General features: G+C 47.5%; 8 protein-coding genes and 1 long non-coding RNA gene across 26 annotated transcripts; 7 read left to right on the forward strand and 2 right to left on the reverse strand.

The window, feature by feature from the left end:
• The first annotated feature begins 211 nt into the window (after window positions 1–211).
• Window positions 212–12,505, forward strand: USF1 (upstream transcription factor 1). 11 transcript variants are annotated; one of them, XM_077326240.1, is made up of 13 exons: window positions 212–449; window positions 2,675–2,760; window positions 4,262–4,311; window positions 4,962–5,074; window positions 6,135–6,188; window positions 6,279–6,380; window positions 6,912–7,119; window positions 7,465–7,552; window positions 7,811–7,869; window positions 8,791–8,885; window positions 10,419–10,472; window positions 10,705–10,833; window positions 11,459–12,505. In XM_077326240.1, exons 2-13 carry the CDS (start codon window positions 2,753–2,755, stop codon window positions 11,543–11,545), a joined length of 1,047 nt encoding a protein of 348 aa, XP_077182355.1. In that variant the 5' UTR covers window positions 212–449; window positions 2,675–2,752; the 3' UTR covers window positions 11,546–12,505. The 11 variants fall into 11 exon arrangements, with proteins under 11 accessions (XP_077182355.1, XP_077182338.1, XP_077182373.1 ...); XM_077326223.1 differs by having other exon boundaries at window positions 213–449; window positions 4,956–5,074; XM_077326258.1 differs by having other exon boundaries at window positions 215–449; window positions 4,956–5,074; window positions 6,912–7,110.
• A 677-nt stretch (window positions 12,506–13,182) lies between these two features.
• Window positions 13,183–27,968, reverse strand: LOC143832257 (immunoglobulin superfamily member 11-like). Of its 2 annotated transcripts, XM_077326410.1 has the most exons (7): window positions 25,312–25,848; window positions 20,886–21,046; window positions 19,384–19,588; window positions 18,421–18,576; window positions 16,260–16,382; window positions 15,649–15,796; window positions 13,183–14,388 (listed from the first exon to the last, which is right to left on the reverse strand). In XM_077326410.1, the coding sequence occupies exons 1-7, from the start codon at window positions 25,421–25,423 to the stop codon at window positions 14,064–14,066; spliced, it is 1,230 nt and encodes a 409-aa protein (XP_077182525.1). In that variant the 5' UTR covers window positions 25,424–25,848; the 3' UTR covers window positions 13,183–14,063. The 2 variants fall into 2 exon arrangements, with proteins under 2 accessions (XP_077182525.1, XP_077182535.1); XM_077326420.1 differs by lacking the exons at window positions 20,886–21,046; window positions 25,312–25,848 and adding an exon at window positions 27,003–27,968.
• A 312-nt stretch (window positions 27,969–28,280) lies between these two features.
• On the forward strand, window positions 28,281–35,688 carry TSTD1 (thiosulfate sulfurtransferase like domain containing 1). 3 transcript variants are annotated; one of them, XM_077326431.1, is made up of 5 exons: window positions 28,281–28,443; window positions 33,858–33,980; window positions 34,234–34,296; window positions 34,828–34,990; window positions 35,177–35,688. In XM_077326431.1, exons 1-5 carry the CDS (start codon window positions 28,356–28,358, stop codon window positions 35,229–35,231), a joined length of 492 nt encoding a protein of 163 aa, XP_077182546.1. In that variant the 5' UTR covers window positions 28,281–28,355; the 3' UTR covers window positions 35,232–35,688. The 3 variants fall into 3 exon arrangements, with proteins under 3 accessions (XP_077182546.1, XP_077182561.1, XP_077182551.1); XM_077326436.1 differs by lacking the exon at window positions 28,281–28,443 and adding an exon at window positions 32,995–33,218; XM_077326446.1 differs by lacking the exon at window positions 34,234–34,296.
• A 7,783-nt stretch (window positions 35,689–43,471) lies between these two features.
• F11R (F11 receptor) lies at window positions 43,472–85,363 on the forward strand. 2 transcript variants are annotated; one of them, XM_077326338.1, is made up of 9 exons: window positions 43,472–43,746; window positions 70,693–70,746; window positions 74,534–74,647; window positions 75,440–75,583; window positions 77,258–77,460; window positions 78,604–78,706; window positions 81,396–81,510; window positions 83,151–83,199; window positions 84,349–85,363. In XM_077326338.1, the coding sequence occupies exons 1-9, from the start codon at window positions 43,674–43,676 to the stop codon at window positions 84,382–84,384; spliced, it is 891 nt and encodes a 296-aa protein (XP_077182453.1). In that variant the 5' UTR covers window positions 43,472–43,673; the 3' UTR covers window positions 84,385–85,363. The 2 variants fall into 2 exon arrangements, with proteins under 2 accessions (XP_077182453.1, XP_077182443.1); XM_077326328.1 differs by lacking the exons at window positions 83,151–83,199; window positions 84,349–85,363 and adding an exon at window positions 82,786–82,941 and having other exon boundaries at window positions 43,478–43,746; window positions 81,396–81,503.
• A 12,059-nt stretch (window positions 85,364–97,422) lies between these two features.
• Window positions 97,423–110,189, forward strand: LOC143832585 (intelectin-like protein). The gene is made up of 8 exons (XM_077327251.1): window positions 97,423–97,527; window positions 100,109–100,175; window positions 103,650–103,793; window positions 103,967–104,214; window positions 107,218–107,376; window positions 108,524–108,644; window positions 108,866–108,969; window positions 109,961–110,189. The coding sequence occupies exons 2-8, from the start codon at window positions 100,115–100,117 to the stop codon at window positions 110,111–110,113; spliced, it is 990 nt and encodes a 329-aa protein (XP_077183366.1). The 5' UTR covers window positions 97,423–97,527; window positions 100,109–100,114; the 3' UTR covers window positions 110,114–110,189.
• LOC143832639 (uncharacterized) lies at window positions 99,327–153,324 on the reverse strand. The gene is made up of 3 exons (XR_013229340.1): window positions 152,919–153,324; window positions 148,804–148,885; window positions 99,327–100,236 (listed from the first exon to the last, which is right to left on the reverse strand). It is a non-coding gene; the product is annotated as an uncharacterized LOC143832639 (long non-coding RNA).
• On the forward strand, window positions 111,707–121,184 carry LOC143832232 (intelectin-1-like). 2 transcript variants are annotated; one of them, XM_077326361.1, is made up of 8 exons: window positions 111,707–111,819; window positions 113,566–113,635; window positions 115,798–115,962; window positions 116,688–116,935; window positions 117,323–117,481; window positions 118,286–118,406; window positions 119,799–119,902; window positions 120,919–121,184. In XM_077326361.1, exons 2-8 carry the CDS (start codon window positions 113,575–113,577, stop codon window positions 121,069–121,071), a joined length of 1,011 nt encoding a protein of 336 aa, XP_077182476.1. In that variant the 5' UTR covers window positions 111,707–111,819; window positions 113,566–113,574; the 3' UTR covers window positions 121,072–121,184. The 2 variants fall into 2 exon arrangements, with proteins under 2 accessions (XP_077182476.1, XP_077182466.1); XM_077326351.1 differs by lacking the exon at window positions 111,707–111,819 and adding an exon at window positions 111,909–112,065.
• LOC143832241 (intelectin-1-like) lies at window positions 128,432–140,567 on the forward strand. 3 transcript variants are annotated; one of them, XM_077326372.1, is made up of 9 exons: window positions 128,678–128,828; window positions 129,454–129,505; window positions 130,928–130,997; window positions 134,185–134,349; window positions 135,445–135,692; window positions 136,086–136,244; window positions 137,124–137,244; window positions 140,069–140,172; window positions 140,302–140,567. In XM_077326372.1, the coding sequence occupies exons 2-9, from the start codon at window positions 129,488–129,490 to the stop codon at window positions 140,452–140,454; spliced, it is 1,038 nt and encodes a 345-aa protein (XP_077182487.1). In that variant the 5' UTR covers window positions 128,678–128,828; window positions 129,454–129,487; the 3' UTR covers window positions 140,455–140,567. The 3 variants fall into 3 exon arrangements, with proteins under 3 accessions (XP_077182501.1, XP_077182494.1, XP_077182487.1); XM_077326386.1 differs by lacking the exons at window positions 128,678–128,828; window positions 129,454–129,505 and adding an exon at window positions 128,432–128,580; XM_077326379.1 differs by lacking the exon at window positions 129,454–129,505 and having other exon boundaries at window positions 128,671–128,828.
• Window positions 153,325–156,930: 3,606 nt separating the features above from the next.
• TXNIP (thioredoxin interacting protein) lies at window positions 156,931–163,710 on the forward strand. The gene is made up of 8 exons (XM_077326398.1): window positions 156,931–157,456; window positions 158,873–158,945; window positions 159,048–159,195; window positions 159,598–159,700; window positions 160,149–160,405; window positions 160,950–161,109; window positions 161,254–161,405; window positions 161,836–163,710. The coding sequence occupies exons 1-8, from the start codon at window positions 157,207–157,209 to the stop codon at window positions 161,869–161,871; spliced, it is 1,179 nt and encodes a 392-aa protein (XP_077182513.1). The 5' UTR covers window positions 156,931–157,206; the 3' UTR covers window positions 161,872–163,710.
• The last annotated feature ends 96,542 nt before the right edge of the window (window positions 163,711–260,252 follow it).

Genomic DNA, 260,252 nt, shown 5'->3' on the forward strand with positions numbered 1-260,252 from the left:
GCCCCTGCACTTCCGTCTTGCTTCCCACACACAAAATGTCTGCCCAGCGCAGCATCCGCAGGAGCGAAGGGAACAAACCGTCTCCCTCCCTCGCCGCCTCCGGGCCCCAGCGGAGCCCCCACCGGACACGAAGCCGCTTCAGGAGCGGAAGTGACGTCCGCCGCCGGGGTCAATCCCGCCCCCATTCCGCTCCCGGGTCCTCAAAGGCCGGGCGTCGGCGGCCCACGGCCTGACCGGAAGTAAACACATTCGGGCCGGAAGTGACGCGGCTCGCTGCGGCGGATCCCTCCCCGAGCGCCGAGTTTTTGTCGAGGCCGGGCCCGGACGCAGCATCCCCCGGAGACCCTCCAGCCCGCCGCGGGGGAGAGGCCGGCGCCTGCCTGCCTGCCTGCCTGGCCTGGGGGCGTCTGCGGGGGTGCGGGCGAGGCTGGCGGCCTTCCCCGGAGGAGGTGAGGGGCCGCGTCGGGAGAAGGGGCGGCCGGGGCAGTTTGGGCAGGGCCGAGTCCCGCGGAGGGCGGGCGGCCCTGGAGCCCCGCTTCGCTTCCTCGGCTTCCCTCGTCTCCGAGGACGGGGCTGCTGGCCTTCGCCTGCTTCCGCTTCGAAGTTCTTGGGCGGCCTAGCCGCGGAAGCCCCCGGAGAGCTTCGGCCGTGGATCAAGACGGAGCCCGGCCCCAATCCCGGGCCCAGCCAGGAGGTTGACTGTCCGCCAGAGCATGGGGCAGACGAGTGCTTAGCTCGCCTTTTGCAGGCAGGAGGGCCTGGAGGCTTCGTTCCTGGTATCTCAAGGGTTTTCAGGGAGAGACTCCTCTCTGCTTGACGCCTTGGAGATCCAGTGGTTGCTGGTCACAGAAGAGCTAGGTAGGCCCGAGGAGAGCTTAGTAGAAGCTGTCGTAAGGAAGCAGTTGGGAAAAGGGAGAGTGGCATAAAAGTGGAATGAATGAATGAATTGAATGTGCAGGTGAGATCCGGAGCAGGCAACTGGCCATCTTGGCAAAAGTCCTGAGAGCGTGGGGAGGTGCTGCCAGTGGGAGGAGAGAGTGCTGAGCTGGGTGGACTGTGGCACAAAATAGTTTCTTAGGTTTGGATCCCATACCTGCTTGTTCAGTTGCACACCTGCTTGTTCACTGTGGAAGCAGCTCTCTGCTGAATAGATTTCCCTTGAAAAGACATTGGGTTTGCATGAATGTATATGCCTAGTGCCACAGGAAACTTGCTCTGCATTGGAGGACCACTTCCCCAACAGAGAAAAGAGGAGTACAAGTGGGACGAGCGTATAGGATTCAAATATTGGTGCTCATAGCTTAGAAGTAGAGCAACTCCTTTCCAAGCAAAAGATTGCTAGTTCAATCCCCGGCACGTCTGGTAAAAAGGTCAGGTTGTAGGTGATGGGAAAGATCACCTCCTGAGACCTTGGAGAGCTCCTGCTGGTCAGAGTAGATCACATGTCCTTAGCGGACCACTGGTCTGACTCTGGATAAGGCAGCTTCACGTGTATCGGGTCACTTGCAGGCAGGAGGCACCAAATGTGGCAGTGAGAGTTTGACCTAGTACTGGCTGCTATTAATATTTCACCATGATAAGCTCTCTTGAGGACTTCCTGTTGAAAAGTAGGGTCCGAATTCTGTTTAAAAAGAAAAAATATCCCATGCAGTGCATGTGTGGTGTGTACTAAAGGTGGTGTTGCTTTTACACTCAGTCCACGTAACACTTCACAAAAAGCTATTAGCCAGGTCAGGGTGGGTAGGTGGAACTGGGTCACTGCTCTAAAAAGATTAGTCTAGATTTCAGGGGGTGAAGGGAAGGACAAAGGAAGCCAGAAGTAAGAAAAGCTTTTTGTGGGTAGCCTTTCTGAGACAGCTCTTGCCTCCCACCTCTTTAACCCTCCCCATTGGTTGCTGTATCCCTTGGTCAACTGAGTCCTCTGGAGACGGTTCACAATGCATGCTCCCTTGAGCTCCTTTGAGAAGGGCAAGAAAGAGGTGTTTGGTAAATAAATATCCCCTTTCCCCAGTTGTTGGAAATTGCTTATATTGGTGTACATAATTGTCACAAAGTAACCAGGAAAATATCCAACCCTAAGACAGTTTACTGTAATTTTGGGTGGAATTTAAATGTGGAATATGAAGGGGAAAAGGTTCATAGACAATCTCGGGATGTCTGCTGCTGTGTCCTGGTGTCTGGATGATGTGAACAGGCAGACTTGCTGACAGAAATTAAATCCTGTTTAAGATATGCAAACATGCACCCTGCCATTAAGGGGCACCCCTGTTGCTGCTATGGATGAATGGGTATGGGTATAGCAAGCACAGACACTCATGGCACTTCATTATACCTTTTTAGGATTATAATTTTGGAGCAGGGGGGGAAAGGGCAGCAGATAGAGGGGATGGAAGGCAGTGCAAATGGAACAAGGGCTAATAAAGGCTGAGAGGTCTGGGAATTTGGGATTTTGCTTAACCAATAAGCGAACTTTCCATGTCGTACCCTGGCTGTTGGAATTCCAAGTGTGACGTCAATGTTGAGTCAGTGTTGTGAACGCTTGTCAACACTGAAGAATTGCCGATGGGCCCCCACCGTTTGAGAACTAGCATTGCTTGGTGGCTGATGGAACTGAACAGACCCTGTCTATCAGACATCATCTTCATAATTCTGCATTGTTGTTTTCCTTTCCCAGGTTTTGGATGACCAGGCTCTGAAGAACCCACAAGCAGTATCCAGGGTCTGATCTACTGATGCATAACAGAGGAGAGAAATGAAGGGGTGAGAGCAAGGAGCTAAGATGACCGTAATGGTTTTATCCCGTTCTTCCTCTGAGGAGGTTGTCCCCATTTTATATAGGTCAGATGAGAGAGAGTGGCTGCCCAAGGTCCACCAGTGAGCTTCCGGGTTCAGTAGGGATTTGAACCTAGGTTTTCCAAGGTTAGCTTGACTTGTAAAATGAGAATAGGGACAAGGGCATTCATTAGCCTGCGAATTTGCTTGCACACTAATCCTCTTTTTAGATTCTTGAGATTTCCTTGTCTGCAGAATTTATATTGGTGGGAGCATCCTCTACAATCAGGGGTAGTCAACCTGTGGTCCTCCAGATGTTCATGGACTACAATTCCCACGAGCCCCTGCCAGCAAATGCTGGCAGGGGCTTGTGGGAATTGTAGTCCATGGACATCTGGAGGGCCGCAGTTTGACTACCCCTGCAGTGTGGTATAGTGGCTCTTCATGCCACAGAAAAGTGATCATCAGAGTGTTCATACCACAATAGTGCTACCTTCTCATTTTTAAAAAGTTTTCCCCCTGTTTCTTTGAGATGCAGGATTCCACGGGGCACGTTCAGCCTGGAGAAGAGGAGACTGAGAGGGGACATGATTGTTCTCTTTAACTATTTGAAAGGTCCCTTGGAGGAGGGCAGAGAGTGGTTTCTGTTGGCAGCAGAGGATAGGACTGCAGTAATTGGTTTAAACAATGTGTAGAACGGTACTAGCTAGATATCAGGGGAAAAAATCACAGAGTAGTTCAGCAGTGGAATCGGCTGCCTAAGGAAGTGGTGAGCTCCCCCTCACTGGCAGTCTTTAAGCAGGAGTTTGACAGATACCTATCATGGATACTTCACACTGATCCTGCATTGAGTAGGGGCTGGACTAGATGGCCTGTATGGCCCCTTCCAACTCTTACGATTCTATGAGTCTAAGAATTCTCACTTGACAAATTCTCTGTCCTACTTCAAGGGGAGAACTCCTGTGCCTTTCTTATCTGGTCATCCTACTGAGAAAAATAAACAGATTCTTCAAGTATTACATTAATTATATAATATATGATACCCATCTTCAAGTATTTAAAAGGCTGTCTTGTAGAGGTTGGAGTAGGGTCGTTTTCTCTTGCCCCGGAGGGACAGACCAAAACCATTGGGATGAAATTAATTCAAAAGAAATTCCATCTAAACATCTGGAAGAAGCTCCTGGCAGTTAGAGCGGTTTCTCAGTGGAACAGGCTTCCTCGAGAGGTGGTGGGTTCTCCATCTTTGGAAATTTTTAAACTGGATTTTAAGCTGGATAGGCTTCTGACATAGAGGCTGATTCTATAAAGGTTCAAGGGGGTGGCAGGTTACAGTGGATGAGCGATAGGGTTGTGAGTGTCCTGCATAGGGCAGGGGGTTGGACTAGATGACCCAGGATGTCCCTTCCAACTCTATGATTCTATGACTTGCTATATTTTTTAATGGAGTGGTTCCAGAGGCTGTCCCTTTCTTGTGCTTGTCCCATTTCAGACAGCAAAAACCTACAGAGACAGAAGAAGGTACCGTGCAAATCCAGGAAGGTGAGTAATTCAGCCCCCTCCCACAGTGCCTTTCTCACATTCCATTTTGGAGGACAGTACCAGCTTCCTCAAACTCTCCCTAGAAGCTAAAACAACCAGACTCAGGCTATTATGCGAAGACAGGCAAAAGACAATAATGTTAGGAAAAGAGGGCCTAACATGAGATGGGTTGACTCAACAAAGGAAGCCATGGTCCTCAGTCTTACAAGACCCAAGCAAGGCTGCCAAGAACAGGACGTTTTGGAGGTTGCTAGTTCATAAGGTCACCATAAGTTGGGAGTAATCATCCAACTTCCTGTCCCAGTTGCATCCTTCCTCCCTTCCCCTAAATTCATTTTTGTTGATTAAATTTATACCTTGCCTTTCTGTCCATATGATGACATTGGCAGAACCAAGACTGTATGAAGATGAGTACAAAATTAGTAAATGAGTACAAAATTAGCAAAAGTCCCTGTGGAAAGTAGCGTTGAGCCAGTGCAGCAGAGGCCCTTGGCCCTTTCCTGTATGCTAATTGCTGAGTGTCCCATACAGATGTTGTCCCAGTTGTTGGCTTGGCTGGCAGTGTGGAAGCAGCTGATAAGCGACAGTGTCCCTTCCCCTCTCCCCCCCCCCTTTGCGGCGTACCTTTTTCTTCTTTCCTTAAGGTGCAGTGGCAACAGGTGAAGATCCCACCAGCGTGGCTATTGCCAGCATCCAGTCAGCCACAACCTTTTCTGACCCAAACATCAAGTACGTCTTCCGAACAGAGAATGGGGGTGCTCAGGTGAGATGTGCTCACTTCTCTCGGCGAGTGGAGTCCTTTCCTCCAGTTTTGACAGTGTGCCTGGAAATGGAGAAAAGTATGGAGTAGTGCATGCCCTGAATGGTTGTTTTATTTATTCATTATTATATTCCTTCCATCCATCCATCCATTAGTTGCCCCTCTCAGCATTAAAATATAAAACTAACCTCGAATTATATTTGTAACCGCTCCTGCAGAGCGGATAAAATAAAGCAGTAAGGGCTGTGTGGGCGGAGAGAGGGCGGGGCCTGTCCATGATAGTAACTCGGAGGGGCCAATCAGGAGCCAAATAGAATGTGTAGACATATTTTACAGTGCAAGTAAGAATGGAATGGAAAAATCAGTTACACTATGGACTGGAAGTGGTGGTTAAGAGGGGCGGTTTCTAATCTGGCGAGTTGGCTTGATTCTGAGCTCCTCCTCATGCAGCCAGCTGGGTCACCTTGGGCTAGTCACAGCCCTGTTAGAGCTGTTCTCACAGACCAGGCCTGTCAGAGCTCTCTCAGCTCCCACCTCCCTCACAGGGTCTCTGTCATGGGGAGAGGAAGGGAAGGTGATTGTAGGCTGCTTTGAGACTCCTTTGGGCAGTGAAAAGCAGGGTATAAAACCCAACTCCTCTTCTTCCATTGCAAAGAACTATGCGTATGACTCCAGTCTCTATGCTGGTGTGATAGTTGACGATGATGATGGCTTGCCTTCTTCCTGTCACAGAAAGATGGTTCCACAGCTTTCCTGGGAGGCCTCTTGTTCAAGTGCTTGGTCAGGTCCTTGTATGCAGTGTGTCCACATCACACACCATCTTGGGACCATCTTTCTCAGCTCTACCCTTTACTAGTATCCAAAACACACCCTGTCTTTCACCCGTTCTATAGAAGACACTAGCGTGCACCCTCTAACAAAAAGAGACTACACTTTACCAGATTTAAATCATGTCACCTCGTGTGAGAACCCTCACACCCTCAAGATGGCCTTGCATTTCCATTTGTAGGGCTCTATTTTCCCTGCCAGGCTTTATGGTTTTCCTTTTGCATAAATTTCCCAGGAATATTTCAGGACTTCAGCAAGGAGTCCTAACTCCCAGGAGATGAGACAGGAGGTATTGAGACGGAGATATCTACGGCGGGCCTGGGTTCTCAGGCTTGCTTCCGGAGACACTCTGAAGAAGTCCTTGTGGTCTTTTCTCTAGCTGATGTATAGGGTGATACAGGTAGCTGAAGGGCAGCTGGACGGGCAGACGGAGGGCTCCGGTGCCATCAGCGGCTATCCTGCCACGCAATCCATGACACAGGTGAGTGCTGCTTGGCTTAGGCAGAAGGGGAAGGGGATGGATCGCAGAAGAAGCGCAATCTCGGTCACAAATTAAAGATTGACCACTGCATGTCGGTCAGGAGAGCTTTATTCGTTACCAGCCACCCTGAGCCTTTGGCAAAGGGCGGCATATATAGATTATAAATAAACGAAATAGACGTGGCAGCTGAAGGAAACTACAGTTTCTCCCCCCACCCCTGTCAAGTCCGTTTCTGTTTTGGCGGCTGCTGGTTGGTGGGGCCAGAGGCAGTTGGCCAGCCCTCTGAAAGACCGTTCTGAGGATATTCTTTCTGTCCTCTTTCACCTGGAATGGCCTATAGCAGGGGTGGCCAAAGTGTGGCTCTCCAGGTGTCCATGGACTACAATTGCCTTGAGCATGTGCTGGAAGGGCATCATGGGAATTGTAGTCCATGGACATCTAGAGAGCCACACTTTGGCCACCCCCGGCCTATAGCATTGTACTGGAGGGGGGGGGCGGCGCCTCACTCTTGTCACCTTTGCGTCTTCCCAGGCTGTCATCCAGGGTGCCTTCACCAGCGAAGATGCAGTCGAGACGGAAGCCGCAGCCACCGAGACGCACTACACGTACTACCCTGCCACCGCCGTGGCCGACACCAGCACTTCGGCTGGGGCAGGGACCACGGCCACGGCCGTGGTGACGACCCAGAACTCAGACACCTTGCTCGGGCAGGCCGCGTCAACAGGCACCGGTCAGTCAGGTCGGCTTGTCCGTGAGATGGGCCCAAAGAGCTTCCTCTGGTCTGGCAATGAGCCTCCCTACTCCCTCCCCTCCATATAGCTATCTGGCCTTTGCATTTCGGAGTGGATGTGGGGGGATGCTTCCTTCTCAGCCTCCTGTCTCCCCACCGAGGTGGGACAAGTTGTATAAACTAACTGCTGAGGCCAATTCCTCCACTGCACAAAAGGCCCACCTGAATCCCCGGGAAACAAACTCCTTGTGCTTGGTGGGAACCCAGGGCAGTAATGACACTTAGCAATTGCTGCAGCTCCTCCAGGGCTGGGCGCCTCTTTCCCTGAAATCCTTTCTCTCGTTCTGAATTTAGGGCAATTCTTTGTCATGATGTCCCCGCAGGAGGTTCTGCAGAGTGGGACGCAGAGGTCCATTGCTCCCAGGACTCACCCCTATTCCCCGTGAGTGCTCCTCCTCCTCCCTGCTGTCCCCCAGCCGCCCTCCCCTCCCGCTTGGGGCATTGGCCACCAGCATCTCCATTGTTCTCCCTCCTGGGAGCGACGTTAGCAGCACGGTCTTCCACTTGAGTGCACGTGGAGGCTGGCTTGAGAACGAGGGGCCGCTTGGAACCGGGCACTCGAGGGTGGGCCTTGCCTCTGGCTTGCACAAGCAGTAAAGTTGGGTATTCTCTCTCCACCCCCCCCCCCCCCCCCGGGCAGAAAGTCTGAAGCTCCACGAACGACTCGGGATGAGAAGCGCCGAGCGCAACACAATGAAGGTAAGCTGCGAGGTGTTCAGCTGGGTTCCGAAAATGAAAGGTTGGCCCTGGTTCCAGCACATAAGGGATCTCCCCTTGCTTGCCTTTTTTCTCAGCTGAACCATCCTAAGCGGTGTTGCCTGATCCTCTTACGGCAGCTACTCTGTCCCTCAATTGTTTGCCTTCTCCTGCGTCTTTTCCAAGCCGTACAGGGGTGATCAAACTGTGGCTCTCCAGCAATCTGTGAACTACAATCCCCATGAGCCCTTGCCCTTTCCGTAACTGACCCCCGTCATGCAGATTTCTTGATTTGCTCTCTGGGGTAAAGTTCAGACTTTAAATATAGGGGACAAGCGAGTTTGCTTTTGGGAGACGGAGTGGTGGGAGGAGCAAAGATTTGATGAGGCATAACTAAATTCCTGCTTCCAGGATTCCAATTGCCCAGAATGGGACAGTCTTCAGGGGAAGCACAAAGTGTGTAGCTGTCTAGTTACAGTGGGTGGCTTTGCCACCGCTTGCTACAGGTGGGGTGGGATGGAGCGTGAAGAAGGAGAAGAAGAGTTGGTTCTTATATGCCACTTTTCCCTACCCGAAGGAGGCTCAAAGGGGCTTACAGTTGCCTTCCCTTTCCTCTCCCCACAACAGACACCCTGTGAGGTGGGTGAGGCTGAGAGAGCTCTGACATTCCTGCTTGGTCAGAACAGTTTTATCAGTGCCGTGGTGAGCCCAAGGTCACCCAGCTGGTTGCATGTGGGGGAGTGCAGAATCGAACCCGGCATGCCAGATTAGAAGTCCGCACTCCTAACCAGGACACCAAACTGGCTCCCTGACGATCTCCCAGGTTCATTCTGGCTCACTGTTGTATCTGATCCACGTTAAGTGGGATGATCACAAATCCCTCTTTCTCAGTCTGTGGTGTTCGTTTTCCTCCCTGTCTCACAGTGGAGCGGCGGCGCAGGGACAAGATTAACAACTGGATTGTGCAGCTGTCTAAGATTATCCCAGACTGTTCAATGGAGAACACCAAATCTGGACAGGTGAGGGGGCTCGGGTTGGTCTGTATCTAGTGTGGAGGCCATCTCCCTGTGCCACCGTGTGCCCTGTAAATTGGGCCCGTAAACACAGCAGCCAGAGTCCTTGTACCTGGTCCATGCATGAAGGAAATGGTGGAATCTGGCGTTTGGTGTGGGAGGCAGGATGGAGGAAGCCCACCTAAGTAGCGCATTTTGTTGTTGTCGAGGTCAGCTGGGAGAAGGACGTGGGGCGAATATTTTTCTCTCTCAGCGGTGAGAAATATTAAATGCAAGAGCCTTACTGGTGGAATCATAGCATTTGAGGCCATAGCCGCCCCCTGCCTGCGCTGACAAGGCAATTTTTTATCCTTGGCAGGGAACAGTTTCTGCCAACTGGAATCATAGAATCATCGAGTGGGAAGGGACCTCCAGCGTAATTTAGTCCAACCCCCTGCCACACAGTGCAAGAAATTCACACGTGTCTGGCAGCCAAAATCTCCAGCTCCTTAACCACTAGAATAATAGAGTTGAAAGGGACCTCATGGGTCACTATCCATGAGGAGGCGAGTTAGAATTGCGCTGGAGTGGATTGAAAACTTAGATATTAGTATTTGGGGTGGGGGTGGGATTGCCCAGTTTGCCTGCATAACCCTTGTACCTACTTGGCTACATATTTTATATGCTTCCTGTGTGTAACCCTGCCATATGAGCGATAAATAAGCAACCTTGCTGCTCAGAGGTTCTTGGATTCTGTTCAGGAATCACAACAAAGCACAGCTTGTTCTAACTGCAGTTGCATACCGTGACCGTGGTTGGAGTTTCCATAAGTGCCAACTGGCAAGCCACGGTTTAGAACAGGCTTTCTCAACCAGGGTTTCACGACAGCCCTGGAAGGGTTTCCTGAATGGCTGGGCATTAATTCCTATCTATTATTACACTTGTTAAACATTTATCTGGTGATACGACCATATATGGCCATGTCAGTCTGTTCCACCCCACCCCCAAATGGCCAACGATGGGCCTGGAGGGGGAGGGGAGGGGACCCAGGTGATTGTGTCCACAGCTATGCTTCCCAACCATATTCTGCACCACTGTGCCACTTCCGGGGCTTCTTGGTGCCCGAGGAATGTTTCAGGGGTTTCTCAAAGGTAAAAAAGTTGAGAGAGGCTGGTTCAGAACCAGGAGTCTACTCACCAGCTCCTGGTTCCTTGTGAAGTCTGAACTGACAAGCCATAGTTAAGGGCCATTGCAATCGGCACCTGAAGTGAGCTTGGACTTCTAGAGTGAAACCCCTGCTTCTAGCCATGATCACGTATTCTGGTTTGCCAGTCAGCAGATCTCTCTCTGCCACCCCCTCCCCTCCCCCCCCCAGTTCAGACAACTTTCCCAACAACAATTTATAGGCTCACTTCATATTCTGGATCTGAGAATTTGGAAATCACATCAATATGTACTAAAGCTCCCCTTACCTGTCCTGGCATCAAGGCCTTTGAGGTCCTGAAAAATGGCAGAGGTGTCCTTTTATAGAACAGCCCTGTGTTTTGCCCCCCTATGCAGCACACGACAAAAGAGAGGCTGCTTGGGCCATTTTCCAGCTATGAGGAGGGCAAGGTAATGCAGGGCAACCGTTTTGTGTGTCTGTGTGCGCGATTGAGTCGGTGACCGCAGCCATGGGAAAGGAGGGGCACATTGGAGCCAGGAGGAGTTGGCTGCCCCACCAGGAAGTGGCTCCCCGGGCTGGTAGGATCTCAGGCCATTGTTCCCCCCTCCCCTCCCCTCCCCCCCCCCCCAAGGTGTGGCTCTGCTTCTCCCTTGTCCAGCTGAACCTTCTGCTTCTGTGCAGAGTAAAGGGGGGATCCTGTCCAAAGCGTGCGACTACATCCAGGAGCTGAGGCAGAGCAATCTCCGACTGTCGGAGGAGCTGCAAGGGCTCGACCAGCTGCAGATGGACAACGAAGTGTTGAGGCAGCAGGTAACAGCAGAGATCCCTGGGTAGCCAGGCAGGGAAGGTGGGAGGGAGGGATTCACCATGTACCCCTCACGCGTATTTGGGGCAAGTCTAAAACGGCATCTAGGGATTAGGATGCAGGGGAGAGATGGGCTTCTGGAGAGATCTTGCTTGCTGCACACGTCAGAACAGCCCTCCTTCTCTGTGTTAGCTTTTGAAAGGCTCAGGAGCCTCTTCCCCTTTGTGAGAATGGCAGTTTAACATGCTAGCCAGTGTGCTTTAGGGCAGGCATGCTGCCTTCCCTGGATCTGGATCGGCACAGCTTTCAGGTTGAAAGAGGCCTCAAGGGTCATCTAGTCCAACCCCCTGCAGAATGCAGGAAATTGACAACTCCCTGCCCACCCACACGGACTCCAGTCCCATGCTCAGATGATGCCCAGAATCCCTGGTCAGTCTGGCCTAGAGGAAATTCGCCTCCTGACCCCAAAGTAGCAATCGGCATTTCCCTGGGCATGCAAGCTTTGAAAAATCTTCAAGGTGGAATGGGTGAAGGGGGGGGTAGCGGGTCCTCTGCCCCCCCCCCCCGCTTTCCTCGCCCAGCCGCAGCTGATCCTCTTGCCTTTTTCTCTGTCCTCCTCCTGCCGGGCAGGTCGAAGAGCTGAAAAACAAGAACCTGATCCTGCGAGCGCAGCTGCGCCAGCACGGCGTGGAGATCATCATCAAGGACGCCCACTGACCTGCCACGGTCAGGCAGGGTCCTGCCCAGACCCCACCGCACTCTTCAACCCAGCAGAAGACGGGGGTCCTCTGTGTGTGTCCCCCCCCCTTCCTCGCCCCCGCCAGCCAGTGCTTCCAAGCCAGGCGCCCATTCTGACGAGCAGAGCCGGAAAAGCAGCCAAATCGGTCTGGGACCAGGGACTGACCTCAGGACTCTGCCTCCCCTCCTCGGCTTGGCCCCCCTCTGAGCCGGATGCTGCCTCTCTTGACAAAGTACTTCCTGTTTTATAGCTGAATTGTGTCCCTCTCGTCTCACCGTTCATTCCCCTCTTTTTCTTTCTTTGCCGAGCAGCAACACCCATCTGGGCACTCAACATGTCTGGCACATACGCGCATGCATGCAAAGTCACGTCGCCACGGTGCACGTTCCCCACACGTTCCCTCCCATCCCACCCCCCCACACACAAATAATTTCCAAAACGTCTGCATTGTCCGCGCCAAGGATCCTGCCGTGTCATAACCGTTCAGCCCACGGCCCGGCTGCCTTGCCGCCAGCACTCAGGCCCTGCTTTATGGCTTCCTCCGGGCCTCTCTTCCAGCCTGGCCTGGTCTTAACCCCGTTGAGCACAGAAGACTGCAATCGGGGCTGTGCCTGGTAACCTCTCGCCTCGCTGCTGTAAGGCCAGGAAGGGGAAGTGGAGCCCTGCCCTCTTCGGAGAACCCAAGGCAGTGCCGGGAGACGCCCCTCCTGTGCCCTCCCCCTTCTCGATCTGAATCCTCCCCCCCCCCGCCCCCCAGCCAGATGATTAACTCCAGTCTTGAACCATGGAAGCCGAGTGCGAACGGAGGTGAGATCGTGCCGGAAGCAGAAACCGTCAGCCTCCCAGGGGCACTTTGGGATACCAACGTACTCGATTCACTTCTCCCTCCCCTTTTATAAAAAAGAAAAACAGTAATAAATTTCTAAATTAAAAAAGTGTAGCGGAAAAAACACTGGTGGATGTTTGCTTCCTGCTCGGGGGTTGCCGGTGGGCCTGGCTTGGCTTGTAGGGGCGGGGATGGTGGGCCTGGGGGCAGGATGGCCTCTGCTCTCACTCCTGGGCAGGGCAGCTGCAGCCCTTCCGAAGCATTCGTGCCAGGGAAAGTCAGAATGAGGGTGCCAAACTCTGGCCTCAGGCATTTTTTGGTAAGTGTGATGCCAGGCTCTCCTCTCCCTGTGTGTTCCCCAAAGGTGACATGTCTCATGCCTGCCCTTCTGGGAGCGACCTAGTTTTTAAAGCTGGGTTTTTTTGGAATCTGTGTTTTACTGCCCAAAGGTGTCTTCGCTTCCTCTCCCCACAACAGACACCCTGTGCGGTAGGTGAGGCTGAAAGAGCTCTGTAAGAACTGTGACTGGCCCGAGGTCACCCAGCCAGCTGCGCGTGGAGGAGGAGTGGAGAATCCATCCCAGCCCTCCAGATTAGGTGCCACTACTCTTAACCACTCCACCAGGAAGGAGGAGGAGGAGTTGGTTTGGCTGCATGTGGAGGAGGAGCAGGGAATCAAACCCGGCTTGCCAGATGAGAAGTCCACACTCCTAACCACTACACCAAACTGGCTCTCTGGAGAATAGCTGGAGAATAACACAGAGAGAAAGGATTTCTTTTTGCATGGAGATATTGCAAACCTTTTATTCAAGTATCCATGGGTGAGTGGCTTTTCATCACATGAAGTCTTTAAAAAAACATTGGTTCATTCTAGCTCACCTCACTTGGCTGTGGGTCTCGGGCAGAGAAAGCCTGCTGATGGAGAACTGGAGCTGCCAGGAATTTGAACCCAAGTTTTCCGCTGCTGCCGTATTATGTGCTCTGAAAACTGCTTCCTCTGAGTTGTGTGACCATCAGCACATCACTGCAGGGTCACTTGCTCAGGCTAGCAGCCTCTGGGGACTTTCCCAGTCTAAGGTAAAGGTAAAGGTATCCCCTGTACAAGCACTGAGTCATGTCTGACCCTTGGGGTGACGCCCTCCAGCATTTTCATGGCAGACTCAATACGGGGTGGTTTGCCAGTGCCTTCCCCAGTCATTACCGTTTACCCCCCAGCAAGCTGGATACTCATTTTACCCACCTCGGAAGAATGGAAAGCTGAGTTGACCTTGAGCCGGCTGCTGGGATTGAACTCCCAGCCTCATGGGCAGAGCTTTCAGACTACATGTCTGCTGCCTTACCACTCTGCGCCACAAGAGGCTCAGTCTGCCCTCCATTTTAACAAGATGCCGGAGCCTGAATTTGGGAGCTCCTTGCCCCAAATGAAAAGAACTCTTGACCATCTCCCGTTTGTTAACCTCACTCTTCCAACTTATGCAGTCAAACAGCCTTGAGCAACTTGGTCCGTGTTGACGGTGTATTTTTCTTTACAAAGCCCAGAGCCCTCACACAGCCTTAAATACGCTGGCCTGGCAGACAGGATGCTCCTGGCAACCAACCCCAGCCTCCCAAATCCACCTGCTGGCTCACATTAAATGCTTCTGATCACCCGTGGGCGTTTTGGGGCTGCTGCTATACCAGAAATCCCACGGGCCTCTGGGAAGGGCCCGGAAAGGGCTGCTTCTCTTCCTCGCTTCCCGTGGAGGATCCGTGCTGCTCCGAGAGGCTGCTGCTTCTCTGCCTTCCCTGGGGTGCTAAGGTGGGCTCCCGTAGCCCTCCGGGAAGCGTGACCTGGCTCCCAATCCCAGGCTGGGCTCTCCATTCGCGATGGGCGTAAGTGGTGTTGGGTGTGGAGCTCGTGAAGACCCAGAGAGGCTGGGTGACAGGCCTCGAGGGTGAAAGGTCCCCGGGGGGGCTCTTGGTAACGATCAGCCGCCCCAGGGAGAGATTGTCGAGTCTGAGAGGGGAGGAGAAGACGGCCAAGAGTTAGACACGTTTGCAGCATTGGGATCCTTACTGGCTCAAATTCTGTGCTACGGCATCCCCCCTGAAAGCCCAGTGGCACAGACGCCAGGAGCAAGGGGGGAATGGGATGCAGCTTAGGTTGCCAGCCTTCTGGTCTAATGCAGCAGGCCTGATGTGAGGCTGCCCTGAGGGAGGGCAGCCGTCAGGGTCCAGCGTAAACAGGAGAAGGGAAGAATGAGCTGTTTATACCTCGTTTTTCATTATCAGAAGGAGTTGCAAAGCAAACGCCCTTCCTTTCCCCATAACAGACACCCTGTGAGGTAGGTGGGGCTGGAAGAGAACTGTGACCAGACCAAGGTTGCTCCTTCAGTGGAATGACTACAGCCATTTTGGGGTTGTGCCTTGAACCCCTGCATCAGCTAGGTGGTGGGCTGGCAGCCCATTATGACTGTGTCGAATGTTGCAAACATAAAACCCCACACTGTTTCAGGACATAGTGGAAGGTTATCGCTGTTCTGAAAACCTTCAACTCTTAGACTCTTAACATCATCTAGCATAGCTGGCAATGTGACCAAACAATCTTCCTACTTAAATTTATATATACCGAAATCATAGAATCAGAGCTGGAAGGAGCCTCCTGGTTCATCTAGTCCAACCCCCTGCACTATGAAGGACACTCTCACAACCCAATCGCTCATCCACTGTAACCTGCCACCCCCTTGAGCCTTCACAGAATCAACCTCTCCGTCAGATGGCTCTCCAGCCTCTGTTTAAAAATTTCCAAAGATGGAGAACCCACCACCTCCTGAGGAAGCCTGTTCCACAGAGGAACTGCTCTAACTGTCAGGAACTTCTTCCGGATGTTTAGGCGGAATTTCTTTTCAATTAATTTTATCCCATTGGTTCTGGTCCATCCTTCCGGGGCAAGAGAGAACAACCGTGCACCGTCTCCTGTTGGATCCCCTTCCTGACCCTTTCAGAATAACAATGTGTGCCTAAAATTGAATATGGTTTTGTTCAGTGTTTTGCTTTTTGGTGCTCTCTCGGGTTGTAAAATCTTATCGTACTCCCCTCTTGCCTTGCACAGCGCTCTGCTTGGACAGGCTCGGCTCTCAAAGAGCTTGAAGGTAAACTGCAGCATTTAGTAACGCTAAACATGCCACAGGCAACTACCCTGAGATTCCCCTTGGGGGAGGGGTCTCCAACATAGGTGGATTTCCATCATGGATAAAGTGTGCAAGGAAAGGCTTACCTGATCTCATTGTATGAGTCTTCCTCTTCCCACTTCTTCCTGCTGTGATGATGGAGCCACAAGACCAGCGCAAAGAGGGTCAGCAGGATGAGGCCCATGAGGAGCATGAGGATGATCCCCACCAGCAGGGAGGTGCTGCCACGAGGGGCTGAAATGCAACAGGGCTGATGTTAGAACTCAAGTGCCACCATCTTGAGTTTTCCCTTCTGTCTCTGTTAAAAGGGGCAGCCCAGCCAAGTCAACCATATTGCGCCAGATGGATCAGTGGCCTGACTGGGAAATAAGGTTGCTTCATATCCTCCCCTTTAAGGCTGTATTGAAGAAGATTTGGGTTTTATACTCCGCTTTTCACTGCCCAAAGGAGTTTCAGAGCAGCTTACAATCACCTTCCCTTCTTCTCCCCACAACAGACACCCTGTGAGGTGGGTGAGGCTGAGAGAGCCCTGATATTACTGCTTTGTCAGAACAGCACTATCAGGGCTGTGACTAGCCCAAGGTCGCCCAACTGGCTGCATGTGGAGGGGCGGGGAATCAAACAGGGCTCGCCAGATTAGAAGTCCCCACTCCTAACCACTACACCAAGCTGGCTCCACCGGCCCCAAGATACTCACCAACGTGTACCCGCAGCTCCAAGGAGCAAGAGACAGAGCCCAGCATATTGGAGGCCGTGCAGCGGTAAAGGCCAGAGGCCTCTGTCGTCAGGTTGTGGAAAGTCAGGAGGATGCGGTGGTCGTCTGCCCCACGTGAGATCAGGGAAAGCAAGCAGAGGGTTAGGATGGCCCAGCACCCTTCTTCCTTGCCACGGTTGGCCAACATTCCCCTCTGGACCTCCGCTGGATAAACAGGAGGAGCTGAGGCTTCCCTACAGTGGTGACTTTCTGCCTCATTCACCAGTCTGAGCCAGAACCTGCACTGTCCAAGATGCACCTGCAAAGAGCTGTGGTATGCATGCCTTGGCCACCACTCAAACCAAGATGTTGGACTAGACCAGGGGTAGTCAAACTGCGGCCCTCCAGATGTCCATGGACTACATTTCCCAGGAGCCCCCTGCCAGCTGGACTAGACGGATCTTGGTCGGATCCCATCAAGGCCATTCTTGTAAAGGATCTTAGAAAATTAGGACGGGCAAGTCTGGCAGTCGCTATGAACCCTGATAACCTAAGAGCAAAGCCTCCATAGTCAGACCCAGTTTACCTCTGGGCTGTGTTTAGAATCATAGAATAATATTGGAAGGGGCCTCATGGGTCATCTAGTCCAACCTCTTGCACTATGCAGGACACTCACATTCCTATCACTCTTCTACTGCCACCTGCCACCCCCTTGAGCCTTCACAGAATCAGCCTCTTTGTCAGATTAGATTGTAAATGGCTCAGGAAGAGTCTATCCCACCAATCCTTGGGAGAGGCCCCTGTTTGAGAACGCCCCTGGGAGAATAATTGCCCCTTCAAGGACAAGACTTGGGTGCCCATGCTGTGCCCCTGTCATTGGAAGGGCAGCTTTTTCCAATTTCCACGTTTGCACTATGGACACTCCTAGAGGCCACTCCCTGAAGACACGGATTGCGCACAGATGAAAGCTCCGGTGCTATTCTAACGGACAGGCTAGACAAGATAAGAACCAGGGCTCTGTAGGTATTATGATGGGCTTCCTACTTCTCTCTCCCCCCCACTACACACACATACTAATCCAAACACTGCCTCTGAGTACCAGGTGCTGGGAACAGACAAGGTTGCCTTGAGCACTTTCCCTGAGATGTCTGGCTAAACAGCCCAGAGCAGCCTTTCTCAACTTTTTCACCATTGAGAAACCCCTGAAACATTCTTCTGGCTTTGAGAAACCCCCAAAATGGTGCGATGGAAACATAGCTGTGGACACATGTTGCAGGGGGTTGGACGATGACCCAGGAGGTCCCAACTCTATGATTCTATGACATGCCCACCTGGAGCCCCTCCCCTTCCCACCCGCTCCAGTCCCATCATTGACGGTTTTGGGAGGGGGTGGGGGATCAACATGGCCATATATGGTCATGTTTCCTGAAAAGCTCTTCTACCAGGCTTTCGGGTCAAGGCAAACGAATCTACCACCAACCCAAGTCCAAGGGCCCCTTCCACCATCAAGCTGCACTCATAACAGAAGAGCAAATGCATAGTGCAACAAAACTGAACCAAATATTCATTGTTGGATGTTAAAAAGGACCGGTAATACCAAGACGCCGTATTATGTTATATGTTGTAAACTTTCTAAATCGTTTTTTAAAAAAATGTTATGTATTCCAAATCAAAATGTTATACGTACCACATTATAAAGGTTTTTTAATGTAAACTCCCCTGAGTCACAAGGGAGGGCGGTATATAAATATAATTAAATAAATGTTCAACACATTTAAAAAACATATTAAAAATGAAATCCCACCCATTCAGGAATCCCTTCCAAGGCTGTCAAAAAGCTCCAGGATTTCACAAAACCGCAGCCTAGAGAGATCCTTCGATCCACCAGGGTTTTTTCATGCTCTTGCCAAAGGATTAGATGATTTCCTAGTGGCTTGGATGGACGGCCAATGAGGAATGGTATAGCCAAGCTCCTCCCAGCACCCCTTAGCAGCTTTATTAATGTTTACAGATTACAAATGGGATTTCAAGTGTCTTAAATCTCCATGCATTTTTGAATGTGTAAAACCAAAGGCCAGCTCTGCTTCCGCTAATAGGACAACTGGTTGTCTCACAGCTAAGCTCTCCTCCTGACCCCTCCCCAACTTTCCCGTACTCTTGATACCTCTGTAACTGGTCACCAAGGGCTGCGTGGCAGGCGGGATCTTCTCCCAAACAAAAACAGGTGCGGGCATTCCTTCATCAACGGTGCATGAGAACTGAAGAGTGCCTCCCTCGTCCCCATCGCCCTCACTGGAGCATTTTGGATCAGACGGCGGCACTGCAGGACAGAGACTAATATTACTGGACCTGCTTTGAGTGGTGTTTGCAGCTGCAACGACAGATCTGCCATCTTACCCTCTCAGAGGCAGTTTCTCCACAGTTACGTCCCAAGCAGCAATAATCAGAACAAGTAAGATCAGCTTGGCAAGAGCTGAGCTGCTCCGTGAAAGCTTTGCAAGAGCTCATCGACATAATAAATGTATAAATGAGTGGGAGGTGTGGGCAAGAATCCCACATACCAGCTGTGGGACTCCATAGTCCTGCCCCTCCCCCCATCTCACACACACACACGCACACATATATTCCTTCCCCTTTCCCCTCTTGCCTCTCCTTCCTGGTCCCTCCCTACTCAATCCCTCCCCTCCATACACTCCCCCCCCGCTACCCCGTTGCCTCTCCCACCCACTCCTCCTTCCAGGTCCCTCCCTCTTCCACTTCCTTACCTGTCGCAGGAGTTCCGGTGGCACACCAGAGCTCTGAGGCCCAGGGCTGGGCCTTGGAGTACTGCTGGCAGTGGTCACACATCTCCCTGCTTTCCTGGCCTGTCCCCACTCTGTGGAGGGCAGGGTTGGGCTGGGAAGCAGAGTGCCACTGTTAGTGGTGCTCCAAGGCCCAGCCCTAGGCCTTGGAGTGCTGCTGGCAGCGGCCACCAGCTACTAGTGTGCTCCCTAAGGCGGGACAAAAGACGCCCCACGTCAGTTATCATTTCCGTTTGAGGGAACGTGCTAGTAGATGTGTTCCACATCAACAAGCATTGGCCTGTGTTTATGGGGGAGCTAAGGGCTACAAGGGTTTGCAGTTATACCAAACACAGTGAGCTGGATGACCCCGATGTTGGGCGTGGAGGTATCCGGTGGGTTCATCACGCTGCATTGGTAAGTGCCACTGTCTGTGCTGCGTGTGTCGTTCAGGAGGAGGGTGGCGCTCCAGGTGGGAGAGAAGGCAAAGCCCACCCGGCCTGTGTAGTGGGAAACGCTCTCCACCACCTCTCCCTGCTCGTAAGCAAGTACCTGCGGAGCAGAGGAACCCCAAGTGAGATGATCAGCCTTGCTGGACAAAGCGTCAGAATCACACCTGCTGTGCAAGAATTCCTGCGTTCATTGGCCTGTTGAGCCAATGAACTCTCTTTCCCCCTTGGAGGGGAACACCATTCCTTGGGGGAAAGAGAAATCAGGTTTTGGGGAAGGAGGGGACCTTGCAGGGTGGGTGGAGCACAGGATTTAAATCTCCTTGGTTCGGTCCCCAACAGACCCATTTAAGATAAACCCTTTCAGTGTTGATAATACCAGGCTATAGTGAATAACAGTAACAAAAAAAAAATCCCTAGTTCAAGCATGGGCTAAAGGGGTGTGAACTTGGTGAAGCTGAGAAAATATCTTGGGGTTGTAGTAGTTTCTTGGATGAAGCTTCGGCCCTTGACCCATAGCAATCAGGCTTCTGTCCTGCGCATGGGGTGGAGACTGGACTGGTCACCTTGATGGATGATCTCCAGCACCAGCTGTATCGGGGAGGTTCAGCTATCCTTGTGCTTCTTGATCTGTCGGCCACATTTGATGTGGTCGACCATGAGTTGTTAGCCCACCGCCTCGTTAGGGCTAGGATTAGGGGGACCGTGGCTGGTCTCTTTTCTCCAGCACCGGACACAGTGGGGGAAGAGCTGTCTGGCCCCTTTGCATTCCCCTATAGGGTGCCGCAAAGGGGCAATACTCTCCTCCACACTATTTGTTTGTTTGTTTGTTTAGATTTCTATACTGCCCATTTCTTTGCAGCTCTGGGAGGTTTACATTGAACATCATATAACTTACATGGAATGTTATACAGACTATAACATCAAAATGACTTTCAATAAAGCATCAAAAGATTACAAAACCACATTGTATTGTGTGCAGAATAGGCCCTGGTGGAATGAGCTCCCAGAAGAGCTGAGGGCCCTATCACAGTTCTGCGGGGCCTGTAAGATGGAGCTCTTCTGCCAAGCATTTGGTCGAGGCCGGGCCAAGAAGATCAGGTCCATCCCTATAGAGGCCCCTGTAGAGGCATGCCTTTGGTCAACTGGGCAGGGGCACCTCTCCCAAAGATGACGCTGGACATTGGGGGGCAGTCTGCCTTGGCATTATAGGTTGCGGCCAGGGCAGGGAGAGGGATATAGATTATTTTCCATGCCATCGAGGTCTATTGCCATTCTTGTTTTATGGGGTTTTATTCTTTTATTGTAAACTGCCACGAGTCGGACAGGTTTTGGGAGTGGCGGTGGATAAATCCAGATATAAATAAATCTAAAAAAGCAAGACTCTTGCTCACACTCACTTGTTGCGGGTGGCTGGGGTCCGCTGTTGGGACAACCGTCCAGATGATGTTGAGGCGGTTGAGAGGTGCCGTGGTGTGGAAGTAACATGGCAAGAGGACACTGCCCCCTTGCACCACTTGGATGCTGTCCGCCGCCACTGACACTTTCACTGCCCCTGCAACTTGGAAGAGAACAGAGGGCTCCGTCCCTGATAGGCCACGCCTGTCTTCCACTGACGATTTCTGTTTTGCAATGCCACTCATGGAGAAGTCCAGAAACCAACCTGCCTGGTCTATTTTTATAGCCCCCACTCTCCAAGGAGCTCAGAGCAGCATCCTTATTGTGACCGCATAAGAACCCTATAGAGCCGATTGTGGTGCAGAGTGGTAAGGCAGCAGACATGCTGTCTGAAGCCCTGCCCATGAGGCTGGGAGTTCGATCCCAGCCGCCGGCTCAAGGTTGACTCAGCCTCCCATCCTTCCGAGGTCGGTAAAATGAGTACCCAGCTTGCTGGGGGGTAAACGGTAATGACTGGGGAAGGCACTGGCAAAACCACCCCGTATTGAGTCTGCCATGAAAACGCTGGAGGGCGTCACCCCAAGGGTCAGACATGACTCGGTGCTTGCACAGGGGATACCTTTACCTTTACGAACCCTATAGGGTTGACTTGGATTGCCTACCTCCAGGCGGCACCTGGACGTATGCTGCTATGAGAGTCAGGAACATGGAGAAAGAAAGAGGAAGCCTCTCTAGTAGGTTTTGCCATGCCAAGCCTTGTAACCCACAGTAAGGCTAAGGGTGGGGACACAGGGGGGCATGTGGGGTCACTGATATTGCTACATCACTTCAGGGGGAAACTCAGCTCTAGGAATCACTGAACACTCTGTAGTAAAACCATGTCATTTCTGGCAACTCCTAGGCAGAGTCTGCACCTACTTTGTTTATTCCATGATCAATCTTGTTGAATTCAGAATGATTTGAACTCGGTTCTTCCTCTTCCCCCCCTCCTCATTGAAACAAAAAAGTGTTCTGCAAATGGTTAGGGTAGTTCAGAAGAGGGGGGGGCCAAGCACAGCCTCTTTCTTTCTTTTCTTGGAGGGGAAGGGGAGATGATCGAAGAAGGCAGAGAAGGGAGAAAAAAATCCAAGACCGACAGAAGTGGAGAGAAATTAGGGGCTTCTCCTTTAAGGCAAACTTGTCACAAGAGCAGCTTTGGCCAATCAGGGGTTCTCTTCCACAGAGCAGAGCCCAGATTCAAAACAGGCTCCTTTCTCAATCCGATTCTTAAAATATTGAGGCTTAAAAGCACTCTAAGATATCGAACAATAAAAGTAGGATCACTATGGATCAATCCTGCTTGTTGCAGAAGGAAAATTGAAATCGGCAAAAATCAAAATGGAAATCGCATTCTGTGTTGATGGCAGGGACTGAATCAACCTGGGATTGGAATAAAAGCTCCATGCAGTTTACACCCTAGTGCCATCCTGGATCACTTCCTGGTTTTCCTTGGAAATGACATAGGGACATTGGTGATGCTGTTTTTCAGACAAAGGAACCTGCCAATGGGAGATCTCCCATCACAGTGGGAAGTCTGGCAGCCCTAGTGCCTAGGTTGCTCCAATTGTAGCTATTTAGACATAGTCCATTTAATTGTTTGTTATAGAGTTAGAGTGGCCAAACTTTGGCTCTCCAGATGGCCATGGACTACAATTCCCTTGAGCCCCTGCCAGTGCTGGGAATTGTAGTCCATGGACATTTGGAGAGCCACAGTTTGGCCTCCCCTGTTATAGAGAATGCAGTGTATGTGGGTGTCAGTCTGTTGTATTCCAATGTTTTCGGTTTATTTCCCTGCCTTATCATTTCAAACCTACTTGCAACACCAGCTGGCCATCCAAGGACTGATGGAAGCAGTGTTGGGGTTTCCCATAGCTAATATCCCCTTTACATGTCTCTGTTTTTTCAGGCCTCCTTTATACCACCCACTATTCCCTTGGGGAAGAGCCTCTTGTGGCGCAGAGTGGTAAGGCAGCGATATGCTGTCTGAATCTGTCTGCCCATGAGGTTGGGAGTTCAATCCCAGCAGCCGGCTCAAGGTTGACTCAGCCTTCCATCCTTCTGAGGTCGGTAAAATGAGTACCCAGCTTGCTGGGGGGTAAACGGTAATGACTGGGGAAGGCACTGGCAAACCACCCCGTATTGAGTCTGCCATGAAAACGCTGGAGGGCGTCACCCCAAGGGTCAGACATGACTCGGTGCTTGCACAGGGGATACCTTTACCTTTACGAACCCTATAGGGTTGACTTGGATTGCCTACCTCCAGGCGGCACCTGGACGTATGCTGCTATGAGAGTCGAGCGACAAACAATGAGGATCAATTCCCCAAGGATAAAATGGTTGCTTTGGAAGGTAGATTCCATGGCGTTATCTGGCTGAGATCCCTCCCCTTCCCACACCCTCTTTCCCTCAAGCTCCGTCCCCAAATCTCTTGGTGTTTCCCAACCCAGAGCTGACTGTTAGAATAGACATACCTGAAAAGTATTGGGGAGAAGCGATCAACACTGCTAACTACCTGCAAAAGAGTTTACCTACTGAAGGTGCTACTAGTACACCATATGAACTATGGTATGGGCACAAGCCCAGTGTGAATCATCTAAAGGTGTTTGGATCACCTGTACATTTCTCCAGAATAGCGTGCCAAGATAGACCTTCGTGCAGAAGAAGGCATTTTAGCTGGCTACGCACTGGGATGCAAAGGATACAGAATCCTTGACCCACAAACAGACACAGTCAAAACCAGGGGTAGTCAAACTGCGGCCCTCCAGATGTCCATGGACTACAATTCCAATTCTACAAAAGCTGGCAGGGGCTCCTGGGAATTGTAGTCCATGGACATCTGGAGGGCCGCAGTTCGATTACCCCTGGTCAACACTGACAACCCTAGAAGTAGGTTAGGCTGACGGAGAGGGACATTAACAGCCCCACACCCTGGAAATTGTTCTCCAATACATTGGCAAGGATTCATTGTGGCAGTGCAGGAGCTACAGGGCATTACCTGTCATGCTATGCATTTGTGAATGCTTTAATGCTCTCCACCACACACACACACATACACACACGGTTATGCACTGAGGACAAGAAGATGCATCCATTACCCATTCAGATTTGACTTTTGGTGATTTGGAGGAAGGGGAGACGCTTGATTCTGGAGGATCACACCTCAAACACTTACATAATTCTTACAAGATAAAAATAGAGGAAACAAATGATTAGGCAGGAACAGAGAACAGAAAATGGGGACAATCCCAGACTGGACCCTGGCAGATTTCACTCTCTTATTACTGCCGCAGAGACTGCTGGGGATGCGCAATTCCTAACTGTACTCTTGACTGGATAACTTGCAGGCCGGAGAAGAACAGTTTGTCAGAAACAATGAGGCTGTCTTTTTCCTTCCTCTTGTGGGAGCCTCCGGGAGTGGTGTGGAATGAGAACGGCCCCTCTGGTGGGTTCCCAGGCCACAGCATGAATTGAAGCGCCTGCAGAAGTGACAGCTCTTCAAAATAATTGAGAATAATTGAGCAGGGTTTTTTTTTAATCTTTCAGGGAGGAACAGAGGGGACAACCAACGGAGCTGCAGCAGAGAGATGGGACTGAGGTTGGTTGCCTTTAGACTGCCCTCCTCTGACCAACTAACAATTCCTGCCCTTGGAAGCAGTCCTACCCTGGTTCAAGAGGGTCAGAACCTCTGGCATCAGGGGAAGTCTCCTTGCGCTATGGGGATGTGGCACTGTTAGTAGGGTGGACCTGTGGGTTCCAACCCAGGAAATGTTTTTACTGCAACAAGTCTGTCTTACTGCAGCGTCCAGCAGGGACCAGCCAAATGGGAAGCTCACAAAGAGGGCATGAAGAAGGCAGCCAACTCTGAGGTGCTCCCAGTACGTAGCCTCCTGGGATCTAGTGCCTCTACACATGGAGGCTCCCATGTAGCTATCCTAGATGGTAACCGACCCAGAAAACCATCCTCCACAAATCTGCCTGATGCTTTTGAAAATTTCATCTTAGCTGGCAGTTTGGAACCAAAGCTGTTCAGAAACAGGGCATTCTGCAAGTCAATTATATGTTGCCTGGAAAAGGACCTTCATTCATCCAGCCTGGACTTTCTGTTGAACAGCTTCACCCGTCAATACCCTCAGCTATTGAGACAGAGAAAGACCATAACCCTGTCCCTCTTCACTCTTTCTGTACCTGTCTCACTTTTATAAACTTTGTTTCTCCCCGCCTTTCGGTCATCTACACACACTTCCACCAGGTAACACACGCACCAGCACAGAGAGCAACGGAAGCACACAAACCATGCAATGAATTAAAATCCCCTTCCTGGTTTCTTCTTCCACCACTCTGGTTTTCCCAGGAGAATGTTCTCTCTTTTTCTCCTCATTCCCTGCGTACCTGTTACATAGCTGCAAAGGATCCACATGGTCAAGACCATGCCGGAATGCCTGAGTCTTCTCTTGTTTCCAGGGAGCATGGCTGGGACGGTCAGTTTAGCCCACGAGCGCATCCATGCTGTGACCGACTCCACCCCAGAGGAATCCTCACCAGGGATGCGCCCTCCTCCCTTCCCGACCCCTCTGTGATCTTCTCGACTCTTTCCCTCCCTCTCTTCATCCTCCCAGCTCTGTTTATCTGCCTCTCCTTCAGCTGGAGTATTGAACTGCAGATTTTTCAGGACAGGGACTGGTTATTTCAAGAAGACATGAACATGTACAGCACTCCAAGGTTTCAGGCAGAGGGGAAGGGGCTGCCACAGCCCTTTCTAGAGGAAATCTTTTCTTTTGGAGATGCTGTTTTGGGAATTGCCCCCGAGCTAGGGAAAGCACCCTGGAGATCAACAGCACAGTCTGAATAGCACTGATATTGTAAAATATGGCACCCACTACAATTCCGCCTAAACCACTGGGCTATCGGTAAGCGTTAATTTAATGTTCTCTATACTTTTCTACTGTTCTGTGTTGTGTGTTGCTACCACTTTATTATTGTAAAAATAAGTTTACCTGTTTTCTTTCTGTTTTATGTGAACCGCCCGGAGCCTTCGGGGAGAGCAGTATATAAATATAATATACAATAAATAAATAAATAAAAATCCACATTGTACCTTACAATTCATGGAATTCTAAAAATGCTACTCATAAATTGTACAGCAATCACTGTAAAATACAAGTCATGTTTGTGAAACGACAGAGTTTCTTTGATTGCTGGGATCTAACGCTATCAGACTTTGAGTCTACCCATACAGCAAAATAAGGAGAGAGAAATCTGAGGTAGAACAAAGCTTGAGTCTAGTGGCACCTTTAAGATTAACAAAGTTTAATTCTGAGTTTAAGCCTGTGCCCATGCAAGCTTAAACCCAGAATTAAACTTGGTTGGTCTTAAAAGTGCCACTAGACTCAAATAATGTTCTGTTGCTTCAGACCAACCAGGCTAATTGTTGGAAGAAATCTGAGTTCAAGTGGGCTGTACTACTTTAGCCTTCAGGGGAAGGGAGTCCCATTCTTGATGTTTCCTTCAGCTAAGAGCACTTTGCAAATAAAAACGAAGCCAGAGTAGTGAGAGACTGTAAAATATCCCTTTGCATCCTGTGCTGCTTTGCCATTTCCCAGGAACGATTAATGCAGGGAAACTTGGAAAAAAATAATTCCTCCCCCCCAGTCTGAGGTGGTATAGTTTTGTATTCTTTTCTTCAGGAATACACTTCAGGGCCTTGGCCTCAATAAGAACAAGCTGTTCCTTCTTTCTAGAAATTTCCAGAGCAATTCTAAGCACTGTTGCAGTCCTACTTTAGAAGGGTGAAACTTTGCTTAGGAGGTCTAAATTTTGTGAGTATAACCATCACTTTGGAGTAGTCCACAGACTCCAGTCGGATTTTTCCTGACTGGATCTGGTTCAATCATATTCTGCACAGCAGTATAAAAAGCACTTATATCTTGGGCCATGCACACTCTTGCCCTTACTCAGTTTGAACTCAGGTGTATATGTATTTCTGCCAGATGAAGTTATCGGCACATGCATCTGATGAAGTGAGCTTCCGGGGAGGGCGGTATATAAATATATAATAAATAAATACATAAAATCTGGCTCACCTGAAGGCTCTTTGTTGGGGTGCAGAATAGCATATTCTAGCTTGACCAGGTTTTGGATCCTAAACAGGATCAGTACTTGGATGGGAGCTTGTTTGAGAGACTGCAGAAGAAGCCAATGGCAACTTTTTTGTATCTATTGATCCATGACTGTGAATAAATGATTGATTTATTGCTGAGTTCCAGACAAAGGTAAGAATCAAACCTGGGTCAATTTTGTTCACTGCTAAAGTGGCAAGCCCAAGAGTGCATTTCTGGGAGGAAGCCCCATTGAACAACATGGATCTTCCTTCCAAGTAAACCTGGTCAGGATGATTTTCTTAGTGTTTTAGAACGCAATCCAATGCCCACTGAGCTGGATCCAGACCAGATTTTCTGCTAAGAGAAGCACTTCTATTAGTAGAACAGAGATTTCCTCTTAATGATTTGCGGGAGAGGAAGACTCTTCAAGGGACCCGACTCCGTGTGGGAGACTAGCCACCTCCTCTTCCCAGCCCCGCCCCGAGCAGCAACTCCGGCTATTCTGATAGGACAGTCACATTCTGATACGTCACGCTTGGGGCTCGGGGAGTATGGCTCAATTCCCATCCCGCTTCAGAAACGTTTCTCGGTCCTCTTTTCAGGCAGCGTCTGGCGAGCGTGAGATAGGAAGGCGAGGACCCCTCGCTGCGCCCCGGGCTGACGCCGGAGGTTTTGCATCTTTCTCCCCGGGACTCGCGCTTCTCGTGCCTGGGCGCAGCAGCAGCGGCAGGACCCGTTTGAAAAGCCGTCGATGCGTTTATTTTTTGCCGTGCTTGTTTTTCCTCTTCGAAAAGTCTTTGGCCATTCCCTCTTTGCAAGCCCCGCGGGAAAGAAGAAGAAGAAGAAGAGTATATATGCCGCTTTTCTCTACCCGAAGGAGGCTCAAAGCGGCTTCCAATCGCCTCCCCTTTCCCCGCCCTTTGCCCAGAGCGGGGACCAGGGGGGCTTCCTCGGAGACCCCCTCCTCGCGATGTGCTGCAGAGTCGCCCCTCTCGTCCTCGGGAGCGGGACGGTCCCTGTTGGGGAGCCAAACCCGGCAAGGGGAACTCGTTGGATCGAACATCCTGGATCGTTTCAGCGCTTGCAAGTGGGCAGCCCGGTTGGTCTGCAGTAGCGCCCCAAAATCTGGCTCCGGGGGCACCTGGCAGACCGATCCAGATTCATTGCAGGCTGAGCCTGCAATGAATCTGGATCCGGTCTGCTAGGTGCCCCCGGAGCCAAATTTCGGTGCTTTTGGTTTGCTCCGCGGACTTTGCGGACGGTGCCTGGGAGCGCAGGGGAGGCTCTCGAACCCGGCCTCCTTTTCGGGGCGATCGAGAGCGGCGCTTTGTGCCGATGACGGCCATGCGGAAGCTGCTCGCTCCGGGGCTCGTCCGCTCCCCTGGTGCCCTGGCACGTGGGAACGCGGCCAGCGCGGCTGCAGGTAAGGGCTGCCGGCTGGAGGGTGCTTGGTCAAGGTCGCCTAATGCTCTCGGTTGGAGCGACTGGCGTGATTGTATTCTGCTTTGAGGCTCCGCTTGGATTTTTATCTCATTAGGAGCCAAATACGTGCCTTTGGTCAAATGTATGTTTTAAGTTTGGAGGTAGAACTATTGAGCCTCTCGCGTTCTGATTTTAAGCTTTTGGCTATGCAATCCGTTTGCTTTGGGTTAAGACACACGCACCCCCCCTCCCCATTTCTTATGTCTTTAATTTTTAATTATCTAGCTATTACAAACTCTCCTAGACCTTTAGACTTGGGGCTGGCAGAACTGTCTGGTCTATAATGCCTCCCGAGTCACATTCCAAAAATCTTGTTTATTAAGGCCTCAGCCAAATAGAATCATGGAGTTGGAAGGGACCTCCTGGGTCATCTAGTCCAACCCCCTGCACTATGCAGGACACTCACATCCCAATTGCTCATCCCTCTTTGTCAATGGGAACACCTGATGTGGGGAGAAGAAGGCCCTGCAGTGGGCAGTAAGAAGACAAGATAGTGAGGACAGCAAATTATCTTCTTTTACGTGCCATGCCTTGTCTGTCTCCAGATTGCGACTCTTAGGCAAATTCCTGCTTCTTCTCAGATGTTCCTCTCTCTCTCTCAGCTAGAGATGTAGTTAGAAGCCTATCTCTGCCTCACCCCTTTTCCTGTCGTTCCTAAACCTCTTATCTACACTATAATCAGGCTGTACACCTTGCTGTGTTAATTACTCTGCCAGCACTCCTCTGGCAGAGGAGGATGAGCTGGTGAATCATGGGAATCCCTCCTACAGGGAATTCTAGGCAAGAGGGGGCAATGGCTCAGTGCTAAAGCATCCCTTTAGCATGCAGAACATCTTCAGTTCAGTCCCCAGCATCTCCAGCTAAAAGAACCAGGCCATAGGTGATGTGAAGGACCTTGGCCTGAGACCCTGGAAAGCTGCTGTAAGTCTGAGTCGACAATACTGACCTTGATGGACAAAGGGCCTCATTCAGTATAATGCATCCAAGAGATGAGCAGAGGTGGTTTTCCCTTCCCTTCTTCTGTCCGGTGACCCCTGTCTTCCTTGGTGGCCTTCTAATCAACCCATGGATGACCTTGCTTAGCCTCTGAGTGGGTGGAAAAGGCATCCTTATCCATTGTTCCTCTATATTTGTGAAACAGCCCTGTGGGTGGAGAGTGTCCTGGCTGTCCAAGATGGAATAGGCCCTCCCTCTCCAGTTCCTATCTTCCCTCCTTGCCCGCTCACCAATGTGTGTGTGTGGAGGGGGGGAGTTCCTTCCCTTTGGCCCGCAAAGCGAGGTGGCGAGGGGTTTGTGGCCCAAAGGGAAGCGGCCCCTGCGAGGGGGGGGGATTTCCTTCCCTTTGGGCTGCAGCCCGCACCACACTGGAGCCCCGGCATAGCAACAACTATGAAGGCGGCCGTGCCAGCATCCAGCGCAGCTGCAAGAGCCTCCTTTGGAATGGCAGGGCAAATGACCACAGCGGTGGCCAGAATGGCGGCAGGTAGCAGCCAACCCTTTCAAAGCCCATTTTTTAAAATGGGCTTTGATACTTGTTGTTGTTGTTATGTGCGAAGTCGTGTCCGACCCATTGCGACCCCATGGACAATGATCCTCCAGGCCTTCCTGTCCTCTACCATTCCCCGGAGTCCATTTAAGTTTGCACCTACTGCTTCAGTGACTCCATCCAGCCACCTCATTCTCTGTCGTCCCCTTCTTCTTTTGCCCTCGATCGCTCCCAGCATTAGGCTCTTCTCCAGGGAGTCCTTCCTTCTCATGAGGTGGCCAAAGTATTTGAGTTTCATCTTCAGGATCTGGCCTTCTAAAGAGCAGTCAGGGTTGATCTCCTCTAGGACTGACCGGTTTGTTCGCCTTGCAGTCCAAGGGTCTCGCAAGAGTCTTCTCCAGCACCAGAGTTCAAAAGCCTCAATTCTTTGACGCTCGGCCTTCCTTATGGTCCAACTTTCGCAGCCATACATTGCAACTGGGAAGACCATAGCCTTGACTAAACGCACTTTTGTTGGCAGGGTGATGTCTCTGCTTTTTAGGATGCTGTCTAGATTTGCCATAGCTTTCCTCCCCAGGAGCAAGCGTCTTTTAATTTCTTTGCTGCAGTCCCCATCTGCAGTGATCTTGGAGCCCAGGAAAATAAAATCTGTCACTACCTCCATTTCTTCCCCATCTATTTGCCAGGAATTGAGAGGGCCGGATGCCATGATCTTCGTTTTCTTGATGTTGAGTTTTAAGCCAACTTTTGCACTCTCCTCCTTCACCCGCATCAACAGGCTCTTTAGTTCCTCTTCACTTTCTACTAGTATTTTAATAAAAGTGTTGGAATATGCAATGCTTGGTGTACAAAGAAGATCCTGCTGGGGGAGTAAGGAGACTGATAGTGAGGTCAGCATGTTCTCCTGTTAAGTACCTTGTCTGACTCCAGATGGCTACTTTCATGGCAATTTTCCCCTTCTTGGAAGTGCCACAGTCAGTCTCTCCCTCTCAGCTATTGATATAGCTAGGAACTTGTCTCTTGCTCTTCACTATCAAGTATGTTAGTTTCTGAATAAAGCTTTATTTACACTTTAATCAGGTTGTGCCCCTTTGCTGTGTTAATTACTTTGCCAACAGGATGGATCCATAGGCTCTCACACATTGATACACAGCTCCACTTAGGAAACACAAGAGCTTGGCCAGGGGAGGTTGGGAGATGGTGGCAGCCTTCTAGAATCTAGGTCAGGGTTTCATGAAACCCTGGGGTTTCCCAAATGGGTGGGAGTTAATTCTTTATATATTTTTTAAAAATGTTAAACATTTATCAAGTGATATGACCCTATGTGGTTATATTGACCCCCCCCAATACCCCCCAAATGGCCAATGATGGGCTGGGAAAGAGGGGCCGCAGGTGGGCATGTACCCAGCTCTGCTTCCCAACCATATTCTGCACGATCGCAGCCCGATGAAGGTTTCAGGGGTTTCTCAATAGTAAAAAAGTTGAGAAAGGCTGATATAAGATATAGATTCCCTTGTGGGGTTCCGCAGGGCCCTGTTCTCTCCCCCCACGCTTTTTAACATCGTTATGCACCCTCTGGCACAGCTGGTACAGAGCTTTGGGCTGGGTTGTCATCAATATGCTGATGACACCCAGCTCTATCTCCTCATGGACGCCGTCTGGACTCCCCCCCCCTTCCCAGAACCATTTGCCAGATGTTTGGAAGCTGTTGCTGGATGGTTACAGCAGAGTTGCCTGAAACTCAACGCCTCCAAGCTGGAGGTCCCATGGCTGGGTGGCAGGGGGTTGGGTCAGGAAGCGTGCTTACCCACCCTGGCTGGGACACAACTTACGACTGACCATGGCCAGGAACTTGGGAGTGACCATTGACGCCTCACTGATTTTAGAGGCGCAGGTCAAGAAGGTAGCCCGGCAGGCATTTCTCCATCTTCACCAGGCACGGGTACTAGCATCCTACCTATCCTCTGAACGCTTGGCCACAGTGATCCATGCAACAGTCACCTGCAGAAAAGATTTGTGTAACTCGCTGTACGCGGGCCTTCTCTTGGCCTTGATCTGGAAATTGCAGCTGGTGCAGAATGCAGCCGCTAGGGTCCTCACGGGGACATCTTCTGTTTTTGACTTTTAAGGCCCTCCGCGGTCTGGGTCCCACATATCTGAGGGACCGCCTTTTGCCCTATGCCCCCTGCAGGGCTTTACACTCTGCGGGCACTAATCTATTGGTCATTCTCGGCCCCAGGGAGGCATGCCTGGCCTGGCCCCTACCTGGTGGAATGTGCTCCCAGAGGAGCTTTCAACAGAGGCACCAGGTCTATAGTTGAGGCTGGAGTGGCGAGGGAGATATGATGGGTCCCCCACTATTAAGCAAGTAAGCATTCGCTATGTTATCTACGCTCCCTCCTCCCACTCCTGTACTAGATTTCTGGGGGGGGGGGGGGTTTAGTGGGTAGCAGACAACCATGGTTTTAAAAAGTTTTCAGGAGTCTCTATTGTACATGGATGCATGTCCAGAATTGTTTTAATGGGGCTTTTAATACAGACAGTTGTAACCCGCCATGGCCCAGTTTGGGAGTGGCAGGCAATAAGTCTAAATAATGAGTAAATAAATAAAATATCAACAGTGCCCTGAAAAACTACAATGGAAAAAATTCCAATGCCATCTATGTGCTAAACATTCATAAGCTCTACATAAACACTTAGCAGATTGCATTGGGATTGTAGTACTAGTCAAACAATGGAATGTAAAAATATATCCCTCCCTTCACTGGTAGAAAACTGGCACAAGGTGGGGAGGGGTCTTCGTCTTGACCAGCTACTTTTCGGGGTGCAGGGAAATTATTTGGTCCCATTCTAGCACATGATAGGCGCATCACCCCCCTCACCTGAAGGGGCTCCGCCTCCTTGAGGCCTGACCACGCCTCCTCAACGCCCCCCCCCCCTTCTCCCCTCCAGGCGTCGATTGATACCTGGCACGGCCTCCCGCTCCCGCTTTCCCAGCCAGGAGGCGCCGAGAGAGCAGCGGGCGTGGCCGAAGCTCCGGCTCCCGCCGCCTTCTGGCGCAGCTACACCTGTGCGTGGGCGGGGAAAGGGCCGCGACGGGCGGCTCGGGGAGCCAATCGGGAGCGGCCGCCTGCTCACCTGCGCGCTGCGCTCTCGCCTCGCTCATTTGTCCCAAGGAGACCGGGCGGGGTAGGCGATGGCAGAGGCTGCTGGGAGGCTGGCCGGATCCTGTGAGTTGGGAATGGGGCGGGCTTCGAAACAAGGGCGCGAGGGTGGCGGATTGAATAGAAGGGAGGGGCGAAGAGAACCAAATAGAAATGGTCAATGAAAGCAGGACGGAGGGCGTCAAAAAGTAGGGAGGAGATGGGTTGGGGGAGAAGAGCTAGGAAGCCCCTGTTGTCCCAGGCAGGAGGGGCGGAGGCCTGCAAAGGAGCTTCCCTGTGGACGGTGTGGGGTGGGATGGCCGGGTTCCCTCCCAGGCCAGGCTTTATTTTTTTGCTCTGACAATCTTCTTGGTTCAATGAAAGCCGACCAGATATTGGGCTTTTAACCTTCCAGAGCAAGTGCCGGAAAGTGGAGATGGCCGAAGGGTTGGCAGTAGCTGCCGGCTTGCCCTTCCAAGCAGGGTGAGAGAAGCTTTAGCTCTGACGCCGTACGTTAGAACTTGCGCAATTGAATAGGTGAAGCTTCATCCTGGCCCCATGGGGGGTTGTGAAAGGTTTCCCAACATAATATCTGGGCTGCCGGCTGTTTGAAAGCCGTGGAAACAAGCTCAGGATTTTTAAACTTCAGGAGAACCGACAGCCTGTGTTGAGATGCAGCTGGGAAAAATGCAAATGGATGTCTGTTTTTTTCTCCCTGTCCTCAAGCAAAAGTGATTTCCTATGAGGAGGTGAAGAAGCTGGTGGCTGAAGGGGCGGCCCAGATTTTTGATGTCCGGTCGCCAGAAGAAGTAGCCAAGGGGAAAATTGCAAGTGCTGTCCATATTCCAGGTGAGAGCAGGGTGCTACAGTGCCTCTGTGCATGCATGCGGCTTGATGCAAAGTTGTGTTGAATTGCCAGGGGGAGAGACCGGTTCTGCTAGGGGAAGGCCGAGCTGTACCTGAAGGGCTAGTTTCCTTAGCATTTTGGGAACCCACCCACCCTCCCTTTCCAAAGCTAATCTGTAAGTGAAATTCCCTTTTCCCTTACATTTTATTGAGCCTTCCGTGTCAAACTGGTTCCCTGGTATTTCTTCACCTTCAGAAAGATGCTGCCCAGAGAGAAGGGGGAAGCCAGCTGCCTCAGTGGTTTTGAAGAAGAGGAAAGGTTGGTTCTTATATGTCGCTTTTCTCTACCTGAAGTAGTCTCAAAGTGGCTTCAAATCTCCTTCACTTTATTCTCCCCGAAACAGACACCCTGTGAGATAGAAGGTTTGGTTCTTATATGCCGCTTTTCTCTACCCAAAGGAGTCTCAAAGCAGCTTACAATCGACTTCCCTTTCCTCTCCCCACAACAGACACCCTGTGAGGTGGGTGAGGTTGAGAGAGCCCTGATATTCCTGCTCGGTCAGAACAGCTTTATCAGTCCTATGGTGAGCCCAAGGTCACCCAGCTGGCTGCATGTGGGGGAGCGCAGAATCAAACCGGGCTCGCCAGATTAGAAGTCCGCACTCCTAACCACGACACCAAGCTGACCTTTTGCTTGCTCAGGCCTCTCCCTCTTGCTGTAAACAGAAACAGGTTGACTTGCCTTTCTTTTTACAAGGAGGAGGAGGGTTTTAGTGGAACAAATGAAAGGCACAGGGGCTCAGCTTGGGAGGGAGGCCTGACGCTTTCCAATCCTGACTCTTCTGTGCAGTGGCGGAGGTAGAGGAAGCTTTCAAAATGGACCTGGAAACTTTTAAAATGAAGTACGGGGTGAACAAGCCGCAGCCGGACGACGACAACTTGGTTTTCCACTGCCAGATAGGCAAAAGAGGGGCCCGAGCGACAGAAATCGCCGTGACGCTGGGCTACGCCAAGTAAGTCTTCGTTTCCACTGTACTCCCACAAAGCCGGCTGGTAAACGGGGAATTCAGAGGGGTGTGCGGCAGGCATTGCTTCCTTTTTGAACTGGTTTCTGCTGCAGCTGAGTTAGCTCTTGTAATGTCCAAATTCTTCCTTCTGCCAGTATTTTGGCCTTACTTTTTCTTTTTTTGCCTCCCCAGAGCTCGCAACTATGCTGGCGGCTACAGGGAGTGGTCGGAGAAAGAAGGAAAGTGAGGTGTGAAGGGATCCAGGCCCCTCTTACTTTGGACTCCAGTCTCCCGGAAAGTTGGAGGCTTCCCTTGGAAAGAAGATTCATCTGCTGCTCTCCCCGTTCTCTCTTGCCAAAATGGAACAGCAAAGATTTTGCCAGGCCCCTTGAGTGAATCGTAGCGCCTCCTTGGAGCTAGAGATGGCCAGAGTTGGTTCTATACTTCCCACCTGCCCTCCCCCTCCCTGAAATTATGCTTGTGAGTGCATTGGCCAAGAGTCGCGTATATTCTGTAGGGGCTCCATTTGCTATGGCATACCCCCTAGAGGGTGGGCCACCATATTAAGGCACTGTGGACTGTGAAATCCTTCTAGTAGATCCGCACACTTTAAAGACCGTAAGATGAGATTCAGTGTTATAATTACGTCTCCACTCTAGCTTGACGTTGTTTATTTTAAACATGCTGATATTCCCCTTCTTGAATTTCTGTACTGTTCAAGTGGGGTCCTGCAAGAATCACGGGGGAATTCTCTCCAGGTCCACCCACCCGCTGCTTCACCTGAGCCCTGGCTGCAGATCAGCATCCCCCCCTCTGCTGCCCAGATGGTAAAGCTGGTGTCGGGCAGGAAGGTGGGCAGTGCTGCCATAGCAAAGCTGGAGAGCTGCACCAGCTTTGGCCAGGGCCGCCGGTTCCAGGGCAGCTCGTAGCTTCTGCCACCAGGCCCAGCCTGTGCTCTCCCCCTGCAGCTCCCTGAACTTGCACCTGTAGCAGCACTGTGCTGGTAGAGGGAATATAAACTAAATTATAGAGAGGGCAGACAGCAGTAATGTGGGGGTAGAACTGGGGGTTCATTGCCCCCTAATGAAGAAGAGTTGGGCTTTATACTCTCTTCCCTGCCCAAAGGAGTCTCAAAGCAACTATTGGTCACCTTCCCTTCCTCTCCCCACAACAAACACCCTGTGAGGGAAGTGAGGCCAAGAGAGCTCTGACGGGACTGTACTGTTAGAACAGCTCTATCGGTGCTATGATAAACGGCTGGGGCTGTGCGTGGAGGAGGAGGGGGAGGAATCTACTGGGCCCACCAGATTATAAGCTGCCGCTGTTAACCACCACACCACACTGACAGTGAGAAGGTCAGCGGCTATGGCGCTGAGCTTTTATGGGCTCGTGGGAGCCTGTTGTGGTTGCTGAAGCTCCCAGCCCGGAAGCTCCCAACCTCATTCCTTCAGTAGTGGCAGCCTGGGCTGTGTGCATCCTGGCACTTTTTCCTCTTGCTGGGTAGTTGGCAGCATCCCTCAGCCACCCGGCTCCTTCAGGGTCCTCCGAATGGCCATGGGAGGGGCAGTGGAGGCTCTCTCCACATCCCAGCCTGCCCACTTCCATGCCAGCTGAGATGAGAGGAACAGCGTCTCCCTCCGTGCTCAGCATCTCATACAGAGGGGCTTTTGTCTGTACCTCTCTTCTGTTTGGGGGAATTTAATCCCTCCTCCATTATTTTTTTAATGTGTCAGATTATTCGGCCGTTCTGAGGGGGTACATTCCCCCATGCTTGGGGAAAAGTTTGCTTCGAGTCGAAGTGGCCCCAAGGGATAGATTTAGGTATTTGCAGATTGGAGCACATGTCACTATTGGAATAGAAGTTGTTGCTTACGGACAGGTGAGAAGCATATTTTGAAGGTTAAAACAGGAAGGGTGAGTAGGAGCCTCTATGATCCGTGCATCCCTCTGTCGACTTGGCAAGCGAATGGCTTTCCCTCCCACCAACTGCTACCGGAGAGCTTCTTGAATCAGAAATAGTAGGAGGATTGGACCTTCTCCATTCACAGTCTACTCCACTGCTGAGTTGTAGGCCTACCAGGAGCTGCGGTCTACTCTCCATTGGTACACGCAGACCACAAGGGGTTTTGTTTTGCCATCAGTGGCTTTTCAGCTTCTCACGCAGGGAAAGGTCTTTCTCAGCACCTGCTGTCTTGACAGCCTTTATCTGGAGATGCCGGGGATTGGACCGCGTGTGTTGCATACTGACCATCTGCAGTTCCCAACCTCTACAGCTGAGAAAGAATAAGTGAGCAAAGGAAGAGCAACTGAAGCTTGTCCAAGCCACGTCAGGGTTGATGAGGGGGAAGGGAGGAGAAGGTGAAGTGTAGCTGCAAGAATGGAACAGACTTGGAGGAGGGTGAAATTGAGGAAGGGGTATCTGAAAGCCATTTCCTGGGCGGGGAGGGTTGACCAAAAGTGACATCTCAAGAGTGGTGGGTCTTCAGATGTTGGTTGGGGTGCTAGCCCCTAGCCTGATATCGAGATGGGTTTGAAACAGGGAGGGACGGCATCTTATGACATACACCCCAAGGTGTTTCTGGAATAGGCTGCCTAAGGAGGTGAGCTCCCCCTTCAAGCAAAGGTTGGATACACACTTTTCTTGGATGCTTTAGGATGCTTAGGGCTGATCCTGCATTGAGCAGGGGGGTTGGACTAGATGGCCTGTATGGCCCCTTCCAACTCTGTGATTCTGTGTTTGGAGGGAAGTCATACAACTGAAACAATACAGTACATACATTGCAGACGTGGGGGAAATTTGCAACTGTGAATGTGTTTATATTTAGCTGTAGATGCAGAATTGATGGTTATGGGGGAGGGCTGCCAAATGTTAGACCTTGGAGTGTTTTGTCAGATTCCATACACCTTACAGCTCTTCATGGATTCTAAATTTAAAAACCGCACCATAATGGCTGTTATGACTTTGAATTATAGGTGCCGTTTTGGGTGAGGAAACTGATCCTTTGTAAACACTTCTTGGGAAAGGGACTTTGGATTATGGTAGTGGTGCAACAGAAACAATTTCTCTACTTAAACCACTTCAGGAATCCCCGAGAGCAGGGGTAGTCAAACTGCGGCCCTCCAGATGTCCATGGACTACAATTCCCAGAAGCCCCTGCCAGCATTCGCTGGCAGGGGCTTCTGGGAATTGTAGTCCATGGACATCTGGAGGGCCGCAGTTTGACTACCCCTGCCCAAGAGAAATGACTGCTCTTTCACCTGAGCTGGATTCTACCACCTGTTTTCAAAGCAAGTTCCAACCAACATTGACCACTAGAGGTCAGCACACCCTCACGGTGCCATCTGACATACAAAAACTATTGTTTGTTTGGTGAGAGGTGTTGGGAATAAAAGGTTTTTTACATTAAACATCTGTTAATGAGCCATAGCATACATTTCACAGTATACTTGAAGGGAAGTAGGGGAGATGACATCATGTGAACTTCAAGGCCCCACTCGGGGACCAACCGGAAAAGAAGTCTTGGGGCTACAGTGACTCAATCAGTGAAACTGTCAGCTCTGTGTGAGTCAACAGCAGTGGGGAAAGGTCTAATTTCATGCTAGGGATTGGTAGGAAGTAGGAACTAGTCTGAAAATGAATCAGCCAATGTCATACTGCTGTTGTACAGATTTACGGCATTTTTGCCATTTGGAATACAGCGTACAAAATTCTGGTCACCGTTCCCAAAAAGAAGTGGTGGAAGGCTATTATTTCAAGCAGTGTTTGCGTTTTTTTTAAAGGTATCTGGGTACTTATGGCTGGGAAACACAATGCTGGGATAAGTAGACTTTTCTAAGAGCTTAGAAGGCATCACTTCTGTGCTGTGAAACCAAACAGGTGAGATGATTCAATTAACATAAGAATAGCCTTGCTGGTTCTCCAACATCCTGTCTTGTACAATGACCAACCAGTTCCTTTGGAGGTGCAATAACAGAACAACTGCCTATTGTTCGGAGCAAAAAAAAAATCCTCTTGGCCTTTTACCAGATGGGAGGCTTCTCAAACCAATGAGATGTGCCTTGCTGGGTCAGACCGCCATCTAGTCCAGGGTCCTGTAATATAGTGGCCAATGTGGACATCTACAATTTAATCCCTTGTGAATAAGAAGAGTTGGTTTTTACACCCCACTTTTTACTACCCAAACGAGTCTTAAAGTGGCTTGCATTTGCCTTCCCTTCCTCTTCCCCACAACAAACTCACTGTGAGGTGGGTGAGGCTGAGAGATTTCTGACAGGCCTGCTCTGTGAGAACTGCTCTAACAGGACTGTGATGAGCCCAAGGTCACCCAGCTGGCTGCATGTGGAGGAACGGGGAATCGAATTCAGCTTACCAGATGAGAAGTTGCTGCTCTTACCCACTGCACCAAGCTTAAGAACTGTTTCCTTTGGTCCCTTCAAACTTATTGCATGCCCCAAGTTCTAGCAAGGTGTATGTGTGTGAGTTCTCTCTAATTTCTCCACTCAATGCATAATTGTATAATGCTTTATCATACCTCCCCTCCTCAGGCATCCTTTTTTCTAAAGTGAGATGCTCCAAAATCTATTGCTGGGCTCACTGAGAAGTTGCTCCAACCCCTTAAGCCTCCCTGTTGCCTTCTGCATTTAATCCCGGCGGAAACATTTTTATGTAATGCTGCAAACACATATTAGAAGCACTGTGCCTTAATCAAGTTACTGGACTATTAATATCAATGAGGCATATGTTGAAGGACGCCTGGTTATGGGGGTGGAGAAAGGAACAGAGTTTATGGGAGATGAGTTGCACGGTCAGGGATACAAAGATGACATCCGGGAAATATTAAACACCTTGACCTGCGCAACAATCAAAAGCAATCTGTGTAGGCTGCTTAGATAAATTGCCAACTCGAGACGGTATGGCTGCAACCCGAGGCATGTTTAACCAGGGAGGAAGTCCTTTTGCATGCTGTATGATTTGTTTCTGAGTAGGACTGTTTAGGATTGTTCCTTCAGGGAGCACTCCTAAGCAGACACTTCTGCTCAGAATATTCCTCAGGTCTGTTCAACAGGGCTTGCACTCGGTGTCCTTAGGGTTGTGTTGTAAATCCAGCATGTCCCAGTGGGCCTTCTTATGATGTGTGGTGATGGTTCTAACTGTCTCCCATCCCTGAAATTGTGCTGCCCCGGAACCATATGGAAACACCTTATATGGTGCAAAAGGAGTGGTTTCAGGAACAACCCAAACCCCGTAGTAGAAGAAGAAGAAGAGTTGGTTCTTATATGTCACTTTTCCCTACCCGAAGGAGGCTCAAAGCAGCTTACAGTCGCCTTCCCATTCCTCTCCCCACAACAGGCACCTTGTGGGGTGGGTGAAGCTGAGAGAGTGCTGATATCACTGCCTGGTCAGAACAGTTTTATCAGTGCCGTGGCGAGCCCAAGGTCACCCAGCTGGCTGCATGTGGTGGGGTGTGGAATCGAACCTGGCATGCCAGATTAGAAGTCTGCACTCCTAACCACTACACCAAACTGGTAATAATCAGTGTAAAGGTAAAAGTATCCCCTGTGCAAGCACCGAGTCATGTCTGACCCTTGGGGTGACGCCCTCTAGCGTTTTCATGGCAGACTCAATACGGGGTGGTTTGCCAGTGCCTTCCCCAGTCATTACCGTTTACCCCCCAGCAAGCTGGGTACTCATTTTACCGACCTCGGAAGGATGGAAAGCTGAGTCAACCTTGAGCCAGCTGCTGGGATCGAACTCCCAACCTCATGGGCAGAGCTTTCAGACTGCATGTCTGCTGCCTTATCACTCTGCGCCACAAGAGGCTCTAGTAATCAGCATATTAATAGCCTAATTTTGCCATCTGGGCCTCCTGCGGGACTGGAGGCTTCTCCAAATGATTGAATCCCTCCTGGTGAATTCTCGAATGGGAATGCACACATGCTGCATCAGGAACTTAACAGGTCATGTGCTTAAAGTACAGGTTGCTAGATTCTAGGTACAGGGGTAGTCCAACTGCGGCCCTCCAAATGTCCATGGACTACAGTTCCCATGAGCCCCTGCCCGCATTTGCTCATGGGAACTGTAGTCCATGGACATCTGGAGGGCCGCAGTTTGACTACTCCTGTTCTAGGACATCAGGTTTAATTTTGCTGCAAAGAATGAAATGTGCAAAGAATGAAAACATGAATTGCCAAAAAAAGACACCAATATTATCTGTCCCCCCCCCAAAAAAAAACCTGTGTGTGGACATTCCGTTCAAGATGCTGACTTCCAACAATAAGAAGTAGCTTCCCAGGACGCAGGGAGGGCCAATAGTCAACCTGTCCTCAAACATCTGCATCAGCTACCAGTTGAATTCCGGATCTAGGTCTTAAACCTTCCAGGACGTACGTGGTCTGGGCCTTGCATATCTGAGGGACCTCCTCTCCCATTATGCCCCCTGAACACTATGATCTTCGAATGCTAATACGTTGTTGGTCTTTGGCAGTTGTTGTTCCCATGAGCCCTGGACCTGTGCTGCATTGCCTCCAGCTAGCTGAAGTGTCTCTGGCTTTGACCAGGGCCTTCTCAGCCCTGGCCCCAACCTGATGGAATATGCTGCCAGTGGAAACCTGGACATTGACAGAACTACCAAAGTCCTGCAGGACCTGCAAAATGGCACTATTCCCCCGGGCCTATAGAATCAAAGCTGGAAGGGACCACCAGGGTCATCTAGTCCAGTGCACAATGCAGGAACTCACAACTACCTGCCCACCCACAGTGACCCCAATTTCATGCCCTAGTGACCCCCCCCCAAAAAAAAAAAGAAAAAAGAAATCTCCAGAATTCAGCCTGGCCTGGAGGGAATTCACCTACCATGCCACAGTGGTCATTAGCAATTCCCTGAGTATGCATAGAAGGACCATAAGAAACAAACTCTGGTATATCCCTTCCTGACTCAGAGTCTGCCTAAGTTCTTAAAAATCAACATTTCTGTCAGATGACTCTCTAGCCTCTGCTTAAAAACTTCCAAAGAAGGATAACCCACCACCTGCCAAGGAAGCCTGTTCCACTGAGGAACTGCCCTAATTGCCAGGAACTGACCGTTGAGGCCAAAGCAAGCAAATAACATCAAATTTGCCTCCCCCTCCCTTCCAGAGTATCCCACCATCTAAGATATAGATGCAAGAACAAGGCCCAAGAGATTGGACAACGGAGCATTCCAGATTTACTGTTTGTATTGTTTTATTAGAGCTATATTTGTATTGTGAATTTAATGTGTTGTATGCTGTCCCAAGCCCGCTCTGCAAAGAGGGGCAGTTTATTAAATAAATGAAGGAAGAAAGGAAGAAGGAAGGTTATTCCATGTTGTCACCTGCCCTGAACACTTAGTAAGGGTGGGTTGTAAAAATAAAGATTTATTTAAAAACCTGATTTCATACAACTCAGCCTAAAATTACAGTGTTTGCACACTTTGGTTCAGGATCGCCCTTCCTAATTATGAGCCACTGTTTCATTCCATTCTGCCTACCAGGTAAGTTTTTTTTTTTTTAATGGTGGCTGCAGGTTAATCAGCCCTGCACAGAAGGCTGCTGAAACATGGTGTAACCACAGTGCCTAAGGAACTGGTGCTGCAATCCTAAACAGAGTCACACCCTTCTTAAACCCATGGAAATGAATGTGATGTCAGGTGGGTGTATCTCCATATAGGTTTGCCAGGGCGTAATGCCAATTAGGGAGCCCCTGACTTAAAGCTCTCAGGAACTCAGCCATTTTCTCTCAGTCTCTACCCTCCTTCTGCAAGTATGAGAGACGGGGGAAAGTAATGTTCTACCCAACAGGGCTGTTGTAATTTTTTAATTATAATAATAAGGCAGGCTTTCTCGATTCTTGATGGCACTGGAAGGGTTTCCCAAATGGGTGGGACTTAATGTTGTATATATTTTTAAAATGTGTTAAACTTTTATCAGGTGATACGACCCTATTTGGTCATGTTGACCCCCCTCCCATACCTCCTCCAATGGCCAATGATGGGCCAGGAAGAGGAGGACCCGGGGGTGGGCATGGGCACAGCTATGCAATCGCACCACTTTGAGGGTTTTTCAAAGCCTGAAAAAAGTAAAAGAGTTGAGAAAGGCTGATATAAGATGCTCTGAAAAGCTACACTATGAATACCATAGATGTGCTAAACATTCATAAGCTGTAGCTAAACACTTGGGAGATTGCATCGGGATCATGCTACTAGTTCAAAAACAGAATGTAAAAATATATCCTTCCCTTCACAAGGTGGGACGGGTCTTCATCTTCACCAGTTACTGTTCTGGGCGCAGGGAAATTATTTGGTCCGAAATAGCACATAATAGGCATATCACCCCCTCACCTGAAGGGACTCCGCCTCCTCGAGGCCTGACCACGCCTCCTCAACCACCACCCCTTCTGCCCTCTGGGCAGCGATTGATACCTGGCACGGCCTCCGGCCCCCGCCGCCGCTTTCCCAGCCAGGAGGCGCCGAGAGAGCAGCGGGCGTGGCCGAAGCTCCGGCTCCCGCCGCCTTCTGGCGCAGCTACACCTGTGCGTGGGCGGGGAAATTGCCGCGACGGGCGGCACGGGGAGCCAATCGGGAGCGTCCGCCTGCTCACCTGCGCGCTTCGCTCTCGCCTCGCTTGGCTTGGCTCGGCTCATTCGTCCCAAGGAGACCGGGCGGGGTAGGCGATGGCGGAGGCTGCAGCGAGGAGGTCTCGGCGGCCTCGGGGTTGGCTCTGGGTCTTCCTCTGCGCCGGATCCTGTAAGTTGGGAATCGGACGGGCGGGCTTAGAAACAAGCGCACGGGGAGGAGGAGGGGGGGGATCGAAAAGAAGGGCGAAGTTAGGGGGCGGACAGAAATCGAGGGAAAACCAAGTAGGAGGGGTAAGCGAAAGCGGGAGGGGGGAAGGGGGGCGTTAAAAAGTAGGAAGAAGATCTAGGAAACCCTCCTTGCCCTGGACGGGAGGGTTGCAAAGGAGCCTCCCAGGCCAGGACTTTGCTTTTTTGCTCTGGCAATGTTGGATCAGTGAAAGCCGGCCAGATAGTGGAGCAAGTGGCGGAAAGTGGAGATGGCCGAAGGGTTGGAGATGGCCGACGGCTTGCCTTTCCAAGCCGGGTGAGAGAAAGTTGCGCGATCGTTTTGTTTGATATAAAGAGCAAGAGACTCCAGTAAGCACCTGAAAGACAAAAATTGTGGTAGGGTGTGGGCGCTTCTGTGAGTCACTGTGCCCTTCTTTAGAAGTGAGGTGTGATGCCGTACATGTTGTGAGTCTGGAAGGTGCTACTGGCTTCTGGCTCTTTTCTACTGCTGTACGGTGCTTTCACAGCCATTAAATAATGCATTTTCAATCCGTTTTGGGTCTAATTTGCGCCTGGCTTTTGCAGTGTGAAATGCTAAAACTGAAACTGGGTTACTTACCTTGTGTGCAAGCGCCCATAGACAGAGGAACATGGCTACCCATCTTGTTATCTATGTTATCAATTAACCCAGAGAGGTGATTTCTTCATTTTGGCTCCAGCACATTCTTGTGTGGGGAAGCCTTGGGCAAACTCATACAGATTTTTCTGAAAGGGGAAAAATAGTGGTTTCAAGCAGGCTTCTGTTGTGTGCATCCCTCTGCTCGACAAAGCTGCAATCTAATATTAAAACATATCAAACCTGTGTTTTTTTTAATGTTGGCTTACTACAGTTGCTTGTTGACCTGATTGCCTGGTACACTGACTCGAGATAAGTGGAAAGTTTACATTGGTCTGTGTTTATACAGTATTGCTATGTGGATTCATAGAACTGAATAGGTGGTTAGAAAAGGATTTTCACTTCTCTTCTTCCGTGTAGGTTGATCGGTGCCCTTCAATGACTCCAGTTGGAAAGATTTATTTTTTGTAAACTGTTTCCTTGTTGAAATCTTGATCAATACTGTGGCTGTTGTTTTTTTAAATATAGAAATCTCAGTTTCTTTAATTTTTTCCTTATGTGTTGGTTGGCCATGATGTGCAAATAACGTAAACATTCTCAAATTATTGAAATACTTCCAAGTTAATGGATTTTGATTTTTGATTTTGAAACTGATGGAAGGCAACCCTTTATTTTGGTCGTGACTTCTAGTTCTGTACAAATGTGTCACTTCTCTTAAGCAGTTGCTCATTTTGTAAACTGGGGTTGCAGGTCTAGATTATATATGTATATATATCTTTTAATTTACTTGGATTCTGCCAATTTTTCACATCTTTTATGTATTTATAATTGCATTTGTTAACTGCCACTTTTGAGCCCAGCCGGCTCGTGGCGGTTTACAGTATTAAAAACCAAACAAACATAAAAACAGTACCCACAACAAAGACCAAAACCCAGATGGCGGTAAACTCACTATCTGCAGGATACCCATTCTGTTCCCATTCCCCCAACCCCCACATGCAACAGCCATCAATGCTGCAGGAGGCAGCTTCAAAGAGTATCTGGCCCAGCAGATTTCCATAGGCCTGTGCAGGGAGGGAGGCCACTCTTCCTGGCCCGGCCTCAACCATACGCCTGGCGGAAGAGCTCCATTTTACAGGCCCTGCGGAACGTTGACAATTCCGTCAGTGCTCTTGGCTCTTCTGGGAGCTCATTCCACTAAGTGGGGGCCAGGACGTAGAGCGGAGAGCCCTGCGAGGGGCATAAGGAGACAAGCGGTCCCTCAGATAGGTGGAACACAGGCCGCAGATGGCCTTAAAAGAACCATAACCTCAAACCTGATCCAGAAGCCAACTGGCAACCAATGCAGCTGCCTCAGCATACGCTGGACATGGGACCTTTAAAATTTTTCAGAGTGGCCTGCAAGCTAGATTTGGCATTTGTTGTTCCTATGAGCCCTGGACCTGTAGTGCATTGACTCCCGCTAGTTGAGAGAGGGCTTTTCAGAGGGCAGTGGATAAACCAAAGGCAAGCAGGATCGTGTTTCTGTACCCTTTTAAGCCACACCTCGAGATTATGTGAATGAGAGCTGGCACACTGCCTCGTGCCTTCATCTATTCATACCTCGCTGTCCAAACAGGTCTCCGTTGGATGAGGATTCTAGAAGCCTAGTAAATAATATTTTTGTTCTTAGTATGTGATACCTGTTATCAGCGGACTTGGACGTCTCTTATCTGACTTGGTGGTTCTGTGAGAGAGGTGCAGTTCCCGAGCAGCATGGGAGAGACAAGCAAAGGCAGTATTGTTGTGGTCCCATAGACACTGGCTATGTAGCCCATACTGGCTCCAATATTAGGGGGATAGCAAGCAACCCCGGTCCTTCCTTTTCAATCCAGACATGTGAGCCAACTGAATGTCTCGCTTTCCTGTCACCAGAATTGTTTGCATTCCTTGTTTTCCCACCTTCTCTTCAAGAAGTCCAGAGCAGAGTATGTTGTTTTCACCTCTTCCAATTTACCTTCTTCACAACCCGTGTGTGTGGGGGGGGAGAGTATGATTTGCCAAAGGGTGTCTAGTAAGCTTTGTGATTGAACAGGGCACGGAACTGCAGCCTTCCTTTAATTCTGACAGCATGGTGCCCACTGATATGTTTTCTAGTTCCCGTTGGTGAGCCTCCCAGCTTTCCTGATTTCCTCCCAGGCTCTTCCTTATCTCTTTTCAACCTTCCTCTTCTGTCAGTCTTCCCTTCATCACCTTCTGCTCTTCTGTTTCCCCCCAGCCCCTTTCTCTGACATGAATGTGTACCCTGCGTCTCTTCTCCAGCCAGCTTCAAGGTGTGATGGCAGGATGTAGAGGTTAAAGGGGTGGCTGTGGGTTTAAGTATGGGGAGAGTCCAAGATCTGGCCATCTCCTGCCAAGTTCTAAATGTAGGTAGCAATTGGGTAGGGTTGCCAGCTCTGGGTTGGAAAACACCTGGAGATTTGGGGGGTGGAGCCTGAGGAGGGCAGGACATAGGGAAGACAGGGGCCTCAGTGGGAGAATGCCATAGGGTCTATCTTCCAAAATGGCAATTTCCTCTCATCTTTTACTGAGGTAGGCTGTTGCCATGCATGTCCCCCTTAAAATACTCCTGGAACCATTGGTCCGTTGGATACTTATTGTGCCACAAGTATAGGCTATATTGTTAACCTTACAGAAACTATAAGAATTTTTGATGAAGAAGAAGAGTTGGTTCTTATATGCTGCTTTTCTCTACCCAAAGGAGTCTCAAAGCGGTTTACAGTTATCTTCCCTTTCCTCTCCCCACAACAGAAATCCTGTGAGGGAGGTGAGGCTGTGAGAGCCCTGAGATTACTGCTTGGTCAGAACAGCTTTCTCAGTGCTGTGGCAAACCCAAGGTCACCCAGCTGGCTGCATGTGGAGGAGTGCGGAATCGAACCCGGCATGCCAGATTAGAAGTCCGCTCTCCTAACCACTACACCAAGCTGGCCACTAAGGAAGAGATACTGTCTTGAAAATGAGTTCTACACTGGGCCTCATTTTGGCCATGACTTCATAGAATAAAGAAGATTCTTTGATGCCTGTTCTTCAGCTTCTTTCTCCAACCCTACCCAATTACCACCAAGCGGCTGGTGGGTCTTCATTTTTTTTGCTACCACCTGGAGGTTGGCAGTCTTATAACTAGGGTCACCCATTGCAGTTCTTCCCAGTTTAATAAATTAGATTATTATCTGGAAATTTTCTTGACCTTTGCAAAAGTAAAATCTTTCATTTCCCTCTGGATATTTCAGGAGGGCAGTATACTCTCCTGAAATGTCCAGTGTGCCAAGTGTAATGATGGAATATTGTCTTGGAACATCAACAATGCTCCAGCATCCCCAGAATGCAGAGCTGACCATACTCCGTCCTAATGAAAACTGAGTCATGGTTGCCTTTGTCCCTGGATGTGCCAGTCACAAAGATATAAAATGATCTGTGTGAGTGGTGTTCGGATGCTAGCTGGAGTGTGTATGCACATGGAAGCTCACATCATGAATTAAACCTGGCTGGTCTTAAAGGTGCCATTGGACTCAAGGTTCACTACAGTTTTGTGCCGAATGCCTCTTCTGCATTCCCCTGCTCTTTCAAGGCTTCAGGTGAAATACTTTTTTTTTTTTTACAACAAACCTAAAAAGGTTAAAATCACAAAAATGAGTCCTCCTTTCAAACAGGATTTTCCAGAAATATGACTTGAATATTCTTGAGCAGCCTTCCTAGCCCTTTGACCACACCCCTGGAGGAGTTGACAACCCATCCTCAAAGTTCCTGTCCTTCGTTGGGGGAGGAAGAGAGGTAGAACCGATCTGTGCTAGTGGACAGCTGTGTGTGGAAGAATGCTCCAAAATATAATTCTCAGTTCTTATTCCGAAGTGGCACAGTGTAGTCTGTCATTGTGAATCAGCACGCTTTCCGGAAGTCTGTCTATAAAAACTTGGAGCTTTTGAAAGAGAGGGGAGTGCAAGCAGAACCCACCCACCCCTTCCTGTGCTGGAGAGCCCTTCCCCCATTCCTAGGGAACTGTGAGATTTCCCTTTTCACGTTAGTGCTATGGGCATAAGAGGGGTTCTGCTAGTGTACTTACAGACCCACTGGAGTGCCCTTGGCGGTGGTGGGGAGTGCCGTCAAGTCACAGCCCTGCTTACTTTGACCCCGGAGGGTTTTCCAAGGCACGAGACATTCAGAGCTGGTTTACCACTGCCTGCCTTTGCATAGCATAGCGGGACTTTCCTTGGTCATCATCTGCCCCAGTACTAACTTGCTTAGTTTCTGAATTCTGATGAGACGAGGCTAGCGTGGGCAAGCCAGGTCATGGCAGAGTCCCCTTACTGGTTCACGAAAGCTTATGCCACAAACGGGTGATTGGGAAAAAAAATACACATTCTTCCCCTTTCTCTTTCCACCTCCTTCCGCTTGTTGTTTCTTGTATGTCAAAGTTTAGATTATAGCTAGTTCAGATGCTATCAGTGACATTTTTAGTAGAGCTTTTCTTAACTTCTTGGTCTTTTTATCCTGCTTAGAGGCCACTTTAAGAGCAGGCCCTGTACTGAAGGGGTCAGCCATGTTGGCTTGCCTATGGGCAGTTTTTGATTGATCTCCAGGGTGCTTGTAGTTGTGAAGGCCACCTCCTGTAAACTGGATCTCTGCCCAGCCACAGATGGTGTGGAAAGGTGAGAGGCCCTTTAGCAAAACTTGTGATGCGTTTGGTTTAAGGGATGCTTCCTCAACAGCTGAAGGAAGCTTTGATTCAATCTCTGCTTAAAGAGTCGCATAGCTAAGGGATATGGGCATCTGTAGACCTCTGCTGAGTCTCCTTTCTTTGGGTGAGTGGATGACAGCATGGCAAATGGCAATCAGTGTTGTTAAGGGTAAGGTGATGCCCATTGGGACAAAATTCCAGCCATGTGTAGGGTAGTAGGGTCTGGATTTGCTGAGACTGAGGGGGCGGGGAGATCTTGGGGTTGTAGTTGGTAGCTCAATGAAAGTGTCAAGCCAGTGTTGCAGCAATAGTGAAAAAAGCAAACTCTGTGTTGGGGAAGATTCAGGTGGGCTGCTGTATTGCAGAACAAGGTTTGGTTCCAGTGGGACCTTGAAGGACCAAAATGTTTAATTCCGGGTATGAGCTTTCATGTGCACACACTTTTTTTCAGATGCATTGAAAAAGAAGTCACCAGTCCATAGGTATTAGCTGAAAACTCAAGGGAAGTGACAACCCAGTGTGCTACAGTGGCAAAGAAGGCAAATTCCGTGTTAGGGACTGTTAGGAAAGGGATTGGGAATAAAATGGCTGATGTTATAATGCCCCTAAAGCAGTGGTCTCCAACTTCTTCAGGCTGCGGACCGGTGGCGGGGAGGGTGAGCGCCTGGCTGCGTATGCGCAGCACTCCCACGCATGCGCATTTGCGCCATGCATTGCCACAAACATGCATGCGCGACACTCCCACACATGCACGTTTGCGACCACGCATAGCATAAACGTGCATGCGCAACCGGGCCATGCATTCATGGGAGTGCCGTGCATGCGCATTTGTGGCAGCCCATGGCGTAAACGTGCATGTGTGGCCCTGCAGAGAGAGGGAGCCGCGGCCTGGCCCCATGGTTGGGGGCCACCGCCCTAAGGTATTCCAGAGCAGTTTACAATTGTCTTCCCATTCTCTCCCCACATCAGACACTGTGGGAGATGGTTGGGGCTGAGAGAGTTATGTGGCTGGTTGAAGGTCACACAGCAGCATCACATGGAGGAGTGGGAGGTCAAACCCAGTTCTCCAGATGTGAGTCCACTGCTCTTAGCGGCCACACCATGCTGGGGGACCAGCTGGTACAGAATATTCTGTATAGAGTGGATCACAGGGGCATGTCTTACAGTTGTGTTCCATCTGCACTGGCTGTCAGTTTCCCTCCAGGATCAAATTGAGGTGCTCATGTTGACTTCTAAAGTCGCATATGGCTTGGGACCTGCGTTCCTAAAGGACCATTTATCCCCCTATATCAGGAGTAGTCAACCTGTGGTCCTCCAGATGTTCATGGACTACAATTCCCAGCTGGCAGGGGCTTATGGGAATTGTAGTCCATGAACATCTGGAGGACCACAGGTTGACTACCCCTGCCTTATATGAATCCATTCTACTGTTATGATCATCTTCATGGCCCTTTCTTTGGGTGCCCTTGTAAGCAGAGGTTAGGTGCATTGCAACTTCAAAAAGTCCTTCTTGGTCATGGCCACAGACCTGCGGAAACTCAGTCTTTCCCCTCTCCTCCCCTGGAGATTCATCAGTTCCCTTCCTTTGCTGTCTTCCACCAGCATGTGAGGACTTCCTTTTTTCGTGTCTTCTGGGGTTCCCTGATTTGTTTAATTGTATGTTTCACGTATGCACCGCTTTTAAAGTTGATCTTAATTTCTTTTTGCTGCCTTGAGGGCCCAATTGGCAGAAAGGCCGGATATGAATGTTTAAAATAATAGCAGCGATTATTTTAAAACCAGCAATGTGTCCTTGCTGGTTTTTATTAACTATGTTGGCTGCTTTTCACACAGTCAACCTCAATATTTTATTGGGTTGCTTACAGTCTGTGGTAGGTGTGCAAAGGACATCTTCCTCGTCTTGTCCCCTTATGGTATTGGGAGTGAAAGTTTCCACTGGAGAAGCAGTCAGCTGCTGGGGACTCACCATGTGCATTGCCACAATAATTCAGTGTTCCCTGAATTAGCGGTAATTAAGCCCTTGAATGAAGCTTTTTGCAGCTTTGCTGTTGGTTGCCCTCAGTCTACGGAGGTCTCTCAGCTCTGTTTCTTGGCACCGAGGTTGGGATTATGCAGATAGCTGATGGGGTTACCCAGTTCATGGATGGCCATTGTCTACACCCCATGAATGCATAGTGAGATGCCCGGAGGCTGTGGCAGACTAGTTCAGGCGGATTTGGCTGAAGTCTTCTGGCTGAGCCGTCATGCCCAGATGGGCCACTACAACTCCCAGCTTTTGGGAACATTCAGGAGCCTTATCCATGTGGCCTAGGTCAGTGTTTATCACCTTCACCAGACTCAACAATTAGTGCCTTATCTGCACCCAATTAGTGCCTTATCTGCACCCAAACTAGCCACCATGATCTATGCAACAGTTGTGGTCATGGAATGGCCTACCCAGGATTCTGATTATTCTATGGGGCACCCCTAGCAGAAATCCTTTTTCTGGAGACTGAAGTGTTAAGATTTTGTACTAGATGGCTGTAAAGGGCTGCTGTGTATCTTCACCCTATTTTAGATTTTATGAAATACTTGCTTATTTTTATCGTATTTTAACCTCGTGCTACATTTGCAAGCAGCCATGAATCTTTGGAGAAATTCTCTCTGTCTGTCTTTATGTTTATTTATTATTTATCATACTTATATACCGCCCTCCCCGGAGGCTCAGGGCGGTTTGTTGTGTTATCTTTTTTTGTAAAGCATAAAGCAATTAGTCTTCAAGGAGCCTCAAGACTTCTTTTGCTGATTTTGTTCTTAATGTGAACAGAAAGGGGGAGAAAAATAGTGAATTTGTCATCTACCAGTCCGGCATCATTGGCTAGTTAATTAGAGGGCATATGACAAAAAAATGGAGCTGGGGAAGCTGCTCATCAGCAGGCGGCATCTATTTTCTGACTCAGGTGTTTCTGGGCCAAAGATGTGTGTTTTAGGTAGAAACCTGTTTTTGACCTAAATTGAAGCCATTCTTCCATTCAGAAGATGGGGCCTAATGTCAGCTTGATCACTCCGTACCTTGATCCCAATAGATACAGCTCACCCTTTAGTACAGGGTTTCCCAATGTGCTGCCTGTGGGTGCCTTGTCACCCACTACTCCTTCCTGTGGAATCCAGCCTCCAGATGGGCCTGGGATATCCCTGGGAACTAGACCGTTGCCAGGCAACAGATCAGTTCCCCTGGAGAAAATGGCCTCTTAAAGGAGTACTGTATGGCGTTATAGCCCATTGAAGTCCCTCATCTCCCCCAACCCTGCCCTCTGCAGGCTCCACCCCTAAGGTCTCCAGGTTCTTCCCAATCCAGAGCTCGCAGCCTCATTTCTTCCCTGCCAAACTTTTTAGAAAATTGATGGGGCTGTTGTAAGGCAGGAGTTGTTATTGGCTGTTCTCATTCCAGTGAAAGGGTTTTCCATTGGATGATCAGGAGGACTTGTAAGCATCAGGGTTTTCCGTAGCAACTAGGTGGTTCTGTTTCCCCTCCTTCTGCTCAGGAGGTACGCGGGGGCTCTTGTGTTCATCCCTGCCTCCTGTGGCAGCCATTTTGTGCTGGATCTCACCGCCCCACCAAATCCCAACCACACCAGCAGGCCCGAAAAGATTGGGGACCCCTATCACAGTCACAAGTTGGAACACTTTGGCCCATTCCGCACAAGGATCAATGTTGCAAATTGGTTTCGGAAAGAAAAAACGCCATTTTAAATAGTGGAATTCGTCGTTATGCGTACCTGCCTTTGTAGTGGAATCCAGTTGCATTTCAATCATTTCCCACAGGTATCAGGTCTCGACAAAAATTGCTAGGAAGGAAGCGATATTTGCCGAGCTGTGTCCCGCCCCTGGCCGTCAATCAAACGAGCAGCCAATGAGCGGCCGATATCATGCTCCCGAAAAGCCCCTTTCCCTTTAAAGCAGGTTAAAAAAAAACACGTTGCAACAAATCTGCGTTGTAGTTTTCAGCCGGTGCTTTAGGATGGTTAAGGCTGAAACTGCGTTGAGCAGGGGGGTGGACTAGATGACCCATGAGATCCCTTCCAACTCTATGATTCTATTCTGTGATTCTTTGTACCAGTACGGCAAAGGGGGTAGTAGAACCAGCCTCCAGGTGGGTTTTTAGACCAGGGCTTCCCAATTGGGGGTCCACAAACCCCCAGAGTCTGCGGCCCTTCCCCTCCTGCCACAAGCTAGGGAAGTAGCCACCCCCACCCAGAGGGCTCTTTGGGCAGACTGTGAGTGTAAAACTTAGAGTGGGAGTTGATCATGGTGTGTTATGGGGAGGTCCTGGCTGCCTTCTCAGCTCCTGCACTTCTTTCCAGCCTACACGAGGCGGAACCGCTGCAGTAGTAAAGCAAAAAGAGGGTGAGGGTGGTGTCATTTCCGGCAACATGTCCCTTGTGGGAGCGTGGCAGGGAGGCATGGCCAGCTGACGTCACTTGCAGGGATCCTCGAAGCCTGAAAACTTATTTCAGGGGTCCCTCTGCAGTCAGAAGGTTGAAAAAGGCTGCCCTGGACGAAATAGATTAGTACCCCCAAGCTGCAGGGCTTTCCCAAGCTGGAGCTGGCCCCCCCTAGCCTCAATAACCTTCCTTGTCTGTTCTGCTGCTGTGTCTTTGTTTACCCAGAATGCTATTTTTAGGGATTTTCTTCCTCTTGGCTACTTCCTGCTCTTCATGTTTCTTTTTCTCATGGGAGCCTCTTTTTCTTCCTGCTTTGTCCCAAACCTCCATAAAGGCACAGTGTGTTTTCAGCATCCCCCATCCTAGCTTGGAAGGCCCCTCTTCCTTTCCTAATTTCGAGAGTCGACTGACAAGTATTGTTCTTCTTTACCTGTCTTCCTTTTCCTGTCGATAGTCCTTGGTAGAAGTCTGGGCTTCTTGGTCAGTGTGTGTGCTTGCTGGGGTGAAGGAGGTAGAAATCTCTGCTTGCCAAAAAAGCATAGCGGCTTTTCTGTCAAAAGCCAAATTGGGAAGAATAAAATTGTAGGGCTAAGCTTTCTCCTGCTCTGTTCCTGGGCGGCTGTTTTGTTTTCCCTTTTTTATTGCACACGGAGAAGTGATGCTTCTTATCTATGAGCTGGCATTTATAATGCAAGTTGACCTGTTCTCTTCAGAGCGTGGCGGTGACAGAGCACGTACAATTGTAGAATCGGCAGTCTCAGGGCGGAGCCCTTTGTGTTTCGTGCCTCAATGGCTGTTCAAATATTTGAGGAGCTCGGAGAGTTTATGCTAGGGTTTCACTCCTCTTCTCCTTCCCTTCTCATCAAGTCAGTCGTGCTCACTGTGATCAGGGTATTCACAGGACCCTGTGGGGTGTTTGTATTTTCTTAGATTGTAAGTGCCTTGAGGCAGAGACCTGTCAGCTGTTTGGTAAAGCACTATGTCTGATGACACCGCGAATGGTAGCATTGCTTGGTTGTGGGTATAAATCTATAACTGGAGAGCCAGTTTGGTGTCGTGGTTAGGAGTGCGGACTTCTAATCTGGCATGCTGGGTTCGATTCTGCACTCCCCCACATGCAGCCAGCTGGGTGACCTTGGGCTCGCCACGGCACTGATAAAACTTTTCTGTCCAAGCAGTAATATCAGGGCTCTCTCAGCCTCACCCACCTCACAGGGGGTCTGTTGTGGGGAGAGGAAAAGGAAGGCGACTGTAAGCCGCTTTGAGACTCCTTCGGGTAGAGAAAAGCGGCATGTAAGAACCAACTTTTCTTCTTCTGACTGGTTACTCTCATTTGACCTTCATAATCATGCTGGTTTTGCAGCTGGTTATGGCTTTCCCCCTTTCTTCAAGATAGGGAGAAAATTAGAAGATTTTCCATGCTGTCTGTTTTCCTTCTCACATCTGGTTGCTTGGCAATATAAATTTCTGACAGCTCATCAGAATTTTTCTTCTTGGGAGCCCCCGCAAACAACCATTGGTAGTTGTATTTTAAAAATTCCTCAATTGAGTGTTTTTGCCACGATGAAAACAAACCTCCCAGAGAAGCTGCAGAAGGAAGCTTTTAAATAGCTCTCAGTTTATTACACTATACGCTGGCAGGGGCTCGTGGGAATTGTAGTCCATGAACATCTGGAGGACCACAGGTTGACTACCCCTGCTATAAAGCATTTCCTGCTTGGATCACTTAAAGAGGGGTCTCAATTCCTATGATCCCCGTTAGGCGGTCCCGGTGAATTAAACAGTGTTGCAAAAATATCTACAACTCTTGTTTAAGTTTGCCTCATAGCAAGCACATGTCTTAAAGCGTGATTAATTTACTTGGAACAATATTAGCTCGCAGGCTCAGTAGTTAAGATGCCATCCAAGCGTGGGGATAATTTCAGAGTATGAAGGGAGCTTTGTTCCCCCTAAGAAAACAACATCCTTGCCTATCTTGCTGTGTTTTTTAGGGACCCATTCCCACTTGGATTCAGAGTGGTTTGCTCTGTTTCTGGTGCTTCCTTAAGCTCCAGGTATTTCTGTGCTTGGAGGTCATAAATGGAGACCTGATTCTTGCTTTGATTCTCACTCCATCTATAAGTCTGAACTGATTCCATGAAATTGTGTCCGAGGAAGTGTGCCTGCACACGGAAGCTCATACCTTGAATAAAACTTTGTTGGTCTTAAAGGTGCTACTGGACCCTAAATTTGTTCTGATTCTTGCTTTGTATCTCTATGTAATGAAGAAGAGCTAGTTTTCACTATCAAAAGGAGTCTGGAAGCAGCTTACAGTCACCTTCCCTTCCTCTCCCAATAACAGACGCCCTGTGAGGTTGGTGGGGCTGAGAGAGCTCTGAGAGAAACTGCTTTGCGAGAACAGCTCTAAGAGAACTGTGACTAGCCTGAGGCCACCCAGCTGGGCTGCATGTGGAGGAGTGGAGAATCAAACCCGGCTCTCGAGATTACAGGCCGCCACTCTTAACAACTACTATCCTAATAATGGGTCCTTTATTGAACCCTAGGGCAGTGGTCCCCAACCTGCGGTCCGCCTGGGTAGCCCTTGTTTGTCTCCCTGTCGGAGCAGAAAAGAGTAAGAGTCTGGTAGCACCTTAAAGACAATCTTTGTGGCAATTTTTTGTTTTTACGGTGCCACTGAACTCTTGCTCTTTTCCAACACTGCCCATGAAATAGCTCCCTTATTAAGAGAATGGGCAGCTCAGCAGCTGTCCCACTGGTTGAGTTGCAGAACAGCTGAGGGGCTGTTCTGCCTGTCAGGGGCAGGAAGGTCTCCTGTCTGTCACACTCTGTCTCCTTTTAGGTTTGGAGCAGGAAGACCTCCAAGGTTGCATTCAGATCATTACTTGTGACCAGAACAATTCAGACAGTCCTTGGCCTTGCTCCTTCTGTTGCCAAGGGCTTGTAGTATGAAGACATCATTTGTTTACTTAATTTGGGTATTATTCAATTTTTATCCACGATTCTCAACAAACAGTGTACATAAAACCCCCATTAAAACTACACAACCCACAAAAACTAAGTGACAATATTCTCACCCCCGGCCAACCTATTGGGAGAACCGTCCACCGCAGGAAGAGCTCCGTTTTACAGGCCCTGTGGAATTTGGACAGCTCTGTCAGGGCCCTTAGCTCTCCTGGGAGCACATTCTACCGGATCGGGGCCAGGACTGAACAGGCCCTGGCCCTAGTCAAAGCCAGATGCACCTCCCTTGGGCCCAGGGATCACCAACAGATTACCGATCGTTGAAATATCCAGACTGGTGATTTAACCAACTGTGGTTTCATTCTCGCCTTCAAATCAAAGTTAAACCAACATTGTAGATCCTGGCTTGTAGGCCACAAGCACACCTTGTGTTACAAAAGCACACCATGTAGAGGTCATGATAAATTGCGGTTGGCTCTAAACCTGGAAGGTCTTGTCAGAAGGAACTGAAAACCTGGGAAACCAGTTGTGAAGGCTGAACAACCACCCGGTGAAGTCCAGTCACGACAGAGGTGTTCCCTAGTTCATTGCCTTCTTAATTCTGGCTGATTTTGACTCTGGCAAAAATCTTCAGTTTAGTGCTATAAAGGTAAAAGGTAAAGGTATCCCCTGTGCAAGCACCGGGTCATGTCTGACCCTTGGGGTGACGCCCTCTAGCGTTTTCATGGCAGACTCAATACGGGGTGGTTTGCCAGTGCCTTCCCCAGTCATGACCGTTTACCCCCCAGCAAGCTGGGTACTCATTTTACCGACCTCGGAAGGATGGAAGGCTGAGTCAACCTTGAGCCGGCTGCTGGGATCGAACTCCCAGCCTCATGATTCTATGATTCTATGGGCAGAGCTTTCAGACAAAAATCATGGCTGCCCTTTTCTGGTGTTCCCCTGCCCCAAACTGAAGGGTTGCTGGGAGTTATTGCAGAGAATGTAGATTCTTCCTGTCATGGCCTGAAGCCAGCTGTACTTCCTAGTCTCTGGTATTCAGAGATGCGCTGTCCCTGAATGTGGAGGATCCACTTAGCTATCATGGCTAGCAGTGATTGATTGACATCCCACATCCTTGAATTGATCTTTTGGAGCCTTCTAAGCAGGCTGTGAATTTCATGTGTATTTCACGTATGACCACGTGGTGAAGTGGTCAGCAAGAATTCATAGTGATTCTATTTTTTCTTTAAATAATTTCACATGGCTAGATTGAGCAGGGGGTTGGACTGGAGCACGTGTATGGCCCCTTCCAACTCTAGGATTCTTAAATTGAAGTTGGCTCACCACAGATGTGCAGGGCGGACTATAAAGGAGGACACAACTTCCTCGAATGGTCAGCAATCTATCAGGTTGTACACAGATACCTCGCTTTAACGTGGTGCTTTAGAGAGTGTATGTTTGTTTATATCCAGTCTCTCCCAGCATGCTGGCTCAGGGCAGTTTCCAACATGATTTATAAAACATACACAATAAAGAGAAAGTTTACATATAATAGCAAAGCATTAAAACCATCTTAAACGGTCATATCAGTTGCATAGCTACATTATTTAATTTAGAGCAGGGTTTCGTGAATCAGAATAGTAGAGTTGGAAGGGACCTCCTGGGTCATCTAGTCCAACCCCCCCTGCAGTATGCAGGACACTCACAACCCTATCGCTCATCCACTGTAACCTGCCACCCCCTTGAGCCTTCACAGAACCAGCCTGGGGTTTCTTGACAGCTTTGGAAGGGTGGGAGCTAATTAATTTTTCTATATTTTTAGATTTGTTAAATTTTTAATTGGGTGATATGACCATGGATGGCTATGTCAACCCGCCCTCCCCTCTCAAAACAGCCAGTGATGGGCCTGGAGGGCATGGGAAGGGGAGGGGCCCCAGGTGCACATGAATGGGGCTATGCTTCCCCACCATGTTCTGCACAATCACACCACTTCTAGGGTTTCTCAAAGCCTGAAGAAGGTTTCAGGGGTTTCTCAATAGTAAAAAAAAAAAAAAAAAAAGTTGAGAGAGGCTGATTTGGAGCATTCAGCTGCTCCTGAAAACTTTTAACACCAGTCCTGTGAGGTAGGCAACATCTTGAGATGACTGGAGGAAGGGAAGCTTCTTGGTTGGTGAGGAATGAGGTTTGTATAGGTAGCAGCCCTTTTGCATTCCAAACTTCACTAAGGAAAGAAAGAAGGTTGGCTTGGAGATCTGCAAGCAATAAATTTCTTCTGATTAAAGGGCCAAATGCAAATCATGGCATCAGTGCGAGTGGATGGAAGCAAACCCACAGGCTGTGTGGTGACAAAAGCACCCCCCCTCCCCACTTTGCCTCTCTCCTGACATTTTGACTGAGGGCTCTGACACAGGTGTGGAAAGATTTCATCACTCCCCCAGGAGCAGTGACCTGACCCAGATCTCTTCTTTTCTCCCTCCCCCCTATCCTGTCTGCACTGGTTTTTAACACTGAAATAAGCCATTCAGAGATCCAGTACTAGATTTCTCCATACAAGTAGTTTGACTCAGTGGCTGCTACAGAAGGTAAGGCTGGAACAGTCAGGAAATAGTTCCAAAACAGGGTGTCTCCACCACTGGCTTGACAGCTACTGCAGAGAAGCCCATAGATCTCCTAGAACAGTGGTTCTCCCCCTGGGGACCCCTTTCGAGGTTGAACAACCCTTTCACGGGTTGTGGCAGGGCAAGCAGCTTGACGGGGGCACCATCTCCATAACAGCCTTGCAGGGTAGATCAAGATAGAGCATTCGTTTGTCTGGAGCAGCGGAAAAGAGCGAGATCAGCATGGTGGGACAAGAGGCAGAACTGAACTGAGAAACCCTGGGGGGGGGGGAAGCCAATTTATATACAATCAGGAACAATGGATCTTCATGCCATTGGTCAGTTTAGGTTTAATTTCTGTGAAAAAACGCTTGCATAATTTTATGGTTTTGGGGTTCCCACAACATGAGGAACTGGGTTAAAGGGTCCGTGGCATAAGGAAGGTTGAGAACCACTGGCCTAGAGGGTCTGCGCTGGGTTTAGCTGATGGCTTCTTTTCTAGTGCTCTTCTAGTCCCAGGTTCCATGGCGGAAGGAGGTGTTCAAACTTAGCTGTCCCACATCAATGCTCTGACGGCTACTCCATACAATTGGTCAAGTTTCAGAGGTCTTGCACCAAGTCCTTGGTTTTCTAATTGGTAGAAACAGAGTTCTCCAGAACTCTGGTGCTGGAAAAGACTCTTGCGAGTCCCTTGGACTGCAAGGCGAACAAACTGGTCAGTCCTAGAGATCAGCCCTGCCTGCTCCTTAGAAGGCCAGATCCTGAAGATGAAACTCAAATACTTTGGCCACCTCATGAGAAGGAAGGACTCCCTGGAGAAGAGCCTAATGCTAGGAGCGATTGAGGGCAAAAGAAGAAGGGGGCGACAGAGAATGAGGTGGCTGGATGGAGCCACTGAAGCAGTCGGTGCAAACTTAAATGGACTCCGGGGAATGGTAGAGGACAGGAAGGCCTGGAGGATCATTGTCCATGGGGTCGCGATGGGTCGGAGATGACTTCGCACCTAACAACAACAGAAACAAAATATATTCTACCTGCTTACTTGCTTGGTCAGGACTGATATTATCTGGTTTAATGGCCCCAAATTCTCCAGGATGTAGCAGTGGAGGATGTATGGAAGGGGGGAAGGTTTTTCTCATGACCAGCTGAAATCCTTCCAAGAGGGAACACAAATGGAGTGCAGTCTCAACCTGTGTGCAATTCTGATTTTTTTTTTTTTTTTGCGTATGCCATAATGCTTTCTACTTCTTGGGGCTAAGGGTTTTTAATTTTTTCCCCTCCTCTGGGACAAGAAAAGCAGCCACCTTGGGTGTCCATTGCTTTTGTAAGAACAAGCCAAGATCTAGGGAAGCCGCTAGTTAATATGTAGCTTCCTCTCTGTGCTTCTCTAGCTTGCCGGTCCAAAGTTACAGGGCTGCAGGAGTGCTTTGTCATGAAATTCCTGCGACTGATCTAGAGTTGAGGGTGCAGAGTTGGGGTCAGTGGTCCTGAACTTTGGTTGCATAGTTTCAGTGTGCAGCTGGAAATGTCAGAGCCTCGTGATCATCTGTGGGCAGGGCTGTATTACGTTGCTTGGGTGCAAGAGAAATGTTTACTTGGAACCCAGCCACACAGTAGCAGTGGGGAATGGCTTTTTACAAAGTAAGGCGAGCCCAGATTGGCTCAGAACTCCACTGTGGAATGAGGAAGAGGTCCTCCCCCCCCCCAGCAGTTTCCCCCCATGTGGAAACAGAACTAGGGGTAGGCAGGTAGGGTTGCCACCCTCCAGGGGCTGGCTGGGGATCTCTTAGAATTACTAGGGAGAGGCAGGTAGGGTTGCCACCTTCCAGGGGCTGCCTGGGCATCTCTTAGAATTACTAGGGAGAGGCAGGTAGGGTTGCCACCCTCCAGGGGCTGGCTGGGGATCTCTTAGAATTACTAGGGAGAGGCAGGTAGGGTTGCCACCCTCCAGGGGCTGCCTGGGCATCTCTTAGAATTACTAGGGAGAGGCAGGTAGGGTTGCCACCCTCCAGGGGCTGGCTGGGGATCTCTTAGAATTACAACTGTTCCCAGGCAACAGAGATCAATTCCCCTGGAGAAACCAGCTGCTTTGGAAGGTGGGCTGTATGGCGTAAATCCCCTCCTCAAACCTGCCCTTCCCCCAGACTCCACCACTCCCCAATGTCCAGTCATTGTATCCAGACTGATAGTATCTGGCCTGATAGGCAAAAGGTCTCCAGTATGTCGGGAAGCAAAGACGTTTTTCCCCCCCAAGGCCAGCAGAAAGCCTTTCATGCAAAACAATGGAAGTTTACACAAATGAAGCAGGCTGCAGTGTTCAGTTGGTCTCAACCTGTGTGCAGTTCTGGATTTTTTTGCATATGCCAGAATGTGCTTGCAGTTGAGAAACCCGGAGCTGGCAACCCCCACAGGAACGTTCTCCCGCTCCCTCCCTGCCAAGCAGTGTTCCTATTCTTATAAAACAAAATAAAACAATAATTTTATTGCTGTTGTGTGGTTCTGGGGACACCCAAGTTGTGTTCTGAGAATCTGGACCCGGGTCTTACAAACTCAAGCAGAGTTTAAGCAGAGCCTAGTCATCTCACTGAAATGATGACTTTATGAGCTTAGGCAGAGTGTGAGTGGGTGGGCAGGAAGGGATGTGCCTGTGTTTGTCTCGTGTGGCCCTTCCTTGCATCCCCAGGGAATAGCTGATTGCCACTGCAGGACAGTAGGTGATTTTCTTCCAGGCCAGGCTGGATTGTGGAGATTTTTTTTTGGGGGGGGGGCAGGGAATCGCTAGGGCAGGGATAGTCAAACTGCGGCCCTTCAGATGTCCATGGACTACAATTCCCAGGAGCCCCTGCCAGCGAATGCTGGCAGGGGCTCCTGGGAATTGTAGTCCATGGACATCTGGAGGGCTGCAGTTTGACTACCCCTGCACTAGGGCATGAGAATTGGATCATCGTGGATGGGCAGGTAGCTGTGAGTTCCTGCATTGTGCAGTGGGTTGGACTAGATGACCCCAGAGACCCCTTCCAACTCTATGATTGTATCATTAAAGCATGTAGTCTCTCCCTTAGATGTGGAGGAGGGGAGACACTTAGATCAGGACTGAGAGTCTTTATTTATATACTTGTTTATTAGATTTCCATCCCGTCACTCATGGCAACTGTCTGATGGCGGGTTACATGGTGAAATCCCACATAACAAAGAATTCCCCACTAAATCCCGTGTTAAAACAGTTAGCGTCAGTTCACTTCTGGTGGCAAAACTGTACTTCCTGTTTTTAAATACTCGAACCCCCTGCTGTACACATATAAATGTGATACTTACGAAACAAGAATGTATAATTGCGATCTCAGTAGCTATGGAATGACTAATCAGTTACTAAGCCTCTTAACTTAAAAATTCAGGAAGTGTCTTCCTGTTTCAAAATACCCACCTAGTCTGGCTGCGTTCGTCAGAATCCTGGGAACAAATCAAGTGGCAGCTGAAATGGCAGAAATGACAGCCATTCAGTTTTCAGCCTTTCCACGTCTTCAGGGAGGGCTTCAAGTTTTGGGAGAGGGGCAAACTGACCTCCTGTGGGCATACCTGCACATATATATTTACACGCACACTATAGTGAGGGGCGGGATATACATTAAATGGATAAATTAATAAATATACCTCTCCCTTCTGGGATGGAGCAGGCTGGCAGCTCCATCCAGCCCCACTGAGTCTGTCAAGATTTCCTTTCCTGGGTCTTTCTCACGAATGGAAATGGGGAAACTGCCCCCAGAGGCCCCTGCAACATCAGCTGCAGTAAGTGCTGGAGATAGGGAGAAAGAGCTACCCTCTGCTGCTTCCTCCTGGGGAGCTCTTACATCTCTAAAATGCAATGGAGCATGCATGCTTCCCAGTCTCCCACACACAGATATCATGTTTTGGCCTCATCTCCCAGTAAACGTAGACCAGCTGTAGATTATGTTTGCCAGCCTCCAACTGGCTAGTGATCCCTGGCCCCAAGGAAGTCTGCTTGACCTTAACCATGGCCAGAGCCTTCTCTGTCCTGGCCCCAACCTGGTGGAACGAGCTCCCAGAGGCGACCGGGGACCTGACGGAACTAAGACAGTTCTGCAGTGCCTGCAAAAGGGAGCTCTTCCGCCAGGCATTTGGTTGAGGCTGACTGGAACCAGCAACACCCGCTGGGCACCCAGGAATCCGTGTATCTGAACTGAGCCATGGACCTATTTGATTGTTAGGCTATTAAATTGTTATTCCCTGTTGTTGTTGTTATTACCACGTGTTTCTATTTGACACAAAATCCGAGTTCAATGTATTGTTCTTTCATGTTCCATGTGAACCGCCCTGAGCCTTAGGGGAGAGCGGTATACAAATGTAATAAATAAATAAGGTCAAAATAGCTGCTTTGAAGGGTGGGTTCTATAGTCTTGTATCCTCCTAAGGCCCCTCCTCAGGCTCTACTCCCCCTCCCCCAATCTCCAGGTCAGGGGTAGTCAACCTGTGGCCCTCCAGATGTCCATGGACTACAATTCCCATGAGCCCTTGCCAGCAGTGGCTCATGGGAATTGTAGTCCATGGACATCTGGAGGGCCACAGTTTGACTACCCCTGCTCCAGGTATTTCCCACCCCAGAGCTGGCAACCCTACGGCCAATATTCCTGTGGACTTGGAAGCTGTGACAAAGCAGAATGGTTACACATTGGCCTGAAGTTCTGGCTTAGATTAATCTTGCTTTATGTTCTCAGTATGCCAGGCTGCTTAACAGTTCTCGGAACAGAGGAGCCTGACCTTACTCTAAGAACAAGTAGCGAGGAAACCTGGTGACCGCTTTGAATGTGCAGTGTGTTTTCTTGGAGATCCCAAATAACCTTTGGGTGCTTAAGTGGCTGCTTGGTTTTGGAACAGTTTTTGCTTTGGTGTGGTCGGTATGTGCTTCGACTGAGTGCCAAGAGGCAGAACCCTGCCTTGATGATACAGCGAAAACATTTCAAACTTCTATCGTAGCCCTGGCATTCTCTTAAAATCCCCGGAATCCTGTCTTTCTCTATCGCCTATTTCCCTGGCCGTTTCTTCAAGGAGCTCATTGTTTTTAACTCTTGTCCATTTTATTCTTCTGAGAATCTGGTGAGATAGGTGAGGGTAAAAGAAAGCAGTTGGCCCAAGCTCTTGGAGTAGACTTCATGAGTGGGGTGGGGTGGGGTGGGGTGCAGGCATGCAGGCTTCCCGAACCACTAAGCTTTACCACATTGGGTTGTTCCATCACCTTGGGGTAGCAAATGATAGATTGAGTGGGTGGGCAGTTTTTCCCCACTCCCCTTGGGAAAAGTCTGAAGCTTCAGGAGCTATAGATCAGTGCTTCTCAACCTGGGGGTCGAACGACCCTTTCACAGGGGTTGCAGCAGGGCAAGCAGCTTGGCCAGGGGGGTGCCAGACACACAACAGTCTTGCAGGGTGGATCAAGATAGAAAGTTCATCTGTCTGGAGCAGTGGAAAAGAGTGAGTTTGGCATGAGAAATCCCAGGGGGGGGGGGAAATAACAGTTTATATACGATCATGAACAATTGATCTTCATGCCATTCGTCAGTTTTGGTTTAATTTCAGTGAATGAAAACTTGTATAATTTTATGGTTGGGGGGTCACTACAACAGGAGAAACTGTATTAAAGGGTCGTGGCATTAGGAACGTTGAGAACCACTGCTGTAGGTGGTAGGGATGTACAATTCCCCCCCCCCTCAGTTCAAGTCTATTGGACTGAAAAAAACACCCCTGGATTCCAAAATAAGAAAAGGATTCAGATCCTGGAGTTTTCAGAAATCCCAAATTGTGTGTCTGTAGGGTGGGGGGGGGGTGTCCACTCTCTGGAGTGGACTTTATGGGCATCATGCCCTGTTGTAGTTTGTCCCCTCCCTTAACCCCACCCTCCTCAGCTCCACCCTATAGGGCACAAGAACAAGTTATGAAGCAGTCAGGGTCCGAATGCCATGTTTGCTTGCTAATGGCTACTGCTGGGGACAGGCAAGGGCTGGCTGGCCAGTGGGTGATCCTTAAGCAGCATCCATTGTCGCTCTGTCCTGGTAAGCTCACCCCAGGTGAACTGCAAAATTAGAAGCAAGCCTGGCTGCTGCTGGAGAGGGGGAGGATTGTGTGCCTGGGGCCATATGCAGTGGGGAAATTGGCCATTGAGAGTAGGGTACTTAATGCTACTACCTCACTGGCCTGCTCAACAATGAACCTCCAGGTCAGGGGTAGTCAAACTGCTGCCCTCCAGACGTCCGTGGACTACAATTCCCAGGAGCCCCCTGCCAGCATTCTGGAGGGCTGCAGTTTGACTACCCCTGCTCCAGGTCATTGGGAGGGGGGTCTTTTCTGGCTGGATTCCTGTGTTTTCCACCCAGGGACAGGCTTGTGTGATTTCCCCACTGAGGCTGCCAATGCAGTGCAGCAGCAAGGGGGTGGGTGGGTGGGTGGTGGGTAGCACTAGGGATGTGGCCTGGGAGACAAGGGGATGAAGGCTTGGAAAAGTCTGGGAACCACTGGATGAGAGAGAGCTCATTTCTCCGTGAAACTTCCAGTTTTCCCTTGTGGCTTTGCTGCAGTTCTGGAAAATGCAGGGGAGAAAAAAGTTATTTCCCATGCCTTCACATTTCTCTGTGGGATTGCTGTGAAGAGTGTCCCTGGAGATCATTAATTTGCATTTTTGGCAAGAGGCTTAACTTGCAATCCTTTGGGTTTCCCCATTTCTCAGAGAACATGAGCTGTTTGGAGCGTTACAGGCCATGATGGAGGACAAAATTCCAGCCATGCCAGAGGATCCTATAAGAACCAGGGAAGGTGAGCAAGATTCTAGTTCAGTAGCAAGATCTATAGGGTTGTGAGCTTTTGGGAATCAAAGCTCCCTTCATCAGATTCTCAAAAGCTTCTATCCTAGGATTCTTGTTGGCCTTTAAGACGCTGCTCAACTCAATCTTGCTCTTCTACTGGAGCCCAATAGGGCTACTCTCTGAAACCAGAAAAGGAGATTAATTGGTTGCCACCATGGTCTGTCTGCTGAAGCCCTCCCTTTAATAACTTGATTATCAGCATTTGCTTATCCTATAAGCCAAAAGTATGCTCATACTTGGCATTATGTACTGCTTACAACAGTCTTATAAGGGAGGCTGATGATATCCCCAAATTAAGGTAAAGGTATCCCCTGTGCAAGCACCGAGTCATGTCTGACCCTTGGGGTGATGCCCTCCAGCGTTTTCTTGGCTGATTCATTACGGGGTGGTTTGCCATTCCCTTCCCCAGTCATTACAGTTTACCCCCCAGCAAGCTGGGTGCTCATTTTACCGACCTCAGAAGGATGGAAGGCTGTCAACCTTGAGCCGGCTGCTGGGATTGAACTCCCAGCCTCATGGGCAGAGCTTTCAGACTGCATGTCTGCTGCCTTACCACTCTGCGCCACAAGAGACTCTTATCCCCAAATTACAAGCTGCCTAAGAAGCAGCTTGCCTAAGAAGACCAAGTGAGCTCGTAGCAAAGGTGAGAATGGAACCAGTTTTTTGTCATTCATACTTAAGTAAGGTTGCCAGCTTTGGGCTGGGAAATTCCAGAACATTTTGGGGAGGGGAGAGACCTCAGTGGGGTATAATGCCCTAGAGTCCACCCTCCAAAGCATCCATTCACTCCAGAGCAGCTGGCCTCTCTAGTCTGGAAATCAATTGTAATACCAGGAGATTTCCAGGCCCCACCTGGAGGCTGGCAACCTCATTTTCAGTAGCTTCGCTGTAGTATTCTGCCAGTCCCCTTTCTTGAAGCAGGGTAGACTGGTGTTGTTTGGGAGGTACAGCCCCGTCCCCTGCCACACAATAGGAGGAGGGTGGCTGGTCAATAGAGTGAGTTTTGCTCTTGGCTAGCTTTCACAAGGCAGCCTTCAATCGAAAGCAAATGCAAAGAAAGGAAGGGCTGGTTTGCAGCCAGGTGGAGGGGGGGGGGAAGGGGCTGGCAGAAAGCCCCCCCCCTCCCCGTAATTGTATGACAAAGGCCAGCTGAAGTCATCTTCCGGTGGTGAGGTCACTCCACAAGTCCCTGGCTGGAAGAAGAGGGGGGATCTTTTCTTGACCAGAAGAGGAAATGACTTCCCAAGAGTGTGGGGGTGGGAAGGGAGGGGGAATGGAGCTTGCCCTGAGCTTAGTTTCACCCACTGGTTTCTTCTGCCACTCCCCAAGTGAGCACAGAGTGTGTGGGAGGGAGGTGTGGCTAGAGCTCAGTGCAGGGAGTTCGGCCAGGTGGGTCAGAGAGGGAAACGATCCCTTTCTTCCTCTCTCCCCCCCCCTTCCCGCTTCCCGACCCTTCCCTGCAAAAGTGCTCTCATCCTTGGTGCAATAAAATCAGAGTCCCTTAGTACCTTTAAGACCAACAAAGACATGAGCTTTCGACTGCAAGCACTCTTCTTCGTCAGACTAAGAACTGACCATCATAACAGTACGAATAGAAAAGCAAAAGTTAAATACGGCTACTTATTCTTGGTAGCATCTTTCATTATTTGGAGCAGGACTGGCTTTCGATACCCTGCTTTTCGCTACTGGAAGGAGTCCCAAAGCAGCTCACAAGCACCTCTCCCTTCCTCTCCCCACAACAGGCACCCTTTGAGTTAGGTGGGGCTGAGAGCTCTAAAAGAACTGCTCTGATGACAGCCCTAAGAGACCTGTGATGAGCCCAAGGTCACCCAGCTGGGTGCATGTGATGAAGTGGGGAATGAAACTCAGTTCTTCAGATTAGAGTCAGCTGCTCTTAACCCCTCCGCTCCACTGGCTCTAGTTTTTTATTTATTGTATATATATATGGCATGTGTGTAGTGGAGCCAGGAGGGCCCTTTCCTTGGTGGTCTCCCATCCAAATGGTAACCAAGGCTGATCCTGCTTAGCTTGTGAGATCTAACAAGAGCAGGTGTGCCCGGGCTATCCGGATCAGGGTGGCATCTTTGCCAATAACCAGATGGCACACAGTCCAAAGGGTGCGGTTTATCATCCCCCCCCCCTCCAGTTGTTGCAGAACTTCCTGGGAGATGATTCTTCTGATCCTGTGGTGCTGCAGCTTTAGTAGTAGCTGTATGACCAGTCCAACTCTCTGGTCCTGTAGATCAGGGGTAGTCAACCTGTGGTCCTCCAGATGTCCATGGACTACAATCCCCATGAGCCCCTGCCAGCATTTGAGTGACAGGGGCTCATGGGAAGTGTAGTCCATGGACATCTGGAGGACCACAGGTTGACTACCCCTGCTGTAGATTAACTGCGGCTGCAAATACATGTTCCTGTCAGTTTTCTGCTTTTATGCGCCTGTCTCCCTTCTGATGTCACCAACCTGTGCAGCTATTAAAAGATGGAGTCATAGTTTTTACTGGAGGGCCCTTCCTGGCTCTCGAAAGCCTTTAGAACGTTCGGGTCAATTTGCTTGGCCCTAATAAAAAGCCTTACAAGGGTTTCCTTCTGGTGCCGAATAAAGGAATGTGACCGAGCCTGTAGGTAGGGGGAGGGAGGGGGGACTTGTTCTTTGTCTCCCGGGCCTGTGGTGCAGTTCATCTTGCCCCGTGCCAATGCAAAGGAGATGCCTGGCCAGGCGTTTGCAAGGCAAGGAGGTGTTGGGTGTATCGCTCAGAAGAGTAGCCTTTGTGGGGTCAGGCCAAGGGCATTTTTAGCATTCTGCCCTTAGCAGGGGCTAGCCAGAGAGCTCTGACCTGCTTGTAAACAGGTTACGTAATGGGCCAGGTCAATGAAGAAATGTCTCGTTGGTCTATAGCAGGGCTGTTTTGAAGCCGGCTCTTGTGGTTTCGGGTAGTGAGGTTTTTGCCTGGACAGACACTTGGCTGATCATCTTGCTAGGGGAGGGGAGCTATTCCCACCTGTGTGCAGCTAAAACTCATAGTTGAACACTAGTTCACTGGTGCTACTTATTCCCCTGAAGTTTCACCCCACGGACCTTGCATTATGCCTGGCTGGGCGCATGTGCAGAAATACGCAAAGTGAACAGGTCGGATACTGTGGCTGGTTGCCCCTCATGTGGTAGGGGGCGACAGGCCGTTCCTATTTAGCGTGTGTTTGGTGCTTCCAGTGTCTAAAACGCTTTAGGCTGTGTTTGTTACAACATCCTGGTAAGGCAGGCCAGTGCTAGCAACTTAATGCCGATAGCATACGGTTGCCGATCTCCAGGTAGCGCTTGGAAATTTCCTAGAATTACACTCAGTCTCTGGACAACAGGGGACAATTCCCCTTGACAAAGCGGCTACTTGGAGGTTACTCCCTGCTGAGGTCCCTCTTGGGTTGCCACCCTCCAGGTGGCATCTGGAGATCCCATGGAATTACATTTCTTCTACAGACTACAGAGATGAGTTCCCCTGGAAAGAAGGGATGATTTGGAGGGTGGACTCCAGGGCATTGGCCTGCTAAGGTCCCTCCCCATCCAAACCCTGCCCTTTTGCCCTCTCCAGGCACCGGTCCCAGATCGTCAGGGGTTTCCCAAGCTGCAGTTGGCAGCTGTCCAGATGGGAGGCTGCTCGGAAATGTCTTCGGCCAGAGGGATAGCCAAGTTAGGTTATTGTGGCAAAATGAGGGAGAAGTCCAGCAGTACTTTAGACATAACAAGGGGCCCAGCATGAGCTTTCTTGAATCAGGGCCCATTCCGCACACCTAGGGTGATGCACTTTCAATGTACTTTGGCAGATGGGTTTTCCTGTGCGGAACAGGAAAATCTACTTCTGAAGTGCATTGAAAGTGCATTATCCAACAGGTGCGGAATAGGCCCAGGTCTCACTCCCTGCGGGCTTCCATATCAGGCAGTGCTCTTCTGAATCTCAACTTGCTCTTAGCTTAGCTCTGGGGTCCCAGAAAGGGGAGCCTCAGAGAGACAAGGAAATTCTGGGCACCCGCCACATACGTTGTTCGGGTTGGGGCTGCAGGCTGTGTGGGAAGCTTGTCGAGGGGAAAGAGGTCCTTGGCAGCTTTGACAAGTGTGTGTGTGCGCGTGTGTAGTCAAAGATGATTGTCGGAATATTTGCAAGTCCCGTTTCCAAATGAAAGCCGTCCATAACGCAGTCGGCAGCCTGCTCGGTGAAACCGGTTGTATGAGCTGCTCTGTTACCTGGCTGTCTTTTTGTTTCTAGGTGGAGGGCATGTCAAACTTTTTCAAAGGATTGCCAAATAATTACAGTTGATTGATCGAGTCAAACTTCTGTCTTGAGGTAGCGAATGGAAGGTGTCGTTTTAGGAATGTTACAAGGGAGGTTGGTGGGGTTTTTAAAAAGTGTTTACAGGTCTTTGTAAACATTTTTTTAAAAATGTTTGAGGATGTTTAGTGGAGTATTTATTCTATAGAATTGTATTATGGACCAATTTGCTAAAAGGACCAGTTTTTCTAAAGCTTCCCTTGCCAGGGGTGATTCTCAGAGTCCACACAGGCCGTGTGGCTAGGAGGGTGGGCTGTCCACCAGATTTACAGCCATTCCTTTCCAGAAACCTCTCTTCAAGATGGTGGTCTGAATGCCCTTAGTTGTTTGCTGCTGTGGTCAAGCACTGAAGGGAATCTCCTTCTCTGTCACTCATCTGCTGAGCGAAATCTCTTGACACACTTTTCTTCTTTCTCCTCACAGGGTCCTTGATATCCGGCCAGACTGCAGATGTGGTCCAAGTTGCTGAGAATAGCCGTAAGTTCTAATCAACAAAATCCTGCTTTAATTCCTAAAGCGGCCTTATATCTTTTAGCCCAGTGGTCCCCAACCTTTTTTTTGGCTGGAGACCGGCAAGGCGATGGCCAAGCCCGCGCATCGCGCCTGCGCGGCCGGGCCCTTATTCCCTCTCCCCCCCTCCCGCAGTAAGAAGCTTCCCGGGCCGCAAGCTTGCGGCCTGGGTAGTTTTTTACTGCGGGGAGAGGGAACTGCAGCCCGGCGCCCTGGCCTTCACGGCCCGGCGCCCTGGCCTTCGCGGCCTGACACCGGGCCGCGGATCGCAGGTTGGGGACCACTGTTTTAGTCCACGGCTGTCTACGCTGACAGAGCCTTTGAGGGCCATGGGCAGAGAAAATTTTTGAAACCTAGTTCTTCTGCCTGGAGAGGCCAAGGATTGAAACACCACGCAGGAGTTTTCTAGGTACTTACTTCAATGCCCCTCCCCCCAAATGGCTTCTATTTCAAGCTTTTTTAAAAAAAACAGTATTTGCTTAACTTCTATAGCATTATAGTATTTTGCTGATCTATTGTCTTGATCTGGCCCCTTTAAATGCCCAGCATTGATTCCAAAAAGTCTCTTCGACTGTCTCCACAACAAAAGGATGGGAGACTTGCTTTTTGTAAATAAGAGGAAAGCGGGAGTTCAGAGGGGCCTCTAGTGTTATAATGTTATAGCAACACACACAATCACTATATTTTTTTAAAAGCTTGGAAATAGCCCTCTGGTGGCATGATGAGGGAGAACAGTGGGTGTGTGAGGGCCTGTGGAAAGGAAGAAGACAAGCTGGTATTTTGTGCCCTGCTTTTTACTACTGGAAGGAATCTCAGAGTAGCTTACAATCGCCATCCCTTCCTCTCCCAACAGTAGACACCCTGTGAGGTCGGTGGGACTGAGAGAGCTCTACGAGAACTGTGTCTCCTTTGCAATTCTGACACAGGGCAGTGGGCACAATTACAAAATAGATGCCACAGGAGTTGGAGCCAACTGCAGAATGTCAGGGAGCGAGGTTATGCATATAGCTCTAATAATACTGCTTCATGATTTTGGGCAGAAGCTCCGTTGAAAAAGATGCACACTTTCCAAAAGAAGAAGAAGAGTTGGTTCTTATATGCTGCTTTTCTCTCCCCCAAGGAGGTTCAAAGCAGCTTACAGTCGCCTTCCCTTTCCTTTCTCCACAACAGACACCCTGTGAGGTGGGTGAGACTGAGAGAGCCCTGATATCACTGCTCGGTCAGAACAGCTTTATCAGCGCTGTGGTGAGCCCAAGGTCCCCCAGCTGGCTGCATGTGGGGGAGTGTAGAATCGAACCCAGCTCGCCAGATTAGAAGTCTGCGCTCCTAACCACTACACCAAACTGGCTCCTAACCACTAGATTTGGCAGGCACCAGAAAAGATGTCTACAAGGGGCTGTGGTGCCCACGGGTGCAATGTTGGAGACCCCTGGGTTAGCACACGGTTATACCATGACACTGTGTGGGTGTTCCTAAAGAAACAAAAAAAAGCCACTGCAGTTTGCTAGGTTGAAGCAGAGGACAAAAACCGGTGTGTGGAAGCAGCAAATGACTGTTATGGCCTTTTAGAACCTCCAGAGCCAGCTTGGTGTAGTGGTTAGGAGTGCGGACTTCTAATCTGGCGAGCCGGGTTTGATTCCTCGCTCCCCACATGCAAGCAGATGGGTGACCTTGGGCTTGCCACAGCACTGATAAAGCTGTTCTGACCAAGCAGTGATATCAGGGCTCTTTCAGCCCCACCTCCCTCACAGGGTGTCTGTTGTGGGGAGAGGAAAGGGAAGGCTACTGTAAGCTGCTTTGAGACTCCTTAGGGTAGAGAAAAGCGGCATATAAGAACCAACTCTTCTTCTATGCTGGTCTATCCTGTTTGCCCCTGAAGTTACAGAAGCACGGATTAACTGAGCTTGTTCCAGGTGCATGCCTTGTTTTGTTAGCACAAACAGGGCCGTTCTGGCCATGGAGTGCCATAAAACATTCCCTTTTCCGCCATCCTGGTGCCCGGAGTTTCCCCTGAAGGCAGCTGTCCCTCTCTGGACGGTCCTTTTTCCTTCAACAGGAAATGCTCTTTGATGCTGGAACGGTTGAACAGCACTTCCCCTTCCTGCTTGGATATTCTTTGGAGCTTTGCTCGGTATTATGCCCCAACTTTTTGCCCCCCCCCCTAAACTTATTTTCAGAAAACCCTTTGCAAATGAGAGCATGGCATTCAAGCAAGGGGATAAGGAAAACCATCTGATCCCTTCGCTGCCTCATCTGTCTAATCATCCGAAATAAAAAAAGCTCCTGTACAATCATAATGTAGAACCAAACAGCTCAGTGGGAGCTGTGGATGGCAAAATTACTATAAATAAGACAACACATTGTGTTGTCTCATTTATAGTAATTATGCCAACCACAGTTTCCCGCTGGGTTGTTTGATTCTATATCTAATCAGAACAAGAACAAAAAAACACATCCTTTTGCATGTGTAGTAATCCTAGGCAGAGTCTGCACTTACTTTGTTTATTCCATTGTCAATCCTTTTGAATTCAGATTGATTTGAACTCGAGTCTTCCTCTCCCCCCCCCATCCCCATTGAAACAGGAAAGTGTTCTGCATGTGGTTAGGGAGGCTCAGAAGAGGGGGGACGGGAGGCAAATGGAGACTCTTTTTTTGTTTTCTTGAAGGGGGAGAGGATCAAAGAAGTCAGAGGAGGAAGGAAAAAATCCTTTCTTTTCTTGAAGGGAGGGGGAGATCGAAGAAGGCAGAAAAAAAATCCAAGATGGCTTCTCCTTTAAGGCAAGTTTGTCACATGACCACCTGTGGCCAATCATGGGTCCTCTACCACGGAGAAGAGCCCAGATTCAGAACAGCCTTTAAATATTGAGGGTTAAATGCACTCTAAGATATCGCACAATAAAGGTAGAGTCACTCCGGATCAGTCCTTCTTGCTGCAGAAGGAAAATTTAAATCGCCCAAAATCCAAATGGAAATTGCATTCTGTGTAGAGGGCAGGGACTGAATTGACCTGGGATTGGAATAAAAATGTTCCAGGAAAGAGGGTTAGCTTTTCCCTCCAGAATTTCCCCACTTCAAAATGCTTGTGCTCAGGTATTTCTTTAAACCTCTGAATGGGGGGAGGGGACACACACTGGGTTTTGCTGGTCGGTCTTCCAATGGCTTAAGCCAGGGGTTGTCAACCTGTGGTCCTCCAGATGTTCATGGACTACAGTTCCCACGAGGGAATTGTAGTCCATGAACATCTGGAGGACCACAGGTGGACTACCCCTGGCTTAAGAGATACAGGGGGATACAGCCTTAATCAATAAAGCAGTGTTTGGGAATTACCCCCTTGATTCTCAACCATCTTCTAGTCCAGGGAATGGACCCTGCAGGATCCAACCTAGGGCTTCATGGATGCCAGTGTGCTTCTCCCCTAACCAATTCAGTCTCCCTGGGAAATCCGTAAGGATAGTAAACATCATGGCTTGTTCAACAGAATTGATGTATCCTTAGATGCATTTTACTTGTGCTTGTTCCAACAAGTTGTGTCTAGGAGGCACCTCAACCTCTCTCCTCCTTCCTTTCCAACATTACTGACTCATTTTGGCCCTGTGTGGTTGGGGACCATGATGGCAGCCTCATTCCGTCATTATTTCTTCAGGGTGTTGTGCCTCAATATTATTTTGTTCACCTTAGTTTCTGCAGTGTGGTGTTCTAATTCGCTGCCGTTCCTCACACCATTTTGTCCTTCTTTCCCCTCCTACGTTTCTAGCGGTCAGCCTGCCCTGTAAAGCCAGAGCTGGTCAGAATGCGCCATCGCGCCAGGAGTGGAAATTCTACCGTCCCGGGACCACTGCGTTTGTGTACTATGAAGGCAAGGTGACAGGTACGTGGTGGTTTTGGTGGCTGGTGGAAGACTCCGCCTTCTAAAGCAGGAGGCTTTTCTAAACGGTGTCTTGGCATTGGACAAAAAGACTTACCCAGAGTGGGGCCCACCACGGCCTTCCCTGTTGCCCACTTGATTCGCCCCGGATGTCTCCTGCCTCGTTGGAGCAGAAAGTGCCACCAGGAAGTATCACCTTTGGTTCTGTCAGTGAGATCCATTTGGAAATAGCTCCCCCACCCCTCCTGGAGGTGCTTGACTGGTTTTTGAGATAACACTCAGCATTCAGAAAGTGCCTGCCCATAGACTTAAAGTTTGAGGATCTCTGTTTTGGAAGATGCCTCTTCACCACCTAAAAGGCTTTTACTCAGTTCCCTGATAACACAACGACACGTGATTCTCTGGGCATTTGCAGATAGATGCCTTTACACCACTTACAACTTGGTGTAGTGGTTAGGAGTGCGGACTTCTAATCTGGCAAGCCGTGCTTGAAACTGTGCTCCCCCACATGCAGCCAGCTGGGTGACCTTGGGCTTGCCCCAGCACTGATAAAGCTATTCTGACCGAGCAGTGATATCAGGGCCCTCTCAGCCTCACCCACCTCACAGGGTGTCTGCTGTGAGGAGAGGAAAGGGAAGGCAACTGTAAGCCACTTTGAGACTCCTTCGGGTAGAGAAAAGTGGCATATAAGAACCAACTCTTCTTCTTCTTCTAGAGCCTGGGGTTAGGCAGCAGTGAGCCCTGGTGGGGGCCATGCTTATAGATACTATGATAAAAAGATCTTTTTTTCTGCAGAAAACTACAAGGACCGTGTTCAGTTCTACAACAACGAGCTTTATTTCAAGTCGGTCACCCGCAAGGACACAGGGCAGTACACCTGTCAGATTGTTGCCGGTGATGGAACTGTTTCTGAAAGCGTGGTGGACCTTATTGTCGAAGGTAGGCACGAAAGCAAGGGAGGACTCCGATGTTCCCTGTGGCAGAACAAGCTGCCCGCTCAACGGATGCCAAGCCTGTGGGCCATTCCGGCCCTCCTCCCCTTCCCTGGTTTGGGGGGGGGGGGTCTTTCTCTTCCTCCCCTCACTCACTTTGCAAGGGACAGTGAGACCCATTGGCTGGGTTCTTGGTGTTTTGTAGTAATAAAAACCATTAATCTTCGGGTCCCACCTGGGGAGTTGGCAACTGCCCAGTTTTGCCTGGTTTTCTTCCTCTGGGCCTTCCCAGTGCAATAGAACTGCCCGAGCAGGGGAGACTAGGTGGTCCAGAGCACCAGTCACTTGTTTATATTCAAAACTCGGGTTTATTTAACTATTTACCCTTTAGATCAGGGGTAGTCAAACTGCGGCCCTCCAGATGTCATAGAATCATAGAGTTGGAAGGGGCCATACAGGCCATCTAGTCCAACCCCCTGCTCAATGCAGGATCAGCCCTAAGCATCCTAAAGCATCCAAGAAAAGTGTGTATCCAACCTTTGCTTGAAGACTGCAGTGAGGAGGAGCTCACCACCTCCTTAGGCAGCCTATTGACTTCAGTGGTGCCTTGTTTCCCCCTCTAATGGGAACTCAGAATATCTGACATCACTCCCCCTTCACCCCTAGGAGAGTGGCTAGGGTGAGCACCTGTGACTGGCCTAAAGTCACCCAGTAAGCGTCCGTGATGGAGCTGGGATTTGGACCTGGGTTCTTGGCCCAATAGGCGAACCGCTGCAGCATTCGGGCTGTCACCTCATGCTGGTATCCTGTATCTCAGGAGCTGCCTGGTGCAAAGTGATAGGGCTGTGCATTAGTGCTCATGCACAGTCGCTACCAGGCATGTGTCATAGAGGCTAGGTGCATCTGTTTCTCCACTTGGAGATTTTCATGTCTGCAAATTCAGGGGAAGGAGCAGAGCTCTCAAGAAACGGCACTGCGGCAAGCTCCTGTTAATGGAGCTGCAACAAGGTAGCTCCCCAAAGACCACGGGCATGGATCGATTTATTGGGGACCGGGCTAAGAAACCATGAGGCTTTCTGACAAATGGGAGCAGTTGGGGCATGCATTTGAAATGAAGACTGGGAATTTGCTGCCAGAGGATATAATGATGGCCCCAGGAATAAACAGATTAATGGAAGTTAAGTTTATTAATGGCTACTGGCTATGGTGACTAAGGGGAGCCTCCACATTCAGAGGCAGTCAACCAGGAGCCAGGAGGCAACTCCAGGGAAAGGACTTGACCCTGTTGGTGTACTGGTTAAGAGCCTCTAATCTGAAGAGCCAGGTTCGATTGCTCGCTCCTCCACATGCAGACCTTAAGCGAATCACAGTTCTGTCAGAGCTCTCTCAGCTTCAGCGACCTCACAGGATGTCCGTTGTGGGGAGAGGAAGGGAAGGTGATTGTAAGACGCTTTGAGACTCTTTCGGGTAGAGAAAAGCGGCAAATAAGAACCCACTCTTCTTGTTGGCCTTCCACAGGAACTGGTTGGCCCGTGTGAGACAGGATGCTAGACTAGACGGACTCTTGGTCGGATCCTGCAGGGCTCTTCTTCCCATCTTCAAGTTGCCCTCAGCAGCTGTGAGCCCGCCTCAGTTGACCTCCATGCCCTCGTTCCTGTAATGGCATCTCTTTCCCTTCCAGTTCCGCCCTCCAAGCCCAAGGCGCAAGTGCCCTCCTCGGTAACCATCGGCAACAAAGCGATCCTGAGTTGCCTGGAGACGGAAGGTTCCCCGCGGCCCACCTTCAAGTGGTACAAGAACGACATCCTCATGCCCGTGGACCCCAAAACCAACACCCTCTTCAAGAATTCCTCCTACACACTTGACGCCAATACAGGAGTGCTGGTAAGGCCTCGGGCTGGAGGGCAGAAGGGGGCTCCGGGTTTGGTAGTCGGAAAGCGTGTCCCTACAATGGGGGGATGGGGCGGGGGAGGGTAAGACAGTAGGGTGTGCCGAACTTGCCATGTGCCAATTCTTGCAAGACTTTTTAAAGCCATAAGTGCTGCTGTTTGGGTCTGTAGGGTTCGCTGTTGCCAGACTGGAGTGGCTGTCTGTCTGGGGCTTTGGACAGCGAGAGAATTTTCCCAGCATCTGCAGCTGGAGGGAGGTTTTTGTGCTGGCAGCGGTGGGGTGTCGTGGGAGAAAAGGCAGGGAATAGAAGCACTATCTGAAGAGTGAGGAAAAGGGGGTGGCTGGTTTTTCGTACCCTGCTTTTTGCTACCTGATCTTTGCTGCCAAGGAGTCTTAAAGCGGCTTACAATCCCCTTCCTCTCCCCAGAACAGACACCTTAAGAGGCATTTGAGACTGAGAGAGCTCTCAGAGAACTGTGACTGGCCCAAGGTCACCCAGTTGGCTGCATGCGGAGGAGTGGGGAATCAAACCCAGTTATCTGGACTAGAGCCTGCTGCTCTTAGCCACTGCTCCAGTGTATGGCATGGCAGATGAAATGTTTCATCTATTTTCTGGCATATCCTGGGTTTTGGCAGGGAAAATCGCTCAGTATCCAAATCTTGATCTTTAGAGGTCGCCAACTGCTCGCAGCTGCGTCCATAAAATGGTGAAATTCGACAGTCAGTGGTGTGTTTTGTGATGGCAACTTCAGAACCATTTCAGGGATTGAATGGGAGCCCAGCCTAGTTCCCCTTTTCCCAACATTTCTGCTAGGCTAACTTTGTCCAGATAGTTTCAAATGGGTAGCCGTGTCGGTCTGAATTAGCACTATAAAAGCAGAGTCCAGTCGCACCTTTAAGACCAACAAAGATTTATTCAAGGCATGAGCTTTCGAGTCCTTGCACTCGAAAGCTCACACCTTGAATAAAAACTTGGTTGCTCTTAAAGGTGCTATCGGACTCTGATTTTTTTGTCCAGATAGACATGCAATAGTCAGAGGGACACGTGAAAGCGCGTCAGTCGTTGGACTGGGTATGTGAAATCTGTCCCAGTTTCTGGGGCTGGACGTGCTGAAAGCTTTTCTTCCTCTCTGCCAGACGTTTGAACCTGCGACTTCGTTTGATGCCGGCGACTACGCTTGCGAGGCTGATAACAATATTGGCGTTTCCCAGAAGTCAGAAGCTGTCCACTTGGAGCCCAGTAAGTGTGTCCCAGCTGGGGGCATCAGCCTTAAGGGGGGGTGGGTCTGGAGTTCCCCTGGTCCCCTGACTTGCTAGTTCCTCTGGTAGAAGTGGCACCTTCAGGTGGGGAAGTTGGTGGCATCACATCTCTGCTGAGTTACCGCATCTGGATTTGCCCCAAATCTTCAGGAAATTCTCAAACTGGAGTTAGCAACTCAGCATCTGGCTTGGCTTAGAGCCAGTTGAGCCAAGGTGTAGCCTTGATGGCTAGTTTTGCAGTTGGCAGAGATATTTGCGATAGAGCCAGGTGCTGTCATGAGAACATAAGTAGAGCCCTGCTGGATCAGACCAGTGGGCCATCTTGTCCAGCATCCTCTCTCACACAGTTCCTCTAGAACAAGGATGGCTAAGCATGGCACTCCAGATGGTCGTGGCAGGGGCTCATGGTGATTGTAGTCCATGGACACCTGGAGAACCACAGTTTGGCCACCCCTGCTCTAGAAGTTCCACAAAGAGGGCATAGAAGTCTCGTGGATGATTTCTGTGTGAGAGGAGAACCAAAATGGCTGGTTCTTGAATCAATGACAGGAGCAGACTTTTGGACCATCCCCCACCAGAGATTCCAGGAAGCAATGCAATTTTCAAGAAACCTTCATGGCCAAACAGCTGGCATTAAAACTTGAACAGAAGTAGAGAAATAGTAAAGAGTCCAGAGCAGATGTGAACCGTGGCTGAAGCAAGTTCTAATATAAGAACCATAAAAGAACCAATTCCTCCTCCTTCTTCCTCTTCTTCCCAACAAACATCCACATCCCCCCCCCTCCTGTTCATTGGGAACCTTCCTTTCCTGTGAATGCTGTGTGCCTGCCCCATGTTTTATCCATTACCAGAAGTGTAGATTTCCTGCATTCTGTAGGGGGTTGGATTAGATGACCTTGGAGGTTCCTTCTATAATTCTATGACTCCTAAAGGGATGGTTGTCAGGGGAAGTTGTGAGTGTGGAGGAGGGGAGACTGTCACAAAAGGGCTGGTTCCAAGATGGCTGCTGCAGGAGACAGGCCACATCGGCAAGGCTGGGTCAGAGTCGAAGAAGATCTGGGAACAGGGCCAGCATAGGATGTCCCAGCAACGTTGGGGGAAACCCAGATATATTTTTCATGACCATATGACATTTTTTGCCAAAACAGCCTGTCATCAAATTGGTAAAGAGCCAAGAGTTGCTGCAAAGTCCCAATTGAGTTAGGAGAACGGGCAGATGAGCCAAATGAGGTATAAAGGCCAAGGGGTCTCCAGCAGGAAGTCAGAGAGAGAGAGAGAGAGGAAACCAGCCCCTCTCCCTCGTTTCCTTTCAGGCATCCCTCTGAAGGAAGACCCCTCCCTGGAGGTAAAGCCTTTCCCCACCAGGTCAACTTTGGCCATCTTTTGGCATGCCTCACTATCCTTTCCTGGTGCATGGGCGAGGTCGTTGCGGGTTTTTCTTCTGTTCGCTGTTATCGTTCATTGTTGCTTTACGGAACGCTACTGTTTACTCTGAGCCTCTTGTGGCGCAGAGTGGTAAGGCAGCAGAAATGCTGTCTGAAGCTGTCTGTCCATGAAGCTGGGAGTTCGATCCCAGCAGCCGGCTCAAGGTTGACTCAGCCTTCCATCCTTCCGAGGTGGGTAAAATGAGTTCCCAGCTTGCTGGGGGGTAAACAGTAATGACTGGGGGAGGCACTGGCAAACCACCCCGTATTGAGTCTGCCATGAAGGGTCAGACATGACCTGGTGCTTGCACAGGGGATACCTTTACCTTTTACCTGTTATTCCCTGCCTAAGATTTTAAAAATTCCAGATTTAACCTGAAAATAGCGCATGTTAACAAAACCTCCAGTTTATGTGCTCTGATTTCCCACCCTCACCCTTCCTTATTGTGTGGCAAACTGTCATTCTCTTTAGCCAGGGGTTTGCACGGGTGTCTCATTCTGGTTTGGAGGGGCAACCGAAACGGTTCGTTGCCATTTGGGATAGAATCACAGAATCATAGAGTTGGAAGGGGCCACACAGGCCACCTAGTCCAACCCCCTGCTCAACGCAGGATCAGCCCAAAGCATCCTAAAGCATCCAAGAAAAGTGTGCATCCAACCTTTGCTTGAAGACTGCCAGTGAAGAGCAAGCTTTATGATTTGCAAGCAGAAGAGGGGAGCACACAACCCAAAGGCTTGCTCAAGTGCACATAGCTGCAGCGGAGAACTAGGGCATAGAATGCAGCGCGGCAATTCAGATTGCAGGAATTGGGTCCTGACCTGGATTCCTCACCACCCTCCACAGCTCCTGCTACAACCAGCTTCTTTAAATGGGGCTCTCAGTAATGTTTTTAGCATTGAAAGGCATGAGCAGAAATCTCCTCTGCCACAGTGATCACTAGGTGGCCTTTGTCAAGCTGTAGTTCTTACGGCCTTATGGGGCGGGTGGATGTTGCAGGAACGTATGGGAATGTTCCAAAGTGCTCCAGAGATGGTTGTCCTTGGTAGTTACAAACATTCTTCTTTGGCACAGTTGTGGCTGGGCAGAGGGTGTTAGTGGCAGAGGCAGGGTCCGAACCGGTGTGGAGTGCATAGGTGGGGGATCAGTCTAGTCAGAGGGGACAGTCCTTACTGCTTCACTGGCGGTTCTCGCAGTGTGCCGGGCTGCCTTTGAGAATTAACCCCCTTATCTCCCTTTGTCTGCAGGCGAAGTCAACGTGGGTGGCATCGTGGCAGCCGTGGTGATGCTTCTGATTGTTTTCGGCCTAGTAGGCTTCGGCATCTGGTTTGCCTACAGCCGGGGCTTCTTCAGTAGTAAGTAGTGGAGCGGCCGGTTCCGTTTTGAGGGTTCTGTGGCTTCCTCCTCGAGAAAGAGTTCTGGGGAAAATATCTTTTAAAGATATTGATTTCCTAGCAGCCCTGGGCATGTTATTCTAGCAGCCTAGGAGCTACCACCATGAAGGCCCTGTTTGTAGCTATCACTGTCTTGGCCTGAAAGAAGACCAGGGCAACAAGTAGTGCTCTGTGACTTGCTCTTAAAGGACATGTGGGCCTTGCGCTCTGCGGGTGCTAATCTCTTGGTGGTTCCCAGCCCACAAGAGGCACGTCTGGCCTGAACCAGGGCCGGGGCCTTTTCAGACCTGGCCCCTACCTGGTGGAATGAGCTCCCAGAAGAGCTGAGGGCCCTGACGGAGCTTTCATAGTTCCACAGGGCCTACAAGACGAAGCTGCTCCACCAGGCATTTGGTTGAGGCCAGGGCAGTCATCTGGCTCCCCACAGACATCTCCCCTGAGGCACTTAAGGAGGTTGTTGGGGCGGGGGGGGGGGAGGGGATGAGGACTGATTTTGTCGCCTGGGAGGGAATGTTTTAATGGGGTGTGTTTTATAATTTTATTCTGGGATTGAATATTGACACTTGCCCCAAGCCCGGTTTGGGTGTGGTGAGTATTAAATTAAATCTATCAATGAGATTAAACAAACCACCTTTTAAGTTTATATAGATTAAAGCCAGCTCCTTGATCTGGGCTCCGAAGCAAACTGATGTAGCTGTCATGTCATGTAACCCGCCACGAGCCAGCTCTGCCGAGAGTGGCGGGCAATAAATTCAAATAATAATAATAATAATAATAATAATAATAATAATAATAATAATAATAATAATAATAATAATAATAATAATAATAATGTTGCTGCTGAAATGAAGCGCAGTCCAGCTTTCAGCTCACATTAGGAAACGTAACTTCCTTGCCGTGGAAGCCCTTGAGTCCCCATTCATTCTTGTGAAGTGGGCTAAGTCGTAATACCGACCTCCGTATTCCCACCCACTGAGTTTGATGGCTAGGGGTGGGAGCGGGAAGATCTGAACCCAGATCCCCATGGTCCAAGTGCAGCATTCCTGGTGTACCATACACGATTGCTGCCTTTGGGCCAGAGGGTCGAAATCCCCACTGGAACCATACATCATGTCCTCGACCCACAGTGGTGGAGTTGCAACCTAGCCTTCTTCCTGATGCGGTTAGGAAATGATTGAGCACTTCAGGCAAGGTTCTCCTCACTCGGCTAATGATCGCCTTTCTTTCTTTCTTCTGCTTTCAGAAAGAAGCGAGTGAGTAGACGTTCCTACCGTTGCTTGGCTGCTCTCCGCTCCCGCTCCGCAGCCGCTTGGGTTTTGTTTTACCCACCCACCCTGAGCATCTGCTCCGCCTTGTGGCAAGATCTGCAGTATTGGGGGTGGGCTTGGGGACCTCTGGGCATGCCTTTCCCTCGCTTCCAGACCCCGGAGAGGGTGGCTGAAGAGAAGCACAACACCCTTTGCCGTGCCACCTTCCTCGTGGGCCCTTTCACTGTCCAGTCATCTAGTAGTTGGTATGCCAGCTCCGCTATGGCTTCTTGCCACTCCCCCGCCCCCCCCTCCAGCCTTTCCCTGCTTTTTAATTCTCCCTCTGTTTCCATCTGTTTAGCTCCAACAGCAAGAAGGTCATTTACAGCCAGCCTTCCAACCGGAGCGATGTAAGTAAAGAAAAGGCAGGGGGCGCCAACACTTTTTGCACTCCCCCTCCACAGAAAGGCTTTCTTCCTTCCTTCCTTCTCCCGCGTTTTGATGTGTGTGTGAATCATAGCGGTGATGTCATGGGCGTGGCAGGTTGAGGCAGGTGGCATTTTGCAAGCCACAAACCCAAATGAATGACGACGCAGCTTGGCTGCCCCCTCTGCCAGTTCCGTCATCCTGGCAGGCCGGCCGTGACTGAGGGGGGCCTGCTTCTTGACTCAGTCTCCCAGCGGCTGGCTTAGCATAGTGGTTAAGAGACTGAAGCAGAGCTGGGGAAGTCCCTGGCTGAGATCTCGTCTCTGCCGCACTGCAGTTACCTTGCCACATTTTTAATTGTTCTGGTCATTCCGTACTTCTAAGACTTAGACTCCTACAGCTACGCCCATATTTTGTTTTTGAGTCAAAAGCCAAATAGATTATGGGTTCTGGGCTGTTTTTGGAGCCTGTAAGTTAACTAGATTCCTTTTTAAGAAACCAACAAGCAGACTTGGGTTGTTAGTGTCTCTTTACAATGAGACCTACCGCATGATGCATGATGGTTTAATGCTGCTATGCCAAAGCTTGCTAGTAGGGTTGTGCGCGGTGGTGTCTGAATCGGCCGTTCCAGGCTGACACAGTCAGCGCCGCGCTGCCGGGGGGGAGGGTAGGGGAGGTGCAAGTTACGCACCGGTGCCCACAGCTCCCCTCCCCTCCCCGCGGAATGGCACTGGCTGTGCCAGCCTAGGACGGCCGATTCAGACACCACCGCGCACAACCCTACTTGATAGGCAAGTCTGAAGCAAGCCCTGCTCTCTCCCTTTCTCTTTCTCTCTCTGCCCTATCCCCTCACATGCAATACAAGACTGGCCTACCTTCTGTGGTTGTTGTACAGCAACCTCTATGCAAAGCACTTAAGATATTTGAATGCTCAGTATTAAAACTATTAGCTGTGGTTTTTAGTCCAGTCCATCAAAGCAGCAGTAGCTTGGTGCTAGATCACCATCATCAGGGTCTTTGGGTCACATGCAGGTAATGAGCTATAGACACTCCGCCCAGGGTCAATCTTCTGATTCACGCAGGCCTGTGCTTGCCCCTCTGCAATGTCCTTAAACTCTCTTATCATTTTCCAGGGTGAATTTAAACAGACGTCGTCCTTCTTGGTCTGATCTCTGCCCTCGGCCTGCCTTGAGGCGTGTATTAAGTCCAGCCTCCCTGACCTGTTGTAAATGTTCTTTCATGAATCCTTGTAATTAAGTGTGATTTTTAACCTGTATTTTTTTTAAATGTAAGAGTATTTTAACTATCCCCCCCGTTTACCTTAATTTAAAGGACTACCGTAGAGGATTTTTAAAAAAGAATGGTTCATAATCCTGTGGACAATTAGAAATTCCAGGCCAGCCAAGCTACCAAATGATACCTCCCCAAGGATGGATTTGGCTCCCGTAAATTGCTCAAGTGGCTAAGAGAAGGGGTAGGGGTGGGGTAGGGCAGGACAGATAAATGGCAAATATTTGTCTTGAATGGGTTAGAGGAGGGTGGTGACTGAGAAGTTACTTTTTAAGCTGCTCCCCCCCCCCCCTTCTTGCAAAGGAGAGAAAGGATTTCCTGGAAAGCAACCAGTGGAATTGGTGCGTTAGCAGAGGACAAAACGGTGACACTTGTTTGGGCTCTTTCTGCAAGGGACAGCCTACGGTGCCAAAAGCAAGCAGTCCCACTCAGGGTTCTGTAGGCCAGGGGTAGTCAACCTGTGGCCCTCCAGATGTTCGTGGACTACAATTCCCATGAGCCCCTGCCAGCAAATGCTGGCAGGGGCTCCTGGGAATTGTAGTCCACGAACATCTGGAGGGCCACAGGTTGACTACCCCTGCTGTAGGCTGTCAGAAAATGGAATGCCTTCCCCCGGGCCCCACACTCACCCATGCAGAGTCTGGTGAGAAACCGGCAGCATGCCAAACTCTGCGTTCGGATCCTGACCGTATAGTAAACGTTTTAAGCCAAGAAGTGCAAACAAAATTATTTTAAGTTAAGTCCTTTTAAAACGTGAGGATTGCTACCAGATATGTGCCTTTTATAAATACTGTTTTGACATCCATGTGTAATTTTATTTGCTGACCAATTGGAAATAAAGTTGGTTGTTTTTTTTTCCATTGGAGCCCTGTCATCTGTTTCTGCAAACAAAGCCTCAAATATTTCAAGTAAATTAGTAAACAAAATGGAGCCTGGGGGGGGGGGGGACCTTGCCATAAACTATGCACTGACTTAAAAAAAAAAAAAAAAACAGGACATTCTCACACTCCTCTTTGGAACTGCAGTTCTTAAGCATTGTCTTTAATTTAATGCTGGCTGATAGAGGCCAGAAGTGAACTGGGGGGCGAAAGCAGCCCTGGAGCAAGCCAAGCTGAGCAGTCACTGCTGTGCTAGAAGCCGGGGTTGCTGGGCTGCTCATTTCCGTGGGGCTGACAATGGGCATTGGCTCGCCCCCAGTGCCATTCCCCAAACTGGAAACAGTGCAGGTCGGACACAGCTGGTGAGCGGTCACAAACAGTCCTGGTTGGTGAGGGATCAGGGTCAAGCGGTGCCTGAGGTTCGGGAAGAGCAGCTGGGGCTGGACTCTGCTTGTTCCTGGCCAGTAATGGCTTTCTAGGACAGTGGACCACTGGGCTAAATGCAAGCTAAATGGCCTGTCCAGACTGATGAAAATTGTTGCTCCAAATTGTTTCCACTCCAAATAACCAGGGCCAGTTGTAGTGGTTCGTCTTGACCGATGCTCACAGAGACAAAAAAGTCTCCATGTGACCTAGTTCTCAGGGTTGTTGCAAGGCAGAACCTTACAAGCCATCTCAAGTTGACCGGCCACCTTCCATCAACCATGTTAAGAGCATAAGAAGAGCCCTGCTGAATCCGTCCAGCGGTCCATCTGGTCTAGCATCTTTGCTCACGCAGTGGGTACCTCTGGGGGGCCAACAGGGCGTGTTTCTCTCGGCATTGGTACAAGTGCTGCCAAATTGCTCCTGACAACACGATGAATTAATGTTCTCCAAAACACGTCATTATTAGCCTTGCTTGGGTCTTGCCAACTAAGATCTGTGGCTAGAGGCAGCCCATTTCATGTTGGGTCTTCCTTTTTTCTCCTCCCTTATTGTCTTTTTGGGTGAAGCCATCTCAGAATGTGTCCAAAGTTAGAATAGCCTCAGCCGAGTCATTCTAGCTTTTAGGGAGAGGCCAGGCTTGAGTTGATCTCACAAGCAACCCAAATGGGAAACAAAAACCCAACCTGGCAAGACCAGTTTAAAATCCAAATGTTTACTATGATTACATGCATATCAGTTAAAAACGTTGCTAAAATCTCCGTTGTGTATACTGTGTGGCACAGCTACAGATATTAAAGCATGGAACGAACTCTGAATGGGGAGGTTCCCTTCATTCACCATGGCTAGGAATCACTAAGGCTGGGCATGAACTCCCAAAACGCAGTTTGGTTCATGGGTGAACCAAGCACCCCAGAAAAACAGTTGGCTGGGCTGGCATAGAAACCAAACCAGGCTTGTGATTTTCATGCCCAAAACAGCTGAGCCACAGGGGCTCCCGTGGCTCAGTTGTTTCAGGCTCTGAACTCAGCTGTTTTAAAGGGCTTTCTTTGGCAGCCAGCCCTTGAATTCCTGCTTTTTGCTCCCCATGGATTTTTATGGGGAGCAGAAAGCAAGGGTTTAAATTACAGCCAGCCACTCAGCTTTTTCCTGAGAAGAACAGAAAGATTTAAATCTTTGTTTTCTGCTCTTCATGAACAGTATCAAAATTCATGGAAGTTTGTTGTGGTTCTTCAGTTTGCAAACACTGGTTCATCAACTCATCAAAATTCCTGATGACCTTTTGTTCGTCAGGAGGTTCATGTCCTCCCTAGTAGCCACTGACACGTCTAGCCTCTGCATTGTCTGTTGCCCACAAAATGCTTGACAGCTTCTCCATCCTATAGGCCAGATTTAATTGAAATTACTTTATCCAGGTCCTCAGAAGAGGAGTTATATACCTGGGGATCCAAATTGTTTTCTCCCGGCCACAGCCTTCTTGGATGTTCTGAAGTGTGTGCCTGGTACCTTCCAGATCATTTTTTTCCCACATGGGAAAGAGAAACAGTGCAGCTAAACTCTTTGAAGATGCCTTCCACTCCGACAGAACGGCAGTCTGTGTTGCCCAGTGTTGCCTCCTTAGACTTACCTGTGGCTCTCTTAACATGTCACGCAGAGGACGGTGTTTCTCAAACATTTCAAAAACATACATCCAGCTGGTTTGTGCTGAACTAGACCATTGGTCCATTGAGACTTGCTCATTAAAATCTAGGGATGCTGCGAATCAATGGATGCCGTCACAGTGTGGAAAGATGGTTTAACAGTGCCCTGACTTGGGGTGGTCCAGGCTGGCTCCATCTGGTCCCACTTAGGAAGCTAAGCAAGAGCCAGCCCTGGTTAGTACTTGGATGGGAGACTGCCAAGGAAGACCAGGGCTGTTATGCGGAGGAAGGCCATGGTTAACCACCTCTGCCTCTTGCCTTGAAAAACTCCCGATAATCATGGGGTTACCATAAGTAAGCTGTGACTTCATGGCATTTTCCACCCACAGACCACAAGAATATAGGAAAGATATTGTGATGCAAAGAACTGGACTTGGGTCATGCATGCAAAGCATCTATTTATTTAAAAAAACATTGGCGGTGCAATTAGGCTCCACTCCTTGGTGCTGCTTTTGCTACGCTAGAGGGCAGGGCAACCATACTTGCTGTGCCACTATGTGTGGCTGCTGGATGGCCTATCAATGAATGGGCCTCAGAGAACTGAAGTCTGAAACAAAACCCGAACTCACACAATTTCTGGTGTGTCACGCTACTGAAAAACAGCCTGCATTGAGCAAGCATTTTGGCTAGCGTTTTGCAAGTTAATTATGCAATTGCTTTGAAAGGCGATTGGATTTTGGTTGAAACCGCAAGAGGGTGTGCCCTAGACACCAATTAAAAGTTACCTGTAGCAATTTAAATTAGCTAGCCGCCGCTGCCACCACCCATAAATCAAAGAAAGTTTTAGTTGATGCAGCAATTAAGGCCTCAGCAGCCCTACATTCGACCGTAATTGTAGATGTTCTGAGCGTCAGATTGTAAATTCCTTGGGGCAGGGAACTATTGTATTTGTTGACATCACTGGTGCGCAGAGAGCTTTGCAGACAAAACATTAGGACCTTTGTCTTTCTGCAGGGAGTTTTGCTTCTTTCAGCAACCTGTGTTGCTTTTCTTGCCTCTTATATGAGGTACCTTTTCAAGAAGCAGAATGTATAGCCGTTAAAGCCTTTGCTCATTATCTATGAATCCCTGATTCAAACCCCCCCACCTCTGCCATGGAATCGTCCTGGGTGCTCTTGGGCAGGTAACTCACTCTCACCTGAGCCTGATTTGCAGGTTGGATGCTTGGAGGGCAATGACATAAGTGGCTTCACTTGCAGTGAAATTGCAGAGAAAAATGGAGTGTGTGCGTGTGTGTATATCTAACCATATATATATGGTTCTCAACCTTCCTAATGCCACGACCCTTTAATACAGTTCCTCCTGTTGTGGTGACCCCCAACCATAAAATTATGCAAGTGTTCTTTCACAGAAATTAAACCAAAAATAACCAAAGGTGTGAAGATCCATAGTTCATGATTGTATATACATTGGGTTTTTTTCCCGGGATTTCTCATTTCAGTTCTGCCTCTTGTCCCACCATGCTGATCTTGCTCTTTTCCACTGCTCCAGACAGACGAATGCTTTATCTTGATCTACCCTGCAAGGTGGTTGTGTGGATGGCGCCACCCCCCAGCCAAGCTGCTTGCCCTGCCACAACCCCTGTACTCATCACTCAGGCTTCTAACTCAGTATCTTAAGTGCATCTTTATAGTTCAGAATCCAGAGAGATCTGGGGGGGGGGGGAGGGTTGGTTTTGCACAGGATTTAAAAGGTTTGGCAAATTTGCACAGGATATAAGCCTACAATCAATCCCTTAAGCCATAAGACATTCTCCTCCAAGCCCTTACCAGAAATATATAGTGAAACAGGTATCCTTGGACTTTCAAAAAGCTTTTGACAAGGTTGTTGTTGTTATGTGCGAAGTCGTGTCCGACCCATCGCGACCCCATGGACAATGATCCTCCAGGCCTTCCTGTTGATTCATGGATCTGACGTTCCAGGTTCCTATGGAATAAAAATCTTTACAGCATCGGACTGTCTTTTCGCCACCAGTTACTTCCACAACTGAGCGTCCTTTCGGCTTTGGCCCAGCCGCTTCATTCATTCTGGCGCTACTCGTACTAGCCGTCTGCTCATCCCCAGTAGCATATTGGACACCTTCCGACCTGAGGGGCTCATCTTCCGGCGTCATATCGTTATGCCTATTGGAACTGTCCATAGAGTTTTCATGGCAAAGATACTGGAGTGGTTTGCCATTTCCTTCTCCAGTGGACAAGGTACTTCACCAAATATTCCTGAATAAACTCAGCAGTCATGGGAAAAGAGGATGGGTTCTCTAATGGGTTAAAAACCAGTTAAATGACAGGAAACAAAATGCAGGAATAAATGTATGGGTCTGACAATGGAGGGAATGAGGTCTCACAAGGATTGGGCCGGAGGTTGGTCCTATTTAGTTTATTCAAAATTATCTGGAACTAGGAGTGAGTAGTATAGTGGTCGAATTTGCAAGGAGCACAAAATTATTCAGGATGGTGGAAATAAAGGCTGACTGTGAAGAACTCCAAGCGGATATACACAAATTGGGTGAGTGGGTGACAACATGGTAACTGAAGGCCAGCGCTGGGATGCATAATGGAACAAAAGATCCCAAGTATGGGCTGATGGCATCTAAACGTACTAAGACTGTGGCTGAATAGGATCTTGGACTTTTCGCTCCTAACCACTACACCAAGCTACGATAATAAAACACACTTTTCTACATCATGGTGGAATGTTACTTGGGATGTGGTGTCCAAGAAGGCAGATTTGAGCACGTTACACTGATTTTATATTTAATTGATGAATACGCTATTAATGTGTTTCTCAATTAAGACTGTAAAAATAGTCAGCATCTTGTTTATTATCTCTTGAGACCTCTCGTGACTGAGCCACATATCCCTGAGGGATCTCCCTTCAAGTGTAGACTTGCAGGATGCACTTTTAGACCAACCCAGCGTTCATCCTTGTCCACTATAATTGTCTTCACTGGAAGCCTATTATGTGCTATGGTGATCCTTCTGACATGCATGGCATGCATGGTTCCCATTTTGTTTAAAAGAGATAACATTTAGGTAATGCATGTATATGCAGCCTCTGTGTACAATACATGCAATTCTGGCTTTTCGGGGTTCTGGCTTGCCAGGTGCCCAAGCAGAGATGCCACACGTTGCCTCTTTCAGACAAGATGGTACCCGACTCTATTGGGAGGACATATGCATAGAGGGCAAGCTCCCTCCAAGTATTTATGGCTATAAAGACAGAAAAGAGGCTGTATCTTTTCCCAAACTATGACATTCTTTGATGGATATTTAAAAGACATTCTTGCCATCTAGTGGAATTTAAGAGTATGTACAGGAGGAAATGGTTGCTTCACAGTGTCTTGAGGATATAGGTCTCGGTCCTCTATCATTGTAAAATAACCCTATTCCTCATATGGTTCTCTTACTTTCAAGAACAGTGGCCATTACAACCCAGCGGTACAAGATCTGGCTGTATGGCCAACAAAACCTGGCTGGAAAAATGATAGGGCACTTTCCCCTTTGAGACACTATACCCAAACTGGATTCAAATGCCTCTTCTGCCATAATCTTAACCAGCATGATGTACATGTGACTGCCCTGCCCTTCTTCATCATGTACCAGTCCCGTTACAGAGTTTTGACTGTGGAAAGCCATAGCAACATTTGGCCAGTGACTGGTTGAGCTGTGCTTTTGGGATGCTGCCCAAAGAGACATGAGAGGGAAGGGAAGAAACTGGGATGGATACAGGAAATGTCCTGGTTGCAAGATGACTGTAATGCCTCTCTCTCATCCTAGAATTTCCCTTTTAGGAGTTTTTTTTAAGGGGGGTTTCAAGCTATGATGGTCAAAACTATGCCCACCCCCCTGTGCCAGACTCATCTGCTGATGGAGAGAGAAGGCCCAGAACCTGACTGAGGAATTGTTAACGTATTGGCAGGCCCAACCAGACAGAGAAGCAGCAGCAGCAAACATTGAAGAGCACAGGAGGAAGAAGCTGCTCCCCTTTTTAAAGATGACAATTGGGGCTTGGTTGTGTTCTTTTCCTTGTGTTAAGGTATGCTGCTGTTGTAAAATTTTCATTTGTTCTGAGTGCTGCTTCCTGAAAGGAACTGAAGATCCTTTCTCTATATATACTGATACGTTCAAAGACATAAATTCTATCTTTAATGGTAAAGTTGTTAAATTTATGACAAATGTTTTTTGGAGCAGTCCCGGAGAAGGATGAGTGTGAGGGCCTCTGGCAGCTGCCCGTGGAGTGCAGTGTTCACAGGAGTGAATGCGGCCGCTGTGAGTGCGTGGAAAGGGTGAGTGCGGACCCGGCAGGGCACAGGGAAGTGGAAAAGCGCCCGGAACCAACTTTTTGCAACCGGGCCAGGCTGCAGGAGCGCATCCTGGCATGGCCAGGATGGAAGCCAGACTGATATGGGCCCAGTGCTGAAGTTTTCTAAAACTTTAAATAGGCATAATGGGCCCTAGTCAGTTTTTTTTTAAAGTTTTGTCCGTTTCAGGACAAACAAAAACTTCTTCAGCTGATGCCTTTCAGCAATCCAGGCCTTAGTGAGAGAAAACGATGAGGACTCATGCTCCATACCCTGCCCATTCCGGCCCCTCTTCCAGCTATTCTTATACACAATCCTCCCAACATGCAAACTGAGTAGTTTCATTGTTCTACCCAACCACCTATATTCCCCCAAAAAATCTATATATGACAGCCTGTGTCTGGGAATAGGTAATATTTGGGTACAGGGTACAGGCTGTGCTTGTAAACCTATCATTTCAAGAGATGGTTAGATTCCAAGAGATTTCATCTGTACACCGCCCGTGGCGCCGCGGGCGCCACGGACTATATAAAGGAGTAAGGGGTGGTGGGGAGGAGTTAGGGCGGGACCGGTCCAGGATAAAAACTCGGAGGGCCCCTCCGAGTGCCACTCGAGGGCCAAGTGGCCAATTGCATAGCGCGCCTCCCTATTGGCCACTTGGCCCGCCCTGGACTGGCCGCCCACATCCGCCATTTCCCCACTTGCCGCTGAGCTGGACGCATCTCCAGCAGGACCAGCGCCTCCTCCTGTCGCCAGCAGCCCGCATACAGCCGCCAGCAGCCCGCCCTGCCGCCCTCCGAACCGACTTCTTCTCGGCCGCCGACACACTCGGCCGCCACCCACCCGCCGCCGCTTTCACCAGCCGCAGTCGCCCTGATGCGAGCCGCGCTGCCGCCAGAGCCGCAAAGCGCCTCCGGACGCCTCCGCCCAAGCTGCCGCACGAGCCACGGGTGCCATCCGGCAGCATCGCTCCCTTCCCCAGGCCGGGAATCGGCCCCAAAAGCCGCCGCCGCCACCGCCGTGCGAGGCCCGGGGGACGCCCGGCAGCCTCGCTCCCTTACCCAGCCTGGCCATCGCCCCCAACAGCCGCCGCCGCCGCCGCCGCCGCCACCGCGCGAGGCCCGGGAGATGCCCGGCAGCCTCACTCCCTTCGCAAGGTCGCCAATTGCCCACAAAAGCCGCTGCCGCCGCCGGGAGACACCCACCAGCCACGGGGAGAAGCCCAACCGCCGCCACGCCCTAGAACGACTCTTCACCGATCTGGAGCTCCACCACCTCGATGCCAGCTGCCTGGTGAGTGAGCTGGGGCCAGCAGCGCTTCGCGCGGCTGCCAGGCGCTCCCTGCGGCGACAGGCTAGCGCCCATTGTATTTAGACATACAATGGGCTTTTTTACTAGTCAGAAAATAAAACAATAAAGCAGGAAGTCAGCTGCTTGTTGACTGTGGGAGTTCCCTTTGTTCTGTAGAAGACCCTGCTTCCTCCACTCAGGTTCTGCCATGTGTAGTCCCAACATACCTCTCAACCACACCATTTTATCTCTCACAAAATATACTATTTGATATATGAAAAATGAACAGATAACAGATGCACAGCAGAGTTAGACAGTGTGAACATATGGTAACCCGGGTAGCAGTCAGAACTTTCCTCTTGCTGGGGTGTAGTTTATAGATAGAAAACCATAAACACCTCTAATATCATTTTGAATATCGCAAGCAATACACTACCTGGCCCAAAATGACACTAAAATAGATGTCAGTCAGAGACAAGTCTGTGTGTGGAGTTTAGAAGTGTAGAAAAGAGTGGCTGGCCCACTAACAACCTCCTCCCCACCCTACGGAGGTGTAATTAAGGACAATGGGCATCCCAAGAACCTATTGCCTCACCTTGAATTAATCTCATCAGCTTCCAGACTCACTTCCCTGCACCCATTTATCCTAATTAGGCAATATAAACACGGTCTTTTTCCCCATCTGGTGGTCACAGGGTCATCAAGCAACATTTATATTTATAATTCACTTCAGGTAGACCCATCAAGATCATTGTCCATGATCAGAAAACTTATGAAGATCTGCTATGGCCATTCTGGTCAACATCTCTGCATCTCAAAGGACAAAATTCCCAAAAAAAGCAGACTGGACATTCTTAAGGTGCATTGACTACCTGGAGAAATGGTCTAGTTTTAATACATCAGTTTTCAAAGACATGGCAGTGCTGTCACTTGACAGTTCCACAATGTGGAATCCATTAAAGTCTTACCAAAGCCCTTAATTTGGGCCCTGATATAACAGACACTGACAAGCTGTTCAGTTATTTGTGCATTGTATCAAAATAGTGCAAGTGAGTGAACTCTGAAGGTATTTAAAGGCCCTGCAATCCCTTTAAATGCCTTCTCCAAGCTAAGAGCTCGCTCTGAAGGCATTTAAAGGGACTAAATGCACTTCAACTGGCTGTCTGACAATCCCAACAAATCCAAAATATTCAGGATTATTTGGGCATGGCCATTTCAAATAGCTTTTCACTACCTGAGAAAGTCCTAAAGTGGCTTACAAATATTCTTTTCTGCCTCACCCCACAAAAGATACCCTATGAGGTAGGTGGGGCTGAGAAAACTCCAATAAAACTGATCTGCTAGAACAGCTCTAAGAGATCTGTAACCAGCCCAAAGTCACCCTGCCTGCTGCATGTGGAGAAGTTGGGAATCAAACGCAGATTAGCATCCAGTGCTCTTTAACCATGACATCACACTGGCTGTCTTCTATCTCTTCTAATACTAAATGTAGTTGTGTTGGTTTTGGGGGGCAAATCCCTGTTTACATACATCCTAAACATAATAGCATTATGGTCACTGTTTCCAAATGGCTCTACCATGTTTGTATTTCTCACCAGGTCCTGAGTATTACTTAGGACCAGATCCAAGATTGTCTTGCACCTAATTCTGTGACCGTCTGCTCCATGGCACAGTCATTGAGAGTATCTAGACACCCAATCTCTTTCTCCTGACTTGAGCACATATTGACCCAATCAATATGTGGGTATTTAAAATCACCTGTTATGACATAGGTGTTTCATCTAGCAACTTTCCATAATTCTGTTTTTTTAAATTATCCTCCGTCTAACCTTTGACCAGGTAAAAAGAAAGATCCATGAAGGATTGCTTAATGAAAGCACAGAGTGTCGACCAAGATATGTTGGACTTAGCCATGGGTTCTAAAGGTGTCTACAATAGCTTTATCAGAACTAGCAATAAACTCTGTTGTAGAAAAGGGGGTACAAAATGTATAGAACATTTTTTAATCTAGTTACTGAAAGTACCAAGGATCATAGAATCATGGAAGGGACCTCCAGGGTCATCTGGTCCAACGCACTTCACAATGCAGGAACTCACAACTACTTGCCCACCCATGGTGACCCCAGTTTCATGCCCAAGTGATCCCACACAAACCAAAAATCTCCAGGATCCAGCCTGGCCTGGAGGAAATTCACCACTACTATCCCACATTGGTGATTAGCAATTCCCTGGGCATGCAAGAAAGGGCCACAGAAGGGATGCTAGCACATCCCTTCCTGCACACCCACTCACAATCTGCCCAAATTAATAAAATCAGCATTTCTGTCAGATGACTATGTAGCCTCTGCTTAAAAACGTCCAAGGAACCCACCACTTCCCGAGGAAGCCTGTTCCACTGAGAAACTGCTCTGTCAGGAATATCTTCTGGATGTTTAGCCGAAAATTCTTTTGAATTAATATCAGCCCGTTGGTTCTGGTCAAACCCTCTGGGGCAACAGAAAACAACTCTGTTCCATCTTCTATATGATAGCACTTCAAGTATTTGAAAGATAGTTATTATATCACCTCCAAGTTGTCTTCTCTGCAAGCTAAACAGACCAAGCTCCCTCAACCTTTGCTCATATGACTTGGTCTCCAAACCCTTCACCATCTTTGTTGCCCTCCTCTGGACATGCTCCAGTTTCTCTGGACATTCTTCCAGTTGTGGTGCCCAAAACTGAACACAGTACTCCAAGTGAGGTCTTAACAGAGCGGAGTAAAGTGATAAATTCATCCCCTTTCCTACCAAGTATATCAGTTTCTAAATAAACCTTTATCTGCTCTTTAATCAGGTTGTGCACCACTTTTTCATTTATTACTCTGCCAACAGAATCTGATGTGGCATGTGCTAGAGTTCATTTTAAAGCTATCACAGTGATAGCCACAAAGAAGTAATATTTTTCTACCACCACTGCACCTACAGTGTAGACATGTGGCACTCTTCCAGGTAGTTAGGGGCTTACTGGGCTCCAGCCAACAAAAGGCAGCAGACTGCTCTGCAGCCTCCTGTGATCATACTGCTAAGCACTTTGTGGATAAAATCTCTCACATCCCTTCCAGTCTACTATAGCAGTGACAGGATTGGATGGTCCCCGGGCACTGATATGTCCAGTTATATGGGATAACTGTCCAGTCTGAGAATGTGGACAGGATTCTTGGATGTACAACGATATAGGCTAGATATCAGAAAACATTTTTTCACAGAGTACTTCAGCAGTGGAATAGGCTGCCTAAGGAGGTGGTGAGCTCCCCCTCACTGGCAGTCTTCAAGCAAAGGTTGGATACACACTTTTCTTGGATGCATTAGGATGCTTTGGGCTGATCCTGCGTTGAACAGGGGGTTGGACTAGATGGCCTGTATGGCCCCTTCCAACTCTATGATTCTATGATTCTATGTCCACCACCTTCTTATACAACCCTGGTTGCTTAAATCTGCCATGGTGGATAGGAGACTAGTCAGGGAGACAGCAAATGCCTCCTCAAGACAAAGGTGGTCCATCGACTCCTAAAGAAATCTATGCTGTTCTTAGGAGAGTTGAATAACTGCTATCCAGTTGAATAACTACTATCCAGTCTCCAATGTACCATTTTTGAGCAAGGTGAACTCAAGGTTCCTTTAAAGGAACCTTACTATTCATTCTACCCCCACTTCCACTTTAAGACTGGGCGTGACTGCGGTTCATTGGGAGAGTCTCTACTCTGCCTGCAAAAAGCCTAAAACCCCAACATCTTCTGTTAAAAGAAAGAGATGTCAGATGATGTGAAAGACCTTCACCTGAGCTGCTTCCTGGCTAGGCAGGCAGTACTGACCTTGATAAACCAATGATCCAAAGTGGCTTTATGAGATGAAAATCATATCAGCAGAGGAGCCATATGATCAGCAGGCAACAAGCAGGTAGCTAAGATGCTCAGGGTTTTCAAGCAGTTTTCCCACTCAAGAACCCGTCATACGAAGGAAATCCCCATCAAAGCCCTTATCTCAACATGTGAATAAAACCATGAAAGACATTCGGATCCCTCTGGTGTTCTTGTGTAATCTCTAGTTCATATACAACTCTGGAATGGGAGTCATCTCTGGCAACATTCAGTTCTCAGTACATTCTTGCATAAATATTGATTTTCCTTCCAGATTTGAATGCACTGACGGGGAAGGCCCCTTCCAAGATTTCAATACCTTTTCCGGGAAGAAATGGTGAAAAGAATTTGATCCTTATTTGCTGCCTCTTCTTTATCAGCCTCTTGCCCCGAGTGCAAACATTTGTCTTCTCATGATCTGGAGTTCTTTATTGGCTGTTAGCCACAGAAACTGGGGCAGATAAATAGCGAGCAAGGGGACAAGATGCGACCGAAGGCTGGAGCTTTTGCACAGAAGAAGAGGAAGCTGCTTTTCAGGTGAGCTGCAATTTTTCTCTGCCATTTGAAATCAACAGAATCAGGCAGACAACTAGAAATAATATTTTAAATTATCCTGCATAACATTTTATATTCTGCTTTTCCCCTAGTATGGAATTCAAAGCCAGTGTTATATAATGGTTAGATGGTAGGGTTCATCAGGGAATATCGGGGAGACCTAAGCTTAAATCCCCACTAAGCCATGAAGCTCACTGTCTCAGCCTACTCTACTTTGCCAGCTTGCTGGGAAGATAAAATGTATACCTGTATACCGTTCTAAATTCATTAGATGGCTAAAATGGCTAAAATGTAGGAGTAAGTAGGTTACACAGGATCAAAGATATCACCTTTCTCAAGGCTTTTTGGTGCCACAAGCACCAATTCAGGAACTCCTTCCTCACCACCTCGATACGACTGGGGGCAGCAAAATTGCCAGCCGTTGCCCTTCCCATTCCTACATTCTGTAGTGAGACCTTGGCAATCAGCTGGAATCTTATTGGGGGAGGGGCTCACAATGGCATAATGTTGTCACTGGTAATGCACTGATGTTATTCCCCATGCATTCAGAAGTTATGCCGGTACATTGGACTACTGGCCTCGCTTGATTTTACCACCGATTTCTCCTCCTGGTACTCAGATGAATAGCAGCAGTGGATTCCTTGCCTTCTGGGGAAAAGACTGGCAACCTTACATCAACCCTCAGGGTTGCCAACCTCCAGATTGGAAGAATAAACAAAACAAAACAAAACAAAAAGCCAACTGTGGGGGTCAAGCAAAGCCAAAAAAAAAACAAAAACATTGACGTTAGAAATATGTCAAGAGCATGTAATACATTTTTTTCCTCAAAGGAAATGTCTGTCTTTTTTTTTTGTCTAAAATAAAGTCAAAGTCTTTCTTACTTGAAATTATCAGACTTGGAGAATACACTCCTACAGAAAATATGCTGAAAAGAGAATGCAAAACAGTCTCAAAAATAAATGGAAAGTCCCCAAGCGAATTATGGTGACATTGTTTTTCAGCCCAAAGCCTTCCTCGGGATTTGTTTCTATAAAATACGAAAACGAAACTTACTATAATATACTTATTTATTTATTGCATTTATACATCAACTGTGGATTCTTAGCAATAGTTTTTCACCTTATACACAAAGGTTAAATACAAAACATACATTTTACCATGGCTGTGCTGGGAAAGAGACCTGCTTGACCTTATGGACTTGGGTAAAATGTAAAAGAATGTTAAAAAATTGGGACTTTATTGAGTAAAAATTTGATAAGTTACTTCTGAGCAATTGTCGAGGGATAAAAGCTTGAGTACAGTTTTTATAACAGAAATGAGACAGTTAATAGTACTCAGAAAACACAAGTCCATGAGGAATCTTTTATCATTCATAGCTTCCTTCCTGCCATCATCAAATTTAATTCCATCTGTGCAGGGTGCCAATTGAGTTCCAGATCAGGTTTAAGTTATTGGTTTTAACCCATCAGCCCTTACACAATCTGGGACCTGAGGGACCGCCTCTCTGTATATGGTCCCCAGAGAGCTCTTTGCTCAGCAAATTCCAACCTGCTTGTGATCCCTGGCCATAAAAAGGTAAACCTGATCTCAACCAGAGGCAGGGCCTTTTTGGGCCTGGCTCCAGCCTGGAGAAATGAACTGACTGGAGAAACACGAGCTCTTACAGAACTTCCAGAGTCCCAAAGGTCCTGCAAAACAGCATTCTTCTGCCAGGCATTTGGTGGAGGCCCAGGATTGTACCCCTAGCATCTACATGGGCTCCCTGCCTAACCTACACCTGGGGTCCCCACCCAGATTACTTGCCCCTATCTTGAGCCAGGCCACATAGTAGAACGTCACAAATTGTATGCCATTCGGGCATGATTACGGGAAAAAAACGATTGAGAAGCAGGAAATACTGTAATGATTTTTAGCATGAAATTCTGGGGTTTTACATGATTTTGAATTTCACCTGGGACATGCTGGGAAAGACAAAATGTCTTTTTGGGATCCAGGGACCATGTTCAGTGTCTCAAAAATCCACCTAGACAGAAATAAATGGCAAAAGACCACGAATTCAAAAAAAAAAGGGGGGGATGCTGTATTGTTCTGGCATTTCTCCATAGCAATGTGGCAGTGTTGATTTTTATTAAAAATGCATCTGTGTTGTGGCATTACCGCATAGCAATGTGGAAGCACCTTTAAAAAAATTAATTTGGGGGCTGGGGGGAGCGAAAGGTTCAGTCCACAAGAGAACTGCTGTACTGTGATTGGTGGCTTGTTGTGATTGACAAGCCAAAGAGCGGAGGGTGAAGTTTGGCTTGTTTTCCCTTGCAGCCTCATCAGGAGGCAAAAAGCCATGGCGGAGAAGAGGGAAAACACTGGAGGGGTCTCCCCGTGAGGAGGGCTGCAAACACAAGATTTACCATCCCGCATATGCAAGCAGGAAGCCACTTGTGTTTTACCCCTCTGTGCGGAAATGCTCAGCTTTCATAGCGATCCAAATGTACATTTCTACTACTTAGTGGTCAGCCATACCAGAAGACAAGTTATTAACTAGCTGACCTTCTGATTTCTCTCACAGGCCACAATGAAGCAACTTGCTTTCCTGCTTCTGCTCTCTGCTTTCCTCCCCGAGGCCAAACTGTGTGGTAAGTATGTGTTGGGAAGATGGTAGGTTCAGACACTGGCATGGAGTTAAGAAGATTTCGTCTGCAAAATAAAAATGCTTAACTATTAACCCAGCCTTTTCCAACCTTAGGAGCCCCAGAAGTGATGTCAGCTGGCCACACACCCTGGAAGTGACATGTCACCGGAAGACACATCACCACCAATGTGTTAACAAGCTTGAGGAGGATGGGAGGGGGGGAGAGGAGGCAGTTTGAGGCAAGAATAAGTGTGCAGGCTCTGCTCCCTCCCAGGCACACAAATACAGTGACCAGATTTTAACATCACTCAGTGCTTGCACAGGGGATACCTTTACCTTTAAAGCGGGACACCATTGACCGGGGGGGGTGGTGTTCTTGATTAAATTTGGTCTATATGGAGCAATGAAAATTTTCATAGAATGCATAGAACACAAAATAGTATTGTAATATATATATATATATATATATATATATATATACACATACATACATACATACATACATACATACATACATACATATATAAATTTCAACATAAATACAATTTGCTAGGTGCCCCCAGATGTCCTTCCAAAAGTGGGACAATCTGGTCACCTTAACACAAACCACAAGAGAACTCACACTGAGGGGGAGGGAAGAGAAATGGAAGTGGCTGGCTATCTACCTTGTGGCAAAGTCATTAAGGTAGGAGGGGAAAGACCATGCCTTACCTAACTCATGGTCAGAAACAAAACTTGAAGCAAATGAGGAAGAGAGAATCGCATCCACCACTCTGAGCTCTTTTCGTGGAGCTTGATACCCTAGCTGTAGCTTTGAATTCTCAGTGCAGAAGTCCTTGTTATGGGTAGAAACGTTTGCTTGAAAGCAAAATACACACAGCCCACATAGCTGTCAAGTGATGAGCTGGAGTACTTTCTAGCTGATGTACTGAGGGGAGTGATGAACCGTTTGCCTGCATATTCAGACCACATCCCCAATCACCCTTCTCCTTGCTAACTTTCTGTTCCAGAATGCCACCCTGAGATGTACATTATGGTTGCTACACTGGAAACTGAGGTGCTGGATGGAGGAAAAGGATGTCTTGAAAGACCTCCCGTGTCATGTCCATGTTTAAAAGAGGAAGAGTTGGTTCTTAAGAGCCGCTTTTCCCTACCCAAAGGAGTCTCAAAGTGGCTTACATTCACCTTCCCTTTCCATTCCCCACAACAGACACCCTGTGAGGTAGAAGAAGAAGAGTTGGTATATGCCACTTTTCTCTACCAGAAGGAGTCTCAAAGAGGCTTACAGTCACCTTCCCTTTCCTCTCCCCACAACAGACGCCCTGTGAGGTGGGTGAGGCTGAGAGAGCCCTGATACTACTGCTTGGTCAGAACAGCTTTATCAGTACTGTGGCAAGCCCAAGTAGGGTTGGGTGCTTCGGCGCCTGAAGAGGTCGTTCGCTCCCGCCGCAGTCAGTGCCACACTGCGCCGCAGGGGGGGGAAGGGGAAGGTGTATGTGTCAGTACGTCGGCAGGTGCACACACGCCCACTCGGAGCTCCACTCCCCCCCCACGGCGCAGCGCTGGCTGCGGCGGGAGTGAATGGCCGCTTCTAGTGCCGAACCCTAGCCCCAAGGTCACCCGGCTGGCTTCATGTGGGGAATCAAACTCAGCTCATCAGATTAGAGGTCCACACTCCTAACCACTACACCAAGCTGGCTCACTCCTCTTTTATGTCAGTCCAACTCCCTCCCTTTCCCTGATCATGCACACACACACACATGTGTAAAGTGTGATCAAATCACAACCGACCAATGGCAAACCCACAAAGGGCCTTTCAGGACAAGTGGGAAGCAGAGGTGGTCTGCCATTGCCTTCCTTCACAGAGTCTTCCTTGGGAGTCTCTCTTCCCTGCTTAGCTTCTGAGATCCGATGAGATTGGGTGAACTTCTTGTGAGCCAGGGATCAGCTAACTATTTGAACCCGGCATAAAGTGAAGGGTCCTGCAGGGGTCCTAGGGAGACAAACAGTCCCTCAAGTATACCAGGCCTTGATCAGTTAAAACCTACACCTTGAACCTGATCCGGTACTCAACTGGCAACCAATGCAGCTGGCACAGCACCAGCTGAATGTAGGCCATTCAAGGTGTTCTTGTGAGGATCCTAGCAGCTGCATTTTGCACAGGCTGGATCAAAGCTAAGGGAAGCCTGCGTAGAGTAAGTTACAGAAATCCAGCCTGGAGATGACCATCACGTGGATCACCATGGCCAGGTGTTCTGGGGACAGGTAGGGTGCTAGTAGCCTCACCTGGCGTAGATGGAAAAACGCCACTTGAGCTGCTCTCTCAAGTTAACTGAATCTCTTTCCGGTTAACTGAATCTCTTCAAACAGGTTGCTAAGGAGTCAGGGGATGAAGTTACCTTTCTGATTAAGGACTTTATTAGGTTACCAAGCAGGTCTGTATGGTGAGGGAAACTATTTTTGGGAATGGAATGTTAGGTGCATGAACTGGCCATTTAATTTAGACTGGGTATGGAGAAGAGCCTATGGAGTCACAAAACCAACGCATGATTAAGGGGTGTCACAGGTTTGCTTGAGAGGGTACCATGGCTCAGTGGGAGTCTCCAGCATCTCAAGCCAAAGGATCACAGACAAGGTGATGGAAAATGCCTCTACCCGAGACTCCGGAAAGCTGCTGATAGCTTGAATAGACAACACTGACCTTGATGGACCAATGGTCTAATTCAGTATTAGACAGCTTCATGTATTGTTACTCAGAGTTTGCTACCCATCATGAGATGGTTTCTCTGGTATGTTTCAATAAGGACCTCTGCCTGCATAATGGAGGGGTGATACTTCCATATTTCTGTGCAGGGGCACTGGAGGTAACATGAGATGGTTTCTCTGGTATGTTTTAATAAGGACCTCTGCCTGCATAATGGAGGGGTGATACTTCCATATTTCTGTGCAGGGGCACTGAAGGTAACATGAGATGGTTTCTCTGGTATGTTTCAATAAGGACCTCTGCCTGCATAATGGAGGGGTGATACTTCCATATTTCTGTGCAGGGGCACTGGAGGTAACATGAGATGGTTTCTCTGGTATGTTTCAATAAGGACCTCTGCCTGCATAATGGAGGGGTGATACTTCCATATTTCTGTGCAGGGGCACTGGAGGTAACATGAGATGGTTTCTCTGGTATGTTTCAATAAGGACCTCTGCCTGCATAATGGAGGGGTGATACTTCCATATTTCTGTGCAGGGGCACTGAAGATAACATGAGATGGTTTCTCTGGTATGTTTCAATAAGGACCTCTGCCTGCATAATGGAGGGGTGATACTTCCATATTTCTGTGCAGGGGCACTGGAGGTAACAACGTATGCTTAGCAAAGGCGTCAGTGCCTTAGCAAAGGCGTCATTTGGGTGGTGGAGATGGACTCTGAACATTGTGCAGTGCTTATAGACCCCCCCCTCATTTAACTTCTGTTGTGTACATAGGTCAAAGCTGCATCAGTTCACTGAAGCAAGACATCCTCAGCTTGCTAGTGAGATGGGAAGGGACTTCCTGCCCTCCAGACCCAACGCAGAATAATCTGCCAAGAAGCTGCAGAGAAATTAAGGAGACCAAAGAAAGGGTCACAGGTGAGACATGAAGTTTCTGCTCATCAGAATGAAAAAGTAATGCAACCCCCATTAAAATCTAATTTTAGGACTCTGAAATAATAATATTAATCAGTAAGCAACAGCACTAAATAACAGTCTATCCCACTGTCTTAATCCTTTATTTTAACATACAACCTTCTGGGCCTGTGCAGATGGACTGTATTTCCTGCGGACAGAAGACGGCGAGGTCTACCAAACCTACTGTGATATGACCACCAATGGAGGAGGTTGGACTCTGGTGGCCAGTGTCCATGAGAACAACATGCTTGGAAAATGCACTGTGGGGGACCGTTGGTCCAGTCAACAAGGGAACAATCCCAACTATCCAGAAGGAGATGGAAATTGGTCCAATAATTCCACCTTTGGATCAGCTGTGGCCTCAACCAGTGACGACTACAAGGTGAGGAATTATCCCTAGACAAAATGAGAATCGGACTAGAGGGAATTATAGACAAATACATCAGTGATCCCCAACCATTCTGAGTCTGCAGGAACATTTGGAATTCTGAGAGGGGATGGTGAGTACCATCCCACAATGGGTGCCACTGGAGGCGGACCAAATCTAAAAAGGGTTCCACAGGAGGCAGATCTGAATGGAATGCCTTCTGAGAAGAAGGAAAGACTGAAGAGAAATGGAACCATGTACTGACTAAGGAGAGCCCAGGTACTTCCCAGTCCTCCAGTTCTATTGGAAAACTCTTTCATGTGAATGAGGGGATCCAATACTCATTTTCTGAAAAGCATGGTGGGCTCCAAGTACCACTGCATCCATGGGCACCACATTGGGGAGCCCTGCAATATATTATCTAAGTCAGTGGTCCCCAACCTTTTTATCACCGGGGACCGGTCAATGATTGACAATTTTACTGAAGCACGGGGGGGGGGTAGTCTTTTGCCGAGGGATGTCACCGCCGCCTGAGCCCCTGCTCCACTTGCTTTCCCCCCGGCGCCCCTGACTTCCCACCACCCGCTGGGGGGTGCTGCCAGCAGCAGTTGCACAGTGCCACGCCAAGGGTGAGCCCCTGCCATGCTGGCCGCTGGAGAGCACCAAAGGTGAGCTGGTGGCAGAGTGGCAGGGCAGCCCCCGAGGCACCAGCCGGGGAGGAGGACAAGGAGGAGTCGTGGCCCGGTACCGACTGTTCTTTGGACCGGTACCGGTCCCCGGACCGGAGGTTGGGGACCACTGATCTAAGTCATCCCTTACTCTGACTCTTCAGCTAAAGCATGCTAAGAAGTCTGGCCTGGCTTGCCTTTAAAAGTTTCCAAAGAAGAAGGTTTAATGCTTCTATTGAAGTAGTTTCAGTCCATGTCACTTCATGCCATAGTAAATCTGCCCAGGCTTTCTTGTTGTTTAGGCTGTAAGAACACTATCTTTCTTTAATTGCTTACAAGGAAATTCTGACACCCCTTTTAAGTTTCACTCCTCACTCCCCAGCATCAGTAGTCGAAACATCCCAAGCAGAAAGTTTTCATTACATTCATTTTTCAAATTACAATGCCCACCTGATATAGAAAGGAAACAGATCAACAAAGGCCCACATTCATTCTGACAAAACAATCTCCAGGTATAACTATACCACTCTCCACAATGGACAAACAGGTCAGTTCCTATGCAAAAGAATCAAAGAATATTTTAGGCTTGTGCGCTTTGGTGCGTTTCAGCCGTTTTGGCAGCCATTCAAGCGTGGGGGGAGGGGTAGCTCCAGCGGCAGCGCACCAGTCGACGCACGCACTCAGGGTCCTGCGTGCTTGCACCGACTGGTGCACTGCCGCCCCTCTCCCTTGTGCTGCGGCACTGGCCGCCTTGGGCTTGAATGGCCGCCAAAGCAGCCAAAGTGCACAAGCCTAATATTGATGTTCTGATGGGTAAACGGGAGGACTGCAGACTGGATTTTCATTGAGTTAGGGGGATAGGGAACCAGTTAGGAAACTGCACCCAAAGAGTAGTTGGCAATCTGATTGGAGGAAGCTCAGCAGCTTGTGGTACTCTTGTTCTACAACTTTAGGACCTCTTGAAGGGACCGGAGAGGTGCCCACCCTTCCACATCACTCAGGGAGGGTAACAACAGCAGTTTAAGTTTAGAAATGAAATGTTTACATGTTTTTAAATGCCCCCCAATTAAATTTCCCAGACAGGTGGTGTTTTATAAGGAGCAGATCTTCTAGTACTCTTCCTCCTCTAGTGGTGAGGCCAGCCTTATTGGTGGGTGTTATTTGATTTTGGGCCTCAATTATAATCCTGATGGATTATCTCCATCCACAGCTCCCTGTGGAATGGCTTTAGATCCGCAGGGCCCTGATGTCTCCCAGGAACATATTCCACCAGGCTGGATCCAGGGTCAATGTTATCTCCTTTGGGCCAGGGACCGTAAGCAGAAGTTGGTCCATGGATCCTAGTGCTCTTGGGGGATTGTAAGGGTGTGTGTGAACTGTACTTGAAAATGCTAGAGGGCATCACCCCAAGGGTCAAACATGACCCAGTGCTTGCACAGGGGATACCTTTACCTTTATCTTTAAGCTAAATATGAGCAGACTGGGTGATGCGGTGGTAAAAAAAAAAGGCAAATACTGTCTTGGGCTGTGTTGACAGAGGCATCACATTGAAATTGCAAGATGTCATAGTCCTGCTGCATACTTCATTGGTTAAACTGCGCCTAGAGTACTTGCTGTGCGCAGTTCTGGAGGCCTCACTTCTTAAAAGATGTGGACAAAATTGAGAGGGCATAGAGGAGATTGACAAGGATGATCCAGAACCTGGGGACAAAGCCCCATGAGGAAAGGCTGAGGGATTTGGGAACGTTCAGATACAGTTATGAGGGGACAGGATTACTGTCTTTAGGTATTTGAAAGGTTGTCTCTTGGAGGAGGGCAGGGAAAGATTCCTGATGGTAGCAGAAGACTAGCCCCGCAGTAATGGGTTTAAATTATGTGTAGAATGGAACCAGCTGGATAGCAGGTAAAAGAATTTTCACAGTCAGAGTAGTTCAACCACAGAATCAGCTGCCTAAGGAGCTGGTGAACTCCCACTCACTTGGTGGCCTTTAAGCAACAGCTGGACAGCTAATTATCATGAATGCCTTGGGCTGAAACAGCATTGAGAAGGAGGTTGGACTAGATGGCCTGTATGGCCCTTTCTAACTCTATGATTCCATCATTATATGAACAAAAATCTGCCATTAAAGTCAGAACTCCCCCGAAACAGTGGGGGATCTTTCAGGATGTTCCGTTGCTGACCTGAGAGCAGCAATCCTCAAACAGAGAAACTATAAGAGGAAATTACAATGTGAGATTGTTGAACTTAAGTTCCTTTGCAGATTCAGAACAAAGGGCTGAACATTTCTGGGGATGGAATCTCTTCAGTTCATTCATAAAAAAACACACACCTTTTCCTCTTGCTTTCCAGAATCCTGGCTATTATGACCTGGAAGCACAAGATCTGGCCATATGGCATGTTCCCAACAAAACCCCAATGAAAGAATGGCGGGACACCTCTCTCTTGAGATACCACACTGAAACTGGATTCTTTGCTTCAGAAGGGGGCAACCTCCTCAGACTGTATCAGGTAATAATGGCTGCTTGGTGACTTGGAGGAGGAGCAGGAGGAGGTTATTATATGCCACTTTTCTCTACCCGAAAGAGTCTCAAAAGCAGTTTACAGTCACCTTCCCTTTCCCCCCAACAGACACCTTGTGAGGTAGGTGAGGCTGAGAGAACCCTGATATTACTGAAGAGGAAGAGTTGGTTCTTTTATGCTGCTTTTCTCTACCCGAAGGAGTCTCAAAGTGACTTACAATTGCCTTCCCTTTCCTCTCCCCAAAACAGGCACCCTGTGAGGTAGGTGAGGTTGAGAGAGCCCTGATATAAGGGTCAGCCAGAACAGCTTTCTTAGTGCTGTGGTGAGCCCAAGGTCATCCAACTGGCTGCATCTGGGGGAGCAGGGAATCAAACCTGGCTAGCCAGATTAGAAGGCAGAGCCTCTTGTGGCACAGGGTGGTAGGGCAGCAGACATGTAGTCTGAAAGCTCTGCCCATGAGGCTGGGAGTTCAATCCCAGCAGCCGGCTCAAGGTTGACTCAGCCTTCCATCCTTCCGAGGTTGGTATAATGAGTACCCAGCTTGCTGGGGGGTAAACGGTAATGACTGGGGAAGGCACTGGCAAACCACCCCGTATTGAGTCTGCCATGAAAACGCTAGAGGGTGTCACCCCAAGGGTTAGACATGACCTGGTGCTTGCACAGGGGATATCTTTACCTTTACCTTTTACCCCTAACCACTACACCAAGCTGGTACCTACACCAAGCTGGCACCTGAGGTTTAAGGATCTTGCTCCCCTATTGTGAATGATGGGGATTTATATTCTACTAGTATTCGCCCGACTTCAATGTTTTGTGAATTTTGTAACGGAGTTATCACAAGACACTATTGTGCCCTCATAACAAAGGAAGTAGGGTCATAAATAAAAACCAGTAATCACTTCTTGCCTGGATCTGGATTGCCAAGTTAGCCCAGTCTTGTCAGATCTCAGCAGCTAAGCAGGGTGGGCCCTGGCTAGAATTTGGATGGAAGACCATCAAGAAAGTCCAGAATTGGTACACCGACACAGGCAATGGTGAACCACCCTTGCCTTGAAAACCCTAAAGGGTTGCCATAAGGGGGCTGTGACTTGACCACATTTTCCACCACTAATGAAGTCTCTGTTTCTCCTTTCAGAAATACCCAGTGAAATTTGGAATTGGCAGTTGCCCAGGTAACCATGGCCCAGCGGTGCCCATTGTGTACGATAAGGGCAATGCTCAGAAGACAGCTGAGTATTACTCTCCGAATGGGCGGAGTAAGTCACTTCCTTAAAATCTGTGTCATGGCTAAACAACTTGAGTTTTGCATGTTTTTCTCCCTCATAATCTATACCTACTTATTCAAATATTCGTAATAAGCCTCATAAGAAGAAGACTTGGTTCTTAGATATCAAGACCTCTAGAGCAAAATATGTAAAGAATGTTCTTCAACAGCCTTTGCTAATCTCTATGATTTTTTTTCTTTGTGTTGTCTCAGATGAATTTGTATCTGGTTTCATTCATTTCCGAGTGTTCAATCATGAGAAAGCAGCCATGGCTCTCTGTGCTGGGGTGAAAGTCACTGGATGCAACACAGAACATGTGAGTATCCTGGCTACGCTTCAGCCAGGGATTGTTCTAAATACACTTGTCAACAACAGCTATACTCTGTGACGCTGTTAGTTGGATTCCAAACAGTTAAGTAGTCACCAAAACAAGCTGAGGCCAAACCTGGGCTACTCAACAGAAACATCTGAACTTAAAGAACACAAGAGAAGCCATATTGGGTCAGGCCAGTGATCTATCCAATCCAATACTCTGTGTCACACAGCAGCCAAAACCCAGGAGCCATCAGGAGGTCCACCAGTGGGGCCTCCAGAAGCCCCCAGACACCAAGGACACAGAGGCATTACTGCCCTAGATACAGTGTTCCATCTGTGCCCTGTTATTAATAGCTATTCATAGATCACTGCTCCATATGTTTGTTGAAACCCTTCTTGAAGCCACTGCCATGAAACTGACCAATGGCATGAAGATCCATTGTTCCTGATTGTATATAAATGTCCCCCCCCCCGGGGTTTCTCAGTTGAGTTCTGCCTCTTGTCCCACCATGCCGATCTCGCTCTGTTCTGCTGCTCCAGGCCGATGAACCCTCTATCTCGATCTACCCTGCAAGGCTGTTGTGTCAATGGCCTCCCCGCTCCCAGCCAAGCTGCTTGCCCTGCCGCGACCCCCTGTAAAAGGGTCGTTCGACCCCAAATGGGGTCCTGACCCCCTAGGTTGAGAACCACTGCTTTAGGTGAAGAACTTTCCTTTATCTCTTGAGTGCCCACAGTTTCTTGTACTGTGAGAAAAGGGGGAAAGTACTGTCTAGCAGTTTATTAATATATTCCAAAACAGCATACAACTTTTTTGGGGGGTCACATTAACACATTGGTGCTGTCTGCTAATGACATAATATATTTTGTATGCTTTTGCAATTAAAACTTGCTGAATTTAAGGTTGTTCTTCATTGCCCAGTTCCAATACCATTCTCTTTAGGGTTGACAGTTGCTTCCAATTCATTTATTTTACATTTCCTTCCTGTCCTCAGCACTGCATTGGTGGAGGAGGCTATTTTGCAGAAGGGAATCCTCGCCAGTGTGGGGACTTCGCCGCCTTTGACTGGGATGGCTACGGGACACACGTTCACTGGAGCGTGTCTAAAGAGCTAACTGACTCAGCTGTGCTGCTCTTTTACCGTTGATGGGTGGCTTTGTGGAAACAGGAGTACCAGAGCTACAACCTTGAGAATGAAAATCTGTCCTCTCTTCATACATACTGTCAATGGAATAAACTTTAAAAAAAAAGTAAACTGAGATGATGTACAGTTTGTTTTTCTGAGGAGGCTTCCAGGTGAGGGATTTTAAGTGGTTATGGTTACATTAGAACAGCCTTTCTCAACTTTTTTAATGGCTGAGAAACTCCTGAAACATTCTTCTGGCTTCAAGAATCCCCAGAAGTGGTGTGGTCATGCAGAATATGGTTGGGAAGCCTAGCTGTGCACACGTCCATCCAGGCCCCCTCCCCATCCCACTCCCACCAGGCCCATCATTGTCCATTTTGGGAGGGGGTGGGTCAAGATGACCACATCACCTGATAAATGTTTAACACATTTAAGAATTATATTAAAAATTAATTAACTCCCACCGATTCTGGAAACCCATCCAGAGCCATCAAGAAACCTCTGGGTTTCACAAAACCCTTGTTGAGAAAGCCTGCATTAGAATATGCCAGATATACATGATCACTACAGAGATGTGATGGTCCTAGCTCGTTTCACCTAAGAACATCCCTCAAAGGTTCATCTAGTCCAGCATCCAGTTTCCTAAAGCGGACAACCAGACATCTCAAGTGGGAGTGCCCAATTGGAAAGAAGTGAATCAACATCCAAAGCAACAACCAGTGGCAGTCTTAGGCACAGGGCATCCAAGTTGGCTGTCCATGCTAGGGGAGCCCTGAACTACAGGTAGCCAGCTGCCCTGGTCACCTCTACAACTCTGGAAGAAGAAGAGTTGGTCCTTGTATGCTGCTTTTCTCGACCCAAAGGAGTCTCAAAGAGGCTTACAGTCACCTTCCCTTTCCTCCTCCCACATTCCTGTGAGGTTGGTGGAGCTGATGTTACTGCTCAGTCCAAACAGCTTTATCAGTGCTGTGGCGAGCCCAAGGTCACCCAACTAGAGGCTTCTCAGGCAGCCGCCATGGCAGCAAAAGAACAAGCCATCCATCCGGGCCAGCCATTGTGGCAGCAAGCAAGCCAACTGGCTAACTGGGGTAAGCAGCAACAGCAAGGAAGTGAGTGAGCTGGTCCTTTGGGCCACCTGCTACTAGGGCTGCCAGTCTCCAGGGGGAGGCTGAAGATTTCCTCATATTACAACTGGCAACAGAGATCAGTTCCTCGAAGGGAAGTGGAAGGAGGAGGGGGTAGTCAGGGGCGGGGACGGAAGGCTGGCTGGCTGCTGGACAGACAGGGAAGCTGGATAGAGGAGGAGGCACTCAGGAGCGGGACAGTGCTGAGTGGCACAAGCCATGAGACTCACTCCTCCTCCAAGGCCTTACCAGAATATATGTGGAACAGATACCCCACAGAGGCTCACCCCTACCCCAAACCCCACCGTCCCCAGGCTCCACCCCTCAAATCTCCAGGAAATTCCCAGTCTAGAGCTGGCAAACCTAGCAGCCACAACAAGCCAGTCTGCTGTTAGGCCTTGGTGAGCCTGTTCATTCTCCTTCCCCCACTGGGGGGTGGGGGAGTGGGCAAGAGGTGGAGCTTTTTCCAGTGATGTTTTCCCCTCCTAGTATACTTTTGTCAGAGCCAGTGAGCGGAGGAGTCATCAGTCTACCGCATGCATAGCTCACCTCTTTGCCACCAGCACTTCTATCACCTCCAGGGACACTGCAAGGGCCCAATTGGTGAGAGGAATCATTTTGTAATCTTGGGAAAGAAAGCGAGTCCAGCTCTGTTCACTGCCCTCCTGCCCTCTGTGTGTCAACAATTTCTGGCCACTCTGAGCTGCCTGCCCTGATGTGTTTATCAAAGCTCCAAAGTCAATTTGGTTGTGGCAGAGACAGGGACAGACATGACCCAGCAGGCCTTTCTTCCATTTTAAGCCATTTGCACTAAATCAGAAGCGGGGAGGAAGGTAAACTGCAGAACAGGTGAGCTGAGAATATTCCTGTACACCCCTGTACCTATCCTGCTGTGGCATATCATGCGCTCGTAGACGCGGCGAGGCCTCTCCTGTAGCCGGGAGAAGTGCCGTCCATGGTCTGGCCGTGGGTGGGGGGCTCTCCGCCTTCTCCGTAGGAGCAGCCTCAAGAAACCCCGGCCATGCTCCGGGGTGTGAGAGCCGATCTCCGCCCATCCCCCCCCCCGGGAAGCCTTTGCCCTGCGAAGGCTTCCCCGGGGTCCGGGGCCTAGCGCCCATTTTATTGTCATATAAAATGGGCTTTATTTCTAGTGATAAAATACAATAAAACCCCCAATAAATACCCCTTATGATACAGTTAAATCAGATGGCGATCTATTCCTATAAAGAGTTCTAATCTCCCACTCCCCACCCCATTCCGTCCATGAGTCAAGTTCTCTTCCACTGGGAGCGAGGGACTGGATCTAATCATACTTTGGGGGGATCCTCCAATGGTAACACCAAGACCCCGCCCTGGCCTCAACCATACGCCTGGTGGAAGAGCTCCATCTTGCAGGTCCTGAGCTTCTTCCTGTCCACCCCTCAGAAGTCAGATGTATATATTTTTCAAAGCATTGGAGACCCTTCCGAGTCTTTAACTAGAGTAAATAAATATTGCTGGAGAGTGTGGTATGTACAGGCTTATGTGTCAGAATAAAGTCTGCAATGATTTCTGTAACTTTGCAAACTTAAGTGCTGGATCCTCATCTTTGTTCTCAGTTTGTCACTGAACTCATATTAGCCATCATGAATAATTGTGCCCAAGAATTTAAAATGTTATATTCTATCAAGTGAAAATCAGCTTTTCGATCATTTTCATTTTTGGATATACAGCAGCTTCAAAATATATACAACTGAGCTTGCTAAGCAAGTGGTCTGCATGTCTCTTCATGTGGGAGTATTTCATTGTGGGCAGAGTTCTTGTTGTGTATGTAGACTTTCAGAGCCAGGGAGCTTAGAGCCTCTTTCAGAGACTCTTGAAGATCACTCGTTGACATGCAGGATCTGACCTGCCATTAGAGACTTGAAGAGAAAGAGTTGGTTTTTAAACCCCATTTTTCTCTACCCAAAGGAGTCTCAAAGCATCTGGCAATCGCCTTCCCTTCCTCTCTCTACAGCAGACACCCTGTAATGTAGGTGGGGCCGAGAGAGCTCTGACAGGGCTGTGACTAGCCCAAAATTAGCCAGCTGGATGCATGTGGAGAAGCAGGCAATCAAGCCTGGCTTGCAAGATTAGAAGCCTCCCCTCTTAACCATGACACTAAGCTGTATATATCTATAAGAGGGCTCCAATTTAGGCCAATCACCAGCTTTGGTGGGAACCTCCAAATGTACGTAAGTTCTTGTTGGTTGTTCTGTGTTCAATTGCTGGTTTTCAGTAAAAGAGCTGTATTTTGGGGAAATAGTATTTGGAGTTTTTATTGAACCCAGCATTTAATAGTTCTTGCATAACAGATTTTGGCTTTTACAGCTCTGGGAAATGAAGACATTTGTGGTCATCCTGCTGTGTGTGATTGTGTTCCCAAAAGGCCAATGGTGCGGTAAGTGTGCATATATTCTTTTGGGAAAAACAGCTGCCAGACTTGTTGTTGTTGTTGTTATGTGCGAAGTCGTGTCTGACCCATCGCAACCCCATGGACAATGATCCTCCAGGCCTTCCTGTCCTCTACCATTCCCCGGAGTCCATTTAAGTTTGCACCTACTGCTTCAGTGACTCCATCCAGCCACCTCCTTCTCTGTCGTCCCCTTCTTCTTTTGCCCTTGATCGCTCCCAGCATTAGGCTCTTCTCCAGGGAGTCCTTCCTTCTCATGAGGTGGCCAAAGTATTTGAGTTTCATCTTCAGTATCTGGCCTTCTAAGGAGCAGGCAGGGCTGATCTCCTCTAGGACTGACCGGTTTGTTCGCCTTGCAGTCCAAGGGACTCGCAAGAGTCTTCTCCAGCACCAGAGTTCAAAAGCCTCAATTCTTTGACGCTCGGCCTTCCTTATGGTCCAACTTTCGCAGCCTTCGCAGCCATACATTGCAACTTGTCCGCATTGTAGTAATTCCAAATGCACCGACACAGCCCTTGTCTTGTTTCCCTTTAAAATGAGGTGGTGTTTGGCAGCTGCATGGGAGGAGAACAAATATTTGGACTCTTTTGCCAAAATCCAGGCTAGATGGGTAGTTAGGGTTGCCCACTCACGTATGGAAAATATCTGGAAATTTTGGGGACAGAGCCTAAGGATGCCAGGGTTTTGGAAGGGAAGTGAACTTAATAAGTTATAATATAGAGTCCAGCCATCTTCTTCAGGGAAATTCTGGGAGATCTACAGGCCTATCTTGAAATGGCAACCCTATGTATGGTTAACTTCATGTGTCGCTAGGTGTACTTAGAACTGGGTCATACTCAGCTTCCTACTTGTTAAATATATGATAGGTTTGTGTGGTTATGTGACCTGTGTTCCACTCTGTCCAAACTCTGCCAAAGAGGTCCAAAAGCATCTCTCCAATCTGACCAACGTGCAGAAACCAACTAGTGACACCCACACAAACAAAATAAAGGGGGGGGGGATCTCAGCAACTCGGTTTATCTCATTCGTATACAGAGTTATACTCTGCGATTTAGAACTGTTGAAGTTCCAAAGAATTTGCAAAATACTGCTGTCCCACCAGGCACACTGAGGCCAGGGCTGAATCTGCACGAAGCTTTTATTGCAATCCCAGATCGATTAAATCCCTCTCGTCTGCACTGAAATTGATTTCCATTTTGATTTTGGTCGATGGAAATTTTCCATCTGCAGCCTCCATGCCTCGGCCCTCATTGACCCTACCTTTTCACCAGAATATCAGGGAGCGCTTATTTTCCAGGATATCCGACTAAAGCACTATGGAAGCCCAAGAGAAGAAAGTGTAGATGTCCGTGGCTTCGGATTAACCGGCACTCCCCCCCCCCCCTTTTTACAATGCTGTAAACATGTTTCTAATGCTGACATAGCACGTTTGTCTCTTGCTGATTGGTTGAGTCGCAGCCTAAAAAGGAAGGGCTATCCTTTGGATCCTTTGCTTGGGATTGTTGAGAGACTGATATCATTCCATTATTCGCCATTTTATGCTACTCTCTGCTCTCTGCTCACTAATCTGAACATACATTTTACGGAGCTTTTTTGTTTCTTTCTTTAAAAAAAATTATTTAAGGGGCTTGAGGCATAATATATTCTTTGTCTAAATGGAAATCAGTTTTCTGGTGACCTCTACTTCGAGCTCCAGCTCAGAGGCACTTGCAACCCCCCCCCCCTTTGGCTTCAGCCATGCATTTCAAGGGCTCACTCTGCCCTGGGGCCCTTTCATCACGGGGGAGGGGGGGCAAGGTTGCTTTAAAGCGCAAAGTTGCTTTAAATCTTCCCCAAGGCCAGTTTATCCATGTAGCACATGCAGCTGATATAGAATGTGCTACAGGCCCCAAGCTTCCAGGAGCCCTGTGCAGTGCCTTCCCCACATGGATCAGGGCCATAGTCTGTCTCCTCCTCCATTTCCCTCTTTCAGGATGCTCAGAGTGACACTCCTTTCCTCTTTGGTATGCCCTCCTGCCCACAGTCTGGCTGCTCCTGCCGTAATTGTACTCTGCTAGGGGCCCACGAATCCTTAAACTGGCTTTGGTGATATGGGTCCCGCAAATCCTTAAATCACTTCTGATCTTCCCTAATCAGTCCTTTCCTTGCAGAGAGCAATGGCTGTGTGACGTCCTTGAAACGGGACATTCTCCGGCTGTTGGTTAAGTGGGAAGATGCTACTTGTTTCCAGAATGATCAGGGCCTGCCCCCAAACCTGCTCCGGACTCTGCCTCGAAGCTGCAAGGAAATCAAAACAGCGCTAGAAGGAGCGGCAGGTTGGTGAGACAGAAAAGGATGGGGGAAGAGAGCCAGCTTGGTGTAGTGGGTAGGAGTGCGGACTTCTAATCTGGCATGCCGGGTTCGATTGTGCGCTCCCCCACATGCAGCCAGCTGGGTGACCTTGGGTTTGCCACAGCATTGATAAACCTGTTCTGACTGAGCAGTAATATCAGGGCTCTCTCAGTCTCACCCAACTCACAGAGTGTCTATTGTGGGGAGAGGAAGGGAAGGTGAATGTAAGCTGCTTTGAGACTCCTTTGGGTAGAGAAAGGCAGCATATAAGAACCAATTCTTCTTCTTCTTCAAAAGGGGAAAATCCAACATAGTCAAGAAAGCCTCAGCCCTCAGTTTGCTAGGCCTGTTAATGACAGGATGTTTTGGAGGTCATTAACTCATAAAGTTGCCATAAACTGGAGGCAACTTAATGTCACTTAACATATACCCCTAATTTATATGAGGCACAAGATGCACCCATAATACTGCACAGCTGAATTCTTCTGGCAAGGTTAAGCTGGGCCTTAAAATGGCTAACTAGATGGTTGCTTTTCCACTGACATTCAGTAAGACTGCTTAATCCAAGGGCTGAGCTGAGAAACTGAGCACCTCAATTAACTGAAACTGGGACCAAAAAGTACTAACAGCCTGTTACAAAAAAGGTGTTTAAAGCCAATGCTATAAACATAGTGTGAGTTTTGGTACAGGATGATCTGTCTTCCTGCAGATGGCTTGTACTACCTGACCACGGAAGAAGGCGAAGTCTACCAAACCTTCTGTGACATGACTACCAACGGAGGTGGTTGGACGCTGGTGGCCAGCATCCATGAGAACAACATGAATGGGAAGTGCACTCAGGGAGACCGCTGGTCTAGCCAGCAAGGGTCTAGAAATGACTACCCCCAGGGAGACGGCAACTGGGCTAACAATGCAACTTTTGGGTCTGCCTTGGCCTCAACTAGTGACGACTTCAAGGCGAGTCTCTCTTTTCATACGCAGGCTACCTCTTCCTGGTTGGAAAGAAGAGATGCAGGATTCTGACATATGCATGTCAACCACAGCCTGATTGGTCTACATCCAGATTTCATTCTAGAATATTACCATTACTAAAACAAAAAATGCTGGCCAGCCTCACTGGGCCTCTCTACTTCAGCTGAATGATGAATTCATTCCTCATGTGTCACTTCTGGTACAAACTGGAACTCATGTCATGACATCGCACATCAACGTGTGACAGTTTCCTGCCCCCAGGAGACTCCCACGGATTGCAGCATCTGCATTCCAACTTTCAACCCTACTTTAATCCAGGATTTAGGTACAATCAGGCTTTTCCCTAAGAGTTTTTTTGTTTTAATGTTCTAGAATCCTGGCTATTACGATCTTGAAGCACGAGATTTGGCCATATGGCATGTCCCCAACAACACCCCCATGAAGGAATGGCGGGATGCTGCCATCTTGAGGTATCACACGGAGACAGGCTTCTTGTCTGCTGAAGGAGGGAATCTTCTTAGACTCTATCAGGTAAGCCTGGCTGCCCAATGTCTGCACATTTGGGACTTTGAAGAAGGCAAGTCGTGTGGAGTTCTCATGAAAGGGTGGGACTGGCTGAGTTCAAGAAACTAGGAAATTCAGAATGCTGTTACATGCTCGCTGCTTCTCTGAGCGCTGCTCTTCCTATTTAATTTTCAGTCCGAAGATAGCTGATAGGAGGGGAAAAGCTGAGAAATATAATAATGGATCTCTTGTGTTGCATGGATTTTGGTCTTGGAGCCAGGACAGAGATTAGCCAACTGTTCTATGAAGACAGCATTAAAAATATGTTTTCCAAGCTAACCTTTTATTCAAGGCTAGCCTTTCCCCTTTATTTTTATCCTCTCATAAACCTAGGGAAGTTTAACATATTTGCTCTAGGGCAAGGGTCGTCAAGCCGTGGTCCTCCAAATGTCCATGGACTATAATTCCCATGAGCCCTTGCCAGTGTTTTCTTGCAGGGGCTCATGGGAATTGTAGTCCATGGACATCTTGAGGACCACAGGTTGACTACCCCTGCTCTAGGGAATTCCTTCCCAACTCCCACCCCCAGTGATGGATCAATGTCTCTCTCCCTCTTGCAATTTTATCCCACCTTTATTCCAATGGACTTGAGGCAGTCTACACAGTTTTCTCCATCTCTTCCTCACAATAACTCTGTGTTGTCATTTAGGCTGACTCCACCAAAGTCTCCCAATGTTTCATTGCAGAGAGGCTATTTGAACCCTGGTCTCCTAGCTCTCTAATATGTTTTCATCATGCCTGCTTTTCTTTGTCCTTTGATTGCCTTTCTAGAAATACCCAGTAAAGTTTGGAATTGGCACCTGTCCAGATAACAACGGTCCTTTTGTACCAGTTTTCTATGACCATGGTAATGCCGAGCAGACATCTTTCTTTTACTCTCCAAATGCACGAGGTAAATCATTTGTTTGACAGGGTGAAATGCTCTGCAGAAACTTACCCAAAAAACAAGGATGGATCAAAGTCTTGCAGAGATGAAAATAAAGGATCACAGAATTTTAAACTGATATTATAACCTAATTTTGGCTTTCCTGTACAAGATTTTTAAAATGTAATTGAACTATATGTGAGTCCCCAGATTGGATGGTTATTTCACCTTTGTTTCAGGAGGTGTTTTCTTTTTCTTTTTAAAAAAATAAATTTTATTATAGACATATAAACAAAAGCCACATCAGAAAAAACAGAACAGAACAAAACCATCTGATTACACTTATGGAAATAAAGCATCATAATACATTATTGTTCCAACCAAAAAAGAAAGACAAAAATGGCATAAAAGTATATAAGAAAAAAACAGAAGCTAAACCAAAAATAAAAGGGGGGAGTAGCTTACATCCAAACTGGCATTCTTTCCACATAACATTATTTAATCCAGTTCTAAAGAATATTATATAAATCACATTTAATCCAATGTAAACAGCAACAGCAAAAGGCCTCAATCCAAATAAAGAATATTCTTAAATGAGATATATTCTGGAAACTTCATCAGATACGTTAAATAACCATTCCAAACTATCCTGAAGTTATCTTTCTTTTTTTTCTCCCCTGAACTAATCTAATTTTATTTGTGAGTTTTTCTCCTTATTTTTGCATGCCACCTCTCTAAGGAGATCCCTGTAACATTTTTTCAGCATTGGCTAATAAGCAATCTAGCTGTGACTAAGAGATAATTAATCACCATGTTTTTTGGCTTACATTGGAAGTTTTCCTTTAGATATACACTGAGCAGGGCCAGTTTGGTGGTATTTTCTAACTGGTGACAGACTGGCCACTAAAAACATGCCTGTTTTTTTTTTTTATGTTCTCCATTATCAGTTGTATTTGCATAATATTACAGAGATCTTGCTTGTCTTCCATATTTATTTAGAGATCCCCCTCTCCACAAATGCACTTTAGTTAAAACATTTTGGTGAGGGGTTTGGAGACAAATTATATGAAGACTTGGGGACCTTGGTTTGTTTAGCCTGGAGAGAAGACTAAGAGGTGATATGATAACCATCTTCAAGTACTTGAAAGGATGTCATAGAGAGGATGGAACTGAGTTCTTTTCTGTTGGCCTACAGGGTCGAACCAGAACCAATTAATTAATTAATTCAAAAGAACCCTTGGCAGACAGAGCAGTTCCTCAGGTGGTGGTGGGTTCTGCTCCTGGAATCCTGATTTGCATGAAAAGAGCAAATCATTGATTGCTGATTGGGACGTAACAGAAAAAAATATCTGAATCTGAATCAAATACCAAGTTCCTGGAAAAGACACCTTCCTGCTGTTTATCTTTCTTTCTTTCCAGCTGAGTTTGAACCTGGCTTCATTCAGTTCCGGGTGTTTAATCATGAAAAAGCAGCCATGGCTCTGTGTGCTGGGATTAAAGTAACAGGATGCGACTCAGAACATGTGAGTAAGCTGCTTAAAGACAATGTGTGAATATTTGGGAGTGGCTTATTCCATCAGCAATGCTGAATATCCCCTCCCCACCTCCAGATTCTAACTCAGGTACATTCCGCACAACTTAAATGTAGCCGAAGTCTTACTTTTTGTAAACGCTATTAATTTAACGTTCTGCATGACGTTGTAAACAAACCGCAAAACTCCCACAGAACTCCAGCAACAATTGGAATTTTATAGCGCTAAGGGGGAAATCCAGAAAAGTGGATCCCCCCCCCAAAAAAAACCACTATGCTTCTGAGCACAAACCGCAACACATCAACGAAAGACATGTGCGTTCTCAAAATAGCAGTAGAAAGAATGTCCCTCCCTAGCTCTCGCCCCCGAGCTTCCGGAGACGTGATCGCCATTTTTCCCCCTTAAACCGGTGAAAGCAACAAATAAGTGAGGTTTCTTCGGCTGAAGTCCCTCCACAGAACTGCTTAACAGTAAAACAAAGCTCCCTTCTGCAATTGTCTTTAAAGTTTCTGAGCACAATATAGCCCCCATTTTGACACTGCCCATAATTTCGACCAGAAATTGCGCCCACTGGGGGAAATTTTTTTTTTCTTGAAGAGCATGTAAACGATTAAGCGCCAGCCCCTACACCAGCGAAAAAGGTCTTTCTGATACTCTGAATGGACAAATATTCGTTGCTACTGGTGTTTTCGGGTTTTTAAAGGAAAAGGGGCTTTTCGGGAGCACGAACACAACAGTTCATTGGCTGTTCTGTTTGACTGACGGCCAGGGGCAGAAAGAAGTGCAGAAAAATATTGCCTCCTTTGTTGCGATTCCAGTGAGAACGGAAACCTGTGGGGAATGAATAGACCACTACTGGGACTTCAACATTCCGCTAGAATTGAAGGTGTGCGGAATGAAGAAATTCCACTATTAAATATAGCGTTTCTGCATACTGCAAACATTTAATAACATTGGTCATTGTGCGGAATGGCCCTCAGATTATCCCTGTTTTCCTTTTTCCCCAGAGCTGTGTGGGTGGAGGAGGATATTTCCCCCAAGAAAGTCCACGGCAATGTGGTGACTACACTGCCTTAGACTGGGATGGCTATGGGTCTCACAGCGGCTTGAGTGTTTCCAAACAATTATTGGAATCTGCAATGCTGATATTTTACCACTGATTCTAAGATGGCCGACATGAACAAGCACCAGGGCCATTCCCTAGAAGTTTGGGACAGTTTTCCTCCTGGTTTGGAAGTCTACAAACCTACAAATAAATGAATATAAACAACAACCTTTCAAGTCAGTGTCATCATTTCTCTCTTTTATGGCCTAAGAATCAGCTGGGATTATTTCTCACTACTGTAGCAAATCTTAATGGAATCATATCAGTTATTATTATCCATGATCTATAGATAAACAGGGCTGCCATTTAATGAAATAAAAAATTCTAAGACTGGACCAGAGGCCAGGAAGTGGGGTGCAGTCCACTGCAAATGCTGTCTGTTGTATGTTCTTACAAGTTCTCTGCTGCCAAACATGCCATATGTGCATGATTTCAGGCTACTGCATATAAGAATACAATGCAAAACATTAGAAGAATGAGAATTGCTTTTTATACACTACCGTAAGGAGTTTCAAAGTAGCTTACAAATGCCATTCCTTGCTTTCCTAATAGCAGGTTCCTTGTGAGGCAGGCGGGGCTGAGAGAGTTCTGAGAGAATTGTGACTGGCCCAAGGCCACCCCTTAGACATCATGTGGAAGAGGAATGGGGAATCAAATATAGTTCTCCAGATTAGAGTCTGCTGCTCTTAACTAGGCATGGGTGGTTCACCTTGGATGAACTAAAAGTACGCAAATCAATACTGACTTATCCTAAATCGGTTTGAGCTTTATTTGGCTGATTCTTTTTAGCAAGTCAAGAGCATCTTACCGGTCTCTTGAGAAACCTATATGCAGGTCAAGAAGCAACAGTGAGAACCTGGCATGAAATCACTGATTGTTTCAAAATTGAGAAAGGAGTTCGGCAAGGCTGTATACTGTCGCGTTGTCTATTTAACTTGCATGCAGAGCACATCATGAGAAAGGCGGGGTTAGATGAGTCACAAATTGGGATCAAGATTGCTGGGAGAGGAGACGACTGAAGATGGTGCCGTAGCAGTCGGATTTCTGGCCGGCTCTTAAGCCATGCTGAGGGTCAGGAGCAACCGCACCTGGCAGACCTGAACAGATACGCAAATCTGCTCGCCGGTCGCCCCAGGAACCGGGAACGGCATCCTGAGGGTCCTACAGATCCGTGGAGAGGGAGGGAGACTGAGCTCTCCGGATCAACCGCGGCATGTGCTTAAGGTCATGATGGCGCCCTTGTCGTAAATAACTTTCTAAGCCTGAAACGACCAGCTGACCCTATATTCTTCCCAGACCATCTTTTACCAGACTGACAGGAGCTGAAGCCTACAACAGTAAGGATTGAAAGCTTTCTGGCTTTTCCTTTTCTTTCCCCACAAGCTCTTCCCCCCCCCTCCTCAACCAATTTACAAGTGAATTCCTTCTTTCGTCGAGTGAGAGGCTCCCAGCTAATTATACCCACTAACCAAACAAAGAGCTTTTAGACAGAACCGACACAATTCAGCCAACAATACTTCAAACGAGAATTCAATGTCTGGAAGTTAATCAACAGGAGGGGGAGAGAGCTAGAGACGTCAAAATCAAAAGCACCTTGGAAGAACTTGGGAAAACAGATTTAAGGAAGGAAAGCACCGAAAACCTGGAAGTCTATTTAGAGCAGGAAGTGATTTGGATCAACAAAATAAATAGAGTCTATTCAAAGGCGACAGCACGCAGGAAGCTATCAGGAGATATCTCTGTACGACCAGAGGAAGAGATCCGGATTGACAAAGTATACAGAGCCTATTTAAAGGCGACTGCAAGCAAGAATCAAGTAAGAGGGCCTTTTTGCACGGGGATCTTTGTTGCAAATTGTTTGCGGAATGAAAAATCGCCATTTAAAATAGTGGAATTCGTCGTTATGCATACCTGCCTTTGTAGTGGAATCAGTTGCGTTTTTTAGCGTTTCCCACAGGCTTCCGGTCTCGGCAGAAATCGCTAGAAAGGAAGCGCTATTGCCAAGCTCGTCCCGCCCCTGGCCGTCAAGCAGCCAATGGGCAGCCGTTAGCATGCTCCCAAACAGCCCCTTTCCCTTTAAGGAAGGTTTAAAAAAAAAAAAAAAACGGACCCATTGTAACGAATCTGGGTAGATTCGTTGCAACGGAGAGACCCATCCAGCTGCCTGGGGTGTTTGAGCTGTCGTTTGATCGATTGATCGTTAACACGCTGCCTCAGAGTGAAAAAAAAAAAATCCCCCCCCCCTCTCACGGGCCCGATTTTCGGCTGAATGGAATGTGTGAAATGTGTGTGTGAAATGTGTGTGTGAAATGTATGTGCTTAGTGACTGAAGGGGAGGGACTGAAGCCGGGAAGCCTCTGTTTGAGCTGTCATTTGATCGTGGCCACGCTGCCTCGGAGTGGAAAAAAAAATCCCCCCTCCCCCCCCCTCACGGGCGCGATTTTCAGCCGAAACAGTGTGAAAAATAAAGGGAAAATACATCAGCAAACGGGCTTCTGCGGGCTTCTTGTGACTGTAAACAGCTCTGAGGAGGGACTGCAGCCTGGGAAGCCTCACTGGCTAAACAGAGGCTCGCCGTTGCGTTGATCTCCACTCGCTCGGAGAAAAAAAAATGGCGATCGCTTCGCCGGAAGTTTGGAGGACAGGCTCAGGAGGAGGGACTTTGAAGAAACCGCAACAATGGGAACGCACAGGTCTTTTTCGCTACTGTTGCAGATTGGTTGCAGGAGTGTATCGCTTTCCGGAGGGTGAATCCACTTTTTGGGATTCCCCTAAAAGCGCTACAACGAAGCGCTTTTTGCTGATTGGTTTCAGGAGTGTTGCAGATTGTCTACGACGTCATGCGTTAAGGCAAATTAGTAGCGTTTTCAATTAGCAACCATTGTGCTATTTTGAAGCCGTGCAAAAAGCCCCAGAGACTTCTTTGGCCCTGAAAATACTCTACTATGGAAAAAAAACACAATTTCATTTTCTGCGACCACCTGAAGGATGTGATGAACAGTGGAGCATTCTCCTGGTTTCCTGTAGGGAAGACAGCAGCAGTAACTTTTAGGACAGAACCAATATATGAAGGGAACTGACTTTATATCATCTAAGACAATAATAGAATATATTCTTATAATAGACTATATTCTCATATGTATCAACAATTACTCTGCTAAGAAAGATGATTTCTAGATCAGGATCAATATGTGATGGGAACTGAATATGTATGCCAATATGTATGTTAAAAGAGGATGGCAAACTATATTTCAAATGTATTAACAAGACAGCAGCAGTACCTCTTAGGTCAGGGGCAATTTATGAAGGCGACTGACCTTATATCACTTAAGATAATAATAGAATATATTCTTATAACAGATCATATTCTCATACGTATTAACAATCATTTTGCTAAGATGGTAAAAACTTCTAGATTAAGATTAATATGTGATGGGAACTGAATATGTATGTTAAAAGAGGATGGCAAACCATATCAGCTGGTCACTTTTTTCTCTTTACTTTCTGTAAATGCTTCATATAATAATAAATAATAAAATTATTTAAAAAAAAGAGTGCTGGGAGAAATATTAACAACCTCAGATATGCAAATGATACCACTCTAATGGCAGAACTAAAGAGCCTCTTGATGCTGGTGAAAGAGGAGAGTGCAAAAGTTGGCTTGAAACTAAACATCAAGAAAACGAAGATCATGGCATCCAGCCCTCTCAATTCCTGGCAAATAGATGTGGAAGAAATGGAGGTCGTGACAGATTTTATTTTCCTGGGCTCCAAGATCACTGCGGATGGGGATTGCTGCAAAGAAATTAAAAGACGCTTGCTCCTGGGGAGGAAAGCTATGGCAAATCTAGACAGCTTCCTAAAAAGCAGAGACATCACCCTGCCAACAAAAGTGCGTCTTGTCAAGGCTATGGTCTTCCCAGTTGCAATGTATGGCTGTGAAAGTTGGACCATAAGGAAGGCCAAGCGTCAAAGAATTGAGGCTTTTGAACTCTGGTGCTGGAGAAGACCCCTGTGAGTCCCTTAGACTAGCGGTCCCCAACCTTTCTCAGGTCAGGGACTGCCTCCGGAGTGAGGGAAGACCCGACTGTCAGGATTGTTAGAATCCCTGCCATAAATTAGCCTGAGTTCTTCCATGACAGTTATATTGCTTGGCGCCTGGTTGCTCCAGGTTCTGTAATCACGCTAACAGTAGAAAGTGAAATATATGTTGTTGTAACTCTTATCACTTGTTGGGGCCTCTCGGCTGGGCCTGGTTTCGCTATCAACCGTGCAGTACAGTCAAGGCCATGAGAATGTATCACTGTTTTTAATTGCTTGTGTCTCTTCTCTCCTTCTCCCCTCCCTTGGGAACTTTCAAGTTTTGGGCGGGAGAATCGTATTGATAAGTGGAAGCAAATCTGTACTCAAGTCAGATTTGACTTCGCCAGTCTTGATGTTTGTAGTACTTCTCAATAAAGCTTTCTTATTATTAAGAAGCTAGTTGTGAGTTCTTTCAACGCTTGACACCGACGGCCCGGGTGCTGCAAAAACGCACACACGCAATTGCCGCGCATGCGTGTTTTCGCCACCAGGTGGGGCTAATACACATGCGCGGCAACTGCACGTGCACATTTCACCACTAGGGGCGCTAACGTGCATGCACGGCAATAGCGCACATGCGCGTTTGCGTCACTGCCATGCCGGCGGCTGCGCCTGCCTCTTCCCTTCCTAATTGCTGCCGGCGGGGGAAGGCAGGCGTGGCTGGCGGCGGCCCGGTACCGTGGCCTTTGCGGCCCGCCACCGGACCGCGGACCGGGGGTTGATGACCCCTGCCTTTGACTACAAGGCAAACAAACCGGTCAGTCCTAGAAGAGATCAGCCCTGACTGCTCCTTAGAAAGCCAGATCCTGAAGATGAAGCTCAAATACTTTGGCCACCTCAGGAGAAGGACTCCTTGGAGAAGAGCCTAATGCTGGGAGCGATTGAGGGCAAAAGAAGAAGGGGATGACAGAGAATGAGGTGGATGGATGAAGTCACTGAAGCAGTCACTGCAAACTTAAATGGACTCCGGGGAATGGTAGAGGACAGGAAGGCCTGGAGGATCATTGTCCATGGGGTCACTATGGGTCAGACACGACTTTGTACCTAACAACAACAACAACAGCAGCAGCAGCAGCAATTTAGCATTGACAAGGACCCTGCCGTCAGCTGATCATAGAATCATAGAATCATAGAATCATATGAATCATAGAATCATAGAATCGGAAGGGGCCATACAGGCCATCTAGTCCAACCCCCTGCTCAACGCAGGATCAGCCCTAAGCATCCTAAAGCATCCAAGAAAAGTGTGTATCCAACCTTTGCTTGAAGACTGCCAATGAGGGGGAGCTCACCACCTCCTTAGGCACCCTATTCCACTGCTGAACTACTCTGACTGTGAATTTTTTCCCCTGATATCTAGCCTATATCGTTGTACTTGTAGTTTAAACCCATTACTGCATGTCCTTTCCTCTGCAGTCAATGGGAACAGCATCCTGCCCTCCTCCAAATGACAACCTTTCAAATACTTAAATAGGGTATCATGTCCCCTCTGAACCTCCTTTTCTCCAGGCTGAACATTCCCGAGTCCCTCAACCTATCTTCATAGGGCTTGGTCCCTTGGATCCTGATGATCAGCTGTTTGGCAGCTCTTTAAACACCTCTTTTCCCCACCCAGACTCTTCCCAGGATGCTTAGGCTAAATCTCTTCTGTCTGAGAAGAGTCTGTGAGGAGGGGGCCACCCTCTCTGACTCGACCCTTTAAGAGTCAGTTGCCAACCTGGGCTTCAGGCCAGAACAGAAACCTTCTTTGATTCAGCTCAAAGATAGAACACTAAGGTTGCTGTGGGCAGAATGTCCGTTACAGGGATGGATGTAGAGTGAAGCTCTTCTCTGCTGCCCTTCCAAGAGCTTTTTTCCTTTCCTTGCTGGCAGGAAACCCCTCACCATCTTTGTTGCCCTCCTCTGGGCACGCTCCAGTTTATCTACATCCCTCTTTAACTTTGGTGCCCAATACTGAACAAAGTACTCCAACTGAGGTCGAACCAGAGCAGAGTAAAGTGGTACCATCACCTCCCATGATCTGAACACGATACTTTGTTTGATACAGCCTAAAATCCCATTTATACACCTGGACATCTCCAGATAGCGTACACTGTAATCAGATCGATTTTATCCTTGCAGTCAGAGATGGCGGAGCTCTGTTCTAGGAGTAAAAACATTTCCTGGAGCAGATTGTGGCTCTGATCACGAACTGTTGGTGGCCAAGTTGAAAGTCAGATTACGTAATATCAAGAAAAATGTACCCCCAAAGAAGTTTGATGTTACCAAGATTCCGCCAACATATGCCATAGAAGTGAAGAACAAATTCAAACTGCTTAATACTACTGAGAAGCTACCTGAGGAATTGTGGCAAGAATTTCAGTCTAATATCACAGAAGCTGCTTTAGAACATATACCATACAAAAAGCCAGAAAGAAGATGCAATTGGTTAACATCTGACACCATCAAAATTGCTGAAAAACGAAGAGCAGCAAAAGCTGCTGGCATGAGAGATGAATTCAGGAGGCTAAATGCAAATTTTCAACGTGCTGCCAGACAAGATAATGCAACAATGCAACAATGCAAGCGACTGGAAGAGGAGTGTACTAGAGGCCACACCAGAAGCCTTTTTGTTCAGGTGAAACAAGTTCGGAACACCTTCACTGCTTGTAAAGTGACCATCAAAGACAAGCATGGAAAAGACTTGACTGACCAAACCTACATCAAGGATCGATGGTGACAATATGCAGAAGAATTATATGCAAACACCAAGGTGCCTCAGTCACCAGTCAAAAACAGCCGACACAAATTTGAACGCCTTATACTGGAAGAAGAAGTGATCTGGGCCCTGAAACAGCTCCCAAGTAATAAAGCTCCTGGCATAGATAACATTCCAGTGGAACTACTCAGTTCTGTTCCACCAGCAGCAATCACAACATTATACCAAAAAGTCTGGGAGACTGGCACATGGCCAACAGACTGGAAAAGGTCCATTTTTATCCCATTATTAAAGAAATGTGATTCTCGCATCTGCTCAAACTATCGAACTATAGCCCTGATCTACCATGCAAGTAAAATCTTATTGCAGATCATCCAGAACCATCTCAAATTAACCACTGATGCTCAGCTACCGCATGCACAGCTCATCTCTTTGCCACCAGCGCTTCTATCACCTCCAGGGCTACCCTGTTGTCACGGAGACATGATATGGCTTGGCATGGCATCTGAATCGACAAATGATTGTCAGCACCATCACTCTGCCTCCAGAGGCCATCGCACAAAATTGCCAAGTGAAGGGGGAACTGCAGCTGCTGACCATGGCTTCCCTGTGCATGTCGAAGCTTGAACCATGGTTTAGTACAGTTACTGCAAACCTGAGCTTTGTATGAATTGAGCTGCATGTTGAATCAGTGCTTAGACCACGAAGAGAAGCCTTCTGTGAGGACATCCAGCCCTCTCGGTGAGAGCTGTCCTGGAAACACTGACTGCAAGGGCCCAAGTGGTGAGAGGAATCATTTTGTAATCTCGGGGGGGGGGGAGCGAGTCCAGCTCTGTTCACTGCCCTCCTGCCCTCTGTGTGTCAACAATTTCTGGCCACTCTGAGCTGTCTGCCCTGGTGTGTTTATCAAAGCTCCAAAGTCAATTTGGTTGTGGCAGAGACAGGGACAGACACGACCCAGCAGGCCTTTCTTCCATTTTAAACCATTTGCACTAAATCAGAAGCGGGGAGGAAGGTAAACTGCTGAACAGGTGAGCTGAAAATATTCCTGTACACCCCTGTACCTACCCTGCTGTGCCATATCATGCGGTATCCACGAAGCTGCAGGGTTCCCCCAAAATGAAAGTTGGTATCCCCTGCAGAGGACAGGTAGCTGAGAAGGGATTCATCTCTTTGCCAAGGCTGATAATTTCAGATGGGCATCTGTGTTAGTTTTTAGCAGGAGAATAAACCAGGAATTCAGTAATCCGTTAAAGAAGGGTTGCCAGCCCCCCCCCTCTTCCACCAGCAGAGGATGGGGCGTGGGGGTGCCATATCTAGGGTGGGAAAGTCCAAGAGATTTGGGGATGGATTCTGGGGAAAACAGGGACCTCCGTGGGTTTAATCCCATAGAGTCCACCCTTCATGGGATCTGATCTCTGTAGTCTGGAGATGAGCTGTAATACTGAGGAGTCCTCAGGTACCCCCTGGTGGCTGGCAGACCTGACTTAACTGATTCGTCTTTTAAAATACCACTGGACGTATTTTATTCTGCTAAGACAGAGGAATCTACAGCTGCACACCAACATGACTCTCCTACCCAGTTGAAAAGAGTTTAGTCTTGCCACTTGCAAACCCCTGCCTATGTACATGTTGGGACATTTCTGGTTTTTGCAGGCTGCTGACAAGAGACCTCCCTCCTGAACTGTATATGCACTCTCTTCTTGAGGTAGGGTTGCCAGATTCCGCTTGGGAAACTCCTAGAGATTTGGGGATGAAGCCTGGGGAAGACAGGGATCTCGGTGAGGTACAGTGTCAGAGGCCACCCTCCAAAGGGTGTAGTCTGGAGATGACCTCTAATTCTGGGGGATCCCCAGGTCCCACCTGGAGGCTGGCATCCCCATCAGGAGACTATAGGGTGTGGGCAGCAGTGGCTCCCGACTGCTGCTGACTTGAATCCCCCGCTGCACAGAGGGATGAGTTCAGCATGGTGATCTATTCCAATAAAGAATTCGAATCTCCCACTCCCCACCCCATTCAGCCCATGAGTCAAGTTCTCTTCCACTGGGAGCGAGGGACCGGATCTTATCATACATTGGGGGAAATCCTCCGATGGTAACACCAAGACCCCACCCTGGCCTCAACCATATGCCTGGTGGAAGAGCTTCATCTTGCAGGCCTGAGATTCTTCCTGTCCCCCCACCCACATATTTTCAGAGGTCCGATGTATATATTCTTCAAAGCATTGGAAGCCCTTCTGCATCTTTAACTAAAGTAAATAAATATTGCTGGGGAATGTGGTATGTACAGGCTTATGTGTCAGAATAAAGTCTGCAATGATTTCTGTAAGATCACAACTTTGCAGACTTAAGTGCTGGATCCTCACCTTTGTTCTCAGTTTGTCACTGAACTCATATTAGCCATCGTGAATAATTGTGCCCAAGAATTTAAAATGTTAAATTCTGTCAAGTGAAAATCAGCTTTTTGATCATTTTCATTTTTGGATATACAGCAGCTTCAAATTGTATAAAACTGAGCTTGCTAAGCAAATGGTCTGCATGTCTCTTCATGTGGGAGTATTTCAGTGTGGGCTGAGAAATTCTTGTTGTGTATGTAGATTTTCAGACCCAGGGAGCTTAGAGCCTCTTTCAGAGACTCTTGAAGATCACTCGTTGACATGCAGGATCTGACCTGCCATCGGACACTTGAAGAGAAAGAGTTGGTTTTTAAGCCCGCTTTTCACTACCCAAAGGAGTCTCAAAGCATCTGCCGATCGCCTTCCCTTCCTCTCCCAACAGCAGACACCATGTGAAGTAGGTGGTGCTGAGAGGGGTCTGACAGGGCTGTGACTAGCCCAAGATCACCCAGCCGGCTGCATGTGGAGAAGCAGGCAATCACACCTGGCTCTCCAGATTAGAAGCCTCCACTCTTAACCACGCCACCAAGCTGTATGGACCTATAGGGAGGCTCCAGTTAAGGCCAATCACCAGCTTTGGTGAGCACCTCCAAATGTATATAAGTTCATGTTGGTTGTTCTGTGTTCAATTGCTGGTTTTCAGTAAAAGAGCTGTATTTTGGGGCAATAGCATTTGGAGTCTTCATTGAACACAGCATTTAATAGTTCTTGCATAACAGATTTTGGCTCTTGCAGCTCAGGGAAATGAAGACATTCGTGGTCATCCTGCTGTGTGTGATTGTGTTCCCAAAAGGCCAATGGTGCGGTAAGTGTGCACATGTTCTTTTGGGGAAAATTTGTAGTTACTCCACATGCATGGGCACAGCCCTTGTCTTGTTCCCCTTTAAAATGAGGTGGTGTTTGGCAGCTGCATGGGATCTGAGGAATGAGAACAAATTTATCAACTCTTTTTGCCAAAATCCAGACTAGATGGGTAGTTAGAGTTGCCAACTCAGGTATGGAAAATATCTGGAGGTTTTGGGGACAGAGCCTAAGGACGGCAGGGTTTGGGGAGGGAAGTGAACTTAATGAGTTATAATATAGAGTCCAGCCATCTTCTTTGGGGAAATTCTGGGAAATCTCCAGGCCTATCTTGAAATGGCAACCCTATGTATGGCTAACTATATATGTCGCTAGGAGTACTTAGAGCTGGGTCATACTCATCTTCCTACTTGTTAAATATATGATAGGTTTGTGTGGTTACTTGACCTGTGTTCCACTCTGTCCAACCTCGGCCAAGGAGGTCCAAAAGCATCTCTCCAATCTGACTAATGAGCAGAATCAACCAGCAACACACACAAAGAAAAAGGGTTTGTGTGTTCTGGTTTGGTTTTATCTCATTCGTATACAGAGTTACACTCTGCGATCTGGAGCTGTCGAAGTTCCACAGAATTTACAAAATGGTGCTGTCCCACCAAGCACAGGGCTGAGGCCAGGACACACAGACAAACTGCACGCTGCCCTCCCCCTCTCCGCCCCCCAATATACTGAAACAGAGCACTGGGATAGAGTTTTTACTATTATTTATTATTACAGTTTTTTATATTCTGATTTTAATACTTGCAGAAATATATGTTGTACACCGCCCCAAGTCTGGATTCAGAGGGCAGTTAAGAAATTAAATTTAAAAATAATAATAATAATATTGCATTCAAAATACTGTGTATGGCCTTGGTTACAGAAAAGGGCAGCCAAAATCAAGGGAGTTTTGAGAGGGCAGGCATGCTAGTTTGCATTAGAAGAGCTATCTTGGCATCCAGTAGCACCTAACAGACCAACAAGATTGTTAAGGTAAAAGATTTTGAGAGTCAAAGCTCCCTTCGTCAGATGCAAAAGGAAGTCTGACTCTCAAAAGCTTATCAACCAAAAATATTGCTGGTCTCTTAAACTGCTACTGAACTCGAATCTAGCAAAATCAAGGGAGTGAATCACCTTCCCAATACATTAAAGCTAAGGTGTTTTAGTTTAATTTAGGAAAAATTAGGACGGGGGGCATGACAGAGCTTTATATAATGACTAGTAATCAAGCCCGCTGCAGCTAAATGCAGCGGGCGCTAGGCACTTACTGTGGGTGAGTCGGCGGCGGCAGCGGCGGGCTTCTTTCTGTAACCGAGGATTAGTTATGCGGGAGTCCCAAAGGCAGGACCTGCTGTCCCTGGGTCTACAGTCAAAGGGGCTTGAAACCAGCCCAGGAAGGGGGCGGACAGGAGGACGCCTGTGAAGGCCTGAAGGAAAAACCGGGGTGTGAGGGAAGAGGCGAGGGGCTCGTTCCCGCGCTAGATGGCGCTGTTGGCCCCACCTCGCTCGCTCGCTCGCTTCCTTCTTGGGCTTGCCGGAGGCCGGGTCTGTTGGGCGGCGATGCCCTGGCTCAGCATTCTGGAGGGCAGTGCGGGGCCGCTCTTGTTCCGCCTCGTGCTGCCGCCGCCGCCGCCTTTGCTCCGAGGGGCTGGCTGCTGGCTTCTGTGGCCGTGGAAGAGCCATGAATCTGGGGTAAGGCAGCATCAGAGCAGGCGTCTCTTCTCCTCTGCGCTGGGCGGCCGCGTGAGCTTCGGGGATCTCTCCCCATTGTTATCGCCGGAGGGCTTCCTTAAGGAGGCGGGCAGAAGCGGGCGGCAGGCGAGCGGGCCAAGACGACGCGGCGACTCCTCTTGCGCTGCTCCGCTCAGCAGTGAGCGGCGGCGCTGGTGCAGGAATGCCGCACAAAGAGGAGCGCGGCTGCCTCGTGATGCCCCTCGCCGTGGCCGCTTGGCTCCTCTTGTCGTTCTTCGCCCGGGGTGAGTGGCCGGGGGCGGAGGGGACTGGGAGACATTTTGTCGTGCTGGGGAGGGAGGACGGGGCGGCGGGGGGAGGGAGAGAGGGAGAGCGAATAAATAGGCGACGCCGGGGAGGCGGCGCGCCAGCCGGGCTGCCCCCTGCCCGTGCAGGGAACCGGATGCGGAGGGCGCTTCCCCTTTCCGTGAAGTTTGTTGGCGGGATGGGCCGGCGGAGCGGCGGCCGAAAGAGCAGAGGAAGTCGCCTCCCGGGGAAAGTGGGACGCGGCGGCGGCGTTTCTCCTCACAGTCCGGCTCCCCCCGAAGGCTGAACTCACAGTTTTGGCGCCGGGGAAGACAGAATCAAAATGGGCGTGGGGCTGGGAGCCGGGGCGACTGCCGCGGGACTGCCGAGGGCTCCCTCGGGCGGTGGCCTGAAGCAGCGAGAGGCGCTTCGCGCCTCTCGCCGCGTCAGGCCGGGAGCAACTGCGAGCCACGCTGCGCGCGGCTCGCAGTTGCTGGGGCTGGGAATCGGAGGGACCAATTGGCAGGCGCTTCGCGCCTGCCGATTGGTCCCTCCGATTGTCTGTCGTGAGGAAGGGTCCAATCTGGACCCTTCCTCATCACGGACAAATCCCACCTCGGCAGCCCTTAATGCTTTATTTAGTCCGTGGCGCCCGTGGCGCCCGTGGCGCCACGGGCGGTTTAAAGATATATGGAATGGAGAAAGTAGACTTTGTCCTTTCTCTCCCTTAATAGTAAATAAAACTCAGGGGCACCCAGTCAAGTTTATGGTCAGTGCCCTGTGGACAAAAAAATACTTGACCCAGTAAACAATTACTTTGTGGGGGTTCATTGTCATGAGTTAATGTTTCTTCTCTATCTTCCCCAGGGCCAGTTTATCCAAGTAGCATGTGCAGCACATGTAGTATGTGCTACAGGCCCCAAGCTTCCAGGGGCCCTGTGCATAGCCTTCCCTACATGGATCAGGGCCATAGCCTGTCTCCTCCTCCCTTTTCCCTCTTTCAGGATGTTCAGAGTGACACCTTTCCACTTTGGTGCCCTCCTGCCCATAGTCTGGCTGATCCTGCCACAATTGTTCTCTGCTAGGGGCCCACGAATCCTTAAACTGTCTCTGGTGATACAGGTCCCGCAAATCCTTAAATCACTTCTGATCTTCCCTAATCAATCCTTTCCTTGCAGAGAGCAATGGCTGTGTGACCTCCTTGAAACGGGACATTCTCAAACTGTTGGTTAAGTGGGAAGATGCTACTTGTTTCCAGAATGATCAGGGCCTGCCCCCAAACCTGCTCCGGACTCTGCCTCGAAGCTGCAAGGAAATCAAAACAGCGCTAGAAGGAGCGGCAGGTTGGTGAGACAGAAAAGGATGGGGGACATGTTGGGAGCAATATCTCCCAAAAGAAAGAGGCAGAATAGTGTGGAAACAATGAGGTGAAGGTCATGTGAAAGTTAATCTGTATTTTGTCCAGGGCTCTCTAAAACTGGAACTGAATGTCTGGATGTATCCAATTTAAATTGTTAAAGATATTCTATCCCTTCATTTTGTCATCAACCAAAAGGGTAATTACAAGGAAAAAGTTAGGAGGTGATTGAGATTGGGAAGGGCAGTCTTGAAGGAGTTGGAAAAGAGACTTAAGAAGAAGAAGAGTTGGTTCTTATATGCCGCTTTTCTCTACCCAAAGGAGGCTCAAAGCGGCTTACAGTGGCCTTCCCTTTCCTCTCCCCACAACAGACACCCTGTGAGGGAGGTGAGGCTGAGAGAGCCCTGATATTCAGAACAGTCAGAACAGCTGTGTCAGCACCGTGGCGAGCCCAAGGTCACGCAGCTGACTGCATGTGGGAGAGCGCAGAATCAAACCCAGCTTGCCAGATTAGAAGTTCGTACTCCTAACCACTACACCAAACCACAGACCGAATCAAGCCTGACCTCTTCCTAGAAGTTAGTGAGTAAACTAAGGCTATCGGACTTCAGTCACATTATAGGAAGACAAGAGTCACTGCAAAATACAATAATGCTAATCAAAGCTGAAGGCAGCAGGAAAAGGGGAAGATCCAATTTAGTCAAGAAAGCCTCAGCCTTCAGTTTGCTAGACCTATTAATGACAGCATTAATTCATAAAGTTGCCATGAACCGTAGGTGACATAATGGCACTTAACATATGCCCCTAATTTAAATGAGGCACAAGATGCATCCACAACACTGCACAGCTGAATTCTTCTGGCAAGGTTAAGCTGGGCCTTAAAATGGCTAACTAGATGGTTGCTTTTTCATTGACATTCAGTAACACTGCTTAATCCAAGGGCTGAGCTGAGAAACTGAGTACCTCAATGAACTGAAACTGGGACCAAAAAGTATTAACAGCCTGTTATAAAAAAGGAGTTTAGAGACAATGCTATAAACATAGTGTGAGTTTTGCTACAGGATGATCTGTCTTCCTGCAGATGGCTTGTACTACCTGACCACGGAAGAAGGCGAAGTCTACCAAACCTTCTGTGACATGACTACCAACGGAGGTGGTTGGACGCTTGTGGCCAGCATCCATGAGAACAACATGAATGGGAAGTGCACTCAGGGAGACCGCTGGTCTAGCCAGCAAGGGTCTAGAAATGACTACCCCCAGGGAGACGGCAACTGGGCTAACAATGCAACTTTTGGGTCTGCCTTGGCCTCAACTAGTGACGACTTCAAGGCTAGTCTCTCTTTTCATACGCAGGCTACTTCTTCCTGGTTGGAAAGAAGAGATGCAGGACTCTGACATACGCATGTCAACCACAGCCTGATTGGTCTACATCCAGATTTCATTCTGAAATATTACCATTACTAAAACAAAAGATGCTGGCCAGTCTCACTGGGCCGCTTTACTTCAGCTGAATGATTAATTCATTCCTAGTGTCATGATGTCACTTCTGGTACAAACTGGAACTCATGTCATGACATCACACATGAACATGTGACAGTTTCCTGCCTCCAGGACACTCCCACTGATTGCAGCTCCTGCATTCCAGTTTTCAACCCTACTTTAATCCAGGATTTAGATACAATCAAGCTTTTCCCTAAAAGTTTTTTTGTTTTAATGTTCTAGAATCCTGGCTATTACGATCTTGAAGCACGAGATTTGGCCATATGGCATGTCCCCAACAACACCCCCATGAAGGAATGGCGGGATGCTGCCATCTTGCGGTATCACACGGAGACAGGCTTCTTGTCTGCTGAAGGAGGGAATCTTCTTAGACTCTATCAGGTAAGGCTGGCTGCCCAGTGTCTGAACATTTGGGACTTTGAAGAAGGCAAGTCGTGTGGAGTTCTCATGAAAGGGTGGGACTGACGGAGCTCAAGAAACTAGGAAATTCAGAATATTGTTACATGCTTGCTGCTTCTCTGAGTGCTGAGGCAGTCCAGTGCCTTTCGATATAAGAACACGGAAGGTTTATTGCGTCTTTGTAATATTCTCTTCATTGTAGGATTAGCATTGTTTGGCAAAAGGTGGAGAAGGCAGACTCTTCCAGAATTGCCCAACCTAGGCCTCTCCCTCAAATCTTCAAAACATCTCCCAGTTCAGAGATGGAAACCCTGTTCTTCCTGCAGAGCTGCTCTTCCTATCTAATTTTCAGTCCAAAGATAGCTGATTGGAGGGGGAAAGCTGAGAAATCTAATAAAGGATCTCTTGTGTTGCATGGGTTTTGGTCTTGGAGCCAGGACAGAGATAATGAGATTAGCCAACTGTTCTATGAAGACAGCATTAAAAATATGTTTCCCAAGCTAACGTTTTATTCAAGGTTAGCCTTTCCCTTTTATTTTTATCTTCTCATACACCTAGGAAACATTAACATATTTGCTCTAAAGGGAATTCCATCCCAACTCCCACCCCCAGTGATGGATCAATGTCTCTCTCTCTCTCTTGCAATTTTATCCCACCTTTATTCCAAAGGACTGGAGGCAGTCTACACAGTTTTCTCTCCCTCCATCTCTTCCTCACAATAACCCTGTGTAGTCAGTTAGGCTGACTCAACCAAAATCTCCCAATGTTTCATGCAGAGAGTCAATTTGAACCCTGGTCTCCTAGCTCTCTAATATGTTTTCATCACACCTGCTTTTCTTTGTCATTTGACTGCCTTTCTAGAAATACCCAGTAAAGTTTGGAATTGGCACCTGTCCAGATAACAACGGTCCTTTTGTACCAGTTTTCTATGACCATGGTAATGCCGAGCAGACATCTTTCTTTTACTCTCCAAATGAACGAGGTAAATAATGTGTTTGACATGCTGAAATGCTCTGCAGAAATTGACCAAAAACACAGGATGACTTAGGTTGGGAATACAAGGATGGATCAAAGTCTTGCAGAGATGAAATAAAAGGATCACTGAATTTTAAATTGATATTATAACCTAATTTTAGCTTTCCTATACAAGATTTTTAATATATAATTGAACTATATGGGAGTCTCCAGATTGGATGGTTATTTCCCCTTTGTTTCAGGAGGTGTTTTCTTTTTCTTTTTTAAAAAATAAATTTTATTATAGACATATAAACAAAAGCCACATCAGAAAAACAGAACAGAACAAAACCATCTTATTACACTTATGGAAATATAAAGCATCATAATGCATTATTGTTCCAACCAATAAAGAAAGACAAGAATGGCATACAAGTATATAAGACAAAACCAGAAGCTAAGCCAAAAATAGAGCCTCTTGTGGCGCAGAGTGGTAAGGCAGCCGCCTGAAAGCTTTGCTCATGAGGTTGGGAGTTCGATCCCAGCAGCCGGCTCAAGGTTGACTCAGCCTTCCATCCTTCCGAGGTCGGTAAAATGAGTACCCAGCTTGCTGCTGGGGGGTAAACGGTCATGACTGGGGAAGGCACTGGCAAACCACCCCGTATTGAGTCTGCCATGAAAACGCTAGAGGGCGTCACCCCAAGGGTCAGACATGACTCGGTGCTTGCACAGGGGATACCTTTACCTTTACCTTTAAGCCAAAAATAAAAAGATCTAAGGGGGGGAGGAGCTTACATCCAAGCTGGCATTCTTTCCACATAAAATTATTTAATCCAGTTCTAAATAATATTATATAAATCACCATTAATCCAATGTAAATAGCAACAACAAAAGGCCTCCATCTGAATAAAGAATATTTTTAAATGAAATATATTCTGGAAACTTCATCAAATACTTTAAATAACCAAACTATCCTAAAGTTATCTAATTTTATTTGTGAGTTTCTCAAGATCTGCTATATTCCTTATTTTTGCATGCCACCTCTCTAAGGACATCCCTGTAATGTTCTTCCAGCACTGGCTAATAAGCAATCTAGCTGTGACTAAGAGATAATTAATCACCATTCTTTTTGTTTACATTGGAAGTTTTCATTTAGATATATGTTGAGCCAGTTGAGTGGTATTTTCTAACTGGTGACAGATTGGGCACTGAAAACATGTCTGGGGTTTGTTGATGTTCTCCATTATCAGTTGTATTTACATAATATTACAGAGACCTTGCTTGTCTTCCATTGCTGCTTGGTGATCTATAAATATTAGAATATTTATATGTCCTCCTCTTCACAAACGCACTTTGATTTACAAAATAGTTAAAACATTTTGGTGAGGGGTTTGGAGACCAAATTATATCAAGAGTTGGGGACTTGGTTTGTTTATCCTGAAGAAAAGACTAAGAGGTGATATGATAACCATCTTCAAGTATTTGAAAGGCTGTCATAGTATGGAACTGAGTTCTTTTAGGATGGAACTGGAGTACTGTGTGCAGTTCTGGAGGCCTCACTTCAAGAAGGACGTAGATAAAATTGAAAGGGTACAGAGGAGAGCGACGAAGATGATCTGGGGCCAAGGGACCAAGCCTTATGAAGATAGGTTGAGGGACTTGGGAATGTTCAGCCTGGAGAAAAGGAGGTTGAGAGGGGACATGATAGCCCTCTTTAAGTATTTGAAAGGTTGACATTTAGAGAAGGGCAGGATACTGTTCCCATTGGCTGCAGAGGAAAGGACACGCAGTAATGGGTTTAAACTTCAAGTACAATGATATAGGCTAGATATCAGGAAAAAAATGTTCACAGTCAGAGTAGTTCAGCAGTGGAATAGGCTGCCTAAGGAGGTGGTGAGCTCCCCCTCACTGGCAGTCTTCAAGCAAAGGTTGGATACACTCTTTTCTTGGATGCTTTAGGATGCTTTGGGCTGATCCTGCATTGAGCAGGGGGTTGGACTAGATGGCATTTATGGCCCCTTCCAACTCTATGATTCTATGATTCTTTTCTGCTGCCCTACAAGGTCGCGCCACAACCAATTAATTAATTCAAAAAAATTGGCTGACAGAGCAGTTCCTCGGGTGGTGGTGGGTTCTGCTCCTTTGGAAGTTTTAAAGCAGAGGCTAGATAGCCATCTGACAGAGATGCTCATCAGTGAACTCAGGCAGATTGTGAATGGGTGGATAGGAAGGGTTATGTCAGGGCTTGACTCTATTGGCCCTTTCTTGCATGCCCAGGAAACTTCCAATTTTCCCCAGGGTCAACCCGACTTCGGGATGGGAAGCAAATTTCTTCCAGGCCAAAGATTCTGTGGGTTTTTTTTTTATGGGGGGGGGCATCATCTGGGCATGGAACTGGAGTGACCATAGATGGGCAGGTAGTTGTGAGTTTCCTCTATTGTCCAGGAGGTTGACCCTGCAGGTCCCTTCCAACTCCATGATTCTGTGTCCAAACTGAGCCACAGCTTGCTGCAACAGGTACGTGTTTTGTTGATTCTTGGACTTGCACACACCCTTAACTTCCAACTTATCACACAGAATGAAGTAGACATGTCAGGATTCTTGACCAACCATAGTTTGCAATCACAATCCAAAGATCAAATGAAGGTGTGTATTTGGCCCAGCAAAGCCCTGCAGGTGTGTATTTTGCCCTGCATTGTTCTTGACTTGGAATCCTGATTTGCATGGAAAGAGCAAACCATTGCTTGCTGATTGGGACACTACAAAAAACAATAGTTTGCTATTAGGTCAGAATCAAATTCCAAGTTCCTAGAACAGACACCTCCCTGTTATTTATCTTTTTCTTTTTCCAGCTCACTTTGAACCTGGCTTCATTCAGTTCCGGGTGTTTAATCATGAAAAAGCAGCCATGGCTCTGTGTGCTGGGATTAAAGTCAAAGGATGCAACTCAGAACATGTGAGTAAGCTGCTTAAAGACAATGTGTTAATATTTGGGAGTGGCCTTTCCATCAACAATGCTAAACATGCCCCACCCCCCCACCTCTAGATTCCAACTCAGACTATCCCTAATTACTTTTTTCCCCAGAGCTGTGTTGGTGGAGGAGGATATTTCCCCCAAGAGAGTCCACGGCAATGTGGTGACTACACTGCCTTCGACTGGGATGGCTATGGGACTCACAGAGGCTGGAGTGTTTCCAAACAATTATTGGAGTCTGCAATGCTGATATTTTACCACTGATTCTAAGATGGCCAATATGAACAAGCACCAGAGCCATTCCCTAGAAGTTTGGGACAGTTTTCCTCTTGGTTTGGAAGTCTACAAACCTACAAATAAATGAATATAAACAACAACCTTTCAAGTCAGTGTCACCATTTCTCTCCTTTATGGACTAAGAATCAGCTGGGATCATTTCTCACTACTATTATGAACTGTAGCAAATCTTAATGGAATCCTATCAGTTATTATTATCTATGATCTATAGATAAACCGGGCTGCTGTTTAATGAAATAAAAAATTCTAGGACTGGAGCAGAGGCCAGGAAGTGGGTCTGCGGGTGCAGTCCAGCGCAAATGCTGTCTGTTGCATGTTCTTACAAGTTCTCTGCTGCCAAACATGCCATATGTTCATGATTTCAGGCCACTACATATAAGAGTACAGCGCAAACCACTAAAAGAATGAGAATTGCTTTTTATACACTACTTTACCATAAGGAGTTTCAAAGTGGCTTACAAATGCCTTCCCTTGCTCTCCTAATAGGAGGTTCCTTATGAGGCAGGTGGAGCTGAGAGAGTTCTGAGAGAACTGTGACTGGCCCAAGGCCACCCCTTAAACATCATGTGGAGGAAGAATGGGGAATCAAATATAGTTCTCCAGATTAGAATCTGCTGCTCTTAACTAGGCATGGGTGGTTCAGCTTGGATAAACTGAAAAATACCCAAATAAATACTGACTTATCCTAAATCGGTTTGATCTTTATTTGGCTGATTCTATTTAGCATTGACAAGGACCCTTCCATCAGCTGATTGGCAGCTCTTTAAACACCTCTTTACTGCACACAGATTCTTCCCAGGTTGCAGAGGCTAAATCTCTGATGTCTGAGAAGAGTCTGTGTGGGGAGGGGGCCACCCTCTCTGATCGTTTAAGGGTCAGATGGGGTCTCTCCCCCCCCCAACCTGGATTGTGTGGGAAGGGCTGGCGGGAGGCTGATCTTAGAGAGCCTTCTCTCTGCTGTAGGATCAGCTGTTTGGCAACAGCTGAATCAGTTCAGGTTTCCCCAAATCAAATGAACTTGAATGGGTCAACCAAATTAATGCTTCAGCTGATTCAAGTTGTACCAAATCAGGAAAACCTGCCCCCCCCCCCCCAGTACACATCCCTACTCTTAACCATGACATTGCTACTAAGTCACAGAAAGAAAGTACTAACAAAGAACCTGCAGAACAAAGCCCAGGAATTCCACAGCTGAGGGCAGCCATCCTACATACCTTCTTTCCCTTGTATAAGGCCATATATCAAACCAGACCCTCTCAGTAGGCCTACCTAATGGTGTTTTCTGCTCAGCTAGAGGCAACATTTATGGCTTGTGGCCTATCAATTGTGGCCCTGCTTTGTAGAATGTCCCACCTCAAAAATATACTAGCCAGAAGACTGACACACACACACATACATATAATATGGTGCCATTCTCCCCACCGAAAGAAAAACTGCAAGCATTCTGAATCATCTCCAGCTGCATTTCCTCAAAGAACTCTAGTGTTTGCTCACTCATTCCATGGTCGTTTCAAATGCCATCTAGTCAATGAAGCATCAAATTGGAGAATTAGTACTTATATTGTCTAAATATGCCTAAGTATTTGAAAGACAAGTAAGACTTCTCACATACTGAGTAGGTGGATAATGCATTGTAAAGCAACAGTAATCAAAGAGAAAATGGAAAATGTAGTAGAGAGTCTGGAAAAATAGGATGTCTCTTCTTCCAACACACACATTGAAGTCCTTAACTTTTGTTGCTTGGAGGCCAGTTGCTACAACCGACACCAGGGACGGGCACTGGACACTTGCTCAAAGTTACACCTGCCATTTACTTCACATGCTCAAAACTACCCTCTACAATTACTCTGTGGTTGCTGCTGGTACATCTTAATCAGGAATTGCTGTAAACTGCTCAACCAGGTTCTTTCACATGGTGATTTTCCCCCTACAGATGTGCTCCATCCTGGCTCACGTATTTTCCCCCTTCAGGCCAGGACAGAAAGAAGCCTCCTTTGATTCAGCTCAAAGATAGAACACTAAGGTTGCTGTGGGCAGAATGTCCGTTACACGGATGGATGTAGACTGAAGCTCTTCCCTGCTGCCCTTCCAAGAGCTTTTTTCCTTTCCTTGCTAGAAGGGAAAGGGGAAGCAGGGAAACCTCACAATGCACTTGATGTGTCAGATTTTGGAGCTGTGACTGAGGAAGATTAAACAGATTAAAGTGGGTTAGGAAAGATTAACTGATTTTTATTTTTAAAAGGTTGAGGAAAATGTCCTATTTTAAAAGGTTGAGGAAAAATCGGGATACTGATGCAGAAATCTGCTGTTGCCTGCTTCTGCATAGACAGAGGTGGTCTCCCCCCCAAGTACTACACAGGGATGACACTGCTCAGCTTCTGAGCTCAGGCGATCCTGCCCTGTCCAGGTCAAGGCATGGATGTGGTACCAACCTCTTTCTCAACCTTCATATCCAGCCATATTGCCCTCATTTTCTGCATGCCCTATTCCACGCTTTCTCAACCAGGGTTTCGTAATGGCCCTGGAAGGGTTTCCCCGATCGGATGGGAATTAATTAATTTTAATATATCTTTAAAAATTGTTAAACATTTATTGAGTGATATTAACATATATGATCAGGTTGACCTGCCCCCCTGCCGCCCTCCCCCCCAAATGGCCAGTGATAAGTGGCCCTGGGTGAGCAGGTACACAGCTATGCTTCCCAACCATATTCTGCACGGTTGTGCCATTTCCGTGGTTTCTTGAAGCCTGGAGAATGTTTCAGGGATTCCTTAATGGTAAAAAAGTTGAGAAAGGCTGTCCTAAACTTTATCCCAGCTATTAACCAAATTAACTAGGAGGAAGAGGAAGAAGAAGAGTTGGTTCTTATAAGCGACTTTTCTCTCAAAGTCTCAAAGCGGCTTACAATCGCCTTCCCTTCCTCTCCCCACAACAGGCATCCTGTGAGGGAGGTAAGGCTGAGAGAGCCCTGATATTACTGCTTGATCGGAACAGCTTTATCAGTGATGTGGCAAGTCTAAGGTCACCCAGCTGGTTGCATGTGGAGAAGGAACAGAGAATCAAACCCAGCTAGCTGGATTAGAAGTCCACACTCCTAACCACTACACTAAGCTGTAACAATGTTAGCTAACAGACATTCTTCATACTCTTGTTTTTCCCATTGTCTGTTTTAGAATGTAAACTCCATGCAAGGCTTACCCTCCTGCCTAATTTTGCCTAGGAACCCCTCAGGCGATGACATAGGGAGAGAATTCTTGAGCAGATCCACTGAGAAATAAATCCCATTTTATTCAGTGGGTTTATCCCCAGAACGTTTTCTTTGACATTTCAGCTTTACTGAAATATAGACAATGCCCAATTCAAATGTCCATACATCCAGAAACATTGCTTTCTTCCTTTTTAATATCCACAGTCATGGTGAACTATTAAAGTGACCACCAGAGGGCAGACTCCATCAATATATTTACTTCTATTGTATTCTTATTTCTTAAACCTCAGAAAGGTACAGTCACCATCTACAAGCAACTATAACTGAGACAAGTGTGATTTTTCTAAAGCAAATGACATATCCCTCTCTTTATGCTTAGATTTGAGGTGGAGGACTGAATGTTTCACCAAAATTTCATCTAAGACAAAGAGGAAAGCCTGTCAATCACTGAAGAGCTTCTGACAAAAGACATTGCCCCCCTGGCGGGGTTTGAAGTAGTCACCATCACCCTCCATCCCCCAATGCCCTTGTTTGGGTAGGGGAGACTGGTATTTTCCGCCGTGTTGGGTATTTTTATAGTCTTTTAACGGGGGTTTTAATGGGGGATTTTAAGACTATTGTTACCCGCCATGAGCCTGTAGGGAGTGGCGGGAAATAAATAGAATAATAATAATAATAATAATAATAATAATAATAAATTGCACCAATCTGTAAAAGTTTTGTGAAAATAATTAAACAGAAAGTCAGGTGGCTTGTGCTATGAAAGAGGATGTTTTTGTCTGCAAGGCATTCTGACAACTCCCTGTCAATCTACAAAATCAGAGTCCAGTAGCACCTTTAAGACCAACAAAGATTTATTCAAGGCGTGAGCTTTCAAGTGCAAGCACTCTTCCTCAGACTAAGAACTCCTTACATGAGAGGGAATATAGTCTGAGGAAGAGTGCTTGTACTCGAAAGCTCACGCCTTGATTAAATCTTTGTTGGTCTTAAAGGTGCCACTGGACTCTGATTTTATTGTGCTACTTCAGACCAACACGGCTACCCATTTGAATCTCTTCACAAACAATGTTCGCAACATATTAGGGTTGCCAGCTCCAGGCCGAGAAATTCCTAGAGCCTGGCGAGGACAGGGTTTTGGGAGAGATATTTGAGACTGGTGTATCCATTATAGAATCACAATCCAAGGAATTCCCAATGGAGAGACACGGAACACTTACGGTAGTTTAGTAGATGAGTAGAGCAGAGACTCATCAGTGGAATATAAGCAGACACACTACTGTGCAAATTTCTTTTTCCAATTTCCAGACAAAGGGGGCTTCCCCTACAATAGACTTCTTTGTAAGAAGATTCAATATGTTGTGCCGTAAATTCTGTCCAGCAGCATCTCATACCCTCCAGTGGTTGCATTTCAAATATACTGTACACAGATGTTGTTCTAGTATGCATTTCCTTGAATCCTAGGCAGAGACTGTGCTTACTTTTTTTTATTCCATTGTTAATCCTGTTGAATTCAGACCGCTTTGAACTCAAGTCTTCCTCTTCCCACCCTCCCCAGTCTTCTGCACATGGTTAGGGAGGCTCAGAAGAGGGGGGGGGGCAAATGGAGACTCTTTGTTTTCTTGAAGGGGGGGGGAGATCCAAGAAGTCAGAGGAGGGAGGAAAAAAAATTTTCTTTTCTTGAAGGGGGGGGGGGACGAAGAAGGCACACAAAAAATCCAAGGCTGACAGAAGTTGAGAGAACTTAGGGGCTTCTCCTTTAAGGCAGGCTTGTCACATAACCACCTGTAGCCAATCACGGGTCCTCTACTACGGAGGGGAGCCCAGATTCAAAACAATGCGATTTTCTGAATATATTCAGGATTAAAAACAGTCTGAGATATGGCACAATAAAGCTAGGGTGACTCCGGATCAATCCTTCTTGCTGCAGAAGGAAAATTAAAATCGCCCCAAAATCCAAACGGAAATCGCATTCTGTGTAGAGGGCAGGGACTGAATCGATCTGGGGTTGGAATAAAAGCCCCGTGCAGTTTACACCCTATTAATAACCAGAATCCTTTACAAGATGAGATCAGAGACAATCAGGTGCATATTCATATCCCTTTAATAGCCCAGACAGCCAGATTTACCTCCATCATTAAAATGTCAAGGGAAGATATCAGCCTCTACATGTGACTACATGTAAATGACAGTTTGGCTGAGTCAATACAAGAAATATTAACAGAAGCCAGGAAGAAGCTACGTGTTTTTTGTTTTGTAGGAAGTTTATTTATTCGTAAATGCAACCAGCTTGTAGAGTGACTTTAGAGCTCTGAAATGTGAGCTTTGTTTTCCTTAAAATTCATGAACCCAAGCTCATTCTGACCTTTTTTTTTAACTTTTTTTAAGTTGCCAGATTTCATGTTAACAAGGACTTTGTACTACCAGTTTTATTTCCCCAGATCCTAAAGATTATAACCCAAGAGTCTTGCATTCTGACATTGGGGGGCTTTCCGCACAAGGACCAATTTTGCTGAATGTTTTCAGTATGCAGAAACGCTGTATTAAACAGGGGGATTTCGTCATTTCGCATACCTTTAATTTTAGTGGAATAGTGAAGTCCCAGTAGCGTTGTATTAATTCATTCCCCACAGGTTTCCGTTCTCGCTGGAATCGCAACAAAGGAAGCGATATTTTTCCACACTTCTTCCCGCCCCTGGCCGTCAATCCAACACAACAGCCAATGAACTGTCAGACCAACCTGGTTTCCTTTTTTAACCAAGTAACAGGTTTGCTGGATCGTGGAAATTCGGCTGATGTCATTTACTTGGATTTTAGTAAAAGCTTTTGATAAGGTTCACCATGATGTTCTGATGGATAAATTGAAGGACTGCAATCTGGATTTTCAGATAGTTAGGTGGATAGGGAATTGGTTAGAGAACCGCACTCAAAGAGTTGTTGTCAATGGTGTTTCATCAGACTGGAGGGAGGTGAGTAGCGGGGTACCTCAGGGCTCGGTGCTCGGCCCGGTACTTTTTAACATATTTATTTATTAATATTTATTAATGATCTACTCATCAAGTTTGCAGATGATACCAAATTGGAAGGACTGGCAAATACTCCAGAAGACAGAGACAGAGTTCAACGAGATCTGAACACAATGGAAAAATGGGCAAATGAGAACAAGATGCAATTTTATAAAGATAAGTGTAAAGTTCTGCATCTGGGTCAGAAAAATGAAAAGCATGTCTACTGGATGGGGGATATGCTTCTACGTAACACTGTGTGTAAACGAGACCTTGGGGTACTTATGGATTGTAAGCTAAACATGAGCAGGCAGTGTAATGCAGTGGTAAAAAAGGCAAATGCCATTTTGGGCTGTATCAACAGGGGCATCACATCAAAATCACAAGATGTCATAGTCCCATTGTATACGGCACTGGTCAGACCACACCTGGAGTACTGTGTACAGTTCTGGAGGCCTCACTTCAAGAAGGACGTAGATAAAATTGAAAGGGTACAGAGGAGAGCAACGAGGATGATCTGGGGCCAAGGGACCAAGCCCTATGAAGATAGGCTGAGGGACTTGGGAATGTTCAGCCTGGAGAAAAGAAGGTTGAGAGGGGGCATGATAGCCCTCTTTAAGTATTTGAAAGGTTGTCACTTGGAGGAGGGCAGGATGCTGTTCCCATTGGCTGCAGAGGAAAGGATGCGCAGTAATGAGTTTAAATTACAAGTACAACCATATAGGCAAGATATTAGGGAAAAAATGTTCACAGTCAGAGTAGTTCAGCAGTGAAATAGTCTGTCTAAGGAGGCGGTAAGCTCCCCCTCACTGGCAGTCTTCAAGCAAAGGTTGGATACACACTTTTCTTGGATGCTTTAGGATGCTTTGGGCTGATCCTGTGTTGAGCAGGGGGTTGGACTAGATGGCCTGTATGGCCCCTTCCAACTCTATGATTCTAACTGTTGTGTTTGCACTCCCGAAAAGCCCCTTTCCCTTTAAAAACTGTTTTTTAAAAAGCTGAATACACCAGTAGCGACGAATGTGTGTTCATTTGTAGCAACAAATATATGTTCATTCATTGTCTCAGAAAGACCTTTTTTGCTGGCATAGGAGCTGGCGCTTAATCGTTTATATGCTCTTCAAGTAAAAATAAAATCCCCCCCATGGGTGCGATTTGTGTCTGAAATTATGGGCAGTGTCGAACAGGGGGCTGTATTGTGCTTGGGAACTTTAAAGACACTAGTAAGGAGGAGCTTTGTTTTACTGTTGATCACTTCTGTGGACGGACTTTAGCCGGAGAAACCTCGCTCGTTCGTTGCTTTTGCCGGTCTGAGGGGAAAAAAATGGCGATCGCATCTCCAGAAGCTCGGGGGTGAGAGAGGAACATTCTTTCTACTGCTACGTTGATAACGCACGTCTTTTTCAGATGTGTTGCAGGTTGTTCTCAAGAGTCTAGTGGGTTTTTTAGGGGGAATCCACTTTTCTGGATTTCCCGAAAAGTGCTACAAGAAAGTGATTTTTGCGGGAGTGTTGCAGATTGTGTATGACGTTATGCAGAATGTTGAATTAATAGCGTTTACCAAAGGTAAGACTTCTGCTACATTTAAGTCGTGCAGAATGGCCTTGGATATCAGAAGAGCTTTATCTAAGAGAAAAGCGTAGAAAGGATTTTTATCTTTGCTTTGATATAGCAGCAGGCAGAAGGCCCAATTTGTGTCTATGCATTATATGTTCTGTTGGTCTGTTGTTGTTGTTTTTTAAACAAGTTTACGTTATGCATTAGTGGAAGTTCAATGTCCACTGCAAGTGGACACTCCGTTCCATGAGAATTTGGACATCTTCTGCTGGTCATATGAGAGGGATCTAAGCATATGAGAGGGATCTAAGACATCAAGAAGTTGCAGCATGGTTAAGAGCCTCAGCATTTAACTAGCATTATTAACCAGCATTTAACTAGATGTCAACAGTGGCAGAGGCTGAGGTTGCAAAAGCTGTGCTATATCACCTTTCTTATCCACACTATATCCCCAGCAGCTACAAACCTGCCAGCCATTCAGTAAATAGCTTGCTAGTCTCTTGTGTGGAACAGCAGAGACTACAAATGAAAAAACAGAGTTGCACTTACCGTCAAGTGGTGATCATTGGGATGGTTATCTGTGCACTCATATCTCTCTCCCTCCTACTCTGTTGTGGGCTCTTTGTGCGCCCTTAACGTGGAAGGGGAAAGACAGGATATAAATATTTTAATAACTACGGTAAATAAAATAAAATATTTGTGATGAATTCTCACAAAGGCAATAAGAAGTGGGAGAAGAGACGCCATCCCACACTTTTCATGTGGTACTTAGGTGATAAAAAATATAGGGGGAGATAATATAAGAATGGATCAATTGGAGGCACCATGGGTCAATGAACTGAAGCGTACTGAATGTCAAATGTTAAAAGAAAATTGGTAGAATATGTTTTATAGATGGCATACTGCCCCAAAATATATAGTAAAGATCAATAAGGCTAATTCCACACAGGCAGTAAAGGCCAGGGTGGCGTCCATCCCTGGGTCCATATGACAACGCCAGGCTGCTGCCCTCCTGGGCCTGGCATGGATCAGACCCCAGAAGGGAACATGGATTTTTCTGCATTCCCTTTTGGCGCTGTGGGGGCCAATGGGGCCTGTTCCACAGCAGGCCCATTAGGATGGGAATAGCTGGGCCTTTGAGGCCCAGCTCCTCCCTGCCCTATGGAGGCCTGCAGGGGACAGACAATGCCTTGGACGGCTTCACAGTGCTTCATGCTGCTGCAGGGTGGACCAGGGTATCATTCGTTCCGTTTGCAAGATGGCAACCTACAACTCCCCCTGTCACCCCTCCCGCCTGGTGGAACTTACCTTCCACCACTGTCCACAGCACTGCACCAGCGGCAGCCCGGAGTGGCGCCACTGGTGCGGAATCGCCCTAAGAGCTATACTGAAAAATGTTGGAAATGTTATGAAATAAATACATCATTTTATCATATGCGATGGACTTTACAGAGAATAAGGAAATATTGGATTATGATTCATGATGATGAAATGCAAAAGATATTGAAATTCAGCTTTACAATGGACCCCAAATGTATGCTATTGAATATAGTCACAAATTGAAATGTATAGTGAGCTTGTTAAATATATGGTACCAGCTACCAGGGTTTTATATGCATCAAAATGTAATAAAGAATCTTTACCAGATCTTTCAGAATGGTCCAAGAAAATGATGGAATATGCGTCAATAGCAAAACTTACATATTAGATGCAAAACAAATAAATACCAGATTTTAACAGAAAATGGATATAGATTGATAAAATGGGATGGAAATAATTAATTTATATATGTAAACTGGTAATCAAGCCTGCTGTAATAAAAATACAGCGGACGCTAGGCAAGGGAGCCCCCGGCTTTGCGCCTCCCGACGCGTGAGGCTGCCGGCAAGGGAGAAACTGCAAGCCGCGCTCTGCGCGGCTCGCAGTTGCTCCCTTGTCGGCAGGGTGGGAATTGGCCCGGCCGATGGTCTGTCCGGAGGAAGGGGCCAATCGGCACCCTTCCTCATCCCGGACAGTGCCCGCCCTAACTCCTCCCCCACAGCGCTGCGGGCTGTGTTAAGATGATGGAAATATAAATGATGGAAAAAATAAATATTTTGGAAAAAATGTATAAGCTATATTGTGACATATCAGCTTAATAGTCACAGTTCTGTAAATGAAATATGTAGTATCTATTCTTTTTCCAGTAATGTTCTGATAAATGTGATAATCATTTTCTTACAGACTTGTAATGTGTTCCTCATTTTGGAGCTGTTTGTGGCAATCCTAAAAATCATAATTCTAGGGTTATGGGAATTTAAATGAAGCATCAGCTTTCTCAGCTCTAAGAGTGGCTACAGAGTTAGGGCTCATCTGGCTCATCTCAGACTTAAAGTTTTAGACAGGTTGTGTTTTTCCAGGTGAAATAGTTACTCAGAGATTGTTGATCCAAAATGAGGCAATAATATACTTTATTGGCCCTTTCAGTGGTTAAGTTGCTTCAAAAGACACTCTCCCTCCTCTAATTCTTTTAATATAAATTTTATTTATTCAAAAAAGAGAAAGACATTAACAGTGAATATGCCTCCTTTATAATGTGGTTATTTAAAAGTTGCATAAGGCACATGTAGGAAACGTCAAGAGTTTTTTCCCTTTCTCAAATACACGGTAATGGTGAATTACTGACAATAACCACGAGAGGGCAAGCTCTGGCAACAGAATTATTCCAACCCTTGGACAATAAAACACAGAGCAGATTGCCTATCTCAATACGATCCCCAGTAAGCTCTTGAAGTTCTCAACCAGGGCCTGGTAGGTGATGGGTTATCCATCTTCCTCGGGAGGTGGTGGGTTCTCCATCTCTGTAAATATTTAAACAGAGGCTAGATAGCCATCTAACAGAGAGGCTGATTCTGTGAAGGCAAAGGAGTGGCAGGTTACAGTAGATGAGCATTTGGGATGTGAGTTTCCTGCATAGTGCAGGTGGTTGGACTAGATGACCCATGATGTCCTTTCCAACTCTATTATTCTATGATTCTATGATTCAGGGCCTTCCTGGTGAAATGAGCTCCTCCAGGAGATCAGAAGATCACAGATGTTCTGCAGGGCATACAAGACGGAGCTCTTCCACCAGGTTTACAGTTGACGGTGGTCAGGAAACTCTCTAAAACAACAAACTGGGCCTCCCTTCCTCTCCCCCACTAATTCCCTACCACCTCCTTACCTTCCTAACCTTCCAGAATTTTTTTCCCATCATTGGTGCTGACAATTCGTATTTTATTTACATATTTTAAATTAAACAATTTGCACTATTCTTTTGCTATTTTACCATTTTTACTATTTTATTGTTTACATTTTAAAGTAATTTTAAAGTAATGTGGTATTAGATTGCTGTTAACCACCGAGATAACGTGTCTGTGAGAGGCGGTATACAAATCAAATTATAAATACATTATTAAATAAATATAATAGGGAAATGTTCATTCTGGTCTATCACAATGCAAGATATTTCACCTTCTCTAGCAGCCACGCAATCTGGAAATATCCCTACCTTTAAAAACTAAAGTTGTGTACTATTAAGCAGACCTATGGAATTGTGCCTCAGTGGATTTGATATAGAACCGTACTGTCCCACAGCTCGTCCTACACATTTCTCAAAGTGCTACTACCGTTTCTGTGACTTGAGGAGAAATCATGGTACAAGTTACAGTACCCACCACAATCATCAAGTTTACTGGGAACACCATCCTAAGCAGAGTAATATCCTTCCTAGAGTATTGAGGTCAATGGCCTTAGAAGAGCATAACTCTGCTTAGGATGGCACTGCAAGCCACCTGAAACCTAATTGGGTTGGTGTGAGGATAGCATATAAGAGAACCACGTATGCTGCCCTGAGCTACATGGAGAAGAGTGGGATGATTGGCAGGCAGGCAGACTGGCATGTGGTCGACAGAACTCAGCTTTTCTTTCCATGTCCGACATACTTGCCATGTGATGCAAGAAACGGAACAATATATACTTGTCAGAAGAGAAAAGAACACTCATCACCACTGCTTTCTAGAGTTCCTTAAAGCTGCTAGACCCTCTCAATTACTGCTCAGATTCTTGCCAAGTTGCATTTTTACTGCAGCTGTTTCCCCTCTGTGAACAAATACCCTTCTGGCCTGTTTACACAAGACATTTTTTAAAAGCCATATAAGGTTTCCTTTTCCAGGACTAAGGCCTTCATGCTGGGCCTGTTGAAGTGATCCATCCTGCCTGTTACCAAATTATTCTCCAAGGCTATTCCTCTGGTTGCAAATGAGTGGAAACTTTGGGTCATTTGGAGGAGATGAAATATTTCAGGTGCATTTTGAATAACAGTTCATACAGATGAGCTACCATTTAACATCCGTGGGTAAGAGTGACTTGTCTCACAACCTGCTGAAGAGCAGTAGGAGAAATCTTTTCTAGCTCTGGAGCTCATGTTCAAAATGAAACCGATTCTAACCTGCAATTGCATTTAGAGAACCAGAGAGCAGCCATACTTCTCGATCAGTAGATTCAAAGTGGATAGCTGTTGGTGTGCCTGCACAGGGCATGTTATACCTTGAGTAAAACTTTGCCGGTCTTAAAGGTGCCACTGGACTCAAAATTTGTTCTTCTACATCAGTAGTTTACAAATCCTTCTTTTAGGAAATACTTACCAAAGGTGACCAGTATGCTCAGGAACTCCTCTGCCTGCCTGCCGTGGTAGCACCGTTCATTGCAGAGGCTTCAGGAATAGGCTCAAGTAGACCATGTGGAATACTAGCCAAGGCCTCTTTAGCCCCAACATTTTTTTGCCTGAATTCAGAGCTAAGGCTAAATAGAACACACCTAACAAAGAGTGCTTGCACTCGAAAGCTCAGGCCTTGAATAAATCTTTGTTGGTCTTAAAGGTGCCACTGGATTTTGTTTTGTTATGCTGCTTCAGACCAACACGGCTACCCACTTGAATCTATCTCCCAGAGAGCCAGTTTGGTGTAGTGGTTAGGAGTGCGGACTTCTAATCTGGCATGCCGGGTTCGATTCTGTGCTCCCCCACATGCAACCAGCTGGGTGACCTTGGGCTCGCCACGGCACTGATAAAGCTGTTCTGACCAAGCAGTTATATCAGGGCTCTCTCAGCCTCCCCCACCCCACAGGGTGTCTGTTGTGGGGAGAGGAATGGGAAGGCGACTGTAAGCCGCTTTGAGCCTCCTTCGGGTAGGGAAAAGTGGCATATAAGAACCAACTCTTCTTCTTCTTCTTCCCATGACTGTTTGTGGCAACAGAAGACAATGGCCAGTAGCAATGGCCAAGATGTTTTCAGAAACGTTTGATCTCATTGGGAAAACTGATATGTTTCCAAGGAGACTCACACTTCATCAGAATACAGTTTAGGAAACCTCTTGATTAATCAACATTTGCGTATAAGAGCTAACATTACATTATGTTTGTCCCTTTGTATGTCTAGTGTTGGTGGACAAATCGAGGTCAGGGAGGCAAAAGGGCAATAGAAAAGCTGGCAGAGCATAGGAAAGAGTACTATTTCAGGAACGTGTAATGGACCACAGCACAATTGGCTATGTGCCTGTCCCAGCCTTAAAACTTCCTTGACGTTTGTGGAATGCACTTATTGCCTGAGAAGGGGAGGGGAGGAAAGCAGGAATTAGGATTCATTTTGGCTCAGTTTCAAACAGCCAGGGTTGACTTTTTGGAGGTGAGGACAGCATGATGACCCCCAAATTCAAGGCCAAAATTGAAAGTTTGTTTCTTGAGCCGAAGCTACATACAGGTTAAGCTTTATGTTGTTTGGTTTACAATTTTCTATGGTCACAGATTAAATGGAAAAAGTTACATTATCTAGAATGTATCTTCCGATTTAAAACGGCACTCCTCAGCTTCAGCATGGCATCAACGGCACAAAGAATGCATACAGAACAAGCTCTGGCTGTCTGATCTGCAAATGCCCTTGCCAATAGAATTAGCATGTGAAAAATTGGTCAAAAGGAAAGATATGTAATAAATTTTGCCTACATTTTGCAACAAGAAGCTGATGATCTGAACCACAATCGGCTCCTGGTCTTGTTTTTACTGACTGTATAGAACTTCTCCATCTGTGGCTGCAGAGCACATAGTCAATCTGATTTCTGTGTTGACCGTCTGGTGTTGTCCATGTGTAGAGTCGTCTCTTGGGTTGTTGGAAAAGAGTGTTTGCTATGACCATTGTATTCCATTGTAGAAAGTAGGGGAAAGCACTAGGCCACTCAGGTATGAACTAAATCATATCCCTAATAAATATACAGTAAAGGTAAAGGTATCCCCTGTGCAAGCACCGAGTCATGTCTGACCCTTGGGGTGACGCCCTCTAGCGTTTTCATGGCAGACTCAATACGGGGTGGTTTGCCAGTGCCTTCCCCAGTCATGACCGTTTACCCCCCAGCAGCAAGCTGGGTACTCATTTTACCGACCTCGGAAGGATGGAAGGCTGAGTCAACCTTGAGCCGGCTGCTGGGATCGAACTCCCAACCTCATGGGCAAAGCTTTCAGGCAGCTGCCTTACCACTCTGCGCCACAAGAGGCTCTTAAATATACAGTAGAGATGACAAATAGATTTAAGGAATTAGATATGATAGACAGAGTGCCTGAAGAACTATGGATGGAGGTTCTCAACATTGTACAAGAGGTAGCAACTAAAACCATCCCAAAGAAAAAGAAATGCAAGAAAGCAAAATGGTTGTCTGAGGAAGCTTTACAAATAGCTGAGGATAGAAGGGAAGTGAAAGACAAGGGAGAAAGAGAAAGATATACCCAACTGAATGCTGAATTCCAGAGAATAGCTAGAAGAGATAAGAATGCCTTCTTAAATGAACAGTGCAAACAAATAGAAGAAAACAATAGAATAGGGAGGACCAGAGATCTCTTCAAAAAAACTGGAGATATGAAGAGAACATTTCATGCAAAGATGGGTATGATAAAGGACCAAAATGGTAAGGACCTCTCAAGAGGATCTTACCTGTCTCTTGAGAAACCTATATGCAGGTCAAGAAGCAACAGTGAGAACCGGGCATGGAAACACTGATTGGTTCAAAATTGAGAAAGGAGTTGGCTGTATACTGTCACCTTGCCTAAAATTCTTTACGTTAACTTATTTATGTTAGCATGTTAGTATATATTGAGCTCCATGTTACAAACTTGTGGCTGTGTAAAATTCTACAACAGTGAAGATGAAGAACTAGTGCTGTTCATTTGCTTATAAGTGTTTCCTTCAAAGCAACAGCTTCTTTGGCTTGAGAGTAACTGTATTCAATAAACATAACTGCATTTTAAAATAATTAAATAAACACTGCATTTCAGGAATGTTTAAATTCATTCACACAATTGTAGGTGCAATGCTTCTGCTCAGGGAATAAGCTATATTTTGGCTTTTGATTCTTGGGGCACTGGAGATATTATTTTAATCCCATTTCAGCATTGGTTATTTTTAGCATCGGTTAGCCCTGGGTGTTCAGTTTACAGCACCCGTTGTAATTTTAAAAGCTGTTTTTTGTGTTAAGTACTGTTCAGCCTTTTTTAAAGTAACATCTCTAGAGATACTCCAGTGCATTTTCACAATTCCAATTATTGCAGCATTTAATTTGATCATTCGACTATTTATTTTATTTTGCGATATTAGTCCCCAAAACAACTTTGGACGTTTTTAAATTGGATTTTTGATGGATCTTTGAATGTACCCTTTTTATAAAGATTTCCGCTACTATCCATTTGTTGCACTTACATTCTTGGAATTACCAGAAAAATCATGCTTTGGATTAAATTAAGCAGCTACATTCCGAGCATTTGGGGATCTTTTAACATTCAAATTTGTTAAGCAGATCCAGCTAGGTAACGCACTTGGCTTGAAGTAGCAGGGCAAAACTGAGGCCCAGTAGCACCTATTTCACTTCATCTGAAGTACGCATGCACACGAAAGTTTATACCCAGATTTAAACTTCAGTCTCAAAGGTATCACTTGCGATTAGCCCAAGGTATCACTTGCGATTTAATTTGGAAGCGCTGCTCTTCCAGCCAACAAACGTCCCCCCCTCCCATCATGTACCCGAGTCTATCCATTCCCACTAAGGCAGGGTCGAGGCTTGAACTCTCCCTCACATCTGGCTATTTAAGGCAACTCTTCATAACTCAGCCCCTTCTCCCACCAAAAGTCCCCTCATCAGTCATAGGCCGCCACACCCACTCGCCTAAATTCTCCTCAGCCTGCTACGAATCACCCCAACCCCCCCCCCCTTCCGCGCGCTCCATTCGTTCGCGACGTTCCTCGGCCCCCTTCCTTTCCTTCCCATTGGATAAAACTTTAATGATGGTGCGGAGCCGCTGGACTCAGTCTTCTTTCTCATTGGACAGTTATGCGTCACTCCGCTCTACTTCTCTCCCCCCCTTCCCAGTGCAGCCTTTTTATTATTTTTTTCCCTTCTAACTGAAAGCCGGCATCTCTTCCACACACGCTGTCCACGCGCCGCCAGCTGCCTTCCGATTGGCCTCCCGGTTTGTAAACACGGCGAGGCGGCCAATAGGAGCGCTGTTCACGAGGGCAGCACGAGGGGACACGAGCCGGCTGCATGGAGCAGCTCGAGATCAACAACCCCGGGGAGGGTGGAAAAGGGAGGAGGAGATATAAAAGGCCGCATCCGGGTGTAGCCGCGCATTAGCCAGTTGGGCGCTGAGTGCGAGAGGTGCTGCCGTGCACGAGCTAAAACTTGACCCTCGCCGTCCCGCAGGCTATTTCGCTAAACGCTTGCCTTTTGTTTTTACCCGTGTTTGGAAAAAGCCAATTCCAAAAAGGGGCCGAAATTAGATTTTATCATTCTTTTTAGCCCTTTAGCCTTTTCCCATTTCGCGGTGTTCCCAAGCATTTCTCGCCAAGAGGACCAGCGTCAATTAGGTTGCGCGCAGGCATCGTTGCTTCCAGCCATGGTGATGTTCAAGAAGATCAAGACCTTCGCTCTCGCCTTCAGCGAGTCCGAGAAAATCTACAGCAGCGGGGAGAAGGTGGCCGGGCGAGTGACCGTGGAAGTGGCCGAAGTCACCCGGGTCACCGCGGTCAAGATCCTGGCTTGCGGGGTGGCCAAGGTCCTGTGGATCAAGGGGCCCCAGCAATGCAAGCAGGAGATGGAGTATCTTCGCTACGAAGACGTCCTCACGCTGGACGACCATCCCGCTGGTGGGTATCCCCGTGTGGCTGGCTGGCTTTTGTTCTGTGTCTTTGGGTGCCTGCAGCTTGGTTGGGCATTGATGTTGTCTATTATTTTATTTATCTTTCAATTAAAAATGAAAACCTCGTGAGAGGCAAAGCGGGCCCCTTTATAGACTGTTCCAGTTTCATTAATCTTAACGTGTTTGCTTGGAAGTTCACTTAATGGGATTTGCTCTCTGTTCAGTAGGCTTCCCTTTCAGCCCTGTGATTTGACTGGGGGTTGGTTTCCTCAAATGGGAAGCTTTTAAAACTTGGCTCTGGTTTGGTCTCGTTGTCACAGTATTTATAGGCTGCATGTTTAGCCCAATTTATTTTTAAAGCCTATTTTTCTGGAACTTGGTGTAAATTTACAAAAATTTCAAGTCAGATACCATCAAGGTGCCCAGTAAACAGTGGAATACGGTTAAGCTTAGAAAGCTAGAAAACATTTAGGGGGGTTATATATGTAACTTGTTATGTTTTTATGTCTGTTTTAATGGGATTTTATTGGGGTTGTTGGACTTCTGTGACTCGCCGCGAGCCTTCGGGGAGTGGCGGGTTATAAATTGAAGGAATAATTAAATAAATGTTTGTAGGGTTGCATTTATGGGAATGGAGGTGGAACTCAGCCACTTAAAAAGTTGTGTTTTTAGGAACGCCCACTGCCCATTTCCAATCTAATGCATGATTGCTTAGAAATAAGTCTTGATAGACTAAACTTGGATTCCTCATGGGAACACTGCCTTGGTCTTAGATGGAAGAGGATGGAGACTAGGAAACAACACATAATTTTTAGGCTTGGGTATTGGCAGAGCAAGGGAGGGAACCTTCTGAACTGAACAAAGGATACTGGGGTGGGTAGAGTGGATTGCCTTTAAACGTCTGGAAGCACCTTCCACTGTATTATGAGCTTCCTCTGCTACATTAGTTTCCACAGGAAAAGAGTGAGTACAGTACATCCCAGAAACAGGTGCTGCAATATGGAATTGGCTGACTAGGTTGGCTGGCTATGGACACACTTCATACAAGGACTCCTTCTCCCCCTCCCAGTGTCATAGCTGTCAAAGTTGGCAGCCAATCTCTGCGAGTGATGAGTAAGCTGGGGCCATGAATTGAGAAATTCCTTAGATGGCTGGCTCATGTAATTCATTCTTTGCAGTATCATAGGGGGGGTAGCTCTCCAACAGATTGTTGATGTTAGCTGCGTGTAGTGTACTAAAAGTAGAGGTATTTATTGACATTCCAGTTCCTCAACTAAAAAATGGGGATCTCCTAAAACCCTTGGGCCTAAAATCCCCAGACATATCTGAGCATGTTGGCAAGAAGCATTTACTGCATAATGTAATTGAAACCTGTTCTATCCAGAAGACTAACAGTTTTTCCCTCTTATGATCTCTTTCATAGATACAGATGGCTCTGTGATTCTGAGGCCCGGGAACACCTACGAATACAAATTTGGATTTGAGCTGCCGCAAGGGTAGGTATTTGACAAATGTGGCTATAGAAACATTGCACAGCACAAGGTTGTTACTTCCCTAAGCTTCCTGTGTCTAATGAACATCTTGTGTGTGTTTTCCAGGCCTCTTGGTACTACCTTCAAGGGGAAGTATGGCTGTGTTGATTATTGGGTGAAGGCTTTCCTGGATCGCCCATCTTTCCCAACTCAAGAGATAAAGAAGCGCTTTGAAGTTATGGATCAGATTGACGTCAACACCCCAGATTTGATGGTAATTATCATTTTGGCGGCTTTCATCTTGCTGCTAAGCCGGCAGTGTACTCACTCCGTCAATGTTATTGTGGAAACTTGTGTTAAACTGGCCATCGTTTTAGAATCATTTTAGTGGGCTGATCTAGAATTGTCAGCTTAAAATGCTTGCTTTTTAAAATTGTTAGCCTTGAATGCTTTATGCAAATGTCTTGTTTTAATGGATGCTTTATAAAAAAAACCTTTTTGAATGTCTAGTTATAATTTAAGTTCTAAATGGGGAGAGGAGAACCTTGTTAAGGTTGGGTAAGAGGTCAAGCACCCAAGGTTTATGTGGGCAGGACTACAGTTTGAAAATAAGGCAATACATCTCTCAGGTTTTAGATGTTATGCTCATGTCTCTTTATGTGCTTTTATTTTACAGTCCCCTGTTGCTGCCAAGAAGGAGAAGAGAGTGTCCTGTATGTTCATCCCTGATGGTCACGTCTCTGTTAGTGCCAGCATTGACCGCAAAGGGTTCTGTGAAGGTGAGCCTTTGAGCCCCCTTGCTTTGGGGAGCGAGGGTGTCGAGGGAAGGAGGGGAGAAAACATTGTACAGGAGAGTAGTGCTAAAATTTACTGTCGTGACCATTCATGGTCAGAGTAGTTCAGCAGTGGAATAGGCTGCCTAAGGAGGTGGTGAGCTCCCCTTCACTAGCAGTCTTCAAGCAAAGGTTGGATACACACTTTTCTTGGATGCTTTGGACTAGATGGCCTGTATGGCCCCTTCCAACTCTATGATTCTATGGTCCAGGCGCCGCTCAAGGCTGCAGGGTTGGAGAACAGCTGATGGGGAACTAGAACCAGCTCCAGAGTAGCTTACACCGGGGAATGTTCCATTAAGTTCTGAAGTAGCTCCGAACCACATAGCAAAGAAAGCTCTGTTGAGTCTGAAGTTCCAAAGTCTTAAGTGGTTTCTCCACCTTGCTCTTCCAGGTGATGACATCTGCATAAACGCAGACTTTGAGAACACCTGCTCCCGAATTGTGGTGCCGAAGGCAGCCATCATTTCCAAGCACACCTACCTGGCTAACGGGCAAACCAAGGTCTTCACCCAGAAGCTGTCCTGCGTGCGAGGCAACCACATCGTCTCTGGCATGTCCGAAACTTGGCGTGGCAAGACCCTCCGAGTCAAGAAAATCAAGCCATCTATCCTGGGCTGCAACATCTTGCGTGTAGAGTACTTCCTGCAGGTGAGACTAGAATACAATGGTTGTACTCAAAATTGTACTTGGATGTCTCCCCTTAGTCAGTAAACTGTCTGCTCTGAATCTGTTATCAAGCTGGGCACGGTAAATGCAAGGACTAGGAGCAGGAGTTGAGTCTGGGTGGGGCCCTAAAGCTTGTACTGAATGCAGGGGGTTCAAGCCTTGACTGGACAAGTGAATAATCTACAGCTGGCAGACACGTTCTTGGAATTTCTTTGGGAGGGCTGTCCCCTCAGATTTCATATTCATCTTTGAATATAAGCATTTTTATGCAAGGTAGTGGCATATCTTTGTTTGCAAAACACTGACTAGATGCATTTGAATGGGCACAAGGCATAGTTCTGAACTACTGTTTTTGGTGATGGAGTGATGCCTTGTGTGCGTGTTCAACAGCTTTCAGTGTTAAATATGGGCTATTGTTCATCTTTAATTTTTAAAAAACAGCCAGTTGAGAGATTTCCAGGTAGTTCTTGATATTCTTACCTCCCAAGATTGACCCTCACCACCACTTTCCTTTCTCTCATTGCAGATCTATGTCAGTGTCCCAGGTTCCAAGAAGATTATTCTGGAGCTGCCCCTTGTCATTGGCAGCAAGTCTTCTGGCATCGGCAGCCGTAGCTCCAGCATGGCCAGCCAGGCTAGTTCAGAAATGAGTTGGGTGGATCTCAACATCCCTGATATCCCTGAAGGTGAGTAGAGACCTCTTCATTTGGGGGAGGGGGGAGATTATGGGTCCTAGACTTGGAGAATGGGTGGCAGGCCTCAAAGCAAAGGGAGCTGTTAGGAAACAACCTAACCTGATTTTGGCTAACCTGAACCTTCTTCCTCTGCAGCACCTCCTTGCTATCTGGACATTGTCCCTGAAGACCACCGCCTGGAGAGCCCTACCGCCCCTCTTATTGATGAGCTGGACAACTCCTTCGACAGTCCCATCTTCATGTATGCGCCGGAGTTCAAGTTCATGCCCCCACCAACCTACACGGAGGTGAGGCTTCCCAGCTGTCTTGGACTGAAATGCAGCCCCAGAATAGCTGATGCACCCAGCAGAGGTCTTTCTGAATCCAGGAACCCATTCTACAGCTAGATATCTAGTCTAGTTTTTGCATAAGTAGTGTTTTGGCTGCATGTCTGACTTGCAGGCAATTAAGATAAATGAACTAATTAAGGGTACCTTTTTTGCCTCTTTTCCTAGTACGTCTGCAATGAGTGCAAATGAGGGAAATGCAACAAAGCAGAAGAAAGTGGTGGTGGGGGGGTCATGAAAAAGTAAATTGAAGAGGAATCTGTTAATGTTTGAGATAGGGAAAGATGAGTGCCCCCCCCCCCCCAGCTTCCACTTCTCCAAGGAAATGTGATCATGTGCAGACTTCAGACTAGGCCTTCATCCCCCCTTCTTTGTGCTTCTCTCTTCCCAGGTGGACCCTTGCATTGCCAACAACAATGTCCAGTGAGCATCAGCTGACAGAAACAACTTTTACAGAGTTGTCTTCTCCAGGCTTTTCAGGACTCATTGAAGCATTGCACTCACAGATTTGCACCGGACGGAAAATTCCTGATTTTTTTTTTTAAATAAAAAAGGGAAGATTTCATGGTGGCAGGACACTCCGCAGTCTTGCAAGGAAACAAAGCAGTGGTCAGCAAGGAGTAGAACTGCAGAGCTGTTTTCCTTTCATGCCTTTTGTCCAAAGGTCACTTGGCATAGGCTAAAAGAAGCCTCTCATGGGTCTTGGCTTCCCTGCTTCCTCCCTACAGTGGCTTTAAGAATCCCCCCTAAAAAAAAAATCAGGTGCTGAAATAAAACTTAAATAAAAACTTGGGGGTAGGAGCAGATGGGAGTTTGTAGAAGCAGGGAGTGTGGTATTTTCCTGTCGAAGGAAAGGGGAAAACCCAACAGACTAATGGCTAGAAGACTGAACAGCAGAACATGGCAGTGTGCCAATGATACGTGTATCGATAACTTTGTATCAGCGATCAAAAGTGCTTTGAACCTTATGATCTAGCTACAGACATGGGGGGGGGAAGGGTTATGTCTGACAATTTCAATACTAGAACAAGCTTTTTTTTTGTATGTGTTGCTTCCTGAACAAATGTTTTCTTTAAACACTTTAACCTCGTGGGTGGGGGAGCTCTTATCTGTGGGAGATGTGTTATTAGAGTGTTCTGTGGGTGTGGCCAGAGATGATGGGTTGTGTTGTTGGTGCTAGATGTACAAGGCAAGAGGTGAAAACAGAAGGATTTAGCAGGTAGTGGAAGGTGTTGTTTATGCCACCAAATTGTTCCAGGTGGATGAGAGAACAGGCCCGAGAAAAAGGGGGTGGGAGCTCCTGTTGGTTAATTCAGTGGTTGTATTTCCGAATGTTCTTTCGTTTTGTCATTTAACAAGCAAACTTGTATGCTGCTTAGAAATGTAGCTTTTCAGAAAAGTGGCCGGTTTTGAAAGCCTCACAGCTGACCATTTACGTAGCACTTAATATTTCCTGTATTTATGTTTAACTTGACATCTCCTAAGTATAAACCAACCAACGTTTTTGGTGGGTTAAGGGAGAAAGAATCACTAGGTTTATTTTCTTTGTATCTGTGGGTTTTTTGTCTTCTGTATTATGTGGGTAAACCAGTGTTGGAAGGCAATGGGGGTGTGGGGGAGATGGCAACCGAACAGCAGCAGCCTCATAATGCAGGGATGAAATTTGAGGCCTTGAAGGAGGGCGTCTTCTCGGTGTCTTCCTGTTGCAGTGAGAACTCTCAGGCATTCCCTTGCTGCCTTGGTGTCAAAAATAAAGCCCAGCAATATCCAAATGCACTAGACCAAAGACCAATGGTGCCAAACAGTCTTCTTCCATGCACAGCTGACAAGCAATGAGTAAAAACCATACACCTCATAGCCATAGCTGAAGGCTGACTTTAAATCACAGTGCATGCTGTTTTGCTTCTGGGCTGCTCTCTGGCCAACTTTCCACCTCCCCAATGCTTGGTTTATCCCCCACTGACAGAATAAAATGCACTTTTTCAAAAAAAATGTATTTGTTAATAGCACTGTATATCCGAAGTGTTAACTGATCCCAGGCTTTGTCTGCCCAGAGCTCGGTTTGTTAAAAGGATACTGTCTAAGTGATGGTCAGACACAAATCTTGAAATGTGCTGACGTGTCTTTTTCTACTGTGGATTTATTTTCTGTGTATTTTGCTTTTGTATGGGTTTGAAAATGTTGATGATATTTTGTACTGTTGTCATTCTACAGAAAGCCCCTTTGGGGGGTTCCATTTTTAATAAAGTTTTTTTCAAAATTTAAATATGTCTCGACTTCTCTTGTGGTCTCTGACACTGCTAGGGACTCCTGTTACTCTCAAGTTCTATGGGAACGCAAGTGGGTTTTCAGATGTGCTTGCAATTTTGCCCAGTTCCAGATTAACCTGAGAACTGGGGAGGACAGAGCTTGGAAAAGGGGCAGGTGTGCTGGAGTGTAACTTGGGTTGCCAACTCCCAGGTGACAACTGGAGATGTCCTACTATTATGACTGATCTCTAAGGCTAGGCAACAAGATTAGTTCAACTATAGAAAATGACTGTCTTGGAAAGGGGGCATTAGGCTCCAATGGGATCCCTCCCCAAACCCTGCCTTCCTTAGGCCCCACCCCCAAAATGTCCAGGTATTTCCCAACCTGGGACTGGGAATTTGGCAACTTCAAGGGAAACCTGTAGAAAAAGTTCCTGAAAACCAAGGGTAGTTTGTTAGCATTATTATTCCATATATAAAGTACATTCCAAAATGAAGCTTCAGGTCCTTGACAGCCATTGCTCCCAGGCCTGTTCTAGTCATCATCTAAATGGAAAAGCCCCAGACTCTTCAGCCTTCCCTCACAGGGAAGGTGCTCCAACCTCTTAATCATCTTACCTGCTCTCTGTACTCTTCCCTCTGTACACACTTATTTCAAATAAGGCTGCACCATGCATCTGGACAGGGGAATTACAATATCAGCCATTTAATTCTGCAGTTTCCTAATAAGCCCTAGTGTACTTTGCTTCTGTCACTACTGCGGCACACCGGCTTGACTCTTTCACTGAGCTGTCCACTATGATCTCAAGGTCCTTTTCTATCTTGGTGTCAGCAAGTTCGGACCCCGTTAGCCTGCACTTGATGGGATGGGGGTTTTTTTTGTCCCAATGTGAACCATGTTACACTTACCAGGACTGACCTTTGTCTGCCGCATTGTCCCCCACTCACCCAGTTTGCAGAAGTCCACTTGGAGCTCCTCATATTCAGCCTTGGTCCTGAATAATTTGTGTAATCTTCAGATTTGGGCACAGCACTAAGGACCCCTAGTTCCAGATCAATGATTCAGAAATGATATTGGTCCCAATACTGGTCCTTGTGGGACCCTACAGCGTACTCCCCTCCATTGTGAGAACCATTCTTTGCTTCCTGTATGGATTTCATGCTTGACTCCTGCCCATGTACCCAACAGACTCTGCCTCATCTCCAAGGGAATGTCATATTTGACCACTGATACTGGTAGCCTGCTTGAAGATTCATAGAATCATAAGAGTTGGAAGGGGCTATACAGGCCTTCAACCCCCTGCACGATGCAGGATCAGACTGATACGTATCTGTCCAGCCGCTACTTGAAGACTGCCAATGAGGGGGAGCTCACCACCGCCTTGGGCAGCCGATTCTACTGCTTGAAGTACTTGGATTGTGAAAAAGTTCTTTCTGATATCTAGCCGATATCGTTCTCCACATAGTTTAAACCCATTACTGTGGGTCTTCTCTGCTGTGAACAAGAACCTTTCCTCTTCTAAGTGACAACCTTTCAAATACTTCAAGAGAGCCATCATATCCCCTCTCAACCTCCTCTTCTCCAAGCTGAACATTCCCAAGTCCCTCAGCCCTTCTTCATAGGACTTGATCCCCAGGCCCCAGATCATCCTCATCACTCTCCTCTGAACCTTCTCAATTTTGTCCAAGTCCTTTTTGAATTGAAGCCTCGAGAACACACAGTACTCCAGGTTGGGTCTGGCCAGTGCAGCATACTGGAGCAGTGCCTACTGCCTGCTTGGTGTAATGGTTAAGACAGTGGCCTCTAATGTTTAAGACCAGTGGCCTCCTCCACATGCAGCCAGTTGGGTGACCTTGGATTAGTCACGGTTCTCTCAGAGCTCTCTCAGCCTCACCTACCTCACAGGGTGCCTGTTGTGACTTCTTAAAGACTTCTTCAGTCTTTAAGTTGCTCCTGGACTTTCTGACGCTTTTCTGCTGCTGCGGAATAACATGGCAACCCATCTAGATCAATGCTCCCCCATGAATCTATCTCAATCTATGCTCCACCCTTGTTCGGCTGCAGCCTCTCCCCAGGGAATTGACAAAGCCATAATCATCAAACTCAACTTAGAGATGAAAGGCTATTCCTAATGATGGGTGGTGACCAGAGTGGAGTTTATGTAGAAACACAGGGGAGTCCATAAATGCGGAGAAAAAAAATCAATCAAAGGAGGGAAATGGCTTTTCCTGGCTGTACCATCCTGGCAACCATGTGATGGACAAGCTGCCAAACTCCATAGGAAGGGAAATAAGCCAGCCTAATCAGAAAGCTGCCTGCGATAAGGCCCATGAAATCTTGCAATCAGGGCAGAGGGCAGTGGCTTGCTATCAGACCAGGGGCCTACTCTGGAGCCAGCCCTGTTTGTTCTCAAGGTTCTGGTGGGCGGCCCTGGAGAAGGGGAAGTTCCAGCGGGACAGCGTCTGCGAGAAGGAGATAAAGAGAGCTTCTCTGTGGTCTTAGGTAAGGGTAGTTACCTCATCTCTCCACAGGCCCACAAAGTGGCTGGGGCATCAACCATTCTGGTCAGGTCCCACAAAGGAATGAGTTCATGCAATGCTTAGCACTTTGCTCCTTAGCGCAGGGGAAGTCACACTGCGGCCCTCCAGATGTCCATGGACTACAATTCCCATGATCCCCTGCCAGCATTCGCTGGCAGGGGATCATGGGAATTGTAATCCATGGACATCTGGAGGGCCGCAGTTTGACTACCCCTGCTCTAACCCCTGTGACGCTGGGCAAAACCTGCAAAACAGACCTGTTTTCATTTTGTAGCATGTGTGTGCTGGAGAGCAACATTTGGCAACCAGCCTGCCTTCCTCACTCACACCCAGTGGGCGAGACTGGTGGGGAAAAAAGAAAGAAAACACAAAGGCAAACTGCGGCCCTCCAGGGGAAGTCAAACTGCGGCCCTCCAGGTGTCCATGGACTACAATTCCCATGAGCCCCTGCCAGCGTTCGCTGGCAAGGGCTCATGGGAATTGTAGACCATGGACATCTGGAAGGCCGTGCAGACTGCTTTGTCAAGGAGCTGAATATTATCGCGAAGGGTTTTTGCCTCCCCCTCAAACAGACACACAAAACAATCATCAAAAGCGATGAGGATGATCCGGGGCCTGGGGAAAGGCTGAAGGACTTGGGAATGTTCAGCCTGGAGAAGGGGAAGAACCTCCAGGCCAGACTGAAAGGGCTTCCAGGGCAGACTTGCCAGGGTTTTTGTTGGGGGGGGGATGGGATTGGAATTGGGGTCCCTCCAGTCTGGGATTGGGGTCACAGTGGGTGGGCAGGTAGCTGTGAATTTCTGGCATTCTGCAGGTGGTTGGACTAGATGACCCTGTAGGTACCTTCTGAATCTATGATTCTATGAGAGGGGACATGATTGCTGTCTTTCATTATTTGAAAGGTTGTCACTTAGAGGAAGGCAGGGAAAGGCTCCTGTTGGCAGCAGAGGATAGGACCCCCAGTAATGGGTTTAAGCTATGTGTAGAACAATATCAACTAGATATTTTTTTACAGTCAGAGTAGTTCAGCAGTGGAACCGACTGCCTAAGGAGGTGGTGATCTCCCTCTTGCTGGCAGTCTTCAAGTTGCGGCTGGACAGATCCTTATCCTGGATGCTTTTGGCTGATCTTGCATTGAGCAGGGGGTTGGACCAGATGGCCGTATGACCTGTATGCCCTCTTCCAACTCTATGATTCTATACCATGGGAATGTTTATGAGTATCAGACAAGATGACAAATTCACATAGGTTGCTCACAGAAGTGAACCAAGCCGCACACATTAGATTAAATTAACTCAGACGCTGCGTCATTAGCCATGAAGATGCAGAGAGGTTCACACTCAAATCCTGAGCAAAACCCATCATGCATTGCTAAAGTGTAGTGGGCCACTGCAGTGTTGTGGTTAAGAGTATCGGACTAGTACCTGGGAGATCCAGATTCAAATCCCCACTCATGCCATGGAATCTTGCTGCATGGGTCAGTCACACTCTCTCAGCCTTACCTATCTCACAGGCTCAGGTGGGTAGCCATGTTGTTCTAAAACAATAGAACAAAGGGGTGGTGAGGAGAAATTGGAAGAGAAAGAATGATGCGTAAACCATTTTGAAGAAGAATAGTTGTTTTTTATACCCTGTGTTTCACTACCTGAAGGAGTCTCAAAGCAGTTTACAATTGCCTTCTTTTCCTCTCCCCACAAATAGACACCTTGTGAGATGGGTGGGGCTGACAGAGCTTTGAGAGAACTGCTTTGTGAAAACAACTCTAACAAGACTGTGACTAGCCCAAGGTCACCCAGCTGGCTTCATGTGGAGGAATGGGGAATCAAACCCGATTCTCCAGATTATAGACTGCCACTCTTGGTAAATGTAAAGTGATGCACAAAAAATCCCAACAACAAGTATAGGCTAATAGGACTGAACCTGCTGGAACTGAGAGGGGGAAAGATCTTGGGGTTGCAGTGGGTGAAAAAGGCAAAGTCTATGTTAGGGATTATTAGGAAAGGGATTGAGAATAAAACAACAAAGCAGCAGCACCAGCAGAAGAAGAATCATAGAGTCATAGAATAATAGAATAATAGATTTGTAAGGGACCTCATGGGTCATCTAGTCCAACCCCCTGCACTATGCAGGACACTCACAAGAAGGAGGAGGAGGAGGAGAAGGAGAAGAAGAGTTGGTTCTTATATGCCACTTTTCTCTACCTGAAGGAGTCTCAAAGCAGCTTCCAATCGCCTTCCCTTTCCTCTCCCCCCAACAGACACCCTGTGAGGGAGGTGAGGCTGAGGGAGCCCTGGTATTACTGAAGAAGAAGAAGAGTTGGTTCTTAAATGCTGCTTTTTTTCTACCCAAAGGAGTCTCAAAGCAGCTTCCAATCGCCTTCCCTTTCCTCTCCCCCCAACAGAGGGAGGTGAGGCTGATCCATGATATTACTGCTCGGTCAGAACAGCTATATCAGTGCTGTGGCGAGCCCAAGCTCACCCAGCTGGCTGCATATGGAGGAGGAGTGGGGAATCAAACCTGGCTCACCAGATTAGAAGTCCACTCTCCTAATCGCTACACCAAGCTGGCTATTCTTCATATTCTTTTGAATCACTCACACTACAGAAATTGTATAATCCAGCACTTGGAAGAGAGACCACCAAGGAAGACTCTGCAGAAGAGGTCCCCTGGCCAACCACCTCTGCTTCTCACTTGCCTTGAAACCCCTTGTAGGGGTCGCCATAGGTCAGTTGCAACTTGTTGGCGTTACATACATAGTACAGCAGAGAGTTCAAAGTTTCGTCAGTTCTATTTTGTCATTCTGTGATATCAGTTACACCCCCCCCCCAGCCGTTTAGCGTGTGTGCCTAAATCTGGAATGTGGGTGCTTCAAGGTCAGAGGGTCCCAGCCCCTCTTTCTTTCTTTCTACATTTCAGCTGACAATGTCTGTACCACAGCTGAATTTGCTCTTGGGTTTGAAACCCCATCCTCCAACCTCTGCTTAAAATGCTTTGCCTGGCAGAAGCACCCGCTGAATGCCAGCTGTCCCTGTGGCATCTTGAGGGTGACCCCTGAGGTTATGCTGCCCACCCTTCCCCTCCCCTCTGCCTTGCCTTTACCCTGCTTGGCTTCTAAAACACCCCACCTGTTCTCCAGCCTAAAGGGGGCTCAGGGCGACTGTCTGAACGGCTTATTTAAGCAGTCGTATCGGATGCTCCCCGTTGGCAGGGGTAGATCTTCAAAACATGTTGTACAAAGTTCAGTGTCTCGTGGCCCGGCACGTTTGCTCCCTGGTCATCCTGGTTAGCAGCCACCACCTTGCATTTGTAAGCCTGTTGCTCTTATAAAAGAACTCTCCTCCTCCTCCTTCTTCTCCTTCTTCTCCTTCTTCTCCTTCTTCGAATCATAGAATCATACTCTGACTGTGAAAATTTTTTCCTAATATCTAGCCTATATCATTGTACTTGAAGTTTAAACCCATTACTGTGTGTCCTCTCCTCTGCAGCCAACAGAAACAGCATCCTGCCCTCCTCCAAGTGACAACCTTTCAAATACTTAAAGAGGGCTATCATGTCCCCTCTCAACCTCCTTTTCTCCAGGCTGAACATTCCCAAGTCCCTCAACCTATCTTCATAGGGCTGGGTCCCTTGGCCCCAGATCATCTTCGTCGCTCTCCTCTGTACCCTTTCAATTTTATCTACGTCCTTCTTGAAGTGAGGCCTCCAGAACTGCACACAGTACTCCAGGTGCGGTCTGACCAGTGCCGTATACAATGGGACTATGACATCTTGTGATTTTGATGTGATGCCCCTGTTGATACAGCCCAAAATGTCATTAGCCTTTTTTACCGCTGCATCACACTGCCTGCTCATGTTTAGTTTACAATCCACAAGTACCCCAAGGTCTTGTTCACACACAGTGTTACCTAGAAGCGTATCCCCCATCCAGTAAGCATGCTTTTCATTTTTCTGAACCAGATGCAGAACTTTACACTTATCTTTATTAAATTGCATCTTGTTCTCATTTGCCCATTTTTCCATTGTGTTCAGATCTCGTTGAACTCTGTCTCTATCTTCCGGAGTATTTGCCAATCTTCCCAATTTGGTGTCGTCTGCAAACTTGATAAGTAGTCCCTCCACCCCCTCATCTAGATCATTAATAAATACGTTAAAAATAAATATGTTCTTCTTCTTCTTCTTCTTCTTCTTCTTCTTCTTCAAATAGAGACATTTTAAAATAGAGAGACCGATAGTAGACAGAGGTTTTAAGATTGATTAACAATGTAAAGAGGGTGAATAGAAGGAATCCAACTGCTCATAATACTAGAATCCAAATGAAATTGATGGGCAGTAGTCTGAAATCAAACAAAATAAAATCTTTCTCCATGCAATCTCTGTAATTAAGTTGTGGAACTCACCGCCACCGGATGTGGTGGTGACCACATTCTTGAATGGTTTTATGAAAGGATTAGATGACGTCAGGAGTGCGACAGACTCATGAATGTGGGGTGTTTGTATGTGGGGGGGGTGATCCGTCAACAGCTAGAAGGCAGAATCAGTCATTCTGTACAGTGCATGATTAGAGATCCACAACCCCAGACAAAATAATATTGTGTGTTGATCTTTCTTTTTAAAATTTAGTGTGCTCTCCTGAATACTTGGCTAGGTAACTAAATGCTGTTGCCCAGAAGGTACTCTCCCGCCAAAAACCTGGGAAGAAGTCACCCAGGAGACATTCAACATTACCTTCCATTTGAAGAAGAAGAAGAAGAGTTGGCTCTTATATGCTGCTTTTCTCTGCCCCAAGGAGTCTCAAAGCATCACCCAAATCCTTGTCCAGCACTCTGAACTATCCTCAAGTGAGCCCTACTGTTGCTGGGGGCTTGAGGGCCCCGGCCTACCATGCTGAAAGTGTCCCTGAAAATTAGGATTGCTGAGTAAATGGAAGAAAGAATATCCTGTCTCTTGAACAGTCTGCTGAGGTGATGTTGTGTATTTGCAAGCCACAAAAAGCTTCATTGCCCATTTTCACATGTTCAGCCTCTGTTAAAGGGACAGGACATTTCCCTCCAACTCTATTGGCAACCTAGCGGCCTGCCTGCTCATTGTCTGCACAAGAAGGGCCAATTCCCCCAGAGGTTCCAGTATTATGGATAGGAAGAGAAATCTCCCTCTCTCAACCCTATGCATCATTTTACAAATCTTTATCTTGTCTTTTCCTATTTCTCTCGTTTTAAAAGTACCAAACTCTTTGGTCTTTCCTCAGAGGGAAAGTTGGGGTAGTCAAACTGCGGCCCTCCAGATGTCCATGGACTACAATTCTCATGAGCCCCTGCCAGCGTTCGCTGGCAGGGGCTCATGGGAATTGTAGTCCATGGACACCTGGAGGGCCGCAGTGTGACGCTGGGCAAAACCTGCAAAAAAGACCTGTTTTCATTTTGTAGCATGTGTGCGCTGGAGAGCAACATTTGGCAACCAGCCTGCCTTCCTCACTCACACCCAGTGGGCAAGACTGGTGGGGAAAAAAAGAAAGAAAACACAAAGGCAGTCTCAAGGTCATGGTGTGGTGTGCTGAAGAATTGTACCTGTAATTACCTCCATGTGATTCAAATCTAGGTTTAATGACCAAAATGAAGCCATCACATGAATGCAATGAAGGCTGGTGAGGAAATGAAAGGAATTTTCCACTGAAAGACCCAGCTTGTAAATGAACTTCCCTACTGGCATAGGGATGCCAGCCTCCAGGTGGGACCTGGGGATCCCCTAGAATTACAGCTCATCTCCAGACTGCAGAGATCAGTTCCCCTGGAGAAAATGGAAGCTTTGGAGGGTGGATTCTGTAGCATTTTACTGCACCAAGATCCCGGCTCTCCTAATCATATCTCCAGGGCTTTCCCAACCTAGATCTGGCAACCCTAAATCCCTCATTCCCAGGGGGGACCACATTGGCGGCATCTTGCCCTGACAAGTAACAAAAAGGGAAACAAGAACCCAACCTGAAATACAGGCAAGAACCAAAAAAGTTAGGGATAAAATCAATTTTAGAAAAATACAAACTGTTAATTATAGGAGCTCAAATGTTTAAAAAACATAAAAGAGTGTCTATTTGGCTAAAACATCTAACTGTATACACTCACAAACGGTGCCCCCACTAATGGTTTCTATTGTTGGTGGTAAAGATCTGAAGGGTGCAAACTGAACGCCAGAGTTCTCTCCTGAAGTCACTTTATCAGCACGATGCAAAGGGTACCACTGACCATGTGCAGAGTAGCTTTCCCACTACCCTGGGAAACAGCCACTGCTTAATTTTGTTTTAAATGAGGCATCCAGGCAATCCAGTTTTTGCACCGAGAGCCCCTAACCTATCTAAATAACACAAACGTGCAGATTTCAGAATTTGTTTAATTATTTTACATCCTTTTTTTTTTAATCAGTAATTTCTTCCAAGGATGGTACAGCCCTGCTCCTAAAGAAAATCAGCCTGGATCATCTCATCTTTTTGGCTTCACCAGCCAACATACTTTCCATCCTATTTTTGCAACCATTAAGGGCTAGGAAGCCCAATTCCAACTTTTTTGTCTTGCCCTCCTGCAGAATACAACTGTCAAACATCAAGGAAAAAGGTATTTTCCAGATTTGGCTGCCTCTCCTTTCCTACCAATAAACAGATTCCCCCCTTTTCAATAGATTCTGGTGGTGATTTTGTGCGTTGGGATTGTTTTCACCTGGATCTCTGGAAATCAAATATCTGTTCCATCCAGTGAAGTTGAAGGACAGCCAACTTTTGGATACTCACAGTATTACACAAAATACTTATTTGCTAGGGTTGCCAATTTCCAGGTGGGAGCATAGAGAGCTCAGGAAATTACAACTGATATCTAGACTACAGAGATCACTTTTCCTGGAGAAAATGGCTATTTTGAAGGGTGGACTCCCTGCCGGTTGTGCATGAGGTGTAGCAGAGACCAGGAGCGGGGATCTAACATTGGGGACGTGTAATCACCATTGGCTGGAACATAGGATCCAGCCTGCTATTGGTTGTTGTCTTTGTCCAATCAGGGGGCTCCGTTTAGGGCCAGTCACAGGCTTTTGCAGGACCCCCTCAGCTGTATATCACTTTGGGCTGTTGGGTTGTGCAGTTATGTGTGATCAATAAAAGAGCTGATGTTTAGCACACGAGCATCTCTATGCCTTTTTGAACCCGCTACTCAATACTGCCCTCCACCGATTCTGCCCCCAGGAATTCCTCCCGCCAGAGTTGGCAAGCCTATTTATTTGCACAATAAAGGTTTTGGACTCTCTGCCCTATTTGTAGGTCCTCCAGAACAGTCCTCATAGAGCTGTTCTCACAGGGCAGTCCTGTCAGAGCTCTCTCAGCCTCACCTACCACACAGGGTATCTGTTGTGGGGAGAGGAAGGGAAGGAGATTGTAAGCTGCTTTGAGACCCCTCCTGGCAGAGAAAAGTGGGGTATACAATCCAACTATTCTTCTTCAGAGCTCTTCTTACATCCAAATGTTCTATTTTCATCCATGAAAATGATAGTATATATAGAGCAGGGGTAGTCAAACTGCAGCCCTCCAGATGTCCATGGACTACAATCCCCAGTGGAATTGTAGTCCATGGACATCTGGAGGGCCGCAGTTTGACTACCCCTGATATAGAGAGCTGATGAGGCAAAGGCTGGGATACTGACTACTTTCTCCAGGGCTTTCCAATCCCCCTTAGCCAGATTCAGAAGGGGGAATTTTGGAAGCATGGAGACTCAGCACCCAGGAGCTACTTGTCATTCAGAGATAGCTGTTTACTCAATATCAGCTGTCCAAGGGAACTGATTTTGGTAGTCAGGAGGTGGTGGGGGGGGGAGACTTTTATTCTGTACAGACATGTATACTTGTAAGCAGAGATCTTTCCTGGAAGTTGTTTACTTCCCCAGAGGCAAAATGGAGATTTGACAAGCTGAGGGAGGGGTCCGAGATCTCTCACCGCCATACAAGGTGAAGGCTTCAGGACCCCTAGTCCGGACTAAATACACCCCTGGCAGGCGAGTCCATGCCCAAACAAAACGCATACACTGAGAGGAGACGGCAGATTCCACCCTGGTGCTGGGCCAGGCAGAAAAGGGCTTAATGCTGAAAGGGGGGCTCAGAGGGCATAGCTTGGTCCCAAAATAGAAGGCACAAGAATAGAGGGTGTGTTTGTGAACCACAAAGAAACAAACTTCAGTCAATGTCTGAGAATGCCTGTTTATTTCATTCAGAACATTTAACTTCACTTACATTGGAGTTCAGATTTTAAGACATATGCCGGAGTTTAACCAAATGAAAATACAAAGAGAGAGGGAGGGAGGGAGGGAGGGAGGGAGGGAAGGAAGGAAGAGGAAGGAAGGAAGGAAGGAAGGAAGGAAGGAAGGAAGGAAGGAAGGAAGGAAGGAAGGAAGGAAGGAAGAAAGAAAGAAAGAAAGAAAGAAAGAAAGAAAGAAAGAAAGAAAGAAAGAAAGAAAGAAAGAAAGAAAGAAAGAAAGCTTTCCCTGTACCACACACACACACACTAAGCTAATGCTAGACCACAGACAGCTTTAAAAGGGGACTGGACAGATTCATGGAGGATAAGTCAATCAATGGCTACTAGTCATGGTGACTGAGGAGAAGCTCCACATTCAGAGGCAGGCAACCTTAGAATCCCAGTGCCACGTGGCAACATCAGAAGAAGGCCTCAGTTTAGAATCAGAGAATCAAAGAGTTGGGAGGGATCTCCAGGGTCATCTAATCCAACCCCCTGCAGAATGCAGGAAATTTACCACTAGCAACCCATCCACAGTGACTCTAATTCCATGACCAGATGATGCCCTCCCCCCCAAAAAATCCCAGAATCTCTAGCCAGGGATTCTATGTATTGTTGGCCCTCCAGAGCAACTGACTGACCACTGTGTGACACAGGATGCTAGATGGACTATTGATCTGATCCAGCAGGGCTCTTCTTAGGTTCTTATGTTGTTAGGTAGGAGATACCAGGGAGGAAGGGCTGATTCTGCGTTGAGCAGGGGGTTGGACTAGATGGCCTGTATTGCCCGTTCCAACTCTATGATTCTATGATTCTAAGGTGAACTCTGAAGACAGAGAAAATATCTTAAGACTAACAACATCCTAATAGGGCATCCGCCAAAGGCAGGAACTGGGGATAAACAGGCACAGTGATTTTCCAGGGACGAGGACCAGAACACAGATTGTCCCTGCTAACTAAGGACACCAACATAAGGAGTTTGGATGTAGTGGTGAAATGAAATTAACTTGGAGACTGTTTGCAACTCCTCCCACCCATGGAAAATGGTGTGGTTTTTTTCTTTCTCACAGTATGTGAAGATCACAGCAAAGGTTGCATTTTTATTTTCCTGGTAAATGGTTTTGATACCAAATGACAAGGCTTACAACAAAGGGAAACAAGGTTATGAAAGGACAGCAGAGATAATTCCTCTCTGAGCAAATACTATGAAGCATCTGCTCCCTAGTAGAACATCCAGTGAATACAAAGGAACACTGCTTTGGGCACCAGCGAAACTAGCAGCCTTTCTGAGTACCACAGAACTCTTCATCGAGCCCAAGAATCCCTTGAAAAGTCAAAAGGACATAATGTTTGTTCCAACTCTACAGCTGCTGTCCTTTGGAAGGGAGATAGGAGCCATCAATATGAATATTTTTGTCTAGATTTCCACTTGTTGTATTTTTGGCTTTCAAGGATAAAAAAGACTTATAGCATTTCTTTGCTTGTTTTGGATTTTTTATATGTAGACCAGATCACAACATCATTTATTGACATTCAACACTGCCCTACTTCACTTTGTTGGAAACATCAATTTCAGTCCAGGCTGGCTGGCATTCTCCTGACGGCTGAGAGGCCAATCTTAGCTGGGTGTTCTTATCAAGCTTTCTCAAATTAGTATGCACTTGGGTATGTGTGTGTTGGTGTGTGTGTGTGTGTTCTTGTGTGCATGCATGTGTCTCCAGCCAATCCCAGACAAACTGGCCCTAGGCCAGGGGCAGGTTGGAGTATGCCAGAGTTTGACTGAATTTGAGTTTTGCAGCTGCCTCCTTGGTAGCTCCTAGGGAAGAGTTAAAAACTCAGGAGAGTGTTTTTCTGTTCGCTATTGGCTTGTCCCATCTCTACAAAGTAGGGTTACCAATAGAAGAAGAGTTGGTTCTTATATGCTGCTTTTCTCTACCCGAAGGAGTCTCAAAGAGGCTTATATTCGCCTTCCCATTCCTCTCCCCACAACAGACACCCTGTGAGGGAGGTGGGGCTGAGAGAGCCCTGATATTACTGAAGAAGAAGAAGAAGAAGAGTTGGTTCTTCTATGCCGCTTTTCTCTATCCGAAGGAGTCTCAAAGTGGCTTATATTCGCCTTCCCTTTCCTCTCCCCACAACAGACACCCTGCGAGGGAGGTGAGGCTGAGAGAACCCTGAGATTACTGAAGAAGAAGAAGAAGAGTTGGTTCTTCTATGCTGCTTTTCTCTACCCGAAGGAGGCTCAAAGCGGCTTACAGTCGCCTTCCCTTTTCTCTCCCCACAACAGACACCCTGTGAGGGAGGTGAGGCTGAGATTGTGGGTCACCTCTGGCTACCAGTGGGGGATGGGTTTTTTTTGCCAGATCCAGGCTGGGAAAGTCCTGGATATTTGTGGCTGGAGCCTGGGGAGGAGTGAATCAAAATCAGAGCTGAAAGAGACCGCAAAGGGCCATCCAGTCAAACCCACCCACCTTCGTGAGGACTTAAAAACCACACACTCCTGAGAGGTCCTGAGGGACCAACCTAGTTTCCTTTTTTGACCAAGTAACAGGTTTGCTGGATCGGGGAAATTTGGTTGATGTCATTTACTTGGATTTTAGTAAAGCTTTTGACAAGGTTCCCCATGATGTTCTGATGGATAAGTTGAAGGACTGCAATCTGGATTTTCAGATCGTTAGGTGGATAGGGAATTGGTTAGAGAACCGCACTCAAAGAGTTGTTGTCAATGGTGTTTCATCAGACTGGAGAGAGGTGAGTAGCGGGGTACCTCAGGGTTCGGTGCTCGGCCCGGTACTTTTTAACATATTTATTAATGATCTAGATGAGGGGGTGGAGGGACTACTCATCAAGTTTGCAGATGACACCAAATTGGGAGGACTGGCAAATACTCCGGAAGATAGAGACAGAGTTCAACGAGATCTGAACACAATGGAAAAATGGGCAAATGAGAACAAGATGCAATTTAATAAAGATAAGTGTAAAGTTCTGCATCTGGGTCAGAAAAATGAAAAGCATGCCTACTGGATGGGGGATACGCTTCTAGGTAGCACTGTGTGTGAACGAGACCTTGGGGTACTTGTGGATTGTAAACTAAACATGAGCAGGCAGTGTGATGCAGCGGTAAAAAAGGCAAATGCCATTTTGGGCTGTATCAACAGGGGCATCACATCAAAATCACAAGATGTCATAGTCCCATTGTATACGGCACTGGTCAGACCACACCTGGAGTACTGTGTGCAGTTCTGGAGGCCTCACTTCAAGAAGGACATCGATAAAATTGAAAGGGTACAGAGGAGAGCGACGAAGATGATCTGGGGCCAAGGGACCAAGCCCTATGAAGATAGGTTGAGGGACTTGGGAATGTTCAGCCTGGAGAAAAGGAGGTTGAGAGGGGACATGATAGCCCTCTTTAAGTATTTGAAAGGTTGTCACTTGGAGGAGGGCAGGATGCTGTTTCTGCTGGCTGCAGAGGAGAGGACACGCAGTAATGGGTTTAAACTTCAAGTACAACGATATAGGCTAGATATCAGGAAAAAATTTTTCACAGTCAGAGTAGTTCAGCAGTGGAATAGGCTGCCTAAGGAGGTGGTGAGCTCCCCCTCACTGGCAGTCTTCAAGCAAAGGTTGGATACACACTTTTCTTGGATGCTTTAGGATGCTCTGGGCTAATCCTGCGTTGAGCAGGGGGTTGGACTAGATGGCCTGTATGGCCCCTTCCAACTCTATGATTCTATGATTCTATGATTCTATGATTCTATGACTCGGTGGGGTACAATGCCATCGTGGCCTCCCTCCAAGCATCCATTTCTTCCAGGGGAAGTGGTCTCTGTAGCCTGGAGATAAGCTGTAATCCCAGGGGGTTCCCAGGTCCCACCTGGAGGATGGCATCCCTAGTTACCAGATCCCACCCTGGCCACTGGCAGGATAGGGTTGCCCGATTCGGGTTGAGGAACTCCTGGAGATTTGAGGGTGAAGCCTGGGCAGGACAGAGACCTCAGTGACATATAATGCAGTTGAAGCTACCCACCAAAGCATCCATTTTCTCCAAGGGAACTGATTTTGGTAGTCAGGATATTATCAATAATTACAGGAACCCTCTAGGGTGCCCCTGAAGGCTGGTATCCTCACCACCAACCATAGTGCCCTACACCACTAAGCTAGGGTTGCCAGTTCTGGGTTGGAAAATACCTAGAGATTTTGGGGGTGGAGCCCATGGAGGGTGGGGTTTGAGGAGGGGCGGAGCTCCAATGTGGTACAACCAGAGAGTCCGCCTTCCAAAGTGGCCATTTTCTCCAGGTGGTCTCTGATCAGTTGAAATCCCTGGAGATCTTCAGCTATCACCTGGAGGTTGTTGACCCTATCCACCCCAGGCCTCCCAGGTACCCCCTTTATCTCCCAGGTACTTTTCTTGCTCCATCTGGTGCCTCAACCAGGCACCATTAGACACTGCCTCTCCACCCCCTGATCTGCATCACGTCCTTCCTTTGTTCTGAGCCCCCACTCTGAACCACAGACCTGACACCTCTAATTGTGACCCCAGCTCGGGTTGCACCTTCTTTAGAAAAGGCTGGACCAGGGATGGCCAAACTGTGGCTCTCCAGAAGTCCATGGACTACAATTCCCATGAGCCTCTGCCAGCAATGAGTCAACCTCTCTTCAGGGTATGTACACTCTCCTCACTGTTAAGCAAGTTTCTTGGTGGTTCTGGAGTTTTACAAAAACTTGCCTGACTAGAAGTACAAAGGAGAACCTAATAAACTGGAAAGCTATTCTGTAGACAGCTAGAATCTGTTGCTTGAAGCACCTTCAGACCTCTTAAATGTTATCGCTTGTCCGCTGGGAGGAAGGAAGGGATGGAAGAAGGGAGGGAAGGAGGAAGCAAGCGAGCGAGCAAGAAAGATCACTGCATTATCAAGCGCTTCACACCAACAGGGCAGAGTAGGGGAGAGGCTTTCTCATATCCCTTTTCCTGGCACTAAGCTAATTCGGAGAAAGGTCGGGGGGCATTGTTTTCGCCAACAAAGGCTGAGGCAAAGGGCCAAAGAGTTTCCAGCTGTGAGACCATTTCCTTCCTGTCTTGCGAGTGGGCCCGAGTCCATTTTTCCTGTCGCAGGCCACAATGCACTACCAATGGATTCTGGGCCAGAGTAACGGTCTGAGCGCATTGCCTAAGATGGTCGCTCCATCACTGACCTTGTTGGCCCTTGGGCTACAGACTAGACAAGGAACAGACTCGAGTATAGGTTTCCAAGGGATGTCTGGCACAGCCTCCAGAGCAGACCTTAGAAACAGCTCCCAGGGCTGGTTCTATGATCCTGCACTCCCAAGGTGGCAGTCAAGGCTGTCTGGATGCCGCTCCTCAAGCCAGCATTCAAATTCTGCCCCATTAACCCAAATTCTCCCATTGAGGTGACCTCTATAAACCAAACAAGGCAAGCAGGTTTGCATAAGTTCCCCAGGCCTGCATATTTTGTTTTGCAAAGAACTAGGCAGGATGCAGAATTTCCTGCTCTGTTGATCCTCGCTTTAAATCCGGATGGTCAGCTCCCGCACACCTCCAGCTGCTGCTGCTTTCACTCATGGCATCTGAAGATGCTGGTTGATGAAAGCTCTTGCTTGGGATGAAATGGGGCCGCTCATCAAGGTGCCAGCAGACTATTTTATTTCTTATATTTCTATGAGAGGATTTCACTAAACAGCATCCACAAATGTCACACCATTAAGGGCTAGAAAGTTGCTTTTTGGAAGAAGAAGAAGAAGAAGAGTTGGTTCTTATATGCCGCTTTTCCCTACCTGAAGGAGGCTCAAAGCGGCTTACAGTCGCCTTCCCATTCCTCTCCCCACAACAGACACCCTGTGGGGTGGGTGAGGCTGAGAGAGCCCTGATATCACTGCCTGGTCAGAACAGTTTTATCAGTGCCGTGGCGAGCCCAAGGTCACCCAAGGTCACCCAGCTGGTTGCATGTGGGGGAGCGCAGAATCGAACCCAGCATGCCAGATTAGAAGTCCGCACTCCTAACCACTACACCAAACTGGAAGGAAGGAAGGAAGGAAGGAAGGAAGGAAGGAAGGGAGGGAGGGAGGGAGGGAGGGAGGATGAGAGAGAAAGACAGACAGAAAGGAAGGAAGGAAGGAAGGAAGGAAGGAAGGGAGGGAGGGAGGGAGGGAGGGAGGGAGGGAGGGAGGATGAGAGAGAAAGACAGACAGAAAGGAAGGAAGGAAGGAAGGAAGGAAGGGAGGGAGGGAGGGAGGGAGGGAGGGAGGATGAGAGAGAAAGACAGACAGACAGAAAGGAAGGAAGGTAGGAAGGGAGGGAGGAAGGGAGGGAGGGAGGGAGGGAGGGAGGATGAGAGAGAAAGACAGACAGAAAGGAAGGAAGGAAGGAAGGAAGGAAGGAAGGAAGGAAGGAAGGGAGGGGAGGGAGGGAGGGAGGATGAGAGAGAAAGACAGACAGAAAGGAAGGAAGGAAGGAAGGAAGGAAGGAAGGAAGGAAGGAAGGAAGGAAGGAAGGAAGGAAGGAAGGAAGGGAGGGAGGGAGGGAGGGAGGGAGGGAGGATGAGAGAGAAAGACAGACAGACAGAAAGGAAGGAAGGAAGGAAGGAAGGAAGGAAGGAAGGAAGGAAGGAAGGAAGGAAGGAAGGAAGGAAGGAAAAGAGAGGAAGGGAGGCAGGGAGAGAAAGACAGATAGAGAAGAAAGAAGAAAGGATAAAAAACTTCTAGGATAAAAAAAGGTGTGGGGGAGAAAGTAATAAAATATATCTAGCCCAACCTTCCTGAATACTCAGGGTGGGTTATAATATAACATGATAATCAATAAAGTATAAAACATATATAAATATCCCATAATACATATGTGTTTCAGTTGCCCCCAACTAGTTAAGGTTGAGGGTGGTCAGGTCATAGAATCATAGAGTTGGAAGGGGTCCCCAGGTTCATCTAGTCCAACCTCCTGCACAATGCAGGAACTCACAACTACCTGTCCACCCACGGTGACCCCAGTTTCATGCCCAAGTGATCACCAAAAATCTCCAGAATCCAGCCTGACCTGGAAAAAATTCACCAAGGTTCTTAGTGGGCAGATCTTCCTGTAACAAGAAAAGATTTTTCAGTTATGTGAGGAGCAAACGTAAAGTAAAGGAGGCAATAGGCCCACTGTTGGGTGCGGATGGACAAACTCTAACGAAAGATGCAGAGAAAGTAGAAAGGCTTAGTGCCTATTTTACATCTGTTTTTTCCCACAGGTCAAAGTGTTTAGGCACATCTAGAGATGGCCGTAGCCAAAGGATAGTGGCTGGGTGGCAGGTTAACATGGATAGAGAGGTTGTCGAGAGGCATTTAGCTGCACTGGATGAGTTCAAATCCCCTGGTCCGGATGAAATGCACCCGAGAGTACTCAAAGAACTTTCCAGAGAACTTGCACAGCCCTTGTCCATCATCTTCGGAACCTCTTTAAGGACTGGAGATGTCCCGAAAGACTGGAAAAGAGCAAACGTTATTCCAATCTTCAAAAAAGGGAGGAAGGATGACCCAGGAAACTACAGACCAGTGAGTCTGACCTCTGTTGTGGGGAAGATAATGGAGCAGATATTAAAGGGAGTGATCTGCAAACATCTGGAGGACAATTTGGTGATCCAAGGAAGTCAGCATGGATTTGTGTCCAACAGGTCCTGCCAGACCAACCTGGTTTCCTTTTTTGACCAAGTAACAGGTTTGCTGGATCGGGGAAATTCGGTTGATGTCATTTACTTGGATTTTAGTAAAGCTTTTGACAAGGTTCCCCATGATGTTCTGATGGATAAGTTGAAGGACTGCAATCTGGATTTTCAGATAGTTAGGTGGATAGGGAATTGGTTAGAGAACCGCACTCAAAGAGTTGTTGTCAATGGTGTTTCATCAGACTGGAGAGAGGTGAGTAGCGGGGTACCTCAGGACTCGGTGTTCGGCCCGGTACTTTTAAACATATTTATTAATGATCTAGATGAGGGGGTGGAGGGACTACTCATCATGTTTGCAGATGACACCAAACTGGGAGGACTGGCAAATACTCCGGAAGATAGAGACAGAGTTCAACGAGATCTGAACACAATGGGAAAATGGGCAAATGAGAACAAGATGCAATTTAGTAAAGATAAGTGTAAAGTTCTGCATCTGGGTCAGAAAAATGAAAAGCATGCCTACTGGATGGGGGATACGCTTCTAGGTAGCACTGTGTGTGAATGAGACCTTGGAGTACTTGTGGATTGTAAACTAAACATGAGCAGGCAGTGTGATGCAGCGGTAAAAAAGGCAAATGCCATTTTGGGCTGTATCAACAGGGGCATCACATCAAAATTACAAGATGTCATAGTCCCATTGTATACGGCACTGGTCAGACCACACCTGGAGTACTGTGTGCAGTTCTGGAGGCCTCACTTCAAGAAGGACGTCGATAAAATTGAAAGGGTACAGAGGAGAGCGACGAAGATGATCTGGGGCCAAGGGACCAAGCCCTATGAAGATAGGTTGAGGGACTTGGGAATGTTCAGCCTGGAGAAAAGGAGGTTGAGAGGGGACATGATAGCCCTCTTTAAGCATTTGAAAGGTTGTCACTTGGAGAAGGGCAGGATGCTGTTTCTGCTGGCTGCAGAGGAGAGGACACGCAGTAATGGGTTTAAACTTCAAGTACAACGATATAGGCAAGATATCAGGAAAACGTTTTTCACAGTCAGAGTAGTTCAGCAGTGGAATAGGCTGCCTAAGGAGGTGGTGAGCTCCCCCTCACTGGAAGTCTTCAAGCAAAGGTTGGATACACACTTTTCTTGGATGCTTTAGAATGCTTAGGGCTAATCCTGCGTTGAGCAGGGGGTTGGACTAGATGGCCTGTATGGCCCCTTCCAACTCTATGATTCTATGATTCATGATTCTATGATTCCTTCAGTCTCCTGCAGTGAAGCCAGAATTTTCTGGTGTTCCATCAGGGCTTCCACCATAGGCTTGGTGGAACAGCTGTCTTGCAGAGCCAGTTTGGTGTAGTGGCTAGGAGTGCGGAGTTGTAATCTGGCATGCCAGGTTCGATTCTGCGCTCCCCCACATGCAACCAGCTGGGTGACCTTGGGCTCTCCACGGCACTGATAAAACTGTTCTGACCGGGCAGTGATATCAGGGCTCTCTCAGCCTCACCCACCCCACAGGGTGTCTGTTGTGGGGGGAGGAATGGGAAGGCGACTGTAAGCCGCTTTGAGTGTCCTTCGGGTAGGGAAAAGCGGCATATAAGAACCAACTCTTCTTCTTCTTCTTCTTCTTCTTCTTCTTCTTCTTCTTCTTCTTCTTCTTCTTCTTCTTCTTCTTCTTCTTCTTCTTCTTCTTCTTCTTCTTCTTCTTCTTCCTCTTGCAAGCCCTGTGGAACTGGTTAAAATCCTACAGAGCCTTGATCTCTCTTGAAAGCATGTTCCACCGAGCTGGGGCCAACACCGAAAAGGCCGTGGCTCTGATCAAGGCCAGTCTCACCTCTTTGGGGCCAGGAAAAAATTATCTGGTTCAATTCTCTCTGCCCTATGTTGATTTTTTAAAAAGAGGAGAAGAGTTGGTTCTTATATGTTCTTAATGTTCTATGTTCTTAATTATTTAAGCCTCTATCACACCCCCCCCCCCGGTCATCTCTTTTCTAAATCGAAAACTCATCAGACTTTCATCATAGGCAAGATGCTCAAACCCCTTCTTCATCCTGGTTGCCCTCCTCCGTATTTTGTCCAGCTCCAGAATTCCCTTTTTGAGATACAGTAACCAGAGCCTTTTGTGGCTCAGAGTGGTAAGGCAGCAGACATCCAGTCTGAAAGCTCTGTCCATGAGGTTGGGAGTTCAATTCCAGCAGCCGGCTCAAAGTTGACTCAGCCTTCCATCCTTCCGAGGTCGGTAAAATGAGTACCCAGCTTGCTGTGGGGTAAAAGGTAATGACTGGGGAAGGCAAACCACGGTGTATTGAGTCTGCCCTGAAAATGCTAGAGAGCATCACCCTAAGGGTCAGACATGACCCAGTGCTTGTACAGGGGATACCTTTACCTTTAACCAGAACTGCAGACAGTTCTCAGGAGAAGGAAAGGAGAGCAATTTGTTTGCTTCGACTATCCTCCTTCTGAGACTCAAAAATTAAGTGCTGAAGCCAAATTCTGAGGAGATTGCAAACGGATTCTGGGGCCACCTCCAGCAGTCCTCGCTCTGAGGAAGCCCTGTCCCGGACACAGATGGCCGGGAAAACAAGGAAGCCCGGTGATGAGGAGGTGTGGGAAGCAAGAGAAATTGCGAGAAACCATTTTTAGTTCTGCTGAAACCAACACTCCCCTTTCCCTGCCAACACTGGGTGGGGGTGGGGGTTATGATGAGGAATGATCATACACTGACTCCCACAGCAAAGGGAAGTGGCCCTGATTGGCTGAAAGGGATGACAGCCGGCTGGCGATTGGAGGAAGCCACTTGGCCATGTGAACATCCATGCTCTTGCTGCATGCTCTTTCAGGAGGCTGGAAAGGAAAAGGAAAGGCTGGTGGATATTCCCCCCTCCCACACACACACACACACACACACACACACACACACACACACACACACACACACACACACCACCTTCTGTTTCATCAGCAGGAGCAACTCCTAGCCCAATTTTTACAGCCTTGGGGCGGGGATTTGCCCATCCTTCGAACATTTTGAAGCTTCCGAACGGGAAACTAACTAACTGTGCTTTGCATTAGCAAGAAAAGCCAGCGAGTTGGCCTAGGAACGGTGCGCTTTCAGTCTAAATGTGTGGGAAGCAGGCTGTGCTTACTCAGTGCTTCTAGGAGGACACTCCGGGCATGCTCAGAGGCCCTCTCTCCATTTGTACTCCCAGTCCAGGATTTCTCCCCTCACTGTAACCATTGCTTCTGACGTTGAAATACATCTCCATTGTGTCCATCTGTTCCCACTCTCATCAGTAGGGTAGCAAGGCTGCGGCCTGGCTGGTCGAGGGGATAAATTGATTTATTCGCTTTGCTGCCATCATTTAGCCTTAATAATTAAAACAAAATGTAATTGGGGTATTTAAGAGGCTTTATTGTATTTTCTTCTTTTATTGTGTAAACCGCCGTGAGCCCGAATAGGAACGGCGGTATATAAATTCAAGTAATAAATACATAAATAAATAATAAATGGGAAATGTAGGCCTTGTTTTTTTTTTAAGTGGACAACAGTTGCTTAATGAAAGATTAACTTCGTCTGCTAAGGGGCTGAAGTTCTGAAATGCTCAAATGCACCCAGGGCAGTTGGGCTTGGTGAGAAGTGGACATTTCTGTGGGGTTGGACAAACAGGGCGAGGGAAGATGCAACCTGATCTCATCAGATCTCAAGAGCTAAGCAGGGTCAGTAGTTGGAAGAGAGGCAACCAGGGAAGGCTCTGCGGAGGAAGGCGGTGGCCAACCACCTCTTCTGTTCACTTGCCTTGAAAGCCCCTTGCTGGGTAAACAGGAGACTTGGCTAACGAATGGCCAACACATAATTACAAAGTCCTCCTGGCCCTCATGTGCCCTGTAGACAGGTCGGTCCTGGGAGTTCTGTGTTCGGAACTTAATTCCCAGGCGTGAGCGAGGGGAAATACAACATACAGCAGGAGGAGCCAGAATGTGAGTATAATTCCCAGGAGCCCCTGTCAGCACAGGCTCATGGGAATAATAATCCATGGACATCTGGGGAGTCGCAGCCTGCCAACCCCTGGCATACAGGAAAACAGCCTCTTTAAGCCTCCTCCTATGCTGTTTTCTCGGTTTGAAATGGGCCCAGGAAGCCACTGTTTGCCCTCAGTCGATGGACACAGATAAGAGCAAACACTCTCAAGCCAAAGAGAAGGCCGGTGCTTCTTTGAACTGATTCCCAACTCCTTCCTCTGAGACTTAACCTGCTGCTGGAGACTCCTGAGGGTCTTAATCCAGCATTTCAAGGTGGACCCTGAGGCTAGGTAGTCTGAGTTATTGCCTACAGCCCCCTCGGAAAAAAAAGGTACAGGTGGGAAGAAGGAGGAGGATGAGGAGTTGGTTCTTATATGCCACTTTTCTCTACCCGAAGGAGTCTCAAAGCGGCTTACATTCGCCTTCTCTTTCCTCTCCCCACAACAGACACCCTGTGAGGTGGGTGAGGCTGAGAGAGCCCTGATATTAGAATCATAGAATCATAGAGTTGGAAGGGGCCATACAGGCCATCTAGTCCAACCCCCTGCTCAACGCAGGATCAGCCCTAAACATCCTAAAGCATTACTGAAGAAGAGGTGGTTCTTATGTGCCGCTTTTCTCTACCCGAAGGAGTCTCAAAGCGGCTTACATTCGCCTTCCCTTTCCTCTTCCCACAAAAGACACCCTGTGAGGTGGGTGAGGTTGAGAGAGCCCCTATATTACTGCTCAGTCAGAACAGCTTTATCAGTGCTGCGGTGAGTCCACGGTCACCCTTCTGGCTACATGTAGGGATGCTTGGATTCAAACCTGGCTTGCCAGATTAGAAGTCCAGACTCCTAACCACTACACCAGGCTTGAGTCCAGGGGCACCTTTAAGACCAACAATGTTTAATTCTGGGTATAAGCTTCCATGCCATGAAGTGAGCTTATACCCACTGTTCCCCTCTGAAAAAGTCCAGGATTCTGTGAAACCCTGAAGTTTGCCAATCGGAACCATTCATCTTATATAAGAGGTATTCTAACGCCCTCGCTCCCAGCGAAAAGAGCTCATCGGACCCAGGTGCTGAATGGGGGTCCACGTACAAAAACAGCTGTGTTTCTTCTCCCCTGTCCCATTTGAAATGTGTTTTGTTCCCCTTTGTCTTGAGCAACCCGCCCCGAAGAAGACCCCTGTGTGACTTGCAAGCTTGCTCTTTGCCTTCGAAGCAAGCCTCGGCCCTGCTGGAAGAGTATATCATTTGCTGCAGTGGGATTCGCTGAAGCAGCAAGCGCTCTCCAAAACTGGCATTTCCAGCTGCCCTGAGTTTCCCCAAGGTGTTTGTGGAGCCAGCAATAAGCATCCAGCAGCAGTGCTTAGATCTAGTGACTCAGACGGAGTCAGGCACAGCGTGTCCCTGGAACTCAAGAGCCCATGAAACTGTCTTGAGTCAGTCGGAAGAGCAAAACCGCAGGCATCAGGCGGAGGGAGCGTGGCCACCGTGTGAAAACGGCCTCTGGCCAATCGGGCGCTGCATGATCCAAGGAGCCAGCCAATCAGCTCCTCCCTTTCCCCAGCATCTCCTGGCGGAGCTGGCTCAGCAGGACCAAGCCACTCCCAGCAGGAAACCACAGCCTGCCTGTGGGAAAGACTGAAATGTACACACGGCTGGTGGTGTCTTCTCCCCCACATCAGCATCAAGACAAAGGCCTGCAAATCAGGCAAAGGTGGGGAAACATCTTGCTTCTTTCCTTTGTGCCCTTAGGAACGCCTATCCGAAGGCACGGTTCCTCGGGAACCAGAGAAGCAATTCGGATCTTTCTGATCGCTGTAAAAAACCCCATCAAAGCTCCCCGCGCTCCGAGAGATTTCAACATCCCAAAGCAATTCCAGGAATGCAGAAGCAACATGTTCCCCATTCCGCATTTCATGAACTGCGCATTACATAATTAATGGGGAAGGTGATCATTTCTCTCCCTGAATAGATTCTGCACTTATTAAATACCTTTGTCATCACAGAATACAGGGTTACACGTTATCTTTAGGGCTGTATTCATGTCACAAACCAATGCTTTCAAAACACAATTAAAGAAATTGTGGTTGAAAAGGCTGCAGCTCATGGAATTTTAGGAGCCCTGTTTATAAGGACAAAACAATCGGCTGGGAGTAATTAAAATGTGGAATTCACTGTATTGATGGCCATAAGTATAGACAGCTTTAAAAGGGTATTAGACAGAATTGTGGATAGGTCTATCAGTGGCTTTTACCCATGGTGACTGAGGGGAACCTAAGAGAAACCATGTTGGATCAGGCCTATGGTCCATCCAATCCAATGCTCTGGTATAATGCAAGAGTCTTGTCTGCCACAGCACCCATTTCCCCCACGGGATCCAGTCTCTCTCACCTGGAGATCAGCTATACCCGGAGAGCCAGCTTGGTGTAGTGGTTAGGATTGTGAACTTCTAATCTGGTGAGCCAGGTTTGATTCCGCTGTCCCCCACATGTAGCCAGCTGGGTGACCTTGGGCTCCCCATGGCACTGATAAAGCTGTTCTGACTGAGCAGGAATATCAGGACTCTCTCAGCCTCACCTCCCTCACAGGGTGTCTGTTGTGGGGAGAGGAAAGGGAAGGTGAATGTAAGCCGATTTGAGACTCCTTCTGGTAGAGAAAAGCGGTATATAAGAACCAACTCTTCTTCTTTTTCTTCTATACCACCAGGAAATCTCCAGGCATCAACTAAAGTTTGGCAAATGTAAACTCTGTGGTATTAAATCCTATAACAATATGTTAATTACCTATGTTGTTCTTTGGAGGGGAAAAAGCATAAATCTATTGGCTCAGGGGAGGGAACGGGGGCAAACGGAAACACAAGGAAGACTGTGTGGACCATGTGTGCCCATCACCAATGCCTCTGCACTCCCAGTGGCAACATAATGTCCTTGGAAAATATCAGCCCAGGTGATTGTTTATTGCCGCCTCTTGTCTTGCTGGTGAACCTGGCTGATAGCGGCACGGCAGAAGGCTTCAGACGAGCCTGTTCCCGTTGTCATCTTTAACCTGACCTGGCACATTGGCACCTTGACTCTCACATTACCGAGATGAGAAAATTCAGCTTTCTGTTTTCAGAATCCAGCTTGCCTGGGCACAGAGATGTGTGCATTTTATTATGCTTTTTATCACAGAGAAGACCTGTTTCTGTGAACAGGCTGCCATGAAGATTTAGACACATCCACCCTCCATCAGTGTACTCCCTCTCCCTTCAATGCTCCACACAAGAAGAGGGTTGTAACATCCTGGTTCTCGTGTCAAGGATCCCTACGTGAGCTCTCCCTCCTCCCCAGACCTCGTGGAAGGCTCTTCCCCTCCTAATTTCTGCCATAATCATTCACCCTGCAATAATCCTGCCCTCCTGGGCTGGAAAGCCCGAGACAGAAATTTTGATAATAACTTTTGTTTAGAACTTCATGCTCCCAATGATAAGCTTTCCTTTCCCCAGGCTTTTGCTGTTATGGCATTGGTTTCGGCTGTTCTTGTCTTGCCATTGTTACAAAATCAGAAGAGCCCTGATGGATCAGACCAGCGGTCCATGTAGTCCAGCATCCTGTTTCCTATGGTGGCCAACGACTTGTCCCAGGGAGGCCAACAAACGGCACAGATACCAAGGTTGTCTTCTGATTACTGCTTCCCAACCTGTGATATTCAGAGCTTTACCACCTCTGAATATGGAAGTTTCCTTTGGTCATCACGGCCTGTAGCTACTGATAGACATTTCTTCCATAAATCCATCTAACCCCTTTTAAAGCCATCTGAGCTTGTGGCCATTGCTATGTCCCCTGGCAGGGAATTTCTGAATTTAATTAGTCAGTTACTCATTTCATTATTCTTTTCAGCTACTGTTATTGCTGTTGGATCCGTGGGTCATTTCAGGTCTTTATTGTGACCCCAGCATGATGGAACAAGAGGCAAAACTGGATCCGGCAGCCAGGATCCTGCTGCACATTGGTCGATTACGCTGCGGGTTTACGATCCCGCTCGTCTTGGTGGGAGTTGTGAATGTGTATATAAGTCCCCCATTTCTGGTTCTGTCTTCAGTCTTTGCTGTTGGTTGCTGGAGCTGAGTGTCTGTGCCTTACTGGACCTACAGATTTAGAAGAAGAAGAAGAAGAAGAAGAAGAAGAAGAAGAAGAAGAAAGAAGAAGAAGAAGAAGAAGAAGAAGAGTTGGTTCTTATATGCCGCATTTCTCTACCCGAAGGAGGCTCAAAGCGGCTTACAGTCACCTTCCCATTCCCCTCACGATATTCCCCATTTCTATGTATGGGTGTGGCAGCTGGACAATGGCCAAAGCCGACTCCTTCGAAATGTGGTGACAGAGGAGAGTTTTGGACCATGAGCCTACAAAAAGACTGATAAGTGGGCTCCAGATCACATCAGCCCTGAACTCTCCCTAGAATGACCAAAATGAGGTCATCAAACTTTGGTGACATTCTGAGAAGACAAGATTTACAGGAAAAGGCAGTGATGCTAGGAACAGTTGAAAGCAGCAGGAAAAAAGAGGAAGATCAGATGGATGAACTCAGTGAAGGAGGTCAGCCCTCAGTTTGTACGACCTGACATTTTGAAGGTCACCACGGGGTCCCCATTAGTCGGAAGCGGCTTGAAGCAACACAATCAGAAAAAAACAATAATTCGTTGTCCTACAATGTTATGCATAAAGACAGATTCAGGTGGGTAGCAGTATGGGTCTGAAGCAGTAGAATAGAGTTGGAGTCCAGTGGCACCTTGAAGACCAACAAAGGTTAATTTTGAGCATAAGCTTTCACATGCATGCACACTTCTTCACCTGCATAGTTCAAGCAGAGCTCAGGAGCTACAGGGTGGGGAAATGCAGGCTGTGCAGCACATGGCAACTTAGTGTTCTGGCACATGTGCTTAACTGTATGTGACCTGGAGGCATGATGCATTCGGTGTCACCTACATGCTGCAGCAGGGGTGGTCAAAGTGTGGTTTTCCAGATGTCCATGGACTACAATGACCATGGGCCCTTACCAGCATGGTGCTGGCAGGGGCTCGTGGTCATTGTAGTCCATGGACATCTGGAAAGCCATACTTTGACTACCCGTACCCTGCAGAATATCAATACTGGGCCATAAGTCATGTTCAAATGTATAACCATTTCCTCAGGAGCAAAATCAGGGACAAAAGGAAGACCTCCGTTTACCAGGAACCAGGATACAGAATCCGCCCCTTCTAAAGAGGATAGTTGGGTCAGTGTCCACAACCTCCAGCACATGGGACTAAACCTCACAGTTCTTTTAGATCCTAGCCCTGGTGGTGCGATTATGCAAGTCAGCCAAAGGATTGCATAGCCGTCATTCTAAAATTGCCAAGGGCTTAAGATGTAAAAAAATAGGGGGGAGTTGTAGGTTAGGGAAGACGTCAAACTCATTTGATATGTCAAAACTTTGGGGAACAAGCATGTCTCAGCAATACCTCTCCCTTCTTTCCCTTTTACTCCTAAGAACAAAGCCATATAAAAACCGTTCAGGGACTCAGATGTCAGAACCGGAGGACTTTTCATGAGTGGGGGCTCCAGCAGTGGCAAACTTGATGGAGGCGAACAGGTTATGTGCTACTTGAATCCATCAGAAACCTGTATTTTGACACTGAGCATAGCAGAGGTTCTTATGATGTAGGGCAACAGAGATTCTCCTGAAAGAATCAAAACCCTGCCCAAAGGGAATCCAGATTTTCCACTTCTCCTGTTTTGCATAATCTATTATTTTTCTCCGATGGCACCTTTAAGTTGGTCTTAAGGGTGTCATTGGACTCAAATTATGTTGTACTACTTCAGACTAACATGGTTATCCACTCGAATCAGTTCTTTTTCTGCCAGCTATCAGAATTGGGTTAGCAACTTTGCTCTACCCTGGCCCAGAGGAATCTCATTGTGTCTCCATCTTGCCACCTGAGATTCCACAGGAATTTTTTTAATCTTCATGGTGAGTGATCTCTGATCTATTTGATGTGATAATCATATATTTAATTCTGAATGTGAAAAAAATGTAGATTGTTAAATCCATACACTGGGGCTATGTAGAAAGACAGGAGATCTTTTTATACAGTTTTTTTGGGAGGGCAGGTTTGCTGAAAAGTCTCAAACATTAAAAAATGGGGGGGTTTACAAAGAAAAACTCAAGCGGAGAAGCTGTGAAGATCAATCTCAAAGAGAGAGAGAGAGAGGGAGAGAGGGAGAAGAATGTGTGATGTTCTGGAAGGCAGGCAGGAAGCAGTGGGGAGATGAAGGAAGCAGACTGCTGGGCTGGGCAGATGAGTTAGAAAAGCAAGAAAGGACACACAAGGGTGACCAAGGCAGTGGGACAGGAAGAACTGGAAGCAGCAGGGGAGGGGACAAAGGAAGCACTTTGCCAGGCTGGTAGATAAGCAAGCTGGGCAAGGAGGCAAGGGTAGCAAGGGTAGCAAGGGACAAGGGACAAGCAAGCAAATCAGGTAGCAGCAGCAGTAAAGGAAGGGGGGGAGAGAACAGGGAAAAGAGGAAGAGGTGGGAGGGTAAGAAGTTTTAGGATGAAGCAGGGACCAGGGAAGAGGTAGGTATCAAACTCCCTCATGCTTGTAAGAAAATAATACTGACTAAATGGCAAAAGTTGACAACTGGAGAAGTAAGACGTTTTTGTTCCTATCTGAAGATTGAATGGAGCCAAGAGGGACGTGGCCAAGACCACACAAGGAAGTCCATGGCAGATACGTGGCTTGAAGAAGACAAAGAATTGGGTTTGATACCCTCACAGCAGCTTACATTCACCTTCCTCTCCCAGGTGTAGGCGGGGCTGAAAGAGTTCTGACAGAACAGTGACTGGCTCAAAGGTCACCCAGCAAGCTTCATCTGGAGGAGTAGGGAATCAAAACTGGTTCTTCAGATTGGAGTCCGCCATTCTAGAACCACTATGCCACACCGATTTTAGGTTTTAAGGAAGGGAAAACTAGTTGAGGTGACAGGAGAAGTTCACTGATCAAATGGGATTGGAAAACCAGGACTTAGAAGTTTAGGAATGCTTCAGGGGGTCATTTGTCTTGTTCAGTGGTAAAGCTATGTCTGGGCTGGGTCATATCAAACTGTGAGAGAAGTTCAGATCATTGAATGCTCCTCCGTGTAAAGAAAAAATCCATGCATTTAGAAAATATGCATGTCAGGGAGATGGGTCTTACCCCAATAATTTCCCTGACATATTAGTTTTCTGAGCACAGGGAATTCTTTATCACCCCAAGAAGCATTCAACCTTGTGGGGCTTCACCAGAAATCTAAAAAGAAGAGTTGGTTTTTATACCCTGCTTCTCACAACCCAAAGGAATCTCAAAGCAGTTTACAGTTGCCTTCCCTTCCTCTCCCCACAACAGACGTCCTGTGAGGTGGGTGGGGCTGAAAGCTCTCTGAGAGAACTGCTATGTGAGAGCAGCTTTAACAGGACTGTGACTACCTTACTGTCACCCAGCTGGCTACATGTGGAGGAGTGGGGAATCAAACCCGGCCACGGATTCATCACCACAATGAAAACAAGGTCTTTGTTTTGGGCCAGCTCTCTTTGAGTCAGATGCTTCCTCCAGGGCACTCCTTTCTGCAATAAAAGATGAGTAATTCGGCCATCAGAATTATAGGGTTGTTTCAGCTTCATTTCCTCTTCCTGGAGTATGCGCACCTTTCGACAAAGAGTTTTATCTAACACAAAAGCCTGCAGCAATGATGGAGAGGGAACTCCACCTGTGGGATTTCTGTGCCAAAAAGCATAGAAATCCTGCCAGGAGAAACAGAAAGTAGGTAATCCTTCCAAGAATCACGGTAATTGATCTAGCCTATGAAGAAAGGCTAAAAACATTTGGGGCTTTTTTGCTTAGAAACCAGAGGAGGGCTAACCTGGATAAAATGGTGAACCATTTCACTTCCCCCCCCTCCCATACAAAGAAATCAAAGGACAACAAATTTGGGACAGATGCATGAAGCTATCCTAAACCAGACCCTTGCTCCACCAAAGTCTGTGTTGTCTACTCAGGCAGCAGCTGTTCTCCAGGGTCTCAGGCAAAGGTCTTTCCCATCGCCTACTACCTGGTCCTTTTACCCGGAGATGCTGGGGATGGAACGCCGGGCCTTCTGCATGTCAAGCAGAGACACATCCCCTCCCAGACTTGTGTATGGACCTCAGGCCCCACCAGAAGAAGTTATTCATTTGCCTGGAGAAAAAATGATTTCCCCCTCTTTTTTAAATTTATTTTTCAACATGATAGCAACCCCATAGGATTGTCAAGGCAAGAGACATTCTGGGATGGTTTGCTATGGCCTGCCTCTACATCTTGATGCTGGCATTCTTGAGTAGTCTCCCATCCAATACTAACAAGGTCCAACCCAGTTTAGTTTCCTAGATGCTACAAGAGCAGAAGTTAGCCTGAGCTATCCAGGCTAATTTTGCACTCAAATATTTGTTTTTGCTCCCGGTCCTGCTGATTTCTATTTGATTCAGACTTGGATCTCGCAAGAGATCTACAACAATCATTTCTCCGACTTGAAAGAGCGTTAACCCACCTGTCAGTACTTTCATTTATTAGTGTATTTTGGGGAAACAGGCTGCTGAAATATTTCATGGCAGCCTGTTAGCTAAGCCTCTGCAGTCTTCAAGCAAAGGTTAGATACACACTTTTCTTGGATGCTTTAGGATGCTTAGGGCTAATCCTGCGTTGAGCAGGGGGTTGGACTAGATGGCCTGTATGGCCCCTTCCAACTCTATGATTCTATGATTCTAAAGGAACAGGTTATTTTTCTCCAGGTCTATTGGCAACCCTAGCGACATGCTGTGGAGATGACAGACAAATCTGGAGGATGAGGTTAGATTCCTTCCTTCTCTGCATGCGCTTGCTGGATGACCTCAGGCCAGTCACAGTTCTTTCAGAGCTCCACCTGCCTCACAGGTTGTCTGCTGGGGGAAAAAGAAGGGAAGGCGAGTGTATGCCACTTTGAAACCACTGAAGGTAGAGAATTGATTTTTGCTGGGAGGATTATATATTTTTGTCTCTTAAGTTCCTGTTTTTTTCCCCCTTTGGTATGAGTGTGAGTGTGTGTGGGGGTACATATTATGTTACAGAAATATGAAACAGTTCTCATCTGAAACCCTTTGGCCTCCTCCCTAGAGCATCCAGTGTGTAGTTACCTTCTGAGAACCGATCTCTTTTACTGCTCAGCCGTGCCTTAACTCTTGCCTGTAATCTTATCTTTTCCCTGCTTTGAAACATCTGTGACCTGGGAAGTAACTCCCAGGCTATCAAGACGGAAAGTTTATAGAGTACGCAGTGCAACAAAGAGAGTTTTAGGAGATTATCTGGGGGATTGGACTTCTGTGGTATTGCAGGAGGACGTTGATACAGGAATGCTAGAAGAAGAGGCTTTTATCCCCTGCTTTTCACAACCTACTGATCAGTATTTACCCCAGCCTTTCTTCAAGGAATTCAATGCCACATACACATAGATGTATATTTTTATTTACATCATTCATAAGCCCTTTTTCTCACTTGGGCACAAAGTGGATTGCACAGAATGAGTCAACACAATCTACCAGTTCTCACAACACTCCAGTGAGGTAGGGAAAGAGAAACCTTACTGGAAAGGGGACAGGTAAGGGGGAAGGACTTCAGCCAAAGGTAGCAAAGTCCACCTTTCAAAGCATCCATTTTTTCCAGGTGAACTCATCTCTGTCCCAAGGAGGCCAGCAGGAGACCTGCAGCCACCTCCAACCCTGAGGCATCATTACCCCAACCTAGTTCCCATTGACCCAGTGACCACCCACAATTAAGCTCTAGCTTTCCTAATCTAAACCCCCCCAAACCTGTCGGCTTTACAAAGCACCGGAGTTCCCCAATCAGCGTTAGAGACAGCTCCCGATTACCGGCGCTGCTGGAGCGTCCTATTTTGGAAAAGGAGAGCAGCCGGCACTTTTCTGTGCCGGTCACCCAAGCTCTCTTTTGACACCTCGCCCGGCTTAACCTAATTCAATTTGCAGCACACCTTCCCGGCTCCATCTCGGGAGCATTAGCCTGTTAGGGCTTTTCCAGCCCGCTCTATTGCTCGGCGCACACACATCCCCTTCTCCCCCATGTGCTTAATATCCATCCTGATGAAGATTTATTGGGGGTGGGAGGGATGTCCCAAAACTGTCGCTCTTGCTTGGCCCCATCAAGGGTCTCGCCATATGGCTGCTTTTGGCGCACTTCAGTAAATAGCTCCGCCTCGGGGGTTGTTTGCACCGTAACGTGGGAACGCGATGCACGAAGCGGGTCGCGGCGCCACTGGGGCAAAGGTCGCGCCTTCCGCCGAGCGCCGTCTGCGGTTGCCGTCTAAACATCTTTCTTGGAAGCCCCGGCGGCCAGCCAAGAGGCGGCGAGATCCAATCAGCGACTCCAGCAGCCGCACGCGGCGTCCCGGGTTTGCCATTGGTCGGGGACCGACCCCAGGCCTGTCCTGATAGGCTGTGGGGACCGGTTCACATGGCCGGCCACTCCAAGAGCGCGTGATTCTTTGGGTCGCGTTCAACTGCGGGCTTCGCTGCCGCGCTCTTCTCCCTTTCATTTGGGCGCCCTGCCTGTCTTCGCCCATTGGAGAGGAGAGCAGTGCAGAGCAAGCAGGCGACAAAGCCAAACCAGGCTTATAAATCATTGAATAAATACACGCTGGGTAATCGACGGGGGCATTTGAGAAATGATGTGCAAATTGAGCATCAATGATCCTGTCATATGTTGTTGGTTGTTTAAGCAGTGGGAATCGTGTCAGGGCATCCCCAGAGCCTGGAATTAAGCGTGTTTTCAAGCTGCTTGGTGAAAAGCCAGAGTATACCTTAGAGGCTTAGTGAGGGCAGTAGGCCAAGCTATTAGCAGACTTGCAGGTTCTTGCTGGTGCTGTGCGCTCTGCGCAACACAGTTGAGGTGTGTGTGTTCTCATAACATAAAGGAAGCAAACAGAGGAGAGCTGTGAAAAGAACCTCTTGCTGTTAGCTAGCAGCTGACCTCTTGCAAAGCTTATCTTTAGGGAATCTTAACAGGTAGGGGGAAATGATAATGGCCAACTCTATCTATACTTAGTTAATCTTGTGATTTTTAAAAAACATCCTCTAGTTCCTTGGATTTGTTGTGCACCCCCACATGCACACATACACCCCTCCTCAACTATTTCCTGTTTGCCACATTTAGCCACTGGTTGCTGCTCAAACAAGTAAGGAGGTAAAATTAAATTTCTGGATTAACAGACATAAATTTTCACCAAGATCCCAGAAGCTAAGAAAGGTCAACCCTGGCAAGGATTTGGAGACCACCAAGAAATGCCAGGGTAGTGAAAAGGGACAGAGGCAATGGCAAACCAACTCTGAACACTTCTTGCCTTGAAAACCACACAGGGTTGCCATAAATCCTAGAATCATAAAACCACAGAGTTGGAAGGGACCTCCGGGATCATCTAGTCCAACCCCCTGCATGTATGCAGGACACTCACATCCTAATCGCTCATCCACTGCAACCTGCCACCCCCTTGAGCCTTCACAGAATCAGCCTCTCTGTCAGATGGCTATCCAGCCTCTATTTAAAAACCTCCAAAGATGGAGAACCCACCACCTCCCGAGGAAGCCTGTTCCACTGAGGAACCACTCTGTCGGGAACTTCTTCCGGAGGTTTAGACAGAATTTCTTTTGCATTAATTTCAATTCAGCTGGGACTTGAAGACACTTCCCACCATGTACCATCATGCATGAGTCAATATGGTATAGTGTTGTATGTTGGTGGCAGGGGCTTGTGGTTATTGTAGTCTATAGACATCTGGAGAGCCACAGTTTGCCCATCCCACCATATAATCTTAGCAGGGATAGTCAAACTGCGGCCCTCCAGATGTCCATGGCCAGCAAATGCTGGCAGGGGCTCCTGGGAATTGTAGTCCATGGACATCTGGAGGGCCGCAGTTTGACTACCCCTGATCTTTAGGATACATTTAGAGAAAAGCATTTCTCTCTGGAGAAAACAGCTGCTTTGGAAGTTGGACTCTATGACATTATATCCCATTGAAGTCCCTTCCTTCCCTGCCTCAAGCTCCATTCCCAAAATCTCTAGGTATTTCCCAACCCGGACCTGGCACTCCTAATATGGTGTAACATTTGGAGTGCTGGGGACCTCAGGACTCAAATTCCCATTCTGCCATGTATGATTTGGTGACTTTGGGCCAGTCACACTCTCTCAGCCTAACCTACCTCACAGGGCTGTTGTGTAAAACTGACAAAAGGAGGGTCACGTAGGCAGCCCTGAGGAAGAGAAGAAAGAAACTGTAATAAAACACATTAAGATGAACATGAAGCACACAGATGGCCGCTTTCTCACAGTACAGCTGTTGATTTCTGCAGGTCACACAGCTGTCCAAGCTGCAATGAACTGTCCAAAGCTTAAAAACACACCAACCAACGCCGGGCTGTTGCTGGCCTGCTCATGACCCTAGCCCCAGAGCAGAATCTGGTCCGAGCCGGCTGAATACGCAGCTTTGTGGTTTACAGATCTGAATCTTAACAAGACGGCTAACTTTTCACTCTGCCTCAGTGGCTGCACCTTTGAGCACGAAGTACAGGAATGGGCATGTGAAGCTTTCAGTGGCACACAGAGAAAACCTTAATCCTCTGCCACTGCAGACGGGTGTGGATCAACAGTCATTAAAACTACAACCCCTAAAAATGCCAACAGGCCAGCAGCTTTCAGCTAAGAGAGCATCGAATCCCATCAGAATCCAGCTGCAGTCCAAGCCTCAGTCTTGGAAACCTGATATGGGGAAGCCAAAAGAACTCTTCCCACCCCCCCAGTCTAGTGGAGGGCATGTCCGGCTCTGCAACATACTGAGAGGCATTCCCCCCTCCAGGGGTATCGGTTAAGCACCACATTCCCATGACTGCAGAAGCGAGAGAAGGCAAAAGGTTACAGTGCCCAGAGCAGGCCGTCCAGAAACTCATCTACGTGCGAGTTCTCAGGTTTTCCCGGCTGAGAATCCACCCAGTGGTCAGTCACCTGCTCTAAACCTCCTATCCTCTTCAGGGTTGCTGGGGATGCCAACCTCTAGGTGGGCCTTGGGGAGTTACAGCCCATCTCCAGACTATGGAGATGAGTTCCCCTGGCGGAAACGGGTGCTTTGGAGGGGGGACTCTGTGGCACAGTAGCCCACTGACTTATCTGCCCTTACCGGGCTTCATCGCCCACCTTGCCTTACCCAACCATGGAGGAGGAAGAGAGGAATTTGATGGGGGAAGTGGCAGGCTGTGCATTACAGGTAGGGTTCCAGGTGCCCCCTAGCCACTAGCAGGGGATGGGAGGTATGGTTGCCAGATCCAGGTTGGGAAACTCCTGGAGATTTGGGGATGACGCCTGGGGAGGACAGGGACCTCAGTGGGGTACAATGCCCTAGCGTCCAAACCTTCCAAAGCATCCACATTTTCCAAGGGGATCACTCTCTGTAGTCTGGAGGGGAGGTGTAATTGCAGGGGACCCCCTGGTCCCACTCGCAGGTGAGTGCCTTGAAGTGCAATGACCAGTCAGTTCCCCTGGAGAAAATGGTTGCTCTCTGGCATTATTTCGAGGGATATCCCAACCTGGACCTATTCTGCACACAATAGATAATGCAATTTCAATGCACTTTAGAAGTAGATTTTCCTGTTCCGCACAGGAAAATCCAGCTGCCAAAGTACACTGGAAGTGCACTATCCTATGTGTGCAGAATGGGCCCTGGACTTGGCAACCCTAAGTGATGTACATGCGAATCTACACGGACAGGCCTTAGAGACAACGATTCTAGCGATTTAGGGAGGAAACAGAACCCGGCAGAATAATGACACTGGCCTTAGGAATTGGTAAACAGGAGCTGTCTATGGTTGGTAGTAAGAGATGGGAACATGTGTCTTTCGCCAGGTTTGTCACCACCCAGGTGACATGTAGCAATTAGCAACAATCATGACTCACATTTCTCTCCATGTTTTTATACCCTACTTTTCACTACCCGAAGGAGTCTCAAGGCTTCTTACAATTGCCTTAGCTTCTTCTCCCCACAAATGATGCCCCGTGAGGTTGTTGGGGCTGAGAGAGCCTTGACAACACTGCTCTGTGAGAACAGTCCTGACAGGACTGGGACTAGCTCAGGGTCACCCAGCTGGCTGCACATGAAGGAGTGGGGAATCAAACCCAGTTTGGAATTGGTGGCTGCTGCTCTGGACCACTGGCCAAAGCTGGCTCCTTTGCTCCTTTCCAGCCTGTTGAAAACCCCCAGGAGCAGAATTCCTTTGCTGGCCAGTTTGGCAACCCTCTCGAACAAACACATGAAGACAGATGCAGGGATGTCAGCTGCCCTGGAGTGAAATGTCCTTTTAATAGAGGTTTGATGGGATGCTTTTTGCCGGTTGGTCTTATCTACCTCCGACCCATGAAAAGCATCAGCTGCCCATTTCCTCCTTCTGTTAGAGAGAGAGGATCTTTTTCTCTGTGCCTGTTGGCAACCCTCCAGGAGACTGCCAGGGCACTGCTTCCTCCCCCCTCCCCTAAAAACAGCACACACTTGATCCACTCAGCTGGAGCGATCGTAGGGTAAACCAGTGCCCCTTCAGCCAGACAGCTGGTCCGGCTAGCCCAGCATTGTTTGGACAGCTGCTCTGCGAGAGAACAGACTTTCCCAATTGCAACCTCTGACGCCGCAGACTACATGTGGTTCTGCATGCTGATCAGGGGCTCTGCCACCCCCAAGCCATAGCCCCACCCCCAAGCGGTGCCCGGGAGAGGCCAAGGCATGTCCCATTCAAGCCTCCATCAACCCTAAATTCTAGCAGGTCTGTTGCACCCTTCTAAGAGCTGAAGGCTTTTCCAAAAAAGGGAAATCAAGTGCAGATTGAGCAAACAAGGTGGGGAGCTGGCGGAGATGCGGTTCCAGATAATACTCCCCCTCCCCCTTTGGTTCTTGCTTGGAGTTGAGGCTTAAGCCTAGTCTGATAATGGCCTTATGCGTATTTAGTTGTTGTTGTTTTAGTTTATCCCCTGCCCTTCCCTGGAGGTTCAGGGTGGCTTATAGGAAGAAGAAATAAAATCAGAGTCCAGTAGCACCTTTAAGACCAACAAAGATTTATTCAAGGCATGAGCTTTCGAGTGCAAGCACTCTTCATCAGACTGTGATCTTCTTACATGACAGGGAATATATAGCAAAAAGTTAGTTTTTATACTCTGCTTTTATCTACCAGGAGTCTCAAAGCAGTTTCCACTCTCCTTCCCTTTCCTCTCCCCACAACAGACACCCTGTGAAGTAGGTGAGGCTGAGAGAGCTCTGGCAGGACTGCTCTGTGAGAACAGCTCTGTGACCAGCCCAAGGCAAACCAGCTGGCTGTATGTGGAGGAGGAGCGGGGAATCAAACCCAGCCTGCCAGATTAGAAACCACTGCTCTTAACCACGGCATCAAGTTTAAAATAGACTCCTGGTCCTTGGTGTGAGAACAGGGCAGGTTTCAAGCATGCAGGAATACCTGTTTTCAACTGAGAAACAGCAGAGGGCAGGGAGTAGCCCTGAGTAGCTAAGCAAGGTCGGCCCTGATTAGTACTTGGATAGGAGGTAGAGTTGCCAAGCTCCAGGGGGTGGCTGGAGATTTCCTGGGATTACACCTGATCTCCAGGCAACAGAGATCAGTTCACCAGGGCTGATTCTGCACTTTGTTTATTCCATTGTGGATACTGCTGAATTCGGATCAATTTGAATTAGGGTCTTCCTCTATCCTCCCCCCCGCATTGAAAAAAAAAGTGTTCTGCACATGATTAGGAAAACTCAGAAAGGGGGGGGGAGCCAAGTGCAGCAGGAGTCTCTTTCTTTCTTTCTTGAAGGGGGGGGGAGGATTGGAGACAGCAGATGAGGGGGAATAAATCCAAGGGAAAATCTCTGCCGAGAGAAGTTAGGGCTTCCACTTTAAGGGAAGCCTTACAACCTGATAATGAGGAAGCCTTTGAACTGACACCCTGGCCAATCAGGGCCAATCAGCAGTGGAGGATCAAGGCAGAAAGTTAGTTCGGGACAAGCAGAGAACTGCACCTTTACTCATGCCAATTTTTCAAATATCAAGGGTTATCCACTCCAGGATATCGCAGGGGAAAGGTAGGGTCACTCTGAATCAATTATGCTTGTCGCAGATGAAAAATTTAAATCGCCCAAAATCAAAATGGAAATCGCATTCAGTGTAGATGGCAGGGACTGCATCGACCTGGGATGGGAATAAAAGCTCCGTGCAGATTCAGCCCAGATTGGAATCCTACCTCTCCTCTATTCTGTTTATGGCCCCTTCTGCACACATAGGATAATGCACTTTCACCTTGGGCTTGCCATGGCACTGATAAAACTGTTCTAACCGAGCGATAATATCAGGGCTCCCTCAGCCTCACCCACCTCAAAGGGCGTCTGTTGTGGGGAGAGGAAAGGGAAGGCAACTGTAAACCGCTTTGAGCCTCCTTCGGTAGAGAAAAGCAGCATATAAGAACCAACTCTTCTTCTTCTTCTTCTAGAGGACATAGAAATCTACTTCCAAAGTATATTGAAAGCAGCTTATCTAATGTGTGTGAGTTCCTTACAATAAAGGACTCATATTAGGTTTTAAAGATAAAGAGACTCTGTTTGTTACTTCGTTTCTTGTCAGCACACACAAACCGATTAAGCTCTGCTGTGTTATGTAAGCCTTGAGCACTCTGATACTAACCCACGACATTTTGTACGCTAAGCAGGGTCACTACTTAGATGGGAGACCACTAAGGAAGCTCTGGTTTTCTGTGCCGTTAATGACAAACCAACCCAGTCCACGTCTTGCCTTGAAAACTGCACAGGGTCACCAGAGGTCAGCTGCAAATGGAGAGCACTTTCAGCATCAGGAGTAGGCCCACAGCTGAGCTCAAAGTCACCAGGCTGGCATTACCTTACCGATCCCCATGCAGCCTTTATCAACTTTTGGTTCAAGGAACCCTTGAAATATTTTTCAGGATTCGAGGAACCCTGGAAGTGGTGACAGTCCCCTTCAGAGAAGTGGGGGCGGAAATAAAATGTGAGAGCCAGCTAATCAGTCCATCAGCATAACTGATAAAGGTACTCTGGCTCAGTCAGCATGATGTAGTTCAGGGGTAGTCAAACTGCGGCCCTCCAGATGTCCGTGGACTACAATTCCCAGGAGCCCCTGCCAGCGAATGCTGGCAGGGGCTCCTGGGAATTGTAGTCCACGGACATCTGGAGGGCCGCAGTTTGACTACCCCTGGTGTAGTTGTTAAGAGCGTTGACTTCTAATCTGATGAGTGGGGTTTGATTCCCCACTCCTCCCCTACATGCAGCCAGCTGGGTGACCTTGGGCTTGCCACAGCACTGTTAAGGCTGTTCTGACCGAGCAGTGATATCAGGGCTCTCTCAGCCTCACCCACCTCACAGGCGGTCTATTGTGGGGAGAGGAAGGGAAGGCAATTGTAAGCTGCTTTGAGACTCCCTCTCGTACTGAAAAGTGGCATATAAAAACCATCTCTTCTGCTTCTGCTTCTTCCATTTCCATTGTGGAGAAAGAGGCGAGGCCTGGAGAGCCACGGGGGAAGTGGCTTCCAGTGACATCTAGTGATGTTCGGGCCCTCCAAACTTCTGGGAAAGGCTTTGTTCTCCCTGGGGAACTCTCCCTAGAACCCTGGTGGGGAATCCCTGCCCCAGCTGGAGGAAGAACAAGGAGACTCTGGTTCAGATCCCCGGGTGACCTTGGTCCTGTTTTTCAGTCTAGCTTAATGTACAGAGTGGTCACGAGGGTAAACTGGACATGAATCACGTAGCTTTCCACTGGGTGGAAAAGCAGAATAAAAACTCTGCAAACAAAGCTGGGGGCACTTGCTTTGGGTGCCAAGATTTCAGAGGCACAAACCTTGGCACTGCCAGCGTCTTTGAGAGCCACAGCAGTCACAGCTTGGATGTTTGCAAGAAGCACTAACAAATATGGGTGACAAGTTCTGAACCCCAAGGAAATATGAATTATTTGTTATTTGGAATTAGGGACTCCAAACCCCAGGTGGGACCTGAAAATCCCCAGGTATTTTAGCTCATCTCCAGGTGACAGAGATCTGTTCCCTTTTAGAAAATGGCTGCTTGGGAGGGTGGAGTATAATCCATAGAACAGAACTATCAAGTCTGTGACTAGCCCAAGGTCACCCAGCTGGCTGCATGTGGAGGAGTGGGGAATCAAACTCGGCTCTCCAGATTATAAACCTCCACTGTTAACCACTGCACCGTGCTGGCTCTCTATCTGGAGAACCCACTGGATTTGAGTCTAGTCGTTCCTGAGAGGCCAATACAATTTTCAGAGTATTAACTCTGCTTTGACTCTCATAGAATCATAGAATCTCGACAGCTTCTTCCCTGGAAATCTTGTTGATCCCTCAGGGGCTACTGGACTCAAAAGACGGGACAGACGCTGGAAGACGAAAAGACAGTCCCAGACAACTCGTGATTGTCAAAGCCCTGCCATTAAGCTACGCAGCTCATAATCAAACGGGGCGGGGTGGTAGTGCAATTCCTGCCAGCCCTGCACAGGAAGCCTCATGGGATTAAGGGCAACGCCTGGCGTTGCCAAGAGGCACGTAGCCTGGAAATAGCCAGCAGGGAAAAGGAAAGGGAGGCCAAGATGAGGTAGGAAGCCACGGGTCTGGCTGCTGAGAAGGGGACAAAGAGAGAAGGGAGCCGTCATTGCACGGGGAAGGGTCCCCTGAAGGCTCTGTGCAGAACTAGACAAGAAGTCAACAACAACAACAAATCTCAAGGACAAAAATCTGTGCAATCTCTTTTATTGTGAGAGATCAAGATGGGGAGTCATGTTAGTCTGTCTACAGAAGTAGAAAAGAGAGCAAAAAGGTTTTATTCAAGGTATCAGCTCTTGTGTGCATGCAAAATTCTTCAGATAGAATCATAGAGTTGGAAGGGGCCTCCAGAGTCATCTAGTACAAGCCACTGCACAATGCAGGAACTCACAACTACCTGCCCACCCACAGTGACCCTAATTTCATGCCAAGTGATCCCTTCACCAAAAAATATCCAGATTCCAGCCTGGCCTGGAGGGAATTCACCTGCCATCCCACAGTGGCGATTAGCAATTACCTGAGAATTAAAGGAAGGGCCACAAGAGACAAATACTGGCACATCCCTTCCTGCAAACTTTGTTGGTTTTAAATGTGCCACTGGATTCATACTTTGTGCTGATGTGGTAATACGGCCTCGTGAAGGACCTGGGAAATTGCAGGAACAGAGGTGGCTTGCTAAGTTGCCATCTTGTTACTCTGCTATAAAAAACTGCATCCCCTCCATACTATGAGCCTCAGAAAACAAAGGCAAGAAGTCAAGGCTGTTACCAAAGGTTTTCCTAGAAACAAATTGCAAAACGGATTCTCACACTCACCCTGAACCTAACTTCTTCCCTCGTTCAGCACGACAGCCAGATGCCCGTTATAAAATCCTAAGGTTGTAAGCCCTTGAGTGGGCGTTCTTTCTTGCATTTTACTTTTTCTTATTATTCTTACTTTCATAGCCAAAATTACATTCTTATTACAATAAAAGGAGGGGGGAAATTACAAATGAATTTACAGCCGATTAACGATTGCCTGCCAATTCTCATTCAGCTGTTGCAGTTAGCAAAGTTATTTTAGCCAACAAGAAAATATGGTTGACTTTATCAAGCTACTGCGGAAGTGTTGGGCACTTTTTACATTTCCGATGTCTTGCAAAGACCAGCCTCGATTTCTTGCATTTTTCAACAGCGGCAGTGCGCAGTTTGAGTTTCCACTGTCTTGTGGGAATTTTCCAGCAGAGAGATTCCATTTTTACAAATTGTTTCAGGTCAGAGTCTGTGGCATAAGGCATATGCTAAGGCCCATAACTGATCAGAGACCCTTGACCCATCCACCCCCATTAAGAATGGGAGATCACCCCAGTGACCCCTATAGGATGGCCAAACTCCAGGTTAACTTAGGGCTAATCCTGCGTTGAGCAGGGGGTTGGGCTAGATGGCCTGTATGGCCCCTTCCAACTCTATGATTCTATGATTCTATTCTAGGTGGTAGCTGGAGGTCTTCCAGAATTACAAATGATTTCTGGCCAATAGAGATCAATTCCCCCTGGACCAGTCTAGATTTCTTGTATTTTTCAACAGCGCCTTAAGGTCTACCAAATTGGTGGCAGGAGAGGAGCTTTCATCAGTCACTGCTCACTTCTTCAAATCTGAAGAAGGGAGCAGGGACTCATAAGAGCTCATGTATGGCCTGCCACACATTTTGTTAATCTTTTATTGTGTGTTTTTGAAGTGCAATATGGTAACCCCAGCAAGGGGCCTTTCAAAGCAAGCGAGAAACAGAGGTGGCTTGCTGTTGCCTTCCTCTGCAGAGCCATCCTTGGTGGTCCCTCCTCCAAGTGCTCACCCTGGAGAGCCAGCTTGGTGTAGTGGTTAGGAGTGCGGACTTCTAATCTGGTGAGCTAGGTTTGATTCCCCACTCCTCCTCCACATGCAACCAGCTGGGTGACCTTGGGCTCGCCACAGCACTGTTAAAGCTGTTCTGACTGAGTAGTAATGTCAGGGCTCTCTCAGCCTCATCCCCCTCACAGGGTGTCTGTTGTGGGGAGAGGAAACGGAAGGCGACCGCAAGCCACTTTGAAACTCCTTCGGGTAGAGAAAAGTGGCATATAAGAACCAAATCCTTCTTCTTCTTCTTCTTCTTCTTCTTCTTCTTCTTCTTCTTCTTCTTCTTCTTCTTCTTCTTCTGCTTCTTCTTCTTCTTCTTCTTCTGCTTCTTCTTCTTCTTCTTAGCTTCCTGAAATCTGATGAGATTGGGCTATGCTATGCTGCGTTCCCTCCCCATATCTTTTACTAGGACCAGCCAAATTGACACAAAGCATTGAGCAAGCATTCAAGCTCAACATCACATTGTCAGACTGGACATTACCACAATTTTTCAAAGACGGGAAGGCAAGAAATGGATTTTTCAGGACACGACATTACAGCCCGATCATACAAACATCCTCTGCGAGATGCATGGGAGCAAAACGTCATTGTTGGTGTCAGGTTACAGCACTTTCTCTGGAAAAGATGCGTTGTTTGGTAGCGTCTGCTCTTTCTCAAGTCCATGAGAATACAAAGACCAGCTAAAGTCCATTCAAAAGCCTTTCAAATGCCAGCTGAGATGCATAGTTCCCTTGCCAGCTGGCGGCAAAATGAAGTGTCCGGTAGTCTTTATATTAACAACGTTTGAGATAAATTTAGGAGGAGACACAAAGTATAAATGTCGAATCGAGTAGCTTATCTATCTATCTATCTATCTATCTATCTATCTATCTATCTATCTATCTATCTATCTATCTATCTATCTATCTATCTATCTATCTATCTATCTATCTATCTATCTATCTATCTATCTATCTATCATACTTCTATACCGCCCTCCCCGGTGGCTCAGGGCGGTTTACATTATAACAGAGAACCATACATAAAACAGTCTGTAGAACATGTACATCGATAACCAACAATTGCAACCAAACACAACACAGTACAACAGTAAACAATCGTAATACAAACAGGTCCAGGGCTTGTTGATGGGATTCTGAGGGGGGGGGCAGGGGCCCTTGGTCGCTGTAAATTACGTCTGGTCTCGGCCAAATGCCTGGTGGAGGAGCTCCTTTTTGCAGGCCCTGCGGAACTGTTTAAGCTCCGTCAGGGCCCTGATCTCCTCTGGGAGCTCGTTCCACCAGGTAGGGGCCAGAACAGAGAATGCTCTGGCCCTGGTCGAGACCAGACGGACTTCTTTAGGGCCAGGGACCATTAGCCGGTCGGTGGCGGTGGAGCGCAGAGCTCTTTTGGGGGCATAGGCGGGGAGGCAATCCCTCAGGTACACTGGGCCCTGACCGCGTATGGCCTTGAAGGTAATAACCAGAACCTTTAGTCTGATCCGGAATTCAATTGGTAACCATTGCAGCTGGTGGAGAATAGGCCGGATATGAGACCTCCACGGTGTTGCTGTGAGGATCCTGGCTGCTGCATTTTGAACCAGTTGTAGTTTCCGGGTCAGGGCTAAGGGCAGGCCTGCGTAGAGCGAGTTACAAAAGTCCAGTCTAGAGGTGACCGTCGCATGGATCACTGTGGCTAGGTGTTCCGGGGCCAGGTAGGGCGCTAGTAGTTTGGCTTGGCTTCACCTTATTTTGAGTACACAGTCATTCTCCAGGTTTGCTTTCATTTGTCGGACAACATCTTTGCTTTTCTGACTGTAATCAGGTAACCTTGAAGTTGAAAACATTGTAAACAGACATATCTGTCCGTGCAAAAGAATTTCGATTCAGAAAGCTAACACCGGTCTAGCCTAGCTAGGGAAGTTATAATACCACTCTGTTCTGCATTTGGTTAGACCTTTGTCCAGTTCTGGGTGCTGCTGTTCAGGAAGGATTGACAACATGTTCAAAGAAGGATGGTTGAGGGGTTAGAATCCATGTTTCACAAGGAGAGGTTGAGACAATTGGGTATCTGTAGCTTGGAGAAGAGGAGGGCAAGGGGTTATAGGATGGCTGTGCTTCACTATGTAGACATATTGAAGAGAGGGCCAACTTGTTTACTGCAGTTTTAGAGACAAGGCCTAGGAGCAGTGGGTTCAAATTACGGGAAAGGAGGTTCTACTTAAATATTAGAAAGTATTTTCGGACAGCGAGGGCTGTTTGTAGATGGAATATGCTGCCTTGGAGGGTGGTGGAGTCTCCTTCATTGGCAGTTTTTAGGAAGATATCGGATGAGCCCCTGTCAGGAGTACGTGACTTTTAAGTCTCCAAGAAGGTGTGTGTGTGTGTGTGTGTGGGGAGGGGGGGGGGCTGGACTGGATGGCCCTTTGTAGTCCCTTCCAGCTCTGTGTGATTATAATTCTCCCTGAACTGCTAGTTTTCTATGGGTGTGGATTTGTTTTTTGCATAGAGGAGCATTCAGTCCTGTGAACCGTTTCCTGAAGTCTGAAGTGCCGCAGCTCAGACACCGGTTTACCACCTCACCAGGAGCATAACTATACATCTATGATCCCCTGGTCCAGTCATCAGAGAAAGTCTGAGAATTCTGTGATTGGAACTCAGTTCCCAGGGATATGAAGCCCCAGTGCTAATCAGGTCCACACACAGTGCATGGGGATCAGGAACTGAAGCCTCCCCTCCCTCATCTCCCTATCCTGATGGCCCAGGGAACAAATATTCGGCCCCTTAGGGAAAACTGCTTGTAGCACCCATAGTTAGGTTTCCTTGGCAGGGCAAACAGAAGCTTCCAGAGGCCAATTCAGGCCATGCTGATGGCCCCAGAGTGACAGGAGGGGGAGGGATTAAATCCTTCCTTCCTGTGAGTCACACTCCAGTCACCAATCAGGCCCCCTTACCTACGGAAACTGTTTTAGAGGCTCAGAATTCCTGGATATCATCTGGTGACTGGAGAAATATAAAGAAAGACACAAAATAATGAACAAATCTTTATTTTTATAGTTGGTAACCGCATAAAACAGACAACCCCTCAGAATAAAATCATATCATAGGATCATAAACTCACAAACATACTTATAGCATTATAGAACAGCTGCCAGTAAATTAATTTAAGCTGGGGGTGATGCTGCTGTCGCTGAGATTGGTAAACCAGTGTCCAGCCTTTGGTACTTCAGGCTCCGGATGGTGGTTAACATGATGGAAAGCTCTTCCTTACAAAAATCAGGCCTGTGTCCATATCCATAGCAATCTGACACACTGGATGATGAGCTCTCCATGCACCATTGGGGAGGGCCATGGTTCAGAGTTAGACCATCTGCTTGGCATGCAGAAGGTCCCATGTTCAATCCCCAGCATCTCCAGTTTAATAAGGATCTGGCAGTAGGTGAATTGAAAAACCTTTGCCTGAGACCCTGGAGAGCTGCTGCCAGCCTGAGTAGACAATATCGACATCGATGGGCCAAGGGTCTGGCTCAGGATAAGGCAGCTTCATGCATTCACCCAAACAGAGAGAAACAGACCTATCCACTGGCAATATGATAAATAAAAGAAAGAAAAATGTCCTGTTTTTGTAGTTTTCCTTGTTTCTTTATTCTTTAGGACTTCGGTCAAAACGGAATCCAGGTAATATCCGTTTTCAGTGAGATTTTTTCATCAGTGACAAATCCTTATATATATTAATAGTATAATACTGACCACAGGCTCACATAGGTACGGGGATGCCAGTCTGTATTGACACGTTCATGCATTCACCATTAGCAATTGTTTGCGACTGGCACTTCCGATCCTATCCAAAACCATGTATGAGCTCTTGAATTCTAACAGTCTGGAGAACTCCAAAGCTTCCACGCTGTTCTATTTCTTAAAGACGGGTTTTACAGGGCTTTTTGAATAATTCAAAGTAGAGGAGCTGTTCTTCTCTGCACCTGCAGGAAATGTCTTGCTGGCTATGGGCCCTGTTAATAGCCGAGTGTCGGGGCTGATCCAGAGGTTTTGCCGTTAGACCTGGTTGGGACAGGACAGAACATGCCTTTGTCTTGAATTCTGGTTCTTGGGGGAAGGGTGGTGAATATCCTGCCCACTTGGAGATCTCTGGAGAGCATTTCTAATTTTCCTGCTGGCCATGAGTCACCCCTTGCCCCCGCTCAGAAACAGCTGAGTTGCAAGTTTAAAAATAATACGTCCCCGTGGCTGACAACTTCTCTTTGAACAAACATCCGGTAAGATCATGCAGGCCAGCGATGCTTTGTTAGGACAGAAAGGGCTAAATTTCCAAAGGAGTTCTTCCGAGCCTTTTAATGAAAGATGACCAAAAACACTCCATAACTTTAAAATGACAGATACAAATATGGGAACACTGACTTCCCAACAATATACCACTGGAGATTGATAAACTAATTATTCCCTGCGTAATTAAGACACTCAGTTCATGCTCTATTGATGTAGCCATGACCATCTAGCCTGGGGGCTTTTAAAAAGATTTGGACAGTCATAAATAGGGTGGACAATACTGCCTTGGGAAATACCTGGAGAACTGGGAGGGGCAGAACCTGGAGAGGACAAAGGAGAGGAGAGGGACCTTGTCAGGATATATCAGGATATATAATGCTATGGAGTTCACCTGTCAAAGCTGCCATTTTCTCCTGGCAGACTGCTCCTGGTCATCTGGAAATCACTTGTAAGACCAGGAGAACTCCAGGCCCCACCTGGATGTTACAGAAAGGTCTGTGTAAAACCTGGCTACCTAACTTAATGATGGAAAACAAAGGTAAAGGTAAAGGTATCCCCCGTGCAAGCACTGGGTCATGTCTGACCCTTGGGGTGACGCCCTCTAGCGTTTTCATGGCAGACTCAATACGGGGTGGTTTGCCAGTGCCTTCCCCAGTCATTACCGTTTACCCCCCCAGCAGCAAGCTGGGTAGTCATTTCACCGACCTCGGAAGGATGGAAGGCTGAGTCAACCTTGAGCCGGCTACTGGGATTGAACTTCCAGCCTCATGGGCAGAGCTTTCAGACTGCATGTCTGCTGCCTTACCACTCTGCGCCACAAGAGGCTCTGATGGAAAACATACAACGTGTGTTTTTCAGCGCTGTGTTATTTCCAACAGTATATTAAAGAATGATACAATATATACACAAATGAGAACTGTAAGCATGGTTCTAATGAGCCGATGAAAATATATACAACAGATAACAGATAATACAGTAACAGCAATCCAGAGAAGGATAACAAATGTCAACAAAGTTTGCCAGCCAAGTACAAGGGGTGGCTGTTTTATCTTCTCAAAACAGAACACATATTCCAAGGAGAATTCACGCCCAGTGTGTGTTTTGCCCCATCAGGCCTCTGTACTGTAAATCTGTATGCCTATGAATTAAAAAGGCTTCTAACGCACCACTAATAAATCAGTTTTTCAAAGTTAAACAAGGAAAATGGCCTTTTTGTGGGAAATAAACCAAGGCATGCCCAAATTCCTCATTGGCTCGTTAGAACCATGCTTGTGGTTCTCATTAGTCTATGTCTTAATTGTATTGTTCTTTAATATATTCTTGTTAAAAAAAACCCACATTGTTAAAAACACATTGTTAAAAAACACATTGTATGTTTTGCATCATTAAAATGGGTAGCTGGATTTTACACGGACCTTTCGGTTTCTGAATGCTAAAATGCGCGGTCCGTGTTCCCTTTGTTGTTTGTTTGGTGCCCACCAGGAGGTTGGCAACCCTAGACATGGAGAAGTTTATCATCAGCTCATAGGCAGGAAAGTTTAAAATGGCACCTCCATGTACTGGGATTGAATACTTTTGCAAAGCTGGTACTGTGGCAGGGTTTATGAACTGGGTTCTGAGGATAGTACTTCTGTGTGGTTTACTTTCTCCATGGTCAATATTTGAACAGAAGCAATGGGAGGTATCTTTTCCCCATCAAATAACATTACAAATTCTATTGCCTGTGCAGAATTAAAACAGGTGGGTTGCCAACTGACCAAAATGAAATGCTTTCCCCACTGTTCTTGCACAATTAGACATGTCTAAATCAGCAGAGCCTCTTGTGGCAAAGGGTGGTGAGGCAGCAGACAGGGTGGTAAGGCAGCAGAGGGAGGGGGTATGGTCTGAAATTACGATTGATCCCCAGACCAATTCCCCTGGATAAATTGGTTGTTTCGGAGTATGTACTCTATTATTGAGCCTCTTGTGGTGCAGAGTGGTAAGGCAGCAGACATGCAGTCTGAAAGCTCTGCCCTTGAGGCTGGGAGTTTAATCCCAGCAGCCAACTCAAGGCTGACTCAGCCTTCCATTCTTCCGAGGTCGGTAAAATGAGTACCCAGCTTGCTGGGGGGTAAACGGTAATGACTGGGGGAGGCAGTGGCAAACCACCCCGTATTGAGTCTGCCATGAAAACGCTAGAGGTCGTCACCCCAAGGGTCAGACATGACCCGGTGCTTGCACAGGGGATACCTTTACCTTTACCTTTTAAGAGTGGTAGCCTCTAATCTGGTGAGCCAAGTCTGATTCCCCACTCCTCCATATGCATCCAGCTGGGTGACCCTGGGCTAGTCATAGTTCTCAGAGGTACAAAGTTTGTCGGTTTCAAATGTGCCACTGGATGCAAACTTTGTGCTGATGTGGTAATACGGCCTCGTGACACCCCTGGGGAATTGCAGGAACAGAGGTAGCTTGCAAAGTTGCCATCTCGTTGATCTGCTATGAAAAACAGCATTCCCTCCATACCACGAGCCTCAGAAAACAAAGGCAAGAAGTCAAGACGGTTACCAAAGGTTTTCCTAAAAACAAATTGCAAAACGGTTTCTCGCACTCACCCGGAACCTAACTTTTTCCCTTGTTCGGCACGACAGCCAAATGTCCGCGATAAATCCTAAGACTGTAAGCCCTTGAGGGGGCGTTCTTTCTTGCATTTTTCTTTTTATCACTATTACTAGAGGCAAAGCCCGTTGCACCCAGGAAGGCAATGGGCACCAGCCTGCAGGCCTGCACTTGGCCCTTCTTAGGTGCCTGGCGTCTGGACGCAGCACCTTGGTCCATCAAAGTGAACACTGTCTACGCAGACTGGTAGCAGCTCTCCAGGGTGTCAGTCTTTCAGAGACCCCACTACCTGATCCTTTGAACTGGATCTGCTAGGGAGTGGGCATGAGACCCCCTGCATGCCAAGCAAAGGCTCTGAGTCAGGGCCACCAGGCCCCACCTTCTACCAGACAGCTGTCAGCCCATTGTGGAGCAGGGCTGGCAAGTGAGCCCGGTACTCCTCCCCCTACTCTCCCATGTGCGGGAGGAGGTGAGTGGCCAGCCTGGTTAGCTGGGTTGCCTGGGTTTCTGCTGTGCTTGCAGTGCCATGGAACATGGCTGACCTTCCTCCCTCCACTCCTGGAGGGCGGGAGGCCTCACCCAGGGTGCGGTGGCTCTGCCAGGTGAGCCAGGCCACCAGAGCCCATGCTGTACTGGCCCTCTTCCCCCCACTCCCTGGTGGGAGGCCTCATCAAGAACACAGTAGCCCGGAAGGGTAAGCTGGGTTGCCAGGGCCAGCTGCCTGTCCGCTGTCCCGGCTTACCTGAAGTGGGCCCAGCTGTACTTTGTCCCTGCTGACTTCCCAGAACCAGCAGGAAGGAGGAGGGAGAGGAGGAGGAAGGTGGGGAAGATCAGTGATTGGCCCTTAGTGGGAGACAGCCCTCTCCCTATTAGTAACCTATTCCCCACTGAGGGCCAATCAGGGTGAGTTTTACTTTGTGTGTTGTCACAGACACACCACACCTCCACTGACGGCCCACTAGTGACCAGGGACCCTTGACCCATCCACTAGCACTGAGAACGGGAGATCCCTTCACCCCAGAGTCCCCTAAGGGAAGGCCAACCTCCAGATGGTAACCGGAATTACAAATTATTTCGCCAATGAAGATCAGTTCCCCTGGAGAAACGGCTGCTTTGGAGGATGTCATTTACGCCGGTATTATACACTGCTGAGGTCCCTCATCTCTCCCTGCCCTCCCCAGACTCCACCCCCAAAATCTTCAGATCTTTCCCAGCCCAGAGCTGGCAACTCTGGTCACCTGGAATATCAAAAGTCTCTCTTGGCGAACCTGCTATTTCAATGTGAAAAAGGCATCTGAAATAGGGTTTCCAGCCTCCAGGTTCCAGATCAGTTTCCCTGGAAACAAGACTGCTTTGGAAGGTGGAGTCTATGGCATTATATGCTGCTGACGTCCCTCATCTCTCCAAACCTCACCCTCCCCAGGCTGCACTCCCTAAATCTCCAGGCATTTTCCAACCCAGAGGTGGCAACCCTATCATGAAGAGAGTTGCGTGTGACTCTTTTACATTCCTTTATGGACCAAGCCACTGGATGCAGTAATACCACAATTATAGCTTTAAAAGGGGATTAGAGAGATGGCAAATGACCTCTGCTCATCTCTTGTCTTGAAAACCCCATGATGGGGTCACCATAAGTTGGCTTTGGATTCACACAGGAGATATCCATCAGTGGCTACTGGCTGATGGGTACCCCAATATCTAGAGCAGGGATTCCCAACCAGAGATCCTTGGGGCTCCATGAGAGTTCCCCAGGAGCTCCCGGCCTTTCCCCTTTATCCTGCCTTAATGAACGTGGCCACAAGTTATTCCCTGTATTGCCATGAAGGCAGAGAGCTAGTCCCTTCTATTGACCTTGGGGTGTCATTGCAACTGGCAATGTGACATGGTACTTGGTCTGTTACTATTCAACATTTTTATCCATGATCTTTCCCCCTCACTGGCCATCTTTGAGCAGCGGCTGGCCAGATATTTTCAAGAATGCTTTATGTCAGCCAGTGGAAGTGCAGTTTAAGAAACACTGAGAAGTTCAAGTGTGTGCTACTAAGAAAGACACCTAAATGGAAAGAAATACAGGAAAGCCTCACTGAGGGAATCCTAACACACAAGAAGCAGAAGAAACTCATGTATTCCATCCATGGACTCTCATAAAATCTATAATTGTGAGGCTGTTGGATACATGGAATAAAGAAAACATTCCTGTATATCAGCCTTTCTCAACTTTTTTACCTTTGAAAAACCCATGGAAGAAGAAGAAGAAGAAGAAGAAGAAGAAGAAGAAGAAGAAGAAGAAGAAGAAGAAGAAGAAGAAGAAGAAGAAGAAGAAGAAGAAGAAGAAGAAGAAGAAGAGCTGGTTCTTATATGCTGCTTTTCTCTACCCGAAGGAGTCTCAAAGTGGCTAACCTCTCCCCTAACCTCTCCCCACAACAGACACCCTGTGAAGTAGGTGAGGCTAAGAGAGCCCTGACATTACTGCTCAGTCAGAACAGCTTTCTCAGTGCCGTGGCGAAACCCTGGTTGAGAAAGCATGCTGTATCTGATAGATGGGCACAGCTCTTTTGTGAAATGAGCACAAAATGTCTAGATTTTCAAGACTTTTGTAATATTGTAGAGTTTATTCTTTATCTTCTAGGAAGTGCAGCACCTGCTGAAAGAATATTTTCTGTTATGAACAGTATGTGGTCAAAGGAGAAATCTAGATTAAGTGTTGAGGCAAGGAGGGCTCTGTTAACTGCAAGACCAAACTGTGTCACAGAGTGTGAGAAGTTTAGGATAAGATCTTGAAAGACCGAAATTTGCTGCATAAGGTTACTCCATCGGAGATATATTCGAGGTACACTCATGGTGAAAAATAGTCCCCCTCTACTATGTCTACCTAATTTTCTGTCACTGACGAATAATGGTAAGTTCAACATGTTTCTAAAACTTTTTTTTATCATCTTACTTTCATGAATACAGAATATTTAGCCTCTGTCCCATTTTCGCCATCCCAATTTGTGTATAAAGGAAATACGGTCAGCCTACTCAAGGCCTAATGTCATGAACTCCTAGGTATTTTTTTGTTTTCGGTATCTTTGTCAGTGACGTAAGCTACTCTTTAATCTTTAATAATGGGTCCTTTTTAAATGAATTCCTATCATATATCAGAAGGGTGTGACCTTAATCCTATTGTAATATGTATGTGGTCCAATCTCCAAATGTTTCTATGGTAGCCACTATAGAGAGGTCTTAGGGAAAGCACTGGCAAACCACCCCGTATTGAGTCTGCCATGAAAACGGTGGAGGGCGTCACCCCAAGGGTCAGACATGACTCGGTGCTTGCACAGGGGATACCTTTACCTTTACCTTTATGAGCCTCTTGTGGCACAGAGTGGTAAGGCAGCAGACATGCAGTCTGAAGCTCTGCCCGTGAGGTTGGGAGTTCAATCCCAACAGCCGGCTCAAGGTTGACTCAGCCTTCCATCCTTCCAAGGTTGGTAAAATGAGTACCCAGCTTGCTGGGGGGTAAACGGTAATGACTGGGGAAGGCACTGGCAAAGCACCCCGTATTGAGTCTGCCATGAAAACGCTGGAGGGCGTCACCCCAAGGGTCAGACATGACTCGGTGCTTGCACAGGGGGATACCTTTACCTTTATACAGAGGTCTACAAATATTAGCATCACCAAGTATAAATGCTCTTTAATAGTGACGAAGATACCAAAAACGAAAAAATACCTAGGAGTTCGTTTTGATGATCTGGAAGTTTGAGGAATTGTTTATAGTGGAATAAACTGTTATTTGCCATTGCCAGCTTGAAAATCATTTCATTTGCTTGCATTACGGCTGACGGGTCTTCACCTGTAACTTGACAAAATCAGCATATCTGTCAGGTGACTATCTAGGCTCTGCTTAAAAACTTGCAAAGAAGGAGGAATGTTCAGGACCTTGCAGGAAGGGCACTCTGAACAGGGGAAAATCTGAGCCAATAGTGACCGGCATGGCATGGAAAAGAGAAAGTTCAAAAAGTTAAAAGTCCAAAAGGGCTGGGTTGCTGGGTCCTGCAGGGCGACCAGCAGGGGAGCGGGGGTGGGTGGGGTTCTTCCCCACATGCTCCTTCAATGGCTCTTGCTGCTGCTCTGGGTGCTTCCTTTCGCCGGCTTGAGCCTGACAAGAACTCAGTGGTTCCCCTCAGTCAAGTTTTGGGTCTTGCCCTTCCTGCTGCGGGGCAGACTGACTGAGGGGGTGGCGATCTAGCGGTTGGATATATTTGAGCAGCTTGAGTAACTGCCCATGCTCTGTGGCCTTTTGCTCCATAGGCCAAATAAAAGGTGACCGTGAAAATAACATGGGGCACATGTTATTTGTCCTGGATCTTTCAGATTGTTTTCATGATTCCTACAGGTTGTTGATAAAGGCCTCAGATTGCCTGCTCTTTCTACAACACTGCACCCCCCCCCACCACCACATACACACACACACCTTGCTAGTGGAACAAACCTAGTGGAACAAACGTGCAGGCGCCAGCAAACTCCCAGTTCTAAAGACAATTCAATGCCCCCTCCCCGGCCCAGTTTATTCAAAGCTGTCCATAAAGCATCGGTTCATTTAACAACTGGATACACGACGTTTGACTTTTCAATCAAGTGGTTTTTCCATGCGCAAGGAGCACTGCAGTTGGGCACACTCCTTTCCTCACCAGTGAGCACAAGGCCATCTGGGATTAAGCATAAACCGCGTTATGTTTTGTGACCTCTGCCAAATGCACGTGGTGACTGCCAACTTTTTTCATTCCAGGCCCTGGCTAGGGCTGCCAGCCTCCAGGTTAAAATCTGGAGATCCCACAGAATTGCAGCTGATCTGCAGACTTCAGAGATCAGTTCCCTTGGAGAGAATGGCCGCTTTGGAAGTTACTCTATGGAATTACAGTAGGGCTGCCATTTTTTAACCTGGAGTAGGGGATGCCCAAAGCTACAATTGCCAGTCCCCCCCCCCCCGCAATGGGAGTTTATGAAGGATTTCCTGCCCCTATCTCCTGTTTTCTGCTGCCTTTTGGAGTTATAGTAGAAGCTACCCACTCTCTTTAGGTCCAGGAGCTCTGTCGCCGCGGAGACAGAGCTCCCGGGCCGAAAGGGAGCCTACCGTGGCACCACTGTTGCAGGGGAGGGCTACCCACTCCCTTAAGGGGGGGGCTTTAAAACTCCATTCTTAAGAATGGGCTTTGAATCTAGTATATAATAAACAGAAAAAAATTACATTCTAAAATAGTAAACAGGCCCATTTAATTTTTAAAAAATTAGCCGGCATTGCGGGACCATCAAAACATGGAGAAAGGGGATTGGCTGCCTGGCTTGATTGACAGGCAGAAGAGAGTTGCGTGTAAAGCGCGTTGCTCTCTTCCACCATTTCCAGCAGTGCTTTTGGAGGGTAAGAAGCAAAAAGGGGAGGAGTGGCTGGGAGGTGCAATAATATTTTGTGCTATGCCATTCAGCTGGCGCAACGCTATTTTTACCAATATGTGGAAGTGCCCTGCTTTGAAGGACCAGTGGACTGATTCAGTGTAAGGCAGCATCAGGTATTCAGAAGAGTTGGCTTTTATACCCCACTTTTCTCTATCAGGAGGAGTTTCAAAGCAGTTCACAATCACCTTCACTTCCCTTCCCTTCCTGGGATGGGAAAATGGTTATGATACGATGACATGTGGGTGTTCTGAACAAACCTGCCCAGGTTTGAGAACCAAGGGGGAGGACAGCACCTGTGTGTAATCACTACCTACCATTGCAGTTGTGTTTTATTTCTGAGTGTGCCAAGCGCTCCAGACCTCTTTCAAATGGCTGTGAGAGGGGTCACACTCAGTAAGAATTTATTTCCTTCCTGTAGCTTCCCTTCTCCTGTTGCTCTGATTAACCCCTTCACAGTTTCTACTGGGAGCAGCTTTCCTGGTCCCCTAGTTTTCATCGAATTAGCCCTCGGAAGTAAGAAGACGACTTCCCCTCACATGACCTGTTGCACTGCGGCCTCCTGTCCTTAGGAAACAGGTCAAGTCTATTTTTGAATTCAAGACTCAGTACCAAAGCTATCAGGATGAAGAGAGCCTATAACTCAGGGAGGGAGAATATCCCCCCTCAATGTGATCTTAAGCACTATGAGATTGCCATGTGCTTTATTTTTATGTATGGAATGTTTGCCTCATTTTACTGTCTCATCTCCTCCAACCACTGGTTATAAGTTGCAATAACCCTATTCTGAAGAATCACTGTTCTGATGTCACTCCCTATAACAAGTTCATTAGATCCTTTGGGACAGTGAAGAAATGACTCACAAGTCTTTGCCTTCTCCTATATGACTGCCATTCAGGTATTGGAGAAGCACAGTCATGACCATGAAAACCTTCTCTAGGAGAGACATACCTAAGTCATTTAGCTTCTGCTAAAAGAACTTGTTTTCCAGACCCCCAACTGCCTACCTCTGATCCTATTTCAGTTTAACTATGATGATGTCATCAGTTCAGTCGGGTCTGACCCTTGGCGATTCTATAGGAAAGTCTTCACCATGCGTCCCTGTCTCTGACGGCTTCTTTTAGTTGGTTCATGGTCATCCCTGTATTGGTTTTGATCGTGTCGAGCCAGCGGATCCTTTGGTGACCACGTTTCCTTTTGCCGCTGACCATGACGAGCATTAATAATTTTTCTAGCGAGTCTGATCGCATGATGTGTCCAAAGTGAGTGAGCCTTAGCCATAATATCTTCCCTTCTAATGACATAGTTGGTTTGCTCCTCTCTAAAACCGTCTTGTTGGTAACTTTGGCTGCCCCTGGTATTTGCAGCATTCGTCTCCAACACCATAATTCGAAAGCATCTATTCTCATCCTGTCTTCCTTCTTAGCTTGTTAAGGGGAAGACAATGGCGTTGACTAGCCATTCAGTTCATGCTTAACATTGTGTTTCGGCCCAGTGTTATTGTTTAAATATATATTTCTGAAATTATGGCCCCCTGAATTGGACTTAGGACTCCAGATAAGATCAGACAATGGCAGAGTATAGAGGAACTGTTGTTTCTTGGCCTTTAGATAATATGCTTCTCTTAATACCACCTAAAATCACATTTGCCTTGTTTGCAGCCTCATCACACTGCTTGCTCAACTTGTGTCTGACAACATAGGACATGATATTGCCCTATACTGAATCAGACTTTTGGTTCATCAAGGTCAGCCTTGTTTACTCAGACTAGGAGTAGCTCTCCAGGGTATAAATGCTATAGAGCAAGGGTAGTCAACCTGTGGTCCTCCAGATGTCCATGGACTACAATTCCCATGAGCCCCTGCCAGCTAATGCTGGCAGGGGCTCATGGGAATTGTAGTCCATGGACATTTGGAGGACCACAGGTTGACTACCCCTGCTATAGAGTCCACTCTCCAAAGCAGCTGTTTTCTCCAGGGGTGCTAATCAGCTATAACTCCAAGTGATCTCCAGGGGTGCTAATCAGCTATAACTCCAAGTGAACTCTTGTAGAAGTGTTGGTTCTTATGTGCCACTTTTCTCTACCTGAAGGAGTCTCAAAGCAGCTTACAGTCGCATTCCCTTTCCTCTCCCCACAACAGACACCCTGTGAGGTGGATGAGGCTGAGAGAGCCCTAATGCTACTGCTTGATCAGAACAGCTTTCTCAAGTCCGAGGTCACCCAGCTGCCTGCCTGTGGGGGAGCGCAGAATCAAGCCTGGCTCGCCAGATTAGAAGTCCTCACTCCTAAACCACTACACCAAACTGGCTCTCCAAACTTGGAGAATGGCAAGCAACCCTCTTGACCCTTGATTTTTACTGAAGCTTCCTGAACTTGGTGATGACACATTAATGTTGCGAAATCAAGGAAATTCCTGGATATTGGGGTGGGGGTGGAGTCTGGGGAGGGGAGGATTTGGGTAGAAGAGAGACCTCATTGTGGCATAATACCACAGAATCCATACTCCAAACCAGCCATGTTCTGAAGGGAAATTGATCTCTGTAGTCTGGAAGTCAGTTGTAATTCCAGGGGATCTCCAGGCCCCACCTGGAAACTGGCAATTCTACAACATGTCCACCCTGTACTCAAGGCTTAACTAAGGATGTGTCTACATATGACATGTTCCTTGTGCATCTCCAGGGCCACACAATTAGACTACGTTGCATGTTCTGTGCTGGGGACTGCACAGCACTTTTAGCCTTATTGGCTCTGTTTTCACAACCTGAAACGACTCCAGGGAGATATTATTTGCCTTTTCATAAAAGCCCATTGCTACACATGACTTCCACAGTGGTGCAAATATTGGTGGAAATGGCGGTAGGGTCCCAAGGCCTGGCAATCAGTGGAAGATGAGGAACAGGGATATGGAGGGAGACAGTTGTTATTGGGGTGCTCTTGACGAATCTCTAAAACTCTACCGTTTCTGCCAATTCCTATAAAGGCGTGCTGTCACTTCTGGGTTTCCCCAGAAATGACATCATTCCATTGGCCAGTACCTTTTTTGAGACTAACCCTCCATGACCCAAATTAGTTTTTGAATTTAGTTTGGGGGGATTAGCTTAGCAAGAAGGGGTAACAGTGGGATCTCCACCTATGTATACTAGGTTATTCCCATAAGAAACTCTGAATAAACAATTCAAGAATAAATTGGGTCAAGGTGTTTATTTTAAGAAGGATTTAAAGGAACACACACAAATACATGAATATACACACAAGATTTTAACTATGGAAAATTAGGGTTGAATGGGAATAGTTTTGGGAAAGGGAGGCAATCGCTGTTGGCATGACATGAAGTCAACAGATTCAGTGACACGGCCCTGGAAAGAAGATAAGAGTAGCCTACATGCAAGTAGAGCAAGGACTGCTGCTAAGTGCTCTATTTTCCCTATAAAAGAATTTTCCTATAAAAGAATTGTATCCTCAAACTATGATGGAAGTCTTGGTCCCCTAAAATAATGTACTGATGTGGTTTCTTTTGTATGACAAAACAAACTAGAAAACATGTCATTGGCTTGTCCACAGTAAAGACAATACCCAGGGTGAAATCTCAAGGGTTTCCTACAAAACAGAGAACAACCATGATTGCTCTGCTGGGTTAGAACTAAAGATTTAATGTTTCTTAAGGATCCTACAGATAACTGGTCATTAAGATGGGGCTGTGATTGCTAATTGAGTTTGGTGGGTGTGAGGGGAAGCAGAGATTGGGAATTGACGAGAGTAACACCATGTTTCTTGGAGAGCCTATTGTCCGAAAGATACACATCCCTGTTCTGGGTAGGGAGAGAAAGCCCATTAGCAAGCCACTCCCTTCAAGCTCACAGAAATTAATCTAAATGTCCAGGGAGATCCTGAAGATGTGACACCTGGCTGGCATCCATGTTATCTGCTTGGCAGCCAAAGGTGCATTCTTGCCCTTGTGGATGGAATTCACCTTAATTCCATTGTCCATTCCTGCCAGAGAGTGCACTGTAAATTAATATTTTATGAGATATTAAAGAAGTGCGGTTGTGGTTATGCTAGCTACAAACTACCCCTGAAGGTGAGGAGGGGTGTGGCTACTAACGCCCCTCCTCCAGACTACCAAATCAAATTAAGCTCCCATATCCCTGGAATTGAATTCCTAACACACCAAGTTCCTGTCAGGCAAACCCAGAGAGGCACCTGGAGAAATTGTTTGGATAGATAGGCTCCTTCAGAGATTTTCCTGAGAAAATCATTGCATCCTAATGATAAAAGACACTCGAAAAAATTATCTTTAATATGGCATTTTTGAGAGAGAAAAGGGAGACACTGTGATATTTATTTTACCTGTTACACTAGTGCAGGGGTAGTCAAACTGCGGCCCTCCAGATGTCCATGGACTACAATTCCCAGGAGCCCCCTGCCAGCGAATGCTGGCAGGGGGCTTCTGGGAATTGTAGTCCATGGACATCTGGAGGGCCGCAGTTTGACTACCCCTGCACTAGTTCCTCATTTTGAGCCGCAGGACATTCCAGGCAACTTGACAATAATAAGGGGGGAAATCCAAATAGAATTGGGGTGTGTTCCATGGCCTGAGGTCAAGGCTTTGGGTGCAAAAGGTGTCAGCTGCAGGCTGAGAGGGACCTCCGCAGCTCCCTGCATTTCGGAGTGTGCAACAGGAGGAAGCGAGGCCTGTCCGAGCCTGCTGAATCGCCTGCAGAAAAAAAATGTTCTTGTTTTTGCCCTGACGTCAGCACCGTTCTCTTTCTCTTTCTGCCCCCTCCCGACTCCTGCTTGCTGGTTCAGTCCTCACAAGGAAAAGGTTGCATAGTCTGTGGTGAGTCTCAGGTTTTGCAATCGAGAAAGGGGGACAAAATATTTACTTGGTTCTCCCAGAAAAGCCAGACAGATGAACTAGCACCTGCAGTGCAGTCTCTTTTATTTTTATTATTATTTTTCTTTCTTGTCATCAAGTTCCAGATGGTTTTCAAGGCAAGAGATGTTTGGAGGTGGTTTGCCATCGCCCCCCTCCACATCACACCACAGACCTTGAAGGTCTCCCATCCAAATACTGGCCAGGGCTGACCCTGTTTTGCTTCTGAGATCTGATGAGACCAGGGTAGCCTGGGATGTCCAGGTCAGGGTAATTTATTTTTATTAGGACCAGCTAAAAAGACACATAGTCCTTTGGAATGCTCAGGATTCTTTATTATTATTATTATTATTATTATTATTATTATTATTATTATTATTATTATTATTATTAAACATTTATACCGCCGTTCCCTTAGGCTCACGGCCATTTACAAGATAAAAATTACAATAAAACCCATAGTTAAAACCATTAAAACCAATCCACACTATCAACATTAGGCAACAGGCGAGCACTAACTAACCGCTCTAAACCCCCCTCCCCCAAACCACCCCACGTTAGCCGAGGGACATCAGGTTGCTAATATGGCGTCTTAGTACAGTCTTGCAGACTCAATAGGTCTGCCTATAATGGGCCAAACTGTGGCTCTCCAGATGCCCATGGACTGCAATTCCCATGAGCCCCTGCCAGCATATGTTCATGGGAAACCGAGTCCACGGTCATCTGGAGAGCCACAGTTGAGCCCCTGCCAGCATATGCTCATGGGAAACCTAGTCCACGGTCATCTGGAGAGCCACAGTTGAGCCCCTGCCAGCATATGCTCATGGGAAACCTAGTCCACGGTCATCTGGAGAGCCACAGTTGAGCCCCTGCCAGCATATGCTCATGGGAAACCTAGTCCACGGTCATCTGGAGAGCCACAGTTGAGCCCCTGCCAGCATATGCTCATGGGAAACCTAGTCCACGGTCATCTGGAGAGCCACAGTTGAGCCCCTGCCAGCATATGCTCATGGGAAACCTAGTCCACGGTCATCTGGAGAGCCACAGTTGAGCCCCTGCCAGCATATGCTCATGGGAAACCTAGTCCACGGTCATCTGGAGAGCCACAGTTGAGCCCCTGCCAGCATATGTTCATGGGAAACCTAGTCCACGGTCATCTGGAGAGCCACAGTTGAGCCCCTGCCAGCATATGTTCATGGGAAACCTAGTCCACGGTCATCTGGAGAGCCACAGTTGAGCCCCTGCCAGCATATGTTCATGGGAAACCTAGTCCACGGTCATCTGGAGAGCCACAGTTGAGCCCCTGCCAGCATATGTTCATGGGAAACCTAGTCCACGGTCATCTGGAGAGCCACAGTTGAGCCCCTGCCAGCATATGCTCATGGGAAACCTAGTCCATGGTCATCTGGAGAGCCACAGTTGAGCCCCTGCCAGCATATGTTCATGGGAAACCTAGTCCATGGTCATCTGGAGAGCCACAGTTGAGCCCCTGCCAGCATATGCTCATGGGAAACCTAGTCCATGGTCATCTGGAGAGCCACAGTTGAGCCCCTGCCAGCATATGTTCATGGGAAACCTAGTCCATGGTCATCTGGAGAGCCACAGTTGAGCCCCTGCCAGCATATGCTCATGGGAAACCTAGTCCATGGTCATCTGGAGAGCCACAGTTGAGCCCCTGCCAGCATATGTTCATGGGAAACCTAGTCCAAGGTCATCTGGAGAGCCACAGTTGAGCCCCTGCCAGCATATGCTCATGGGAAACCTAGTCCACGGTCATCTGGAGAGCCACAGTTTGGCCACCCCTGGCCTGTAGAAATGCAACCATTGATCTGCCTCTAATGCCAAACTAAAGTGTCTTGAGAGTAGCATTGCCCATTATTGGTTGAGAAGTTCCTGGAGATTTTGAGGCCTGGGGGTGAGTTTGGGGGAGGGATCTCAGAGGGGTTTAACGGAGTTGGCAAGCTGAGCTCAACAGGAGGGTGGGGACATGGGAGAAGGGGCAATATGGGGCAATATCTGTTTTGTTGGCTTTTAAAATCACATTTCCCAAATCACACCACAGAATGCAGAGTATAAATCCAATAAGATTCCCATTGTTGTAAACTCTTTACCATATCTAATTGATTTTAGGGGTGTTTAATTAATGTTGTCTATTTCCATTTGATAGAAAGTGCATATCATCCATCCATCCATCCATCCATCCATCCATCTATCCATCCATTCATAATCTAAATTGTATGCCGTCTTTCCCCAAGGGCTCAGGGTGGCAAAGGCGTAGCCAAGGTACGATTTCTTGCAGTGCTACGATGTTCTGATATTTGTATGCGCACTTGATGTGAAGTCATTCCTGCATATTATAATGTACAAGGGCAAATCAAAACATGTATTCATCCGTCGAACCTTGGTCTGAAAAATGTGTCAGCTGGAATCTATGAGTGTCCTGTGGATGTATACATTCCTGCACCATTAATGTTATATTTATTATTATATTATATTATTATATTTATATACCGCCCTCCCCGAGGGCTCAGTGCGGTTTACAGAAAACAGGAAGAGATACAATTAACATATGGTGACAGGTAACAGTAATAACATTATAACAACAATAACAAGATCATAAACAATAACATTATAAAATAGAAATTGCGAGAGCCTCAGCTTAACTCTTACTGGGACCCAGTGGGTTATACGATTAGTGTTGGTCGTAGGGGGGGAGTTTGGGGGCCAACTGGAGGCGGTGGTTTGGGTCAACCTCAACCAAATGCCTGGCAGAGGAGCTCCCTTTTGCAGGCCCTGTGGAACTGTTTAGGTTCTGTCAGGGCCCTGATCTCCTCTGGGAGCTCATTCCACCAGGTGGGGGCCAGAATGGAGAAAGCTCTGAGGTCAAGGCCAGTGACCACCAGGAGGTTGAATGTAGTAGAGCGCAAGGCTCTATGAGGAGTGTAGGAGAGCCAGTTTGGTGTAGTGGTTAGGAGCGCAGACTTCTAATCTGGCATGCCAGGTTTGATTCTGCGCTCCCCCACATGCAGCCAGCTGGGTGACCTTGGGCTCGCCACGGCACTGATAAAACTGTTCTGACCGGGCAGTGATATCAGCGCTCTCTCAGCCTCACCTACCCCACAGGGTGTCTGTTGTGGGGAGAGGAATGGGAAGGCGACTGTAAGCTGCTTTGAGCCTCCTTCGGGTAGGGAAAAGCGGCATATAAGAACCAACTCTTCTTCTTCTTCCTCTTCTTCTTCTTCTTCTTCTTCTTCTTCTTCTTCTTCTAGGCAGAGAGGTGATCCCTCAGGTATACTGGGCCCAGACCACGTATGGCCTTAAAGGTGATAATCAACACCTTAAGCCTGATCCAGAATTCAACCGGGAGCCAGCGCAGCTGCTGGAGGATGGGCCGGATGTGGGACATCCGAGGTGTTGCTGTGAAGACCCGGGCAGCTGCATTCTGGACCAGTTGCAGTTTCCGGATCAAGGATAAGGGCAGGCCAGCGTAGAGCGACACAGATGAGTGATTTTAAATGAGAAATGTGATTGGAATGCTTTTGTTTAAGGAATGTGGTATTATGTACGCTCCACTGTGTCTTTAATAAGTAAACCAGGGATTCCCAACAGGGGAATCGTTCCCTCCTGCCTTAGTGGACTTGACCATGAGCTAAGGACCCGTCTGCTTCCATCAGTCCCCCTCCCCCTTTCCCAGGTGTGAGTGAGTTCTCTTGTGTTTTCTATGCCTGGAAGAAGGTGGAGCTTGAATGCCTACTCTCTCCGCCTCTCAGTCCTCCTCAAACCCGCCTGTTAACGCAGATGGTTATGTCACTTTCAGTGCTATGTCATTTCCGGGGGTGTGGCAGGTAGGCTTGGCCAGCTGACATCACTTCCAGGACTCCTCTAAGCCTGAAAAAGTATTTCAGGGCCTCCTCCACGGTCAAAAGGTAGAAAAAGGCCGAAGCATTATATACTTTGCAATTGAATGGTTTGCAGCTGATGCTTGTAAATATTTAATATAATGAAGTAATACTACTTAATTACTATTTAGTCATTTTATTTGTAATTGACCCACATGTGAACATTTTACAACTGCTGTTTAAAACATTATTACGCTACTGAGAAGTGAAAGGCTGGTATCATCACATTATAATTGTTATTACATGGCAGGATTGATAGGGGTTTGGCCAGTTGCAACTACTTGGCAGTAACCTTTGTTTTAATGTTGTTAAGCTATTGATGTGCCGTGACTGAAATGTGAGAGGTAGGCCTTGAAGATGAAGACTTTGAACTGGGAGTAGAGCCAGCACCCTTCCCTTCCGACATCTCTTTGCTGCGTGCATGAAGATTTACAACATTTGGCAGGAAATGTAAATTACTGCCAAGCTGAATTTTTTAATAACCAACTCATTGTGGAATTAGTTGAGTGGATGTTTTGTGATGTGTGAATACCTCCAACTGATTTCTCTCTTAGCATTTAAAGTTTGGGGTCAGCACTGGGAAATACATTTCAATAATGAATTAAATAATTTTTAGGTGTTACTCTGGAGCCATGTAGTTTGTTCTTTTTGTTGGAACCTAAGTATATTTATAAACCAGGGGAACCAATCTCTGTAGTCTGGAAATCAGTTGTAATTTCAAGAGATTTCCAGGCCCTGCTTGGTACTTGGCAACCCTACTTGGAAGACAGAGAGCAGAGGTATTTATTTTGTTAATTGTTGGCATATCCTGCTGTTCCATACATGAAATGCCTCAATTTCCCATGTTCCTATGGGAAATAGAGTATTGATCCTTCCTTCCTTCGTTCCTTCCTTGTTAAGTCACAGCCAACTTATGCCAACCCCAAAGGGTTTTCAAGACAAGAGTCAGAGGTAGTTTGCTGTTGCTTGCCTTTACATAGGCTTTCTTGGTGGTCTTGTATGGTTCTGGAGAAAAGCAACCAGAGGGGGCTAGCAGGCTTTGCTTCAGGGATTCTCAAAAGCATTTATCTATCTTGTAATTTGTATCTTGGCCAGAGGCTCAAGCATGTATGTAAGTTCCCCGGTTTTGCTTGTTGTTCTTCTGTAGTTTTCTATTTAGTAAAGAGTTGGTTGTTTGGAGATGAAGGGTCTGTGTCTTTGCTGAACCCATAGTTATAATATTAAAAAAATGGGTGCAGAAAGGTTCCACTGCCCTTGTGGGAAAAAGAAGGGACAACGCAAGATACTGAAGCCCTGACTGAAGTCATGCCTCGTTAACCTGCACCCAACCCTGGGATTTCTCCTTTCATCATGCACCTTCAAATCCACCTTTGCAGCCATAAAGACATCAGGAGAAATATTAGGAAAAATAAAGCATTCTTGGGAGGAGTTATCCCACATTATTTTGCTCATGGAATACAACATAGGCTGAATCTGCACTTACTTTGTTTATTACACTGTGCATCCTGCTGAATCCAGATCGATTTGAACTTGGGTCTTCCTCTTCCACTCCCCCTCCCCATTGAAAAAGAAAAGTGTTCTGCACATGGTTAGGGAAGTTCAAAAGAGAGGGGGGGAGCCAAGCGCAGCAGGAGCCTCTTTCTTTTCTTGAATGGGGGGAGGGGGAGAGGATTGGAGACAGGAGAAGAGGGAGAAAAAAAACAAGAGGCAAATCTCCAGCCTCTGCTGAGAGAAGGTAGGGCTTCCCCTTTAAGGGAAACCTTGCAACCAGGGAACGAGGAAGGCTTTGAACTGACGCCCTAGCCAATCAGGCTTTTCTATGGGGTTGGAGGCTCGGCAGCAAGTTAATTTGGAACAATCAGAGAGCTGCACACTTACTCATGCTGATTTTTCTAATATTGGGGGTTATATCCACTCTCTGATATTGTGGGGGAAAGGTAGGGTCACTCGGGATCAATCATGCTATTTGCAGAGGGAAAATTTAAATCGGACAAAATCAAAAAGGAAATCACACTCAGTGTAGATGGCAAGGACTGAATCGACCTTGGATTGGAATAAAAACTCCGTGCAAATTCAGGCCTAGTCATCAGCTGGATAGCCTCTTGGAGGAAGGAGTTCTGCCTGAAAAGGGATACCTAGCTAGTTCCACAGCTAGACCGGATAGTACTTTCCAAGGGGTGTATTTGGCTTCGGAGCCAGCAGTGGCAAACTCCTAAAACAGTCTGGGTAACACCTAGGGCCATTCCGCATAACTTAAATGTAGCCAAAGTCTTACCTTTCGTAAAAGCTATTAATTTAACATTCTGCATGACGTCGTAAGCAAACCGCAAAACTCCCGCAGAACTCCTGCAACAATTGGAATTTTATAGCGCTTAGAGGGAAATCCATAAAAGTGGATTCCCTCTGAAAAAAACTGCTACACTTCTGAGCAGAAGCTGCAGCATATCAGCGAAAAACATGTGCATTCTCAAAATAGTGGTAGAAAGAATGTCCCTCCCTCGCTCTCGCTCCTGAGCTTCCGGAGACGCGATCGCCATTTTTCCCCCTTAGACTGGCGAAAGCAACGAACGGGCGAGGCTTCTCCGGCTAAAGTCCCTCCACAGAAGTGCTTAACAGTAAAACAAAGATCCCTACTGCAAGTGTCTTTAAAGTTTCCAAGCACAATACAGCCCTCTGTTCGACACTGCCTGTAATTTCGGCCAGTAATCGTGCCCAAGGGGGGGGGGGTTTACTTGAAGAGTGTGGAAACGATTAAGCGCCAGTGCCTACGGCAGCAAAAACACAATGATTGAGCAAATATTCGTTGTGACTAGTGTGTTTGAGTTTTTAAAGAACAGTTTTTAAAGGGAAAGGGGCTTTTCGGGAGCACGAACATTGGCTGTTCTGTTTGATTGACAGCCAGGGGCGGGAAGAAGCGTGGAAAAATATTGGTTCCTTTGTTGCGATTCCAGCGAGACCGGAAACCTGTGGGGAATGAATAGACCGCTACTGGGACTTCAATATTCTGCTAGAATTAAAGGTATGCGGAATGACGAAATTCCACTATTAAACATAGCGTTTCTGCATACTGAAAACTTTTAGCAACATTGGTCCTTGTGTGGAAAGGACCCAACAATTTAAGTTTACTAAAAATTGCAAACTGGCCTTCTTCATCATGTCCAGAAGCTTCTTTTTCTCGCATCCTTCCTATCATTTTTTAAATTCAAAGTTTTTGTTTTATTTTCCAAGAATAAAGATAGTACAATACAAGTAATCTACATTATTGATACAGAAAAAAATAGATTGTGTTCTTCATTTAATACACTTAATTCCCCGTTTCAATCCCCTTTTACACAATGGTATGAACTTTTGCCCAAAGCTTATAAACTTTTTCACATTTCCACCACATTTAGAAGGAGAAGCCTACTTTGCTACCATCTTTCCAGCATTTGTTTGCATAGTTTTTAACAATTTTAACAGTCATTTTTGGTGTCCCATGACACCTATGAAACAATTTATACTTAACACAATCTTAGAGCCATCCACATTTCCACCACATTTAGGAAAAGAAGCCTACTTAGTTGTACAAAAGAAAAATATATAGGTTGTTATGTGAGTATAAGTTATATAAGTGTAAGTTGTTAATACAAAAAATAGTAAAATAAAGTCTTCGTTAGTTACACCTCCTCCTATCATTTTTTTTTAAAATCTAGCCTTAGAGTTCTGGCCTATTCTCAAGACTGTGCATTCCGTTGTGATATTTGGGTAGGTCTTGAAAAATATACCCCTGTTATGTTAGGAAGCAGGCTGACACCTTCCAGCAATTTTTGTTTATCCTTCCAAATCTTCTCTGGTTGCAGATCCTACAGTACAAGTGGCCTTGTGCCTAATCCCGAGTACGCCCCTAAAATGTCCTGTCCTGTTCTCCCTATTTACTTATTTGTTGTCGCACACAGGCATCAATGGGATGCAGCGATGGAAGTCAGAGGCTAGCATTTCACCCTGTGAAACCACAGAGCTGGGATGAAGCCAAGAGATTCTAAGAAGTACTCAGGACGGTTATGTAACCTTGTGAAAACAATGAGGCTTTGCAGGCGTAAACAGCTCTGGGGACATGGAGTATAAGAACCATTGCTTCTCCTGAGCTCTACCTGAGTAGATTTCTTTAGGAAGGGCCCATGGCTCAGTGATAGGTAGGGTTGCCATTGCCAACTCTGGGGTGGGGAATTCCTCGAGATCTGGGTTTGGAGTCTAGAGAGGAGAAGAATCTCAGTGAAGTATAATAGAGTACATCCTCCGAAACAACCGATTTATCCAGGGGAATTGGTCTGGGGATCAATCGTAATTTCAGACCATACCCCCTCCCCGAGATGTTGGCAAGGGTCAATAACGGTTTTAAAGACAAAGCATTGTGACTTCTTTAGCTGCTGCAGGACAGGTACTGCACATCGTTTTATAACGATCTCCTCTACTTCTCCCCCTCCCTGCTTTCCCAGGTTGATAAGAATATCTAGGTACATAAAGAGTGATTCATACCTCTGATGACGTGCTGAACGTTCTAAAGGCTCTAAAATGAGCCCCACCTGCCAGGAGCCTTCAAAACATTCGGCACGCTGGCAGAAATACCCTGCCTCCGCAGCAGAGGTCAGGGAGTTGGGCAGTGCCGCTCCTGATGGGGAGAGACGCTGCCTGGCTCCTTAGGATCCACGCCCCCATGGGGTGCAAAGAAAAGACTCCCTGTGCCCCATGGGGGCAGCGCCAAGGACAAGGAGTTGAGCAGCACCTCTCCCGACAGGGAGAGATGCTGCCCGGCTCCTTAAGACTCATGCCCCGTGGGGCACAGGGAGAAGCCCCGGGGGTGGTGCCGTTGCCAGGCAGCGCCTCTTCCAATGGGGAGAAGCCCTGCCCAGCTCCTTAAGACATCTGCCCCTGCTCTGCACCTGTCCAAACCCCTTTCTAGTGCCCAGTGCATTCCTGGACACACCGGGCTTCACTTCTAGTAAGAACATGATCCTGCGTTGAGCAGGGGGTTGGACTGTATGGCCTGTATGGCCCCTTCCAACTCTATGACTCTATGATTCTAACATAAGAGAAACCAAGTTGGATCAGGCCAGTGGCCCATCCAGTCCAACACTCTGTGTCACACAAAGGCCAAAATCCAGGGGCCATCAGGAGGTCTACCAATAGGGCAAGAATGACAGAAGCCCTCCCACTGTTGTCCCCCAAGCACCAAGAATGATGAGTATTCCTGCCCCGGACATTCCTGCCCCAGCCTTTCTCAACTTTTTTTACCATAGAGAAACCCTTGAAACATTCTTCAGGCTTTGAGAAACTCCAGAAACAGTGCAATAGGGTAGAATATGGTTGGGAAGCACAGCTGTGGACACGCCCACCTGAGACCCCTGCCTTCCCCTTCCCACCCACACCTAGGCCCATCACTGGCCATTTTGGGAGTGGGGGCAGGCAGACATGACCATATATAGTCATAACTCTCAATAAACATTTGACAAGTTTTAAAAATATATTAAAAATTAACTAACTCCCACCCATTTGGGAAACCCTTCCAGGGCCATCAAGAAACCCCACGGTTTCATGAAAGCCTGGCTGAGAAAGCCTGCTCAATACCTTGTGGCTAATATTTTAAAAATTATTTTATTTTATTTATTGTTTGATTTTTATATCGCCGCTCTTCCAATAATAGGCACAGGTGGCCCTCTCCTCCATGTGTTTGTCCAATACCCTCTTGAAGCTTTCTGTGGTTGTAGCCATCACTTCCAGTGGCAGTGAATCCCATGTGTTAATTACTCTTTGGGTGAAGAAGCACTCCCACCAGTAGTGGTTAGGGGTGTGGACTTCTAATCTGGCGAGCCGGGTTTGATTCCCCGCTCCTCCTCCACATGCAGCCAGCTGGGTGACCTTGGGCTTACCACGGCACTGAGAAAGCTGATCTGACTGAGCAGTAATATCAGGGCTCTCTCAAGCCTCACCCACCTCACAGGGTGTCTGTTGTGGGGAGAGGAATGGGAAGGTGACTGTAAGCCGCTTTGAGACTCCTTCGGGTACAGAAAAGCAGCATATAAGAACTAACTTCTTCTTCTTCTTCTTCTTCTTCTTCTTCTTCCTCTTCTTCTTCTTCTTCTTCTCATCATCATCATCATCAAGAATAATAATAATAATTTCATGGAGTGCCCATGTGTGCTTGTATTGAGAGAAAGGGAGCAAAGTATTTCTTTCTCTACCTCCACAGTCCCATGCAGCATTTTATCATGTCACCCCTCAATTGGCCTTTCTCCAAGCTAAAGAGCCCCAACCTCTTTCATTTTTCTTCCTAAGGAAGGTGTTCCATCCCCTTCATATTTATTGTTGCCCCTTTCTGCACCTTTTCCTAATGACAGGTGCAGTGACCATAACCGTACTGTCATAGACACACCCAAAGCCTCAGCACAATCCAGATCAAAGCTGAAAGTCCCAAATGACTCCAGTGACCAACTCCAAAGGACGAGGCAGAAGACGAATCCCAAAACATGAGCCAAGGTCAAGACAGGAACATGGTCAGTGAGACTGCAGTAATAACACAACTTTGCTGCCACAACACAACTCTCTCACACCTCTGCAAGCCAGAGGCCCTGCCTGCCAGTGCAGCTGGGTTGGGTCTTGGCCCAGCTCCTGCGCGAAATCTCCATTATTTATTTTATTTTTTTTATTTATTCGTATTTATACACCACTCTCCCCGAAGGCTCAGAGCGGTTTACATATAAATGAAACTATACATGAAACCATACACATAATAACATTAATATTATTAATTGATAACCGGGTGACAGTATAACATAACAGTATATCATAACATAAACAGTGGTAACTCGAACAGGTCCAGGAGTCTTAGTGGGTTTCTGGGGGAGGGGGGGCAGGGGCCCTGTAGATGTTGGTTGGTTGGCCTGGCCTCAGCCAAATGCCTGGCAGAAGAGCTCCCTTTTGCAAGCACTGCGGAACTGTTTTAGTCCTGTCAGGGCCCTGATCTCCTCCAGGAGCTCATTCCACCAGGTGGGGGACAGGACAGAGAATGCTCTGGCCCTGGTTGAGGCCAGGCAAACTTCTTTTGTGCTAGGGACCAGTAACCTGAGCGGCCAGCCTATCACTGTATCTCCATTTCTGCAAGTTGGAACGCAGTCTTCTCCTTCCCTGCTCCTGAGGCTCAGGAGGAGAGGGAGGCAAGTCATGTAGTGCTGGGCCTCCGGTCAGGGCCTGATGCTAGGGGGCTGGAGGACCTCAGCACTTGTGCTCAGTTGTGGCTCTGGGTCTGAGTCTGCCTGGACTTCCTGAGCCTGGTCCCACAGAGACTCTGGAAGCCTCAGGTTCGGTTCCTACAGGTGCAGCCTCAGGTTCCAGGTTGGGCCCTGCAGATACTCCCCCCTCTGACTCTGTATCTGACGAGTCCTCAGCTAATCCTGGCTGGGCCTTGATATGTACATGTTATTCCACATGAGCCCATGCCATAGATTTATAGAGTCACTATGACACCAGATGGTTTGTTTTCAGTCCCCTTCCTAATAATCCCCCACATAGTATCTGCATTTTTTATTGCCATGATCAAGGATCTCTCTCCCAGTCAGTTACCACCGCTTCATACCCTATCAGCTTACTTAGGATATTTTTGGCTCCAATGTGCATTGCTTTGCACTTGCCCACGATGAACCTCGTTTGTCACGATGGTGCTCACTCACCCAGCCGTGACAAATCCCTTTGGAGTGCTTCATGGTCCTCCCTGGTTCTCACTGCCCTGAACCACGTAGCATCATTCACGAAATTCTCCACTGCTTACTCCCAACGACAAACTATGAATGAAGAAGGATGAGGTAAAGGTCCCCTGACTTCTACCAAGGGAGAATGTGCATGGTGGCAGGGGCTCATGGGAATTGTAGTCCATGGACATCTGGAGAGCCATAGTTTGGCCACCCCTGAAAATTACCTCATTGCTCCTGATTCTCCTCTTCCTATCCTGTGGCTCACAGGTTCTCATGTTGAGCCAATGATCCCATTCCTTACTTAGGCCTGTAGGCTGAGAAACGCAATTAGTAACACCTGCAAGATGGAAGAGTTTGTTATTATACACCAGGAGTGGGCAAACTGTAGTTCTCCAGTTGTCTATGGACTACAATTCCCATGAACCCCTGCCAGCTCATGGGAATTGTAGTCCATCTCTGTAATTTAGAGGGTTCTGGCAAGAACGTGTCTGGATTGAATTGTTACCGTCACCTGATCTCTGTTGGCCAGGAAAGTATAATTGGGCGAAGAACCTTGAGAAGGGATCTGGCTTGGATTCTGACAGGCTAAAGGCCTCAACTATGATATGCTTATATTGCAATGGACAGCAATAGAATGCTTGAGCTAAGACCTCTGAATTCTGGACCAGCTGCAATTTTTGGATTACGGACAAGGGAAGGCCAGCATAGAACAAGTTACAGTAGTCAAGCATGGAAGTGACCATTGTATGGATCACCATAGCCAGGTGCTCCAGAGCTAAATAGGGCTTGGTGAAAATGGAAAAGCACTAGCTGTGCTCCTCTCATGACTTGCGCCTCCATGGATAAGGAGGCATCAAGGATCACGCCTGGCTGGCTGTGCAATTGTAAGCTGCATATCATCCAATTATTTTAAAACTGGACTTCCTGATTTTTAAGCCCCAGCTGTATTTAAGAAGAAGAAGACTCCCCAAGGAGTCTCAAATTGGCTTGAAATCACCTTCATTCCTCTCCGCACAACAGACACCCTGTGAGGTAGGTGGAGCTGAGAGAGCTCTGACAGGACTGCTCTGTGAGAACAGCTCTAACAGGACTGTGACTAGCTCAAGGTTGCTGAGTTGGATGCGTATTGAGGAACAGGGCATCAAACCCAACTTTCCAGATTAGAGGTCACTGCTCTTAATCACCACACCAAGCTGACTCTCCCTAGCTGCAGTTTGTTTTGTTATGTGTTTCCCTTTCTCTGTTACAAAAACCCCGCCTTACATTTATACTTATCTATGAACTCACTATCTATACTCTCTGATATTAGTACTTCATAGATGTAATAAACTTTCAAGGTGATTTTAGAGCATAGTTAACTCTGTGCCCTCAGCTGTAATCATTTTCCTTTGTTTCACCACCCTGTTTACCCTTCCCATATTGCCATAAAACTAGCCAAGAACTTCAGAGCCTGTTTAGAACTAAAATTAGCTACACCTGAGTAGTTTGAGCAGCTATACTACTGAGAGATGACTAAATTAGAAATACCACTGGACTCAGACTTTGTTCAAAGCCTATTAACTATTTGTCCTCCTTACTATTTTAACCCTTTCCACTTACCCTATTTTGATAAGTTTCTATTAAAGCTTAAATATATTAAAGAGTACCTCGTACCCTCTTCTCACACATTTGCTGAACTCGCCTGTTTATTTCCTTTTCCAGACACTTGTCACTGGAGCAGGGCCTGCTACCTTGCAGAGTTCATGGGGTACCATCATTAGGAAAAGCGATGGCTAACAAAGAGAAATGGCGCTCAGGTGTGCATGTGTCCGCCTATAAGCAGGTAATGTGTGGGCGTCTCCAGTGGGCGTATGTGCTTTGGTCTGGTTTACCCGGGAAAATTTTTTTTTTCAAAGGGAGGAATTACGGCTCTCTTTGGAGCAATGACTAAACACGTATTCGTTACAACATATGTTTTTGTGTTTTAAAAAAATTAAAGGGAAAAGGGGTTTGCGGTTGCACTAGCAGGTCTCTCCATTTCTGCTTGATTGGCTGTTCTGCTTGATTGACATCCGGGGGCGGGACAAAGTGGGACAAAGCGCGGAAAAATATCGCCTCCTTTGTGGCAATTCCGGCAAGACCAGAAACTTGTGTGTTGTGAAAATAGCGGTAATGGGAGAGCCTTTTAAATGCTAGAGACGGTTGTGTGCGTAATCAAACGATGCCGATTTTTCTCATAGCGCTAATAAGTTTCGCTAACATTTGGCTACATTTTAGTGTGTGCAGAATGGCCCCTAAAATTACCTATGAGTTCTAGCTGACAGAGGCTCTCTGCTCCCATAGTCCTGCCCTCCTCAGACTCCACAACAAAATCTCCATAAATTTTCCCACCTGAATCTGGCAACCCTCAATGAGTTCTCCCTCAAATGCCAAAACAGACCTGCCTTTTAAGGACAGAAACAAGCTTGGAATATTATGGTTGTCTAGCAACAGTCATGGAAGGAATCTGTTTTTTAAAGCTACAGGCTCTCCTTTATCATTTTCAGCTTTTAAAAACCGCTCAGAGTACTTTTTTTAAAATATAGATTTCACATTTTTTTTGCAAACCTAGGGCCAAATTTCAGGTTTGAAGGAAGATCAGTCTTGCCCATTCACTATGTTTAAGCATCCAAAGATATCCTGACTTTGCAATTTGAATATAATATACAGTGGAAATTAAAGTTTACTGAACAAAAATTACATGTAATTAAATAGGCACATCTATGGTAAACCTTTCTGAAAGCACAAATGCATCAGAAAGCTATTTTAGCATTAAGGAATTCAACAATAGGATATAGGACTCCCGTCTCCCTCAGATCCCGTTTTGGGGGATTTTTGTATACAGAGGGAAGAAAAATAACAGGCACCTTACCTTCACACACATGCAAGCACACCAGTCTGTTTATTGAATTTTGTATTTTAAAAAGAATCGCATGTGACAAAAATAAATGTGCTTTTGATACTTCAAAATGATTCCTGTCAAACATTTAGCAATAAAACATTCCAGAGAAAGAGAGAAATTACAGGTACTGTTTGTTGCCTGTGTTTTATGGTATATCACTGGCAGCCTGATATCACTGATTTTAACTTATGTGTCATAAATGACTGGAAAATCCAGGCACTATTGAATGGGGCTTGATCTATGGCACCTCTCTGGCTGGGAAACAGCAGATTCTAGAAACATCTCAGAGCCAAATTGACTGAATAACCCATAAGAGGCCAACAAAGGTATCAAACAGTGGCCTGTCTTATGGAGAAAAGGTTACACTTATTCTGTACTTCTGGGAATTAGGTTGTTCCTCTCCTTAGACATTGTCTTAACTTGTCATAAGGATTTGGGCACCTTGTTTCCAGTCTGAAATGTCTGTGAAATCATTTCCATTTCCTCATTTGGGAAGGTGGGGAAATTCTCCAGACAGTCTTTCCATTCTTAGTCTCAGAAGGATCTGCCCTGGACCTTTTGTGATGAGTTTCCAAAATACCCAAACCCCCAAATAACCAACAGCTTAAATGAAAAAAAAAACCACAGGATAAAACAAAAGCCATTAGACATAAAACTGGATCATCGTAGCCAGCTCTTCTGACAGTCCTTTGCAGCCCAGTCCACTTTTTAACCCAAATTTTATCCGAGAAACCATCTAGAATTTTCAAGTAGAGCATTTCAGCCCTGCTTCCTACAAGTTTGAACTGATAACAACTCTCCTCTTCCATTAGCTCTTTGTCCTTCCACAGAGGGATCGAGCAGGAGGTGCCCAGCTTTGACGGGCTCAGAGTCCTGTAATACATCTTCAGAAAGGACCTGTTTTGGTCTTCTGCAGAGAGCTTCCGCAAACATCTAAAATGAGCAGCCCCCCCCCCTCCGCTTCTTTTAGTCTTTTCTTCTAACCCAGAAGACTGTTTTGAACTGTTGGTGGTAACATTCCATTTTAAACTAGTTTCGTTATCCAAAAGGACAAACAAGAGGTTGTTTGTAAAGCGAATAAACACAGCATGTAACACAAGAGAATAGAACATTCAGCAATGCATAACGGAGGGCACAGCACTCAGACAGAGGTCTTTAGCATGGGAATGGATGCATCCCTGTTTCTGCGTGTGAAATATCCCTGGAAAACTTCTGCCCCTGCCTTGTTTACATGTTAATATCAATGTTGAACAACCACTAATTTTACCTTTGTATTTTCCAAGAACCATCCCTTGAAAAAGCTGTAAGGCAAAATGCGTCGGGACTTGTTTGAAATAAGAATAAAAGAATTACTGAAACCGAAGAGAGACGACTCTATATGTCCAATTCAGATATTTTATTGCCATATTGGTTTCCCAGTGTGTCTGTTTTATTCTATATTTGTTTACATGTCTGGCCTGACTGGATGGCCCAGGCTTATCCGGATCTCCTCACATTGTTAAACAGTTTTAAAAAAAACATTAAGAATAGGCTCTTACAATTATATCCTGGTTTAAAATCAGTTTTGATTCTAAATAGAAATATCAACTATAAGTCCAAGAGAATAGTCAGAAGGTATACTGCAAATTGGGTTCAGTAAACTGCCTTCTTGGGAAGCAAGCCTGCGTAATTGTACACTTATATGAGAGTTAATTCTATTGCAGACGTAAGAAGAAGAAGAAGAAGAAGAAGAAGAAGAAGAAGAAGAAGAAGAAGAAGAAGAAGAAGAAGAAGAAGAAGAAGAAGAGTATGCTGCTTTTCTCTAGCAGAAGGAGTCTCAAAGTGGCTTACATTCACCTTCCCTTTCCTCTCCCCACAACAGACATCCTGTGAGGCAGGTGAGGCTGAGAGAGCCCTGATATCACTGCTCCGTCAGAACATCTTTATCAGCGCTGTGGCGAGCCCAAGTGAACCTCTGTGTGAAAACAAGCAATACAGAGAAGCTATGGGAAGATTCCTGTATATAAGCACATTGACGCAGAAGGATGGAATTACCAAGCAAAAGTCTTGCAAAGTACCTGAATGGCCCTGCACATCTAAGCTAAACTAAAGTTACCAAGAAGTGAGAATCCTAGACTACTGGGATACAGACTCAGCAGGAGATACTACAGACAGAAAGTCAACCAGTAGACAATTATTCTTCTGTGATGACGAGGGAGCAGTCAGCTGGAGCAGCAGGAAGCCGGAAACTAGCTACATCCTCAACGGAAGCTGAATAGGTATCTGCATCAGAAGTGTGCAGACTACTGAAATGGAAACTGTAACTAATACAAGATTTTGTGACAGAGGAATCCAACCCAGTACAACTCTTTGAAGACGACCAAGGGTGCATAAGTCTTTCACAGACAAGAGAAAACCAACTCAAGAATTCAACACTTGGATGTGAAGCGTCGCCTAGTAAGAAACATGCAAGAAGAGGGGTTTGTTGAGTTGGAATTCTGTCGTACAGATGAAATGACGGCAAACACACTCATCAAACTTTTCTGGAGAAAAGTTTGAAAGTCTATATAAGGAGATGAATCTTGTGGACGTTGCATGCTAGACCTTGAGAAGAGATGTTGGACAAGACAATGTCTGGTGTACGGAGAAGAGAAGAAGACCCTGAAGGGGACAACCCCCCCCCCCCCACAATTAGATAGGATAGTGAGGACAGGAGTTTCTGTCTCCTGGTAAGGGTCATACCTTGTTTGTCTGTAGAAAATTAGGAAAATGTCATGCTTCATCTTGGAAGTGCTTCACCTATCTCTGTGTCATCTTTCCTATCAAATATTTTAGTTCCTAAATATCTTTAGTTCCTTTGTTGTTGTTAGGTGCAAAGTCGTGTCCGACCCATCGCGACCCCATGGACAATGAATATCGTAAATATCTTTAGGAACTCTTTACCTACTCTTTAATTAGGTTGTGCACTGTTGCTATGCAAATTACTCTGCCAACAGGTGCCACCACAAAATGGCCGGCAGCAGAGTAGCAGGGCAGCCCCCGAGGCAGCAGTCAGGGAGGAGGACAAGGAGGAGCCGCGGCCCAGTACTGACTGATCTACGAACCGGTACCGGTCCCCGGACCGGGGGTTGGGGACCACTGCTAGATATCACTCGTGCACATAGGTAATCAGCAATTAGAAGAGGCAAGTTCTTTTCGCCATTTCACTGCCCGTCCTTGAGCTACTGGCTAGATAGCCACAATTAAGGAAAGACCACCCCCTCCCACTCCCCGCCTACTGAACGGCACTTCCTTTACTTTTTTTACATTACCACTCCATCTGGGAAATCATCAGAGCCATTCCATGTCTACGTAAGAATGCTTGCCCTCAAAAGCTCACACCTTGAATAAATCTTTGTTGGTCTTAAAGGTGCCCCTGGAGTCTGATTTTGTTTTGTTGCACTGCTTCAGACCAACACGGCTACCCACTTGAATCTACGTATTACCCTGTCTACGTGCTTTCAAAAACTTTGCCTCAGCTCTATGGGGTTTATTGTGCAAGAAGCTTCTGGAATACAAGGAACAAGTACTCTTAGCCAAATTTTTCATTGTTGAATTTGGGCCAAGAGCTACTGAGCATTGATTGGGGAGGATGTGTGTGTGTGTGTGTGGGGGGGGGAAATCAGCTGATGAGGAAACAGGGCTTTGTGTAGATTCCTCCTGGGTTGCTTTTGCAAAGAATTCCAGACACTGGAGGGATGTCAACTGAATGCTAAAAATACCTCTTGTTTATGTGTTTTGCTAGCAGGCAGCCTTTGAAAACCCGAGTCTGATTGTGGAGGTTACGTGATTGGGAAGCGGTCACCTGAAAAACGGGCCACTCTTTGGGCTGGGGTCGAGAAGACTTATGAAGATCCTGAACAGCTTTCTTCAGGTGTCAGCAGGGGTAAAACTGTCATAAATACAGCAAGCTCTGATCCTGGTTTTGGACTATTATAGAACCGGTGGATGTTCTCATAAATGCACATATAGTTTTCTTTGCATGGTCAATACACAAAAAGAGCTGCGTCGCCAGTGGTGTGGAGAGAGCCACAGAAGTACAGTTGCCAACCTCCCGTTGGGGCTTGAATTTCTCCCAGAATTGCAACTGATCGCTGGATCAGTTCCCTGGAAGAAATGGCTGCTTCTGAGAACGTTATACTCCACTGAGGTCCCTCCACCCCCATTCCCCAAATCTGGCCCTTTCCAGGCTTTACCCCGAAATCGATGAAGAATCAAAAACAGGATGCTCTTATGTTAACAACAAAGGAGAAAGAAGAGGGATCTATCCCAATGGAGTAAAGTGTTGATAAATAGATGTTCAAACAAACAATATCCTTTCTTTCTTACGATGGTAAATAGCTATCAGCGGGGTGAGGCTATTAAAACAGCGTATATGACAAGAGTTTTTGGAATTCAGAGCTTTGGTCAACGCAAGATACAGTAGCGTAAACAGTGTGGCTTTTTACAACGCTGTTTAGTAGTGAATGCAGAAGTGGCTCAGGACTTCTGCCAGAACGGTTTCCAGATATCACCCGTTTTCAATTGCCAATATTTCTTCAGTGGCAAGTCCTCTGTTTTTCATTCAAGCTTTCAAAACTTCAATCCGAGTCAAAGTATATCATGGTCAGCTGGCTCCTATCTGAATGGGTATCCAAGTCAGAAATGACCCCCATTCAGATAGGACCCAGCTGGCCATGATATACTTTGACTTGGAGACTTGCCACTGAAGAAATACTGGCAATTGAAAACAGGTGATATCTGGAAACCGTTCTGGCAGAGGTCCTGGTGAAACAAATAAACACCAAGGAAAGAAAGGACATTGTTTGAACACCTATTTATCGACACTTTATGCCACTGGGATAGGTCTCTCTTCTTTCACCCCCAAATTACCTTGAATTTCCCCACCTCGAGTTGGCATCCAGCCCAATTGCCCTCCCTCATAAATGCTGAATGTCCCCTAAATTAGTAGACTGACTCCAGTGATGAGAGAGTTGTTGACTCCAACTTGGGAAATTCCTGAAGATTTGGGGGTGGAGCCAGGGGATGGTGGGATTTTGGACAGGATAGGACCTCAGCAGGGTATAATGCCACAGACCCTCCAAAGCATTTTCTCCAGGGGAGCTGATCTCTGTTGTTAGGAGCTGAAATCACAGGAGAAATCCAGGCCTCACCTGGTGGTGAGGGGAACTAGATTGGCCATAAGGTAATGAAGTTTGAGGGTCTACTTTAGTGGTTCTCAAGTTTCCAAATGCCGCAACCCTTTAATACAGTTCCTCATGCTGTGGTGACCCCCAACCATAAAATTATGCAAGTGTTCTTTCACATAAATTAAACTGAAACTGACCCATGGCATGAAGATCCATTGTTCATGATTGTATATAAATTGGATTTTTTTCCCCTGGGGTTTCTCCGTTCAGTTCTGCCTCTTGTCCCACCATGCCAATCTCGCTCTTTTCCGCTGCTCTAGACAGACGAACGTTCTATCTTGATCTACCCCGCAAGGCTGTTGTGTGGATGGCGCCCACCCACCCCCGGCCAAGCTTCTTGCCCTGTCATGACCCCTGTGAAAGGGGTCCCGACCCCCAGGTTGAGAACCACTGCGCTAGTTCAACTTTACAGGTATGATTAAATGTTTCTGGAGAAAGGACTATTTCCTGAAAATAGCTTTAATCGATAGCTATTCAAAGTTTATTTGGGAAAGATTCCTTAATCTGAACATATCTGAAGCATTTATGTAAAGACTCCTGGGTCAGAATAAACCACATTATAATTGACACTCTTGTTACAACAAAACAAAATCAGAGTCCAATGGCACTTTTAAGACCAACAAAGAGTCAAACTGCGGCCCTCCAGATGTCCATGGACTACAATTCCCAGGAGTCCCTGCCAGCATTTGCTGGCAGGGGCTCCTGGGAATTGTAGTCCATGGACATCTGGAGGGCCGCAGTTTGACTACCCCTGATTCAAGGCATGAGCTTTCGAGTGCAAGCAGTCTTCCTCAGACTATGAACTGGCCTTCATGACAGTGGGAATATTTTGCTTTGTTGTGCTGCTTCAGACCAACACGGCTACCCACTTGAATGACTTTTTCTCATTGTTTGCCTCTCACAGCCTCACTTGGAGGTGAGCACCCCTAAGCACACACCATATGCCCTCTGCTAAGAATGAGTACATGGTGTACTAAGTGAATTCACACATCCCCCTTAAAGCATTTTCCGTTCCTTTCTCACTGATAGCCCATGCATATGACAAGTAGAAAGGTGCTACTAAATGTGCATATATTGGGCTTCTGAATGGATTAACAGACACCCTGCAGCCTGCAACCTTCATGGGTGTGTGTGTTTTTCAGCTGTGAAACAACCTTCTCAGCTAGGCCATTTTGTAATTTAGAGAGGTCTTTGGGTTTGTTCTGAAAGCTGCTGGAACCCAATCTCTAAAACACGCGATGCTCAGCTTTTCCATTGATCCTGGCTTTATCCGTGACAGTTTTAATCACTGCTGGAAAAAGTATTTGAAAATTTGGGTTAACGGTATCCCCTGTGCAAGCACTGGGTCATGTCTGACCCTTGGGGTGACGCCCTCTAGCGTTTTCATGGCAGACTCAATACGGGGTGGTTTGCCAGTGCCTTCCCCAGTCATTACCGTTTACCCCCCAGCAAGCTGGGTACTCATTTTACTGACCTCAGAAGGATAGAAGGCTGAGTCAACTTTGAGCCAGCTGCTGGAATTGAACTCCCAGCCTCATGGGCAGAGCTTTCAGACTGCATGTCTGCTGCCTTACCGTTCTGCGCCAGAAGAGGCTCTCTTTGGGTTACAAAGCGGTACTTAGAAAAAACAAAAACACATAAATAAATGCTTACAGATAAGGGATTGAAAAAGACTCCTTTAAGATGGACTACTCAAGTTTGACTTTTCTGCTCATAGCCTAAGCCTTTAACTGCAAAATCTTGTTAAATCTTCCCAGCCTGGATTGTCAGGGCCTGGAAGAAAAAAAAAGATTTGCTTCTAGAGTTGCCAGCTCCTGGTTGAGAAATCCCTAGAGGTTTAGAGTGCACCATGCAGAGGGGAGGGACATCAATAGGGTGTTAAAGCATCTGTTCTCCTCAGTGGAACTGCTCTCTGCAGTCTGGAGATAAGCTGTCATTTTGCGAGATCCCAAGGCCCTGTCTGCAGGCTGGCATCCTTATGACTGCTCGGCTTGCAATCTTGTCTGTGGGGCAACCAAGGCAGCCCAAGCTGCAGGGGTCATGGTGGGAACCCCAACCACTGTGTAGCTGCCCTCTGTGCTGCTGCTGCTGCTGCTGCTGCAACTCCAGGGGAGGGGATGCCTGGAGATTTGGGGGTGGACCCAAGGAGGATTAGCCATGGTGATGGACCCAGGCTGCCCCATCTTCCCCTGGCATGAGGTGACTGAGGTGAGACATGAGGCAGACACCAGGCAGCAAAGATGCTGCTTTTTAAGGGTAGTGACTTCTCGTCTCCCAAGGCCTAGAATGTGGGCGACATGTTTGACTTTTGCCCAGAGCAAGTGTTGCCAACTTCTGCTTTAGAAAATCCCTTGAGATTAGGGGGTGGAGCTAGGAGAGAATTAAATTTGGGTAGAGGAGGGGCTTCATCAGGGTATAATGTCAAGGAATCCACCTTCCGAAGCAGCCGTTTTCCCTAGGGGACCTGATCTCTGTCAATCTGGAAACAGGTTGTAAATCGGGAAATTTCCAGTCCCTTCCTGGAGGTGGGGAACCCTAAGAGAGCTGCAGAATCACTAAGATTGCCTCAACCCGGGCCTCCTTTGAGAGCGTCACAGCAAAACACAGAACCACGGAGAGCTATCTGCATGCACGCCGCCCTCTCTCCACACAGACTGCCTCCCAAGAGGCAGAAACAACCCATGTGCTGTGCTGATAAGCTGTACTGGAGAGGCCTCGCCACAGCAGGAGGGCCGGCTTTCCTCTTGAGTGAGTGGGTGCGTGCGCCTCAGTGTGCCTCCGAAATGAAAAAGCCACCTGCGGCCATCCTCTTCAGGAGCAATCTCGCTTGTCTGACAGGAATTATCAGCCAACAACACTCCAGTGGTGCCTGCTGCCTGTGAACACACACACACACACACACACACAGAAACACACACAGAAACACACACACAGAGCACCAGTTAACAGTTTTATTTATTGGATTTATATACCGCCGTTCCTGACTGAGCCCACGGCGGTTTACAAGGATAAAAGAATAAAATTAAGCTCTCCTTGCCAACCTCCAGATGGGTTGTAAATACCCATGGGAGGATATTTTGGTGGTTCTGTTATGTAATGTTTACTTAGTCCTGTGATGGATATCTACTACTCATGTTTAGGTAATTGCCATTGCATTACTGCATTTTCACAGATTTTTCCTCTTTCTTGCTTGTCTTGCCTATTTCTGTGACCTCTGCTTAACCTCCAGGTGGGGCCTGGAGATCTTTTTGAATGATAACTGATCCCCAGATGACAGGTGTCATTTCCCCTGTAAGAAAACTGGCTCTTAGGGTGGACTACACAGCATTATACCCCACCAAGCTACCCCAACTCCTGCCAGCCCCAGGCCCCACACACCAATCTCCAGGAATGATCAATCCAGAGTTGGCCATCCTGCATTAAACTCTATTAAAATCACAGGGCTTTCCCTCCTCCAGGCAGTTGGTAACCCTCCCTCCTGTGCTGCTCTCAGCTGGATTCAGAGGACATTATCTATCACCGCCCACACAAACAATAGCCAGGAATGAACCAAGTCCCTGTGGAGGGTGGATGTCCACCACAGTGTTCCACAGAATCATCTTTGATTATGTCAGTGATTCTCAACCTGAGGATCGGGACCCCTTTGGGGGTCGAACGACCCTTTCACAGGGGTCGCGGCAGGGCAAGCAGCTTGGCCTGTTGTGTGCCATCCACACAACAGCCTTGCGGGGTAGATTGAGATAGAATGTTCATCTGTCTGGAGCAGCAGAAAAGAGCGAGATGGGCATGGTGGAACAAGAGGCAGAAATGAACTGAGAAACCCCAATGAAAAAAAAAGCAATTTATATACAGTCATGAACAATGGATCTTCACGCCATTGGTCAGTTTCAGTTTAATTTCTGTGAAAGAACACTTGCATCCTTTTACGGTCGGGGGTCACCACAACAGGAGGAACTGTATTAAAGGGTCATCGCGGCATTAGGAAGGTTGAGACCCACTGGGTTATGTGGATAAAATGGAAGGGGGCTGACATGCTGCCCCGAGCTCTTTGAAGAACGGTTGGGGTAGCAATATAGGAATTTTTAATAACTTGGGGACTGCATCGCACACTTTTTGCCTGTTGTGGCTTTCCAGGGGAGAAGCAACACAAAACAGGAGAGCCGTCAAAACCTCACGTGGGCCGCGTCAGCTTTCTTTTCTTTTCTTTTTTTTTTGTGGCTTGCGAGTTTAGTCAGGCTGCTTCAAATGCACTATTTTGGTGATCCCCCTCCCCTTCCAGCCGTCTTCAGAAAGCTAACAGAGAGTTCCTCCTCTTCATCCGGAACATTATGTTCCCCTTTGCACTTCCTGCCCGCAGAAGTTCTTCAGCAGAGTTCATTGTGGCAGTGAAAAGACACCCCCCCCCAAAAAAAGATCCCTTAGTACAGGGCTAGTCAACCTGTGGTCCTCCAGATGTTCATGGACTACAATTCCCATGAGCCCCTGCCAGCAAACGCTGGCAGGGGCTCGTGGGAATTGTAGTCCATGAACATCTGGAGGACCACAGGTTGACTACCCCTGCCTTAGTAGACCACGGTCACTGTATCGTTTCTTCTCTACATTTTCAGAGCCCTGGGCAAAATGACCATCAGTGGCTTCTGTACGTGCACGCAGTTCTGGGCTTGGAAATACCTGGAGCTTCAAGGGTGGAGCCCGAGAGAGTGGGGTATAACGCCCTGTATTCCACCATCAGAAGCAGCCATTAATAACAAATGAGCGAACTTGAATACCTCCCCAAGTGTTGCTCCCAGCAGAAAATGAGGATTTGCCTCAGAGCCCCTTGCAATTTCCATTTTCTGAGGGAGGGACACCTAGGAAGGCACTGCCAGGTGTTTCTTCCATGGAGGTGGATCTTGTGCCCCCGAGACTTCAGGAGCCTCACCAGCCCCTGATATTGAACCTGCACACCTTCCTCTATTGCAGTGGTTCCTGCTATGGCTGCGAGGCACTGTGCGAGAGAGATCGATGTAGTAAGGCCTGCTTTTCATGGGCAGAGAACTGGCTTACAGAGGTGTTCTGGTACCTGGACAATTTTGCACTGTTTAGGTCTGGGTAAAGTTAAAAGCCTCTTGTGGCGCAGGGTGGTAAGGCAGGGTGGTAAGACATGCTGTCTGGAGCTCTGACCATGAGGCTGGGAGTTCGATCCCAGCAGCCGGCTCAAGGTTGACTCAGCCTTCCCTCCTTCCGAGGTTGGTAAAATGAGTACCCAGCTTGCTGGGGGGTAAACGGTCATGACTGGGGAAGGCACTGGCAAACCACCCCGTATTGAGTCTGCCAAGAAAACGCTGGAGGGCGTCACCCCAAGGGTCAGACATGACTCGGTGCTTGCACAGGGGATACCTTTACCTTTAAATTCAAAAAGGAAGTTCCTTTAGGATCAGCAGACTTTATGGGGCAGTCAGTTTTTGGGATAATAATGGAAGCATTGTACAAAGGAAGTTGGTCTTTATTTTTGTCTGCAAACATGAGAGTGGTCTTGCTAGATGAGGCTGTGGTTCCAATCTAGGCCACTTTCCTGTTCCCAACAGTCCTGATTGCCAGCTCCCCCTTCAACCGGATGTCCTTGCAAACCCTTGGGTACCACAAATATCCCACGTTGCCCAGAATCCTCCAGGGGGCACCTGGAGTTCTCCCACTTTTACAATTGATCTCCAGGCTATAGAGATCAATTCCCCTGGAGAAAATGGTTGCTTTGAAGCAGTGGTCCCCAACCTTTTTGAGGCTGGGGACTGGCAGGGCATCGGGCCGCGCGCGTGGGCCGCGCCCGCGCATTGGGTTGCGCCCATGCATTGCGCATGCGCGGCCCAGCCTGGCCCTGATTCCCTCTCCCCGCCCTCCCACAGTAAGAAGCTTCCCGGGCCGCAAGCTTGCGGCCTGGGAAGTTTTTTACTGTGGGTGGGGCGGGGAGAGGGAGCCGCGGCCCGGCGCCATGGCCTTCGCGGCCCGGCACCGGGCTGCGGCCCGCAGGTTGGGGACCACTGCTTTGAAGGATAAACTCCAAGGCATAACACCCTGGCTAAGGTCCCTCCCCTCCCCTCCTCCCCTCCCCAAACCCTGACCTCCCCCAGGCTTCACCCCCAAACCTCCAAGTATTTCTCAACCCAAAGCTGGCAACCCTACTAGCAGTAGATAGCCAGGTTAATCTCCTGGGAAGCTCCCAAGCATGGCATGCAGCGCCTCTCTTCTTCTTTGTTCCCACCTTTTCTGAGGTAGACTGCATCTGAACATGGAGGTTCCATTCTTATCTTCTGGATAACGGTTGTCAGTAGATCTATCCACAGTGAAATACAGCCCCGGCTCTCTGATTAATGTCTTTGCACCACAGTCATTTCTGAAAAATGGATGGATTTCTACAGACTGAGAATCTCTGCCTCCCAGCCTTCCCTTGTTGCTTCCACCCATGTTGGCCTCTCCGCTGCAAACCACTATTTAGATCAAAACAGGAAACAGATCAGGGTAATTAGCGGGGAGGCCTTGTCAGTAGCCAGAAACAGAGATAAGACTAAAACCATCTGCTCCTGCCTTCCCACCGAGACTTCAGTTTGGCGCCAAGATTGAAGTTCTGGAAGGATTCATGCCTAGGCTCAATCATGACAATGCACCAGGGGTAACCGGGTTGCCACCTCTGGGTTGGGCAATACCCAGTAATTTGGAGAGTGGTCTACGGAGGGCAGGCTTTGGGGAGGAGAGGGTCCTCATCATGATAAAGGACCGGGTCATGTCTGACCCTTGGGGTGACGCCCTCTAGCGTTTTCATGGCAGACTCAATATCGGGTGGTTTGCCATTCCCTTCCCCAGTCGTTACTATTTTACCCCCCAGCAAGCTGGGTACTCATTTTACTGACCTCGGAAGGATGGAAGGCTGGGTCAACCTTGAGCCAGCTGCTGGGATCGAACTCCCAGCCTCATGGGCAGAGCTTCAGACTGCCGTACCACTCTGCGCCACAAGAAGCTTTCCTCAGCATGATGCCGTGCTATAAAGCTCACTGCCCAAAACAGCCATTTTCTTCAAAGGAACTGAAGATCAGCTGTACTAGCATAGAGGTTGCCAGCTCTAGGTTGGGAAATACCTGTGGACTTTGGGGGTGGAGCCAGGATTGGAGGCGGGGAGGGGCCTCAGTGGAGTAGAATGCTACGGATTCCACCCTCCCAGGCTGCCATTTTCTCCAGGGGAATGGATCTCCGTTGTATGGAGATGGGCTGTCATTCCGGGGATTTCCAGGTTCCATCGGAGGCTGGCATCCCCATGCTAGCAGGGGATCTGCAGGGTCCACCTGGATGTTGGCCACCCTAGGCAATTCAAGCATTATCGATGATACAGATGGGGATCCTCACCTTGATCCTCACCTTCAAAACAGATGTGAATTCTGAGTGGATTCCTGTGTATATTGTGTAGGTTTACCAGGTTGCCCTGGCACCAGCATGGTGATCCCTGGAGATTTGGGGACAGAGTCAGTCAGCCAATGGGCCTTTCCTCCAGGAATCTGTCTAATGCCCTTTAAAGCCATCTATGCTTCTGGCCATCACTGCACCCTCTGGCTGGGAATTCCTCAATTTAACTAGTTGAATAAAGGAGTATTTATTTTGGTCCCTCTCTAACCTATTGCTCATTGATTTCATTGGGTAACCCCAAGTTCTAGTATTGTGGGAGAGGAACCCTCTGTCCCGTCTATCCTGTACATAATATAGCATGTCCCCCTTAGTCATCTGTCTTCTAAACTGAAAAGGAGAAGAAGACTTGGTTCTTATATGCTGCTTTGCTCTACCCAAAGGAGGCTCAAAGTGGCTTACATTCGCCTTCCCTTCCCTCTCCCCAGAACAGACACCCTGTGAGGTGGGTGAGGCTGAGAGAGCCCCGATATTACTGCTGATCAAAACAGTTTTATCAGTGCCGTGGCAAGCCCAAGGTCACCCAGCTGGCTGCATGTGGGGGAGCGGGGAATCAAACCCAGCTCGCCAGATTAGAAGTCCACCCTCCTAACCACTACACCAAAGAGTCCCAGACTCTTCACCCTGTCCTCATAGGGAAGGTGCTACAACCCCCTAATCACCTTGGTTGCCCTCCTCTGCAGTTTTGCTCAGCTCTGCCATGTCCTTTCGGGGATACAGTGACCAGAACTGCACACAGTATTCCAAATGAGGCCACACTATAGATCTAGGCATGCGAGAGCATTATAATATTAGCAGTTTTCTTTTCAGTCCCTTCCCTAATATCCCCAGGCGTGGAGACGGCCTCATGCACCAGTATGCCCCACCCCCACAATTGCACATTTCTGGGTTCTTTTCCATCTGCCCGAGAGTATTATGGTCTGTGACTTCTTCCTATCTACAGATGCAAACAACTTGTACTCCTCAGTTATAAAATATACAGCAGTGATAACATACAACTTCAAAAGCACCATAAAATAGCTTCGTAAAACAGTAACTACCCAAGATAAAATCTGTCCTAAATCCAGCAGCTATAAAATATGATTGAAACGCAGAAAAGGAAAGCCGTTTCAAGCCTCTGAAAGGGATGGGAGGGTCTTGCCAATCAGCTCTCGTGATTTCAAAGGAAAGAAACCTTATGTTCTTTGGACTGAAAAACACAGTTGTCCTGTACTCTGTTCTCAGAACAGTTCAAAATAAATCTCAAGTGGCAGGCTAAGTGTTCCCTTAGGATCCATGCATGCACCTCGAGATGCATAGACTTGTAGAATCATAGAGTTGGAAAGGGCCATGCAAACCATCAGCCCCTTGCTCAATGCAGGATCAGCCTAAAGCATCCAGGATACATATCTGTCCAGCCTCTGCTTGAAGACCGCCAGTGAGGGGGAGCTCCCCACCTCCCTTGGCAGTCGATTCCACTGCTGAACTACTCGGAGTGTGAATCCCCCCATCCCCCGATATCTAATCAATATGGTTCTATACTTAGTTTAAAGCCATTACTGCGGGTCCTGTCCTCTGCTGCCAACAGGAGCCTTTCCCTGCCCTCCTCTAAGTGACAACGTTTCAAATACTTAAAAACAGCCGACATGTTCCCTCTCAACTTGCTCTTCTCCGTGCTGAACATTCCCAAATCTCTTAGCCTTTTCTCACAGGGCTTGTTCCGCAGGCCCTGGATCAATCTCATAGATGCATCCTTCCCATGCACAGAGATTTATTTAAGAATTCAGGTACAGGGCAAAACCTGAACACTGACATCTTTAGAAAGTCACTAGCATCACTTTGTAAGGGCATCCCCAAAAGGTGGGAGTGCCAGCCTCCAGGTGGGGCCTGGACATCTCCTGGAATTACAACTGATCTCCAGACTATAGTGATCAATTTCCCCAGAGAAAATGGCTGAGGTCCCTCTCCTGTTCATGAATTTCCTGCATTGTAGGGGGTTGGACAGTATGACCCTGGAGGTCCCTTCCAACTTGATGATTCTATGGTTCTAAGCTCCCCTCCCCATCTCCAGTAATTTCACAACCCAGAGTTGGCAACCTTACCTGAAGGCAAATTTTTATTGGAGATGCTAGAAAATGGCAAATGGAGAACCACTGGCTGGCAAGAATTACAAACCTGACCCAACATAGATTCTGAGCCAGTCCATCATAGTGTTGTCTGCTCAGATTATCAGTGGCTCTCAGGCTTAGCAATGTCTAACCTGTGGAGTAAGGTGACCAGATTGTCCCACTTTTGAAGGGACATCTGGGGGTACCTGGCAAATTGTACTTATGTTGAAATTTAAAAATATATATTACAATATATTACAGTCACAGTCAGAGTAGTTCAGCAGTGGAATAGGCTGCCTAAGGAGGTGGTGAGCTCCCCCTCACTGGCAGTCTTCAAGCAAAGGTTGGATACACACTTTTCTTGGATGCTTTAGGATGCTTAGGGCTGATCCTGTGTTGAGCAGGGGGTTGGACTAGATGGCCTGTATGGCCCCTTCCAAATCTATGATTCTGTGATTCTGTGACAATACTATTTTTGCGTTCTATGCCTTCTATGAAACTTTTTGTTGCTCCATATAGACCACATTTTAAATCAAGACCCCCCCCCCCCCCCCGATCAATGGTGTCCCGCTTTACCAATGTTAAAATCTGGTCACCGTACTCTGGAGACCTTTTAAATTAAAGCCGCCAGAGGCTGAACCTGGCACCTCCTGTGTGCAAAACAGGGGCTCTGCCAGTGAGCCACAATGAAGGCTGTGGAATGGAACGATCAAGGCTCATGACCTCGCTTGGACAGTCTCTGCTCAAGCTGAAGGGGAGATGGGTGAGATAAAGCAATCGAGTGCCGTAAAACGGCGGAGATAAACCCATCTGCGATCGAGTTCGTCAGCGAGTTTGCCTGGTGTGGACCGATAAGCCTTAGGATCCTGCCCTCTCCTTCTCTCGATCCCTCCCCTGCCTCCTATCAGAATAGCAATGTCACAAGACCGGCCTGGGCTGGGCCGGGCTGAGCAGGCCTGGGAGAGAGGCATTTTGCACGTAGGCCTTGGGTAAAAAAACATGTGTGAGGCGGAGGCTGCTGGGGCCCTGTCCAGCCCTCCCAGGTATGAACAGCCTGTGCAGCTCTATTCATCTGGCTTCAGCTGCACTGGGGCTGCCACTCCACCCCTGAAGGAGAAAACCCAAGCCTGGGTCCTCCGTTCATTAAAGGACAGCGTCAGAACGGGGTACTCAGAACAGCTGGACTGTGTCATCTGCAAAAAAACTGGATTGAGCACATTTACACGCTTTGTGTCTTCTTTTGGCCAATCGTGCTGCAAAAGTTATTCCTTTTTCATAATTTGATCTATTACTTTGCACGTGGGACAATACAGTCTTAAATGTTAGCTCCTGCTCAGGTAGGGATGCCGGTCTCCAGGTGGGACGTGGTTGTCTCTCAGAATTACAGCTCATCTCCCATAGAATCAGAGTCCAGTAGCACCTTGAAGACCAACAAACATTTATTCTGGGCGTGAGCTTTTGAGTGCAAGCACTCTCATCTCCAGACTGTGGGAGATCAGTTTCCATGCTGAATATGGGTATTTTGGAGGGTTTGGCTCTGAGGCCTTATACCCCACTGAGGCTCCTGCCCGCCCCAGGCTCCATCCCCAAATTTCCAGGGGTTTCCCAACCCTGAAGTAGCAAGACTAGCCCCCATCTCCCAGTAGCCCCCACTTTCAAACAGCATAAGAGGCTTTTGCATACAATCACCTCAGAGTCATCAGGACTAGCAAATTGGTTTTAAAAAGCGAAAGCCGAGATTCTCAAGTAATTCTGTGCTCTGATACATCACGTATGTCATTTGTCATGAGGGCCGGATCTGACATAAATGTTCCTTGGACGGTTCAGGCCTTGTGTGCTCTAAAATGTAATACCAGGTACCAGAGATGTACATTTTATAAAGGACACTTGCAAACCCAATTCATGGTGTTATTTTTTTACCCACGATACTAACAGAAATAAATGATAAGCAGCAAAAGCAATTGATTTACTGGGGAAGCCGCAGAAACCCCAATAAATGTACTTCATCACAGGTAAGACTGTTTCTTCTCCACAAAAGATATGATTAAAGTCTTCTCTTATCTTTCTATACAAAGCAGTTATTGTTTGTGTATATGTCACTTTTAGGAGATGAGTCATTGTCCTTCCCTAAATACCCAGCCTCAGCCACCAAGCAAGGCAGCAACCTGTCTCTTGTTCTTTTGTTTCCTCTCTTCTCCCAATCTTGAGGAGGTACAGTGGACTGCCCTATCCCTACCACCAACAACAACCCTGTGATGCAGGCCACAGTTGAGCCAGATGACAGGATCCTAGTGCAGGAGGAGAAAGGGGGGGGGGTCTTGGTCTCCCAGATCCCCCTACCCCCAGTTCTAATTTCTCCCGCATTTTCCACAAAAACACAACAGTGGGAAGGAGAGGCTGTTTCTGAAGCCCCCAGGGAATGCCCCCAGGAACGCTACCCCTTTTCCCTCACAAGCTGAGAACAAGGTTGGGGGAGGTCAGTGCCCCCCACTCACTCCAACACTCAGGTCCATTCCGCACAAGTTCAATGTAGCAGAAGGGTTGCAAATTGTAATCGCTACTAATATGCAGTTATGCATGACGTCGCACACAATCTGCCTCCCATCTCTGAAACTGTTCAGACACGGGGCAGCAACGTCCGTGTCCTTTCCCCCCTTTCCTCCTCATTTCTGAGTCTCACAGCCACTCTTTGGTGTATAAATCATATAATTTCTGGGCATGTAGGAGTAAAACTGCCTCAAAATAGAGAGCTTAAAGCCGAGCGATACGTCTTAATTTACTGTTAAATGGATTACAGACTCTGCAGTGGCAATCTTTGAAGAAGTATTTGAAAACGGGGGAAAATATACCTAGGAGCCCGTTCTGATTGCCCAGAAATTATATGATTTATACACCAAAGAGTGGCTGTGATACTTATCATTTTGGCCTGCTGATTTCGTTTTTCTCTTATCTCCTCATTTCTGAGGGCAGGAGGTCTTAGAGCGGCACGCACAAGACAGCCCAGGTGCCTCCCTAACCGCATACTCGCCCTCCTCCTCCTCATCTCTTCCCACCTGGCCATAACCCTTGGCTGGCAAACAGTCTTCTGTGCACAGCCACTTGGCTCCGTCCCCCATTGTGTAATGGCTTTGCCAATCCTCATTGAACTGCGGTCAGAGAAGGCAGGAGGGAGGGGGGGAGAAGAAGGCTCCTTGTGGCTTCCATTCCGCCCACACTATTCTACCTCAGCCTCTTAGCCCTGCCCCCTAGCCATTTCCTTTCTATTTCTTGACAACGTCGACCACCCACACACCTCACTGAATGTACCCGTTTGCCCGCTTGCCCCCAAGCAGCCTCCTGCCCTTCTTTCCTCGTATCAGCTGCTTGTGGGCTCCGTACGGGCCCTGGAAGGGTCATTGTAGCCCCCCAGGACATACGTCTTTCACCCCTGCCATTTACTGTCCTTTCTATAACCTTGCAAAACCATGCTGTCCCTATAGACCTGGTACGCTTGCAACTTTGAGTTAGGGCCTTGGGGGTTTTATTTTCACTGCAGGTTCCCAGTGTGGACCCCTGGTAGCTGCTTTTTACTAGATCAACATTCAGTAGCCATTAAGAGGCTATTAACATGCATGAAGCAGCCGTGCATGGATTCTCCGGCACAAAGACAGAGCTCTCCTGTGACTCAGGTATAACGCTTTTTAATTTGACTGCCAGCTGTCAAGTGTTGAGCATAACTGTATTGATTAGTTGTCAACCTGCTGAGATTCACAGAACTCTGTTCTGTTGGATGTGGAGCTTTGGGGAAATCTGTGGGCAGAGTTTAAATATGCAAAGACGAGTACAGTACCAGGTTACTTAAATAAATAAAATCATTTTTTTTTAAAGAAGAAGAGTTGGTTTTTATACTCTGCTTTTCACCACTTACAATCGCCTTCCCTTCCTCTCCCCACAACAGACATCCTGTGAGGTAGGTGAGGCTGAGAGAGTTTTGACAGAACTGCTGTGTGAGAACAGTACTATCAGGGCTGTGGCTAGCACAAAGTTCCCAGCTGGCTGCATGCGGAGGAGCGGGGAATAAAACCTGGCTCGCTAGATTAGAAGCCGCCACTCTTAACATACACAAAGAGAAACAACTTTTTATATAAAGAAGAGAGAGACCCCCTGACTATCAAACTGTTCCATTGTCTTCATTCTGTCTGTTCAGTTCTGGAGGCAAGCAGGGAGGAAGTGTGCTCAAAGGAGCAAGACGTCACCAAATGAGCCAATCAGGATACAGGAAGTGATCATTTGAAAAATACCCGGAAGTTCCTATTCTAACTAAACTAACTATACCTCTCCTCTGATGCCCCTGTAGGATATTCTTCATATGATTTTGAATCATGCACACTACAGATCTTGTATATTCCAGCAAAATCAAGACTTGGTATACCTTCCCAAGTGGATTTAATAAAACACAGAGGGTTTTCTAAGGAAGATTTCCACTGATAGAAAGAAGGGCCTTATTTTCCAATTTCCCCCTCTTGCTGCAGACCACCCATTTCTCCCCTGGCAGGTTACAGTGGATGAGCGATAGGGCTGTGAGTGTCCTGCATAGTGCAGGGGGTTGGACTAGATGACCCAGGGGGGTCCCTTCCAACTCTATGATTCTGTGATTCAAAGTCTAACCGTGAAATGAAGTTCTGTGACGCAGCTCAGGATATATCTTCCTTGCTTCCGCCAGTTTGAAAGAACGCAGCCAGCTCCTTGTGTAAGCGGTCTGTGAACGAGAATTCTAGCCTCTAGATATTCTTGGAAAGAGTTCACCCCCTCTGTAGGGCAGCCAATGGAAAATTCCACGCAAAGCTCCGCTATGAACTGCCCTCTACATGCCCACCTTAAGCCTTCTTCCTACCTCCTGGCTTTGTTTATGACCACTGACCACTCCAAATAGAAAATCCGGCTTCTCACATAACATGTGCAGGAACGCTGGAGACGACAGCAGCCCGCCGACACAAGGCGTCCCGTTTGATTTCCACGAAATGCTGGAGAGGAACGGTTGGGGGAAGTTGTCGGGGAGAGAAGCAAGCGCATCATCCCACGTGGAAAGGAGACAAACCAAATGGGAGCCTTGGGTCAGGGCAGCTGGGTCCTTCCTTGCCTTGTAAAGGAGCAGTTTCTATGAGCTGACATTTAGAATCATAGAATTGGAAGGGGCCTCCAGGGTCATCTAGTCCAACCCCCTTCAGGATGCAGGAAATGGGTTTAAATTAAAAACTTAAAATGTGTTTTTGTGTTTCATGCCCCTACAGAAGGAATTGGAATGCAATTATTGCAGGACACTAAGAAAAACCAGGAGGGAAAGCGATCAGGTTATTATAGTAGGCAGAATCCACTGGGGATGCTGTTCTTGGATTGTGCCCTTTCAAATTGCTGGTGGAGTGAGGGTAATGTAATTGAGGCTTCCAACTGGGCATGCATAGATGTGAGAAAGGGTTTGAACTAACTTTCCTGAAGTGCTAGCTTTCTCCTTGCAGGGAATTGCATGAGATGGCAGAACATTCAAAACATAATTCTTCCCCAGTGCAGTCTGAAATAATACCACACTGGATAAGTTTTGCTATTCAATTCTGGGGACTTTTATAGAACAGCCCCCACCCTGAAGGTTTTCTCAGAACCATTTGTTTGTGAAACCCGAGTTCTGTTTGCAGGTTACTTCGCTGCAATTTGTGTATGATGGTCTTCACTAGCCAAGCCTCTCAGCAGTTGATCAGTGTCATAGAATCATAGAGTTGGAAGGGGCCACACAGGCCATCTAGTCCAACCCCCTGCTCAACGCAGGATCAGCCCAAAGCATCCTAAAGCATCCAAGAAAAGTGTGTATCCAACCTTTGCTTGAAGACTGCCAGTGAGGGGGAGCTCACCACCTCCTTAGGCAGCCTATTCCACTGCTGAACTACTCTGACTGTGAAAAATTTTTTCCCCTGATATCTAGCCTATATCGTTGTACTTGAAGTTTAAACCCATTACTGCGTGTCCTTTCCTCTGCAGCCAATGGGAACAGCATCCTGCCCTCCTCCAAGTGACAACCTTTCAAATACTTAAAGAGGGCTATCATGTCCCCTCTCAACCTCCAGAATAGATTTCTGTAACTCGCTCTACGCCGGCCTACCCTTGTCTCTGATCCGGAAACTCCAGCTAGTGCAAAACGCAGCTGCTTGGGTCCTCACCGGTACACCTTGGAGGGCCCATATCCAGCCTGTGCTGAGGCAGCTGCATTGGTTGCCAATTGCTGCCCGGATCAGGTTCAAGGTTCTGGTTTTGACCTTTAAGGCTATACGCGGGTTGGGACCCACATACCTGAGGGACCGCCTACCGCCCTACATCCCCCGCAGGGCTTTACGCTCAGAGGGGGAGAATCTCCTGATCGTTCCTGGCCCTAGAGAAGTGCGCCTGGCCTCGACCAGGTCCAGGGCCTTTTCGGTCCTGGCCCCTACCTGGTGGAATGAGCTCCCGGGTGAGCTGCGGGCCCTGCAGGATTTACCAGCTTTCCGCAGGGCCTGCAAGACGGAGCTCTTCCGCCAGGTTTTTGGTTGAGGCCGGGGCCAGCGAATGAGTGCCAACATTCCCCCCCCCCCCAGACTTAGCATCTCCTCCCCACCCTCCCTGCCGCTCTGATAGCAGGGGTGGGAATAATAAGTTCCGCCATGTTGGGATTGTTTAAAGTCTTTTAATGGGTATTTTAATGGGGATAGGACTGTTGTGACCCGCCACGAGCCTACGGGGAGTGGCGGAAAATAAATCTAATTAATAATAATAATAATAATAATAATAATAATAATAATAATAATAATAATAATAATAATAATAATAATAACAACCTCCTTTTCTCCAGGGAACAAGCTAGGATTAGGGAACAAGCTAGGATTAGGCCAAGGCATCTCTGTCCGTACATTACATAAACCATTCTTTGAGATCCTGAACGCTATGAATCATGCTTCAGGCAGGTGCCTGTGTTGGTCTGAAGCAGCAGAGCAAAATTTGAGCCTAGTGCCACCTTTCAAACCAACAAAGTTTAATTCTTTAACCCAAAGAAGTATGCATGCACACGAAAGCTTAAACCTTGAATAAAACTTTTACTGATCTTAAAAGTTGCCACTGGACACAAAC

Source organism: Paroedura picta, chromosome 1 (assembly GCF_049243985.1).
Source record: "Paroedura picta isolate Pp20150507F chromosome 1, Ppicta_v3.0, whole genome shotgun sequence".
Lineage (NCBI taxonomy): Eukaryota > Metazoa > Chordata > Lepidosauria > Squamata > Gekkonidae > Paroedura > Paroedura picta.

What these genes read in the sequence shown, in the direction of transcription:
- LOC143832241 (XM_077326372.1), top strand. An exon ending in ATCTTCTTAGACTCTATCAG is followed by an intron (nt 136,245 to 137,123) that starts GTAAGGCTGGCT and finishes CTGCCTTTCTAG; the next exon opens with AAATACCCAGTAAAGTTTGG. An exon ending in AAGGATGCAACTCAGAACAT is followed by an intron (nt 140,173 to 140,301) that starts GTGAGTAAGCTG and finishes TTTTTTCCCCAG; the next exon opens with AGCTGTGTTGGTGGAGGAGG.
- TXNIP (XM_077326398.1), top strand. Translation starts at nt 157,207, where the DNA reads ATGGTGATGTTCAAGAAGATCAAGACCTTCGCTCTCGCCTTCAGCGAG. An exon ending in GGATTTGAGCTGCCGCAAGG is followed by an intron (nt 158,946 to 159,047) that starts GTAGGTATTTGA and finishes TGTGTTTTCCAG; the next exon opens with GCCTCTTGGTACTACCTTCA. An exon ending in CCCCACCAACCTACACGGAG is followed by an intron (nt 161,406 to 161,835) that starts GTGAGGCTTCCC and finishes CTCTCTTCCCAG; the next exon opens with GTGGACCCTTGCATTGCCAA.
- LOC143832585 (XM_077327251.1), top strand. Translation starts at nt 100,115, where the DNA reads ATGAAGCAACTTGCTTTCCTGCTTCTGCTCTCTGCTTTCCTCCCCGAG. An exon ending in ACCTCCTCAGACTGTATCAG is followed by an intron (nt 107,377 to 108,523) that starts GTAATAATGGCT and finishes TTCTCCTTTCAG; the next exon opens with AAATACCCAGTGAAATTTGG. An exon ending in CTGGATGCAACACAGAACAT is followed by an intron (nt 108,970 to 109,960) that starts GTGAGTATCCTG and finishes TCCTGTCCTCAG; the next exon opens with CACTGCATTGGTGGAGGAGG.
- TSTD1 (XM_077326431.1), top strand. Translation starts at nt 28,356, where the DNA reads ATGACGGCCATGCGGAAGCTGCTCGCTCCGGGGCTCGTCCGCTCCCCT. An exon ending in GGTTTTGAAGAAGAGGAAAG is followed by an intron (nt 34,297 to 34,827) that starts GTTGGTTCTTAT and finishes TCTTCTGTGCAG; the next exon opens with TGGCGGAGGTAGAGGAAGCT. An exon ending in GTGACGCTGGGCTACGCCAA is followed by an intron (nt 34,991 to 35,176) that starts GTAAGTCTTCGT and finishes TTGCCTCCCCAG; the next exon opens with AGCTCGCAACTATGCTGGCG.
- LOC143832232 (XM_077326361.1), top strand. Translation starts at nt 113,575, where the DNA reads ATGAAGACATTTGTGGTCATCCTGCTGTGTGTGATTGTGTTCCCAAAA. An exon ending in CCCAAAAGGCCAATGGTGCG is followed by an intron (nt 113,636 to 115,797) that starts GTAAGTGTGCAT and finishes CTTTCCTTGCAG; the next exon opens with AGAGCAATGGCTGTGTGACG. An exon ending in CAGGATGCGACTCAGAACAT is followed by an intron (nt 119,903 to 120,918) that starts GTGAGTAAGCTG and finishes CTTTTTCCCCAG; the next exon opens with AGCTGTGTGGGTGGAGGAGG.
- F11R (XM_077326338.1), top strand. Translation starts at nt 43,674, where the DNA reads ATGGCGGAGGCTGCAGCGAGGAGGTCTCGGCGGCCTCGGGGTTGGCTC. An exon ending in CTATGAAGGCAAGGTGACAG is followed by an intron (nt 74,648 to 75,439) that starts GTACGTGGTGGT and finishes TTTTTTCTGCAG; the next exon opens with AAAACTACAAGGACCGTGTT. An exon ending in AGCTGTCCACTTGGAGCCCA is followed by an intron (nt 78,707 to 81,395) that starts GTAAGTGTGTCC and finishes CTTTGTCTGCAG; the next exon opens with GCGAAGTCAACGTGGGTGGC.
- USF1 (XM_077326223.1), top strand. An exon ending in CAGAGAATGGGGGTGCTCAG is followed by an intron (nt 5,075 to 6,134) that starts GTGAGATGTGCT and finishes TAAATTTCCCAG; the next exon opens with GAATATTTCAGGACTTCAGC. An exon ending in CCACGCAATCCATGACACAG is followed by an intron (nt 6,381 to 6,911) that starts GTGAGTGCTGCT and finishes GCGTCTTCCCAG; the next exon opens with GCTGTCATCCAGGGTGCCTT.
- LOC143832257 (XM_077326410.1), bottom strand. Translation starts at nt 25,423, where the DNA reads ATGCGCTCGTGGGCTAAACTGACCGTCCCAGCCATGCTCCCTGGAAAC. An exon ending in ACCCCAGCCACCCGCAACAA is followed by an intron (nt 19,589 to 20,885) that starts GTGAGTGTGAGC and finishes TCTGCTCCGCAG; the next exon opens with GTACTTGCTTACGAGCAGGG. An exon ending in CATCCAGCTCACTGTGTTTG is followed by an intron (nt 18,577 to 19,383) that starts GTATAACTGCAA and finishes TCTGTCCTGCAG; the next exon opens with TGCCGCCGTCTGATCCAAAA.